Raw genomic sequence first — 252,600 nt, 5'->3', positions numbered from 1 at the left:
TTCTTATGAATCACACGACTATTTATAACCGAGCCCCCTCAGATCCTTTCTGGAACAAATCAAGGTGTAAAAAAATATTTAAAATATCAATAGAGGGAACACATTTAGTAGTGTGACTTCTGGATAGAACATAACATACAGCATTTTCTTTCTTTCTCTACAACCAAAACCATTTAAAAAAAATCGATATTTGCATCACTTGTTAATTTTCACTCATTTTATGTCATGATATCCTCTGTAATGAATTGAGATGACAGTGCCTTCTAAAGTTGGTAAATTTTCTTTTGTTTGAAAATTTCAGTAAATTAAATAAATAGCATTGTACCATGAAACAGAACAGGTGTAACTTGAACAATTATATGTTCCACTTTTTTAAAATTTGCTAGAATTTGTTAGAATTTTTGTTAGAATTTGTGAGGATGAACCATTTGTGGATTAAATGAGCTGATGGCTTATATGAAGTAAATTGTGTTCTTTTAAGTTTTCAAATATGGATGATTTTAACAAATATTCATGTCAAGATTTTTTTTTTTTAAAGAGAGAGAGTGAGCAGAGAAGGGGCAGTGAGAGAGGGAGAGAGAGGATCCCAAGCAGGCTGTCAGCACAGAGCCCAATGCGGGGCTCGAACTGATAAACCGTGAGATCATGACCTGAGCCAAACCCAGGAGTCAGACGCTTAACCGACTGAGCCACCCAGGTGCTCCGTGTCAAAAAAATTTTTTTTGGTTCATAAACATCATACATTTATTTTATTTTACTTTAATTGTGGCAAAAAAAAAAGATATAACAAAATTTACCATCTTAACCACTCTTAAATGTACAGTTCAGTAGTGTTAAGTATATTTGTGTTATTGTACAACCAATCTCTGGGACTTTTTCATCTTGCAAAATTAAAAATTGAAGCTCTATGCCTGTTAAACAACAACTCCCTATTTCTTCTCCCCCCACCAGCCCCTGGCAACTATCATTTATATTCTGTTCCTATGAATTTGGCCTATCTAGAGTAGTATCTACATGAGTAGTAGATTTATCTGAGGTTGTCTATTCATGTAAATGGAATCATACAATATTTGTCTTTTTTGTGTCTGGCTTATTTCACTTAGCATAATGTCCACAAAGTCTATTTGTGTTGTAGCAGGTGTCAGGATTTCTTTATTTTTAAGGCTGAATAGTATTCCATTATATTCCATTATATTTATATTTATAACTTATCTCACCCATTTTATATATATAAAATATATATATTAACTTGGCTTATTTTAACCATCAAGAACTCAGTGACTTGACATTCAACACCAGCCTCTTTGGCAATGTGTGTTCATGTGGCATCATGGGATTGTAAGCCTGAGGAGTGTAGCCTCCTTATGGCTGAGTGAGAGGTTGGAAGGACCTGGGTTCATACGTGGGCAGGTGTGTCTGCCACAAGCCCACATCCCTGCTGCCAGGGAAGCGGGAGCATTAACCATTCTCAGCTTCAGGTATGTAAGGTGAAAACCTCCCTGCACAGGGCGGTTGTCAGGGTGGGGCGTGTCTTTGCTATTCAGGGAGCCAGAAGGATGATAAATGCTTGTTAGACCAGCTTAGCGGCACCTAGAATTTTCACATCACATTAGGTCACAGCTTTCCTACTTGCCTAGAACGGCTTGGTGTGGCTTCGGAGATCACGCCATGAAAACCGGTCTGGGATAGGGAACCTTTAGTGTAGAACCACCAAATTCCTGGTGCTCGTGCCATCACTGGAAATCCTGGAAGGCTTCTGCACTTTCGTCCATGCTGGTTCCTCTCTGTGGATTGTCTTTTGTACCTCTGTCTGTGAGAACCAGGTCTTCCCTTTCTCTAGGGTTCCACTTGAGTCCACAACTCCTTGGGAGCCTGCCATTCTTACTCTCTTGTACTTGTTTCAGGGATGGACCTACGTTTCCTGGGGCCTGAAGCTTTTAGGGTGGAGAGAAGGAGCTTTTTCAGAAAAAAATCATTCAAAATTTGATGAACACATAGCTGGGACCCCTCCCAGGACCCATGCAGTTGAGGAGCCCTGAAGCTTTAACTTCACTAGCTTCACTGTAAATCTACTTCTGCTTGTATTCATTCTTTTCCTCACTCCCCCTCTCTTTTTTCCCCCCCATTTTAAAAATTAGAGGAGACATCTGGCCAGCTCAGCGGGTAGACCATGTGGCTCTTGATCTCAGGGTTGTGAGTTTGAGCCCCGCTTTGGGGTAGAGATTGCTTAAGTAAATAAACTTAAAAAAAAATTAAGGTATAATTTGCATACAGTGAAATTCACTATTTCTATTGTGTATTGCTACAAGCTTTGACAAATGCTTATAGTTGTGTAACCACTGTCAAAATATATAGAACAGTTCCATTACCTCCAAAATTTTCCTTTTTGGAAAAGGTTATCTTTTGTAGTCATCTTCTCCTCCCACCCCAGCCTCTGGCAACTCACCTGTTTTCTATCTTTATAGTTTTATTGTTTCCAGAGTGGCATAATTCGAGTCATGTAGCATATAGCCTTTTGAACCTGACTTCTTTCACTTAGGCTAGTGCATTTGAATTTCATCACCGTCATTGTATGCATTACTTACTCTATGCTCAGCCTTGGAGATGCTGAGATGGAGGAGGCCCAGTCCTTGCCCTCAGAGAGCTCACAGTCTAATGGAGGAGGCACTTGGCCCCATCATCCTAGAGTTTTCCTTTGATACTTAGTATGCAGCTTTGTCCTACTACCTATCTTGTTCTGATATACTGGCACCCCTGCCACTTTGTGATCACCCTGAGGATAAAATCTCTGACCTTCTTGAGGCATCATATTGGATGGGGAAGAGTAAAGGGTTTGAAACCAGACCCCATTCGGAGTCTTCCAAATCCACCTCACCCACTTAGTAGTTCCGTGACCTTGTGTTGGACTCAGAATTTGGCACAGAATGTATTGAGTAAATGTCTGTTGAATAAATGAATGAAGGAAGCCTCCTTAAGTCCCAGGTCCCTCCTGTGTAAAAAGGGAATAATAGTCGCAACTTCACCTGACTGCTGGGGGGATACAGTGCCTGGTGGGTATCAGTAAAGGTTTGTTACCCTCTCCTTCCCGAGAGCCCTGTGATATCCTCCCCCAGACAGGCACATTCACGCTGTGCAGACCTCCAAGTGGGCTAGGCAGGATGATACCAGCACTTGCTGTATGGGAGGCAGGAAGGGCATGAGCTGAGCAGACACGTCCCCAGGAAACCCCACAGGTACCAGCCCACAAGTACAGCTCAAAGAGCCCCTCCCACTAATTCTCAGACTCTGTCAGTCTGTTCCTCTCACGAAATACATTCCTTGTAGGGGGCTTCACGGGAAGTTCACTGGGAAGAGAAAACCATAACCCCTTTACCAGGGGACCCTCTGGCTGAGTGTCAGGTCTCAGGCTCTCAGACCCAGGGTGGGGGGAGGAGCATGAGCTGGGAGATGGTCATTGTAAAGAAATCTGTTCTTCCCTTCAAAACACACTCAGCAGGGTGCCTGAGTGGCTTAGCTGGTTAAGGAGTCCGACATTATTTGGGCTCCTGTCATTATCTTACAGTTTGTGAGTTCAAGCCCCGCATCAGGCTCTGTGATGATAGTGCAGAGCCTGCTTGAGATTCTCTCTCTCCTTCTCTCTCTGCCCTTCCCCCTGCTCACACGCACACACACTCTCTCTCAAAATAAACAAATAAACATTAAAAAAAATACTCAGCAACACTCAACACAGGATTGTTATTAATCAATTATTTGTATAATTACCTGTGTGCTGGCTGCCTTCCCTACCAGAGGACACAGGGCACATACTAAGTGCTCAACAGATATTTAATATTGAACGAAAAATATTTTGTGTTTAATAATTGGCATTTGAAGTTATTATTTCTACAGAAAGGAAGGGAATTAATATTTGTCATTCATCATTGGGGTTTCTGGTATGTTAAATCTTTACCTCCAGTCTCATTTCATCTGCACAGCAGCTGTTGAAAGTATTTTGGTTTGTACAATCAAGGACACTGGCTGAGAGTTGTTAAGAAATGTACCCACAGTCCCGTAGGTAGTCAGTGATGGAGCTGGATTCAGTCTCCGGTCTGATGCCAAAACTCAGCCTCTAGATTTCTTAAGAATAGAAATCTCTACAATTTAGGGGCACCTGGGTGGCTCAGTCGGTTGAGTGTCCGACTTCGGCTCAGGTCATGATCTCTCCGTTCGTGAGTTTGAGCTCTTGTGTCAGGCTCTGTGCTGACAGCTCGGAGCCTGGAGCCTGCTTCAGATTCTGTGTCTCCCTCTTTCTGCCCCTTCGCTGCTCATGCTGTGTCTCTCTCTGTCTCTCAAGAATGAATAAACGTTAAAAAAAAAAAATCTCTACAAGTTAGACTTAAAAAATATCCAGACTGATACTTGAGCAGGATTTGAGTGGGTTGGATTGCAGAGTTTCAAGCTTAACAGCATGAATTGAAAATTTGCAGAATGTTTGTTCCGTTTTGTGCTTTTCTAAATTGGGTTTGGGAGTATTTCTGTAATCCAATCTGAATCATGCTTTTTATCGCACCAATTACAGACAGCTCTAAGTAAGCAATAAAAACCCCCCTCTCTGTGCTAAGAGAGGCAGTGTGGGCTGGACAATGGTTGTGGACTTGGAGTCAGGAGGCCTGATTTTGCATCTGGTTGGATGGGGAGGGCCTTTGGCAGACCCCTGAACCACTCTAAGCCTCAGGTTTTCATTGTTCCGTGGTTTTCCTTCTTTGATTTTCATGCACACCGGGAAGGTAACCCCAGTGATCTCAGACACTTGTGGTGTGGATCAAATGAGCAAATAAGCAAATGAGATATTTGTGAGAGGCATAACCCCAGGAGGAGTTTTGTGTGTGTTAGTTCCAAATCTGGAGGGGGGGGGTGTGGAACACACTGGGAAAGAAAGACTGCAGAGAGAGGTCAGCAGAATCACATGCTGTGGTCCAAAAGATGTGGCTTGTTTGTGTTCTGATCTTGGCAGAGGTTGAGGGAGAGAACCTCGTTTGTGTGAAAAGTTTGTGCATTTGGAACCCTGTAAGTTATACTGTCACCTGTGTCAATAAATATATAATACAGTGCCAGGGTCGAATTGTCTTGGGCAAGAAATCAGGCAATATTCTCTCTCTCTTTCTCTCTCTCTGATCCTCATTCATTCATTCATTCATTCAGGGATCATGGCAGCCTCTGAGCCATGCATTGCAGTCAAGTTAATAAAGCAGCAAATCTTGGGCAGTGGAGTCAGATAGACCTGGGTTCGAGTCTGGCCTCCTCCCCTAACTAATGTTAAACTCAGTTACTTAATTTCCCTAAACCCCAGGTTCCCCATCTGCAATACAAGGACAATGATAATAGTTGTCTCGCAGGGTTATATAAAATTAAAGTAATAATGCTTATAATGAGGTTTGCACAGCTCTTGGCACATAATGGGCATTTAATAAATAAATAGTTGTTTATACATCTTAATCATATACCTGTCAAGGAGCCAAAATGCAAATGGGCCGGTTCTGCTGTTTTCATAGTTTCTCCTCTATCCTTTTAGAAGGTCACAGTGGGTAAGCAGAAGCAGAGGCCCAAGGGTTAGGACTCATGGCAACCATTTCCCAGGTGGTTCACTGTGCCGTTGGGAACCCAACGCACTGAGGGAACCCAGAGCTGTGTGCCCAGCCTGAGCAACTCTGCCCAGGTAAGCTTCTGGATTACTGCTGTGAGGATGTTCCCTGCAGCAGCATGGTAAAGATCAGGCTGGCTCAGCTGTATTTAGGACCCAGGTCCATGGCGCATCTTTCAGGACTAGAGTATTAACAGGCCCTGGAGGTGCATTATGGTTTTTGCGAGTCCTTGTTTCATTACATATGGACCCTCTGCTGTCAGGAAGTTGTCTCAGAGCTTGGAGGCATCAGTTGATTTTATCCATTTTTGGAGACACACACATACACTTACACTCACACTTAAGAGTGTGGATTCCTCCAAATGCTTGTTTTAAAGGTCGTGTTTATTGAGCTATAATTAGTAAAGGTCACTCTTTTTAGTGTGATTTTTCTTTCAATCTTGAGTTTGAATTCCAAGTTTAAATAAATGCAGTTTGTAACCACCACCACAATCAACATGCAGGGTGGTTCCATCATTTCCCCAAATTCCTTCACTCTCCTTTGTAGTCAGTCCCTCCCACCCTTAGCCCCAGCAACCACTGATCTATTTTTTTTTTTTGTCTCTATAAATTTCCCTTTTTCAGAATAGCATGTAAATGGAATCATACAGCATGTCGACTCTTTAGTCTGGCCTTTTCATATAATGTAATGCATTTGAGACTCCAAGTGCTTTTGGATTAGCAGAAGGATTAGCAGTTCTGAGATCAGTGTGGAAAATCAATAACATTCCTGTATGCCATTAGTAACCAAAAGAAAATCTAACTTAAAAATTCACAATACCACCTAAAATCCCTGAAGTGCTTAGCAGTAAATAAAACAAAACATGTCCAAGATATTTATGGAAAAATGTATAACATATCATGAAAAGACGTTGAAGAAAGCATGAGTAGATGGAAAGGATAATGTTCAAAAGGAGATACCCAGTTAACACAAAGATGGTGTTTCTTCCTGAGTAAACCTACAAGTTCAGTGCAATTCCAACCAAAATCCAAATTAAGTTTTTCATGGAACTTGACAAGCTGTCAGGAAATTCATATAGAAAAAAGCTGAGAATAGGCAAGACCATTTTAATAATATCAGAATTTATTATAAAGCTATGAGAATTAAGATACTGTGGTATAGGTGTATGCTTAGATGGCAGACCAGTAGAATGGAACAGAGAGCTGAAATAATACCTCTACACATTGGAAGACTTTATATGTGATGGATAGAACTCAAAACCAATGGGAAAGGATTTGGTAAATATTACTGGGACAATTGAAATCCATACAGAAAAGAATAAAATTGGATCCTGAACTTGCAGCATACATAAAGATAAATCCACATGAATTCAAACCTATAGTGAGGAAGCAAAAGTTGAACGTATTTTGGGAAAAAATATGTGACCAGGATTTCCTTAGCAAGATACAAAAACAAACTACAAAAGATTGATATATTTGTCCATGTAAAATGTACTTATTTTTTTAAAGAGACTTTTAAAAAAATGCTTATTTTTATAAATTTTTTTTTCAACGTTTATTTATTTTTGGGACAGAGAGAGACAGAGCATGAACGGGGGAGGGGCAGAGAGAGAGGGAGACACAGAATCAGAAACAGGCTCCAGGCTCTGAGCCATCAGCCCAGAGCCCGACGCGGGGCTCGAACTCACGGACCGCGAGATCGTGACCTGGCTGAAGTCGGACGCTTAACCGACTGCGCCACCCAGGCGCCCAAAAAAAAAATGCTTATTTTTGAGAGAGAGAGAGAGAGAGCAGGAGTGGGGGAGGAAAAGAGAGAAGTGGGGGAGAGAGAACCCCAAGCAGGCTCCACACTGAGCCTGCTCAATCCCATGACTGTGAGATCATGACCTAAGCTGATATCAAGAGTCTGATGCTTAACCGGCTGAGCCACGCAGGCATCCCTGTCCATGTAAAATTTAAAACTTCTACAACAGAAGGTACTACAAACAAAGTTAAAATAGTTTTTTATTGGAGAAAGGTGTTTGTAATGAACATGTTCAAGGAAAGATTTATACTCAGAATTCACAAAGAAGTCCTAAATATCAGTAAGAAAAACATAACCTAATGAGGGATGTAAATAGGCCAGTTAAGCAGGCCAAATGGCCAATAGGCATAAGAGGCTGCTCACCCTCACTTGTAATTGGGGAAATACAAATTAAAACAAGCATGAGATACCATTTCACATCTATCAGACTGGCAAACAATTTTTTTAAGTTTGTTTGTTTATTTTGAGAGAGAGAGCAGGTGCAGGGAAGGGGCCGAGAGAGAGGGAGAGAGAGGGAATCTCAAGCAGGCTCCACACTGTCAGTGCAGAGACCAACATGGGGCTCAAACCCACAAACCGCAAGATCATGACCTGAGCTGAAACCAAGAGTCAGACACTTAATCGACTGAGCCACCCAGGCACCCCCAGACTGGCAAAAAGTTTTAAATCTATATCAGTTTGGCAAGAATGGCTAGCATGGGAAGTCTTCTCCACCGCAGGGAGGAGTTGAAACTGGCAGAACCTGGGGCGCCTGGGTGGCGCAGTCGGTTAAGCGTCCGACTTCAGCCAGGTCACGATCTCGCGGTCCGTGGGTTCGAGCCCCGCGTCAGGCTCTGGGCTGATGGCTCAGAGCCTGGAGCCTGCTTCCGATTCTGTGTCTCCCTCTCTCTCTGCCCCTCCCCCGTTCATGCTCTGTCTCTCTCTGTCCCAAAAATAAATAAACGTTGAAAAAAAAAAAAAAAAAAAAAGAAACTGGCAGAACCTCTCTGGTGAGTGGATTTGCATTGTATGGTAGAAGGTGCTGTACGCCATGACTCACACTGCACAGGAGACGTGTATTAGAATGGTCATTACAGCCCTGTTTGAAATAGTAAAAAATTGGAAAGAACCTAAATATGCATAAATAAATGCATATTTATATATAGATAAACAAATTGTGATATATTCACATGGTGAAATACCATTTGGTGGTTTCAAATGGTCTAGAAAGACATGTATCAACATAGATCAAATTTCAAAAGCACAAAGTTGAATTTAAAAACTTATTTCACGGGCACCTGGGTGGCTCAGTAAGTTGAGCGTCTGACTCTTGATTTCTGCTCAGGTCATGATCCCAGAGTTGTGGGATTGAGCCCCTTGCTGAGCATGGACCATGCTTGAGATTCTCTCTCTGTCCTTCTGTCCCTATCCCCTGCTTGTGCTGTCTTTCTCTCTCTCTCAAAAATAAATAAATAACGTATTTCAGTGGGATGCATGGGGTGTAATTCCATATATATAATGTTTAAGCAGTTATAATTTTTTTTTTTGCATGCCTTATGTAGTTAATAAAAACATAGTGAGACCAAATTCAGGATAGTGGTTATTTTGGGGGGGGAGGGAATGGAATGCATCAGGAAAGAATATATAGGAAACTTCAAATATATGCCATGTCTTAAAGTTTTTTCGTATTAAGAATTATGGTATACTTACTCAAATGCCAGTAGGAACTCAAAAACCAAGGAGCATCCTTCTATTAGCATAGACAGCAAAGTGGTCTTGGGGATTAATTCTCATAGAGAGTAATAAAAATTGATTCATAAGCTTTTAGGAAAAAACCTTCTGAGTAAAACTATTAGAAATTATTTATTTTTTATTTTATTAAGAACAGAAAGCACAAAATGTAATCAATGTAAAATTTAATAGCAGGGTGCCTGGGTGGCTCAGTCGATTAAGCTGTGGACTTTGGCTCAGGTCATGATCACACAGTCAGTGAGTTTAAGCCCCGCATTGGGCTCTCTGCTGACAGCTCAGAGCCTGGAACCTGGTTCGGATTCTGTGTGTGTCTCTCTCTCTCAAAAGCTGAATAAACATTAAAAAGATTAAAAAAAAATTTAATAGCCTTTTGATGTCCAAAAGAAACAGTGTACCTTCATGATTTGGAAGACCTTTTGTGCAAATTCATTTTTTTGGATATGGGACACTGCTTTTAAAAATTATAAAATATCCACATATAAAAAGTGCATAGAATATATGTGTACATTTTCATATACATTTGTAATTACAAAGCAGAACTCTGCATAACTACTGGCAGGTCTAGAAATTCAGCATTCCAGAAGCCTGTGTGTGGTATACTATTCCTTAAATTCAATTTGTTTTATCATAATATGAACAACCATACACTAGGCCTGTTATGTTTCTTATATTGAGAAATTAATTTTAGAAGAAAATGTCCTTAACATTGATTTTTAAATTTTCAACATAATTTGGGATTGGGAAATGTCAGTCCAACACTAGGATGTCTGAGAAGACTGTAGAAAATACTGTTTCGTGGTTTGCAGAAGTCTTGGCCAAGGTTAGCAACCGCCTGTCCCATAGCTTGTACTTGAGCTCCAGGCCAGCAATTGCTCCCCTGCAGGCTCCCGGAATGGTAAGCACTCCTCCTTGGTAACTGTAACTGGCATCATAGTTACGGTTTATGCATGTGAGCAATACCTCTGTTCTCCTGGCCAGAGCTCCAGGAAGTTGATAAGTAGCTTCAGAGTTGTGTTTTCCCTGACACTGACCGATGGGATAGGTATGTGGTCTTTGCCATTTTGAGTAGCCCTTTCCTATCTGAGCATCTGCTGTCTTGCCTGGGATGCTGGGCTTCCCCCCTTACCCCCCAATCTTGGCACACACACACACACACACAAAAACAAACGACAAAACAAAAATCAAACTCGGGCAGATTGTCCTTGATGACTGAGTGAAGAATCCATGGCCAAGGACTGGGAAACAGCACACTAGACCAGGGTTTCTCCACTTTGGCACTTTGGGCTTTTTGAGCTGGATCATTATTTGTTGGGGGGAGGGGTGTCCTTTGCATTGGAAGATATTTCGCAGCATCCCTGGCCTCCACCTGCTAGATACCAGTAGCACTCTCTCAGTGTGACAACCAGAGGATTTCCAGACATTGTCCAGGTGTCTGAGGAAACTAAATCACCTCTGGTGGGGAACCACTGCCTTGGAAGATGAGACTCATGGTCCCTTCTAGATACTACAGCTGTGGAAGTGGTGGGAGAGGCAGCCCTTGGATGAAGGCCCTTAACTTGGAGCAAGAGAAAGAATGCAAGGCCAAGATAGGAGAAATGAGTCAAGCAGATAAATAAATAGAGCCATTAAGTTAGGGGTAGGGGCTTCAGGGTAGCAGTAAATGACAGCAGCGAGAAGAGAGGGTAGGTGCTGGGCTCTGAGGCTGTGGGGTGTGGCGTGAGGTTCTGTTCAGTAACAACAGGAACGAAGGTGTTAGCCAGACCTGGTCTCCTCTCCAGAGGGAGGCACTGAAGCCCCCCACCTTCCCTCTGCTGGGGCCAGCCTTGAGTACCTGGAGCACTTTAAATCCTCCTAAGTATTTTACTGCTTTCCTCCTGACCTTGTGGGGAGAGTAACATGAATCTATCAAGTGGGTTAAGCTCCTTGGAGCAAGATCGCAATTCTTTTGTCTTTATTCACTCAACAGACATTTATCAAGCACCCACTTGGGCAGGGACTGCGCCAGGCAATAGGAACCCAACTAATCAGACCAGACCTGCATATTCTGGTTGGGGAGACAACTCAGCCAGGACAGGCAACCCGGGGAGAAGAAATAAGGCGGGCCCCATAGTCAGGCTTCCCAGGTCCACATCCCACCTCTGCTCCTGGCTGTTCTGTCTCCTTAGGTCTCAGTGTCCTTGTCTGTAAAATGGAGTAGTGAGAATTCTTGACCCAAATGGGTGTTGAGAGGATGAAGTGAGAGAATGTGTACAGCCTGTAGAGCAGTGCCTGGCATTAGTGAGCACTCAGCAATATTAATATCATTATTAACATTGATTTACTATATTTATTATTATTTATTATATTGATTTGTTATTGTGATTATTATACTACAGCATAAAAGGCTGTAATAGAGTGCCAAGAACGTTCTGAGAGGCAAGTGACCAAAGGTACACAGAAGTGGCTTTTTTGAGATGGGTCTTAAAGGATTAGTCGGACTTTATCAGGAAAAAAGAAGTTGGGGAGTTGTGGAAAAGTCACGCACTGAGATGCGGGCAGGAAGTCACAGATTGGGAGCAAGTGAGCATGGCTTATAGGGTAGAGCTGCTGGCTGTGACATCCGGAGGCTGAGGCTGGGAAGGAAGGTGGGGGGCGGGGGGAGTGTTGCGCTGGAGAAGGGACTTGATCTGAATGGACATTAAGTGCCAAAACCCTTTGGCTTGGATCTGCTTCATTTGTTATTTCTTTTCTCCAGAACAGATTTGGTAGAAGTTGCCATTTTTTAAATAATTTTTTTAAATTTATTTATTTTGGGGTGGGGGACAAGTGGGGGGACAGGCAGAGAGAGAGGGAGAGAGAATCCCAAGCACTGTCAGCACGGAGCCCAACACAGGGCTCGAACTCACGAACCGTGAGATCATGACCTCAGCTACAATTCAGAGTTGGATGCTTAACTGACTGAGCCACCCAGGCACCCCAGAACTTGCCGTTTTAATCTCATTCTTCTGTCCTGAGCAGTGAAGAGCTAGGTGTTTCCCACTACCTGCTGGCCTAATTGAAGCTTTAGAGGCTGGAAAACAAATTTGTCTTGTGGTCCCTGTGCCGTCAAACATGGGGTGGGGTGGCACGCAGGGGAACACTGGCCACCGTGTCACAGCAGGGGTCCAGCAGACGGAGCACAGCCTCTCTTGTCTGGGTGCCCTTGAGGCTTTCCGGTTTTGTGACCACTCAGATGGTGTCAGTGTCTCCACTCTACTTGCTGGGGTTCACAGGGGAACAAATCAATAAGCTGGCCCTGGGTCATGATGTGTTTTCCACCTCTCTCATTTCTGAAGCTCACATGCTGCCTCAAGGCAGGGGCTGGAAGCCATCCTGGCAGACGTGGCTAATAACCAGGGCATCTGTGCCAAAGGAGCGGTGTGTTTATTTCTCCGGAACCTGTGGCACTGTGCCTGAGGCTTTGCTGAATCAGCCTGGTGCCGTCTGGCTTCCCCGCTGGATGCTGAGACCTCAGTCCCAAGGTCACAATTGTCCCCTGGACGGCTCTGGCTTTCACTTCCCCACTCTTGAAACTTCACACAGTGAATGGGTACTTACTGAGCACCTGCCAGGCCCCGGGTGGGGGGGGGGTTGCATTATGAGACAGATACCATCCTGGGCTTTGGAAAACATACAGTCTTTTAGGAGAGACAGACATCGAAGAAACCATTACGGGTGGTTTGGATAAGGGGAAAGGCCTCACAAGAAACTGAGACTCCCTGACATCTGAGGATGCTTGGGAGGAGTGGTTGGGGAGACCTCCCTCACCAAGCTGGCTCGTTATTCAGCCCAGTGGACTCCCACAAGAGATATCCCCCTTGGCCTGCCCAGTGCCTTCGAAACTGTTGCCTTCATTCTCTTTCTTGAAATTCCTTTCCTGCCTCCCCCAGTCCTTCATTCTCCCCTTCCTTTCAGACTATTCTGTTGTCCCCTTTGCTGGCTTCTCTTCCTCCCCACACATAATTCTGGCCTTCCCAAAGGATGGCCTGGCTGTCCAAAGCAGTAGGCAGTGGTGGTCAGAAGCCAGGCTTGGAGGAGGCCAACCTGGCTGGGTCCTAGCCCCTGATTTACTTCTTATGGTCCCACAACCTTAGAGAAGCAGGTGACTGCCTACTCCATGTGTTGGTATCCTGTCTGTAAAAGACGTTTTGTTTTTTGTTTTTTGTTTTTTAATCAAGGCAAGTCTGAGGCCTGAGGTAATGCGTATAAAGCACTTAATGCAAGGCCTGTATGAGTCAAGGTTACAAAGCCCTTTCTCTTGGGGCACCTGGGTGGCGCAGTCGGTTAAATCAGGTTAATTAAAAACAAATTCATCGTATTTAATTGAAATGCAGCTTAAAGGGGCGCCTGGGTGGCGCAGTCGGTTAAGCGTCCGACTTCAGCCAGGTCACGATCTCGCGGTCCGTGAGTTCGAGCCCCGCGTCGGGCTCTGGGCTGATGACTCGGAGCCTGGAGCCTGTTTCAGATTCTGTGTCTCCCTCTCTCTCTGCCCCTCCCCCGTTCATGCTCTGTCTCTCTCTGTCCCAAAAATTAAAAAAAAAAAAAAAAAAAAAAAGCCCTTTCTCTTTCAGCATCAGAAATGGACTCAGTTCCACTCACTTTCCGTTTTTCCCCCGGAAACCTGATGAATGTGAAATGTGAAGGTGTTACCTGGCCACAGAGCTTTTAGTAAAACTGACCCCTGCTTGGTACATTGAATCTGGACTGGAATTTCTCTGTATGGCCTCTGAATCCCTGACGAGGAAGCCATGGCTTTGGGCTTCCTGAGTGTGGTGTCTCCTTGTAGGGACCCTAGAGGCTCTCTATCTGTGGGGTTGTTAGAGGAGATGTTGGCTCATGTGGGGTCTGGGACCAGAGTGCCTCTGTTCCCAATCAGCTTACACCTGAATTGACACTTGGAGGTGTCTCAATATCCACTGAGAGCCATTGAGGTGCTGAGAACACATTGTGGAATAAAACAGATTCATTCTGTGGTCTGCAGGCACTTAGAGTTCGGGAGATGTTGTCCATCAAAGTGAGCATTTTGATGTTGTGTACCTCATGTAGTGGGAGATTTGACCTAGTCGGTAAAGTTGGGGATATCTTCCATGAGGAAGTCATGATAGAGCCAGGATCTGATAGATGAACAGGCATTAACAAGCAAAGAAGGGAAAGGGAAGATTCCAGAAAGCGAGAACAGCACAGGCAGAGGCTTTGAGAGGGGATGCTGCAAGGTGGTGGAGCTATGCCATGCAGGCCCTTAGGGGCAGGGGTGAGAGGGTGAGAGTCAAATTATTCAATGACCCCCTGCAGCCCTGGGCAGGGATCAGTGGGAGCTGATACCCAAGCGGTTGTGCTGGTCTCACTTTTCCTTCCTCTTATTAAGAGCAGTGAGAAGCAGGTTAATGCAGGGTGGGGGTGTGTGTATTGGGAAAGAGGGGTTGGCTTGATTGGATTTACGATTTGAAAAGCTGATTCTGGCTGCAGGATGTGGGAATCAAGCGTGAAGGGAGTGAAATTTGAAGGAACTTTAAGTGAAAAGTTTATTTTAGAGGAGGAAGCCCAAGGTATGGGTGGGCTTTATAGAGCAGCAGTGGGGATTAGCAGGAGAGGAGAGTTTGACCTTTAATTTCAGGGGTCGTGGCTGCTCAACTTGGCTTCCCACACCCACTCTCACCCCCGGTTTTGGCTTCCATGACCCTGGATCACTCTTTCATGTTGCCAAATCACAGACCGAAGGAAGGTGGATGTGCCACTGAAATAGAAGACAGAGGTTCCAAGCACATCCCAGCTAGGGGAGGAAACCTTTAGGGCATTCAAAAAACTAGATCAAGCCTCTCAGCAGCATTTTCTGGAGCATGGAAAAGTGTTTTTGGCATTGTAGACAGACCTTTTCCATCAAATAGGATGAATGAAAATGACATTTCTCCTTTCTCTCTCTCTCTCTCTCTCTCTCTCTCTCTCTGTCTTCCCTCCAGGCTTATATTTGGCACCCTTTACCCTGCGTATTATTCCTACAAGGCTGTGAAATCAAAGGACATTAAAGAATATGTAAGTAGCTCTTATTGGTGGGGGCCTGATGGTTGCGGGGAAGCTGGATGTGAAGTGTTGAGAGAAGCAGGATGCCCTATGCCCTCCTTGGTGCAGGCGCTGAGAAGGGAATCCAGAATACTTAGAGGTTGGAGGACCATATTATTGCTGGGTGGCACCATCACAGGTCTAGATGTGCGGGGTACCTCTAGGCAGGAGAATCATCAGACCGCCCCTGCTCGACAAAGACCTACATGGGGTGGGTGATGAGGAAAGGGTACCCCATCCTGTGGTAGCACAGAAACCCAGGTCAAAGTACAAAACATGTGGACTTGGGCATCAGGAGTCTGAAGTCAAGTTCTGGCTCTGTCATTTGATTGATGCAATGCTGGACAGGAAACCTAACTTCCAAGAGCCTTGGATCCTAATCTGAGGGGTGGATATCAACAATCCCGGCCCCTAGCGTTGCGAGGGACAAAGGGTCTTTGTTCTCCCTCTTTTATTCAGCTGTCATTTTGGAAGTTTGGCACAGGTAAAGAAATAAAGCATATTTGAAAGTCACTTTCTTTCTCAGATTTTCCAGGGTGCCTTTATGATGAAATCAGCCACCTCCAGATCAACTGCTACCAGAACTTCCCCCCCACCCCCGCCCCGTTCCCTCAGTTTCCCAGAACTGCTGGCCTGGGCTTGCATCTGCTATGAAGCAGGGGGTCTAGATAGGGGTGTGTTCTCTGGAGGCTGGGTCCCTGGTATATTCGAGGGAATCTCGGAGTGTGAACTATAAATAGGTGTCAGGTTGCAAGCACAGAACCTCATGATTCGAGATTGGCTTGGCACAGGGGTAAAACACAAGGCAGCCTTTCCAAGGTGTCTCTCTCTTCCTTTCAGCCTGGGGTGCGGGAAAGCTGAGCCCAGTAAGGAAGCGTAATCAGGGCCACCGTGGTGCGGGGTCTGATCCTCTACTTTGCAGGGGCAGAAACTCAATTCTGTCAACTCATCTGTGCAGGGGCAGAAACTCAATTCTGTCAACTCATCTGGGGGAAGCTCAGACGCCGGTAAATTGTTTTGCTCTGACCAAACTCACAGGAGCCTGGTTTATGACTAAAATGGCAATTCATTAGTTTGGAGTGAAAAATATCACTGACGAGCTGAGCAGCTGTTTGCGTTGGCTGGCGAGCACGAGCTTTTCCCAGGAGGGAAAACCTGAGAGTTAAGATTAGAAAGTTTCTTGGTAAAAATGGCATTGAGACAGAGGAGCCACGTGGTATTAGGAGAGACCCGTCTGCTTTCCCTGCACTCGTTCACACGCACTCACAATCTCACTCCCTCTCACTTGCTCTCACATGTGCTCTCACTCTCACACTCACACACACTTACATGCTCCCCAACATGTTCTCGCATTCTCATGTGCTCTCACATACACTCATGTGCTCTCACACATGTTCTCTCACTCTCACACACCCACACACACCCCACACTCTCACATGCACTCTCACACACATTCACACTCACCATTACACTCACCTCTTTTCCTCCTTTTGACCACTAAGCCCGTTTATCCAAGAAAGAAACCTGGAATTGCTTCCAACTTCCGCCTCCCCCTCACCACCCAGCCCTGTACACACACCTGGTTCGAGACGGCATCCCTCGTCCCTGCCCCCCCTAATGATCCTTCAACCAGGCCTCTCCTCCTGTGCTGCCACTCTCTTAAATGCACTTCTCTTCGTGTTTTCCCTGGCATGTTACAGTAGCCCACTGTATTAGTTTTTTATTGCCACTCTAACAAATTACCGGAATGCAGGGCCCTAGAACAACACAAAGATATTGTCTCCCAGTTCTAGAAGTCAGAAGTGTCATGGGTCTCACTGTGTTCAAATCAAGCAGGGCTACCTTCCTTCTGGAGACTTTGTTTTTTTTTAACGTTTTTATTTTTATTTTTGAGACAGGGAGAGACAGAGCATGAACAGGGGAGGGTCAGAGAGAGAGAGGGACACACAGAATCCGAAACAGGCTTCAGGCTCTGAGCTGTCAGCACAGAGCCCGACGCGGGGCTCGAACTCATGGACCGCAAGATCATGACCTGAGCCGAAGTCGGCCGCTTAACCGACTGAGCCATCCAGGCGCCGCAGGAGACTTTAGGGGAGAGTCCATTTCCTCGTCTGTCCCAGTTCCTAGAGGCCAGCCGTGTCCCTTGGCTCGTGCCCCTTCCTCCATCTTCAGAGCCAGCGAGTAGCATCTCTGACCATTCTTCCATAGTCACATCTCACTGAGATGACAGCCAAGCTCACGTCACAGGAAGGCTCTGGTGAGGAATCTGCTGCCAATGTCACCACCAGGGACACTGGCTGCCAGCTATCTGTGCCTTGGGAACATTCCCTGAAGATTCAAAAATCCTAAATGCAAGTGTTTGATTTTTTTTCCTAAGCCTATATAACAGGCCTTGCCTCCCACAAACATCCTCGTACTGGGAGACTTTCCCCAAATTAGAAGGCATTGGATGTTGGTAGAAAAAAACAAATATACATCTCCATGTCAGTTACCTCTTTGGCTGATCAACACCCACATTCACTCCTTTGCCCATATTTTGGCTTTAAAAAAAACTTTCCAACAAGAATGCTATATAATATATGTCCTTGGCAAATCCAGTTTTTTTTTTTTTTTTTTTTTTTACCTGAGTCCAGCACCAGATCCAGTATTTCTGGCAAAGCCTTCTCCTCAGACTCTGACCTTAATGTGCAGAACTCTAAAAATTAAATTAGCAAGTGACCCATCATTGACATACCCCATATACTATATGAGGGAGAGAAAGAGAATACATAAGAATAAAACTAGTTAAAATATTTAAGTCTATAGATAACACAGAAAGGAAGAAAATATGGATAGAAGCTATCGTCCTTAGTCATGCAAGTAGTCATGAGTTCATAGGTGATATTATGTATTCTGCTAAAAGATAATTTTTTAAAGGCAAACTCATGACTCTTGTACAAAAATAAAGTTGACACACGTTGAAAGTTTTACTTAACTTATTAATTAATAAGGGAACCAGTAAGGTGTTAAAAAAATAAAAACAATTCAAAGGAGATGCCAAAGAACAGATGTTATATAAGCAGGCAGGAATGATTAAATGAATTTGTTAATAGATATTCAGCTGACTTTGGGGGAGTGTGGGGAGATCAGTTGTACCTCTATGGACAAAATCATTTGCGTTGTAGTCAGTTTTCTATAACTTACAATATTTTAAATTAAAAAACAATTTTTATGTTTATTTATTTTTGAGAGAGAGACAGGGCGTGAGCGGGGGAGGGGCAGAGAGAGGGAGACACAGAATCTGAAGCAGGTTCCAGGCTCTGAGCTGTAAGCCCAGAGCCCGACACAGGGCTCAAACCCACAAACTGTGAGATCATGACCTGAGCTGAAGTCAGACACTTAACTGACTGAGGCACCCAGCCGCCCCTACAACATTTTAAAATAGCTCAAAGATACTGAAAAACAAGACATGTAGAATCAACATAATTCAGAAGGGGGCTCTGGACAGCATCTAGCATTCTACAGGGTACCCATTCCAAAATCTTTCACCATTTTCCTATTACTTCCTTTTTCTACCATTTAATCCATGTTCCCTTTGTCTTCAGTTAGAGCATTAGTGAGTGGGGTTCCTTATCCAGGGTGTGGCCTAAATCTTCATTCTTAGGGAATCTGAGGCCTTAGTAATCTTGCCTCTGTAAGGCCGTGGTAATGATCCACTGACTTTTACCTCTGAACAAGGCTGTACTCGCTTGTATGAATGATCACACTCAGATTCCCCCCCAAGGTTCCTTAACTTCCACGCACCCTCCTTCCTGCCATGTTGTTTAGCGGCAACTCTGGTTCCCCTTGATAATCAGGAACAGTCACCCATGAAAGCCCATGAGTCGCTTTACTATTTTCTAGGGACATCGCGGTCCTGAAATGGCCAGGTAACAGTATAGTTTCTGCTTTCACTTCATTGGAAGCATTTGGTATCCCCAATGAAAGCATTCATCCCTCAGGTACCGTTAAGTATTAAAAAGCAGAACTCAGGGGCGCCTGGGTGGCTCAGTCGGTTGAGCGTCCGACTTCAGCTCAGGTCATGATCTCGCAGTCCGTGAGTTCGAGCCCCGCATCGGGCTCTGTGCTGAGGCTCAGAGCCTGTGCTCAGAGCCTGGAGCCTGCTTCAGATTCTGTGTCTCCCTCTCTCTCTGCCCCTCCCCCGTTCATGCTCTATCTCTCTCTGTCTCAAAAATAAATAAACATTAAAATAAATTAAAAAAAAAAGCAGAACTCAGAGGTTTGAGGGCAAAAAGAAAAATGTTGTGAATCCGTTAGACCAGTGATTCTCAAACTTCAGTGTGCATATGGAACGAACAGAGGGTTTTACTAAAATGCAGACGTTGATCCATTAGGTCTGGGGTGTGTCCTGAGATTCTGCATCTCTAATAAGTTCCTAGGTGGTTCCAGTGGTCCTGGTCCATGAGCCACAAATTGAGTTGCAAGGAGCTGGCAAAAGGCCCAATCATAAGAAACACCACTCTCATTTCCTTGGTCCCTGAACTTTTAGATTCTGGCTCAGCTGGGGAAGCCTGTGTTGGTTACTGGTTCATGGAAGAAACTGCATCTTCCTGGGCAGTGCATCAACCACACAGAATGCTCACTGTTCCCACCTGGTTCTCTTCCTGAACTCTCCCAAAGCTGTTGCAACACAATTTAAGGCCAGCTGCCTCAGGGCAATGGAGGCGGGGGGGGGGGGGGGGGCATGGTAAGATCAGAGACTTCCAAAAGCATCACCCTATTAACAGTCTTGGATTTCTTTTGCTATAAAAGAAGGCTCTTGGTTAGAAAGAGTGTGGGGTGGCACGCATCAAAATGAAAAGGACACTGAGTCCACAGCTTACTCTGTGGCTGCCAGAAACATGGGGGGGGGGGAAGCAAGTCCACATGCAGAATAAATGAGTGTTCCAGAAAAGACTCTCCTACTTTTTCTGTGGGGGAAGATGTCTGGTATGATGCGCCTGCTCCCAGGAGTCTGGCTGAGGCCATGAGATAGGGTACCATCATAGAGGTTTTTGCTGCTGCTGGCAGCTTGGTCTCTGAGCAGTGGTTGTGGTCAGGTCGGCCTTGGTGAGAGGGATTCCACATCGCTAAGCCCATCTGCTACCTCTGTCACTTCCCCATGGCCACTGGTTTATGAGCACATTGAACATGACCTATCACCCTGAGGAAAGTGTCTTGCTGACATCCACAGGGCTTGTCATCTATCCTCTTGATTACCAAAAGCATCCTCTGCCATGGGGACCTTTTGGTGAGCATGAGCAAGAACCACAAATATCTAAATTCCGTGGGCCGATTCACATCATTCCTAAACCACTTCGACACCAGTCACTCAGTCTTGTTCCTTCCAGGTACCTTACTATTTAGTCGATCCTTATCTGGTGTTTTAAAATGTACCTGGGATTTGTTGGGGGCACCTGGATGGCTCAGTCGGATAAGCGTCCGACTTCGGCTCAGGTCATGATCTGGAGGTCTGTGAGTTCGAGCCCCATGTCAGGCTCTGCTAACAGCCTGCTAACAGCTAACAGCGAATTCTGTGACTCCTTCTCTCTCTGCCCCTCCCCTGCTCATGCTCTGTCTCTGTCTCAAAAATAAATAAGATTTTTTTAAAAATTAAAAAAATAATAAAAAGATAAAACGTACCTGGGATTTGTTTTCATCGGGTTAAGTAAGGCATGCAGACACAGAAATGACTGTCATGAAGGAAGAAGTTCTTACCATTTCCCAGAAGTAGGAGGCCCAGCGTGCCAGGGAGGGCCACATGGGGGAACACCAGGGTCTGTCAGGAGTCAGAGGGAGCCACACTCTTTATTGTGGTGTCTTTGGGAAAGCCAAGGCTAAGCAGTGTAAGCAGGTTTAGGATTGGCTAGTTTGAGTAATTTCAGTGGGTTCTGGAGTGATTAGGGCTGGGGAATATTGGCTCAATCTGTGAGAGCTCTGTGAAGGAGGGAGTTTGGAGTATGGGGTCTGGACTGGTCAGTTTGCATATGAAAGATGTGCTCCAGGGCAAGTCCTTTGCTATCTCTAAGTCTTGGCTAGTCCTGGGAGGGGCGGTCTTTCCCCAGCCAGTGAAACTTCAGATGCCAGAGGATCAGAAATACAGAAAATAAGAAAATACAGTTAATATACCTGGTGGCAGTGTAAAGGCATCACCTCAGGACATTTCTCCTTCCAGGCTAAGTGCACTGTTCAAAGTTCTGCCTGCAGGGGACTGTCACTTTTGCTACTCTCTCCAGGTCACCCCTGACTGTACAGCTGTCTGCTGTGAGCTCATGCTAACAGATGGTGCAGAGTGATCTGTAAACCAGGCTCATATTTTTTCTTTCTCAGTCACAGGCATAGGTAATTCTCTGTGGGGCTGAAGCAAGGCTCGGATATGAAAGAGCGTGTGAAAGGCTCAAGAAATATTAGTGTGGCTGGTGTAGGGGAAGGTCCAAAGATGAGGTGAGGCAAAAGTGGTGACTAAGCCTACTACCTCCCCAGCCCATGGGGGAGGCCTTTTGAAGGCTGCCAGGAGTCCCGGGAGGTAGGGTCCAATGAGCTGTGCGATCTCAGCCTGCCTTTGTGGTTCATGAAAAGTGTCTAGGCTCTGCTTCCTACCCTCTTGCTATGGTCTAGAGTCTCAGCTCCTCACCTATCTCCTCACTCCTGAATCCTGCCTCTGACCAGTTGAGAGGGACTTCCCAGTCATGCTGTCAACGATCTATTCCTGAGTTGCTCCTGGACATTCCTTCTCAAATCAGCCTAGCTTCCTCTCTCTGTTCTGGTGCTCTCTATTCTGGATGCTGGCCCACTCAGGCTTCCCCTCATCTTATAGTAAGTATTACATAGAATCCCTCAAACTTGGCAAGTTCTATTTCAAACCTTGGGGAAAAACAGCCATTACTTGGTTTCTCCGTGGCATGATGGGGAAAACCATTTCCTGGTAATTTATTTATGGTTTCCATCTCTGAGTCACATATTCCATTTACCCTGTTAGTCTCACTCAGCAAATCATTCTCAGACCCTTCTTTCTGCATGACAATATTTAAAGTGAAGGAGTCCATGATGGAAACTTCTTTAGGTTAACACTTCAAGCCTCCTCTTTGCCATGGCTCCCTCGTCTTTGTCCATAGTTTCAACCTCCCTTCTGAGATTTGGTCTTATCCTTTTATCAGGAGCCTGTTAGGCATTCTTCTTGAATGTCCTCTAAGACTCTCCTCAACATTATGCAGCTCAACTTCCTCCCTAAATTGCCTTTTTCTTTAGTTTCTTGCTGGTGTGAGTGGCTCCATATCACACTATGCCTTAGCTTCAGTAAGCCCCTTTCCCCCTATGTATACCCAGCCATCCATTCAACAGGCACTCATGGGGAACATCTATTGCCTTGCAAGCTGTCTAATTTTGTCTCTTCTCCTCAAAAAGCCACCTAAACCAGTATTTACCAAAGTATATTCTTTCTCAACATATAAAAACCATACTTTCTTGGGGCATCTGGGTGGCTTAGTCAGTTAAGCATCTGACTTTGGCTCACGTCATGATCTCACAGTTCTTGAGTTCGAGCCCCACATTGGGTGAGCTTGAGTCCTGCTTCCAGTGAGCACAAGCCCTGCTTCAGGTGAGCCCCACTTCTCTCTGTATCCCTCCTCTCTCTCTGCCCCTAATGGGATTCTCTCTCTCCCTCTACCTCTGCCCCTCAATCACTTGTACCCTCTCCCTCTCTCGAAACAAACAAACCAACAAAACCCATCGTTTCTTTCCCATTCACAAAGCCAACATTCTAATCGAGTCATTCAAAACATATCCCTGTAGTATCTACTATGTGCCAATAATGGTTTTAAGTACTAGAGATATACTGATGTACAAGAATAACTTGTCTCCACTCTTAGGGAGCTTACAACCTAGTAATAAAATCATAGAAATAAATAGGTTCTTTCAAAGCAGACTGGTAAGTGTATGACAGGGAGCATGTATGACAGCGTGGGAGGAAGAAAGGAGGGGTACTTACTCAAACTTTGGACACTTCCTTGAGAAAATGATATTTAGGCTGAGATCTGAGGGCTGAAATCTGTAGGCAAAAGAAGGTGCACTGTTCAGAGAACTGAAAGAGGTTCATTATAATTGGAGTGAAAATTTCAAGAAAGTATTGGGGTGGAAGGGAGCTTTTTATGGAAATAATGAGGGTTTCATTTATGCAAGGACTTGTAAACCAATTTAAGGAATTTGGGCTTTATCTTAACAACAGTATGGCACTGTTGAAGACTTTAAAGTAGGAAGGAGAATCTCAAATTTGGATTTAAGAAGATCATTCTCACTGGAATATGGAGGATAGATTAGTAGATTTGATTAAAGGTCAGATTAGGTCAGGGGTTTAGAGACCAAGAAAAAGGCTGTAGTTCTATTCTAGGTAGGAGATATTGGTGGTCTGAAATAAGCAAACGGCAAAGGGGATGGAGAGAATATAGATTCAACAGAAATAAGAGACAGGAAGTGACAGAACTTGATGATTGATTGGCTGTATTAGGTGAGGAATGGAGAGTTTTCCCAGGGAGATTGTCTTATTTAGAGTTAGAAGAGAATGTTTAGGACAAAGCCTTGTGGACGAACTGGTGAACCTGAGAAGTAGCCAGAAAGTCAAGAGGGAAACCAGGACAGTTGTGGTGTTGGGGGAGCTTTTCAGGAAATGATAGCTTTGTATCCATCTGAAAGTCAAGCAAATTTAGTAAACAAACTGAAAAAGGGTCAGCTATACTCCCTTGAAGTATGTTACAAAGTGGGAACCCCAGTGAGAGCAGTATTAATTTAATGAATGTAGTGCACTGAGTAAGTGGAGGATGAGGAAGTAGACACTGCGAGTATAGATGACTCACTAGAGAAGTTTGTAGCTAAGGGTTGTTTCAAGGAAAGGGATTTTTTATTGTTGTTATCATTGTCCTTTTTTTAAAGTTTATTTATTTTGAGAGAAAAAGAGAAAGTGGGGGCTGGGCAGAGAGAGATGGGAAGAGACAATCCCAAGCAGGCTCTGTGCTGCCAGGGCAGAGCCTGATCCAGGGCTTGAACTCACAAGGGGTGAGATCATGACTTGGGCTGAAATAAAGAGTTGGATGCTTAATCAACTGAGCCACCCAGGTGCCCCTCATTGACCTTTGTTTTTAATTGAAGATATTAGAGCATGGTTTGAGTGCTAAGAAGAAAAAGAAAATAGAGGGGGAAATCAGGCTCCTGGTTGTGTATCTGGATACCATTGTTGGGAATTCCTGGATCCTGGGCCCTAGCATGCCTTGAAATGTACAGTTGGAAAGACCTTCTTTGCCCCCTACTGACAGTCCTGTTCTGCTGCAGGTACTCTTGATAACATGTAGTCTCTGAGACAGTAGTTACTTTTGATGGATTAAACCAGGGTGGTTACCAAGGGACAGTCATTTTTCTGAATAAAGAAGACCTCTAAATAATCTCTTGAGCCACATGTTTCAGAATCACAATGACCATGTGCATTCACCAGAACTGCCTTTATTTTTGAAAGATATTTTTGCTGGGTATAGAATTCTAGGTTGATTTATTTTCTTTCAGCACTTTAAATATGTTATTTTATTTCTTCTGGTATTCATCATTTCCTATGAAAAGTCATCCATTGTTGTTCCCCTGTAGGTAGTATGTCTTTCCCCCCACCTCTTAAGATTTTCTTTCTTTTTCAGCAATTTTACTGTGATGTGCCTGGGTGTGGTTTTCTTTGTATTTATCTTGTTTGAGGTTTTCTGAGCTCCCTGGTTCTTTGGATTTGCTATTTTTGACTGATTCTGGAGAATTCAGTCATTATTTCTTAAAATAATTTTTATGTCCCATTCTCTTTTTCCTCTGAAAATTCCTATTCCATATATGTTAGTTCTTGATGCTGTTCCATAGGTATTGAGCCTCTCTGTTTTTTCCAATCTATATTTTTGTCTTATTGACTTATTGTCTTGTCCTCACGTTCACAGATCCTTTCTTTTGTTGCATCCAGTCTGCTCTTGATTCTGTTCAGTAATTTAAAAAATTTCAAATATTCTGTTTTTCAGTTTTAGGGTATCATTTGGTTCTTTTTAAAGAGTTTCCTTCTTTCTCTTGAAATTCCTCATCTCTTCACTCATTATATCTACTTTTTCCTATAGATTCTTTAACATATTTATATTTTTCAAGAAAAATAATATTGAATCCTACCTTGTCCTCCTAGGATAAGTGTCTTGTTAAGTGGTGACAGAAGAAAAATTTAGGTTTCATAAAAAAAGATTTGTTAATAAGTTGTTATGTATTTGTATATCTTTTTTGGTGAGGTGTTCAGATGTTTTGCTCAGTTTTTAATTGGGTTGTTTATTTTTTATGAGATTTTTATGAGTTTAAGAGTTCTTTGTATTTTTGGATATGGGTTCTTTATCAGATATATGTGTTGAAAATATTTTCTCCCATTTTGTGGCTTATCTTTTAATTATCTTAACAGTGTCTTGCAGAGCAGAAGTTTTTAATTTTAATGAAGTCCAAATTATGAATTTTTTTCTTCCATGGTTCATGCTATTGCTGTTGTATTTGAAACCTCATTGCCAAGCCCAAGGTCACCTAGGTTTTCTTCTGTGTTATCTTCTAGAAGTTTTATAGTTTTGCATCTTCCTTTAGGCCTATGATACATTTGGAGTTAATTTTTGTGAAAGTTGTAAGACCAGTGCCTAGATTCATTAATTTATTTATTCACTCATTTTCTTATTCACTTACTAATTTACTTATCTTTGTATTTCATGTGATGTCCAGTTGTTCTAGCACCATTTGGGGGAAAAAAAAACCTCTATTCTTTCTCCATTGAATTGCCTGTGCTGCTATGTCAAAGATCGATTAACTGTACTTATAGGGTCTATTTCTGGGCTCTCTATTATATTTCTCTATTCTAAAAATAGATCTATTTATCTATTCCTTTAGCAATAACACTGTCTTGATCATTGTAGCTTTATAGTAAGTCTTGACGTCAGATAGTGTCAGGCCTACAACTTTGTTCTTCTTCAGTATTATGTTGGCTATTCTTGGTCTTTCACCTTTCCAGATAAACTTTAGAATCAGTTTGTTCACATCCACAAAAGGATTTGCTGGCATTTTGATTTAGACTCATTGAATCTATAGATTAATTGGGGAGGAACTGACATTTTGACAATATTGAGTCTTCCTGTCCCTGAACATAGAATATGTCTCCATTTATTTAGCTCTTCTTTGATTTCTTTCTTCAGAGTTTGTAGTTTTCTTCATATAGATCTTTTATATATTTTGTTAGTTATATTCCTGAGAAATTCATTTTTTTTTGCTGCTAATGTAAATGATACTTTTTTTTTTAACTTTCAAGTTCCATTTGTCCAGATGTTTAGGAATGCAATTGACTTTTATATATTAACTTTATATCCTGTAATCTTGCTATAAGGTTATGTTACATTCTTGTAAAGAATGTTGAGTTTTGTTCTAGTAGGTAGTTAAACTCATCTTGATCTTATGGCAGCTAAATTTTACATTTTATTGGGGCAAGGGTATTTCAGTTTTGTCCGTAGTCTTAGAGCTGATCTCTTAGTCCTGGGATGTAATGTTTCTTCCTAAGGTATGCCTTTTAGATGTTTCAGTGGAGATTCTCGAATGTTTACCAAGTTCCTCTAACTTGGCAGGACTTGAACTCCAAACTCTGTTTCTACTACAGTGGGGTGAAATTAAATTTCTGCTCAACTTTTTCAGCTTTCCATCTTTGTTTTTTCTCAGAAACCTTGGAGTATTACCTGATTCTGTGCAATTCAGGGGCCAGGCAAATATTTAAAGGGAATTTATATGTGGATTTTGTGTCCTGCCCCCTTATAGCATCCCTGTCTGTGATTTTTTCCCTCTTAATTTCCAACATTTCTAGGGTCTCAAATTTCATTCTGCAGTTCCTCAGGCAAAAAGATAATGAGTTTCTTCCTGGGGCACCTGGATGACTCAGTCAGCTAAGCATCCACCTCTTTTTTTTTTTTTTAATTTTTTTTTCAACGTTTATTTATTTTCGGGACAGAGAGAGACAGAGCATGAACGGGGGAGGGGCAGAGAGAGAGGGAGACACAGAATCGGAAACAGGCTCCAGGCTCTGAGCCATCAGCCCAGAGCCCGATGCGGGGCTCGAACTCACGGACCGCGAGATCGTGACCCGGCTGAAGTCGGACGCTTAACCGACTGCGCCACCCAGGCGCCCCAGCATCCACCTCTTGATTTTGGCTCAGCTGATGATTTCATGGTCATGGGAACTAGCCCTGTGTTCAGCTCTGCACTGGGTATGGAGCCTACTTAAGATTCTCTCTCTTCTTCTCCTTTTGCCCCTCCCCTGTTCATGCACATATGCATGTCACTCTCTTTAAAAAAAAAAAAAAAGAAAAGAAAAGAAAAGGACTATGGGTTTCTTCTTGAGTTCTATCTGCTCCATGATTTGCCAGCTGGGGATTGTTCCCAGCCACATTAACATGGATCTATCCTGGTATGGTTTCCTTATTTTAAGATTTGAATCCCTTCCAGTTTCTGCCAGCTTTTGATAGTTTTCTAGTACCTTCAAACAGTTGTTTTTAAATATTTTGTTTAGGGGTGCCTGGGTGACTCATTCAGTTAAACACCCGACTTTGGTTCAGGTTATGATCTCACAGTTCGTGAGTTTGAGCCCCACATCGGGCTCACTGGTATCAGCGCAGAGCCTGCTTCAGATCCTCTGTTCCCTTCATTCTCTGCCCCTCCTACACTTGTGCTCTCTCTCTCTCTTTCAAAAATAAGCAAACATTAAAAAAATTAAATATTTTGTTTAGAGTTTGTTATCATTGTTGGCAGGAAAGCTAGTCAAATACCTCACTCCACCATGACCAGAAACTAGAAGGAGAAGACTAAGGAATTTGGACTTTATTCTGCAGTCTGGGAGATTTTAAGTTAGGGAGTAGTCTGATAAGTTTTTGGTTTTGGGAGATTAGTATAGAGGTTGTTTATAGGATGGGTTGGTGGGAGCGGGGGGAAGCCCTAAGACAAAGGAAGCAGTTAGAAGACTCTTGCAGTAGTTCAGGAGATAGGTGACGAAGACTCTACTGGGGGAGAGAGGCAGTTGAAATGGATAGAGATGTTCATGTGGGAGAGACTTTTTTAAAAAGATCCAGTTTCTGTGAGGAGTTGTGAGACTTTTCCACAGGAAAGCTTTCTTAAGTGACCACCATTACATTCCAGAAAGTCTCATCTGGTTAAAGTTCTTTCCAAAGTGTGTCTCTCCAGTGTAAACTCTGGAGAGTTTACTAACCTGGTGTTAGTCTTGGAAAAAATGGCCTAACTGAATCCTGAGTCACTCCTGGTCTGCAGGTCCCCCTAGCTTACCTGAGGGCTACTGAAGGTCACCCAGAGACTACTTGGACCTGGAGCCCGGATCACTTGTGGAAAAGTGTGTTTGCCTCCAGACCCAAGGCCTGGAGTGGAACTGGACACAGGCTATGGAAGAATAGGGAGAAGGGGTTACAAATGCTGGATACACTACCGGAACATACCTCATTGTCCACTTTTTCTTCTTCTTCTTGATGTTGGGCAGCTGGCCATTTAGCCCTGATGTTTTCTACTAGCTTTGTTGCTTTCTCTTTCAACAGGTCAAATGGATGATGTACTGGATTATATTTGCACTTTTCACCACAGCAGAGACATTTACCGACATCTTCCTCTGTTGGTAAGTTACTCCAGGAACTGGGACTTTTCAAGGGAAGATGTTGCCTTGTGTCAGTGGAGAGATGGGAAAGGTCTGAAAGCAGTCTCAAACCTTACTTCAGAACAGAAAAGCAAGTGCAGGATGTTAACTGGGATATTTTTAATAAATTAGTCTATAAAGTCTTCAAGTAAATATTTATTCAGTGACTTTATAAGAGCAGGTATTTTTCTTAAAATACAATGATATAATGATGGACAGAATAAGGAGTTCCTCAGTTAACGGAGTTAGTAAACAAGCATTCAAATGTCAAAAAAAAAGGCAAAAAAAGCAGTATACAAAAGTTTCTCCTTAACTAATAAAACTGGGTTTCTTTCAAACACCATTCACTCTCGCCATAACTACTATTTACAGCTGTATATACTTTTTAAATATTTATTTAAATATTTCTTTCTTTTTTAAACAATGATATTATAGTATATGTAACGGTTCTCACTTTGCTTATTAAATTTATTTTTTAAACACTTTCGTATAAGCATAAATAGATCTACATATTTTTTCCATGGCCACATGGAATTTCATGGTATAGACGGACCATAATTTATGTAATCAATCCCCTTTGGATGAAAAAAATTTTCCCTTTATAAACAATGCAGCTATTACAGCAATGGAGCAAGTAAAAATTGTAAGCTGGGTCTGTGTATTGATATACTGCATTTTCTTAGGTGAGAAAGACTATGAATAATATATAGTATCTTATTTACATTGAAAGGGCCTGGGTTTCTCTGTACATATGTGAATATATACTAAAGGTAGTTTGGAAATACCCATCAGTTAACCAGAAGTAGTTTTGCAACTTGGAATCATGGGGTTGGTTTTGTATTAGCTGTTTTGCATGAATGTTATACCATGATCAGTTATCGTCGGAGAAGATAGTAAAAATATTTCCATTTCGGAGAAAGTCCATACCCAAAAAGGAGCAGTATGAATTTATTCTCCAGGATGTCACAGGCCAAGGGCCAGACCTGAACACCGTTTCTGTGAATCCTATTTGGTTTTGTTTTTTTAAGTTTATTTATTTATTCTCCAGCACAAGCTGGAGAAGGGCAGAGAGAGAGAGAGAAAGAGAGAGAGAGAGAGAGAATTCACACAGCACAGAGCCTGATGCAGGGCTCAAACCTGAGAACCATGAGATCATGACCTGAGCCAAAACCAAGAGTCAGATGCTTAACCAACTAAGCCACCCAGGCGTCCCCTGTGAATCCTATTTTGAATCAGTGGTCTTAATGACCTTAGTATATAGTTTCTTCCCTGAGGGATCCCAGCTTTCACTTCCACTGGGAGAAATAGATGTCTTAACCATTGTGGCCTCAAGCTGTAGGGAAGAAATGTGGATTACTTAATTTAACAAGTTTGTGCCATCCTGCACTGCCCTGCACCCAGATAAATAACAGACTCAGGATGGGGCTGAGTCTCTGGGAGTGAAGAAAGAGCTCTGCTGAGCTGTTTTTCATCTTCCCCAGGTCCAGGGGCTGGCAGTACGAGTCAGACCCCATATTGTTCAGAGCTGCACTGGGGAGGCTCCTGTGTCCCATGGAGATGAGAGCAACAGGCTAGGCCCAGTGAAGGACTGTATAGTCATTTAAGCATCGTGGCTAGCACCTCATGGCTAAGTCTTCCCTGTTAACAATGTCCTGTGCCTGGTGCTGAGCGGCCTCCTGTCCTCCTATCCCTCCTCATGAACTTCAAGGGGGATAGTGTTAGTCTTACGAGCTCTTTCTCAGGGACATCGGCATTTCAGTCTCACTGCTTTTGACTAAGTGAAAATCCAGTCTAATGATGGATGTGCCCCTCCCTGGTAGCTGGACTATGTTTTTCCCATGGCCCCGGAACTTTAGAGTTTCATACCTAATAAATGCTTAGCAACTATTTCTGGAGTTGATTTGATTTTGATTTTGGGAAGTATATTAGCTTTCCATTGCTGCTGTAACAAACTGTCACAAATTTAGGAGCTTAAAGCAACAGAAATGTATCATTTTCAGTTTCTATGAGTCAGAAGTCCAGGTAGAATCAACTAAGTCCTCTGCTTAGGGACTCACAAGGCCAAAATCGGTGTGGGCCAGTCTGGGCTCTTATCTGGAGACTTGTGGGGAGAGTCTACTTCAGGCTCATTTTGATTGTTGGCAGAATTCAGTTCCTTGTGGCTGTAAGACTGAGGTCCCCATTTCCTTGGCGTGCCTCCTTTCGTCTTCAAGCCAACAATGGCGTGTCAATCCTTTTCATGCTTCAAATTTCTGCCTTCTGCTACCAGCCAGAGAAAGGTCTCTGCTTTTGCTTTTAAGGGATCATGTTATTAGATTAGGCCTACCTCAATAACCCAATATAATTTCCTATTTTAAAGTCAGCTGATTAATAATCTCAGTTACATCTTCAGAATCCCTTTTACCATGTTAAGGGAACAAAGTCTGGGAGTAACATCAGAATGAGAAAGTCATAGGACCAAAATTCTGCCTACCACAGGAGGGCCTCTGATACCTGGTGTATTGGGCATGTGTGCACAGGTATGGGTAGAATCCCTCTCTTCCTGATCCACGTGGAGGCCTCATCTGACCCATCTTAGTGGTAGCTGCCCAGGCGGCTTATGGGTGGGAAGTGAAGGTGTTGCCCATCTCCTGGCCCCCCTAGTGCTGCTTCTGCAGGGAAGAGGTTGGGAACCTTCCCTGCCGGCTTTACCCTACAGCCTGGTCATGCCCTCAGACTGCTTTCTCTTTTTCTGCCAACATCCAGCCATTATAGGTCATAGTTGTCTTCCGGCAGAATCTTCGTAATCCTTCCTCCTTCTTGCTCTGGGAATGGCGCAGAACAGGCTGATCACACAGACAGAGCCCTATGTCCCTTTCAGGGATATGGACACCAGCTCAGCAGCTCTGACCTCTCTTTATAATGAGAGAGAAAGAGAGAGATTGCTGTTTTTCCTGGAAGCACCTTCTGGCTTCCTGGGGAGCATCGTTAACTTTGGTTCACTTCCAGGACTGGAGATGGCCCCTCACTCCTCACTCATCCTCACTCCTCTCTCTCCGTCCCTCCCCTGGGGCAGTTTTCTCTTCATAGTTAAGACTTTCTATCTTGATGTAAACAGCAATTATATATGGTCACAGAACAGATAGATGGTGGCTTGCTTCATAATTTCTACAGGTGATTTAATTTAGTTTTTTTTTTTAACAATTATAAAATACTATATCACATGGCAAAATGAAATTGAAACAGTACACCAAAAAGTAAGTCCCTCCTCTCTCCAGGCCTTCAGTCTGTCTCCCCAGGGGCACCCCTGTTAAAAGTTACTTGTGTTCTCTTCCAGAAATTTTCTATACCCATTAATTGCATGTATTTTGACAATTCCATCACTTGTCCAACCCTCTTAGAAAATAGCTATGGGAATGCAAGCTGGTGCAGCCACTCTGGAAAACAGTATGGAGGTTCCTCAAAAAACTAAAAATGGAACTACCCTACAACCCAGCAATTGCACTATTAGGCATTTATCCATGGGATACAGATGTGCTGTTTCAAAGGGACACGTGCACCCCTATGTTTATAGCAGCACTATCAACAATAGCCAAAGTATGGAAAGAGCCCAAATGTCCATTGATGGATGAATGGATAAAGAAGATGTGGTATATATATACAATGGAGTATTACTTGGCAATCAAAAAGAATGAAATCTTGCCATTTGCAACTACGTGGATGGAACTGGAGGGTATTATGCTAAGTGAAATTAGTCAGAGAAAGACAAAAATCATGACTTCACTCATATGAGGACTTTAAGAAACAAAACAGATGAACATAAGGGAAGGAAAACAAAAATAATATAAAAACAGGGAGGGGGACAAAACAGAAGAGACTCATAGATATGGAGAACAAACTGAGGGTTACTGGAGGGGTTGTGGGAGGGGGGATGGGCTAAATGGGTAAGGGGCATTAAGGAATCTACTCCTGAAATCATTGTTTCACTATATGCTAACTAATTTGGATGTAAATTTTAAAAAATAAAAAATAAAATTAAAAAGCAAAGGGACAGAAATCTTTTGGAGGTGATGGACATATGTACTTCCTGTGGTGATGGTATCATGGGTATATGCCTATGTCCAAACTCATCAAAATGTATACATTAAATATGTGCAACTTTCTGTATATTAAGGATAAAAGGTTGGAAAAAATAACAGCGATAAAATAAAATAAAATTGAAAAAAAAATAGTTAGCCCTCAGGAGTGTGAAAGTGTAACATCAGAAGGGTGGAAGTCTGTACCTCCCACATACACCCAAGAGCTATGCACCTGCACCTAGGGGAGACAGTACATCCTAGAGTTCTGGACAGTTCAAGGGTTAATCATTAAGGAATGATCAGGGTCCTTCTCCACTTCTTGGTGAGGGCTGGGACTGTGGTAGATCAGTTGGAAAGTGACCTGGTTGGTGGTGATTGCATTGGTGAAACCAAGTGGGCCCAAGGTGTCTGCGAAACACAGGGTCTGAGTGGCTCAACTGGGAGCCCCTTATGATACCTGATGAGGGCCTGGTGCGATAATTCCAGAGGCAGTTTGAGATAATCCCCAAAGTATACTGTTAATTGCGTGTTGGGGTGGGGGGTGGGGGAGAAGGGGTTATAGAATGTTAATGTGTATATTTGGGGGGGTGATAAAGGAGCCATATATACCCACACAATTTTATATCTTAGGCATCTGAAGTTTACTACTGATAATGATTTTGCTTTTGGAAAAGGGACTAAGGGTCTGGGATGGGAAGGAGATTGTTGTATACTCCTCTGGATATTTGGATTTTTAAAACTATATATGCATGCATTACCTGTTTTGAAAAAAACACATCTTTTGCATAAACAACAAAAGCACTGCCGTGTGACAGATCCTTTGGGATTATGTGTGTATCTTGTGTTGATGCCTGAGCTTGCTAGATTCATTTGCTTTCCCCTTGGGGTTGGCAAATACTTGTTTCCAAGACAAAATTCCCTCCATTATTAATCACTAGAGTGTTCAGGTGTGGGAGAATCATGCCTCTGTTCCTTCAGCCTCTTGTCTGTGATGGCTGTGAAACATTCAACAATCTCGACATGACCGTGTTCTCGAGTTGCTGAGGGAATATCCAGGAAGAGCCTGCCAGAGGCAGAAGAAGACAGACCAGAGACCTGGATGAGGAAAGCAGAGTGGGTGGAGCTGCTGATTTGGGGGTCCTGTGTGAGACTTGAAGGCTCTGAACTGACTTGCCAGAAATTGCTCTTTATTTTCAGCTCCCTTGGTGGGGGAAGGGGGGCTGGGAAAGAAGGTACGTGGGAGGAACTTACTTTTCTGATTCTTCAGACTAGCACAGGTGTCCTTTTCCCTCAGAGTATCATGTTTTAAGGGCACCCAGGATTTGTTTTAATCAGGTATGGTAAAACGCATAGATGCAGAAATGACTGTCATGAAGGAAGAAGTTTGTTAAAATCACAGATCCCTAGAAACTGGAGGCACAGCACACCATGAGGTCAGTCAAGAGGCAGAAGTAGGAAGTGTGGGCAAGAACCTTTATTGTGGTTTCCATGGAAGGAGCACGCAAGGCAGAGTAAACATGTTTAGGATTAGCTGGACTGAATAATTTCAGTGGGCTCTGGGGTGAAGGGGCTGTCCTTTGGTGGCTGGGACCTGGCCCTGGGATGGTGAGGGCAGCTGGAGAGTGGCCCAGAGTGTGAGCTCACAAAAGAGGTGGTAGGGGTAAGGGCTCTGGATTGGTCAGTTTGCATATGAAAGGCTTGCTTGTGGGTGAGTTGTTTCCTATCTTTGGGAATTGGCTAATCCCAGGAGGGGCACCCTCTCCAGAGTCAGCAAGGACCCAAGATGTCAAAGCATCAGAATATAGAAAACAAAAAAGACATGGTATCAGTACACATCAGGACAGCCAAGTGTTGTTGCACAGGTTGTTCATAGAGCAAGATGCCTGGCCAATGTGGCAAGTGGGGCTAAAGTTCAAATGAAGGCTCATTCACTAGTTGTGTGCTCACAGGTCTGCATCCAGTTGAGGGGTGGCTTTTTCTTATATATACAAAGGCACCATGTGAGCTGGCAGAGACCCATTATAGCACTTGTCTCAGGTTGCTATTCTATATTATTTGTGATTATTTGATCAAACTGTTTTCCCGACTGGACTATCAGTTCCAAGGGTGCAAGAAAGTCTTGTCTGTTTCCCGCTAGACTAAAAGCTCCAAGAGAGCAGGGATCAGGTCTTCTTTATTCACCATTGTCTACACAGTGCTCAGCACAAGCTGACACTTGTTGGTGCTGGTCAGTGTTTCTGTGATGCATAAATGAATAGTGTGCAGGACTTCAGACTCTGGAGTTGTATGTTACCTGCACCCTGAACCCTTCTTTCTTTTCGCACCAAAAAGATCAAGCTCTTTTTGCCTGCCGTCGACTTACGCAGGGTGAGTAGCATCCTTTTTGCTGTCAAGAATTTGGCTCCTGTCCCAGCCAAGAAGGGGAGGCTTTTATTCTCAGTCTGAAGATTCTTTGTCAGCTCCTCCCTGTTATAAAGCCTTCAGGTGCTTGTGCTTCCTTGGCCACAAGTGAAGAGTGAGTGACTGGATGTAGGGCACAGAGGAACATGGCCTTCCGAACCTACAGGCTGTGGCTGGAGCCCCAGCTCCAACCTAAACAAGCAGAACCCTGCAAGAAACACGAGCAGTTGCCAGGGATAGCCCGCAGGGTGATGGCTGGAGACAACCTGGATCCCTGGCTGACTTTGACAAAAAATGAAAACAAGAACAGACTTTCCAAAGAAGCCTTGGGGGGCGCCTGGCTGCCTCAGTCAGTAGAACATGTGGCTCTTGATCTTGGGGTTGTGAGTTTGAGTCCCATGTTGGGTATAGAGAGTACTTAAAAAAATTAAATCTTTAGGGGCACCTGGGTGGCTCGGTCAGTTAAGTGTCCAGCTTCGGCTCAGGTCATGATCTCACGGTATGTGAGTTTGAGCCCTGTGTCGGGCTCTGTGCTGACAGCTCAGAGCCTGGAGCCTGCTTCAGATTCTGTGTCTCTCTCTCTCTCTGTCCCCTCCCCTGCTCACATTCTGTCTCTCTTTCTCCTTCAAAAATAAATAGACGTTAAAAAAAATTAAAAATAAATAAAAATAAAATCTTTAAAAAAAAATAAAGGCCTTTGGCTTTTGCTCTGTGTTTGCAAGTGTATGCGTATAGCTTCATGGGTGGAGAAAGGAGGAATCTGGGAGCCTTGCAGCCTTGGGCAGGCACGAGAGGTGCTGGGCTCGTCCTTCATAGGCCCAGGCAATGTTGCTGAAAACCTAACAGAACGTGTATTTTCTCATCTCTCTCCAGGTTTCCATTCTATTATGAACTAAAAATAGCATTTGTCGCCTGGCTGCTGTCTCCCTACACAAAAGGCTCCAGCCTCCTATACAGGAAGTTTGTACATCCCACGCTGTCTTCAAAAGAAAAGGTAATTTATGCTGCTAAGCCTTTGTCACTCCTTCCAGCGAGTAAAAAATTTAAAAGTGATAAGTAAAAAGGACAGAGTGTTTTATTGTAGGGGACCCTAGATTGTCCCGTATTTGCCCCCAACAATTTGTTCCTTCTAATCTTCTTTGTATTCTATTTTTTGACATGTTTAGAAATAGTGGTGAAATCCTCAAAAAGATGTTATTTATCATTACTTGCTAAAAAACATTTGCGTACCTTGCAACAAAAAACAACAAAAGATTTGCTCATAATTCAACTCCCTAAACTGAATTTCCTTCCTTTTATCATGCTCAGCTCCTGTCCTTCTATAGATCTGATTTTTACATAGACTATTAAAAATCACTTTTAAAACTTAACATAGAAAAGTGGAGGCATAAAGAGATTAAATGCCTTGAGCGTGTACCCAGGCAGCTACCAACAGAGACTGGAAGATAATAAATTTCTTGTGCAGGGTTGCTTTATTGTTCAGTGATACAATATGTGTTACCAGTGGAATCCCTGCTGTTTTTGTAATTATCGGTTGGTAAGTACTAATGAGAACAGTCATAATAATTTGTTCATGCTGTTTACCTTTTGTGTTTATTTTGCATCAAAGTACTTCACAAACATCTTGGCAATGAAAATATAGATTTGTCTAATGTCAGAGATGGGAAAAATAAGACAGGGGAAAATTGCAGGAAAGGGTCAGTAATAAGTAAGAATTCAAGTAAGAATTACAACTTGTATCTCTTGAAAAGAAATTTAATTCTAAGCTTCTTATAAGACAACGTCACTGTCTGTAAAATGATTTTTTTGTTTAACATCTCCGCTGAACTTAATTTGCTGGATTTGCTTTCAGTGACTTGCTCTATAGTTTTTTGGTTTTTTTTTTTAAGGTTTCATACAATAATGAATGCAAAGTCCATTATCCATTACCTCTGCCTCACTAATTTGTTTTGGTAACTTCTTTTTTATGGATAGCAGTCTATTAAACCTTTCTTTAAAATAAAATTTTAAGTGAACCAAAAAAAAAAAAAAAAGACCCAAATACCTAAAAACAACAAAAACACTTAATATACATATAATATTTGTGTCTGAGATCTTAAACATGTTTGCACATAAGCCGTTTGTACTTGATCTTGATTCATGATTCATGAACACCACAATACATAGAGATAGATTTCTTTTGACTTCTTGTCTTAGAATAAATTGCCAAGGGTGGGATTATTGAGCCCAATATTGTATCATTCATTAATTATATTACATGACCTTCTAAACTGATTGGGATATGATTCTTAACATAAATAGGAGCACTGTAGGTGGCTTTGTATATCAATTTCTGTTGTCTCTGAAAGTTGAGTACTTTGGACTTCTCAGGGGAAGCTTTGAGGGAACATGTTAATTGCATGAGCAGACTACAATAGACATTTCTGAGAACGCTTTTAGGAACTAGGATACAGCACTGCCTGTCTCAGAAGGGTGGGTTTTGAGGAATAGGATCTCCCTCTTCCCCTGGTTGTCAAATCCCTACTCTTTCTGTTTCCCTTTCCCCAGATGCTGGGCTCACCCTGAAGCCACCAATCTAATTTCCATTGAAGTGAAGGTGGCTGACTTAAGAGCTGCCAAGAATCCCTACCAGAGTCAGTCAGGGGTCACAATGAAAACTTAGTGTGGTGACTTCCTGGGGAAGCCTTAAATCAGGAATGCACAGGGGTTGACTCACCCACGATATGCCTCAAAGCAAAGGAAATGCACTAATGTGCTGAACTTCAAATGAGCCTGAGGCCAGGTGTCGTTGTGTTGCTGAACTCCAAAATGAGCTACTGTAAGTTACAAAACAGCTGTTCTCCTACAACAGTGATAACAACCCAAACGTAACAAACAGAAAGAAAAAGCCAGCGTTGAAGCAGATCTAAAGTAAACCATTATTTTTGCCCCTGAAGGAGAGAGATTTCAATCCTTTTTCCAACCTCCCTCTTACCCTGGGGATGATGCTGGATGACTTCTCATCTCTGCTTTTATTTCATTATCTGTAAAATGATCTCCCTTATCAACAAAAATAGCACTAGTATCTCTTTCTGTGTCCTAATATCTCCCCTCAATATCTTACATGGAGAGGTATTTGGATATAGTATTTAATAGTTACAGAATAGTAGAACTTTATTTTATTAAAGTTTATTTATTTTGAGAGAGAGAGAGAGAGAGAGAGAGAGAGAGAGAACACGTGCAGGGGAGGGGCAGAGAGAGAGAGGGAGAGAGAGAATCCCAAGCAGGTTCCATGCTGGCAGTGCAAAGCCCAATGCGGGGCTCGATCTCACAAACCATGAAATCATGACCTGAGCCGAAATCAGGAGTCAGACTGACTGAAGTACCCAGGCACTTCTTAAGAATTGTAGAATTTTAGAACTGCAAGGGCCTGATCCCCTTGAGATAGAAAGATGACAGTGGTTCTCACTCCATTGAAACCAGCCACTGTGTTAGATACTTTACTGGAATGATCTCATGTAATCCTCCCCGTGCTCCACCAATTAGGTACTATCACTGTCCTCATTTTTCAGAAGGCTAAATAAACACTTGCCAAAGCCTGACAACCAGTTAGTGGCAGGTCTCAGGTTAGAGGCTTCCTTCTTGGCATTCTCTCCACCCTCAGTTCCTTCAGTGTCAATAGGATGGCTGTGTGTGGAATGGCACGCCTGTCCACATCCAGGACCACTGGAGCCTCCCTGGGAGGTTAGAGGGCTTCAGGAACAATCGTAGGGTGTTGCTAGAAGGAAACCTTCCTGGGTCGGTAAATGGCTGTTTTTTCAAAATTCCTTTTTTACTTCCCTGTATCTTTTGTTTCCTTCCTTTCTCCCGTCTACCTTCCCCTCTCTGAACGCACACCCCAAAGTGCCAGTGACTTTTCAGTCCCAGTGAGAATCCGTGATTGGGCAAGCTGCCAAGCCCAGTGTTCAGGAGAAGGGGGAAAGAACAGAGATTTGTTTGAACCTTCCAACTCAGTGTGCCTCTGTTTTTCCTTCAACAGGAAATCGATGATTGCCTGGTCCAAGCAAAAGACCGAAGTTATGATGCCCTTGTGCACTTTGGGAAGCGGGGCTTGAATGTGGCGGCCACAGCAGCTGTGATGGCTGCTTCCAAGGTACTGTGTGGGGCCCTGAGCACTACAACCATGGGAGGATCTCGACCCTGTCAGCATGCCCTGCTTCACCCACACAAATGGGACAGGGCAGGCTCAGGACCAATCAGGGATTCCTCATCTTTTTGGGGGGTCCCTTTGAAAATCTGATGGAAAAAATAGTGAATCTCGCCCCCAGAAAATTATGTGTGCGTGCACACACACACACAAATGATGTATGCGATATTAAGAGTTTCCCAGAGCTCCTGAAACTCATTGTGGGTCCCAGATTAAGAACCTCTGACTTAGTTGGAGCTAAAGCCTGGGAGAAAGAGAAAATGAAAAGGGAGGGAGTGAGTTCTTCTCTACAATTTCCCAGGGTGCACTGGGAGAGTCACCTACACTCAAAATAGCCAGGTGGGGAGACTACCTGAGTGAGTGGGTGGGCTCCAAGCTCATGTGGCCCACCTGACCTGAGGGAAGGAACCCAGGGTCCCAGAGGAGGTGAGTGGTACGGACATGGAGGAGGAAGATGCCTGTAGCAGCCGCAATTAACACTGAAGGAGGTTCAAAGTAAACTCTGGTGTGTGATGTAAGCATCACTTCTCTTTTCCATCCAGCCCCATTCACGTCCTCTGTGTTCCTTCTAGCTTCTTCTCACGTCACGTTCTCCTTGTCATTATGTCCATTTCTCATTGTGTGCTCAGCCCTGAAAAATTCGATTGGTAGACATCTTCCCTCAGAGTAAATTCAGGAGATGGCCTTGTGTTTCCTGGTGACAGTCCCTTACCCCCAGTCCAAATGTGGAGTAGGGGTCTACAGTCGGCTGGGGATGGAGGAGAGGCAGTTATGCTAATGTTTGGGCAGACACACTGACTGGGAAGTGAGTTGTATGAGCAAAGGGAAGCTATATGTCCTAGGTGGTGGCGTGAGGGTTGTAGGCAAGGGGGCAGACTTGTGAAAGGCTTTGGAAGAGGTCAGTTGATACCGACCTTGGTGCTCCATGGGCTCTGAGTGGATGGTGGGATGGAGCATGTTGACAGCCAGGATCGGGGGCCCGAGCTGGGTTTTCTATGTCCTGACCCAAGAGAAGCACAGTAGGAAGAAAGACTTACCCACTGGGGCTGAGCATTTGTTTGAAAAGTACTGTCTACCTGAAGTCAAGGAGTTCTACAGACAAAGGCTGGGAGAAAGAGAAGGGACACCAAAACGGAATGATTCCTATTCAGAGAAGGACCAGCTCCTTCTATAACACAGAACTGTAGTGAGGTGTCCCTCTTAGTCCAATCGTTGCTGGCAAGGTGATGGATCCCAGTGAGTATCTTTGGAGGGGACATTCTGCTGTGGTATCCCAAGGAGATGTGTCAGGATTTACAAAGAGCAGCGAATGCCAAGATCCTTCTATTTGAGATGTAACCATTTTGTGCTTTCCTTTTTTAAGCTGAAAGATAAGAGAACTCTGACTTGCTAAATTCTTAAGTCATCAGGGCAACTTTGCAACACAAAGCTCCAGAAACCTTCTGTCAGTTCCTCTCTCCACCCCATCTCCTCTGCTTCTGAAGCCTGAAGAAAGATGGGTGCTGCTGTTTCCTCAGCTCAGTCATAGAGCATAAGTGCGGTATATTTATCAGGTTGGCTCAGTGTGGCTCAGTGTATGGCTCAGCCATACAACTGCGTGTGTGTAAATTTTATTCCGATGGTAATTCTGTAGGGCCATCCTTTTCCAGGTCTGCCTCAAGCTGGAGCCTCCAGAGTCTTGATACCATCTTGGCGAGCCGCCACCAGCCCCTCAGACCATGCGGGGAACCCCGTGAGCCCAAGCCTCCAGCCGGGCACCTTACAACAACTAAACGTGAAGGAAGCTCCAGACAATCTGAAACTTGCCTCAGGAAATAACCGCTCACTAGTTCTTTCTAGTTGTGCTCAAGTCGTGAGGATGCCCGCTTCCTGTTGAGTTTGTTTCAGATGAGAAAGTTTTCTGCCTTTTGGGGGCTTTGCTTTTCCTCTCTAAATATAAATATCTTAAGGGAGAAAACACATCTTGTCTTCTAAAAATAATGCCCTCTATTTTTGAAACAGATGTGGAATCCAGTCTGGCTGAGGAGTAAATCAGTGGTTTCCACAGCAACAATGGATCGCTCTAGGCAGGGGTCAAAGGATGATGACTCACCAGTGAGTCCAAATCTGGCTTTCATGTCCAAACCACCTGGGAAGCTTTGTTTTTATTTTTTTAATAGATTCTCAGATGTGCTGATTCAGAATCTCAGGCAGTAGGCTCAATCTGTATTTTTAACAAGTTGCCCGGATGATTGTTAAACAGCCAGTTCTGAACAGGTCACTGCCTGAGGCCCCATCCAGAACCAGAAATGCACAGGTGATTAGGGTTAAAACACTTAACTTCTTTAACATTCCTGGGATGCAGATTTGGCTTCTTAGAAGCATTAACCTTGAGAATGAGAAAGTAAGGCGCGTGTGTGTGTGTGTGTGTGTGTGTGTGTGTGTGTGAATGTTTCATTTCCTCAAGACTTCATGCCACTTGAGAAATATTATGGTGGGAATACAAATTCTTCTCCCTCTTTGTAATGCTACAAAGAGCCCAGCACAGTGCATTGCACCCAGCTGAGCCCTGAACCACCTTGGTGATAACGGGAATAGAGCAATTTTATGAAAAAAAGATACTTTGCCAAGTCACCCATGACTAGGGTGACCATAAATTTTAATGTCCAAACCAGTCCAGTACGCCTTTCTGGAATAATTACACCAGGAACCCATATACACGAACCCAATCCCAAGCAAACAGGGACCCATGGTCACCCTACTCATGGCTCCATTTTACGACTCCTGGGCCCTACCTTTCTCCTCCCAGAAAACACCCTCAACTCACAAATCAGTTCTCACTCTAAACATCTACTGCGTTTAGGCAGATGGACATGCAAGAGAGTGTGAGGTAATCGAAAGACTGTCTCTTACTTCAGAATAAAAGGAGGCTGGGATCAGGTGACTAGATGAAGGGTCATTTCTCCTCTGTCTTCTGCTTTTTTTTCCCCATCCTTTGAGGGCTCCCCAGGAGGAAAGTGTGGAGCTTAAAAGATCTTTTGGTTACTCTTTCTTTCTTTCTTTCTTTCTTTCTTTCTTTCTTTCTTTCTAATTAAAGTATAATTGACATGTAAGATTATATTAGCTTAAGGTGTACAACATGTGGCCACACTTTTAGTTAATACTTCTTGTAATTTTTCTTGTATTTGAGCCCTTTCCTTAAAAAAAAAAAAAAAAAAGAAACAGATGTTTACAGGGTTTTTGCATCATCAGGAGTGAAGAAACTTTGTAAACAGTATTGTACAAATATAAGTTGTTATTAACGTTGATATTTTATTTTAGAACTGGAAAAACGAAAACAACACAATTACACATGGGAAGTTTCTCCTCCAGGACTACTAATCCCCCTCCCACCCCCAGTTTTCCCCAGGGTTTCTGTCCCTGGGAAATGTCGATGCATCTTTTCTTTCTATGAAACTGCTCTGTCTCCTTCCTGAGGACACCCTTCTCTAGGACCATCGGTCTAAACGTCCCTGCTCTCTGAGTGGGCTCTGAGCCTCAAAGTTGGGTGTTTCCCAGCCAGTAATTTCACTCAGAGGGAAAATTGAGCCCCAGGTTTTTTAAAGACTAGAATTGGAAATCTTTCTCTCTTTTTAAAAATAATGCCCTAGAGGGGCGCCTGGGTGGCTCAGTCGGTTAAGCATCTGAGTTTTGTTTTTGGCTCCGGTCATGATCACAAGGTCCGTGGGTTTGAGCCCTGCGTGGGGCTCTGCGTTGACAGCATGAAGCCTGCTTGGGATTCTACTCTCCCTCTCTCTCACCCTCCCTTTCTCGTGCTCTCCCTCTCTGTCAAAATAAATAAACCTAAGAAAAATAAAAATAATTCTCTAAAATAAACAAAACACATTCTCACAAGAAAGAGAAACCATGAGGAGAAAAACCAATTGATAAAAAGTTTTGAAACTGTGAGGTGTCCAAGGCCACCTTATCGCTCTTGAACTAGGAAGCACGTATTAGGTCTCTTCCATCTGCCCCGTTCTTAGACCTAGTAAACAAACCTTGCTTTTTACTTGTCCCATAACTTGAAAAATAATGTTGTTTTACTCCCCCTGGAGATCCGATCCTTAGAACAGCTCCTCCAGTACCACTTCTGCTGTTAAAGTCACCCGTTAAGACACTGCTCCAAGTAGTGCAGTGGATTCTGGGTGCTGTGGATTCGGGGTTCTGCTTCCCCAGATTGTGTGTGGGTTTTTCTCCCTAGAATCTAATATTTCCTATTGTATTGTTAGCTTCTGGAGATGAGGGACTCTAGATTCTTTTCCTTTGTTTCTTGCCTAGAAAAAAACAAAATAAAGAACCAGTGCCTACTTGTTTAGCATTCTGCATTCATAGCTACTCATCAAACCTTGTTGATCTGAAGAATAAACGTTGTTGATTCTCTAGTCCCGCTCTGTCCAGTGCGGCTACTTACATTTGAATTAATTACAATTACGTAAATTTAAAATTCAGTTTCTCAGTAATATTAGTCCCATTTCCAATCCTCAGCAGCTGTGGTAGCAGGTGGCTGGCACAGATATAGACGGTTTCCAACATCACGGAAGGTTCTCTTGGGCAGCACTGCCCCAAGCCCTCTATGAAACGTCTTGGGTTCTCTTTGCCTTTATTTCCCCCCTTCACCTGCAGTGGCCTGGCTTTGACAGGACCCCTCTCTTACCCACTCAGTACTGTGGGGCCTCCTTAAATGAGGTTCACCAGCCAAATAGGGAGATGGAAACTCAACCTATAGCATCACCCATGGTGTTGCTTTTATTTCTTCTCCTTGGCCCAGTGCTGCTTTCACGCCATGACCTCCATTTCCCCAATCTGCCAGCCAAAACTCAGGCACTTTGCCTGCTGTTATGGTCAACAGCCGCCAAGGGATAGCCAAGCCCCGGTTACAGGATGGCACCTGAACATGGGTACTAGAGCCACAGAGAGACAACTTGTGGTGTTTCCCGCTCATTTTTAAAGTCCCACTCAATTTTGCCTTAAGAATAAAACAAACTCTACGAGATAGTTTTTGGCATAGTTAAACAAAAAAAGTCCCCTCCCTATTATCCATCACTGCCTTATCTAAACTTCTTGCTTGAAAAAAATACTGTTTTCAAACCACCATGAAACTTTATTTTTGGAACCAGAAGCTCATTCCCAGAGACTCATAAAACCAGTGATTTGGAGCTTCTGGCCAGACTGGAGTCGTTTTTTCCTTGCCTTTGTTTTTTGTTTTTTGTTTCTGGCTATCTGTTGAATACTAATTAGGTGCAAACCACCTGTTTACAATTAATCAGAGGGCAGGTATTGATTTTCCTTCTATAAAACTTCCCTGTGTCAGCTCATTCTCAGAAAGCATTTCCAAGGAAGAAGAAAAGACTGCCATCCCCTCCATGTCTCTGTGTCTCACCTCACTGTCACACCCTCGTGTCTGCTCCATCCAGTAGCTGAGGAACACTTTCAAGCCATTGTGTTGGGTTACATCAAGTTGGCCTTCTCTCTTCTGTTTTAGCTAAGGACAGTGTGACATAAAATTAATATTTACACTTCACCATGGCAACCAGTTTTAAACCCCAAGATTATCTAAACTGCTGAACAACCTGCTGAAAAAGTTGGGAAGTATTGCCTGCCGTCTAAGTCTCTCAAACAAATCAGCTTGCACCCGAGCTAAGCTCTCTGCAACCTGTTGAATCAGAACCAAGCAAGACCTCTTGCCAGTGTGGTTCTACCATGTTTGCCTTCATTATTCAACACCCCATCATCATCCTGGATCCCTCCTCTCCCGTGTTTCTGCTGGGACGACTGTGGCACCTCACTCCACCTGGTAGATGGCTAGAGAGAATAAAACAACAGAAGACACAGTGCCACCAGTCAGCTAAAGAGGAAGGGCCAGGAACTCACACGGATGTCTCCTGCCCCCTCTCTGTCCCAAGTTAACCTGTGGAGGTTGTGTATAGCTGGATGCATCAAGGGTCCAGGTGGGAAGAGAGAAGCCTGCCTGCTTACCTGGTCTTGGAGAGGAGCCTGGTTGAACCTACGAGGTCTGAGAAAGCGTTTTCAAGATCACTTGTGAGCAGGAAGAGCTTCTTCTTGGCTGTGGTGATGTGGCGCCTTCTTAGTCACCTCCTCCTTCCAGACTCTTGTCTCCTGCTAGCTCCCTTCCTCCTCCCCTCACTCAGCAGTGTTGGGTGGGATTTCTCCAGGGCCTCACTTCGCTCTCTTCTCCCTCCCAGGACCATCTCACCTTCAGCTGTCCCCTGATGCCTGGTTCCCAGATTAGCTTCTCTGCCTGGGACTCCAGTACTGCATTTCTGATTCTCTGCTGAACTTCTCCTCACCTTGTCTCCTTGGTATCTTTACTTAGTATTTTCCTAACTCTGAATCCACCCCTCCTCTTGTGTCCCATCTTTCTGATGACAATGAAATCACCACCCCCTCCAGACCTCCAGGCTCCAGATCTCAGTCATCTTTGATGCTCTTCCTTCTTCCTACTTACTCTTCAAGTCCTGCCCATTTTACATCTCTCCCCTTTCTCTAGGCCTTCTTCCCCACACCCTTCCTTTTGGCTTGGACTATTGCAGTAGCCACCCAGATAGTCACTGCTGCTCTCCTCCTTTGCCATTTGAGCTCTGATCCTAGCCTTTCTGTCTTGTCCCTCCTTACCTTTCTGGGTCCTCTTGTACTGCACTTACAGCACCACCTTCTGTGCTGTTCTAGAAATAGCACACAGAGTTGCTGTTTCTAGACTTTTCTCTTTCCTGCCTCTGCTCTTGTTGGTCCTTCATCTGCCCCTGTCACCCCCTATTTGAAATCCTTTCCACCCTTCAAGGTCAAATGCCACTGTCTCTCCATGGAAACCTCTTCTGATTCCAGGTGGAACTGTTCTCTTGCTTCTTGGTCCCCACATGGCACTCTGTTGTCATCATTAGAATTCATATCTTTTTTTTTTTATGTTTATTTATGAGAGAGAGAGAGAGACAGAGCATGAGCAAGGGAGGGGCAGAGAGAGAGGGAGACACAGAATCCAAAGCAGGCCACAGGCTCCGAGCTGTCAGCACAGAGCCTGATGCGGGGCTTGAACCCATGAACCATGATATCGTGACCTGAGCTGAAGTCGTACTGAGCCATTCAGGTGCCCCTAGAATTCATATCTTATCTGCATCCCTAGTAGGTGCTCAGTAAATGTTAAAGGAATGAAGGACTGTCGTACATATTTATAGCTGTCACAGCTTATAGAGCAGTACTCCGCAATACACATGGACTTTGGGGGTAAGCAGGGCCCGATTAAACACCCCAGCTCCCACATTACTGCTGCACCTCTCTGAGCCTCAGCCTCTTCACCTGAAAAATAGGCATGATGCCACAAAACACTCATGAGATGATGGAGATAAAGATTTCAAAGAATGCAGAGCTCATACTAAATGCTTAATAAAGGTTGCCTGTTACTCACTTCTGTATGCTGGTTTGATCTCTGAGGTTGATCATTATTCTGTTGAGCAGAATAAAAGGAACAAGTCAGATGCTGGTGTTGGGAAGCTCTTTACAGTTCAGACTCTTCTGGAGAGGAAACTGAATTTCCCTGTCCTGTGGATCTAGGCTCTCTTCCCGTCTTTTCTCTGTGGTGCGGTAGCGTGAGCACAGGATCTGGTGTTACTTGCACTCTTGTCCCTGGCCTGCCTTGCTGGTGCTGTGTCTCCCTGGGCAAGCCACCCTCCAGCCCTGGGCTTCAGGTCCCTCGTGGCTCTCCGCCCCATTTTCCATACAGTTGTTTCCTCCTCCTCTTCAGCCTCATGGTGAGTGGGTCCCTGGGGTCAGCTTACAACAGTCAGCATCTGCCCTCCCCCAAGAGAGAAGGAATGTCAAACCCATAGGTTGCTAGAGCAGGCAGGAGCCTTAGATGCCGTCTTTGTAACCCCACCACCACCACTTCTCAGGGGTGGACACTGAGACCCGGATGTTGAATGGCTCACTCAGGGTCATACAGCTATTAGTGGCCAAGCTGGGCTCAGAGTGAGACTTTCTAGTTCCCAGTCCTGTTTTCCCTGAATCTCTCCAAGCACCCCGGGGCCTCCTCCCAGCCCCACCCCCCCAACACATTGGGCTAACGTTTCCTGACCTTTATTTACTTGGGTTACATCACCAGCCCCTGAGAACACATGGCTGAGTACCTGAGAGATGACTGTCTTGCCACTGAGAATTTTAGAATTGGTCACAGCCCTGGAGATAGTCAAGGTTGTCTACCTCCTCTCGTGACCATTTTATATCAAACATCCCTGGGAATTAAGAAGGTGCATTAATATACAAGAGGCGGCCAGCAAATGCCACCAAAGCAGGCTCCCTCTTTGCCCTGAGGCAGGACTGGGGCAACACTCAAATGCAGGATATAGTACATTCTAGGTGAAGGAATTTGGGTTACAAATACATGTTACCGTAAGATAGAGTTTCTTTAGAGCTTCATCATTTTTATGATAATATGGGCACATGTGCAAATACAACCGTAGCTCCTCTTTTCACCAACAGCTGAACAAATTTGTCTTGTGGATGCGCCCCCCCCCGCCCCCGCTCCAGTCCTTTCTCCCCCTCATTGTCCTTTAGCAACATCTCTCCTGTCTTCCGCCTGCACCACCCCCCCTACCCTCGCCCAGGAAGTGGGATCGCTACCACATCAACCTCCCTTCAGGGCCTTTGCCTTTCCAAGGAGGAAGCTTGGACAAGGCAAAGCTTCCAGCTGAGGCTCTGTGGTGGATGTCTATGTGCGAGGACAGGGACATCAGCTGTGTGTGGAGAGTCCTTCCTGGTGACCCCGAAGCCCTATCACCAGAGTGCAGGCCTGGCTCAGATGACCAGGCTGCAGTATTGTTCCCCTTTCGTTCCGGTGCCGCAGCCCTGGCTCCACTCGAGTGTGAGCTCTCGTGTGAGACCTCCGCCGGTGTCACCCAGCTGCGCTGTCTCCCTCCCTGGAACTTCTGCCTCATGTTTTGTCATCTTTGTCATTTGCTGCCTTGTGTGCATTTGTGTCTTGATGCCCTAGCTAGACTGTGAGCTCCTTGGGAGTAGGGATCACATCATGTTTCATGTTCATCTTTGTTCCTCTGTGGGGCTTCACACAGAGCTTTGTGAACACTCCCTCTGCCTTCGCTCGAATGAGGGAAGGAGGAAGTGAGTGAGTGAGTGAGTGAGTGAGGTGGTGAAGACAGCATGGCTCTCTTCAATCCTGTTTTGTAGGCTTGGTGCCCATGGCTTTTTTTCTTTTCCCATTTGTCAGGTGGCTCGACTCTTTCATTTTGTCTCCTCTTTGGACCTCAGAGAAGGGCAGGTAACCCCGTTGAGAGGTGTGACTAACTCCAAACTGATCCAGTCGGGTAGAGAGGCCAGCAGCGACCTCTGCCCACCAACACATGGTCTGGATTGGAACCAGGTGTTTCTCCTACCGACACCTGCGTGTGTTTGTGTGTGTTAATCCAGAACCAGTCCCACTTCAGCATTCTTCCAGAGCCTCTTTTTTGTGTCAGTTTGGTAGCATCTAACCTGTGATTAACTTACTTGGATTTTTTTTTCTTTGCTTAATGCCTGGAGAACGAGTTGAATTTGATGACTGATGCTATTGGGGGAGAAATCCTCATTCTTTCTCCTTTGTTTGTTAATCTAATTTTATGTCACAATCAAGGCGGCCCATTTTCATCAGCATGTTGATAAGGAGTCTGCTTGGCATTGATGTAGAGCATGTGTAGCTATAGAGGTTAACTGTGAGCGAGGTGGGTACGGAGAAGGAAATACTAACTCTTTCTGAATTACCAGTGGGGAATGTGGTTATGCTGGTGGCTTTGTTATCCATTGCCTGACTCACTAAAACCTGTTGTCTTTATTCTTGTTGTCATTAGTTACAGGCATTCGATATCCATGAAGGCTCTGCTAGAGCCTTCCCCTGTGACTTGGTGTGTCCCCCGGGAAAAGAGGACCTCATCAGGGGCTTGCAGCCAAGCTTAGTTGCTGTGTTGCATCTGGGCTTTGTGGGCCCTCATGGCAGGCATCCTATTAGTGGTAAATTATTTTACTCGGAATACCAGATTAGTAAAGGTCTGGGTTTTCCCAGGAACACACCCGTTCCCCTTACTAAGAAAAACATCAAAATGGGCACTTGGCTGGCTCTGTTGGTAGAGCATGTAATTCTTGGTCTCAGAGTTATGAGTTTGAGCCCCACGTTGGGGGTAGAGTTTACTTAAAACACACACACACACACATACACTTCTTTTTTAAAAAAGAAGAAAAACATCAAAACATACAGAATTCGGCAGTGTGTTAGCTAAGTGGCTTCCTCATCTCTTACCAACTGGGGGAAAGATTAGAAATTAAAGATCTCAGAAAGTTCAGTGACACAGTTTACCTCTTGAAGTCTAATTTTCTAAGAGTTTTAGCCAGAAAAAAAAAAAAAAAAGATTGAACAATCAGGAATGGATTACCCTCCCTTGCCTCAAGGCACTTCTGTGGGATTTCTGGGGATTCTAGGAGCACCCTGAAAGAATCACCAGGCCCTGTGTTGACCTGCCCAGAAAGCAGCAAGGTGGGTCTGTTAAAACAACATGTAAATAAGCAACAATAACAAAACTGGGTAGACATGCTTATAATATCTAGGGAATGAAGAGGTCAAGAGTACAACAGATTATATGGTGGTAGGCTGAGAGGTGGGCTGGTAAGGACAGTGCTGACTTGTGACATGACAGCTCTAGGGACAGACTCAGATGTACTTGAAGTAGGCTGACCTTGGTTCATGAAAGGGCCCCCACATCCTTAGCTTTTCCTATGGCTCATATTCTAAACTGAGTGTTGGCTGGGGAGGAAATTGATACAGGACTTTCAAAACACGGACACATGGGGTGCCTAGGTGGCTCAGTCAGTTGAGCATCTGACTCTTGCTTTCGGTTCAGGTCAAGATCTCACAGTTTGTAAGTTCGAGCCCCACGTTGGGCTCTGTGCTGGCAGTGTGGAGCCTGCTTGGGATTCTCTCTCTCTACCACTGTCTCTCTGTGCCCCTCCTGCCCTCTCTCTCAATCTTTCAAAATAAATAAACATTAAAAAAAATTTTAAACACACACACATGTTAAACACACAGAGTTACTGTGGGAGACCCAACAATTATCCTAGAGATTTTCAACTAATTCTAAAAACCCTTATTTTGGAATTGCAATCAGAGCCAGATAATGAACCACCAAAGAGGGTCACAGATTCTTGAACTTAGAATTTTCCAGTTGGAAGGGAATCTTGTTCAGTGCTTTAATTTCCCAGTGAGGTTGCAAAGCTGACAAAGACCAAGGTGACTTGGTCAAGGCCCCTCATAACAGAGTTGAGACAAGGCTCTTGGGGCTAGACAGCTAATATATTGCAGTTTCTGGAGGCACCACTTCTTCCTTCTCTGTTCTAATCTTGTTTTTTGTTTTTTGGGTTTTTTTTTTTTTTTTAAGTAGTCTCATGTCATTCTGTTTTGGTCTAGATGGCACTTGTCAGCATCATGCAAGCCCTATATTTACAATATAGGATCTTCAAGGTGATCTTGGGAAAGTGCTATGAGTGTTTCTAAAAATGAAGTGGTAATGATTCTTAAAGGTAATATATGTTTATGGTATAAAATTCCAAAAGCACAAAAGAGGGCATGCAGTGAAGAGTATGTGTCACTCCTGCCCCCGTCCCCCACTGGTCCAGCTGTTTTAAAAGAAACCCTGTGACCTTTCAGCAGGCACTTTCACAAATGCATTCATTTGGCCATTAACACAGTATAACTGGACCCCCATCCCCTTAGCAGACAAAACTGCAAAGACCTCATCTGTCATTGAATGGGCAGCTCTGAGTGCTGGATGACCAAGAAATATACTTCTCTTTCCACCTGGTCCCCATCTTCACCTACCCAAGTCCTCTAAGGCCAGGTCAAACGTAGTCTCCTCTGGTATGTCTGGCTGCTGCAATGCACACTGTCTGTCCTTTGTACGCTCCAGCCCTCTGGCCTTTCTCATATACTCCTTGTGGACAGAGCACATGTCCCTATTCAACAGAATGCTCCTTGAGGTATGGGACCCTGGCCGATGCACTGGGGTAGGGGTGGGGATTTCCTGTTACTGCTCTTTACTGAGGAAATTCCTCAATACATGGCTGTATGTTCACTCATTCAACTCCTTGAGCCCTAATGTATGTCAGGTAACATGGCAGACACCGATAAATGAAACAATCTGGAGGGGAAGACAAACCAACAAACAATGCCAATAGTTAAATGTAATTGTGTGAGGTGCTACAAAGAAGTACAGACTTCACTGAAAGCATACGACAGGGAGCGGAGATGGTCAGACAAAACTTCTCTGAGAAGTGCAACCATATTGTATTGAATCTAAAATGCAGTGGTTTGGGGGCACCTGGGTGACTCAGTTGGTTAAGTGTCTGACTCTTGGTCTCAGCTCAGGTCTTGATATTGGGGTTGTCTGTTCAGGACCCACGTTAGACCCCATGTTGGGCTCTGCATTGGGCATGAAGCCTATTTAAAAAAAGAATGGGATAGTTTCTAAGACTATGTAAGATAACATTGTTATCTACCCCTAAAGGAGGAAAATATTGCCAATCAAATTAGGGCTTAATCCTTTTCCACTTAGAATTTTTACTTCTACTTATCAAAAGGACCCTTTTAGACTTGTTTAGACATAGATTTTTGTGTGTATCACTTTGCACATACATTAAAAGGAGCACATAAGCACAATAAATTGATTGAATTTCTTCCTAACCTCGATTTTTCAGTTTCTGAGTCTCACTCTTCTGAATCACTTTTCAACTGAGCTCGTCAGTGTCTGTTTATGACCATGCTGTATCACGCTCCACCTTCCAGAGCGTTGGTAATACACAGCTGGCTGCTGTCTCTGGGATTTTCATCCATGCCGCTGATAACCATTCTGCCAGTGTGGATGCTGCCACTTTCTTGATCTTACCAGAGGTGTCAATGGAGTGTGTTTTAGACAACCTGGACTCATATTTCTTCTGTGGGTGGTTCTGAATGGTTTCAATTCAGTTCAGTTGTCCATTCATGCCATGGGGATGACAACCAAATGCATTCATGTGTAGGCAATGACAATGATGTCAAGGCAACAACAATTTTAAGACCCACCTCAATTTCAGAGATGAAAAAATATATGTCTTGAAATAGATGAAGATCATTCACAAGAAGTCTAGGAGTAAGCGGGTACTGTCATTATTCCGGTGAGTCAGAGATGTCAGGGCTCTAAATGGATGTCTCTGTGAGTCACCTAGTCACAAGATGGCAGTTCCACCACAGTCAAAGGCAGGAGACAAGGAGCAGGTTCAGGCCTTTCTCCTGCATATTGGGAAAAGAAATGCCTTTCCCAGAAATCCCTTAGCAAATTTCCCTTACCTCCCATTGGCCAGAATTGAACCACATAGCCATCCATAGCTACAAGGGAGATTGGGAAATCTGTTTTTTTTTCTTTTTTTCATCGTGTCAAGAATGGGGTTGGGAGTGACTTTTGGATGGTCAACTAACAGTATATCCCAGTGTGGTCAAATTCGTTGGAGATACAGTGAGTTAACCTGAAACAGTATAGGACTCTTTAAAGGCTTTAATGTGGTGATGTGGCTCATTGAATTATGGAGAATGTGGTTTTAAGCTTTAACAAACTTAGGGGATCCATATTTGTATTCCCAAATAAGGAACCCAGTTTTGCAGAGTACCAGTGAACAATTCTTGATTGTTCCCAGAATAATAAAATGGACGTTCTCCAGAGCAGAGCCAAAGTGGCAGGGTGGATTGGGGTTTGTGGAAAATGAATGGAAATGAGGTTTTGAGAGGAGACGGAGACGGGCTGAGAGGTTTACAAATGAGAGAGCCATATGAATTCTAACCACCTCAGAATGTTTTGACAGATAAAGGCTAATTTGTTTTCAAGATCCTTGTGCCCATGCTGCTATGATTTCGTCTGAGTCAGGACTGTGTTGATACAGAGCTATTATTATCCCCTTTTCTTTGCTAACCTCTGCCACTTCCAGTCTTCATGATGTTAGTGATATTGGGGCTAGGCTGGCTTGGCTTCTGGGAGTGGACTCGAGTGCCTTACTGAAAAGGACATGTATGGTGCCTGTTGCTGCTTGCTCTCGGATACATTGCTGAACATTGGCAGGAGCTGGCAGGCACATTGATGGACTTAGTCCCTGACCATTTATTTGGGCTTGGGCTCGTGAAGCCCCTCCTTGTCCTTTTGGCCGGATGTGGTCTTTTTATTTTTTATTTCAACAGCAACTCGCGTGTCTCAGGCAGCATATCATCCTCATGCTCATCGTCAACCACCATCATCACCATCATCATAGTTGGCATCTTTTGAACGTTTACCATGCATTGGGCTTTATACTATCGTATGGACATAATCTCATGTAATCCTCACTATATCTTGCCATGTGGATGCTCCTTAGCAGAGGAGAATATTGAGGTGGAGAAAGGTTAAGGTCACCCAGCTCTTAGTGATAGGACTGTAATTTGACTCTAGGTCTGACTCCAGAACCATTGCTCTTAATTGTCACTTTGTGGAGCTTCAGGTGTGGCACAAGCTGTGTGGTTATTTGTACATTTGCCTTTTTACATTTTGTCAGAAATCGAACTCTATTTTTGGTATTTCCTAATAACACCTAGCATAGTGTCTTGCCCAGAGAACATCCTTGATAAATAATTGTTGAACAAAAGTGACTGAATGGGAGGACGACTGAAAGTGAACCACTGGGTAGCCTTTCTGAATGTGAACCTGACACTGAATTACTCCATTGTCATTGTTAATATTTCCTGCCTCTTTTCAGAACTCATTTTTGTTCCTTAGCCCTCTCATTTCTAAAAAAAATTTTTTAATGTTCATTAATTTTTAGATTGGGGGAAGGGGCAGACAGAGCAGGAGACACAGAATTTGAAGCAGGCTCCAGGCTCTGAGCTGTCAGCACAGAGCCCAACGTGGGGCTCGAACTCATGGATCACGAAATCACGACCTGAGCTGAAGTCAGACACTTTAACCATCTGAGCCACCCAGGCGCCCCTCTAAATTCTAGATGTCACCTTAAGTGCTTCTGAGTTAAATAATCATAGATCATTGGCTGATAGCTTTGGAGGGGATTATACTGGGCAGCTAGTCTCACCTCATTTTCATGGCACAGACCACCCAGCTGTTAATGTCTAGAAGGTGAGGCCTCAGACCCCTTGGCCATCATCAGACATCAGAGGGGTGTCTGAGGGTGATTTCCATCTCTTTTTTTTTTTTTAACATAAAACACTCCTTTGTCTGGATTTATAATTCTGATCGTATAGATCTGATCATTTAAATAGTTTTCTTTTTGCTCTTAGTTTCCTAGAGACGTTTTTAGATCTTTGGTATGTTGAGAACTTATCTTTTTCATATTTTAATGCATCTTTGTTTTATTCTGACATTTCTTCTAGACCTGTCTGCAAGCTCCTTTTGTTTTCCCCCTTCCCTCTAACTAACTCATTCTGCATTTGCATTTGCTCCTTTATCTAACTGGCCCTTTGACTAGTCACTTCTATGAACTGCGGTGCTTTGCTGGCCATTTTCATTGTTTTTTTTTTTTTTTTTTCCTTAAGTAAAATGAAAAAAGTCCTCCAACCCCTTTGCCATGTTGTGGCCCTTGTTTGTTTTATTAAACCCACCCCCAACCCAGAGCCCTCTTGTTGGCTGTTCCCACCTATTTTGTGCTGATTTGTTGGTTCTATTATATCTGTTGTGTCTTACTGTTCCCAAGTAGTCCAGCCCTCTAGGACCACTTTCCCTTCATTATCCTAATAAAATACCTCCTCCGCTGTCCTCTGCTGTCCCGTGTACCTGTGGGAAGTCTGCACGCCCTCCAGTATTTCTGAAGATGCCCAACTTCATTGATTTGCTTGGTGGTTACTTGCCTGTCACCTTTTGCTCAAATCCCAACCCAATTCTCAATTAACCCCAGTCTCCTACCAGCCCCCAGCCCCCTCTCAAGTTCCTTCTCCTCCAAACACAAGGTCCCTCTCCAGCCTCGAGGCACCCCTAAGGCGATGCCCCCTCCCTGAGCCTTCATTATGATCCTTTTCACTGTGACACAGATTCTCTCATCCAGACAGCAAGGACCTTCCCTTTCATAAAAGTATAATGGATTGATCTCCCGCTTTCCTAAACAAAAGAACAGTTTTCCCCTGAGATGAATTCTGTGACTCTCTCAGAATATGAAATGGTTACAGTCAGCAGGTTTTTTTTTTTTTTTTAATGTCATGTTTTTTCTTTCCTGATTCATTACCTTTTGGGTATTTTATGAAGCTCAAATGCAAGAGTGGGAACAAATGTCCCTCATAAACAGTAACATGAACAGATAAAAGAAGTTGCTGTTGTCATACATTTTTTAAAAATACCGGCTGATTTTTATTTCCTTTGAAAAGTCTAAGGACTGAGCACATTGATTATTAGGTTTTGATTTTTCTGACCAGATTCTTGTGTACTGGAAACTGAGCAAAAATGTGGCTATGTAGGGACTTTTATTTATGTGAAGCCAGAGAAGCAGCAGACAGCCCCTCAAGAGTAGGAACTGTAGGTCGCAGTCATTTCCTCCGCCCTGGGTCTGTTTGTGGCTCTAGCTCATCATGCGATGTGGGCATCTGAAGGAGAAGGAGGGGCGCCTGGGTGGCTCAGTCGGTTAAGCGTCTGACTTCGGCTCAGGCCATGATCCCGTGGTCCATGAGTTCAAGCCCCCCATCGAGCTCTGTGCTGACAGCTCAGAGCCTGGAGCCTGCATTGGCTTTTGTGTCTCCCTCTCTCTGCCCTTCTCCCCTCGCCCTCCCCCCCCAACCCCCCCGCCACGCTCTGTCTCTCTCTCCTTCAAAAATAAACATTAAAAAAAAAATTTTAAAATGAAGGAGAAGGAGCCGGGAGCCAGAGGCACGATGGCTGAGACCCACAGGAGGCCCTGGAATATTCCAGGCCTTGCTCCTCTCAGTGTTTCCAGCCAGTACACCAGGCACCTGCCCCTCTGCAGAGTCCTTCCAGGTCTTGAGTTTCACCTTGCCGACTGTCAGAACTTCCTCTTGGCCTTTGTTGTGTCTGCACTCCCCCCACCCCCACTACTGCCTATGGTCTGTGGGGCAGGCCTCTGACGTGTGCCCCCTTCCTGTGTTGTATCCAGGGACAGGGTGCCTTATCGGAGAGACTCCGGAGCTTCAGCATGCAGGACCTCACCACCATCCGGGGTGACGGTGCCCCTGCCCCCTCCAGCCCCCCCCCACAGGGGTCTGGGCGAGCCAGCGGCAAACATGGCCAGCCTAAGATGTCCAGGAGTGCTTCTGAGAGCGCCGGCAGCTCAGGTAGGTATCATTTCACTTTTCATCTTTTCCAGTTCACAGGCCTTGCTTTCACGGAGAGAGGCCCCATCCACCATGTGGCACGTAACCCGGAGTAGCCATCAACACAGATGTCCATCAGATCATGCCAGGACAGCCAAGAGGCAGAGCACCATTCTGGCCAGGATGCGAGGCTGGCCTGGGGACTCTGACAGGGGCCAGGGTTAGGCCTCCTGCATCAAAGGGTTCTGCCTCTTCTATCTGATTATTGAAGGGCTGGGGGTGGGTGGAGAATAGTGTGTGAACCAAGCCTGGAGGCAACGGGCACAGCTGGACGTGGGCCAAGACAGCTTTCTCTGTTCTCTTCCTCTCCGACCTTATACTCCTAGGAGGGCTTACCTGTCTTGACTACCTGAGTGTCTCCTCCTGCCCAACCAGGGCTTGTGGCTCCTGTGGTTCCTTTTCCCTGCATGAATGTTTCCTGTCACTCTACCATCTGCTCCCATCCCTGTGCCCCCATTCACCATGCACACCCTCAGTCCCTACATGCCAAAGACCACACTAGCTCTGAGATCTAACTCCTGCAGAGGCCACAGCTTTATGGAAACCATACCTCTGTCCCTGATGTCTACCTCTGGTTGTCAAGTGCCTGGCATCAGGTTCCCTGTATTAGGCTTGACCTGGGGACCTTGTTAGACATGCAGAGTCCTGGGCCCATCCCCAGAGGATTCAATAAATCTGGGATGAGACCCATATATGGTGGTGTTGAGGTGCAGCCCCCTTTGGGACCCACTGATGTCTGATCCATTAGTGGGTTTCAGGCTTATGGAGGGTAGGGGCATAGATTAGGGGCGAGGGAGCTGGGCCAGGATTCATATTTTCCCAGGCCATTCCTTGGAGAGATTCCAGGGACCTTGGCTCTCAGGAGCTGAGCACTGCTGCTGCCAGCAGAGGGTTAACAGTGAAAGGGGTATAGGGCACAGTTCTGGATCGCCACCTCTACTCCTCACCCTTGGCGGAACATTGAGCCTCGAGGATGGGAACTGGACCACCCTTTTGGAGTCTCTGGCTGTGACATGTACCTGGTGGCTGCCCTGCTCTTAAACACAGAAACAGGGACATGTGAGTCCCCTGGACCCTGATCCCGTGCTGTGAGGTGCACCCTGCAGGGGGCATCTTGACCCTGAGCCTCAAAGACCCCACCTGGCTTTTAGGGGTCTTGGACAGGGATGGGAAAGAAGGAGTCCTGTGGCCGCCCTGGGAATAATGGCTCATATTCCCTGCCAGGGAAGGGAGACCAGCAGGCCAGGTGTCCATCAGTTTCCTCCTGGGTGTTCCCGCTCATCAGAACACCCCACTTCACCCTGGCCCCAGGTTTGAACATTGTGGCTTCTCTCTGAGGGGAGATGTTTTAACTCTGGCAAGGTTGGAAAGGTAGACGCTTGGCTGTAAGGGTGAGGATCACCTCACGGAGGGGCTATCTCCTGAGTGAACTCTCCCTCAGGAGAATTTAGAATGCAATCCCAAAAGTCCAGGCAGGAAGAGACCTCAGGGATCATTCAGTCTAATCCTCAGATGTTACCAATAAAGAGACCAAGGCCCAGGGAAGGGAACTGTCACCAGGGTCACCCATGGACTGGCATTCTCCTGTGGCCTCCTTACTCCTGGGATGGTGCTCTCTGCACACCCCTTGACCATCTAGGTTTCCTTGAGCATCTACAACTTCTGATCTGTTGGGCACTGTTTCAGGAATAGAAACGTGAAATGGAATTAGGTATCACCTCCACCTTTGGTCAGCTCCTTGGCCACAGAGCCTCAAATGAAAACTGTTATTTGGAAGAAAAACAGGCCCCAATTCTGTGAGGCTTAAAGGGTAGAGCAAGAACCAATGAGATAAAATTGGGTAAAGTTCTAAGAGGGTAGCTGCTTACTAGCTGTGTGACCTGGGCATGCTCTTGCCCTCTCTGAACCTCAGATTCCTTATCTGTTCACAAGGAATGACAATACCTACTTGTAGGACTGTTGTGAGGATTTGAATAAAATAATCCACGTAAACGTGCTTAGGATCATGCCCGCAGTCTACGTAGTAGCTGGTACTGTTGTTCCTGTTGTTATCTAACTCACCTATGAAAGCACTTTCTCATATGAAAGTGTCCAAGAGAGAAGTAGGCTGCCTTGTGAGGTAGTAAGGTCCCTGACATTGGAAGGGCCCGAACCAAAGTTGAATGGTCACGCACCGCGGCTCTAGGGAGGTCTTCCTGCTTTGGCCAGCAAGTGGGGCCCAGGTGGCTCCACAGTCCCTTTCCCTCTGTGATTCTGTGTTGTCATTATAAAGTGAACCAAGTGGAAGAAGTAGGCTCAGAGAGGTCATGCACTGTGCCAAGGCCACACAGGACCAGAATCCAGGCCTCCTGCCCAGACCTCCTCCTGGTGGATTATTTAGGGCAGCCTCAGAACTGGGAACTGGTGAGGTCTGAAGGCGATGGGAAGTGTCTCCTGGGCTTTGAACATTTTCCCAGACCAGCACTGAGTAGAAACGGTTTGGGATGCTTTGTTTTGGCGCTGGCCCTGCAGCCTTCCATTGGCAGTGATGCCCTCTGCCAGTGGAGCAGCGAACCTGTGGGGTCACCCTGGATGCAGGTGAGCAGGTAGAGTTCGTGGAGAACCAGAGAACCTGCTGTGCTGCAACATGACCCTGCGCTGCCCCCTGCTCACCCTGGGCCACAGCTCCTGTGATTCCAGGGGGCAGAGAAGGGAGGTGCTGACCCAGCAGGGAGGGCGGGGACCATGTGGCGCTCACTCCAGCTGTTCTGGGACCTAAAATAAAAGTCCTCTCAGAACGAAAGACGGGTGAAAGATGACCCAGGACCTGGGCATGGGTGGGGCAAAAGCACCCAGATCAGAGGCTCTGGGGCAGTTGGGGGTCCATGTACCTGGCAGAAAGTCTGACAAAGGAGACCCAGCTGCAAGGGTTTGTATGCCCTCCCTACCCGCTATGTGGGCCTTGGACACTGGGCGCGGTGAGGTAGGGCCTGAGTCTGGGCTTCCATCCTGGCAGGGCGACAGCAGGCCTGTGCAGAGCAGTGCAGGTGAGGCACATGTTGCCAAGCAGCTACCACGTTTGTCCCCACTGAGCCTATGTTCGGCCTCCAAACCTTTCTCAGAATGACACCCCAGGTGGTCACTACCGGGGAATTTGACCTTGGCACGGAAGATGAGCCCTGTTCCCTTCAGCTTTCTCCTCTGGAAAACGGGTACCGTAGTCCCTACTCAGCCTGTGTCTTGGGCTTGTGAGGAGAGCAAACAAGAGAATTTGCAAACCCTGGACAGGTGGCAGTTGTTGAAGGCAGTCTGGAGGTGGACAGGTCAGAGGTGGTGGCTGGACCCCAGCAAGCTGTATGGCAGCAGTGGTTAAAATGTACATACAATGTACAATACGTTCTTGAAACCATGATGCTAGTGAAAAAATGTACAAAACAGTGAGATATAATGTAACAATATATGTAAAACAAAAATACATGCCCATGGTGTAAAATAACAATATGGAATTTGCAGAAACATATCGCCCTCCCTACAGAATCTTAGACACCATTTATTGGAAGTCTGGCATTGAACCCCAGGAAGAGTGGAGGTGGTGTTAAAAGAATGATCCATGCGTCCCATGAACTTGGAGACACTCAGTCAACTTGTATTTAGTAAGCACCTACTGTATACCAAGGCCCACATGTGCACCAAGACCAGTGGAGTGTACAAGGCAACAGTCACTTAGGCCTTTGACTGAATGACTGATACCAAGCAATCTGGGGAGTCAGAGGTCAGTCTGAGAAGGGTTTCTGGAAATCCTTCTGAACTGGAAGGCATAGAGTGGAGGGGTGTGTAAGCAGGTGCGGTTAGAATTATTTCTCAGAGGATATAAGGACTGACCTGTGTGGGCCAGGCAAGGGCATTTTCTAGCACCCGAGGGGAAGCTGAGTCTAGAATGATCTTCTCCCCCACCTTGGTGTCTCTACAGAGACCCGCATTCCCAGGGCCCTTATATTGAACATACTGGAATCCCCACACCTCACTGGGGCCTCCCTGTTTGCTGGGGCTGGTTCCCATTGAGTAAGGGGTGTCACTGATGATGTCCCCCATCCCCACAGTGTGTACCTGCTGCTCTACCTGCAGGACCCGGAAAGGTGAGTAAGCAGCCAGCCTCTGTGCAGCGTGCTGGACTCTCGCCTCAGGAGGAGGTTCTAACCATAAGCTGGCGCCTGACCTTGGGGCTCCCTTTCAGCTGCATAGTCTTGGGCGGCGGTGGGGGGGCGTGGCAGGAGTCAGGAGGTCAACCCCCTGAAATGACAAACCTGTGTTATCTTACAGTGTCTGCAGGCTAGGAATTCAGGAGCCTCTTAACCTGGTGGTTTGGCTCAGGGTCTGTGAACAGGCGTAGTCAAGATGTCGGCCGGAGCTGCAGTCACATAAAGGCTTGACTGAGCCTGGAGGATCCACTTCTGAGATAGCTCTTTTGTGGCTACTGGCTGCAGACTCAGGTCCTCTTACCACATGGGTCTCTCTGGGGCTGCTTGAGTGTCCTTACGACATGGCAGCTGGCTTCACCCAGAGTGAGTGATCCAACAGAGAGAGGGCATGCAGGAAGCCACGGTATCTTTTAGGACCTAGTTTTTGAAGTCACCTCTGCCTTCTTCTGTTTGTTGGAAGTGAGTCATTAGGTCCAGCCCATGCTCAAAGGGAGGGGAATTAATCTCCACCTCACGAAGGGAGGAGTATCAAAAAATGTGTGGAGATATTTTAAAACTGCCACAGAGTCATATTTCCTTGTGCTGTGGGTGATGAGGACACAGGAACTTACCCAGGTCCTCTGAAGCGATGAAGCCTTGTAGTTCCAGGGGTTTTGGTCCAGGTGCAGCCAAGGGAGCCCTGGTCCTGCTTTGCCACTTACTAGCTCTGTAACTGTGCGTGAACCACCTAACCAACCTGAGCCTCGGTTTCCACAACTTAAAGTAGAGATAAAGGTCCTGCTTCCCCACCTCACTGTGTGGTTGTGAAAATGTCTGTGAAAAGGCTTTTTATTATAGCTGGGAGCAGCCAGAAAGCCTCTGGGAGAGGGGATGAGCCTGGGGTCTCCCGGTGCGGCTGCCCTCCCTGTGAGCGAACTATGGCTTGGTGCAGCCATGGCCGGCCGCCTGCGGTTGGCCGTGTTCTCTCCTGCCCTGCTCCTGCTGCTTCCCTAACCTTGACTAGATACGTGAGGGACTGGGGATGGTGCTGGACAGACCCAGCTCCCCCTTCACCTGCCATGGAGGGCCCCTCCACGGAGAATCTGCCTTTGGCTCTGAAGGCAAAAGGCCACCCCATCTGCAGCTGCTGGCTGGCATGGGGGGGGGGGGGCGGTAGGGGGGAGGAGGCAGGCACGGCACCCACCACTGCCTGTGCAACTAGCACTGGGGCTGCAGAGGCATGGCCGTCCCTCCTGCAGTGGTGGGAGTAGAGGACATGAGCTGCATTTAAGAAGTGTCCTCTTTCCCCTTCATTTCTTCATTTGTAAGGCTTCTCGACACTAAGGCTTTTAAAAGTCTATATAAGACCTGGGGGTTTTGGAGACCATAAACCCAATGTGAACTGACTGTCAAAGGAGTTCTGAGCAGGGCGACAGTGGAGACCAGTGTGCTAACCTGGCTCTAACTCTGACCAGCTCTGTGTCCCTCAGGGGCCTCCTGGTCCACATCAGATACAGAGGGATGTATATGTATATGTATATGTATATGTATATGTATATGTATATGTATATGTATATGTATACGTATATGTGTATGTATATATACATATGTATATGGCTCAAATGATTATGTCGTACACCTAAACCTAACACGATGTCATGTTATATCTCAGTTTTCAAAAGGAAGAAACAGACGGAGGGGCTGCATTCCAGTGCTAGAGGCTAATGCTTGGACCTGGTGGACCTACTGGTTGTTGGGGAACAACCTCGAGCGGGGTCCCAGAGGCCTCAGGCGACTGTGGTTATTTCTAACTATTGACCAGTTTTGAGTTTGTAAATTCCTCGAGCCATTCTGAAAGCCTCTAGTTCTGGGATATTACCACCTGGAGGACCAGGGAGACTACAGCTGCCTTCCCCTCCACTCTTTCCTCATGGGACTGCTCTGCGCTGTTCCCTGGGAAGCCCTCACCTCTTGTGACCCATGACGGTTTCCAAATCAGAGGCTGTGTTTCCAGTGCATTTAAATAGAATTGCAGTTGACTGTAGGCATTTGAGTTTGCTCTCCCCAGGAGCTGTGAGGATGGGGGTGTTGGGGAGTGGGCAGCAGGTGGGGCTGGGTGGGGGCCTTGGGCTGGGGTGGCCCTGCTCAGAGCTGTGATCTGGGAGCCTTTGCTCCAGCCCTCCCTTTCTCAGGCCCTCTTAACACCCAGTGCCCTGGAGTTGTCCCCCACTTCCCAGTCTCCCTAAGGTCTGCTTGCAAGACCAGCTTCGTCCGTCTGTGAGAGTGGGAAAGTCCCTCAGCTCTTCAGGGCTCAGTCCCCTCCTCCATAAAGTGTGGCCATCTCTGCAAGTGATGGGTGCCCGGTGTGAGGTGTCAGCAAATGGTGTTGGGGGACTGGAGGCCAGCTCTCCGGCAATGATGCTGTGGGAGAGGGTTTCAGGGGGTCACAGACACTTTGGTCACAGAGCCCCTCCTGGTCCCTTGAGATGATTTTCATCTGTGCATCTCAGAGCCCACAAGAACATTCTCTCCCCACTTCAGCTCCATTTCTTCCCTTCTGTCAGCCATTTCCCTGTTGTTTCCTGCACGGGTCTCTTTCTATTAATCTCTCTCCTTCCCGCCCGACAGCTCTTTCCTGTCCCTTTTCTCCCTACCTGCCCTGATGTAATGTAGAACTGAAGTTTGTATTACTGCTTGGAGTTAGTCATAAAGATGGATTTTTTTCCCTTTAAAATAGAAAAATCAAGTGTGTGGGGCCTCATTTTAAAAAAGCAAAGTCATGCCTTGTATTCCTCCTACTGAAAGAGAGAGAGAATTGCATTTTCCCAGAGTGGCCCCAGGCAGTGCGTTTCCTCAGACAGCAGCAGTGGCTGTGTGAGGTTTAGAGTGTGGGAAACGAGTGAGTGTATGTCTGTGCGTGGATCTGTGCGTATGCACGCACGCTCGCACGTGTGTGTGAGTCTCCTCCCCAGAGACCCTTCCCTAACAGAATATTGTTTTCTTTCTCCTCGGTGGCTGTCGGGGATGCGGATGTAAGTGTTCCAGACGGGTGTGCCCTCCTTCAACACGTTTGCTGACTTCCATTAATGGCTCCCACTAACGTGTGCTGTGTGGGATGTGTTTGCTAACCTGGTGGTTAACAATCTGGGGGTGTTTTGGCACTATGGGGGTGGGGAAGCCTTGGGCTCCGTGCATACACATCTACTCAGGCCTCCAAGGGCTCTGAGACTCAGCCAGTTTCTTCCTCGCCCCCTGCCCCCGCCCCCCGCCCCCGGCAGAGAGCAGATGTGGAGCTGCGTGCCAGCCCGCTGTGGTCCTGCTGACACGTTCACTCTTATAGAACGTCAGGCAAGGCCGCGGAAAGCAGCAGGGACTCCTGTCCTTTCCTAGAGGCTGCCCAGCCTTGGGCACCAGGGTGGCAGCTTTGCAGGCTCAAGGTCTTGGCTGCCATCACCTGAGGTTTAGAGGTGGTTGCTGTGGCCATGAACTTCAGTGAGAGTCACTCCCCACACAGGTTGTCTCTGGGTCTTAAGGAGTGGATAGCAACAGCACAGGGAAAGCCCTGGACCAAAATTTGGAGGGAACCCCATGTGCAGAGGCACAGACTCCAACCAGTCCCCAGGCCCACACCCAGGATGCAGTTTCGTGTCGAGGCAGACCTGGCCAGGCTGCTTCTGCGGTTTCTGTCCTGGTCTGAGGCCTTTTGGCCCTGGGTGGGCCTGTTTCTTTTTCCTCCTGTCAGGCAAGAGGTACCTGTGTCCTGAAGGAATTTCTCTGTGGATGGGTGTCAAGGTCTGACTGGGGATGAGACCTAAGCTCTCAGATGATGCCTGTATTCCACCTGCTTTAGTGGATGGGCAGCCACTGGGTGCCCAGCCCTGCATCCGTGTTCAGAGGCACCGAGGATCAGCCACGGTCCCCAAAGCTCAAGATGCTTTCTGTCAGGCTGAGGCAGACAGAATGAGGCCGATACGAGAACCCGGGCACGCCACGCAAGTCACGTGGTACAGATGCCACGTGCAGTTGTGGTCGCAGGGTGAGGAGGCCAGGGAGGGCTCCCTGGAGTTGACAGCCTTCATGTTCAACAGAGTCCTGAGGGTGCAGCTGATTTGGGCAAGGGAAGAAGGGCCCAGAGGACAACCTGACCCCACCCCACCCCCCAGGCTGGGGGATGCACAGAGCAAAAGAATCAAAGGAAGGTTAACAAGCTCCATCTTGGCCCTTACCAAGGAGCTGTCAGAGCAGGGCATTCCCAGCCTACAGTTCTGCTTTGCAATTTGTGGTGAAGACAAACGAGCAACTGAGCTCTCATGCTGCCTCCTGCTGGCTGTTGGGAATACAGCAGCAGTACCTGGAAAAGCTGCCCGAGATTAAGGTCTGTTGTGAGTTTTGCTTCACCCACACCTGGTGCTCATATAGTCGAGTGACTTGTGTGTTGATGGAGAGAACACATTGATGGCTGTGCGTTCCAGGAGCAGGGTGTTCCCGAGCAGGGTGTTCCAGAAAGAGGTCCGTTTTTTTTTTTGTTTTTCTCCTGCAGGCCTTAGGGCTGTTGACCGGATGATCTGAGGGCCCCATACATCTGCAGTCTGTGATTCTAGGTAAAAACAATATATGAAACCTAGAAAGATATGTCTTTGAGTGTCAGATAAGCCAGGTATGGGCAGGAAATATTTTATATCTCGGCTTAAATAGGAGGACGTGGAATTTGCTTAAGGATTGAACATTTAAAAAAAACCTGTGCATTCCATGACATGAATTAATTCTGGAGTTTTTCCTGTGGATTTAGCCAAGGCAGATTAAAACAGGAATCTTGCTGTCATTCTGGAGGGAAGGGTATTCCTAGATTCTCTTTCCACTAGGCTTTTTTGTTTCTTTAGGACTTGGCCTTTGAAATGAACCATCTACATAACTTCACTTAAGGTTCTCTGTTAAGGCTTCCTGGCATTTGACATCCTGTCTTGAAGAACACGTGAACTGAGTATGCAGTTGTAATGCACTGTCAACATGGCTCGTCTGTGTAAGAGAGGGAGCTCTAGTCCCCTCTTCAGATCACCGCACTGATCCGTTCTAGAGGGGATTCTTCCCCTGAGCACTCTTTGGTGTGGCGTCACATGTCCAAGCTGCAGGGTTTGACACCTCTCAGTTAAGGTAGCATCTTCCTTGTCCCAGGGCAGCGGTGCCCCCACCTCCCTTGGCAGCTTATCGGTTCTGCTCACCAGCTTATCAGGTTCCGGAGCCTGTGCTTGTTCCTGTGCACAGTGCCTGCCAGTCTCCAGTTGGAACCTCACAGTCCTGGACCAGCCTGCAGGGAGGCCCGGGGGATACTGGCTGCTTCTTCAGACACGGGGACCTCGGCTGTCCTAACAGGCGTGGCTCGTCATGCTGTGTGCCTAACCTTGCCCTTGCCTGCCCTTCCTGGCTCCTTTCTCCGCTGATCCCTCCCTGCTGTACTTTGTCTCCTTTGTATAGATTGTAAATGGACATTAAGTGGTTGAGGGAGATGTGAATGAGGGTGGTGTGAAGGCCTGGGAGCCCCACGAGGTCCAAAACCCATTGGCATTTTCGGATGAGGAGGAGGAAGATCTGCTGGATTTCATGTACAAGTATAAGGCGCCTCGAAAGACGGAGTTCCCCCTGGAGGTACACGGTGTCTGGGGCTGTGTGGTGGAGCATGTGTTTGCACAAGGGCCTTGCCCTGGAGACCTGGGGGGCCCAGGAGTGGCATCCCTTGGGGCACCCAGCACCTCCCGAGCACCTGGGGTAGGAAGATCTCTCCCCATCAAACAAACAGGACAGACCACTAGGTAGCATCCAGAGACTGGCCGAGGGGTGAAAAAGACTCTGCTCATTTTATTTAGAAATAGGAGAGGTGATCTAGCATTTAGAATAAGATTTAAAAATTTACAACTACTGGGACTCCTGGGTGGCTCAGTCGGTTGGGCATCCCACTTCGGCTCAGGTCATGATCTCGCAGTTCGTGGGTTCGAGCCCCGTGTCGGGCTCCGTGCTGACAGCTCAGATCCTGGAACCTGCTTCAGATTCCCTCTCTCTCTCCCTGCCCGGCTCCTACTGTGTGTGTGTGTGTGTGTGTGTGTGTGTGTGTGTCTTGAAAATAAATAAACATTAAAAAACTTTTTAATAAAAATTTTAAGAAATCAAAAATTTACAACTACTAACATAAGATGATGTGGAAATGAAAAGCAACCCCAATGTGTGTTTTAGGGGAAGAAAATGTGTTATTTGACAAGTTTTTGTAAATAAAGCATGTTCGTCATCGTATCTTCAAGACACAGCAATAGTGCCTAGTATAAAGCCAATATCGATAAAATGTTACTGAAAGGGCACAGCCCTCTAAAGCGACCTAAATCAAATATACTTAATAGATGTACTATGGCCAGTTGTAGGTGTGGATGGAGTTTTGGCAGCAGGAGGGCTAAGCCTAGAGCCTTGGGGCCTTGCTTTGTGATGTGGGTAGGGAGTCACCAGTCTTAGACTCAGGTGTGGAGCTGGCAGAATTGGGGACCCCCTAGCCTTCCTCTCTGCCCCTCACATCTCCTCTCCCATGCCCCATCTGCTAAATACTGTGGCCTGAAAGTCCATCTGAGGCAAGTTGGGAGTCCCCCTGTCCTCAGCATAGGGACCCCATGAGACTTAGTTGAGGGGATGCATTGAAATGTTCTCCTACTCAAGCACCATGACCTATCGATCCCATTCAGACTAGGACCGTGGTTATTACCACTGAGTGTACACAGAGTTCATCAGATTCCTTTCCAAGGGTGGGGCACATACGGATCAATTTTGAAGTTAGAGGTTTTGGTAAAAGATGTTCTCGCTCCAACACAGCCTGAGCCAACCCATGATAGGGGGAGGGGCTCAGCTCTCACATGGAAGGTGCCCAAAACATCGTAGGGTCTAAGGGTTTTGCCATTTTGGTTTTGTTGTGTTAAAATGGCACAAGCTGCTTTACTGTTTACTTTAAACAGCCTAAGGCAGGTTTCTAAAGGTAGGTTTCCCTGATTCCTCTTTTACTCTGAGTCCAGAGGTGGCTGGTAAACATTTCCTAGTCAAAATGGTGATGTGAGGGACTGGGGATGTGGAAGACCAGACCTTCCTATTTCCTGTTTTGTTCTCTCCCTTTCTCCCTCCTTCCCTTCTGTGTGCCTTCCAGGCACTGAGCTACTTACTGGGAAATGGCGAATGTGGACCTGCCCTCCAGAAGTTCACAGTGTGGAGGGGGAGACAGGGACCAGAGCAAACACACTCTGCCAAGGATGCAAAGTCCCCTGATGTCCTCTTGTGTGCAAAACACTAGGAGAACAAAGGTGACCCTGGTTGTGTGTCACTGGGCTGTGAGGAGAGGGGCTCAGGAGTGACTTTTGAGCTGGGTGCTAGAGAGGACAATAAACAGCAAGACAGAGAAGGACGGGAAGGGCTTCAGGTCAGAAGGAACAGAGGTGTGGAAGGATGCCACAGCAAAAGTTAGTAGAGGGAAGTGGACAGAGACAAGGGTTGAGGGTAGCTTGGAGCCAGTTGTGTGACTGCACTCCCTCCTCCCTCCTCCTCCCCTCCCCACCCCCCCGCCCCCTCCGGCCTTGAGTGCTATGCCAGGAGAAAAATTTCTTTTTCTTTCATTGTAGAAGGAATTTCTGTGATCTGTGTGTCCCATGGTAGGAGGGCTCCCTTGATAGTCATTTGTAGGGGAGATGAGGTGGAAACCTTTATACTTAAGGACAGTGTTTCCTTTTGCTGTGTGGCTTGCTGTGCATTAAATATTTCACATCCAGAAAGAACACCGGAAACTTGGTGATGGAAATTTTTAGCACGTACCTAGAAATATGAGGCTGGTTCCCAAAGGAAATAACAAAGACAAGGGAAGAGTTAGGGAGGCATTTCTCTGTGCTGAGTCACTTGTTAGGGTCATTTTGCTCCCAAGACTCAGGGACTTAGGGAGCATGAAGAAGGAGGGAGGCGCTCAGCTTCAGGATGCTGGGGTGTGACCCTGATTCCTGCTTAGGAGTGAGCCCTCCACCCAGCCAACTGTGTCACACAAGTGTTCGTGTACCAAAGGAGTTGTGTGTCTCAACACAAAATGCACACAGGTGCTCGCCTCAAAAGGTTCCATGCAGGGGCACCTGGGTGGCTCAGTCGGTTAAGCGTCCGACTTTGGCTCAGGTCATGATCTCACGGCTTGTGAGTTTGAGCCCCGCGTCAGGCTCTGTGCTGACAGCTCAGAGCCTGGAGCCTGCTTCAGATTCTGTGTCTCCCTCTCTCTCTGCCCCTCATCCACTTGTGCTCTGTCTCCCAAAAATAAATGTTCAAAAAAAAATTTTTTTTTAAAGGTTCAATGCATACACCAAATTGAGGGATGCCTTTTTGTGTTTTCTCTGCCAGGCACCGCCTAGAGTCCTTCGATCCCGCTTTAGGAAGAAAAGTACCTCATCCTCAGCCACTGAAACCACGTGAGTGAGATGAGCCAACAGCACCGGACCCACAGAATGTTTCTTCTCTGCCTTAAAGAGCTAGTCACTAATAACATAGAAATCCGCAAGCTGGCGTGCTTTGAGTGTGCAGCCTCACAGACACAGCCTTTTCTCTCTCTCCTCTTACACTTTTAAGATTTTTATTTTCCTTTTCTTTATTTTGCTGGGGAGAGGCTAAAGGGAAAGGTAGCTTGTGTGTGTGGGGGGGGGGGTGTGACCTTTAAGTCTTGAGGTTAGTAATTTTCTGCAATTGGATTGTCAGCAGTGTGGTTTTAGAAATATAAGAGATCACCCTCACACTGCTGAGATGTACATTTGTAATTTATTTGTTGCATACTTCGTTTTTAGTCCTGTAAATGCAAACAAAGCAATTTTTTTAAACTTTTTTTGTTCTTGGTACTAATACTTTGGACTACGGTGTACATATTTATGGCTTTTGGCTTAATGTAATGGACTTGCAAGGGCTGCCAGAGGTTCTGATATGTAAGAAAACTATGAGATATGTAAAAAATTATTTTGATTCTAGAGAATGTCTCAGATGTGCTTATAAAGCTTCCAAATACAACTCCAGTAAAACAGCCCTTTTCCTGTAGGACGATGGTCCATATTCTTCAGATAGATGTTAAGTCAATAGACCAGAGACGTTTAGAATGAACAGACAATATTGTACTGACAGACACGAGTGTAATGAGGCCAGGGGAACAGCCCAGAATAAGAGAGGTCACAAGAAGCTTGTCTCCCCCTGGATTCTGGGTTAAGAGCTTCTGAATTTTGTCGAGGGATGTACCAATGGCTTAGGCAGGTGGCTCACCTTTGGTAAAACCTCCTGGGGATGTGAACTCACAGGGCTGTTGTGAGGAATCATTTTAAGTGTTCCATCAGTGCTTGACAAATGATTGTTTCTCCTTCATAGTAACCAGTTCTGTGACTTATTTCCCCAGGTAGAGGAGCCTATAATCTGAGCACTTGATCAAGAGAACAGTAAGCAAAAACCGACCAATCAACCCAAAACAAACCTAAAACTATGTTTCAGATATGCTGTCAAATACGTCTGAGACACCTGTCAAAATGCTGGGTTCTAGAAAGGTTTCAGAGGTTGAGATCTTTATGGACTGACTTGCTGCTCAGCTCCCTGGGCAGCTGTGGCTCACACCCTTCCCGGCTTGTGCAGAATGTGAACGAGAGAAGTCGCACTCATGGGCACTCCGCGTCTTACCAGACGTCTTATGCAAGCCGAGATCGCTTAGTATAATAGAGCACTAGCTAAGGGGACTCTCTACTTAGACTGAGAACTTTATCTGAAAAGAAGAATCTGGTTTACATAGCATTTCAGTCCGAGGTAGCTGCTCCCCACCCCCTTGGAGAGCTGAGCCTAAAATGTAGGACTTGTATATTTGTGCTTAGAGTTGGTGTTTTCTTTCAGTGTAATGCATGCAGTGGTCACAAACCAGTCACTTATAATACTTGGATTGTGTTTGTTCATAGATATGCCCTGATGACTAGAGAATTAGTGTTATGTACCACATAGAACTTGCTGTCAACCGGCTATAAACAGGCCCAGTTAAAGACCGTCTCATTACTGATCTACATACACCAACATATATCAGTAGTCTTTGCTGATGGCACACTGGCTGGACCTTAGCCACCCGAGAAAGGGTTTTACCTGAAGTTGATTGTTGCCAGATATGCACACTTAAATCCCTTCTTCCCACAATTCCTCTGAAGGTGAGTTTGTAATTTACAATGGGATTTAGGAAAACAAACCTAAAAGCAAATTTGTGGTTCAGAGAGCAAACATAGGCTCTTTATGATCTTTCCCCCACACCCACCAATCCCTAAACCCATTAGGGAAGACAGAAAATCTAATTTCTTAAAGCTCACTGAATAGTTTCAGAGGAAAAATATATGCTTTAAATGTATTTACCTGTTAGTTGGGAGTACCCAGAATTATCAGAAACAGCTTAAGCAGCTTTTTAGCAGTGTTTTTTTCTTTTCTTTGCCAAAATAATAAATGCCTTTAGCAGCAGAGATCCTTCGTGAACAAACTATATTTTCACCATTTTACAATGTAAAGTTTTAACAAGTACAAGCTATCAAGTTTGCACTCAACTATGCCAAAAACAAGTTTGAAGCACTCTACTCTCAGACATGCTGTATTACTGCTCATTCAAGATTTAAAAAATTTAAAGGTATCCAAACTGCTGTCTTAATGTAAATGTAACTATTTTTCCTTCAAGTGTTGATTAGGGAGTTGGTTTCTCTCTTAAAAACACTCACTGTACAAATGAGAGTAGCTGTCATATTTCTGGCAAAATGTGTTTACTTATCCAACAAGCTGTATATTTGTGTATGGACTGACATAAAATGTGAATGCCTCCAAGTGTACATGTAGTGCTGTGGTGTTCTGTCTAGAGGATATAACTGAACGTTTTTAATTTCCTGATTTACAGACATAGGCTGTTTACAAAATGCTAGCTTGAAAGTCTGTAATTTTCATGTAATAACTTTTAGTTATTTGCCGTTGAGCACCTGTTCTGTTTCTGAGGAGGTAAGATGGGGTGGTGTACTTATACACTAGGAAATGGAGTCATAATCCCTCCTGGCTTTGTGTGAATAGCTTGCTCACTTCACTGGCCTCTGAAATGTGTGTAAACTGTCCGTGTGTTTGTGATAACAGTGCTTGTCCACCATGACCACAGCTGAGTATCTTCCTAGTCCTCGCCTTGCACAGTATTGGAAACGGCAAAGGATGTACTTCATTCTCAAACGGCACACACTCAAAGAGCTGACGTTCTCGGTTGTGACTGTGCAGTTTCCCTAGTTTATTCCTGTAGTCCCTATAGAATGATCTGTGATAAAATAGTATACTGGACTGTGCATCAAAGGGATGTAAAATTACAGTATTCCAAAGGTTGAAGTTCTGCTGTTTTGTTACAATGCCTGATATATACCTTGAATAAAGTCTTAACGTTTTTCTTTTAAAAAACATCTTTGTAATGTCGAGCTTATGAGGAAAGAGAAAATACTTTAGAATGTTTATTTTTATTTTTATTTTTTTGAAAGAGAGAAAGCTTGAGTGGGGGGAGGGGCAGGGAGAGAGGGAGAGAGAGAATCTCAAGCAGTTTCCATGCTCAGCGCAGAGCCCAACATGGGGCTTGATCCCATCATCATGAGATCACGGCCTGAGCCAAAATCAAGAGTTGGGATGCTTAACCAACAGAGGCACCCAGGAGCTCCAGAAAGGGAGAATACTTTTTTAAAATGTGGAAAGTAGCAAGGATTTAGAAGCTGAGGGCTCAGTCATTAACTGGCCTGGTGCCTTGGCCCCGTGCCTACTGCATAGAATTGTTGTGGTGGAAAAAAATTAAAATGGGTGTTTTGAAAAACAGTTGATCATGTAAATATAAACCTGGTAGTATGTTTTACATTTTTAAAAGTCACTAGTGGAATCTGTGTGGCTATGAAAATAGAGCAGCTCATCTGGTAAGCAGTTTTAATTGTGCAAGCAGAAATTTGGTCTATCGTTTTCCTTCTTGGTACCTGTTCCCTCGCCTGCAAATGAGGGAGTACATGTGCAGGTCAGAAGAGGGTAGAATGTGCAGAGGAGCACTGAGTGACATGGGTGCTCTTAATACTGCTGCAGCCCTTGTCTTTAAAATATGAACAGGCTGGGGCACCTGGGGGGCTCAGTTGGTTAAGCATCCAACTCTTGATTTCAGCCCAGGTCATGATCTCACAGTTCACGAGTTTGAGCCCCACATTAGGCTCTCCACTGTCAGTGCAGAGCCCACTTTGGATCCTCTGTCTCCCTCTCTCTGCCCTTCCCCAACTTGTATTCTCCCTCTCTCAAAAACAAACAATTTTTAAAAAATCTTAAAAAAAAAAAAAAAAAAAAAAAGAACAGGCGGAGTACCTGGCTGGCTCAGTCGGTAGAACATAGGACTCTTGATCCTGGGGTCCTGAGTTTGGGCCCCATGCTGGGTGCAAAGTTTACTTAAAAATATGAACAGGGTGCCTGGATGGCTCAGTTGGTTAAGCGTTCAACTCTTGATTTCGGCTCAGATCATGATCTCACAGTTCGTGGGTTCGAGCCCCACGTCAGGCTCTGTGATGACAGCATAGAGCCTGCTTGGGATTCTCTCTCCCCGTCTCTCCCTCTCCCCCTCCCCTGCTCACATAGGCACGTGCACACGTTTTCTCTCTCTCAAAATAAACATTAAAAAAAAATATGAACAGGCACATATAAGCTTTACTGGGTGGTCACAAAGACTTGAACACAAAATTTGAAGCATCAAAATGCAACACTCATTTTCTTTGCCTTTATAGTCTTATATGCTGTATGGTTGGCATAAGGGCTATAAAAGAAAGCAGCAGCAGATAAAGGACCACATTCAGAAGGCTGAAAGGAAGACGAAGAGGTGGAAAGAAAGGCTAAAACTCCATTCATTTATTCATTTATTGAGCCAAGTCCAATGGCAACAGAACTGAGATTAACCAGGTGAAGAACTGACAAATAACAGAAAAGCAAAGGCTGACTTGGTACAGTGTCATGAATAAGTATTTAGTATTTATAGTGCTAGGTCATAGTCACTTGATTTAGATACGAATTTTCATGTTAAAAGACTCCAGGAAATGCATAGGATTCCAAGAAGTTAGACCTAGGTTCTGTGACTTATTAGCTGTATTTTGGGTAATTTATTTAACCTTCTATAAGCTGGAGTTTCCTCAAATCTAAACCAGGGATTAAAAAGTATCTCCCTTGGTCACCTGGCTGGCTCAGTTGGAAGAGTGTGAGACTCTTGATCTGATGGTCGTGGGTTCTAGTCCCACAACAGGTGCAGAGATTACTAAAAAAATAAATAAACTTAAAGAAAAAACCTCCCCTGCAAAGTTGAAATGAGGATTCAGTTTTGTATTTATATGCCCATCCCTATGCTGGAACGCAGTTGGTATTCAATAAATTATACCTTCACATAAAGTTTGGTGCCATTTCAGTAGGCTCTTTAATGAAAGATGTTTGGTTGTCAGAGTATAAAATCAGTGTCGATGATAAGCCCTGCTACCCATAAAACAAAAGTCATATACACGAAAATTCCCTTTCTCCGAAATCACAAGTGTGGCAGCCCTTACACCTCAGTCCGTGTCTGGATGCTGAGGTCTGGCTGCCGGTCCTGGTCTCTACCCCTCCTACCCTGGGTCTACGGGAAAAACCAAGGTGCTCTGAGGCCCCTATAACTGAGAGCTTTGTTGTCTGTATTTGCACTAGCGAAGTCACAGAGGCAGTGGGAAAGTGGCCTCCTCCTCAACTTCTTCAGGTACCAGTTCCATCCTGCTACCAGGGGTGAGTGGAGGCGGGAGCTGGGTGGGTGAGAGGTGATGTGGAAACCTTGTAAGTGCTTAGATTCTGCCATGTCAGAAGCTACAAGAAAATGAAAACCCATCAAAACAGAATGCCACTGCATGCTGCAGTCTTACCTCATCTCCAATCAAATGTCTGCTCTTTATTAATTGGTCACATAAACAGACATACAGGTGGCCTTCTAGTTTTGGAACACTCTATTGTCACCCCTTTTCCTTTTAAGGAACACGCACTGGTTTCAAGAAGTTCCTCTCATAATCCTAGCCTGACTTGCCACAGAATTTCAACTTGGTTATCTTTAACCTTATTTTATTAACAATAGAGAAACTTCATCTTATCATCAACTATTAAAGGATTTGAAGTAGTAATTGAGGCAGAATTCTAAATAGACACAGTCCGTGACTCACGATGGTCTTAGATTTTTCGACTTTATGATGGTGTGAAACAACACACATTCAGTAGAAACCGTACTTTTAAAAATTCTGATTTTGATCTTTTCCTGGCCTCGTGATATGTGGTAAGATATTCTCTCGTGATGCTGGGCAGTGGGAACGAGCCGAGGCTCCCAGTCAGCCACGTGATCAGAAGGGTAAACAACGGATAGACTTACAACCATCCTCACCCACAACCTTTCTGTTTTTCACTTTTGGTACAGTATTCAATAAACACAAGACAGTCAACACTTCAGTATAAAATAGGCTTTGTGTTAGATGATTTTGCTCAACTGTAAGCTAATGCAAGTATTCTGAGCACATGTAAGGTAGGTTAGGCCAAGCTACGACGTTTGGTAGCTTAGGTGTATTAAATGCATTTTTGACTTAACAATATTTCCAATTTACAATAGGTTTACTGGGGTGTAACCCCATTGTAAGTTGGTTAAGATCTACAGTGGTTTTTCAACCAGGCCAAGTGCTCTCTTGTTGGAAAATGCTTCCCAGATGACTCTGATGGGACAGCTCAGAACCACTGCCCTAGCTTTAACCACACGGTGAAGAGAATTTTCCTTAATGCCTCTTACCCAGCCCTCTTCAAATGAACAATGCTTAACTCTTGCTTAGTGTCTACAATGTGCCTTTGGAAAATGTTTATCCTCACAATTAAAAACATGAAATCTCTGGTAGATAAATCATCTTTTAGAAAATACAGTACCTTTCAACTCTTGAATAAGAAGTTTTTGTCCTCACGTGTAAAGCCTCTTCCGTTTCATGAATGGGCATACAGAAAGGCTGATTTACTCTTCTCCCTATAAAAATCCTGTTCCAAGAAACAGAACTATTATGAACCAATAAGCCTAGCATACTAGATGTGTGCTACAACCCCAAGCTCACCTCTAAGCGAAACTGCTCCATGTGAACCTGCTAACACAACCAACTGAGGCAGGGTGGGCTCCTGACACCGGTCAATGACCCCTGAGAAGACCTGGTGTAAAGAGATAAGCTGGCCCAGTTAGAGACTCTTGGCAACTGGAGCCTGGAGATGGGAGCTGAGGGTTAGGACGCAGAAAACAACCCGAAAGGTACGAGCTAGGATTATGATGGGGGCAGAAAATGAGTCACGTGCATGGCAGACCCCCCAACCCTAAAAATCTAGCATCTTTTGCTCCTGAGGCCCTTAGAGGTGCCTTGGATCTTGGAACACCCTACAATTTCTGTTCGTTCCTGAGACCTGGGGGTTATTTTTGGGAGGGGGATGGAGCTGGTGAGGTGGTTCCTGAGTTCCCAGGCACACATACTTCAAATAATGTCACACTGCTTGAGGTAACTTGTTGGCTTTCAGTCTTCTTATGCCTGCTCTAACTTCAAATTCCTTGCAACTAGATAAGCCTAAGTGGAAATAGTTAAGCCATTACCATTTGTTAAAAATAATCAACAATTTAAACTCTCATTTCCCTGGGGCGCCTGGGTGGCGCAGTCGGTTAAGCGTCCAACTTCAGCCAGGTCACGATCTCGTGGTCCGTGAGTTTGAGCCCTGCGTCAGGCTCTGGGCTGATGGCTCAGAGCCTGGAGCCTGTTTCCGATTCTGTGTCTCCCTCTCTCTCTGCCCCTCCCCCGTTCATGCTCTGTCTCTCTCTGTCCCAAAAATAAATAAACGTTGAAAAAAAAAAATTTAAACTCTCATTTCCCTGGACAAATTTTGAAATGTTTAATCCATTAAGTTTTAAAACTTTAATAAGTTTAATGTTGGAACTGTATGTTTCCATACCAATTGGCACAATTTACATCAAGTTTTACACTTATTTATTTTTGCAAAGACATCATATACACAAAGATACATATTCAGTAACTGGGAAGTCCTAAAACTTCTGATCTAGACTTTCAGATTTGTCCGATCATGATACTTCTGATAAGGATCGTCAGCATACCAGTTTCGCCTCTTCCAAAAAGACGTTGTCATTTTATCTAAGAGCTTACTCTGGGTTTTATTGCAGAACACGAATTCCCTCAAGCGCCTTTTTCTTGCAGTCGTCTTTTTCCATAATTTTTTCTTATAACCAGCCTGTGAGATAATATTATAAAGACATTTAAAACAAGACGTTATGTAGGAAACAACAGATATCTTCACTATTCATGGTTTATAGGCCCAATGAGAACAAGGATGAGACTTTCATTGGGGCTGGTAATGTTTTTCAGAAAGATGTGATTCTCAATGAGGGGGGGATACAGAAAAAATATATGCAGTTTGAAAAAGAAATATTAGTAATTTAATACTTTGATGAATCTTTGTGGTGGGGAAAGTACAGGGTAATGATGTATAATTATAATCGCTAACTTTATATGCATTACCTTATGATCTCTTCAACAATCTTCAACAACATACCATTATTCTCATTTTACAGATTCAAGAAAAACCACCACTGGTTATAGAAGTAAAGTAGCCAACTGAGGTCACGGAACTAGTAAGAGTTCTTAACCACTACTCTACTATTTTTCCCAGTGTAAGGCTGAGGAAGGACATCACTGGCTAGGCTGATAAGATTTATGTTCATTTAAGGGGACTAGGTATTACAAGGGCCGATGAGCACAGCGCCTAAATTTATAGCTTCATTTCCTCCTTTCACAGTAGGGACTGATTTCTGTAGTGTAAGTACTTTTCTAAGGAATACTGAATACAATAAAATTGCTATTGGGAGTGGTGTTAGCCTGTATGTTTAACTCAGAACTGCCAGGTACAGCATCCAAGCATTATTAATTTTGAAAGAAAATAATTAATTTTTGTAGAGAAATTAGATTCGATTGAATGTAAAAACTACGAGGATAGTCTGTTTAGACCAGAAGAGACTTTAGGTGCCACCCAGGTTAATACGTGGCTAAAACCACACAGAAAGTTAGTGGGGACGGGAGACTAGACCTCAAGCTTTTGCTAAGAGCCCTTGAGTGCTTTCAAGCCAAGGGCTCTTTACTCTTTAGGGCACTACAATAACTGAACAAAACCTTAGCCCTGGGCTGAGAAATCATCTTGGGTTTCTTACATGTCTTGATATCATCACTCTGACCAGCAACTTCTACAGTACAGTTAATACTCAGAAATAAGAAAACAGTATTTAAGAGTTCTCATTTTAAAATGCCAGAGATTAGATTTTTACTACTCAGTGCTTACAATTTATATGGAAAGATTCAAATCCAAATCCCCCTATTTGTGTAATAATTTTCTAGTTTGTAAGCCAAGCTGGGTCCCTGCGGATTTCTGACTTACAGACAGTTAATTTTTTGTCCTATTACCACGAGTATCTTTGATCATTATTCTATGGAATGCAACCACTGTGAAAGTGCTTGAAACTTTTCAGACAATGTCTAGGTTCAGAAATGAGAGGGAATAAAACTGTGCTGCAGAAAGTATTTTCAGTTTTTAAATATGAATATAAATTAACCCATCCAGCTTTTTTGTTTTCCCCTAAAAATTGCATTTTGGGGAAGCAGGCCATTCTGCATATAGAATAACTTTTGGGACCTTGAGTGGGGACTAGGCATTATGATTAGAGAATGTGATCAGGTCCTTTACAATAACATGATGGTTCAGAGCCCAATAAAAGGAGCATAGAAAGGAAGGCAAAGAAAACCACCCATCTTATTTTATCTAGGGCTAGATGAAGACCTGGTTATAATCAATATGACAACAAAGGGGAGGAAATTTTCCAATGGTCCAAAATTCACAAAATTCAGAACTATTAACTGAACTAAATTTATTTAGTTTGGCTACTTACAGATTACATGAGCTTCTAATTACAAGTGTAGCAAAGGAACTACCACAGTATTGTTCCAAAGGAGGAATGAGCGGAGAGTTCCAATCAACATATTTACCTATAAATTTAGGATTATTTATATAATAGGAGATAATCCTTTCAACCTTTCAACTAGTGAAAATCCCACCAATTAAGTATTTTATTTTTATGGAGAAACAAATTTCGATCTTTAAGAATTATTCATTAACTTCCAAGTAGTGAAAAGGAATTAGAATTTGAATAGTTATTAAAACTCAGAGGTAGTTTTACAAAGCTCTAGTCTTCAACTGCTTTCTAATCATCAGCTACTCTGTTTCCATGAATAAAGATGTGAACGAAAAAGCCCACATTCACGCTTATGACATGCTGTGAGAGAGGACAGAGCAGTAATAATTTGTCAGAATCCCCCCTCACAGGCTATGGTCCCAGGTCAGAGTAACTGTTAGGGTTCTGTCTGATATGGAGCCCAATCATACATACCAACAGACAGAAAAACATAAAGTTAAAAAAAGTTCACGTGGGGTCAATGTTCTGTCATAAAGACTAAGCCACAGAGAATCCAATCCAAAATTGGCTGAAAGCTCTTCAGTCCCCAATCTGAGCCATGAGACTAAGTCCTTGTTGAAGGCAACTCTGTTGCTCTAACACTCTAGGCTTAAACAGAGCTTCCCCACAGGTTATTACACATTGGGGGTTTCAAAGGGCTTCTGGTGATCATTAGATGCACAGACATATAAAAGACCTGAGATGGACCCATCCTACAGTGAAGCGTTAGCTATTGTGAAGAGTGTTTTGTTTTATGCATGCTTAAATGTGTTTTCTTCACATGAATTCATTTACATTAAGAGATGCCTGCCAAATTGGTACTTAAGCACAGCACTGTAAAAGCTGCTGGTAAATGAAAGGAAGGTACATCAGTGAATAGGCTCACTGAATTCTGCTTCTTTTTAATCTCCTCCCAATCCTTTTTCAATCTAATAGTGTGAAGACTCACCTTCCTCCTTAGCCACAGGCCAGAATGAAGTCGAAGAAACCTGTAGATGACAGCTTTCACAGTCTTTCTCTTCCCTTTCCGTGAACTGAAGTATGTTACGGTTCTGACTGGTAGCTTCAGGACATTGGGAAGCAAGGGGGCCGCTCTAAAATATATTTTTAAAAATATAACTCAGCAATAAGACTCATTAAAGGATAAAATCCATTTCTATACTTAGAAATGAGTGGGGGCGCTTGGGTGGCTCAGTCGGTTAAGCATCTGACTCTTGATTTCAGCTCAGGCCATGATCTCACAGTTCATGATTCAAGCCCCTCGTCAAGACTCTGCACTGACAGTGTGGAGCCTGCTTGGGACTCTCTCTCTCTTCCTTGCTCTCTCTCCCTCTCTCTATCCCAAAATAAATAAACTTAAAGGTGTGCCTGGGTGGCTCAGTCAGTTAAGCATCTGACTTCAGCTCAGGTCATGATCTTACAGTTCATGAGTTCAAGCCCCACGTCTGGCTCTGTGCTGACAGCTCAGAGCCTGCAGCCTGCTTCGGATCCTGTGTCTCCCTCTCTCTCTGTCCCTCCCCTGCTTGCTCTCTCTCTGTCAAAATAAACACTAAAAAAATTTTTTTTAGCTCAAAGTAAATAAACTTAAAAAAAAAAAATGAGTGGAGCAGCTCCACTGGAATACAGCTGACTTTAATATACATTGTTACTTCAAATGTTCCTGGACACTAAGTATAAATAAGAATAACAACCATCGCCAACATGCAAGCCTTCCATAATCTGCCCCCTCAATCCCCATGAGAGAATTTATCCTATTATATTTTAATCATCTGACTTCTTATCTATTCAGAGTTATCTCTAACTCCTTGAGGACTTCACTTTATCTTCGTATCCTTTCTGCCAAGTACTGGGTACCCAGGAGTCCTTAACTAAGTATTTGTTGACTAAACGGATAGCAGTCTTGCCCGCTGAGCATCTCGTTCACCCTCCGCTTTGGCTGACAGCTTCCATCCAGGAAACCATATCTAGAACATCAGAAGTGTGCTCTGTCGGGCAGGTAGGCACATGGCTATCAATCATATTCTCCCCTCCACCAGGCAAAGTCTATATAATAAGTCTGCTTCTAGATATTAGAAGTCTGCTTCTAAAACATCTTTGCAGGCATGAGTATTTCAGAATTTTTGTCTCAGCATCATGTTTACTGAAATATACTCTACCTATTGAGGATTGCTGCAGTATGTCCACACGTCAGGTTTCTGACAGACGTGGCAAGTCTGGGAGCAGAGGAAACAACTGGTGTCTGCAGAGAACTAAAATGCCGGATGGACAGTGCAGAACTAAGAAAGGCATTCTTGACACCGTTTTGACAGGCTGAAGACACCAAAATATTCAGGGGCCGTAAGACTCCTGTAAAGAGAGAGAAACATATTTAATATGATACGTCAAATTCTGCATCCAGATGTTCAAAATTAAGTAATGTATCAAAGCAAGGTGAGTATCAGACTCACCTGTGGAGCTTTTTACCAACTTTATTAAAAAAAAATTTTTTTTTTTTAATGTGTATTCATTTTGGAGAGACACAGTGCAAACAGGAGTGGGGCAGAGAGAGAGGGAGGCACAGAATCTAAAGCAGGCTTCAGGCTCTGAACTGTCAGCACAGAGCCCAACGTGGGGCTCGAACTCAGGAACTGTGAGATCATGACCTGAGCTGAAGTCAGACACTTAACTGACTGAGACACCCAGGTGCCCCTTCACCAACTTTATTGAGGTATAACATAAATACCACAAAACTACCCAACTGTGTGTGAATTCAATACTTTTTAAATAAACATAGAAAGCTGTACAACCATCACCACAATCCACTCTGATGTGTCCTAGTTCTGTGTTCAACAGTAGGGAACAAAACAGTTGTAACATTAAGTCCCACCCACCAGATCTTACAATCTGATGAAGTAGGGCTCCATAGCACATAGGGCAATGGCAGGGCAGGGATGCAAAAGCCTGGCCGTTCCCTGCAGATGCAACAGAGTAGCAAGAGAAGGTTTTGTAAAGAAGAAAAAAGGTACTTGAGCTCTCCTCTAGAAAATGAACAGGCCACAAGAGGAGGTAGAGAGTCCGGATAGGATAAACATACATGAAGGCAAGGGGGCCGAAGCAAACATATACCTGGATTGGGGACTGGACCTGCGCAAGGCTGAGCACTGCCTGCCTGAAGCTATGTGTGGAGATGCCTGGGGACAGATCAGAAGGTGCATCACAGAGTGGGGGTGGAGGGGCCCTTAGATGCATGCACTGAATGCATAATCTTCACATTATTGCCAAAGTAAGAGTCCAGGGCTGCAAAGCCAGTGGAGCACTGACTCCACTCAGGCTGTGGGTCTAGTGTGGGACTCAAGAATGTGCACACTGAAAAAGCTCCACAGGATGATGGAAATGCCTCCAAACTGGATTGTACTTATGGTTGCACAACCCATTAAATTTACTAAAAATCGTCAAATTGTACACATAAGACAGGAATTTTATGGTATGTAAATTACACCTCAATAGTTGGTTTAAAAAAAAAAAAAAAGCTCTGGGGCACCTGGGTGGCTCAGTCAGCCGAGCGTCTGACTCTTGATTTCGGCTCAGGTCATGATCTCAGTTTGTGAGTTCGAGCCCCCATGGGGCTCTGAGCTGGTAACACGGAACTGGCTTGGGATTCTCTCTCTCCCTCTCTCTGCCCCTCCCCTACACTCTCTTTCTCAAAATAAACTTAAAAAAAACAAAAAACACAACTCCACAGGGAGTCTGATGTTCAGGCAGGGCTTAGAACCACTGCCTTATTGGCCACTGCACTGACTTCACATAACAAATGAGAGGCAGTGTGGTGTAGAACTGAAGAACTGGTATTTGAGTCAGACTGTCTAGGTTCATAATCTAGCTCTACTACTCACTAGCTGTGTGACCATTGGCAAGTTACTTAACCCTTTTCTGCCCCAGTTTCCTCAAATTTAAATAAGGTTAATCATGAGGAGGTAACAAGAATTAAATGAGACAACATGAAAAGTGCTAGGAAGAAGGGTTGGCACAGGGAAAACATTTAATGAATGCTAATGGCAGATAATAAAGAGCAGAGAAATACTTAGTAAAAATGTTATAATGTTACCTGGGGGCAGGAGAAAGATTGAATACTTAAAACCCATATTTTTGCTTTTCTGTTCTCCATCTAAGATAACAATTTTCAAACTAAAAAGGGTAGCATAAACATTAATAAGTTAGCTGAAATCCATGATTCAGGAGACATTTGAAAGAGCCCTTTTGGGGGGGAACTTAGAAGTGAAATTCTCTACTCAGTACAAGGCATTCAAGTCTCCAGGTATAAATATATTTCAAAGAACTGAAAATATTTGCAGACATGATAAGCTAGGAAATAATTTTTGAAAGATTAAGTGAATTGAAGAGGAGGACTGTAGACAAGAAAATGTCCCAATTTTCACAAGGTCATCCAAACTTGGTGTTTTGGTTAAAACAAAACAAAAAAAAACCCTCAGAAATTCTTAGAAACCACTCCTGAAGGAAGTGAGCAGGTAAGGGTCTAGAATATATAAATATGTAAACTACAGGCTCATCTGTCAAAACAAAACAAAACAAAACAAAACAAAACAAAACAAAACAAAACAAAACAAAACGTTAGAAAGGATACAGAAAATTCACCACAGGAGAAAAATCTACATTGTCAATTGGGAGTGAATTGTTCCTTAAAAAGTACCTCATTTCATTTTTTATTGCAGTTCCTAGCCTGGGAAATCATGGAAATGTCTAGACACAGCATATCCTGATTTTAGAAAGGCATGTGAAAAGATTTCTTTATATTCTAAAGAGATAAATGTGGACAGGATAACAGTATAGTTAGGTAAATCCCAAGTGGACAGGATAACAGTATAGTTAGGTAAATCCCAAGTTGACTAGAAACTATCCCCAAATTAGCTGACTGCCATTCTCCTGATGAAAGTCTTTTCCTGGCTCCCTAATTGACTATTTTCCCCAATTTTTATGAAGGTCCTGAAGCTGCGTAAGGCATGTTTGTCACATCTGCATAAAAGCAAAGTCCAAAGACTATCTGCACTGAAAATGATCTTGGTAAAATGGATCAAAATTAATTAAGACAGAATTTGGGATAAATACATTAAATGAAGGATGAACCTTGCTTGAGAGCAGTTCCTGGGAAAATGACTTGGGGGCCCTTGTCCACCATACTCGCAGGTGGACCAACCAAGTGATTTACCTTGTAAAAACTGAACAGAGTCTAACTCAGAATGTGTTAACAAAAGGGTAACACACAAATCAAGGGCAGTAATTTAACTGCTCCTTTGGTCTTGTACCCTGTTTAGGCATTTCAATACATACTAGCTTTCTCTCAACACATTCTGGTATGGAGAACACGGACATCTTAACAAAGAAGGTGACACAGAACCAGAATTTTGAAGGAATGAGGAGGCAGAGAGAAAGGAGTACACAGGTGAAGCGGCAAAAATGGCATAGTATGTTTGGGGAATTACAAATAGTCCCATGTGGCAGGAATCGAAAGAATGGTAGGGAGTAGGAAGGGAAGGGAGTATGACTGTCTAAAGCAGTGCTCTTCAAGCTTCTTTGATCCCATACCCTCTAGAAGAATTCTGAAAAATTATTTACCCTTTCACAAAATTTTAAGTAACATCTAAATTTTTAAATAGTTTAACTTGTTAAAAAGGATATAATGTCCAGTATATTTAAAATACTGACATTTAAAAGTAAGCTGTCACATCACTCTTTCAAATGCTTACAATGAAATCTAACTATCATAGTGAGTTGATACCCACCTACATCATCTATTTAAAAAATGCAAGAACAACAGGGGCACCTGGGTGGCTCAGTCAGTTAAATGGCTGCCTACTGATTTCGGCTCAGGTCATGAGCTCACAAACTATGAGCCCTGCCTTGGGCTCCTAGCTTAGAGCATGGAGCTTGCTTGGGATTCTTTCTTTCTCTCTCTCTCTCCCTCTGCTCCTCCCTGAGCTCTCTCTCTCTCTCAAAATAAATTAAAAAAAAAAAAGCAAGGAAAATAAATTCAAGTCAATGAAAATAAGAACTTCTTTTCATCAAAAGATACTTTAAATAAACTAAAAGGGCTAGCCAGAATGGGAGAAGATCCTGGGAACACACTTATATGAGAAAGAATGCACATTCGTAATATATAAAGAACTACTATGAACCCATAAGACAACTCAATAGAAAAATGGGCACAATATTTAAGTAGATATTTCATCAAAAATTCAAGTCGCCAATATACATGTGTAAAGGTATTCAAACTCATTAGTAAGCAGGGGAATGATATTTAAACCACAATGAGACGCCACTAAATACCCATAAGACTCACAGAAATTTGCTGGTCTAACAATACCAACTGTTGGTGAGGATGTGGCACATACAGTGCTGGGGTGACTTTAAAGAAGCACACACACACACACACACACACACACACACACACACACACACACATCCTGATCCAGCAATTTCCACGGCCAGTTTTACAAGTATACACACATGCACATCTTAGAGAAACATGCACTCAGGTACCAGGACACAAGGTCAATCAGCTTTCGACCTAATTGCCCCAAACTGGAAACACTCAAATGCCCAGTATCCTAAAATGGAGAACTGTGGAGTGATCACATAAGAGACTATTATATAGCAGCAAGAAAGCACTACAGCCACACCCAAAATGAATGAATTTCACAAATTAAAAGACATAGGGTTACCTGTGTAATTCCATTCACGTAAAGTACAAAAACAGGCAAAACTAAACAGTATGTTATATTACTTAGAGATGCATATATAGATATTAAAACTAGTACAGAAATAAAGGCAAGGTAACAATAAAAATGAGGATAGTGTTTATATTTGGCAGAAAGAGGGAATTTTGACTGGGAGAAACACACAGAGAAGAGGCTCCTGGTAGTGTTCTAAGTCCTGCCTTGGGTGTTACATGGTGTTTGCTTTAGACTTGTTAAGCCATTCACGTGTTACATATTTTTCTATATGTTGTATTTTCACAATCAAAAATTACTCCACGTAAAAACGCTCTTCTGTAATAGTTGGAAAATTTACACTGTAGTTTTTTTTTAATTTCTATTGTTTCCACAGAGTTTTATCCTAATTTACTTTGTGCTTAACTAATTTACTCATAATTTTATCATTTAAATATTTTTGCAAAAGTCCTTCGAGTGAAGGCAGCTTAACTTAATTGCCTTCACTCCTGTCATCTCTCTCGGTCAAGAAATCCTTAGGACTGCCCCTGTGCCCGGGACTGAGTGTGCTAAAGAGTCAGATTCCCTGCACGTTGTGGGAATCTCATACATACAAGCTTACTGTGAGCCAGGCACTACGCAGGGCGCTTTACGTGCACGAGGTCATTCAGTCCTCAGATGGTGTCAATCCTCGTTTGAGAGCTGTAGAATCTGAGGTTCAGAGAAATTACTTTTTCAAGCCCAACGGTCACGAGTGGCGAATCCTAGCCTCTAAATCAGAAGGTTTGCGGGGACTTCGCCGCCTCCTCTGTCCCCCTTCCGTCCCGTCCTTTTAGTCTGTTTTCAAAGTAAGGCGGAACGACCAGGAGCCGGTAAGGAAGCAGAAACCGGGGACACCCAGGTCCGCGAGGATCCAAGAGTGTCGGGAATATCCAAATGCGAGGGGCCGAACACAGGCAGCCCCGGAGAAAATTTGGAACAATCCTCTGGCCTTTTTTTTCCTGTTCACTTCCATGCTAAATGCCTTCTCCATCCCTCGCCATTCCCGCTTTCTGTGAAGGGATAAATCGAGCGCGTCGGTTGCCACTGACCTGATGCAGCTCTGAAGGCACGAGCAAAGGCAGAGGCCGCCATCTTGCCATCCCGCCCTACGGCAGTCGCATTGGGTCTAAATGCTCCAGGTCAAAAGGGAATTTAAAGAAAAAACAAAACTTGGGTGGAGTCGAGGAAGGAGAAAAAAATGAATAAAGGAACGATCAAGGGAACATTCCCTGTATTGAATGTCTTCTATACGCCAGGCTGCTCTTCACCGCTGGAAAAGAAGTGCCTTTAAAGAGTGTCTGGCATATAGTAAGCTCTCAAATTTTTACGGAGCATTTGATTGACAGATCTATTTAAAGTACACAATTTGAAACACAATTTCTTTATGCTCAATTTTATTCAATTTCAGAAAAGAACCTATTTTCCATTCAAAGCTGGTGAATGTCAGGCTAAATGACTGGGAAATATCAATGTTATTAAAATTGTTTTTTTAATTAAATGCCAAACATAATTAAATGAATGCAAATATCCTAAGGATCTCTCTCTCTCTCTCTCTCTCTCTCACACACACACACACACACACACACACCACACTTTTCTAATCATTAGCACTGATTGTTATTTGGTAGAATAGCATCTCTACTCTTCCTACCTAAACAATTCTACATTCCTTACTTTATTCTTCATAATTAGTGATCATACACTTTTTCTAATGTCATTCAAACACAAAACAACAAATCTCTCTCCCATCCTTGTTGGCTAGGATATTCCATGCATATACAATCCATGACACCATATACTAGTTGAAATGGGTAAGGATCAAACACAGGTCTCAATGAGTTCACATTTAATAAGGAGACAAGCATAGGCCATCAATACAAGGCAAATGATAGAGGATGTGGTAGGTAGAATATAACATGAGTCTTAAAGAAAGGTGAAGATTTTAACAAGAGGAAGATCATTCGTGGCAATACAAACACAAAGAGGTAAGATGAGACAAGAGGGAGCCAGAGAGAAAGACACAGGATTTATTGACAGCAGTGGTTCTCAAACTTTTAGGTCTTAGAACTTCCTTACATGCTTAAAAGTTGAGGACCCCAGAGAGCTTTTAATTATATTTCCAATTGCTGCTGAAATGAATTACCTCAAACTTAGTGGCTTAACACAATACAAAGTATCTTGTAATTCTGTAGGTCGTAAGTCTAAATTTTTTTTTCACATTTATTTATTTTTGAGAGACACAGAGTGCAAGTGGGGGGGAGGCAGAGATAGAAGGAGATGCAGAATCCGAAGCAGGCTCCAGGCTCCGAGCTGTCAGCACAGAGTCCGATGTAGGGCTCAAACTCACGAACCGTGAGATCATGACCTGAGCCAAAGTTGGATGCTTAACCGACTGAGCCACCCAGGCACCCCTGTAGGTCATAAGTCTAAAATGGGTTTCACAAGGCTAATATCAAAACATCTAGGGCTATGTTCCTTCTGGAGGGTCTAGGGGAGAATATGTTTCCTTGCCTTTTCCAGCTTCTAGAAGCTGCCTGCCTTCCCCGCCTTGTGCCTCCTTCCATCTTCAAAGCCAGTAATCACATCTCTCTGACTTCTGCTTCCATTGTCACATCTCCTTTTCAGACTCTGGCCCTCCTCTCCTCTTCTGTTACTCATAAAGGCCCTTGTCATTACATTGGGCCTATGCAGATAATTCAGGATAGTCTCCCCATCTCAAGAGTTTTCATTTAATCACACCTGCAGATCTTTTTTGCCGTGTAAACGAACGTATTCATAGGTTCCAGGAATTAGGAAAATGTACATATATTTGGGAATAATTATCTTGCCTATCATACTGAGTAATTCATTTTAAAACAATTATTTTTATAACAAAATATACTCAGGAAAAATAACTATTCCAAGATAAAAAAAAATTAGTGAGAAGAGTGGCATTGTTTAACCTCTTTTGCAAATCTCTTTTAAGATCTGGTTTAATAGAAAGCTGGATTCTGAAATTTGCTTATGCATTCAATCTATTGTGATATCACTTGTCACCTAGCTTCTGGAAAAAATCTACTTTAAAATTATGAGATGAGTGAAAACAGCAAATATCTTAATGTTATGAAGGTAGTGTTGATTTTATGTGTCTTCTGAAAAGGTCTCAAACTCCCTAGTTCACACTTTGAGAACTACTGAGATGGTTATCCTTTAGTTCTTCTGGGTTTTAGAGTATGTAAATGGGTGATCAGCTTTGACCACTATCATTGCTATATTACTCTCCCACCTAAGATGGCCATGTTGAGCCTTAAAAACATTCCCCTATGCTGGAAAAGTACGGAGACATTTCATAAATGTTCTTTGAATTGGCGATGGGAGTTATTGCACATTTTTGAGCAGAGAAGTGACTTAAAAGTTGTGTATTTAGGGGAGTCTGTTTTAAAGCAAAAAAGTTTTCATAAATTGCATGTAGAGGTTATGAAGATTAAGGATTTGGTTAAATGAGACATCAGGAAACAAATTAATTTTGAAGCTTGAGATCCTGAAGCTGGAAAAGTTTGGTAGGGATGTTCAGGTCCAAGATGTAGCTGGGCCACAAATGGTTCGAACAGAAATTCCTGATTGGAATTGACAGGTTTATGGCCAAGGTGTTAGAAAAGTCATCACACTGGCATCACCCAGCATGACAGCAGTGGGCAGGGATAGGATGGGCAGATTGCAATTTAATTGCTAAAATTACTTTTAAAAAATGGGCGACTACCCTGTAGGCCGTTAGGTGATAGGTGATACAAAATAGTGTAATGTGATTACTAAAGTACTCTGAAAAGCATCGAACATACACAAACATGATTATTTTAGGTAATTTTCAAATTACTTCTCCATTTTACAAGTGGGGTCAGTACCATACTGTAATAAACCCTAACTCTAACAACACCATACTGTAATAAATTACCTAGTTAAGACCTGAAAGTACTTTGTAAATACAATATTTATGCAAGTTAGTTTCTTTGATACTGTGCTGATAAGATCATTATTAATGCTAATAGTATAAAATACTATGTTCAATATTTAACATGCCAAACTTTGGGTATAGACTTAGTGCAATACTTTGAACAGTTCTTCTGCACTGACCTCCTTAACTTCCAACCCATTCCACAGAAGCGGCCAAAATTATTTTTGTAAAATGAAAACGTGGTGGAAAAATCAGTGTGGTTTAATCTAGGAGAAGCGATGGAACCCGAAGAATCTGGGTTTCTATCTCTGCGCTACCACTTATTAGATACGTGAATAACAAACACACGCCGCACAAAGGTCTCTCCGCTGTTCCTTCAGTGTCCCGTAATCAGGATGACTTCCTCAAGAAAGGCTACCAAATGAAGCGAACACGCAAACCAAGACAACACCATTGTTTACGTTAACTTTCGCCAGATCGACTGCTTTCTACGAAGTATCCAGGTGAAAGAGGCGGCTGAGATATTTTCTGGCTTGAATTGTTCGAAGAATCACAGCTGTTTTCCGCACTGATGTTTCCGACTCTCTTTCACCCTCCTGATTCCCCAGCTAATTCCTTGCGGCTACAAAGAATTCCGAGAGAGACCCGGAAGGAGAAATCGCCTTTTCCGCCAGAGGAGGGCCCACCCTCTCCGAGCCGCCTAGGCGGGGTCGAGAGAGGGAGCTGCGCGTGCGCAGCGACGTTGGTTGCCCTTCCGGTACGCTCGCCCGGCGCGGAGAGGAGGCACGGACGCAGGCACGCACTCACGCACGCTCTCCCTTACTAGCGCCGCCGCGGTAGCTCCCGCGTACGCCAGCAGTGCGGTGCCCCGGCCGAGATGCTGCGGGTCTGTCAGTTATCGGGTGTGACTGCCGCCGCCCAGGTGAGCGCGGGGGCGTGAGGAGAGGGAGCGCGTGGTCAGGCTGACTTCATGCAACCAAAGGAAAATGGGGGAGGCTTTCTGTCTAGGCCCCAGGAGAGAGGCGTGTGTCAGGGTCGCCCTCATCTGCGAGAGTCGCGGGCGGACCCGTGAGGCAGTTAGTTGGGGATTTAGCCCAACAGGATGACTTGAGGGTTATTGCTGAAGCGGGATGGGGTGTAGAAAGGAGTCGGTGGCGGGTAGGCGGGCGCAGGAAGGTAGGCACGGCTTCGGGGACCTGTCATCCAATCAGCCCCACGCTGCCCCAGTCAGGGACCAATCGTGGCTGCCGGCGCTCGGGTCGCCGGTTGGGCTCGTGATAGGTTTCGCGCAGCCAGTGGTTGAAGGTCGAGGGGAGAACTACAGTTCCCAGCAGGAAATGCATAGCCTTGGCTTTTTGAATCTTTAATAAGATGTTTAGACTGTTAGAGTCCGCGCTTTAGGGGTCAAGGTTGTAATTATTAGGGAGGGACTTTCTTTTTTGTAGCTGAGAGCTCCTCTGAGCTATTCTTACTCTAAACAAAAATGAAAGGTTGTGGTTTATGGAGTAAAAACTCTTGGTACTAAGGAAGGACAGGAGCCATGACCTTGGCTCATTTCTGAGATTAGCCTAGGAATATATCTCTCCAGGTGCTGGCACAACTTTGGCAGACATCCAAGAAGCCTAGACACCCAGTGACTTTTATTCCTGCATGGTTATCAAAGTAATTTTCTAAAATTGGAAATAAAAAAGTAAACCTGTTAACATTGCTCACAATTTGCAGAACATTGATATTTTGTAAAAATGTATTGCAAAACAGGTACTGTTACTCAGGTAGTAATTGAACAAAATCCCTGGTCATAGTGAGTTAGAAATAGTAAAAGTCAGCTTTTTTTTTTTTTTTCTCCCTTTAAGTTTGCTTGTATCCCCACTTGTTGCCGGGATAGAAGCAGCCTCTTCTTTAGGAAAGTAGGGTCTGTATTAGTTCTTTATTGATGCATAACAAATACCACAAATTTGGCAGGTTAAAAACACCCATTTATTATTTTACAGTTTCCAGTCATGGATGGTCCGGGTTCTTTGTTCATTGCTACACAAGGTTGCAGTCAAGGTGTTGACGGTGCTGTGGTTCTCATCTGGAGTTCAGGGTCCTCTTCCAAGTTCATTTTATTGGCAGAATTCAGGCCCTTGCCGTTGAAGGACTGAAGTTCTTCTTTTCTTGCCTGCTCTCACCTAGCTCTCTTAGAGGCTGTTAGAAGTGTCTTGCCACAAGGTCCTCAGCGCCAATTTATAACATGGGTGTTTGCTTTCTTGCAGGCTACGAGGAGCTTGTCTCTTTGACTTCAAAAGTCTCCCTTAACTTTCCTGCTTCTTATCTCTAGACCAACGTGTAAAGGGCTTATATGATTAGGGTAGGCCCACCTGAAAAACCTCCCTTCTGATGAACTCAGTCAACTGATTAGTAACCTGAATTACACCTGCAAAATCCCTTTTGCCATACAACCCTAATCATGGCTTAACAGGGGGTGAGGATTTGGGGGACCATCTTAGTGTCTCTCCTAATACAGTACCCAAATGAGACTAGAAGAATGGAGGAAGTTGAGCTGCCTTTCAGGGCAGAACTGTTGGTTTGTCTTTGGAGCTCTCCTTTCCTGGCACAATCTTCTTATTCTGCCCTCAGGTTGTGTCATGGTTGTCATGAGCTCATGGCACAGCCTGAGACACTTAGAAAGCAATCATCTCATTGCCACAATGACAGTATAGGTAGATGTCACCATCAGCAAAAGCAGTGGAGATGGGAGCCAGGATGGAGGGGATTTAGAGATGATGGTGTGCAGACACACTCGAAAGAGAATGATAGCAACAGGATCATGAAGGAGGAGAAACACAAGTCCTGTTGCGGGGACAGTGACCAGATGAGCCTGGCCACAGTACACACTTCATGTCAAGGGCCCACAGATAATGAGAATGGGAAGCTACCTTGGCTCAAATTATGAAGGCCTTGAATGTGGATGCCAGTCAAGGACTTTGGGTTTCTTCTTAAGCTACAGGGAGTCAATGAAGGTTTTCAGAGGAAGGAAGTAACATAAAAATGTTTTAGGAAATTGATCCAAGCACAAAAGACAGATCTAAGAGACTAAGGAGGCAGGAGTATAGACTATTCTAGAACAGCCTATTCTGTATATGCATATATGGTCTATAGGCTAGTATACATTAGGCCCATTAGTTTCTTTTAAAACTTTTTTAAGTTTATTTATTTATTTTGAGAGGGAGTGTGAGTGGGGGAGGGGCAGAGAGAGAGGGGGGAGAGAGAATCCCAAGCAGTATCCGTGCTGTCAGTGCAGAGCCTGATGCGGGGCTTGAACCCACCAAACTGCAAGACCATGACCAGAGCTGAAACAGAGTCGGATGCTTAACCGACTGAGCCACCCAGGCGCCCCTATACTAATCTCTTTACATACTCCAGGCCTGAAGATGTAATTATGAGCTTATACAGGGAGGCTGTAGTAATGGGGGGAAAAATGCATGAAAATCACTGACATGTCTGTGTTCTGGGCATTCCCTTCAAACGACCAAGTTACACAGCTGATACCTGTCACCCAGGACCCTGGGAAGCTACCCAGCTCCCCTATCAGACCCTTGCTGAATTGCTGAATGACCATGCGACACTCCAGCCTGGGAAGGCACACACAGCTCTCCCCCAGATCTCATAGGCTCTGTCTCCTATTTCTGCATAAAGTCCAAAATTATTTTTTCTTCCTTGCCTTCATCAAAACATTTTTCACTTACTGGGCTCCCAATTAGGAAGTTAGAAGAAAGCAGACTAAAGCTTCATACTAAAATATGAACCCTTTTCTGGCTTGCATTCACATTTTCTTTTCTTTTTTTAAATGTTTATTTTTGAAGGAGAGATAGAGTGTGAGCAGGGGAGGGGCAGAAGAGAGGGAGACACAGAATCTGAAACAGACTCCAGGCTCTGAGCTGTCAGCACAGAGCCGCTACGTGGGGCTCGAACTCACAAGCTGTGAGATCATGACCTAAGCTGAAGTCAGACGCTTAACTGACTGAACCACCCAGGCGCCCCAACATTCACATTTTCTTGTGGTCTTAAAATTGGTATTTTGTAAAATTCATTGGTTTATTCTTTTTGTTTTGTTTTGTTTTTAAATTTATTTGTAGAGGGAGACAGAGCATGTTTGCGAACAGGAGTAGAGCAGGGGAGAGAGAGAATCCTAAGCAGGCTCCATACTATCAGTGTGGAGCCCCCTGCACAGCTCGATCTCCCCAACCGTGAGACCATGACCTGAACCAAAATCAAGAGTGGGAGGCTTAACCGACTGAGCCACCCAGGCACCTCCATTGGTTTATTCTTAACTATCTCCTCAATCGTTCTGTAGCATTTGATATTGTTGCTTTGTGAAACTTTTTTTTACTCTTTTGGCTTTTCTCATGTATCTTGGGGCTCATTTTACCCTTCATTTCTTTCCTTTTTCCTGTCGAATCTGTTTCTTCCTTGTACCTCTGAATATATCCCCAAGGCCCTCTTTTCCCATCTCTCTTCCTTTTTATTTTAATTAAGACTTAAAAAAAAAATGTGTTTTATTATTTATTTTTGAGAGAGAGACAGAGTGGGAATGAGGGAGGTGCAGAGACAGGGAGACACAGAATCCAAAGCAGGCTTCAGGCTCTGAGCTGTCAGCACAGAGCCTGACATGGGGATTGAACCCATGAACTGCGAGGTCATGACCTGAGCCGAAGTCAGATGCTTAACCAACTGAGCCACCCAGGTGCCCCAGTACTTAACTTTTTAAGAGCGGTTTTAGCTTTACACATGCATAGCTTCTTCCATTATCAGTATCCCCCATCAGAGTAGAACGTTTATTACAATCGATGAACTTAACATGGGCATATTATAATCACCCAAAGTGCATAGTTTACATTGGGTTTCACTTTTGGTGTTGTACATTGTCTGGGTTTGGGCAGATATATGATGACATATATCAGTCATTATGGTATTGTACAGAACATTTTCACTGTCTTAAAGATTTTCTATTTTCCACTTATCACTTTCTTTCCTCACCTCCTGGCAACCACTGATCTTTTTATTATCCATAGTTTTACCTTTCCAGAATGTCCTATAGATGGAATCATACACTATGTAGCCTTTTCACATTGGCTTCTTTCACTTAGTAATATGCATTTAACTTTCTTCCATGTCTTTTCAGGGCTTGATAGTTTTTTTTTAATTTTTTAAGCACTGAATAATAATGTACCACGGTTTATTTATCCATTCACCTGCTGAAGGATATCTTGGTTGCTTCCAAGTTTTAGCAATTACACATAAACCTGCTCTAAACATTCATGTGCAGGGTTTTGTGTGGACAGAAGTTTTCAGCTTTTTTTTGGTAAATACCAAGGTGTATGATTGCTTTATTATCTGTTTAGTTTTGTAAGAAACTGCCAAACTATCTTTCAAAGTGGCTGAACCGTTTTTGCATTCCCAGGAGTGTTGAATGGGAGTTTGTATTCCACGTCCTCATCAGCATTTGGTATTGTCAGTGTTAGGGACTTGGGCCATTCTAATACATGTGTAGTGAGATCTCATTGTTCCATCTCTCTATATACTCTTACTTGGGATTATATCAATTCTCAGAATTTTAATTCCGAAGCAGATGACTAGCTTCTTTTGAGCTTTGTACTCAGATTTTCTTTTCCTTGTTTGATGTGTCAACTTTATCCAGAATATTCTATTTGTCACAGTCCTTTCCACTCCATCAAACTTCATCTTCTTTAATGTTTTCCTGCTTTTACCATTGCCCTTCTAGAGTCAATTCTTTATGTAGTAGTTAATGAAGTCTTTTTTTAAAAGCATACGGATCATGGCATGCCCTTCATTCACATCCTATCACATTGAGAATAAAATATAAACTCTTTACCACACCCACCGGGCCCTTCATGATCTACTCTTTGCCTATTTCATTTTTCTACTCTGCCTTGTTCTGTCTTGATATCTCTAGCGCATACCTCATTACCTTTTGTTCCTATTTTATTTTAGTCTCATTGCCTTTTCATTTGCTGTTTCTTTTGCCCTGAAGTCTTCCCACACATTTTTGCTTAGCTTCTTTCATTTTGATATTTTCTCAAATATCACCTTCCCTTCAGAGAGGCCTCTCCTATCTAATATAGAACTTTGACCACTCTCTCCTTCCTTGCATGCCTCTGAACTTACCCCTACCCTACATTTACTTTATAGCTCTTACCAAAAGCTGACATAATGTATATTTATCATGTCTTTGCCACATTAAAATGTAAGCTCCACAACGGGATTGTGTCCTTTACTGCTCTATTTCTAGTACTGACCCTAGTCCTTGGCTCCTAATAGATGCTCAGTAAATATTTATGACATGTTTGAATTAAAAAATAAATTATTTTCTGTTAATTTTTCTTAATCTCCATGAGTACATGTGACCTCACTTAAAGCCCCATAGGTTTTAGAATCTCTGATCATGTGTTAGGGTTCTCCAGAGTAACAGAACCAATAGGATATGTATATAAATAAAAGGATTTATTGTGTGGAATTGGCTTACGCAGTTTTGGAAGCTGGCAAGTCCAACATCTGCAATGGAGCTAGCAGGCTTGATATGCAGAGACCCAGGCGAGCCTGTGGTGCAGTTTTAGTCTGAAGGCCAGTGACCTGGGGAGCTGATGTGCAGTTCCAGAATGAAAGCAGTCTGCTGGAGAATTCTCCCTCTTTTGGGGGAGGCTGGTCTTTTTGTTCTGGTTAGACCTTCAACTGATTGGATGAGGCCCACCTACATTGTTGAAGGCAATCTGCTTTATGGCACAATTCACTGATTTAAATGTTAGTCTCCAAAAACACCCTCTAAGTTGACATAAAATTAACCATCACATGGCATCTGTCTTATTCTTTGTGTCTGGACTTATAATCCCTAAACTCCTTATGTGTAGATATTCAATAGAAATGACTTATTCTGTTTTATGTCCTCTTTCTTTCCAGAAATGTGCTTCAGAGCTCTAATTTTTCCTCAGTTTATTTCTCAGACTTAACACCATTTGTCATCTTAATCCCAGTACTGACTGCATCACCAGGCCCAACCTTTGTTGAGTTGGGGGTGTTTGGAGGACCTGGGTTTTCAGCTTAGCCTAGCCCTCTCCCAAACTACCCATTTGGTAGTGGTCGTCTGCATATACAGAATCTTATCTGTGTATCACTTAAGAGAAAGAAACATTGTTCTTGAGGATTGACAAAGCCAGTTTGTTTATGACCAGTTTGATAGCAGGACTAGTTTCAGATTGAATTTGTGTGTGGACATTTTTAGCTGTCATCTTCTAGAATTCTTTTTTTTTTATTAGGACTGTGAAACAATATGTTAGTAGTAATGTCTGCCAAGCACACACAGTAGAAAGTAGTTTAATATATCATGAAGCTTGCTGTTTGCTTTTACCCATACTAGAGTCGTTTTTATTTTTCCTTATTTTCATTTCTTTAGGCCAGTGGCTTTCAAACCATTTTGGAATAAATTTTACACCGTAACTGAAGACATGCGAGTGAGAATATATGAATCATATACATACATATATGCAGGGAAAATTAAAGTGTTAAGTTATTTCTTTTGCCATATTGATTAATATCTGCCATTTCCTTGTTGTAACTGAAGGGTACTTAGATACAGAATGTGTCTATGCTGAGAGATAATGCTGCTTCAGTGCCAAACACTGCATTTTTTTGGTGTGATATATTTTTAACCTTAATTCATGATTCTTTAAGAAAAATTTTTTTTTGTAATGTTTGTTTATTTTTGAGAGACAGAGACAGAGCACTACTGGGGAAGGAGCAGAGGTGGGGGGGAGACACAGAATCTGAAGCAGGCTACAGGTTCTGAGATGTCAGCACAGAACCCGATGCGGGGCTCAAACTCACGAACTGGGAGATTATGACCTGAGCCGAAGTCGGGGCTTAACCGACACCCAGGCGCCCCTTCATGATTCTTATAAAATATTTTAAGTTAACTGTAGAAAAACTTAAGTTGTCAGATACTAATCTGCATTTCAAATGTAGAACTGGGCATTAACTTCTGGATGTCTTGTTTGTGTGGGAGGAATCCTTATGACAAAACCCACCAAAACATCATCAGTTATAGCAACCAGCAATATCTAGAGGGAAAACCTGGAACCTCCAGATAAGGTTCATGTGAGGGGATTATTTATTATAGTTACTTGTTTCCAGGTTGTGGTTTCTTTTTGTGTGTTCATGTTAGTTTGGAGCTAAGGAATAGAGGGTTTGTGCAAGAACATAATATGGGAGTTGTATGTTTTATCATATCAGTTTTTAAAAATCATGTTTCTATAGGTTAGAAATAGCAATGCTAACCTTATAATATTTATTACAAAGTTATGTGTCAAGGCAGATTGCTTTGAAACAGCATAGGTTTTTCTACATCATAAGTTTAGATGTTATTATTATCATCTAGTATTATTAGTAAAAGGAATTTCAGAACTCAGAAAGTGTGTTAAAGTAGGATATTTAGTTTATATAGAGAGATTAACTTGCTGCTTAAGAGAGAGAGCTCTAGAGGTCAAAGTGGATGTGGCAATGGTTTCTTAGATATGACTCCAAAAGATAAATTGGATTTCATCAGAATTAAAGATTTTTATTCATCAAAGGAGTGAAAAGAGTGGGAGAAAATATTTTCAAACCACGTATCTGATAAGGATCTAATATCCAGAATATGTAAAGAACTCCTACAGGTCAACAACTAAAAGACAACCCAAATAAAACATGGGGCAAGGGACTTGAATAGACATTAATCCAAACAAGATATATAAATAATTAAGAAGCACATGAGGGGCGCCTGGGTGGCTCAGTCGGTTAAGCGTTTGACCGCGGCTAAGGTCATATCTCACGGTTTGTGAGTTCAAGCGCCACATCAGGCTTGATACTGTCAGCACAGAGCCCACTTTGGATCCTCTGTCTCCCCCCCCCCCCCCGCCCCTCCCCTGTGTGAGTTCTCTCTCTCAAAAATAAACATTAAAAAAAGCACATGAAAAGATGTTAAAAATCTGTTGACGTTAGGGAAATGCAAATCAGGTCCACAATGAAATAGCCATTTCATGCTCTCTAGAATGCCTATAATAAAAACAGAAAATAACAGGTGTCAGGATGTAGAGAAATTGAACCCTCCTACATTGCTGGTGGAAATGTAAAACGATGCAGAGTTAGACATAGAATTACCATATGACCCTGCAATTCCACCTCAACAAAAAATTGAAAACAGGTGTTCAAACTAACTTTCAGAGGAATATAGCGGTATTTACATACAGCACGTGTTGCTGATTTCTTAATTTGTACTGGTTGGTAATGATCCTTCGTAGCCCTTGGTTCTACTCTGGGCTCTTGGTTTCATCCCTTGAATTATCCTTCCTTTTCCAGAAAATATTATTATCTTAACTTTGGGTTTCCTGTGGGTCTTTTTGGGGTTTTCTCCGTGAGACAAAAGCTACACCCACAAATATTAAGATTAAGCCCTTTGCCGTTTTGGACTCCCTGTGAGGCCGCTATGGAGTAAAACCCTTAAGATTCTCTGTAGCCCTGTTGTTTAACAAAAAGACTGTGGAAGTATCCCCTTAGGATTCCCAAGGGGCCTTTTCTGTGTGTGAAAAGATTCTGTGAAGAGCACCTCCTTAGAACTTTGAGGTCTTCAAGTATTTTTGCAGACTGGAAAGGCTGAGAACGAGAAACAGTTTTATTTTTGAACTTATCAAGTCCTAGCTCCTTAATATTTCCTTTAAATTGTACTTGAAAGCTAGACAGGTTTTGTGGCTTGTTTGAAGCTCATTTTTACCCTTATACTCTGCTAAAAGAAACTAGTTGGTACTCTTGAGCATTCTGCTTGAAACTCTCTAGCTAAATCTTATCAGTTCATTAGGTATAGCTCCTAATTTTCTGTTTGTCATGCCTTACCACAGGTGACAACTTTGACAAACTTCAGACACCACACACAGAGATCCTTTTTCCTCCAGGTTTCCAAAACATTTTTCTCACTTTTCTGAAGCCCTCACCAGTGGTTTCCATGAAGACCATTAGGCTTCTGCTAAGTCTCTTCAAGGTCCTTCCAACTCTCACCCTCCATGCACCCCACATGCTTGATGTTTTACTGCAGCAGCCCGTTGCTTCTAGGTACAAGTATCCATTTGGTTATGGTTATATAACAGATTACCCCAAACTTAGTGGTATTAAACAACATTTATTATCTTATAATAATAAATAATATGTATTATATAGGTAAAAATTATACAAATGAAAACATTGATTATATAAATAACATATTACATTTTAGTTCTGAAGATTTCTGGGCTGTGTTAGGAGATTTTTGAGGTCTCATGAAGTTGCAAGGTTCCGGGGAAAATGGCAAGGTTCTGGAAAACCAGGTCAGATGGGAAATGTAATAATTTTTGGAAAATACAATTTGTCACAATGAATAAATGAACAAAAACCCCTAAAACCCACAATTGGTGATTATCAGAGTATAAGTGGATAAGAATGGATAATAAATGGATAAAAAGATAAAAAGCATTTATCCTGCCTTATGAACTGTACTTTGGGTAACCAAACTGTAGGTGAGGAAAAATATCTCTTTGAAAAATATGTCAAATAATAAAGGAAAAATAGTAGAATTACCACTTTTTGCAACTTCCATTAAATTAATGGATCTAGACATTGTACATCAACACAGTTGATAACATCATAAAAAGAGAGATAACCAGCCTTTGAGTGCCTCCTGATGAGAGAACACGACACCACCTAAAGTTTTGCCAGAGAGAATAAACCCGAGTCTGAGCAGGTGTCTGGCTCTAACTCTGGTTTGCGGGAAATGCAGAAGACAGGATCATGTTAAATCGTATCTTAAGCAAAATCTAGTCTGTGGAAAATTCTACAGATCAAGTAACCCAGGTTCTTCAATAAATTAATTATTGGAGGGAAAACTCATAGATTAAAAGAGACTTAGAAGAGATTTTTTTTTTTAAATAAGGTAAAACTGCGTATGGTATATGGGCTCATACTCATACTTGGGTGGTAAAACCATAAATTTCTGACTTTTACAACTGCTTTAGGATATTACATGCTACATATTGTTGGCTAATGAGTAGGATACTTAAATTTTTTAAAATCAAGAGCCACTGGTTTAGGTAAACACCCTATAAATTTGAGTCATGATACAGTCATCATTTCTACTTTTTTCTCATACAGAAGTAGGAAACTTGATTGGTATCAATTTTTGGCCATAAAAGATAATTTTTTTTCACATTTAATACACTCTTAAGTCAGGGTTCATTTTATAATGGTATGTTTAATTGAAAGCACTTTGATAGCTCAGCTTTCAAAAACAAAAAAAGGAATATCCAGAAAAATTCTGAAAAATAATAGTACTTAAGAGAGGACAAGCCCTACCAGATTAAAAGCTAATTCTTTCTTTTAAATTTTTTTTTTTCAACGTTTATTTATTTTTGGGACAGAGAGAGACAGAGCATGAACGGGGGAGGGGCAGAGAGAGAGGGAGACACAGAATCGGAAACAGGCTCCAGGCTCTGAGCCATCAGCCCAGAGCCCGACGCGGGGCTCGAACTCACGGACCGCGAGATCGTGACCTGGCTGAAGTCGGACGCTTAACCGACTGCGCCACCCAAGCGCCCCTAATTCTTTCTTTAAAAAAAATTTTTTTTAATGTTTATTTATTTTTGAGAGAGAGCGAACAAGCCCGAGCGCGAACTGGGGAGGGGCAGAGAGAAAGGGAGACACAGAATCCGAAGCAGGCTGCAGGCTCTGAGCTGTCAGCACAGAGTCCGACGTGGGGTTCAAAGCCACGACTGAGAGATCATGACTTGAGCTGAAGTTGGATGCTCAACTGACTGAGCTCCCCAGGTGCCCCAAAAGCTAATTCTAAGATGCAGTAGTTAAAACATTGTAGAATTAGTGTAGATCAGTGGAACAAAATAAGAAATCTAAATGCAGCAAGGCATTTGGTGTGTTTTAAAGGTGGCATTTCAAATTATTGGAAAAAAACTGATTGTTCAGTCTATGATTTAGGGATGACTGAATAGACATTTGGAAAAAATAAACTTGAATCCATATTTTACACTAATTTCAAAGATTTATATATTTTAAAAAATGAAACTATGAGAGTAGAAGAAATATTGAAGAATTACTTTATAATCTGAGGGTGGCTTTCTAAGAATATGAGAAAACCTAGAAGCCATATAAGAAAAGATTGACAGTTTTGCCTACATTAAAGTAGTTTTTTGCATGGCATAAACTACCATGAACAAAGAAAAAATCAGATCACAAACTGGATAAAAACATTTGGAATTAGCAGACACATGGCTAATTTCTCTTTATATATAAAGAGAAAAGAATATGAAGAAGTTCAGTCTTATTTAAAAGTGGTCAAAACAGAGAAAGACAGATACCATGATTTCACTTGTGTGTGGAATCTAAACAAATGAGGGGTGCTTGGGTGGCTCAGTTGGTTGAGCGGCCGACTTCGGCTCAGGTCATGATCTCACTGTTCGGTTCATGGGTTTGAGCCCCATGTCGGGCTCTGTGCTGACAGCTCAGAGCCTGGAGCCTGCTTCAGATTCTGTGTCTCCCTCTCTCTCGGCCCTTCCCCTGCTCACGCTCTGTCTCTGTCTCTCAAAAATAAACATAAAAAAATTTTTTTTTAAAAAGGAATCTAAACAAATGAATAGATAGCAGAATCAGACCTATAAATACAGAGAATAACAGTTGCCAGAGGGGAGGGGATGTGCGATGGGGAAAGGACAAAATGGGTAAAGAGAACTGAGAGGCACAGAGTTCCAGTTATAGAATGAATAAGTCAAAGAAATAAAAGGTGTAGTATAGGGAATGTAGTCATTGATATTATAAAAGTGTTGTATGGTGACATGATAGCTACACTTGGGGTGAGCATAGCATAACAGAGTTGTTAAATCACTATGTTGTATACCTGAAACTAATGTAACATTGTGTGTCAGCTATACTTAAAAAAAAGAAAAAGTGAAATGGTATATGGAAATGTTCACTGAACACTTTTATTTTAGGGAAAAAGTCCATATAAACAGCAATAATAAAAAAATAATAAAAGTCAAAGGATACAATCTGATCATTCATAGAAAAGTAAATAAAAATATCATAAATACATGAAAAGATATACAGTCATAAAGGAAATGGTGATTAAAACTACACTGAAAGTGTGTTTGGAAGGCTGTGAGAAAACATACTCTCACTACTAGGGGACAGTTGGGCTACTCAGGCAATATTTATCAACATTGCAAATTTTACTTAAAGAATTGACCCAAAATGATGTAGATTTCCCAGGCAACATTATTTATTTTAACAAAAATTTAGAGTAACCTCACTGTCCATCAAAGGGGTTCTGGTTAAATACATTAAATAACATCCATACAATGGAATAATGAATTACACCCACTAGGAAGAGTTCATTTACTGATACGATCTCAAATACATATTGTTGAATGAACTTTAGTTCAGAACTAGGTATGTATTATGGTATCTTCTGTAAAGGGAGTGTTTCAGGAATTCTCTGTCACAGAATATCTCTGGATATACAAGAAGCTGATAGCATTTGTTGCTTACGGAGAGATCTGAGTGGCTGGGGGGGGGACAGAAGTTGTGAGAGAGACCACCTTATATGCAACTAAATCTTTGGAATTTTTATTTAAAAATTTACATATTAAGTTAATACTAGGAACTATAAACTTACAGTCACATCAGATAACATTCTATCAGTGGAGGGAAGAGGGTCAAAAGTAGAAGGTAGATGAAGAAACAGGTTAAAAAACAAATTGATGTGAAATAGGGTATTCTTGAGTTTTAGTGTTCATTTGGTTTTGTACTTGGATTCACTTTTCCACTATTATGTTTGCTGCTTGATGTTTCAGTTATCTAATTACTCACCGTTAACAGTGTCTTAACTTTTGGGGCGCCTGGGTGGCTCAGTTACTTAAGTGTCCAACCTCAGCTCAGGTCATGATCTTGTGGTTCGGGAGTTTGAGCCCAGTGTTGGGCTGTGCTGACAGCTCAGAGCCTGGAGCCTGCTTCAGATTCTGTCTCCCTCTTTCTGCTCCTTCCCCGCTTACGCGCTCTCTCTCTCAAAAAATTAAAAAAAAAAAGTGTCTTAACTTTTGAATACTTTTTTGTACCTCTGAAAGTAAAGAATAGAACCTTAAATAAATACAACTTCAGTGGTTTCCTAATATTTCTTTTCTAAGTCAACAAGATGGAGTTGTTGACCTATCAAAGTAGATGCAGTTCTGTTTAAACTTCCACATAACCCACTTTTTAAAAAAATTTTTTTAATGTTTATTTTTATTTTTGACAGAGAGAGAGAGAACGAGACAGAGACAGAGCATGAGCGGGGGAGGGGCGGAGAGAGAGGGAGACACAGAATCCGAAGCAGGCTCCAGGCTCTGAGTTGTCAGCACAGAGCCCGACGATGTGGGGCTTGAACTCACACTGCAAGATCATGACCTGAGCCATCCAGGCGCCCCTACATAACCCACTTTATAGAATAGTAGGAAAACATGCCTTTCTATTAAATGCAGTAGAAAGATGTTGAGAATTCTCGATGTTAGGTAGCAATTGAAATAACTTTTAAAATACCGACTATAACTGCTTTACATGTTGTAAAACATCTAGCTGCTTGTTTTGTTTTTTTTCCCTAAACGTGTTGTGACATTAATGTTTACCTTTAGGCTTTGGCAAATAGAGTGTAAATTGCAACTGTAATTCTAGAGTAATTTTATGTGTCCTTTGATCAATATTTCTAAAAGAAAGTTTGTGTTTTTCTGACATTCTTTGAATGCAATTTCATCAAGAAACCTAGAGAACACATTATTCCCCTTTGACTTGTTGCAGTTTGATTTTCTACTTGGTATAAAGAAAGATTTTGTTGATGCAATAAATTTGAAATTTCAGATTGATTGCTATGAATAGCTTTAAATTTATCAAAACCTTCCCCAATGGTATTTAGATACGTGTTCATTTGTTTTATTTGAGGGATCTGCATATTGTTAAGAAACATTTACATTTATGTGCTTTACTTTGATTAAAACAAATTTCAAAGTGTTGGTCTGATCATTTGCTTTCGGGTAAAAATAGATTAGTAGTTACATGGAGGTAATTACTGAGCATTTACAACATTGACATTTTTTTCTTAAAATTATTGGCTTTTAGTTTAATTATACACTATGCAAAAACCAAGATGTACTTTTAGATTTAAATGAGTGTTTGTAGGAATTGACTGGCTCCATAGTTATCGTATAGACGGGATAAGATAAATTTTTCTAGATAAATTAACCTAAGATTGGATCTCTCCCCTGAATGGATTTGTATACATCCTACAATGTGGTGTTTTGTATGGGTGATTTTTCAGATGTCTAAAGCTTACAAAGTAAAAATAGATATTCTATGCTATTGTTTTACTTTTTCTTGCCAACTAGAAAAGCATGTGGCAAATTCCAGTTGTATCCAAGAAATAATTAGCATACATAACACTTGAAAGTGCTAATTGATCATAATCTGATAATTTTTTTAATCTTAAAAATTATCTAACCTGAACCTTGGGGGTACTGGAAGCATCACTCTTGTTAAGGGTCTATAAGTTAATTTCTCAAAGTAAAATAATTTTTTGTTTAACAAAGACATTTGTAATAAAAATTCTTCATCTGAGTTACCACCCTAAAAGCATCCCAGATTCCTTGTGCATTGGTTGTGACGTTTTCTCTTTCCTCTCTAGAGCTGTCTCTGTGGGAAGTTTGTCCTACGTCCATTACGACCATGCCGTAGATATTCTACTTCAGGCAGTTCTAGGTATGTGGTCTCCCTGTCAACAGACTTTTAACTGTTGTTGAGGGATGTGTGTGCATATGTGTTTTCCATGAATATGGGAATAGCTGCTTAAAATTTTTTTGTTAAGGGGTGTAGACACTGGAGGTTTGCTCTAATATTTTTGGAGCATTATTTATTTGTAGGTGAAAATTTGTTATGATCCTCCTTTTAGTTCTTTTGTAGTTAGGTGACATCCAAGGTAGACAGCCTCCCTCCCTCATGTGCTGTCTTCCATTCTGTGGCAAATAGATGTCTATTTAGTACTTAGCACATTGTAACTTCCAAAGTGTTTGTTTTATTTGATATTTATATTGTCTTTCTTTTGTAAAGGGTTTATTTTACTGTATTTACAGAAATGTTATTAAGGAGAGAGGAGCTTTGAAAGTATTTCTTTTCTGGGTTCAGAGGAAATCTTGTGATTGTGGACATCTTGAAAATTTTTTAACGTCTTGAATTTTAAGGTTACTTAATTCTTCCTACTCTAGATATTACTGTACTTAAAAAAATGTAGTTATCCATAAATGTTATTTTCTATTGTAGATATGTTTTAAAGCAAATCAGTGAAAGATGATGTGCAGCTATAGAAATAAACTTGGCTGCTGAAATCTGAATCAGCAGTGGAGAGGTAGAGGTTAGGGGTCTTTAAGACCCTTACCATTGGTCTAAGGAAGTTGGTGTGGGAGAGCCAAGGAATATAAATGTGTTTCCTATTTCTCTCACTTAGGTTGTCTCCTGGCAAAATTGCGGGAGCTGGCCTTTTGTTTGTTGGTGGAGGTATTGGTGGCACTATCCTGTATGCAAAATGGGATTCCCATTTTCGGGAAAGTGTAGAGAAAACCATACCTTACTCAGACAAACTCTTTGAGATGGTTCTTGGTTCCCCACCTTATCCTGTTCCATTGCCAAAGAAGCCGGTAAGAGTCATAAAAATATTTCAGTTTATCCTACGGAATACTTGTAAAAGCATGTTGTTTTCATCTTGAAAATATATGTATAATTAAGTAGAATTTTCCAGATGTGTGTTTGTTAGTTTTCTTTAACATTAATCTGTAGAGTTGGATTTTTATCTCTTTGGAGTTAAGGGTTCTCATTAAGTACCCACCACATAGAAAATAATTGCATGGCACACGAGGGTAAATGGAAGAGGCCGATTGGGTAGAGGTAACTGTGTCTGCCCTGTGGACGGAGAGTGTTCTCTGACAGCCTTCACTGTTGCAGCTATCAAGCTGTGACTTAGAACACTAAAAACGTAAACATAGAATGGTCATGACACAGAACCCAAGTGGTTCTAGTTAGTACTGGCTCTTTTTAGACCACAAAACAAGAGTCACAGAATTTTGAGCTACTTACTGATTGGTTGATAGGAATACCTTCTGGTACTTCTGGGACTTGGTGCATATTCAGAGTATCACCTCCCCCCACCCGCCCCAAATCAGGCCTAAAATTTTTTTAAACTCTTAAATATTCTTCATTCAAACAACTGCTTTGAATAAAAATTTACAAAAGAGATTGTGGATTTTTGCTGATTTAGCCTTGGGTGTTTATGCTGTGAGGCTGGACATAGCTGACTCCTTCCTTAGAAATTGGGTGGATTTCTTTTCTCTAGGGTAGCCTACAGACCAGTCCTGTAACAAAGTTAATATTTGGAAAAGCAAATGTCCTCTCACACCCTCCCCCAGCCCTATCATGCTTTTTCAAAACAGTCTTCCACATCATTTATTCTTCCATATGAACTTTAAAACTGCTGTGTTTGCTGGCCAAGAGAGGCAGTTTTGCAGCTTTAGTAGTCAAGGAACAGAATTCTGTGGATTCATTCTAAAATGTTGGGTCTATTTGAACTTACATGACCCAGGAGAAATGGTTGGGCGTAATTCTAGGAGCATGGAGACAGGCTGAACAGTTCAGAGTAGTGTTCTTTTCTTGCTTGACATGACTTCAAGTGTCATTTTTTGTAGATGATTTGTCTGTCTCTCTCGTCATGGCCTCCCCTTATTCCACTCTAGCTATCTTGCTGAACATTTCTACTTGGATTACTTGGCAGGTCCATACTGTACTACCTCAAGAGTTACACTCTTCCTGATTTGCTTTTTTTGTGTTAAAGATAGTGCCATGCTGTCACATAGTTAGGATTCTTGGATTCATCTTCATAGTTGCCTATATTTTGTTAGCTATCCTATCTTGTTTAATCTCTGATATTAATTTTTTTCTTGCATTACTACTGTCCTTATCCCATTTCTGACCTTTATCATCTCCAAGCTAGACCTGTTTCTTTGTGCCCCAACCCTTTCTTTCCAGTCTCCACCCCTGAGATCTCTCCCCACCCCACATCATAGCCTAGGCCATCCTCTTGACCAGTATCAGAGAATCTTCTAAAATAAGTTCTATCACATTTTCATGATATTTTCATGATATCACTTAATCAGCAAGTTTTATACATTTCTTATCGTTTGAAAGACAGAGACTGTAGAATGTAGAGAGACTTTCGAGATTGTTTCATGTTCTAAGGAGAGTAGAACCAGGAATGGTTAAAAGTGAGCCTAGGAGCTGCCTATTTGTTCCTTTATTTTCTGTAGTTTATGGTTTTTGATGGTGTTCAGGTTGATATTTAACACACTTAGCAGTCTGGCTCTTACTTACCTTTCCAGCCTTGTCTCCAAATCGTCCTGCACATAAATCCTTGGCTTTGTGCCAGTTTACGTTGCAAATATGCCTTGTGCTTTCCATTCATTTATTCAGCAAATGTCCATCAAGTGATTATTATGTACCAGGCAGTGTTTCAAGGGCCTGTGTTAAAGCAGAGAACAAAGCTGCTTTCCATTTGCACAGTTTTTCCATTAGTGGTCTTGTACCCATAGTGACTTCCTTTCTTTTGCCTACTAATATTCTCTTTAAGACCTGCATCCTTCACTGCATACACCAAAGTGTATTTTCTCACCTCTGAAGTACAGTAGCAGGTAGTGTTTTTATTTTTTAATTTTTACTATTTATTCATTCTCTACTCACATATTATTACCAACTTGTTGCTTTTAGAAACTGCATTTTACATTTTATTTCACGATAATCCTTTTTGTGCCGAAGTGATTATTTATGCACAGATCATAAATATTGAGAGAAGATAAACTTAAAATCTTTTTGATGGACATGGAATAAGATCTGCCTAAATGGAGACAAATGTTACTTTCCTGGATGGGACTTAATACCATAAAAAATGTCATTTTTCTCTAATATATGCATTTCTCTCAAGTTTCCCTTAAATTTGATTAGAAATTTAAGAGAGAGAGAAATTTAATTTTGAGAGAAATGATGTTTGTATAGCTGTATATACATACCACATACACATACATCTAATAAGAATTCTAATGAATTTTTCTACATGTTGAAGAATCAGATAAGATGATTTTAACGTTCACATGAAAGGATTAAGTAATGTACAAAACTAGCTAAGAACATTTCAGAACAGTGTTGGGGTGGGGAGGGGTCAGAGGACACTTGCTTTTCCAGGTAATTGGACTTTGTTATAATCCTACTTTAATACAACAGTAAGGTTTTGACACAGGATTGGAAATAAGAGGAATGGAACGACTTAGTGTGGAAATAGATCTTATTTATACACAGATACACGTACATACACGTTTATTGTGAAAGTGTGAATTGCTAGATCCTTCTGTGAAAGTGATCTGTTAATATCTTCTAAAAATATACAACCTTTTTGACCCAGCACTTCCTCTTTTTTGGCAAACTGTCCCGCAGAGACCACACTATAGTACTCTTCAGTTACATGGACATGGATGTTTCACAACAACAACAACAACAAAAAAAAGCAGAAAACAACTTGAATGTTCCAAAATAGAATGGTTGACCAAATTGTGGGGTTTACAACTACATTAAGATATGCAATTAAATTAGAATATTATGCAACTAAAAATAATTTCTTGACCTGGAAGAGACTGTCCACGGTACATTATTAAATGAGAACAAAAACAAGAACTGAGTTACGTGGTAATTTGTATAATATAACCCTACTTTAGTTTGTTTAAAAAATGAAAAATTGTATATGTGTATACATACCTGAGCTTATGCTCAGGGGTGGAAAGATAGATTTCAGGCTATTGGCAATGGCTACCTGAGAGTGCTGGAAGGGAAGGGAGCAGTAAAGGCATGTCTCGGTATTAGTTTGCTTGTTATAGTGATCATGTATTTCATGATTTAAATGATAATTTAATAAAAGAAAATGCATATATTTCCAATTTCCGGTAGTGACAGAGATCAGAACTATTTCTATTATATTTGAGTAGTCCTGTTGGAGATATCTGAGTCCCCTTGTCAAGTTCTGGCAAAATATTTTGGTACTCAGTAACTTTTGCCAGTATATCATCTGTCAGTCTTGTTAATGAATAAGGCCTTAAATTTGAGGCAGATGGTAACTGAGAAAGAGAAAAGTGGATATTAAAATTGGGTTGTGTATTTTAGTGTGCAATTGCATGAATCTGGGAGATTAAAGAAACAAACTTTCAGTTTTACTCAGACCCTCTGAAAATTACTTATTTCTAACTGAATGTATACACAACGCAACAACATTTGATTTAGAAAGCAGATGGAAATGGTCTTCTCAGCGTTGTATGTGGAAAAGAAATGGTGTTTAAAGGGAAGGTTCTACATCATGTACTTTATTGGTTGCCCTAAGAAAAGCCTTTGTTACTACTAAAATGTGGGCCAGTCATTTGGAATGAAGTTTTGGGACTGCATTTTTCTAGGATGATGACTTCTCTTCCCTTACTGTGGTTAATAAAATACATTATATTGTAAAGTGTTAACTTTGTATGAAAAGCCTGAAAGACTTTTGTAATAATACAAGTTACGGTATGCTGCCTTAAAAAAAAATAATGTATCTGAAATGTTACCTGTGTTTTATTTCCAAGAGTGAGTCTGGTCCACTAAAAATCTCTAGTGTATCAGAGGTAATGAAAGAGTCTAAACAGCCTGCCTCTCAAGTACAAAAACAGAAGGGAGACATTCCAGCTTCAACAACAGGTACTTACATTTAGAATCCTTTTTTTTAAATTTAGGTAAATGAACTGTTTTAATGTATTTGTACTCAGAGTCAAGAGGGGGCCCCCACCCCACGTTCACTCTTCTGGTCCCTAGTTCTTACCCTGGGAAAGTTCTTACACCTGTCATTTTGGCACTCATTGTAGAGGAGTTGAATGGGATATGGAATTGGACTTCATTCTGAATAGCTACTGAGTGAGGATAACAGCAAGAATTGTCTTGCCTGCAACACTTTCTCTTTCTTTCTTCTTAATATTTATTTTGAGAGAGAGAGAGAAAGAGAGAATCCTATGCAGGTTCCATGTTCAGCATGGAGCCCGACGAAGGGCTCAATCTCACGACTGTGAGATCATGACTTGAGCCAAAATCAAGAGTCAGGTGCTTAACCAACTGCACCACCCAGGTGCCCCAACATTTTTCCTTTTATGTTTTTCCCCTCTGACTCCTAGTCTTTTCTCCTCTTTGAGTTTTAAGATTTATTCTCTTTTCTTACCTCTTTACCGTTTCTTTCTCCTCTCAGTGATGAAAGTGTCTTGGTCTAGCTGTGGTCTGGGGATTTTTTTTTCCTTCATGAGTTACCAATAATTTATGGCACTTACCTAACTAACCTGCTCAGTATACATTTGAACTTCTATGTTCCTCCTTAGTCACTTTTGTCCTTGATTAAACCTCTTTGTTTTATTCACATATTCACTAATTGTCTACTATATGCCAAATATGCTTTCAGGCACTGGGGCTATAGCAATGAACAAAACAATAAAAACAAACACAAACTCTGCAAATATTCCTTAGTGGGATGAGGAGAAGAAAATCATATAAATACATGTGAAGCGTATAGGATGTCAGAAGTGATGTGTTGGGGGCAATATTGCAATTTAAAATGGAGTGGGCAAAGACTAGAAAGAGATAAGGGAATAAGACATGTATAAAAGGCTGGTGGGAGAAAAGCATCCCACACAGAGGGATTAGCTAGCGCAAAGGCTTGGTATATTTACCTAGTAAGGAGCATATGAAGCTGGAGTGGAGAAGAGAACAGTAGCAAATGAGGTCGAGAGGAAGCAGAAAGCCTATTGTGGTACTCTTTGGAGGCCGTTACAAGAATTTTGCTTCATATTCTGAGTGTGATGGGAAGGTGTTAGGGGGGTTCTGAGCCAGGGTATTGATTGATACCTGACTTTTAATAAGATCAGTGGCTTTGGTGGAGAATAGATAAAGGGATCAAGAGCAGAGCAGAGAGACCAGTTAATAGGCTTTGTGATAATCCAGCTTTATCTCTTAAATGAGGCTTTCGGTTTAATTTTTTTTTCTCTCTATTCTGTTGCTCTTTTTCCCCCCGCCTTTCACCTCTAGAATTACTCATTTTCTCTTCCCACACTTGTTTATAAGCTCTTGAATTTCTTCAGCCTTCCTTTCTTCTTTTTGTGTTTAGAACTGTCATCCTGTTCTTGCTCACACCTCTTCTCTCTTCTCTATCACTCTTAGAAAATATTTTTTGGTTATCTGCTTTGTTACTACTTTTCCGTGTTATGTAAATCTTATGCGCGTGTCTTATATTTTAAGATTTAATGCCATTTAATACTGTTACTGGAAGCCTTGCCTGGTGCTAGTAGTAGTAGATTCCTATATGCTTCTTTGTTAACCCAGGAAACTATAAATACCATGAGTAACGTATATTTGTAGGACCTACAGCGGCAGCTCAAATTATTTCTGCAGCAGGTGATACACTGTCAGTCCCAGCCCCTGCAGTTCAACACGAGGAATCTGTAAAAACTGATCACCCTGGAATTGAAGGAAAATCCAAGCCTACAGCTTCAGGTAGTTTATTTATATTTGTGGTTTTATAACGATTTGCTCATCAGAACTATTTAATGCCTAGGCAACCTCTAGACAGTATGTATGTACCCATATATACTGGTTTTATTTACAGTCTTGCTTAGGGAATTTTTTAAATTTCGGAGTCTATGTAAATCTTTTAAAGCAATAGGTTTAGAGCTGACGCCCTGTTTCTTCATGTTGGAATCATTGATGATGTGGTTTTAGAATCCTGATGACAAAAATGCCCTCAGTTGATAGAGCTGGCAAGTACAGTGGTGTTTTTATGCCCCTGTGAGCTATTGAAATTCTGTGCTGAAATTTGATTTCCTCTTATTTACTTTTGCTGCAAGAGGAAGCATCCTCAACTTCTGTACGGGAGCGACCACCCGAAGAAGTTGCAGCTCGCCTTGCACAGCAGGAAAAGCAAGAACAAGTTAAGATTGAGTGTATGTAAACCAGATGGCTTCTTAAGTACTTTGGGTCATCTCCATCAGTTGCTGTCTTCTTCAGTCATTGGCACACATTTCCTCTGTCAGCTAGTTTGGGTTCTTCAGTGGCATTTCTCCGTGCACCACCTTTATTTCATCATTTGTATTCTTTCCATTTAAACTTCTTTACCCAGGTGGCAAAGGCATTCTTAGTGTACATCTGGAGAAAATTCCAAATAACAACTTTCTCCATTTGTGTTTATTAGGGTTAGTGCTAAAGAGTCTGTATTCTGGGGAACAGAAATTGTTTATGTTTTAGCAACTTGCTGAATCTTTCAATTGTTTAACTCCAGTATTTGTGCAGGTCAGAATGGCTCCTGCTCTGCTTTATTACCAATCTCTGGACTCTCTCTGTAGTAGCCCCCTTATCTGAAATTGGTGGAGGATGGAATATTGTATATATGGCTGGTTTCCAGCTAACTGAAGCATATTCCTTTTTAAGTTTCGACTTTATGGTAAACTTTTTGATGGTTCTAGAAAAAGATGTTAGATACCTAAAAACATATTTTCCTCTCTTAAAGAAGGCATAGGTAACAATTTATTGCACTGTGCTGCAATTTACTGCACTGTGCTGCACAGTGATCTCTGTAGGTAGGGGATATGTAGTTGTTGCCGGATTGAGAGAGGTTTGTTTTAAAGTCTTATGGCAGCTGTTTATAGTTTTTATTTGTCTCTCTCCATCACATATTTCTGCTTGTCTGTCCTGAGTGGTTCCTGTTTCCCTTCTAATGCATTGGTTCTGACCTATGCTGAGGAGGCAGGTTTATTAGAATTGTGTCAAGAGTGGAAGGGACAGAAGGAGCATAGGTGTAGGGCTTCATTTTGGCTGCTTGGATTTTGGTCGTGTTTTTGTGTTCTTCTGAGTTCTTGGCCATGGTTACAAATAATTGAGAATGTTGAATAAAGACTTGTAAATAAGTGAAATATTTCTGTACTCCCACTTCCTGGGAGAATTTTTCCTGAATTCAAGTCAAGATTATTTTTTTCTTTTATTCATATTTTTATACTTTTCACTTTTCCCCTTTTATTATATGGACACCTTGGAGTAAGTTGTAAATCCAAGATGGCGATGTCTGTTTCATTGTGCTCTTTGTTGTTCAGTTCTTATATTTCATTTTGGGCAAAGTGGAAATTTTAAGGATTTTGTCTATCACCTCTTAGTTTTCTCCCAAACTTTCCTTTAAGAATGTATGCGTTTGTAATTTTTGTCAAGAATCAAAGCACACAAAATCAAGTGGAACTACATCGAACTAAAAATAAAAAAGCTTTTGTATGGCAGAAGAAACAACTAACAAAATGAAAAGGCAACCTATGGAATAGGAGAAAAGTTGATACACAAAATATATATGGAACTCCTACAACTCAATAGCAAAAAAAAACCGCACAAAATAACAACAATAACAAGGAATCAAAGTACAGTGAATAGACTCTTAAAGAAGACTTCGAGCCTGTGGGCCGCTGTGAAGTAGTATACTGTTGTTTGTCACACCGCTTCGATGTGACCCCATTAATTCATGCATGTTCTCTCCCTGCCTCTTTGCCTCTTTATAACCCTCTCTTCATATCCCGTGTCTTCAGAACCTCAACTTCACATCCGTAGCTTTGTATTTTCTTGTCAGCACCTTGCTCCTTCTGTCTTTGTTGCAGAGGTACCACAAGTGGTTCCTAGGTTCCGCTTGTTCTAGTTTACGCTGCTTTTGCCTAGAATCACCTTCTGTTTTTGTCTCAACTGCCAAATATTTTTGCCTTTTTAAAAAATCATCTATTATCTGATATAAATTACTGTTCTCACTGGCTTTCTTCAAATTAATCATTTTGCCATTTTAGCATTATATCTAATACCCTTGCTTTATTTATTTTATTTTTTTAATTAGGTTTCTTTTTGATTCCTGAAGCAGCAAATAGAAATATGATCTTAATAGGTCGTAGCCTCTTGAACACCAGTGTCTGGCTGTTTCCTGAGTTCTTTTGTAGCAAAACACTTTCCATTCCCAAACCAACTTTTCTTTTTTATTTGCATGTTTTCTTGTCTTTTTCTTTTTCTTGTGTGTCTGTCATGTGTATGTGTGTACGTGTGTGTATATATACATAACTTGCTAGGGGTATCCTTTCCTCCTGAGTAGATGAAGTGGGTACCTCTTTTTCCTTGTGGTTCTATAAGATCATTATTTAAACTTAAAAATGCTGGTGGTTATGCTAAATTTATAGCCTCTGATAGCTAAAAGGGGCTATAGTGTCCTAAACTTTCCTCCTTTTTGAAGTATATGCTAGCTGCGTTTAAGCATTTTTTTTCTTAAAAAATCCCCAAACACTTTTTATTTTGAAAAAATTCAGTTCTACATAAAAGTAAAAATAGTATAATGAACCCCCATAGGTGTTTCCACCAGATTTGGTAATTACTAGTATTTTACCATACTTTCAAATGAAACTGATTGTCTCAGTCTGTATGTTTTTTTTGTTTTTTACATTTTTGGGGAAAGCAATGGAAGGCTCAGTAGGATAGGCAGGGAAGTTTAAAATAAAGTTATTTAGGAAGGAGGGATTTGTTTTCTAACGGTTTTTGTATTTCAGCGGTAGCTAAGAGCTTAGAAGATGCTCTGAGCCAAACTGCTCGCATCACTCAACAGGCCATCATAGCCCAGAATGCCGCGGTGCAGGCCGTCAGCGCACACGCCAGCATATTGAAGGCAGCCATGGACAATTCTGAGGTGAGCCAGAGAATGAGTAGACTTTTGTGGTATTTAAGACTGATTTTTCTACCATGGGCTTTCTCTCACTAAGTGAAGACTGTCTAGGGTAATTGTTATTTTTAAATAAACAAGGCAGGAAAAAACCTTTAAGTGTTGTTTTTAATGAATTTTATATAATGCTTTACATCACGACAGTGATATGGTACAAGAATTAGGTCAGATTTTTTGCTTTCATACATTAATAGTGCTTGAATTTGTTGTGTTTTTTTGCTTTAAAATTGCCAACCACTTTCTAAAATAAACTTTTTATTTTGAGATACTTTTAGATGGATGCATAGTTGTAAGAAATAGTACAGAGATCCCATGTACCCCAAGATACCAGCTATTTTATTTTTTTATTTATTTTTATTTTTTTTATTAAAAAAACTTTTTTTTTAAGTTTATTTATTTTGAGAGACAGAGCACAAGCAGGGGAGGGGCTGAGGGAGAGACAGAATCTCAAGCAGACTCCGCACCATCAGCGCAGAGCCCGATGCGGGGCCTGAACCCACGAACTGTGAGATCATTACCTGAGCCGAGATCAAGAGTCGGACATTTAACTGACTGCCACCGAGGCACCCCTATATCAGCTATTTTAAATGCTTATGCTGATTATTTAATTTACACTGAACACTTCAGAGAATAATTACATTAATTTAAAAATATAATACTGGGACTTAATAAATTTCTTTTATAATTATATTCAGTTATTCAGTATATAAAAAACATATCCTGACACCAGGTTATTTAAAGAGTAAAAATAAATATGTAAGCTGTGAATCTCAGGGATCAGGATCATGTATGATCAGTGAAATTTCTTTGCCACTAGAACTGTGTGCTTAAAAAATTTAAACAGACTTCGTGTTACTTTATTCCTATGTACATACATAACAAAAAGTTAAATTAGAGCTCTGATGTAAACAGCCAGAAATTACAACCTTTAAAACTTAAAACAAAATTCTGGTTTATTCAAAGTCCAAGAAAAAAATGTAAATTTCAGTCCGAATTCAATCAGGAAAGTGGAAACCACACAGAGAATGCCTAATATTTTGGTTATACAGGTGTGGGAAGGCTGGATGTTGTATGATAATCCGGAAGTTGGGTTTCATCCCAAGTGTACTGGTATCTTTCAGAAGGACACTTACTGGAAGTTTTAAATGCCCATGGTATTTACTTTGGTGGAAGGCTACATAAGAGAGTATTTCCTCCTCCCAGTGAACACATAATATATAGTGCATGTGAATTAGATAATATGAAATCTATTGAAATCAAGATTTTACAACTAAAGGACATTTTATATTAGTGGTTAACTAGATTAGGGAGTATTAGCTGGTGTTAACAAAATAATCAGAAACATGTATGAATGCAAGTTTTGAAATGTTAATAGATTCCAACTTCTGTTTCGTCCAATAAAAAACCTGCAAGTGCACAAGGACTCTTAGTGAATTGCTTTCTTAAAGCAGTGTTTGGAAACCGTTGGACTTGGCTTGATGGTAGGGGAGTCTGGTATCTATTCTATAGAGCAGCTTATGCTTGGACCTCTAGACGGGTTTTTAAGACTTTTGTGTGTGTGTGTATGTGTGTGTGTATATATACACTTATATATATATTTAATTTCATAAAATGTTAATAACATATACATACGTAATTACATTATGTACATAATTACATTATATATATGTAATTAATATTTTATGAAATTCAGCCTAAGGGGGAGTGGGTTTGACAATAATTTTCACTTTACAAATTACAGAGGGTATTTAGGATAATGTTTTAGAGGAATAAGGACTCCACAAGTGTGTAAACTTTCTACTTAAACTGTGATTTTGGTAGACCTGCAGTGAAGGAAATTTTAAGTATTGGTGCTTCGTTGCAGAATAATTTAATCAGCAAATAATTTATGAAGTTACTGTTCTTATTAACCTTTTCTGCTTCATTTCTCCTTTGGAGAATCTAATAAAAATATCATCTCTTCTTAGAAAATGTGTATATGCATGAGAACACAGTCTTTTACAGTTTTGGTGGTTGCTGTTGATAAGGGTCTTGGACTTCTTTGATCCTAACCATGAACTTTAGATTAAGAGATCCTGCTCTGATGAAATATTATATATAGGTTTTTACCATTGAATTTAATATCCTTGTTTTTAAATTTAGCCACATTGGCCTATCCTAGGTCAGTAAAAGCAGTTATTCACATTTTATACATTTTGTTTAGGTTGCAGGTGAGAAGAAGGCGGCTCAGTGGCGCACGGTGGAGGGTGCATTGAAAGAGCGCAGAAAGGCAGTCGACGAGGCTGCTGATGCCCTTCTCAAAGCCAAGTAATTACTCATGGACTTTAACAAGTAATTAGGGCCTCCTGGTGGCTTTCTTTGGGCTGGGTTTTCTTTGTACTGTCTGTATAGAAAGAGGAGGCAGAGAGACCCTTCCCTCCCTTCACCTGTCCTTGATCTGTATTGGTATCAGGAACACAGAGCCTGAAAAAGGAAAGAGGGAATAAAATATAATTAGGCCAAAGTAAATTTAGCCATGACCTATATAAAGGATCTTGTATAAAAAGTAGTTTTTCTTTAGATTATTGCTTGGGTGATGTAGCTCTACAGATTTCCTGAGAGTCTACCATAATTTCAAGATTTTTCAGGGGTGGTTTGGACGGTTTTATCAGAATCTTGACAGTATGTTACAATCTCTTTGCCTTATCTAAAGTAGGAAGCAGTAGGTCTATAATAGGTCTAGTTTTATGCCACCTTGGGCTTGATTCCTGGAAGTTGGCTAAAACTAGGTCAAGCATTCCAAGTATACGATCCACCTCTTATTATGGAAACTTACATTTGACAAAAAGTTCTTAACATTTTGGGATCGTGGTCATTCAAAATGATGCTGTCATTTTTAACAAAATATTATCGATGGAGAAAGAGAAGCCTAGTAAAGCCAGAATATCTTTTAGGAGACTTGAGACGTTATGCTCACATCACTCGACCATGAGTCGGGGCTCTTGAGTTCTGTGTTTTGTGGTGGGTAGGCCACAGTTCATCCAGTTTGTGGAACATTTTGAATCATGATAGCTCCCTGAGACCCAGCTTTTGCTCAGTGAGCTCTTTGGCCTCCTCCCTTGCTGTTGTCTTCCTTAAGCTCTCATTGTCAGGGGAATCAGCCTAATCCCTGAAAAAGCTGCTGTTTATTGAGTGCACTTGAAGTGGCAGGCACTGTGCCAGGTTCTTCTCATCAGTTAGTTTTAATTCCCTCAGAAAGGTGAGCAACAGAGGAGAGGCTGATCTGGAGTGGAATCCAGGTTTGTCTGGTTCTGAAGCCTGTGTGTGTTTCCCTCTATACCACGCTGCTTCTCTGGTTCACCTTAGTAAATCTGGCTTCTGACCAAGCTGTTTTCAGTTGTTTTGTAAGGAAAGCTTCTTTGCGTATATTTATTATGAAAACGCATTCAGTAATTTCTTTCAAATTTATTTTTTTCATAGACTTTTAACAGTTATGTGTTATATTGACATCACAGTCTTTGATAAAGTTGGTAAGAAATAATACTACATGTTTGTTATGCTTTATTGATTTCCAGAGAAGAGCTAGAGAAGATGAAAGGTGTAATTGAAAATGCAAAGAAAGAAGAGGTTGCTGGGGCCAAATCTCATATCACTGCTGCAGAGGGGAAACTTCACAACATGATAGTTGATCTGGATAATGTGGTCCAAAAGGTGGGTTTCTTCGGTCTTTCACAGCATTTCAGCATTTTTAAATATAATCCTTTAGTCAAAGGATTTGAAGAATTCAGGAAAATAATAAGATTCCTATCTCTCTCCCTTTTCCCCTGTGAAGAATATTGTTACTGGTTTTAAAAACTTACTTGGAATGTCCATTATAGTGATACTTTTTATAATAGGCAGCATTTTTGGTCATGGTTATTAAATGAAAATTTTCAGATCTTCTGCCTTCATTTATGTAGTCTATATGGGTAGTTTCCTGCGACCCAGAGAAGGAGGGACAGGGGGATAGTAAGTTGGAAAGGCGCCTGTCCATAGTATTTGAATAGAATTACAAGGCTTATGTTCCCTTGGGCTTCAGCATTCTCTCTGTTATTTATATATTCCCAGCCATTGTGTAAATAATGTAAATATACTTTGTCTTTCTTTGGATGCTTATGGTATTTTGTCTTCACTTTAACCACATACATCTTGTATTTATTTAGGTCCAAGCAGCTCAGTCTGAGGCTAAGGTTGTGTCTCAGTATCATGAGCTCGTGGTCCAAGCCCGGGATGACTTTAAACGAGAACTGGACAGTATTACTCCAGAAGTCTTGCCAGGGTGGAAAGGGCTGAGTAAGTACAACTGAACTGTTGTTGATACTTTTCTGTGTTTGTTTTATTTTTTTATAGTTTTTTTAAAAGTTTATTCATTTTGAGAGTGAGCAGGGGAGGGGTAGAGAGAGAGGGAATCTCAAGCAGGCCCCACACTGTTGCACGGAGCCCAATGCAGGGCTCAAACTCATAAACCGTGAGATCATGACTCGAGCCAAAACCAAGTGTTGGATGTTCAACCGACTGAGCCATTCATGTGCCTCACTGTTTTTGTTTTTTAATAGCTGTTTGACTAAACTTGCTTCAGCCCCATTCGTCTAATCCAAACCCCTGTGGTATGCATATCTCGTGCGGTGTACAGTATGGTGTTTGCCACATTTTATTTCATTCACAGCCATGCTAGGTGACACACTTGTGACAGTATTCCCATGGTTTTAGTCATGGTAGACACAAGTTCCAGCCAGCGTGTAATCCTGTAACCCATGATTCTGCTACTCAGGAAAAAGGAAAAAAAAGTTTAGGACCCAAGTAAGTGAGAGTGGCATTATAACCTTAAATCTGTTAAATATTATATATATGTAAAATTATTCAAAGCCTTTGGTACTTTACAAATATTAGTAATGAATAACTCATGGCACACCTTATGACTGCTTGTGTGACAACGTTATGGTTGAAAATTCACATGGTGAAAAGGAAATCATCTGTATGACTGTCCACTTACAAATAGACTGCAGGGAAGTGTGATGGGTAAGCAGTTATACAGTGTGACTGCAAAGAATAGTCAGGTGTCCCTGAAGTGCTCTAAGAGTACTAATCACAGAATTTAGCAGTCTCAACCAGATCAAAATACTCTTTAAATGCTAGCGTCTGTTAGAAGCTAAACATCCGGTAGGAACCGAACTGGTAGGTAGGCCTCTCGGGGCTGAAGGTGACCAGTTTGCGTCAGCTGGTCTGTGGAGCTAAGGTAATCAAGACCGTTGTGGGAGTTTCAGCTGCGTAACGCCCAGCCAGGGAGATGTAAGGGCAAGAAGCAGAGTCAAAGCTGTTAACAAATAACTCAGTTAAGTGTTTTGAATGCAGTTGACACATTTAAGAGGGAAATTCAGACTCCTGTCAAAGAAAATCAAAAAAGGGGCGCCTAGGGTGGCGCAGTCGGTTGAGCGTCCGACTTCAGCCAGGTCACGATCTCGCGGTCCGTGAGTTCGAGCCCCGCGTCGGGCTCTGGGCTGATGGCTCAGAGCCTGGAGCCTGTTTCCGGTTCTGTGTCTCCCTCTCTCTCTGCCCCTCCCCCATTCGTGCTCTGTCTCTCTCTGTCCCAAAAATAAATAAACGTTGAAAAAAAAAATTAAAAAAAAAAAAAAGAAAATCAAAAAAGATTTGTAAGAGGATGAAATGGAGAAACACAGTTCATTCTGGGGACAGTGAATCTTATTTGTACATGGTTGTTTAATCTGATTAGCAGCTGGCAAAATGGGCAGTGTGGGCAGTCTGTCCTTGAGCAGGCTTGGTTAAGCCACGTCTGCACCATTCCCTTCATCGGAATTTCCCAAGGGCTGTGCTTTATTGAGGTTACAGCTGAAATAGTTGTCACCACCCCAGAGACCTTTCCTGACCATCTTCCTCCAGAAGTCACCCTACCACATCACCTTATTTTATCTTTTTTTTAAGATTTTATTTTTAAGTACTCTCCATGCCCAACATGGGGTTCAGACTCACAGTTCGAAGATCAAGATGAAGAGTCACATATTCCATGGACTGAGCCAGCCAGACACCCCAATTATCCTTTTGAAATTCTTTTCATTGTTTTTGGTGTTTGTTGCATATCTCTGTCCATGAGGTGTGAGCTGCTTGGCAAAAAATGGGACATTGGTGGCTAGTTGGGTGGGCTGCAGATGAAATCAGGTTGGAAGGCGGGACAGGATCTGCCTGTGGAGAGTTACAGTAGTGAGTGCATTCTCTCATCTAAAGTACTTTTCTGTGCACTTCCCACTAGGTTAAAGGCTACTGATTTTTCCATGATAACCTCTAGAGTTGCTAACTATAAAAATTCTTTTGCTGATTTTGAAAATGCCCATTATAAAACATGAAAACAGTAAAGCAGTCGTTCTCAACCCGGGGCATTTTTGCCTGCCATAGGACATTTGGCAGTGTCTCAAGACATTTTTGTTTGTAATATTAGGGAGGTGCTACTGACATCCAGTAGGTAGAGGGCAGAGATGCTGCGGATCATCCTGCAATGCACAGAATAGCCCCTCGAAACAAACAGTCGTTTGGTCTGGAATGTTAGTAGTACCAAAGTTGAGAAACTTGGCATTAAAGAAAATGTATCCTATAAAAAGTGAAAGACCCCTGCAGTGCAGTTTCCGAACGGGTGTGTGTGCACATAATCTCAATCTCGTTCTCTTACTAATCTTAAAAATAGATTACACATTCACATGATACAAAATTTGAAAAGTACAAATGGCATCTGGTGACATTTCCCTTACCCCCCATTCCCATAGCCACAGTTTTCTTCCCAGTGTAACTGATTTCTTGTGTAGTCCTGGAGATAGTTTATTATTTCACAGTTATCCCAGCTATTAATAAATATCCTCACCTCTGAAATCTGAATTCATTTAAGGCTTATACACCAGGCTCCTTAGTAATGGTTTATATTGTCACTTATTTTGCTCTTAATTTGTGTTATTTCACTGTTATAAATGTCCTGTTGATACTCCTTTATTTATTTTTCTTCTCTGTAGCTGAGCACAGTGTTAAACATAAAATAACTAACATTATTGAGCATTATTTTATATATAGCACTGTGTTCTAAGTGCTTCACATGTATTTAAAATTCATAACAGCCCTGGGGTGCCTGGGTGGCTCAGTTGGTTAAGCATCCAGCTATTGATTTTGGCTCAGGTCAGGATCCCAGTGTTGTGGGATCAAGCCCCGTGTCTGGCTGAGCATGAAGCCTGCTTGAGATTCTCTCCTCCTCTGCCCCTCTCCTGTATCTTGTGTGCGCTCTCTCTAAAAATAAAAAGTAAAAAAAAGTAAAACTTATAACACCCCTATGAGGTAAAGTTGCGTTGCTATGCCATATTTATAGATGGGAAAGCCAAGACACAGGTTAAAGTAATTTGCCCAAGGTTGGGAATAGAGCCAAGATTTCACTCTTACCATTAGCCTCCCTGTTCTCTGCCTGACTGATTTGTACTGGTAGTATAGGACCCCCTTTTAGGCTTTTGAGAAGAGAAATGATCTGATTGTAATGAAGAAAATTAACTTGTATGAGATTGAGGTGTAGGAAGGGACGTCTAAGGGCAAGGAAACTAGTTAAAAACTGCTGGAGTTATCTTAAGGGCAGAGTGAGAGGGGTTGCCTGTTGTGTGTACCAGGGGCACTGAAGATGAAGAATAGGAAGAAACTTAGAAGTCACCATTTAGCATTTTATTTGTTGAACCATAATTTACAGTATCTAGTGAAATTCAGAATGTATATTCTCCCTGATCCAGCTAGTCAACTCCTAGGTATGTGCTCGGGAAGACACACGGGTGCATAAGGAGACTCATAAAAATTTTCATAGGAGCCCTGTTTGTAAGAGCAGAAAAATCAGAAACTGCTAAATGTGCCTTCCATGTGGCAGTATAAATGAATAAACCAAAACTCTCACACATAAACGTTAAGAAAACAAGTTGCAGAAGAATATGCAGAGTAGGACACCACTTACATGAAGCTTGAGAACATGCAAAACAACACTACGCATTGTTTTAGGATGCATACATCTGTGAAGTATGACAAAATGAACGATACCATATTCAGTTAGTGGATACCACGGTGCGGGGAGGGAGGAGGAGCCTTTAGGAGGAGGGTGGGTGGATGTTGTCAGGATGGGAAGATTGAGTGCAGGTTGTAGATTGTATCCCAGGGACATTTCCTTTATTGCTGTGGACTAGTATATATTGTCATACTCATGTGCCTTCTTGGGACTGACAGCTTTTTCCGTCCTTGCCAGTTTTTCCTCCTACAACATTGGGACAGATTGGTTTTGGTTTAATACCAGACTAAGTAGTTGCCTTTTAGAACCATTTTGGATGAAAAAATACCTGTTTTTGAACTTTTTGAATCCAGGGGTCATACCCATGATGTTAAGAAGCTCATGCTGAGAAGCAGGAGACTGGCTGCAGCTCCCCTTTCCTGTCACGTGTCCTCCAGGTGGGGCCTGTGATCCTGGTGGGGAGCATCATCCAAATTATTTAGAATGTTATCTTTTTCTTCCTTACCATCAAATCAGTCAGTCATAGTTCTTAGCTTAATTTGCACAGGCTAAATGCATATTTAATGTGAATTCACTGTTTTTAAGCTTCCAAAGAAGAAACAGTAGCTTCGTAAGTATTTGAAATGTTAGGGGAGGCCTGGTATTGAGAACAGAGTCTGGCCTGGGACATAGTGAAATACTCTATGAACTAGTGTAAATGAGGAGAATAAATAAGAATTGTAGTCTCTGTGTAAAAACTAAGTTTTAGATTGCTCTAGCAAAACTAGAGATGACCCTGAAAACCAAAGCTACTTTTAATATGAATGACTCCTATTTTATAAAATGTTAGAATTTACCTTGATTTATATTGTTCTGTATCCTTTTAGGTTTTAGGAAATAAACTCTATTGTTTTGCTTTCTGATATTAAAATACGCTTTTTTTGGGACGCCTGGGTGGCTCAGTCGGTTAAGCATCTGTTGATTTAGCTCAGGTCATGATCTCATGGTTCGTGAGTTTGAGCCCTGTCTTGGGCTCCGCACTGTGAGTGTGGAGCCTGCTTGGGGTTCTCTCTCTCTCCTTCTCTCTCTGCCCTTCCCCCACTCATGCCCTCTTTCTCTCTCAAAATAAGTAAATAAATAAAAAGATGCCTATCCCTACACTTTAATGTTGCATGGTAGGTTTGATGGGAATCTTTCTTAGACTAGAATAGAATAAAAATAAAATAGACTTTTTGTACTACTAGTTCCTGGTTCCTTGTTTCTTTTTTGCAGCTTCCTACTTAATAACTGAAACATGTACATTCTTTTTTCAAACTGTTATTCTTTTCCTTTGTAGGTATTTCTGACCTAGGTGAGTAATTATGCGTGTTTTATGTTTAAAGTCTTTTGACTCTTAAAATACTGAAGTTTTTTTTGTTTGCTTATGATTCTTTATACTAAAGCATCTAAATTTATAATGTAGAATTACGTTGCAAGTGATAAATCTGATTTGGATATATTTTTGGCATCCGTGTGCTCTCAGGAACAAAAATGTTTCACCAAGTAATTGGAAACCTGTTGTATGTATGTGTGTGCATATATATGTGTGTGTATTTTTTTTTAAGTTTTCATTTTGTAAAATTTCAAACATTAAAAAGTAGGAAGAAAGCTATAATAAACTCCCAGTAGATCCACCTTCAGTAATTATCAGCACTTGGCTAGTTTTTGTCATTTATTTCCCCAACTTATGTTGAAGCAGATCCCAAATATATCCTTTTCAGTTGTAAATACTTTCTGTATGTTTTAAAAAAAACAATCACTGTACCATTATCACACCTAAAACAATAATTCCTTAACATCATCAAATATTTAGTGTTCAAATATCCCCATTTTGTAGAATGAATTTTTGTAGCTGTTTTATTTGAATCCGTACCCAAAGGAGCTATACATGTTGAATTTAGTCAATAAATCTCTGAACCCTCACTTTGTTTTTTGCCTCTCTGTCGCTCTTATTGTGGAGTCATTTATTATGTAGTATTTCCCTCATTCTGTATTTTGCTGTTAAAGTTGTAACTCTAAACTCATAGTAACATATCAGAATACTTGTGGAAGGTGAGATTTGAAAACAAAACAAAACACATGCTTAAGCCTAAATGAGGATCTCCGGGTGTGTACTTTTGAGAAAGCTCTACAAGGGATTCTAGTGGACAGTCTGGCTGCTGATCACTGTCCTAGGTAATACCTCTGTTTAGGAAGAGGCACAAAAACTCTTACTAGGGAAGAGTCAGAATTCAAATCTGAATTTTAGCAGAAAAAATATTAGGATGCCTGTTATGACTGATCATAGTTATGCATGAATGAAAGTATAGAACTGATTGTATATGTAAACTGTCTTTAGAGGCAAAATTATAATGAATTGTAGAGCCTATTTATAATTAGTTCAATTAATTTGGGTTCCTGGAAAAGGTTATATACATGAAGGCTCAACTAAATTACTTTGCTCGGGATTGAAGATGCCTTAGTTGGACACAAGCTATGAATTTTTGATGGCAGTGGAGAATCTAAATCTGTCTTCAAATGTTAGCTACCCTTTGGTTTCTTTACAGCTGTTAAATTGTTATCAGTTGAAGCAAGTTACCTTGTAGATGTGTAATTTTGGTGAAATCATTAACATTTTAATGTCGTTTTCTGTTTAGCCGACAAGCTGTCTACCGATGATCTGAACTCCCTGATTGCTCATGCACATCGCCGCATTGACCAACTAAACAGAGAGCTAGCAGAACAGAAGGCCACAGAGAAGCAGCACATTGCATTAGCCCTGGAAAAACAAAAGCTGGAAGAAAAGCGGGCATTTGACTCTGCGGTGGCAAAAGCGTTAGAACATCACAGAAGTGAGATACAGGCTGAACAGGACAGAAAGGTAGAGGAAATGAGAAATTTAAAGTGAATCTACTTGATTATCTGCTTGTAGAGATAATACCAACAGTCCCGACTTTAAAATATTAGATGTAAGTCATGCCAGCCGCCTCTTGAATGGAGCTTTGGCCCTTGTTCTAGCCTGAACTTCTAGGGAAGGATTGTTGGAGCAGCGTTCCTTTATGTTGAGCAGATGCAGAAGTGTAAGAAAGTAACAAGCCCTTGGTATCCAGGATTATCTACTTTATCTTTCCCCCTGTGGAGCCTGTCCCCTAAAGCACCATGGAAAGACTCTTTGTTGGGTTCTGAAGGTATTTTTTTCCCCGCCAGTGTTTTGGTTAAGAATGGATGCAACAGCTCCTCTAGTTTTCTGTCTGGGTACATCATGTGTTAGATAAGTGTCTGCGGGTTGATTCGGGAACCTAGGTACCCATCCTCCCTTCCTGTCCTCTCAGCTGCACAGTTGAGCACTGCTTCCTCTGTGAAGTGCTTTCTTCCCTAGTCTGTTAGGATACCACAAGCTCCTGGCCTTTCTCCCACCTTGTTGGCCATTGCTTGGACCCCTTCTTTGCTCAGCTTCCCCAGTATTGGCATGTGCTGGCCTTGGTTCTGAAACCTTTTATCCATCTAAACTATCTCCAAGTGCTCTTATCTAGTCCTGTGACTTGGAAGTTTAAATCCTGTCACTTAGTTCTAAGCTTGGATGTCACGCTGTCAGCAAGGCTTCTCCTATTTCTTCAATGTAGAGTCTCTGTATTACTTTTTCTCATACTGCCTTATTTTTAAAAAAGAAGTATCACAGTCTGAGATGTCCATTTTGTTTACTTATTACTGTCTGATTGCTTCACTGAAATGTACATTGTAGGAGAACAAAAAGTTTCTGTGTCTTGAGCACCATCGTATCCAAGGATATAGTAGGCACTGCCTGGCACAGGGTTGGCACTTTATAAATATCTATGCACTGATTGGATTTACTTAATGTTGTGTCTAGGAAAAAGTAAGTTATGAATTTCAGGTAATCAGTACTAAATAATTTGTAATATGGCCAATTGTTAGGCAAGACATGATAGGCTTTTCATATTTTTGTTTTGATCTGGGCTCTCTTGTGAATCTAAATTCATAGTAAAGTAAGCAGTTTCAGAGCAGTGTTCTTTGCTTAGGAGAAATTGTAGAGTAAGTACCAGATATTAATCAATTTATTAATTTTCTTAATACTTCACTCTATCTAGGCATTATTCCTAGATGAAAAAATGGACACTTGAGAAGATGAATTCCCCAATTATTGTGATGAAGCTGTGTTTGATCCCAAGTCTTTGTAGTTATTTTTTTCAAAAAAACTTTGAGGATTTGTTAATCCTTAAAGGAGTGTGTGATTCAGGAAATGACAGTGTTTACCTTGCATAAGACGCAGCTTGATCAGTTGGGAGAAACAGATTTTGGGGCAGAAAGACACCTGTTTGGAATCTGATTTTTGCCATAGCTGAGTGAGTCCCCTTCCAGCATTCAGCTCTGATCGATGTCAGAGAAGTCAGGGACGTTAACCGCATGCTTGGTACATTGTAGAGGTTCAGGGCATGGAAGCTGCCATCATCATTGCTACTAGTCTTTTTTTCTAAGAGCAAATGTGGAGAAATGAGAAGTAATCATTCTTGTGGTTTCACAGGTAGAGGAAGTCAGAGATGCCATGGAGAATGAAATGAGAACCCAGCTTCGCCGACAGGCTGCTGCCCACACTGATCACTTACGCGATGTCCTTAGGGTACAAGAACAGGAACTCAAGTATGAATATGAACAGGTGGGGACCTGTTACAGCGCATCAGCTCCCTTCAGCCTCCTCTCCTCTTCATGTCTTCTGTGTGTCCTTCCCTCTGAGGATATGGAAGAATGGGGAAAGAATGCGAATGGTACCCAGCCTTGGTGCAGTGGGGCTTTTGTATTTTGCAACACTGCTCCTTTTTACATAAAGATGTACCTGTGTGTAATTGAGCAGATGTGTTTTGTATCTATGTCCTAGTCATTTGGAGCCTTCAAGTTTTAGGGAGGGTTGGTACAGTGAGTTTCAAAAATGCAGATAATACTTGACACACAGATCTCCTGCTTTATTTCCACAATCTCCTGTGGGTTATGTAGCAGCACTCAGATGTTTATTTCTGAGGAAACTTCCCAGAGAGGTTAAGTTTGGAAATCACAGCAAATCTATTACATTGGGGGGCAGTGCGGTTACTTTACTTTCTAAAGTTAGTATTTTCTCAGTTTTTAATTACTTTCTTCTCCTGGTCTACTTCCTCTGATACAAAGTTCTGTCAGTAAATTTGTAGGGAATTACATACATCAACTGAGTTTTGGAAATTTTTGAAATCTTACACATAATATAGGAGTTTCATGAGAAATGTTTTGAGATTTTTAAAGGCCCTCTTTGCTTTTGGAGGTAGCATTTGGTGGTAGACTTTAGGGTCCCAGTGACTGACATGCATTGAAGTAGCATCACTTTCTTCTGTACACTGTTTATGTTTTATTTCAGGACCTGTCTGAGAAACTCGCTGAACAGGAATTACAGTTTCGTCGCCTCAGTCAAGAGCAAATTGACAACTTTACTCTGGATATAAACACTGCCTATGCTAGACTAAGAGGAATCGAACAGGCTGTTCAGAGTGAGCACACGGGCCTCTTACATTTTATTCAGTCCAACTTCTTCATTAGGATAATGGGTTACATGCGTCAGCATTAGGACATAAAGATGCTGTGAAGTCATTCTATTAAATTTTATTCATTTCTGAGAAAATTAGCCCAGATTTGGTAAGTTTGGAACATAGGGTGTTTATGAGAGGAAATTAAAAAGAATCTAAAAATTAAATCTAAATACTTGAAGATTTACTGTGTGTGTGTCAGACTGGAGATCGCCGTTTACGAGGCAGGTTACCCAGCACACTTTGGTTATGTCTTATGTGCCCTGAGTGGAGCAAAAGGTCAGCGTATCCCCACGCTTGCTGTCCAGCCCTGTCTGGAAGTGGTTATTTGCTGATTCCACCCACCAAACGGACAGTAGTTATTCTGAGGCTTCAGCGTGGCACACTGAAAGAGAAATGTTCTGACAGAATGTTGATAAAATGGGTTTTTTTGGGGGGTGTTATAGAGCCATTTTTGTCAGATAAGTATAAAAATACCTAGGAAGTTGCAAGATTCAAGATCACGTAGTCCATTAGGTTTACTCGAAGTCTTCCATTCTTTGCAGGAAGTTTCTGATGGCCTTAGCATAAGTCTTAGCCTAATTTAAATGTTTTTTTCCCTCATTCTAAAATAATTATCCTTGAATTAGATACTGTGTGTTTTTCTGGATGTCACAGTAAGAGGGGAAAGAGACTCTCTTGTGCTTGTGCACATACATCCTTCCAGTTTTCTCCATGGCTTGACTAAAAAGTTAGGTTTACCGTGTTGCCTCATGAAGAGGCCGACTTCCTCGGAAAGAACATGCCAGAAATAAGTGTCAGGTGGGGCTGGAAAAGGCTCTCTCTGGCCCTATCATTTACCGTGTGGATTTAGCCTGTTGAGGGTGCAGGTACATCTACATCAGTTCTCTGCAGGTATGGGAAGGACATTTAGTCAGATGGAGAGAAAAATGTGTTTCTTTGCCTGTTTTTTCTTTGTAGGTCATGCAGTTGCTGAGGAGGAGGCCAGAAAAGCCCACCAACTGTGGCTCTCGGTGGAGGCATTAAAGTACAGCATGAAGACTGCGTCTGCAGACCTGCCCACTGTTCCACTGGGTAGTGCAGTTGAGGCCATCAGAGTCAACTGTTCTGATAGTGAATTTGCCCAAGCTTTAACTGCAGCTATCCCTCCAGAGTCCCTGACCCGTGGGGTGTACAGCGAAGAGACCCTTAGAGTCCGTTTCTATGCTGTTCAAAAACTGGCCCGAAGGGTAGCAATGATTGATGAAACCAGAAATAGCTTATACCAGTACTTCCTCTCCTACTTGCAGTCCTTGCTCTTATTCCCACCTCAGCAACTGAAGCCACCAGCGGAGCTCTGCCCTGAGGACATAAACACATTTAAATTACTGTCCTATGCCTCCTATTGCATTGAGCATGGTGATCTGGAGCTGGCAGCAAAGTTTGTCAACCAGCTGAAAGGGGAGTCCCGACGAGTGGCCCAGGACTGGCTGAAGGAGGCCCGAATGACCCTAGAAACCAAACAGATAGTGGAAATCCTGACAGCATACGCCAGCGCCGTAGGAATAGGAACCACTCAAGTGCAGCAAGAGTAAGGTCTAGGAAGAGTTTTGTAAAGTCTTATTTTACGTGAATGGGAATCAGCGATATATGAAGGGTTTGCAACAGGGTCCCAGAATTGTCTAGAAAGGAGCAAGTTATAAGTACTGTTCTAAATGTTAACACCTGTTGCATTTATATTATTTCCACTTGCTATCATGTCAGTGAACTCCAGGAGTAATTTCTTTGCAACTTGTGTAACATTTTCCGTTTTTCAGGTTTTACTGATCAGGCCCGTGAGCCATTCAAAAATAATGTTTGTGATCCCTATTACTATTGATTTTGCCCTTGGAGCAAACTGAATAAAACAAAAAGATGAAAACTGAGCAGCTTATCCCTTTTCAAGAAGTGCCATTTCTTGTTTGTTGTATGTGTAGAAAACTTTTTTGAGAAGCGGCAACAGCAGAAGTAGGAAGTCCTGGGCACTCAGTTTCCAGGCCGTGAATTGGGTTCCAAAAGTGCAAGGTCTGTTTTTGGCTTTGAAGGTTCTGGTGAACTGAGTCCTACTCAAACTCAAGTTTGGTCAAACTCAAGACTGACGTACAAGCCAAAATGCCAATATATTTACAATGGGAGACATGGCATTCTGGTGATTACAAGGCACCAGAAATAGTATGTACCTGAAACTTTTAAGTTGCTACAAGAAAAAGTTCTTGGGACCCAATATATACACACCCGTGTGTGTACATGAAACACTTTTCTTTTTTTTTTTTTTTTTTTTTTTTTTTAATTTTTTTTTTTTTTCACCGTTTATTTATTTTTGGGACAGAGAGAGACAGAGCATGAACGGGGGAGGGGCAGAGAGAGAGGGAGACACAGAATCGGAAACAGGCTCCAGGCTCCGAGCCATCAGCCCAGAGCCTGACGCGGGGCTCGAACTCACGGACCGTGAGATCGTGACCTGGCTGAAGTCGGACGCTTAACCGACTGCGCCACCCAGGCGCCCCATGAAACACTTTTCAAACCACTGCTTATTAGCCCCTTTCTACAGGTGATGCACTATTTTCTGGTCTGTTTCCTATTAATAAGTCAGTTTCTTTTCTACTCACAAATTAATTTCAGCAGTCCTCAAAACAGGTCACAGCTCTCAGTTCTGAAACACTGGTAATTGACCTTGTTCCTTTCTGGTACTTGGACTGAATATGTCTTCTTTGAAGTGGGGGTGGTAAGTCTGGAATCTTAAAAAGGATTGAATAATTTTGTGGTATATTTAAAATGGATTGCCATAAAACCCAGAGAACTTTTAGTTCACATCTCTGAAGCTTAAAACGACTGCCATACTGGGTAAACATTAACAAACCCCTACCTTTTGATTTTTTATTCCCTGACAACACTGTCGTCAAAAATTTTTTCGTAATTATTTTTTGTTGGGGTTTATGTGTTCACAGACTGAGTAGGCACTTTTATCTGAGCAAAGTATCTGCAAATCATAGAGGAGGAAGGAGAGATGAATTTTTGTATTTCTGCGGGTGAATGCCAGACCCTGAATTTGGACTGTTACATTAAGTTTGCATGGCACTTGCCCTTTGGTTTGCGGATATTTTGGTCCCATTTTGGCCTTGGTTGATAATGCTATTCATTATGTTCCTCCTAAGCAGATTCTTAATTTCTGCAGTTACAGTGAGCTGATTTTTACCAGAGGATAATGAGGCTGTTCTCAAATTCAGCCTTCCTTCCCCTTTGGAATGGCATGAAATTGCAAAATACATTAACTTGTAAAGCTGACTTACCTGTTTGTCATAGTAAAGGTGTTTGTAATTTATACAGTAGGTAAAATACTACCAATTACAAGGAAATCTAAATTTCTCTAGGAGCCCAGAAATAACTCTCATCAGATGGGATTATCTGAACTCCTAGGAATACTGATTGGTTTATTTTAGGTCTGCAAATCAAAATAAGACCCCTGGCTTTCAAATTTTAGTAGTTCCATTAGCAAACCTCCTTACCTCCACTGCATATTGGAAAACAGTATGTTGAAAGGGGACTCTTGGCCTGGCCTGGATTTTCTTCTTGTGCCTAGTAAAACTCGGCAATGCTTCAAGTGAAAAGGGCCTTTACTTGGGTTCTCAGTTCTTCAAGGAGGTAGAATCCAAAGGAACAAGATTGGGAGAAGGTGGATATAGCCCTGGGCAGAGGGCAGGGCCACTCACTTTAGCATGTTTCATTTAAACTCTAAATCTCTGCCACTTTGGACTTGATCATGTGAAGCAAATCATTATTGTCTTCCATTATCAATTTTTAGCCTTATATTGGGTTACCTTATTGCCTCCCTCTTGAGTGTGATAGGATAGCATCCCTCAGCATTTTAAACTCCTTTCTCCAGGTACATTAAAACTCTGGTCTTTGCTTTAAAATTGTTTTTTAGTTTCAAAATAATGTAACAAATTAAAATGCAGTTTTAGACCATCTTTTTAAGGCACATGGTCTGTTCCTTAGCATTAATATAAATCCTCTGCTCTCTTAACAGGTTCTGGAAAAAAGCAGCCTCCAAGTCCCAAATGAGTTGTCCCATCAGTTTTAAAGTAACTTGCTTGAACTCAGTGCAGAAGAACAGATAATTTGAGTTATACATAAATGGGAAATAAAAAGGATTATCAGGCAAATCATTCTTCATCAGGTCCAGTGGTCACCATTTCCCCGAACCAAAGCTCAGCTTCCCTGCTTTGGCCCCCCTGATGCATTTAGGGGTCCTGAGGTCAGCAGGAGAACCTAAGAATGGATGGGGGATGGAGAGAAAGAGGTTTACTTGGCCACTCTACCATTGCGTATGAGTAGGTGATGTGGTTTCACTGCCTTCTAAGTTCAAGCTAGCTGTATGGACACTGCCCCAGATCTTTAGGAAGAGGAAGGAGTTCTGGAGGGGTTATGAGGCAAGAGCCAGCGGAGAAGTGCCATTGTTGTAAGAACAAATCCCACGGTCACTGGTGGCAAAGTTTAGGTTTCCCTGGGAATAAATTCTATCAAGACCTTGATTCCTCTTGGAATTCCTCTTGGACATTCTTGGTTTAAGAGGTTGAAATCCTGCTGAACTCTGTAAATTCTTGGGCTTGATCTGTAGTAGTCCCAAATTGTGTAAGTCCATAGCTGTGCGGATCAGATGGACAGTGTTTTTACAGTTAGGCTGCTTCCTGGGCCTGGCTGGACATTCCTTCACTACCCAGACCCTGTGCACCTCATATTTTGGCCATTCTATTAACACATTGCCTCTCATCAACCAAATCAAAAACTTTCCTTTGGTAAATTGCCACTCTGCCTCTAAAGACCTGATCTAAAGGAGTCTATAAACTTGCCCTGAACTTCCTTGCTCCTACTGATGGCTATCTCAGAAGTATCCTATTTCAAGGTTTTTAAACTTTATTACCAGCAGGAAAGTAATTTACATCATGACCAGATAGACTTCTACATGTGTATCTACACGTCTACTGCACTGTAAAATTTATCACAAAACAACTCTACTGCAGTGGTGTACTGTGATTTTCTAATCCATTTCAGCATTCTAATCACCCACAAAATCAAACCCTGTAGTTTTAAAACCAACATAAGAGTACATCTTATCGCTAGTCTTCAGATGTTTTGAACCCCTAATCTGCATTTCTAGTCTGCATACATTGGTGATACGAGGCAAAGTGGACAAGTTTATTCAGAGGTAACAGGACTCCTCCTTTGACCCTTGCCATTCCATGGGCCTTGATCCTAGTTTGTTCTTCTGATGTTTTGGTTTCTCCTATTTTTTTTTTTGTTAGGTTACTGAAAAATAGTTAAACTGTCCTCAGTTCCCAATTTCCAAAAGGCTGTTTTCTGACCAACTTGGTTGCTTTATATGCCGCTAATGCTCCAGCGCTTTTTAAAACTTGGTTCTGGTCTTCACTGGATTGATTTATAACCCAAATCTTCCATCTCATACCATTTTGTTTAAAATGTTGAACTGAATTTTAGGTTATTTTTCCTATATAAAATGTCAACATCAGGGAAATGTTAAGACCTAGAAGAGTGTCTTAAAAATGAGTTGTAGCATGTGACCAAGACACTACTCATTTTACTCCATGCCTTTTAGGAATGCAGTACTTGAGTTGTATTACAAGTTTAGAGACAATCATAAGGAAGAACAGACTGCAAGTTGAAATGGAGAGCCAGGACCAAAAGCAAAAATTGCTAGGTTATTTACTTCAGCATGGGGAAACATCTTTTACTATTAGAGGCTAATATTTCACTAGTGTGTAAATAAACATCTAAAAATGAGAGAATGGAGGGGCACCTGAGTGGCTCAGTTGGATAAGCGTCTGACTGGCTCAGGGCATAATCTCATAGCTCATGAGTTTGAGTCCCACACTGGGCTCTGTGCTGACAGCTCAGAGCCTGGAGCCTACTTCAAATTCGGTGTCTCCGTCTTTCTCTACCCCTTCTCTGCTCATGCTCTCTTTCAAAAATAAACATTAAAAAAAAAAATTAAAAAAAAAATGGATACCAATCCTATAGGCCTAATTTTCTGAAAGTTTGAAGCAATTAAAACCACTGAAGTACACTGAAATCCATTACAAATTCAGATGACATCAGTCCAGATGGGACTCTGTCCCACCAACTCTAGCTGCCAAGCACTATGCTGAGGATTCAGCTGGGGCCTGGCAAGGGGAGAAGTACCACATTTATAAGGATTGTGATGAGTGAGCATTTGGCCATGCAGAGAGCGAGGCATTTGTAGGTGAGATGGGAAGGAGTTAACAGAAGCTCCCAGGAAGCCAGGTCTCCCTTGAAGTCGTAAACCAAGATCAAAGGCTAACCTGCTTTAATTGTCCTTTTGTTCATTTGCCTTGGTTTATCAAGAGTCTAATGGGACAATGCACATGAATGCTTAAGTAGCTAATCTGTGTCATTCCCCTGCCTTCGTTTTCCCTCGATTAGATGTCTTAAACTGAACATTCTAGGAGAACACATGAAACCATGCTTAGGTTTCTGAGAATGCAGGAGTAGGTCCAGGCTAGAGAGGATGCAGAATGGAGCTGGGAACAGACCTATATACACACAATATTGTAGCCCATCAGTGCCAACTCTGGCAGGGTAAGGATGAGGCTGTTCATCAGTGGGGAACTCATGGGGTCCCTCAGTAAATCTGGGACCAGGTATGAGCAAAGCAGCCTGTGGAAGCAGCCCTGGTGAAGATAAGGATGCTCTTGCAAACCAGGGTCCTGGCTGCTTCTGATACTGTTTCAAAGTCCCAGTGGTGAGACAAATGCTAAAAGTAGAGGTTTTTGACCAGCAATAATCACCAGCAATACAATCACATCAAGAAAACCTTCATTTCAGTCCTTTTTCATCACAAGTCCTCACTTGCGATGACTTTGAGTAGAGCGCAACTAAAGGTGCCAGCACACAGGGAAGAAAGGGAGATGAAGCACTCTTGTGCAAGTCCTATGGCTGGGGGAAAACAAAAGCCATGTAAGAGTAATGGAAATACATGCAAACACGTTACTGGAGGAGTTTATTTACAGCCTTCATCTCCCCATTTGTGCAGCCCTTTGCCATTGTTTAATCGTTTCGAAGATGCACAATTTTGCATCTCTTTGTATCCCTGATATTGGGATACTGACCCAGTATCAATGGTAATACGTACGCAAACCACCTTCAGACACGTCCTCTAAGACTGAGGAAGCACCAACGTCACAGCATCAGCCAACGGAGGCCAAGTCCACACCTGGGGAGGGCGAACCACACTGGAGAACAGTGTCAAGTTGGCTGACAAACACTGCAGGGACACAGAGCTTGCGCTGAAACCAGGAACTGTGTCCTCACAATGTGTCCGAAGAAACGAAAATGGTAGTGATGCTTTCGTTTAAGTGGTAGTAAACCTTGAATGGGTGGTATAGTAAGTATCAAATTAGGAATTTAAATCAGGCCATCCATGTTGTATTGATTGTTATTCAAAGTTCACCATCCGTACTCTCTTTACAATATGGTCAGTTCAGCTATGCTAGGTCACAGCTGCGGATTTGCCCACTTTCATTTGCCTTCACCGATGTCACTGTCGCTGTCACTGTCACTGGTCAGTGAAGTTAGGTCTCCCAGGGCTTCTCTGTGAGGAAAATAAACTGGAAGGTTACAACTGCAATTCAGTCTTGGGGGAGAGGGACTCTGCAGCTGCATTCAACTATAAGGACAAGGGAAAAAGGTTCCAAGAGCCACATCTATAGGCCTCTGACTCCTATGACAAAATAGCAGCTAAATTTAACACACACTGACTTTGCAAAGAAGAAAATTCAGGAGGCAGAAAGCTATAAGCAGTGAACGGGTAGATGGACAGTCTGGTCTGTATCACTTTCCTTTATGGTATTGGTGCAGGACTTACTTTTGTTCCTGGCTGATTGCAAAGTCAGCCATCACTCTCTGGGCAAGGCCTTCACAGACAGGCAAGCTGAAGGCACTGGCCAGCTTCACTATCTCAATGGCCTGGGCAGGGTTGTTGGATGCTTTTGCACTGTCCATAAACTCATCCAGCAACTCATTTCTGTAAAAGAAAGGCAAAATGTCAACACTCCCCAACGAAACCCCTCAAAGATTTATGTGCAAAATCTACCATTTTATAAAGTTGAGTCATGAAATCCTCAACAGTAGTTCTGGAGGTAAAGTTACATGAAGTCTAACTTTAAAGAGCCAAAGAGATCATGAACATTGGTCCAGTATGCCATCATTGAGGATCTATTTGGTGTCTTGCCAGTGTGTTACAATCACTGAGCACAGACTAAAAACAGTGCTTGTTTCAGGATGCCCTAGGTGGTGGGAGCAATTGTGCATTTTCTTGTCTATCAGAATGCTGAGGCAGGTGAAAAAATTCCAATTACCCCATGGTAAGAGTTAAGACCCTGCAGTTAATTCTAGGATGTACCCAGGCAGGCCTGTTAACTTCAACTTACCCAGGGATCTTATTATGCTTCCTGAAAAGCCCCAACATTTTCCTATTCAAGAGGAGACAGGAGCAAGATTATAAATGCAAGTAGAACACATGGCGATCAGATGACCATAGCTCTCCTCCTCCCAGTGCTAGCCCCTGAAGACATATGTCTGTGAGTTCTGCTCGCTCCCAGCCCTGTCTTCACATCAAAATCACCTTGGGTGCTTCAACTCCCTCCTCCAAACTTCACATATATACATGTCAAGTTTCCCAGGCAAATGTGATCTGCCAGTGTTCAGAATTGCTAGGGTCTATCCTCTTCTAGAGGATCACTCCAGTCTACCCAGGGAAGGAATACATCCCGTGGGCAGTTGGAAGAGAGGGATGCAAGAGAGAATGATCTCTTTCCTCTCTTAAAATCCAGAATGAGATCAGTGTCCTAGAATTATGTTGTGAACAGCAGGCTCAGATTGAGGCATCAGTCTCCTGTAAGTGCTCACCAGCATCCTGCCACATGCAGGACAAAGGAGAAACACATACATTCAGCTCCCATGACTCAGCTGAGGTCCGTACCCCTGCGCCAATCATCATAGCCTGATTCGTAACGAGTGTCAACCTGAGTTAACAAACTTGAGCACCAAATGTTTCGGTCACTAGCAGTGTAGTAGGCCGCGTGTGTGATTCACACTCCCAAGACCAGTGTAGGCAGTAAAGCCTTCCTTCACCAGCTTTTCCTGAACATAGTGAACGGCCACATTTTGGGCTGGCAATCCTATGTTCAAATTAAGTTACTCTCCCGTGTTGAAAAAGCCATACACATGTACTCCACTTACTTTTAGAATACACATTTCTCTCCAGAACAAAATGTAGCAACACCACCTAACTATGACCACTCCTACAAAGTATTCTTTTGTTGACTTCTCTGCTTTTGGAAAAAGGAACGCATGTAAAGTTTCCATCCACAAATACTAAAAATGAGTATGTGAATGAAGTGCTGATGAACACACAGAACTGACACAGACCAAAGATGGTTCTTGTTAAGGCCATGTTTATAAATGCCAGTTTCCTGAAGTCCAAATGCACAACCTGCATTTTAAGCAGGGAGGTAGGACCACTACACCCAAGTGAAACACTTGGATAAACCAAATGCCTAAAACGTTTTCAAAAATATTCTTTGATCACTCTATTTAACTGAACAGACAAGTGACTTACTTGCCCGTGAATACAGAAAACAGGTCAGAAAGAGAAAATTAGCCCATTAAACCATGTCCTTTCTTAAGTACACTGTATACACTTATACTGGTCTTCTTCCTAAAGTTCCCTTTTCAGTTTGTATTTGCAGTTCCCAGAGAAAACACAGTATGTAGAAAACTCATTTGTCTTCTGATTACACATCATACAGATGAGAAAAACTCTAGTGACCAGGGCAAATGTTCTCTGAGATCCAAGTACAAATGGCTTCTTATGCTTTTGGTATTGTACTCACCAGGCTTCCTGGGTCCTCCCTCCCCTTAAAAAGAGGACAGCTATATAGTTCAGAGGGTTGGCTGGCCAATCAGGAGCAGTCTGTCTGGCATCTTGGCTCTCATAAGTAGATCTGATATCGGCAGCACAGTCAGCAAACGCCACCTGAAGCTGAGAGGCTCTAAGAATCAGCAGAATTGCCTAACTGGTTTTATGAGAATCTAAGTTCAGGAGACTCCACTGAAGTGTTAACATTTTTGAGCAATCCATTTTACCACTGGACCACATCACATGTATGGTACACAAGTAACAAAGTGAAGAAAAAAGAACGCACCCTGCCCTGCTCTGGGGTAAATAATTTGCAAATTGGCCACATCTTTCAAAAAGAACATGTGTTTTCTTTTCAGAGAGAAACTTAAAAAAAAAAAAAAAAAAAAAAAAGCTATTGTCAGGGCAGAAAGAAACTATTTTCATGTTGTTTACTCTGGACCAGAGAAATGAGATGACTTTAGAAGAGATTCTGCTAATGGTTGGGTATGTTTAGATGTAGACTTTAAATCTGGGTTTAGGTGGCAGAACTCTCCAGGTTTCCCTAGATGAGACCAAGGAAATTACCTTTACAGGGTCCTCTGAGAATATACGGGTCAGTACACATCTGATTACTGTAAACTAACTTGAATTTGGACATACCCTACCTCTGGTGGGTGCCGATCCCTTGCCATGAGCATCAGAATCTCTTCTTTCAGGGCATTGCGAAAACTGTGACCATATTCTTTACTGTCTGGAAACAGAAAGGAACATAATGAGAAGTGATTACTGTCATATAATGCCAAAACTCTTTGGCAGACCTTTGTCCACCGTTGTAGTTTTTGGTGGGTAAAAAAAAGTTGCTGACACTCTCTAGCTCCAGGACACCACTAGGATAATTCATGGTAAGAACAGAAGGAGCAGTGGAAGCCAGTAACCTGCTCCCAAGTCAAGTGTGAACCACAGCATATGCACTACTCTTGAGCAGCTACCAACTCCGTGTGATATAAGACACTTTTTTTTACAGCACTTGGTGATCAGTGATATTTTATAACAGGTAACAACCACTTAAGCAATCCTGTGAAGTAGGGCAGGGCTCTAGTTTCAGTGTTCGGACATGGAAACTTGAAGCTGACAGGAACTCATGCTGCAATCACAGTCCCCTAACAGAGGACACCCAGCATCTTCTGCAGCCAATTTATACACAGAAACCCACAACCATGCCTACTTCTTAGAAATTCAAGTGGCTTCTTAACAACTGAGTCACAACGATGCAGCATGATACAGGGGAGTAACACAGAACCTAGGCTTTGTGGATTACGTTTGTGGACCTGAATTTAAATCTAGGGCATGCCATGTAATCAGCGATGATCTTCCGTCATGTCACACAACAAATGCACAGTTCTACCATTCCTGTCACGAAGGAATGGATTTAAGTCACTTTCAGTACATTTTTACTCGTGCAGTGCAACATGAGCCAGTGGACCATGAAGCAGACTTCAACTTACATATATATTCAATTTAGTGACAAATGGAAGTTTCCGTCCCTAACAATATTAACACGTTTGTTAATCAAAATGTAGGACGATGAAATGAGATGGGCCTGGACATACAAGCTGAAACCAACCTTTCCAAATCTGAGGAATCACTTCTAGCCGATTGGCCACATCCAGTGCTTGGAGAAGATCTATCAACGTTTGGGAACGGGGAAAGAATACCTGATTAAGAGAAATACAAATGTATTTTTAAAGTATTAACCAGCAAAGATACCCACAAGCACATCCACAGTGATAAGTAATGAATCATCTTACTGAAGGTATCAGGTCCTTATACCACTTCAAAGTGACATCAATTTGTTCCATTAGACAAAGCAAACTGAAGAACTTGGAACTGTAATGGTGAGAAAAGGTGTGTTTTAGTCTCAGAGCGTTAACAGCAGAAGATTAAATTACAACATTGTTACGTGATGACATCTTACACAGAATTTAAAATCAACTTGTAAGTAACAATTTCAAGTTACATGGGACGATACTTGAGCCAGGGGGTGCTAACTATGCTTTCTGGACTTCCTGATCAACACCTTCTTCTGCACAACTAGCCATTCATGACTGCCTCCTCAGCGTGCTCAGCTCCCAGGGAGTGGTCTGCCACGTTCACTTTCAAAGCATGCAGTGTGAAGCAAGGAGATGGACACACAGAAGACAATCACCACACAACTATTAACAGGCTGCCTCCTTCAGTTCTTGTTTCTATCTACCTGAAGTCAAACTCCTTTAAGGAGTCTCTTTGGGCTTCATCTCTGTATCTTCGTCTTTAAACAAGAGGCTGCGCTGAAATGTTTAGGGACCTACCCTGCCAGATATTCAAAAACATAAAACAGGCCATGGAGGAAAAAGACACGTGGGTTTGAAGCGTTACAAAGAAAAATATCCTAAAAGATCCACACCAGACATCTCAGTCTGGCAAATCAGTTTACCACTGCTTCAATTTCCAAGTGCTCAATTAACATGTACCATTAAGTTAGGGGCATGCTGCCTGCAGACATGACATAGGAGGGCTACCAAGAGTCTCCTACTTGCAGAAATGACTGATGGTTGCTTTTTAAAGAGGCTCCAATAATGCAAAGGGATACACTTCTAACACACTTACTAATAGAAATTACGCCGGTGATCTGGTCCAATGAATTTCCAGTTGTCTCCGGTGTTTAAAAGGCCATGTACTTGGTAAGCAAGTTCTAGATCTCTGAGAACTGAGCACTGAAAATTTGCAAGCAGTAAGCATCACTCTGAGATTTATCAACCAAATAGTGGCTCTTTACATTAAAAAGTGTAGTTACTTATGGAAACATTTATGCTGATTCAATTTATTACTGGTTGACAGCAAATGAGTTTTAAGACTGAAGGGAAAAAATGAAAGCAAACTCCCCAATTCCATAAAAGTTAAAAATTTTTTTAATGTTCGTATATATTATATAGCATATACACATATACATACAATATTATTATGCAAAAAGGGAAGAGGCAGAGAGAGGGAGAATAAGAATCCCAAGCAGGCTCTGAGCTATCAGTGCAGAGCCCAACACGGGGCTCATTCTCACAAACTGTGAGATCATGACCTAAGTCAAAACCAGGAGTCAGATGCTTAACTGAAGGAGCTACCCAGGCGCCTCACAAAATGATTTTGTCTAGTGATTACACCTTTAGAAATCAATCCTCCGAAAACACTTGATCATGTGCATAAAAACGGAGTGCTCACTCCAGCATCACTGTATTTGCAAAAAACCCATGAAGTAACTCCAAAACCCACTCATAGGAGAAGAGTTAAGTAAACTATAGTCCCTCCCGCCTAGAAATACTATGTTGGTATCAGCAAACAAAATACCACGGAAATGTATCTGGCTGTGGATGTCTGAACACCTAACGAAAAAACCTGCAAGGATACACACTAAACTTTTAGAAAGCATTATCCTTAGGGAAGGGGATGTGCTAATCCACGTCCGCTGATTAGCATAAAATGAAAAACCAGAATTCAAAACAACTGTCATCAATTTAAAAGGCCATCAATAGGAAAATATGAAATACCCTGAAACCTTATCTGAACAGAGGTGTGAAAAAAAAAAACAATGTATACAACAAAGGGTAGAGGTGCTATGTGAGTTAGTATAGAATTTAAAAAGAAAAAAAATCAGAATCTAAGACATAAACAGAAAACTCAGGAAGTGAAAATAATCAGGGAAAAGCCCCTCCCCCTCACCTTCCAACCCCAGTTACAGATGAATTTAAGAAGTGGATAAAGGAAAGCAAAAAATAAGAAGCGGTACTTACAACTCTCATGGCTGACTGAAAAAACATATCTGAAAATCAAAGTTCACAAAGTCTTGGTTACAATGGATAAAATATATTTTTAACTGAGCAGCATTAATAAAAACCCTAGTGACCCAACTGTCAATGTGTAAGTTAAACCTGAAGGAATAAAAACCATAGGGGGAAGTATACAGCAACGTGCCACATGTTTTGGCTTCCTCAGAATAACCACCCGTAAGGTAACTAAGCTAAGTTAAACCTGTCCTCTGGGACGCATGGGGGGCTCAGATGGTTAAGTGTCAGACTGGCTCAGTCATGATGCTGAGTCTGAGCCCAGCACTGGGCTCCTCACTGACAGTGTGAAGCCTACTTGGGAGTCTCTCTTTCTCTCTTTCTCTCTCTCTCTCTCTGCCTCCCCCCCCCCCAAAATAAATAAACACACTTTAAATTAAACCCTGTCCTCATCACAAGGCCTCTAAATCACTGACAAGAAAATAGGCTGTCTCACACAAGCGATTCTGTGCATACCGTCATCTGGGTCCTTCGGGGAAAATTTCTTTCCTTTTAATTCATTCATAATATCGTAGATTATGAGGGATGATCCTTTTGAAGGGTTTTCTGCAGAATACAAAAGCACACAGGTCTTATTAGGAGGACTCTCCTTCTGTACCACTAGCAACCACACAGCACCTGGCACAAAGGGCCACACTTGCTCCTCTGCCCCAGCACATGGCACGGTGTACAGCTGGCAGGGGCACGTGCTTGCTAAAGGAGAGGTTCACAGTACAGAGTGCAACTCTCCGATCTGGGACAGTCACAGGTCTTTGTCTATGTGCTCCCAGCGGAGACTTTCCCTTCCTCCTCAGTCTTGTCTCAAACTTGACTTTCACTGAAACGGGAAACACACAACCTCACCAAGACTGCCTACTTAGAAAAACAAACACGTTTTTTTTTGCCAGTAATCATTTGTGCTTTTAAGTATAATCAAGATGAAAAAGCCAAGAAAAAACAGTAGAAATAACGGACATAGGCAATCCTTTTACAATCACATGAACTGAGTGGTACTAATAGGTCAGAAAACGCATCTACACAATTCCCAAACATATCCCACTATTCATCCAAATCTGTTCCCTACCTTATCCACACACAAGTGAATATGTAGTTTTAATGGTGGTACAGGTGCATTTCTACAATTTCCTCGAGCATGTTTCCATTTGCTAGCATTCCTAATCATTTTATTGGTTACATAATAATTTTATATGTATCCTTTAATTTTTTAGGCTTTCTCCTTTGAACAAACATTGAAAAATTATTCCTGCAAGTAGCCAGTTTACATACGTGTAAGACAAGCTGGCCCCCTTCCCCTGTGTCTGCCCCTCTGTTCCCAGGTGTTCCACCACAGACTCTGGTTAGCAACTGAACCCCAAGTGATGTGTGATGGTACAGACAAATCCGACAGGGCCTGGGGTCAGAAATACTAGTTTCACTACAGTGTCGCCAAGGTTGAGTAAAATTTTAGAAGATACGATTATTGTGGAAACTACCGATTTCCAAGATAAAGTTAATTACTCTTCCTCTCACCCTAAAAGATAAAAATCTTCCCCACAGGTGGTATGGATCTTGTAAAATTAGCCCACCAAAACACAATCAAGTTTTCCTCTGTTGTTTTATAAAGTCCATCTCAGGAGAGAAAGACTGGAATGGTCATTTCTGAACCCAGGGGTTCTTTCTCAAGTTGGGGCGGGGCAAACGAGAGCCCACAGCCTGTGATGGCCTACTATGTGCCTTCCAGTACAAGACCCTGTGCACAGTTTACTTAATCATCACAGCCTGACAGCATTTATCAGGATAGGTATCCAGGCCCTTCTGGCATAGCTGGGAGACGACAGGTAAAATTTCAACTCAGGTATGGAACAGCAATGGCCAACAACTCCCCATAAAAATGGACATGTTCTCTTGCTGCATCATTGAATACAGGAGCCAGCAGTCACATGGGGCTACCTAGTACTAATGCAAGAAAGGAATCTTAATTTTAATGAAATAAACAAGTGTGGCTACTGGCTATTTTACTGGAAAGCACAGCTCTACAGAGGCAAAAAAACTCCAGACTAACACACCTTCTGACCATTTTTAATTGCACATCAACACTGTTAGTACATTTCCCCTCCAGCTCAAGTTTTATGTAACAAACAAGGTTACTTCCTTCAAGAATAACTTTTTGCTAAGGCTATAGGATACTGTAATTTGTGAGTTCTCTATTCTTAAATCATATGCAGTGAAGGTAGCCCACAACAATTAATCACATAAACATAAAGGAGCTGGGTCAACTTTCTACAAAAGTTAATATAATACATACCATGTATAACGTCATACATACCATGTTGATAAAACAGCTGAATAATATAGTGGTATGTTGCAAGTGAGGGTTCTCAAATTACCAGGTGGATAGAAAAAAGTAAGAAATAAGTCAAACACAAATATCCAAAATACAGCTTCTTGAGGCACAGTTAACTAAAAACACACTGATTTTGGTATTTAAATAAAAGGTGATGCATTTCAAACAAACAAAAAGATGCATTTCTATTCCTCTGAAGATATTTCCTAGCTCATTTGATTAACGTTAGCGTTTGATTAGCGTCATTTGATTAAAGTGAGAAACACTTTTAGAAAGTCTTGACACGTATTAACTAAAATGTTATAGCTAATGTATTTTGTACCAGGATTCTTTATTCAAGAGCACTAAAGCATACTAAAGTGAACAGGTCCCGAGCAACCTTTCATAATTACTGAAAACTAGGGTTGCCTAGGTGGCTTAGTCAGTTAAGAGTCTTGACTCTTGATTCCAGCTCAGGTCATGATGTCAAGGTTGTGAGATCAAAACCTGCATTGGGCTCCAAGATGACAGCATGGAGCATGCAAGCATGGAGGCTGCTTGGGATTCTCTCTGCTCTCCCATTCTCAAAATAAATAAATTAATTTAAAAAAATTTTATTGAAAACTACATAATACAATAGCACATTTGGGTTCAAAGACCTAATTATGCTAGCAAGTGTCATGGGATTTAAAACTAGTTAACTCAAGCGAACAATTCTCCCCAGAGTAAAGAAATCCACAGAAAACTACCTAAAGTACTAAAAGAATACTGTAGTTTGCTATAAAGAACATGAAGATAACGGAGCTCTCGCCGTTAATAAATACATGTAATTAAATGTACCAAATGGGGGAACGGAAATTCTCAACATATTACGCACACAGCAAAAAGAGTTTAGTGTCTATTTTTGCTTGTTTGGATCTAAGATCTCTGGTCAGCATCATCCCAGTCTCCAGAGGAGGACATGAGGGCACATACTCACCTATTCCGATGGCTTTCATTTCACGAAAGGTCTGTAAGGCCGGCAATCTTCCAAATGAATAAAATCTTCGGAGGCATTTCAGAATGGTATTAAATGTCTGTAGATTTGGTTTCACCTTCTGGGCAGCCATTTCTTTCAGCAGCTCCTAGATAAATCCAAGTGTTAAGTCTTGTTTATGCCTGGGTAGGTAATTTGTCCAATAAACCAATATTACACACTAAAAAATAATTTGATTCTCTGGCTAGATCTAAAGTAATTTAATAAATATATTCCTAATTTAAGAATTATCTATTAGTTAGCAGGGCCAGTGACTTTGCCTTTTAGAGAACTCACTCTATTCAGTCACCGCACCTCGCTTGATCAAGGTGTCCAACTGTCTTCGCCCCCTGCCTCATAAAGCAAAAGCGTAGACTAGAATGAACCGGGCTGTTTTCCTTTTTCAAATGAACAGTATGGTATAAAAACAAAAACATTTTTACCCCTAATACAACCCAAGTAAGTTTTTTCAAACTTACCAGATACAAATGTTTCAGGAAATATGCATTATGTTTGTAATAAAAAAAACTACATACTATGAGAAATAAAGCAACAGAGGTGTTTGTGAATTCTAGCCATCGACTCTGCGTCTAATATCTTTTTCTTCTCACATATAAGACACAGTTATTTAAACTACAGGGTTGCTAGGAGGACGTAAACAAGTAACCGCTGAGTACCCAGCAGAGCAGTATCTGCCATGAAAATGCTCAATCTCTACCCCCTGTATTTCTAGGAAAGGATACTTTAGGCATATTAGGAGACAAAATGATGGTTTCCCCTTACCAGTATCTTATTCCATTTGTCCTCCAATTTCTCATTCATGCTCAATGCTGTTGCCTCAATCAATGCATTGAAGGTGTACACATCAGCTGTAAAACAGGAAAACCACCTTAACAAAATTTGGGTTCAAGACTTATCCCTAAATAGCTTAGTTTAAGGCAAAGCAGTAATGCACATATGGCTCCTGGCTCGTTACCATGTGCTCACAAAACGAGACACTCTCTCCCTTCTCTGGAACTCTCCTCCTGCTTTTACCATCAATACCACAAGGTTAAAAGTGAGCCCATGATTGAGGCAAGATGCAAAAATTTCATGGATTCAAAGATCTACAGACTCCTAAGGGAAGAAAAGGAAGGAGGGAGGGAAATTCTCCGAACACACTTACCATGGAGTCTGTTGTTTAGTAATTCAGTGTACAAGTTTAATGCCTGCACAAGAGCTCGGTGCTGGAAGACAGTAAGGATAAAACTTAAATATCATCCAACTTGTTTACTTAAGAAACAGTTGCAATGTCTACTGTTTTAGGGCTTGGGATACAGTAATAAACAAAACAAACAAAGTCTCAGTTCTCATGAAGTTCATACTCTACTGCCTGGCAATTTTGCTTCCCAGGTGACATTTGGTAATTCTTGGAGATACTTCTAGTTATCATAACTGGGGGCTGGGGAGGATGCAGTACTGACATGCACTGGGTAGAGAACAGGGAAGTATTAAACATTCTACAATGCACAGGAGAGCCCCCAAGACAACAAATTTTCTGGCCCAGTGAACAATAGTTCTGAGAGTAAAAATTCCTGACTTAGTGGAAATTAAAGACAATAGTACAGAAATAAATACATGTTACCTTCACCATTCCTCGGATCATTGTGCAGTAGGAATGTGAGTTTTTCTCTGGCATTAGAGCAAAGATTCTCTCAGCATTGTTTTTTGCCCTAGACACAGGAAGAATTGTCAACCAGGGAAACTGGAAAAACCAACAGCTACCACAATTTACTGAGTTTACAATGTTCCAAGCACTGTGCCAAGCACTTTATACACATAAAATTCTTACCACCACGTGCATGAAAGACATGGTTATCATTCTGAAAAATGGGAAAAACTGAGGCTCCAAAACCTCAAGTTGTCCACAGCTTGGCAGGTTAAGTGACAGAACCAGAACTTTTACAAAAAAGTAATATATACTCACAACACTAAACAAAAAAGCCAACTGTGCAAAGAGTACACAGTGAAGTTTCCCTACACTCCTTCAACCATATACAATTCCCCAGAGGCAACCACAGGCAAGTAGTTTCTCCAGAATCTACTGTATTCTAGCATGTGTACATGTCACACTCTGGCGTATCTACTCTCCTTCTTCCTTTAAATTTTTTTTTTTTTTTTTTTCAACGTTTATTTATTTTTGGGACAGAGAGAGACAGAGCATGAACGGGGGAGGGGCAGAGAGAGAGGGAGACACAGCATCGGAAACAGGCTCCAGGCTCTGAGCCATCAGCCCAGAGCCCGACGCGGGGCTCGAACTCACAGACCGTGAGATCGTGACCTGGCTGAAGTCGGACGCTTAACCGACTGCGCCACCCAGGCGCCCCACTCCTTCTTCCTTTAAAAAAACAAATAGGGGCGCCTGAGTGGCTCAGTCGGTTAAGCGTCCGACTTCGGCTCAGGTCATGATCTCGCAGTCCGTGGGTTCGAGCCCTGCGTCAGGCTCTGTGCTGACGGCTCAGAGCCTGGAGCCTGTTTCAGATTCTGTGTCTCCCTCTCTCTCTGACCCTCCCCCGTTCATGCTGTCTCAAAAATAAATAAACGTTAAAAAAAAATTTTTTTTTAAAAACAAATAAATGAATAAAGATAATCCATGTTATACAGACTATGCTGTACCTTGATTCTGTCTCTTACAAATAGGCCCTGGGAATCAGAACCAGGATTTGGGCCAGGATGATATACCAAGGTCCATGCTCTTAACTACTATGGAAAATTATTAAAATACCGGATTCTATTTAACACTTCCAAAAAGACTTTTGATATTAATAGTAACTTTCCTCCTCCAGATGTCCCTGTGAAATACTTTTCTTTTACTCAAACATTCCTACTCACTTAAATTTCTCAAATGTTAAATGTTACTCACCTTTTGTTTGGAAATGTTGAGTATTTCTGCTTGCTGACCAGCAATCTTCATTTAGAACTACACTGTTGTGTTATGTGTATTCTTACGTAAACAAATTATCCAATCTTTCAGAGTGACAGGTAGATATTGCACAGAAGGACACTGATGAAACTACACAAGGAACCAATACCATGTAAAGGGGACATGAAGTTAAATGGGTGGGGTGGAGAATGAAGTGTCAACCTCATACTGCTGGTTAGAAGTAAAGATCTTATGAAATGAGGTCTAAACACATAGGAGTACCAATTGTGATATTTATATCGTATGCTAAAAACAAATATCTTAGAAAACCATAGGAGCGTATCTTGAGGGGATGACAGGGAACATTCCATGCACAAATGGAAACCCCACTACAAGGTTTAACGATGGGTAACATACCTCCACGTAACTCCAAATTGATGGCCAGCCTTCTTAGATTTGTCATTATTTTCCTCTATGGCCTCTTCCTGAAATGAACCATCATCAACAGAATTAAACAAAATATGACAGCAGAATGCATTCTCCCTGCCTAGAATACTTAAAAACAGAAAGGCGAAGGAAACTTTAGAAAAATAAAAGAAATACAGATCCAACAGAAGGTGAAGGAAAACTCCAGTAAATGTTCATTTAAAAAACTGGTAATTCCTAAAGCGTAAATCAGTTCACTTAGAGATGCAAAGTAAAGCTGGCCCTTAAAGCAAGAAATAACAGCCTGGAGAAGAGATAAAAGTCATTACCCTGTACAGCCTAGCCCAGAGAGAGAATCTGGAAAGCCAAACAACAGAGCCTGGCTTGATCTGGCTGTATCTGGCTTGGCCCACATAGAAATATTGTTCATTAGGTAAAAGCAAGACAGGACATGTCCGGGTATGGGATCTAATGTCTAACACTAATTCAACGCAAGCTAAGATTCTTTTTAAAGACTAGTAACGTCATGTCCTTGATTTATAAACCCCATTCTTGGTGACGCTGCTGTATTGTGAGGCAGGCTGGGCTGGCCCTGCGCAGGTCCACACCACCTCTACAGCTGGGGCAAGGCGGGCAGAGGGCCAGCCAGGCCAGGCAGCCTAGGAGAAGAGACTCTAGAAGTCAGTGTCTGACAGCAACCCTCTGCCTACATGTTTTAAAAGACTTTTTTTTTTTATGTAAATAATGCACATCTGGTGGAGGAAAACTAGACATTTATGGAAAGAAAAGCACTTTTCATTTTCCCCTCATGCATATGGAAATACTTTTATAAAAATGGAATGTTGTCTAGCCTATTTTCTCACTTATTAATGTAAGATCCATCTTTCCACAGCCAAACAGACCTAGTCTTCTCCAACACCACACAATACCACAGTTCAGTCACATGCTATTGGACATCCAGCCTGTGTTCCACATTTTTGCAATTTTAAGTATGAATACATAATAAAAATGAGGTATATAATCTCTGTGCACAGGACCCAGGGGTGCCCTTGGGATCTTTTTCCAGAAGTAAAACTCTTGGGTTGAGAAGTCAGATAGGACTATCAACAGGCCAGCCCTTGGCACAATCCTGTTCTATATACCCCCAGCACATACGCTCACTATATGCCCACATATGTTTGCATTTTTGAGGGGACTGGGATCAGGGGGTCTTTCCCTGTTCCTTACACATCATGTGGTCACTGTACGTAACAGTAAAAGAGGGGCTTCCTAAACATTTCTGGTCAAAGCTTTAGCTGCATGCGGAAGGCAAGGTCAAAATATTTTTAAGGGAACCGAAATTAAAATAATTGTTTAAATACTTCTTCCTCCATACCACTTTTTATCAAAGCTAGTATACCACATCACATCTCAGAACAAATCTCTACTATCCGAACACATAAGGCATAAGAACTTGCCTCACTTTGACATGAAATTACTACCAAAAGAAATTTTAAGAATCACTGCCAAAAGCCATTACCAATTCTTCTGACTTTTCACTTTGCTGAAAATGATTATCAGCTGAAGGCTCTTGGTCACCATAATAACACAACAAATCCAAGAGACTATTACTTGTTTCCAGAGATACAGTAGTTCCTGTGGGTAGAAGAAAAAGAGGGAAAAAAACTTTAAAACATCAAAGAACTAAAGCTCACTAGATTAAAATTCTTCACTTTCTATAACCTGTGACTTTCTTGCCTACGTATATAGTGGCAACCACCATCCTAAGAATGCATGAGTATGCACTCCACATCAACTCAAACACCTGGAGTGATGCAGACAGGGACACCATCCCTACTGTGTGATCTGACATGAGAGACTAAAACACAAGACAAAGCCTGACCTTTGTGTGTGCTCACTTATTTTACATACTCGTCTCTCCAGAGAAACTAGCTCATGGTTTTAACTACGGTCTCCAAACTGAACACTCTGCAAATTACTGCCACTTAGTTCCCCTGGTTCAGTTCCATTTTTACAAATGCAAGCAAAACTATTCCGCTTGGATCCAGGCCCTCACTGGAATACCTGCCTAGAAATACTAGCCTAAATGTCCAATAATAGCTTTTAAAAAAACTGTTACTCAAAAACATGCTTTCATCTTGACACTAAGAAAAAAAGGGAAAAAGTATGAAATAGAGTATTTTAAAAGTACCCTCATTTTCCTAAAGAAAATATACTGATATAAAAATGCCCATTAGGAATTTAAAAGTGTAGAAAATAGCAGAGTGGAGAGAACTGAGGCTATGAAGGGTAAATGGATTGGATTTTACGATCTCAGAACTGTATATCCCTGAAAAATTACCTAATAATGTTTCCTTTATAGTATTATTATAAAACACAGAAACTCCTAAGATGTTATAGAATTAAATTAAGCATGTGAAATGCCCAGCAAAGTGTTTGGTACTTATTAGGGGCTTGATAGTAAAACTTCATCTAATCCATCCCATGGCATATTGGCTTGTTCTGTTACTCTGAGCTGTGGGTCTGACACACTGTCTTTACTGAATGTCTGCATGTGCCCATTCCACAGTGTATAAAACTAGAGGAAAACAGGCCTGGGCACTAAGAACTTCACTTGCCAGACATTTATCATATTCAACAAGCAGAGGGAAAAGGCTCCCTAAATTATAACGTGCATCAGCAATTCATCTGTACATCCAATGCCACAGCAGGCTACACACCAGAACTCTCAAACACAGCTTTCTGCAAATGTTTCTTCTTGTGTTCAAGAATGTACTGAGCAATTCAACTCAGTTTCGATCTCTTCTATGTCTGGTTGGTTTTTATCCTCAATCACTGAACAACATCCTGAAGCCCATAAACTTACAATGCTGCTGCCTTTGATGTTATTATAGGTACATTCTCCTGGTAGTTTACAAGTCATGCATTCTGGATCTATACCACCAGAGGTTCATCCAGATCAAATTCAGAGAGCCAAAATTTTAGAGACAGAAGTTCTGAGGAACTAAATGACTTTTCCAAAGCCACAGGGCTAATTAGTGTCAGAGCTAGAATCAATATCCCAATTTAGTGCTTCCTTTTTAAATATTCTTTGTCTGTTTTATGCCTCCATACATACTTAAAGAGTACAAGAAACCTGAATATAATATGTACATGCCAGAAGTTAAAAACAGAAGCCAAGGAAGAATGGCTATACAATTTCCCTACTTGCCAACACAATATAGCCGAAGAGCACAATAAACTAAGTTACCGCTCCATCTCACTTATAATTCAAAAAATAAAGCTAAAGCAGGACTGGAAATATCATTAAACTCTTAAAAACATAAACATCATCAGAGATACTTGTAACTTGTACTCAAAACCAGCACGATCACATAAACCACAGCCCACTTTCAAGCCCATGTTCCTAGAGGTGTTTTAAATGAACTGAGTCACCTGCTTGCAATAGCTGATCGAACATGTCCACCGAAGCTCTGACTTTTTTGAGCTTGATTCTTTCCTTTAAGGCAGCTTCACTTATACCTTCAATCTGAGGTTCAAAGTACTCAGGCATTAAACACTAGGAAAAGAAGATGGCTAATGTTACCACAAACAGCTAAAGGGGAAAGAACTTAGCAGGACTGAACTTTTATCACCAAAACACCAAAATAAAACTTCACCATCCCAATTCATGTTTCATAGACCAGGTACACGTGTACACCTCGTAGGGAATATAACTGAATATATATAGGGAATATAGGGAATTATATAACTGGGAATATAACTGAAAAAAAGTATCAAAGCCCTCCAATACTATAAAACAAGATCATTTAGCTATCTCCCAGCTCAGGGAGAATTTTTAAAAGCACCCCAAAATAAATATTTAATCCTTATCTGAAGAATCCTGTTTCCAACTTCCCCAACTTCAAGTTGAACCTTTGTCCTCTACTAAAATCACCCTTTCTTCTTTCTTCCCGACCTTGTTTAGAAGTGTCAGAGTACTGAGGTGCCTGGGTCGCTCAGTCAGTTGAGTGCCCAACTCTGATTTTGGTTCAGGTCATGATCTCAGGGTCATGGGATCGAGCCCCGTGTTGGACTCCATGCTGAGCAACAGGTCTGCTTAAGATTCTCTTTCCCCCTCTCCCCCACTCGCGGTCTCTCTCTAAAAAAGTAAGTGTCACAGTACACCTGGTTTGCAGAGGCAGAAATCTTTCATCCCTGATGCTTCTTCTACTCTATAAACATTCACTATCACCAAAGTATGTTGGTTGTACCTCACTCACTAGTTTATTTTAATACTTCTTGAATGCTGACGACTTCATGCCAGGCATGAAGCTAGGCATTGGAGACAGAGATGAAAGTAATTCTCTGCCTTTAAGGTTCTCCCAATCTAATGAAGAAAAATAATTACAGTGCAATGTGATGGTAAATGATGGGAGATCTCAGAGGTATGAGAGTGCTTCCTGCCAGGGAGGCAGGGACCCATGGAAGGCTTCAAGTCAAAGTGAGCTAATAAGCACAGAAACGTTAACTGCTAGTTAAACACACAGGGGAAAGGTTGGCCAGGATTTCAGCATTTTTACCTATACAATTGCAATGACCTCTTAATTTGTCACTAGGAGTTGCTGCTGGAGAAGCAGGAGGGTTGTGTGTGGGTGCATGTGTTTAGGGAAGAAAGCTGTTTGGGACAGGAGTCTGAGGTTACTATTTCCACTAATAAACCCAGGAGGGCAGAGGCACATCTGCTCCCCTCACCACTGTGACAACAGCACACAACACACCCTCCACAATGCTCACTCTTTAGGACTACAGAACAAAGAGGTAGTTGGAAATACAATTCGGAGTTCAAAGAAAAAGGCAGAAGGTTTACTCTGAAGAGGAACCAGGACACTACAGTATCAAAGTGGAGGGATCTGGGCCAGATATACAAGAATGGGATGTAAGGGCCACTGAAGCAGGAAGACTGCAGACAGGAATAAGAAAATGGCTGAGCATGGAAACCGAAGACGACGTCGGCGCTTAAGGCGGGGGGGGGGGGGGGGGGGGCGCGGGGGCATAGCAAAGCTACTGAAGGAAACTGAAAAGGAACAGTCACAGAGATAAAGATCTAAGATTCTGGTGTCACAGTAGCCAAACAGGGAAAACAGGATGGGGAACAAACACATACAGGAGCTTAAAAAAAAAAAAAAAGATTATTGTGAGCAAAGATAACTGTACTCATCAAAAGATTTCACCCAGGGGCACCTGGGTGTCTCAGTCTGTTGAGAGTCCAACTCTTGGTTTCGGCTCAGGTCACAACCTCACCGTTTGTGAGTTCAAACTCCCTGTCGGGCTCTGCACTAACAATGTCGAGCCTGCTTAGGATTCTTTACTTCTCTCTCTGCCTCTCCCCTGCCTCTCTCTCTTTCAAAATACATAAAAACATAATTAACTAAATACTTCACCTGAATACTGAGGACATTCAAATGGCTACTCAAAAGCAGCTATGAAAACTTGGTTTAACTTATATCTACATAGTATTAACTGAAAAATCACAATTACCTCTCCTTACCGGTATATGAGGTTCAGCTGTGTCCTTCTGAAAATATTTGGGATATGAATTAATAATAAACTTTGCTGCATTCTCTCCAGATTTCTTTGCCAATAAAAATGAACGCTATAAAAAAAAAAAAAAGAATCAGATAGAAATTGGCATTTACATGTAACTTAGACTCAAGGTCAAAATTACACCCTCAGGAAGAATTATCTACCCCCTCAAAAAAGAATGCAACAATACAAAGAAACCCAAATACAAGTTAAATCACGTACTATTTCTCTGCTACTGAGTGTGACATTTTAGGTCACATCTTATATACAGCTCGCGGAACATAAAACCAGTGCACTGAAACCAAGTGGACTGTTCCAATGCAAAAGAGCCCTGATTATTAAAACCCAAAACCTTTCCACAGCCCATTTCTAAAACTTTTTAAAAAAGTAGTAAGGGATTCAGAAAGTCTACTGAATTACCTATCAGCATCTGTTAACTTTTCAAAAATTTTTACAAGTAAGGTAAATTACATATGTGTGCTTCAACCCAAACAAGCAAGATAAAACATAATGCTAGAAAAGCTACATGGAATTACTCACAGATTCCACGGAGGACGTTGGTATGAGATAAGGATCATCCTGAAATGCATAAGGGGCAGCTGTGGAATCCTGTGAAGACACAGAAGTCTCTTTAGCTAGATTTTCATAAAGATCTAGAGGTTTGATGACCACAAACTCTGTAAAAAACAAGTTTTAATTATATATATAACACATGCAGAAGTTTACCTGTGTGTATACAGTGAGAGAAACACTAACACCTATACTGCACTCTCAGCTCTCTAAGACTCGGTTATAATTACATACAACTTGAAGCAAACAATGGCTCAGCCCCCCAGCCCCCCATGACCCCTTAAGATCTGAGGGTGGTCCCAGGAACTACTGCTATTGTAAACTACAGGTCCTCTGAATTAACTAGCCTGGGCACCAGAGTCAGGCACCAGTTTCCTTCCAAGCACGGCCACTGCCCATCAGAGTCTGCCCTCCACACAGAAGACGCCTCCACGCCCTCTTGGAAGGTGCAGCTTCTGTGCGCTGCTGTCCAAGCTCTGTACGCTTCTTTAAACTGCTCTAGGTAGAACCTGGAGCAAAATAATCTCTTCAGTACCACTCACTGAAAACTGCCCCCAAAGTACTTTCTCTATTCTCTCTTCTCCCCTGCAGTCTCCTTTCCTGGGCCTTCTGGGACCTCTGTTCCACAGGAAAACCCTATATCCAGAATCTCTCCTCACGGTGCCCTTGAGGTACTGTCTTACTGACTTGGCCTCTCCAAGGGTGACCCTCCCTGCAGCTCTCAGGGCAAGGCTGCTCACAGCTAGGGCACGGAGGCTATATCTTTTTGGCGTCTCAGCTTCCCGCTGCCCCTTTCAAAACCCATATCGCTTCATACTCATTAGAGGCTCATTTCATCTGGTTACACCACTCTACTAACATGAGGCAGTCACGTGAGGGTAAACCAGCAGTAGCAGTTCCAGGTTAGCTGCCCTGGACTATGTACGTACTCCCTGATTATACTCAAACTGGTGCCTAGCTCTGGTTCTGATCCTCCACACCACCCTTCTTAGATTCCTATTTAGGGCCTCTAGTTGTGGTGACACGCTCTAGTTGTTCTAACTTTTACTAGACTTATCCTTCCTATTTACTTCCCAATTTTCCTCCCTCAACAATTTCCAAGTCCTTCACAATCCGTGAAAAACAACTCCACTCTGGCCTTGTAGTTCAGATGACTGGAACCAAATTTAACCCCACACTGCACTTGCCCGAAGCTACACCCTCCTGTCACCTCTATCTCAGTGAACAGTACTGATCATGTTGCAGTTCAACCTGTAGATCCTGTCCCATTACTTCCATTCAACTAACCTATCATCTGACCCAACCAACGCTAGTTCTTTAACATCCCCTTACCTGTCCCTTTATCAACATCCCTTATCATCCCCTTTAACTGTCCCTTATCCCAACTGTCATGGCCACAGTTCAGTGCTCTCACTCTCTCCCTGTCTAGGAGCTGTGCGAGGAAAGGGTCTCTATTCTTCACCCGGCACAGCACCTGGTCAGCATCACAAGGGTAGAACAGGTGGTTACTGAATGAATACCCTGGACTTCAAGGGCCCAAATGCAGACAAATCAGAAAGCTGCACACATAATTCTACAACTTCTTTGACTTGAAGGCCATTTTCATTAAAAAACTGAGAACAGTTGGGAATGCAAGCTGGTGCAGCCACTCTGGAGAACAGTATGGAGGTTCCTCAAAAAATTAAAACTAGAACTACCCTACAACCCAGCAATTGCACTGCTAGGTATTTACCCAAAGGATACAGGTGTGCTGTTTTGAAGGGGCACATGCACCCCAATGTTTATAGCAGCGCTATTGACAATAACCAAAGTATGGAAAGAGCCCAAATGTCCACCGAGGGATGAATCAATAAAGAAGATGTGGTACATATATACAATGGAGTATTACTCGGCAATCAAAAAGAATGAAATCTTGCCATTTGCAACTACGTGGATAGAACGGGAGGATATTATGCTAAGTGAAATTAGTCAGAGAAAGACAAAAATCATGACTTCACTCATATGAGGACTTTAAGAGACAAAACAGATGAACATAAGGGAAGGGAAACAAAAGTAATATAAAAACAGGGAAGGGGACAAAACAGAAGAGACTCATAGATATGGAGAACAAACTGAGGGTTGCTGGAGGGGTTGTGGGAAGGGGGATGGGCTAAATGGGTAAGGGGCACTAAGGAATCTATTCCTGAAATCATTGTTCCACTATATGCTAACTAGTTTGGATGTAAATTTAAAAAATTAAAAAATTTAAAAAAAAGAAAAAAAATACACATAATTACAAAAAAAAAAAACAAAATTGAGAACAGTCTCAAAGGACCATTTCTCTAGTTCACATTTCAAGTGCCTACTTAGGGATAAATGATGCTAGTATGGAGCTACAGTAGTATTTTAAAAATTTTTTAATGTTTATTTTTGAGAGAGAGACACAGAGCACAAGCGAGGGAAAGGAAGAGAGAGAGAGAGGTAGACACAGAATCTGAAACAGGCTCCAGGCTCTGAGCTATCAGCACACAGCCCAATGGGAGCTTAAACTCATGAACTGTGAGATCATGACCTGAGCTGAAGTTGGATGCTTAACCAACTGAGCCACTCAGACACCCCTGGAGATGCAGTATTTTAAGAATCCCTTCTGAGAAACTGCTAGGATATATTAGTGTATATTTAGCCCAATACTCCTTAAGTTTAACATCTACAATGGAAAACAATCCCGGAAGTCTGTGATAACGGCCTTAAAGAGGATCAGTATCCTCACAGGTATCGTGGTAGCTAATTATTTCAGACATTGTCCCCATAGTTGAAATTAAAAGTATAGCTTCCTGCTAATGAAAAATACAATCAGAAAGTTTCTCAGGGTTGGCAATTTGAGTCCCAAGTTGGGTACACAGATTATGTTCTGAGGCATTTACCAAGGTTTCAGTTTATCTATCAGACTACAAACTCTATTCTTGAATTGTCAAGAGAAACTTATTGAAAAATATTTCACTAATAACAACTAGCATTTACTGAGTACTCCTTTGTGCTAGGCACTGTCCTAAATCCTGTCACATGTACTAGCTTATTTCTCACTAAAACCTTGAGGTTTGATGCTATCATTAATCCCCATTTTATAGATATGCATGTGGAAACATCAAGAGATAAAGTAACTTTTTAGTGCAGATCACAAAGCTAACTGCTCAGCTCTGAAACTCCAGGACGCACACGGTCAATCCCTGCATTATTTCTAGCATAGTAGATACACTACTGCTCAAAGCTGGTCGCCAGACCACTTGCGTTACAGTATCCCACCCAAACCATCCCCCAGGAACATGCATTATAGCAAACTCTTCAGGGGATTCAGTTTAAACATTATTGGTCTAAGATAAAAACACGGAATTTGGAGATAAAAGACATGAAACTAGGTCAAGTACTTAACTTCCTAACCAATGTGTAGCCAGTCCCTTTAAGACCTTTAGTTTTGGGGTGACTAGGTGGCTCAGTCAGTTAAGTGTCCAATTCTTTAATCTCAGCTCAGGTCATATCTCATGGTTCACGGGATTTAGCCCCTCATCAGGCTCTACACTGACAGCATGGAGTCTGCTTGGGATTCCCTCTCCTTCTTTCTCTGCCTCTCCCACACACGTGCTCTTTCTCTCTAAATAAACTTAAAAACACAAAAAAAAACCAAAAACAAAACCATCCCAAACCTTTAGTTTCCACACCTATCACATGAAGGGAGTGGATTAGATTATTTCCAATAAACTTTCAAGATTCACAACAGTTTAATCATGAATAATGAAGAGGTATGAATACTAAATGTATAATTAACTGGGTTGGGTACAAAAACCTAAAACTCCTACTTACCCTATTCACTGTGGATGCAAGTGCTTGAAGAACAGCCACTTTATCCCTAAGAACAAGAATCACAAGTTAACCCATGTCAGGATTTTGACACCTACAAAGTGAACAAGTGATTCAATTCTCAGAATGGATTGGCCAGTAAAAAAAGTTCAGGTCTCAACTAAAGCCAGTTCTTATTTCTTAAGATCACTAGAATAACAAGTTAGAAAATGAGAAAACTGGAGCGCCTGGGTGGCTCAGTCGGTTAAGTGTCAGACTTCGGCTCAGGTCATGATCTCATGGTTCATGAGTTCGAGCCCCAGGTAGGGCTGCGTGCTGACAGCTCAGAGCCTGGAGCCTGCTTCACATTCTGTGTCTCCCTCTCTCTCAAAATAAATAAACATTAAAAAAAAAAAAAAGAAAACTGCCTAGTTCTTTTGTCTAAAGGTGATTAGTACATGTTCCTACTGTACTTTGCCTACCCTCTCTGGCATGGTCCCCCCTACCATCACCAAGGGCTAGCAATTTCCACCCTCATCTCAAAAAATTCTCTATATCTATCGTGAACCTTGCCTCCTATCCATTTTCTTTCTTTTTTTTTTTTTGGATTTTATTTTTAAGTTATCTCTACACCCAATGTGTGGCTCAAAATTATATCTATCCTGAACCGTGCCTCCTGCTATCCGTTCTCCTATGTATGTGTGTGTCTGTGTGTGTTTTTAAAGATTTTAAAGTAATCTCTACACCCAATGTGGGGCTCAAACTCACAATCCCAAGATAGGGTCAAATGCTCTACTGAGTGAGTGAGCCAGGAGCCCCATTTTCCTATGCATTCTTATTGCAGTTTTCTGGGCTACTCTTGCCTCTTTTATCTCAATTGGTGGCTCTTAACTCAAGTATATATGAGAATAAATCACAAACGATACTCTGGACTTCCTAAACCAAATTCTCCAAGTTCCATGGAGAACTGTCACATACAGTCTTGCTGAATTCCCAGATGTTTCTGATGTACTCTTCTGATTTAGAAACTCTCAACTATACAGCCTTTATAAAAATTTCAGGCTAGCTGTCTGCTGTTTTATGGGTAGAGACCCTAACTACTGGAAGAGATTTCAGTGGAATAGACAAACCTAGATAATTTAATTTCAAATTTATTTTTACTCCTGTTACATTTTATATGTTTTATTTCCAAAAAGGAAGAGTAAATTTAGTAAACCAAAAGTTACCTTTCAAAACAAAGTTTAACCTAACATTCATTACAAGTTAGCTATAAAACAACATACAGGAAATTTTATATTACATCAAGACTGAATAATTCCTTGACATATACGATATCACTGGGGTTCTATCCATTTTTTAACATCACATTTACGTAATCTCATGGAGACAAAGACATTCTCTCATGTCTTAGAATTCTCTAACTAAAGCTTTCATTAGACTATATGGCTTACCAAGTGAATACATCGTCATAGCATACTGAACAACAGTAAAAAAAAAAAACAAAAAACAAAAAACAAAAAAAAAAATGACATTCAGATTACTCATTAGTTCTCTTTTCAAAAAAGGGTTATTTAAAAAAGCAACCTTAATGAATACATTATCCCTAAAAAATAAATTAAAACATTACAGATTATGATATCAACTTGTGACTCCCTTTTACTCCACTGTGAGTCTGGTATTTGTTTTTGTTTTTTTATAAGATTTTATTTTTAAGAAATCTCTACACCCAATGTGGAGTTCGAACTTACAAGCCTGAGATCAAGGATCTTTCTAGTGAGGTAAAAAAAAAAAAAAAAAAAGCTAAATTCTGCAGTCCACACTATTTTATTTTCCTTCCTTAAAGACCGCAAGAGTAATACTTCTGTCCAGTCTCCCAAACATGTAAAACTTTCGTAAAAGAGAAAGAAAAAAAAAGGAAAGAAATTATTCTAATAACGATGCTCATAATTAACCATTATGTAACTATTAACCCAACTTAGTTCAGGTCTTTTAACCCTATTTAAATTTCACGCCCCATTCATTCACTACCCTCCACCTTCCTCTTTAAGTTCTTTCCAACTCCCAAGTTTTCCTCCCATCAGCTGTTCTGTCCCCCAAAATGCTCTCTCTACTCTCTGTCATTGGCTCCTTACCTTCAAATGTTTTGCATTCAACTCCTTGCTGAATGAACACTGACTGAATACTCACCAAGTTTTCTTTTTTGGAATGACCACTTCTTCGATCCCTTAATTTGAAAAATAAAACAAAGTAAATCAATTTCCCAATACTACTACTACTACTACAAATTAGTGCAATAATTTAACATAGAAATGAAATTATTTCAATACATTTTTGTATACCTGTTACATTAGCTCCTTCAATCTTTGGGAGGGTTGCACTTCCAGAATAAAATCTGCAAAAAATAAAAGCCCTGTAACTGGTACTCATTAATGAAGTTCCCACCTCCTTCCACCAATGTGCATTTTGAACCCAAATTTTCCAATTGTCATGGGTCCAAATGACTGCATAATTCATGGCAATGCACACTGAGAAGATAGGCCTGAAGAACATGTTCAAAACCATTACAAAATAGACATATGGACGCAATAATGGTCAACATTTTTAAATCAGGCAATCTTATTAAATAGAATCAGGAAAAAAAAAATCTCAATAACACCTGAACTGAAGCAGCAAATGTGAAATATAAGGGACTTTTTAAAAAAACATTTATTTTATTTTGAGAGAAAGAGCGAGTGAGAGCACATGCTCAAGCTGGGGAGAGGCAGAGAGAGAATCCCAAGGAGTCTCTGTGCTAATAGCACAGAGTCTGATGTGGGGCTGGATGCCACAAACTGTGAGATCATGACCTGAGCCAAACTCAAGGGTTGAACGCTTAACCAACTTAGCCACCCAGGCGCCCCTGAAATATAAGGGACTTTCAACTTTGGGAATCTGAAACACTGAGGTTAAGAGGAACAATTTAACGAGTCCCTGATTTTATACGAATAACACCCTAATAAGACTATCCCACTTGAAGCAATTATGATAAATTATTAAACTAAGATCACCATGGCCTTTCATCCTACTTCATCTAACAATCAAGAATTTGCCAAATATGTATGTCCTAAATTAAACTTGAAACTGCTATTATTTTTTACACAAAATTTAGAATTACTGACCCATGAGTTTTAAAATGTTCTGATCACACTAAGAAATAGTCAAATATCACACAGTAATGGGCACTATTATTGTGTATTCCCTTCCTACATGGGATTGGTACCATTCACAAAATTGCCAAAATGTGATTAAACACAAAGCTACTTCCTCTACTGGAATCTGATCTCGGGTATCATTCGAAAACAATACTTCTCTGCTGGGGATCAACTTCAGAGGGATAAACTCTCAGAGAGAGTTGGCTATTGCTTTTTCATGAAATTAGGATCTAAGACCACTGTTGTCTTGTGGGTGAATACAGAGGGAGAGATGCTGCTGTCAAGCAAAGGAAATGAGTAGAAAAATGTCAACAGTGGCACTATGAAGAAAAGGACTGCGACTGAGTATGAAGGCTTCCACAGTATCAGGTGGGGTGTTTTCTCTTTTTTGAGCAGAGTGAAGGTATCGCATATAAAACGTACACCATAAATTACACATCTCACTTATCTCTCACCGTTTTTCAGTTATTACGAGGTCCACTCTACAAAAAACTTGTCTATTATCCCACTCAAGAAATGGCAAACACTGAATCCAAAATTGGGCTTTTCCCAACTTTCCATTACAAGTTACTCTATTTCCACTACACCACTACTTGTATTTAGTGAAAAGTATTAAATACGTATTCCAAGGTGTAACAATCACAGCAACCCAAAGGCTGTGCTCAAATCTTTTAGATTTCCCTGCGTTTTTGAAGACCTGGATAATTTCTTAGGCCAATCATCCCCACAACATCCAGCACACAGTGGCCCTCATAAACCGCTTTAATTTGGGAAAAATCTTCAGAGTTCCCCTATTTGGTGAAAATAAAGAAGGACGCATAATTTCCTATTTTTAAAACTTGGGAGGGGTTGCTATAGCACATTCAAACGTAAGCTCCACAACAGGGTAAGCCAACCAACCAAGAAGTAACATCGTACCAAAGTAGTCTGGGGCCCTTTTCCAGGACTCCAGCTACGCGCACCTGGTTAAGCACATGGCCGCGAAACCGCGCATGCGCAACCCACTCCATCGTACCTAGCTCCACAGCTCTTAGGGAAAAGCTGATACACAGGACGAGGTTGGCCGGGGCGAGGGGGGGGGGGCGGTCTTTCTCTTGGGTTTCCCAAGCGTCTCTTACCTGCTGGGGGCCTTTCCACACAGACCCGTCCACTGGCCCGTCAGCATCAGGCAAAGCCTGCAGCGGACACCGACACAGCGACCCGACGCTACCGCCGCCATCTTTAGTTTTTTTCGCGTAGCATTCTGGGAAAGCGTGACCTTCAGGATCACCCCATGGCGGGGGCGGGGAATAGCTCGGCTATTGGCTGAGACGGAACAAGACAAAATCAATCAAGAAATAGGTTAAAAGCTCGTTGTTTGAAAGACTTTGTTACGGAAGTCAAAAGATCAAAATGCCTCGCTTTCCTCGGAGAAACTTTCCAAAACGATTATTTTAGTGACCTATTTCTTCGCTATTTTCAAAATAAGAGGGTGAGTAAATGAGCGAAAGTCGTCAAATTACTTCCCCCCCTACCGTGAAAGTGGTCTCGTCCACGTAAATCTCATTCCAGCGAGCTTTTCTCGCGCTTAAGCGGAATGTAAATCACATGGTGGCTGCGGGCTTTAGGCTGAGTTAAGTTGCCCGTGGTCATTGGAATCTCTCTCTGGGTGTCAGAACTCGCAGCTTACGTGAAGGATGTTGGGCTCGAAGACCATGCCCTGGCGGAGGCTGCAGGGCATTTCCTTCGGGATGTATTCGGCAGACGAGCTCAAGTAAGGAGATGGTGGGGAGGAAGCATGCAGAGCCTGCTTGTTGAGGTTGGCGCCATGAACTACTGTTCCCAAAAGGTCTTGCGCCCAGTTTATCCTCCGAGTCAGTGGTTGTGTGGCGCTTGGCCTTTTGGGACCCGTAGTTCCGGGAACGTCGTGGATTGGCGTGGACTGCCTAGAACCCGGTGGGGCTAGATTAGAGTTTGCGCTGGGGGGGATGAAGGTTCCCACATTGCAATGTTCCCATCCATCAGTTTCCTTGGTTATTAGCGTTTGCAGAGTTGCTGTAATGTCCCTGACGTGGTTAAGAACGCAATTTGTCAAAATGATTATCCTTCAAGACTCAGTTTAAGTGACATATTCTCTTTGCTAGGACCCCCTATATTGTCTGCCCAGTTGCTAAATCAAGGGACTCTCTTAAGTCCTCATTTTGATCACCGTAGCATTTGTTGGCCACACCCTCGAAACTTTATTTGCAGGACCTTATTGTTTTTAGGTTCTTTTATTTCTGTGACAAGGAGAATGACTTCTAATGGATACAGGGTTTGTTTTACTACGGATGAAAATGTTCTAAATAGACTAATGGTGATGATTGTACAACTCTGTAGATAAGCTAAAAAACACTGAGCGTACGGTTTAAGAGTTGTGTAGTATGTGAGCTATATCTCAAGGAAACTGTTAAAGAATTTTTAAAACTTTAATGTGAGGAGCGCCAGGGTGGTTCAATTGGTTGAGCCTCCAATTTTGGCTTGGGTCATGATCTCTCAGTTCTTGAGTTCGGCCCACTGTTGGGCTCTGCTGACAGCTGGGAGCCTGGAGTCTTCTTTGAATTCTGTGTGTCCCTCTCTCTCTCTGACCGTCCCCTGCTCACGCTGTGTCTCTCTCTCTCTTTCAAAAAAAAATTTTTTTTTACTTTTAAAAAAAGCTTTAATGTGAAAAATGACAAAAGGCAAATTATAAACTGAGAAAAATATTTGCCACCATTATAGTAAAAGATTAAGGTCCTCGTGTAAGGAGCTCGTGACAATAATGAAACCATTAAGATTTTAATTAAAAGTAAAGGACTAAAGCAGTTTAAAAGAAATATTGTAATAAAAAATTAAAATGGAACACCTGGGTGGTTCGGCTGGTTAAGCATCTGACTCTTGGTTTCTGCTCAGGTCCTGATCTCATGGTTCATGGGTTTAAGCCCTGAGTTGGGCTCCACAGTGTGGATCCTGTTTGGGATTCTCTCTCCCTCTATGCCCCTCCCCTGCTCGTGCTCTCTCTGTCTCAAAATAAATATATAAGCTTTAATGTATGGTGGAGTAGCATTTTTTCACCTGAAATTTGGAAAGATTTTTTTTTTTTTTTAAGTAGATTCCACGCCCAATGTGGGCCTCGAATTCAGGACCCTGCGATCAGGAGTTCATGCTCTACTGACTGAGCCAGCCAGGTGCCCCTGGAAAGATTAAGTGCTAAGATTCAGTGCTAGTTAAGACTGGCAATCTACGATTAACCTATCTTTTCTAGAATGCAAGGTAGCAGAATATATCAGTAGTTTCAAACATTTTGTACCCTTTGATTCAGGGATTCCAGTTCACTGAGGTAATAATTATATTCCTAGGACATGATTAGAAGTTTGAAGTATCCTGTGTAAATCTTTATGCAGATAGGTTTTGTAAGCCTACTTACGATAGAGCTTGGTTAAATGAATTATTAATTGCTACATAATGAAAGATTTTATAGCCCTTAAGAATTATGTTTCCAAAGAATTTTATTGATCTAAAAATACTCATTTAATGCTAAATAATAACAGTGTTTTTTGTTTTTTGTTTTTTTTTTTAGGTTGTGAGATTTGGATAACTGTCTTTATTTCCAAAGTCAAAAAAAATTTATAAAGCAAACTTGGCATGAATGTACTTTGGTAAAGGTAGTTAGGAGTTCTGTGGGAGCCCCCTTTAAACCAAACACAAAATACTGTGATGAAACTTTTAGTGAACTTAGTATAACTTTTAGGCTGACTTAAGTGAACTTTTAGTATAACTTAGGTTATACTTCTCAAGGGTCTGCATATTTGTGTTTAATTTCAATTTACTACTTCTGCATATGGGAATTATCGGGTTATCTTCTCTTTACTGAACTATGTGGGCTTTGGAGTTAGTTGTGGTCGATATCCTGCCTCTTTCCACCGTGGCCCCCCCCCCCCATCCTGGCTGTGTCACCTGGATTAAATCACCTAACTGTTCTGAACTGCAGTTTCCTCCTCTGAAAAATGCATATAGTGATGCTCATCTCACAGGGGTGAAGTCAGACTAAATGCTGCTTGTAAAGCATTTAGCATGTGGTAGGCACTTAACTACTTTCTGTAAATACTCCCCATTGTACTCCGCAAGATTTGCACTAAATCTGTTTTTTACATATTTTACCACTCTTACCTATTCAGCACGTAGTTATTGAGCACATGCAGCGTGCAGGCTCTGTGCTAAGTGCTGAGCTACAGTGGTGAGCAAGGCATACACAGATTCTGCCCTCTGAAGCTGTCAGCATGTCTGAGGAAATAAATGTGGAATCATCATTTAGCTATGAAGTGCCAAAAAACAAAAACAAAAAACATTTGAGAAGTTGGGTAACCTTCATTTTCCCTTGGTCTTTTTTATTTCCTTAGGAAATTAAGCGTTAAGTCCATTACGAACCCTCGTTACCTGGACAGCCTGGGAAACCCATCAGTGAACGGCCTGTACGATTTAGCTTTGGGCCCTGCGGATTCCAAAGAGGTGTGCTCCACCTGTGTGCAGGACTTCAACAGCTGCCCTGGCCACCTGGGCCACATTGAGCTTCCGCTTACAGTGTATAACCCTCTCCTCTTTGATGTACGTTCTGCCCTGGGCTGCCCTGTATACGTGGGTCTCAGAGCTGCTGGTGGGATTTGTGAGGGGCACTCCTGGCCTCACAAGAGGTGCCTAAAGAGGTTAGCTCCAGACACAGAGTTAAAGTGCTTTTTACCATGAGATTTAAAACCTTAAGGTGCCAAATCCAGTAAATTCAACTTGGCTTGTAGCCCTAACTAAATGAATTTCAGTTTGATTCCAGTTGAAAAGAGCCATAGCCTGTCTCTGTTCACGTAGGAGGAAAAAGCATTTGAATTCATCCCCTACACTTTGTTTCAGGGGCTTCATGCCCTTCAGAAATCCAGGCAGAATCTCCCTGGCAGTAGGAAAACTTTGGAGTTCTCCAGGCCTCCCTGAGCTCTTCTGATAGATTTGTAAGCTCTTGCTTGGTTGCAAGGTGAGCAAAGCCCAGAAGACCAGACAGTGAGTTAAGAATGAAGCTCTGGGGCGCCTGGGTGGCGCAGTCGGTTAAGCGTCCGACTTCAGCCAGGTCACGATCTCGCGGTCCGTGAGTTCGAGCCCCGCGTCGGGCTCTGGGCTGATGGCTCGGAGCCTGGAGCCTGTTTCCGATTCTGTGTCTCCCCCTCTCTCTGCCCCTCCCCCGTTCATGCTCTGTCTCTCTCTGTCCCAAAAATAAATAAACGTTGAAAAAAAAAAAAATTTAAAAAAAAAAAAGAATGAAGCTCTTGTCTGGAGTCCTATTTGTGTATTTTCAGCTTTTTTATGTCAGTTAGCCTCCAGGATTTGTTTCAAACTCTACAGATGACAGTATACGTGTTGTTTTTTTGGTCTGTTAGTTGTATTGAGGAAAGAGAATCATCTTAGTTAAATGCCAAATATTTAACTAAACTTCTATTAACTAAACTATTAAATATTTTATTTATTTTTTTAAATATTTTATTTTTAAGTAATCTCTACACCCAACATGGGGTTTGAACTTGCATCCCCAAGATTAAGAGTCGCACGCTCCACATACTGAGCCAGCCACGCATCCTGCAAATATTAAATATTTTAAGTTAAATATTTAAATACTGAAATTAGAATTTGGTACTTAGTTAAATAATATGAAGGTAGCTCTCTAACTCAGACCCAAACTAAATTTCAACTTTTAAGGAATTAAAATGAAACCATGAAACAAGAAATAGAGGGGAATATTTATCTAGTTCATAGGGCCACAGAGGCCTTTCCAGGTACATTAGGTGAAGTGGAATTCTCAAAGGAGTAAACTGGCTGCCTAACAAAAACTTTAAGTACGTTGAATATTACCTTGTCGAACTATGTCTCTAATTATCCTGCTTCTTCTTATTCCCTCTCTTCAGAAACTCTACCTGCTGCTCCGGGGCTCCTGTTTAAACTGTCACATGCTGACCTGCCCCCGGGCTGTGATTCACCTCTTAGTCTGCCAGCTGCGAGTTCTGGAAGTCGGGGCCCTACAAGCAGTCTACGAGCTTGAGAGAATTCTGAACAGGGTAGGTGGGGGGGTGGCTGTCGTGGCAGTCAGGCAAGCCGAAGCAGTTCAGAGCATAGCTGTTTGTGTGTTGTCCCTGAGATTCGTCATCATAAGTCACCAGAACGTTTGATCTTTACGTCTTCTCACTAGATACCAACAGCTCAGCATGAAAACGTGAAGCCGTGAGAGAAACTGACGAAATGTTCATGAAAACAACATCTTAATACCACTTTAGCCATCAGTGAATTTCATTTCTGGACCTTGGAGCCAGTGGAGGCTTATGCATTGCTTTGGATTATTATGTTTCTTTGGTCTGTTTTAATGTAGGATGTTTTAATGTGGAAAATTGTTTTTCATGGTATTGACTTTTTTTGAAGACTTCAGACCCATTGTCTTGTAGGATTTCTTACTCTCTGGATTTGTCTGACTTTTTCCTTACTAGATTCACATTTTGGTGAGAATACAACCTACACCATATGGGGATGCTTTGTGTCATTTCAGGAGGCACATACTGTCAGGTTGTTTTATTATTGGTAATGCTGAGTTTGATTACTTGGATAACAGGGGGACCACCAAATCTATCACAGAGACATTTTTCTCTTCATTAGAAAAAAATCCTTCAGATTTTCTGGTGCTATTATAAGTATCTGATGTAAAATTCATTTTCTGTCTCTAGATCAAAAATACTAGATTTTTTTTTTTTTTTTTATGAAACCACCTGGCAGAAGTGTATCATTCATTCTAAATGATTTACCTATAAATTCTTGTTGGTTTTCAACATAATCCTATCATATGGGAATCTTGGCAGTTTTGTTTCTTTCTAGTCCTTACATGTTCTATTTCTTTTTCTTTATTTTGGTGGCTAGGAGCCACACTGCTGTGTTGAAGGGATAGCAGCCATCCTTGTCTTGTTTCTTGTCACAAGGGAAACCTTTTACCTTTCCTTTCGACTTCCCTTTCCCGAATAATTCAGTCTTAAAGATGTTAGGTGGGCAGAGCTTCTACACAGACCTGTGGCCTTATGTCAGAGCCCAAGCTTGATGAGACAGGCATTCAAGGGGAGAATATACCTGCATGTGTGGGCAGCCCGACATGGAATATCAGAGGTCACATAGGGTGAGGAAGATGTTCATTTAAGGATAAAAGCTCAGCATAGTATGCAAGTGTGCAAGTCAAGTCAGAAGGTACCCATCCTGGATGGCCCAGTGAGGGATGTGAGCACCTACATAGGATGAGGAGGGTTCCACAAGGAGGGGGGCTTAGAGTGGGGTGCTCTCGAGTGAGAGCCATACATGGGAGGGGTGGCAGCCTTGTTGGGAGAGGGTTTACATACAGGGAGATTGATCCAGTAAGTACATATTTTAAGGATAAGGTAGGCCAGACTTCATACTATTAGAGAAGGGAGTTACGGATACATGAAAGAGAAAAGGCCCAGAATTAATCCTGTGGTATTGGACTGGAATTGGAAGTTTGATTTGATTCAGTACATAACGCATACATGTGCACACGTAAGCACACAGGACTTCCAGGGAACAAAGCCAAAAAAGTTAATCCAAAGTCACATATGTCCTAGAGAGAGAAGGATTTTCTTAAAACTTTACTCAGGGTGAGTTCTATTTTTTCTAGATATTTGTCCATTTCATCGAAAATTTCCGATCTGTTGGCATAAAATTATTCATGATGATTACTATCTTAAAAAGTTTTCTTTAGTAAACTATACACACAGAAATGCATTAATCACACAGTCTAACAAATAGTTACAAAGTACCATCACCCATATAGTCCCCTTCATTGTCAAGTTACTGTCCAAGTCCCCACCTCATCTCTTTCCTCTGTCCTTGTGTGCTTGTTTTTGAAAGGTTTTTCTTTTTCTTCATCTTTTTTCTTTTTTTTTTTTAATAATTAGAAAATTATTGGTGGGAATAATTTGAAGCCTAGGATAGGACTGCCTTTCTCCAGAGAGGATGCCTGTTGCTTCTGCCATGTGCACGGTGGCCTGGGACCATCGTAGGCCTCAAAGCTGAAGGCTCCCTAGGCTGCCCAGACATTTGGAATCCAGGCTGCAGTACTGTATCAGGCCCAGTCTGGTTCCTAAGTGTGTAACCCTTTGGGTTCCCAGCTTCCTGTGTTTGTGTGGTGGAATTCTGTCCTTGAACTAACTCCAGGCTTTGATTTCTGTCCTCTTCATCCTTTGAGGCCTTCAGAATAAGAAGTTCAAAATGAGTGAGTTGGAAAATGCTCCCAAGGTTAGGACTGCCGTGTTGTACAGCTCCAGGGAGCATCGCAGAAGTGTGTCATTGCCTTCCACAGGGGTCACAACTGCACTGAGGGCCACCCTGGAGCTGGGCAGTGCCGCAGCCCTGCACCAGAGCAAACATGGCCCTGTGCTGTGCGACCTCTTAGATTCCTGGCTTTGCTTCAGTCTGGCAGTTTCCTCACTGTCCTCTCAGCTTTTCAGAGCTTTAAATTTTTTTGGAGTATCGTGTCCTATCTTGGTTCTTTTCAGTTTTCGGTTTGTCTCAATAACCTAGCCTACATTCTCAGAGCCGGATATTCTTTGATTTTTTTTATTATTTACTTATTTTAACAGCAGTGTTGCCTTACTGTTTTGTAAATACAACACGGTGTGAAATTTCCTTCCCTTCTCTTCAACTAAATTCTCCCACCCTAGGAGAGGCTGGCGCCATGATGCTGCAATCAGACGCTTGCTTATTTCAATAGTATGGTTTTCCGCTTTGTTTTTTAGTTTCTAGAAGAAAACGCTGATCCTACTGCCTTCGAAATTCAGGAAGAGTTAGAACGATATACAACCCATATTGTACAGAACAATCTGTTGGGATCCCATGGTGCACATGTGAGTTACCTCTCTCTTTTCCTATAACACTTGGTCTTTGATATAATTATCATAGTTCTCTCTGCACTGTAATTTGTATATACTTTTTGCTTCTCAGAGCAGACCTGGATTTGAATCCCAGCTCTGCCTCTTAGAGGCCTGTGACATTGTAAGTTACATTGCTGTCCCTGAGCCTCTGTGTACTCTTGTTTAATGCCTGCCTGCAGGAGTAATGAGAGGATTAGATGAAATTAGGTGGTTTAGGTACAATGTCCAGCAAGTTTGTGAAATACTGTCTCATTTTGAGAGTGGTGTCTGTGTTCTTTTCTTCTTTCTCTCCTCAAACACTAAACTGTTGCTACCTCCTCACCCACCCCCTGCCCCTACAGCACCTGGGTAAGTATTAATTTGTTCAACAGTTGAACGAATGGCATAGGTAATCAACCTGTACTAATCTTTGAAGTACTAATCTTAGAATCTAGCTCACCTTATGCCCAAATTTCACACCCGAGATTCTGAATAATTGGTCTGGGGTAGAATCCTAGCAAAGTTACAGAAGCTCCCAGGAAAAAGTTTCATTTGCAGCCAGGCTCAGTCCCCTTTATGTAGCTTAACTGTGGATGTGCCTTTCTTAGGACCCTGATGTCCATCTGAGGGAGGCAGCAGGGGTGACTAGCTGCATGCAGAGAGGTTTGTTTTAAATTAACTGGCATTTATTGAGGACTTACTGTATTCCACGGCTCATCCCCCCCCCCCCCCCCCCCGCCATGATCTCTTAGTAACAGCTTGGTGAGGTAGTCAGTCTTAATCCCACATATGGATGAGGAAATTTAAGCCTTAAAGAAGTCACTCAGTAATTGGTAGAGTTTGGCTATATTAGGGTTCTGTGGAAAATGTTTAAGAGGGTAGCTTACTCCTTTTTTAAAAAAAGGTAAGAATCATAAAATGAATATGTGGTGTAGTGAAATGAAATAGTAAAATGAATCTAGTGAATGAATGAATGAATGTAGTAAAATGAAATAGTACTGCAACGTTTTTTTGCCCTTTCTCAACAGGTGAAAAATGTTTGTGAGAGCAGGAGCAAACTCATTGCTTCCTTCTGGAAGGCACACATGAGTGCTAAGCGATGTCCCCACTGCAAGTGAGTACTGGGCTCTTGTCTCTCCCTTTCCCCAGAAGCCTCTGGCCCGTCACTCACAGCTGTTACTCAGTGTCTTGTTGAGGTTTTTCTCTCCTCAATCACAACCATTCTCATACATAGGACTGGACGGTCAGTTGTCCGAAAGGAGCACAACAGCAAACTGACCATCACATATCCAGCCATGGTGCACAGGAAAGCTGACCAGAAGGACACAGAACCCCTGGGTAAGCAGGCTGGGCCCTGGGAGGTCCTTGGACACGTTTCACATGTGGCCATCAGGTGTGTCTCAAACTTTGGGAATACCTGCTCATTACCACGTGTTTCTCACCTGCGTGTTTGTGGCGGGCCAGCAGAGGTGCTGTCCAGGCCTCTTAATGGTTGGAGGGGACCCTGGTTAGTGCTCATCCCTCGCCTCTCATGCAGAACTGACAGGCTGACCTACATTTTGAGGCAGCGCCCCATGGGCTGAATGAGGTTGTCTTGCCTCAGGCGGTCATTTTTCTGGAAGATTTTTGAGGAAGAAGGAATCCACTCGGCAGATATTTAGAATCATTTTATTGTCAACGAAGTGTGGATTTATTTTGAAGTAAAGTGTAAAAAATGTAGGTGAGTTTTACAGGAAAACTGAGCATTCACAGAACATTAATGCTTCCTACAGGCTGCTTCTGGCTGTGTACTCAGATTCTTGGAGTAGAGTGTCTCCTACTCAGCTCTGATCTGCCATTAGGGTACTTAGGAAAACATTTGAGAGACTAGTACTTCTACTGTTAATGTTGTTTGTTTATGTAGAAAAATTTTACTTGAGCATAGTTGACACAATGTTGCATTACTTTCAAGTGTTAACTAGTGCTTTGATAAATTTATACATTATGCCATGTTCATGGCAAGTATAGCTACCATCTGTCCCTATACAACGCTGTTACAGTATCATTGGCTGTATGCCCTATGTATGCTGTCCCTTTTATTACTGTGACTAAACTCATTCCATAATTGGAAACCTGTATCCTCTTCACCTATTTTGCTCAACCCGCCCCTCCCTTTTGGCAACCATCAGTTCTCCATATTTATAGTTCTGGTACTTCTTGTTTATTCATTTTTGTCTAGATGCCACCTATAAGTAGAAACATATGGTATTTACCTTCCTCAATCTGACTTATTTCACTTAGCCTAATACCCTCTCGGTCTGTTCGTGTTGTTGCAAATGGTTCGATCTCATCCTTTTTATGGCTTCATGATATTCCATTGTATATGTCTTCATCCCATCTTCCTTATCCATTCATCTATAGATGGATACTTCGGTTACTATTGTATCTTGGCTATTGTAAATGATGTAATAAACATGGGGGTGAGTATATCTTTTCAAATTTTCTTTTCTTTTTTTTTTTGTTAAATACCTGATAGTGGAATTACTGAGTCATATGGTATTTTTGTTTTTATTTTTTATTTTTTAAGAGAGGGAGAGAGTGCACACAAGTCTGCCTGCTTGCAAGCAGGGGAGGGACAGAGGAAGAGGGAGGGAGAGAGTCTTAAGCAAGCTCCACGCTCAGCACAGAGCCTGACACGGGGCTCAGTCTCACAACCGTGCGATCGTGACCTGAGCCGAAATCAGAAGTCAACCAACTGAACCACCGAAACGCCTGATATTTTTATTTTTAATTTTTAAAGGAACCTCCGTGCTCTTTAGCACAGTGATTATAACAATTTACATTTCCACCACCAGTGTACAAGGGTTCTTTTTTCTCCACATCCTTGCCAATACTTGTTATTTCTTGTCTTTGTTTTAGCCATTCTGACAGGTGTGAGGTGATAGCTCATTTGTGCTTTCAATTTGCATTTCCCTGATGAGTGATGTTAAGCATCTTTTATGTATCTGTGGTATCTGTATGTCTTCTGGGTTTTTTTGTAGCCACAGGATTGTTTAAACGTGTTTTTTGTTTTTTCTTTTGAGGTGGTGAAGATTAGATAAGATCTTCCATTTTAAGAACCAAGACCAGTCCTTGCCCCCTGTAGTCGTATAGTTTGTGCTTTATAGATGTTAACTGCTCATTTTTGTGATGCCTGGATGGAAAAAGCCTAACCTGTGACTGATACTCTGCTATTTATGCTGAGTGGCTTAGAGAAGGTCACTTCCTGGAGCTTTGTTTTCAACTCTATACGTGGCAATAACAAAACTTCTTGCCCACAGTTGAGATTTCATAAGTGAAAGTCCATAGCATATTGTTACTAAACCTTATGCCAGAGCTCAAGAATACGGAATAGGCAGGGAAATAAGTTCTGTTCTTAGAGATGCATAATCTTTTACATTGAGGACTCCCTGGCAAGGTTGGAGTAAATAACTATCTTGTCCATTTGGCTGCCATAACAAAAATATCATAGACTGGGTGGCGTATAAACAATAAATGTTTATTTTTCATGGGTTTCGAGGCTAGGAAATCCAAGATTTTGGTGCTGGCAAATTTGGTGACTGGTGAGGGCCTGTTTCCTCATTGACAGCTGCCTTTTCTCTGTAGCCTCACATGGCAGACAGGGCCAAGGGAGCTTTCTGGGGTCTTTTAATAAGGTCACCAATCCCAGGCGCCTGGGTGGCTGTCGTTAAGCATCTGACTTCAACTCAGGTCATGAGTTCAAGTCCCACATGGGGTGAGCTCAGGCCCTGCTTTGGGTGAAGACAAGCCTCTGGTGAGCCCCACTTTCTCTCTCTCTCTCCCCCCCCCCCTTGTGGGATTCTCGCTCTCTCTCTGCCCTCACTTACGCCCTCTCTCTCTCTAAAAAAAAAAAAAAAAACAAAATGGCACCAATCCCAATCATGAGAATTCTGCTTTCATGACCTAATCACCTCCCAAAAGCTCCATCTCCAATACCATCATATGGGAGCAATTAGGATTTTAACACATGAGACTTGAGAGGACACAGATTTTTATCTGTGTCCTTTTATTTTAGGCTAATTTTAGGCTTAAGGAAGAGTCGCAAAGATAGTATAGAGAGTTCCTGTGTACTCTTTTAAAAAAAAAAAATTTTTTTTAATGTTTATTTATTTTTGAGAGAGAGAGTGTGAGCGGGAGAGGGGCAGAGAGACGGAAACACAGAATCTGAAGCAGGATCCAGGCTCTGACCTATCAGCACAGAGCCCAATGTAGGGCTCGAACTCACGAGCTGTGAGATCATGACCTGAGCCGAAGTCGTCTGCCCAACCGACTGAGCCACCTAGGTGCCCCTCCTGTGTACTTTTTATTCAGTGTGCCCTAATGTAACATCTCAGATCACCAGGGTATACTTGTCCAAACCAAGAAGTTAACATTGGTACACTACTATTAACTGAACTACAGACAATTTGCATTTCTCCATTTTTTCCAGTAACGTCCTTTTTATGTTCCAGGATCCAATCCAAGGTACCACACTGCATTTAAAAGCCTGTTTAATTTTGTTTAATGGTTAACAGTTAACTACAAAGGTGGATTTTCCTATCTTTTCTATAAACAGCCCTTGAAACCATTTTTAAGGTTGGGAATTGCTGTTCTAGCCCTTAGGACGCGTTAGAAAATGTTCATAGATTAAAAATGAAAATAGTTGGCATTCCAGAAGATAACTGTTTCTTGGGAGCAAATGTCTAGCAGTTAAGGAGCCTTCCGCTGCCGTTACCAAATGCATTCTTCTGAAGTAATCTTTCACTGCAGCCATGAGAATATGGTGGTGCCTCCTAAAATTCTATGCATTAGAAGCAAGTTGACTGTAGTTTTCAGTGGTTCCAGGATTGGGATTTCAGTACTTAGCAAACATTTACTTGTTGGGCTCACAGCCTCATGCCAAAGACCATGCCTGTGGCTGAGCATAGTGCCAAGGTGGAGACCACGTGCCCTCTGCTCTCAGAGAAGGCTGCAGGTGACACAGGTCAGTAACTTCCAGGGAGCAGGTGATACGGAGGCAGGTGAGCATTCCGAACAAGGGTTCCTGGCCAAAGGGAACCATCCTGTGAGACCTGTGCCTCTATGGTTGCTATGTAGTAGTGATCCCATGAGGAGCACCATAAGCTTGTAAAATTCTGCTTATGCTCGTGAATGCTCCTCAAGCCCCATCATGCACATGAGCATTTTATTTTTTTTAAAATTTTTTTTTTTTTCTTTTTTTTTTCAACGTTTTTATTTATTTTTGGGACAGAGAGAGACAGAGCATGAACGGGGGAGGGGCAGAGAGAGAGGGAGACACAGAATCGGAAACAGGCTCCAGGCTCCGAGCCATCCGCCCAGAGCCTGACGCGGGGCTCGAACTCACGGACCACGAGATCGTGACCTGGCTGAAGTCGGACGCTTAACCGACTGCGCCACCCAGGCGCCCCAAACATGAGCATTTTAAAATGAGAATCCTTACAGCCAAGACACTCCACCATGATCCAGTCTTCCCCGAGTTACTTGACCTTCCAACCCCTTTGTCACATAGCAGCCCTTACAGCTGAAGGAAACCCATGGTAGGGATGTTCTGAAACCCCATCCAGGCAGAAATCATTTTGTACAAGTGTCATGTTAGGGTGGTTCAGCCCATGTGAGGAGATAAGATCCCACAGATTTCTTCTGACTCTAAGATCCTCTGAACGAGCAACCCTAGTTCTAGTCAGCCTTCTCAGCAATGAAACTGCAGTGGAGTGTGTCATGTACTGGTAGCTACTGGGACAGGAGCTGGGGAGTACTGCCAAGTTCAACTGATCTTCCTCAGCCCTTCAAACCTGTTTAGTAGGAGAGGAAGTTCAGATAGTCATTTTCAGAAATGCCCACAAATTGTTTAGCTTAATGGAATCTGTGTTTTCCCACTGAATATACATAGCTTTCTAATGCTGTGGTTACCCCTGAAGGTCAAAAGCTCTCTTCATTGCACACCCACACTTCCCTTCAGTTGCATTAATTGATTGAAATGTTTTGCTGTTATAGGAATCAAAATTTTAAATGTGTGGACTCCTCGACCTAGCAGTTCCACTTTCACAACTTTCTTTTAAGAATTAGACATACCCATGGTATTAAATAGTTTAAAATAGGAAATGGCTTAAATGCCTATTAAGAGAGACTAGTTAAATTATGCTGCATCTACTAATTGTTATCCAAGTTTCATATTGCTCTAAAAACTTGGGATGACATATCCCCTGCAGATCATAAACTTAATTGGGGAATTGGAGGTGGAATGAAGCTGGATGTTAAAAGTGTAGAAAAGCCAAAAGAGTGGGGTTTATAAGTATAGATTATTGTAGGATGTTTCGAATATGTATATTTGAGCCAGTGACTATTTAGTATCTGCTGTATGCTAGATAATTGTGTCAGATGCTAGGAACACAGACAAGACACAGTGTCTGTGCTGATAAGTACATAAAGAGGGAAAATTGAATAATGCCTAATTTCGGTCATTGTATCCCAGAAGAGGTTGATAGTTTTGAAAATAAAGGGTCACGTTGCTTTTCTCTGTTAACTGTCTAAGTGCCTAGAGCCCTAGTTCCTGAATGGCAGCCTCAAGTTTGATTTTCTGACTTACTCTGAGTATAGCTGATAGACAGTATCCCAGGCTACTCTTGTGTAATCTGAGAAACCCAAATCAATCTACTCCATGTACCTACATATTTGTAGGAAGGAATTGAATATACTTTTACCCATAAAAATGATGATACTAACTTATCTCTAATTTTACTTCTGTGAATCTTTCTGGTAAAGCCATGTGCATAAAGTTCTTTAGCATAGTATAACTTACAATAGTACAAAACTGGGATCAACTCAGATGTCTAACTGTAAGAGTATGGTTGGGTCATTCGGAAGCATCCTCTCAGTGGAATATCATGCAGTCATTAAAAACAATATGTGACAACATGCAGAAATGCTCACAAGATGGTAGTAACTGAGCAAAGCAGGGTACAGAGTAAGTTCACACTTAAGATTATAGTTACCTTAGACACTATGTAAACCAAAGGACTGGAAAAAATATATAGTAGTGATAATGTGATGGAGTGGTATGTGGTTTATTTTTCTTTTCCTTTATTGTTTTTATGCAATAGTTATATTGTTTCTATTACTTTAGAAATTAGGTTAAGGGGGAAAATATCCAGAGCTGAGAGTAAGCTCAGCTTGATTGATTTCTGTGGTCAAATTGCAGGCTTGGCAGGGTGGGGAAAAAGCATTGATAAATCCCATTATAGAAGGAGTGCCTGTTATTGATTTATTGTGCTTTGATTTCCCCTCCTGGCTCCAGGAATTGAGGATGCTCAGATGGGAAAACGAGGGTACCTGACACCGACCAGTGCCCGAGAACATCTTATTGCCCTTTGGAAGAATGAAGGTGCTGTACCAACCTAAAGAAATAGAAATAAGTCTTTGGGCTCATTTATCCAGCCTTATTATTTTTATTTTTTCCATGTTGTGGTCACTGTAATCTCTCCTGAAGTCATAGGTCTGGAGCTGGCTTCAGGGTACATTGTCATTGATGCATTAGAGACTAAGCAAGAATCATGAACTTGACAATTACCATACCTGAACCTGGGCATTAAATAACAGCTGTGGGTAGGCCTTGCTTAATACAGTTTGACAGATTTCTGGGAGGTACAACATAATTCACTTTATTTTAAAAGCCTGTAAATAACTTTTCAAAAAAAGAATTCTGAGGGAATTCGTCCTGTGATTCAAAAAGTGAATCCTAACATGTCTTTTCTTAGGATTTTTCAACATTTTAATTTCCTACAAAAAGGAAAGTCTTCCCTTCCTTTTGTGTGTACAACAAAAGCTAGGCAGTATATTCAAGCCCTTGTGTCACCACCCTCTGAGAGTGCTCTTGTTTTGGAACACTGAATGCAAACTGCTGTGTAATGGTAAACACTTAAAAACGAAAATGTTGCTGAAAGGATAAGTGATGTCAGGGAAAAAAGAGCACTCCTTTAGTTACTATGATCATTTCTGAGGTAGGCCCCAATACTTTTATTCACTCTGGATTTTGCTTTTTTTTTTTTTAATCTTTTTTTAATATTTATTTTTGAGGGAGAGAGAGACAGAGCATGAGCAGGGAAGGGGCAGAGAGAGAGGGAGACAGAATCCAAAGCAGGTTCTAGGCTCTGAGCTGTCAGCACAGAGCCCGATGTGGGGCTTGAACCCACGAACCGTGAGATCACGACCTGAGCCAAAGTCAGATGCTCCAACAACTGAGCCACGCAGGTGCCCCACAGTTTTTTTTTGTTTGTTTGTTTTTTTTTAAAGTAAGCTTCATGCCTAGCATGGACCCCAACACAAGGTTTGAGATCAAGGTCTGAGCCAAAGTCACTTAACCAACAGGGCCACCCAGGCACTCTGATGTAGCTTTTTTTTTTTTTTTAAGTTTTTTTTTAAGTTTACTGGAAACTTAAAATATAGCTTTGATCCACAAAAATGATCCCCTCTTGGTAGCATACGAATGGTGTTTTATTTTGTTTTGTTTTGTTCTGTTTTTTGAGAAGGCTAACTTTTTTAAATTTGATTCCCCCCGTTTTTTAGATATAGTTTTTATAAAAGCCAAAGCCGTGTGTGTGTGTGTGTGTGTGTGTGTGTGTTGTTAAGTCTGATAGTCCAGGAAGGTAGTGAGAAACAAGGTAAAGATATTTACCATCCTTGTCCGTCTCAGTCCCCGGGCTGAGCACTGGGGTCCCCGCAGTGCCCGTCCTCAAGCTACCATCTCACCTGCGTGCACGTTCTCAACATGCAGACACTATTTTTTGCTTGTTTTTAGAAAGAAAAATGTGATTTAACTCCACATGTTGTCTCATATTCTGGGTTTTTTTTCACCCAGTAGAATTTTGTGGTCATCCATCCCTGCCCTTACACATAGATTTAAATGATCATTTTGGTTTATTTCAAATACAGGATTCTTTCTGAATTACCTTTTTTTGGGACTGGAAGATGTTGGCATGGAGTCCAGATTCAATCCCAGTATGTTCTTTTTGGATTTCTTGGTGGTGCCCCCCTCAAGGTAATGCCCTTTAATTGACTTTATTTCACCTGGAAAAGGTTTCTTGAGCGATTCATTGAATAATGACCTCTGGGAGAGGCTTGAAGGGCCAGGGCACTGAGAAGTAAATCAGCAGTTCCACACCCAAGTTGCGGGTAGTTGGGAGTATTGTCTTGAATGTAATAGAAATGTTGGTTGGTTTCTGAGTGTGGTGGGTTGTGAGTTGCTCATAGCAGGGACAGGCAAGAGTCTGAAGAACGTGACCCTTCCCTCATACTAAACAGTTCCATGTGTCCCCCTACAGGTATCGCCCTGTCAATCGGCTAGGGGACCAGATGTTTACTAATGGCCAGACGGTGAACTTGCAGGCTGTCATGAAGGACATGGTCCTGATCCGAAAACTTCTGGCGTTGATGGCCCAAGAACAGGAGCTGCCATGTGAGGTGGCAGCACCTGCCAAGGATGAGGTCAGGGCTGCTTTGGAGCTGACGTCATAAGCATATATGTTTAGTTCTAATGCCCACAGTGCAGATGCAGAACGCTGGGGGTGCGGGGAGATGCTGGTTGGGAATTCTGTACAGCTGTGTGTGAGCTCTCATTTGGGGTACCTAGGTAATGTCAGGGGGAAAGCATGATATGAGCATGGAAAGATCTAGGTTCTGCCCCAATAACCTTTGTTGAGTTGCTTTAATTTCCTGGGCCCATTTCCACTATAAAATGTGTATGGTTTGTGGTAAGAGTTTATATGGAGGCTGTTCTGGGCCACCTAGCCTCACTAGCAGTGATTGGCAGCTCCAGAAAGAAGAGTCTGTCAGCTCTAAGAATGTTTCTTTTGGGTTATGGTGCCAGAGCCTGAGTCATCCAGCTCTGTTTTTGGCTCATTAAGACCTCTAGCATTGGGTTCAGGAGGGCAGTGTTGTTGATTCTAGGAATTTCCCAGAATAGGACTGTCAGGTTTGAGGCTTCAGCTTCGTTCTCCGTAAACAGTAGAGCTGGATTCAGTTTTCCCATTTCAGCCGACTTTCTGAGCCTACTTCAGTATGCCAGGTCTTCCATGGGTATAAAGATGAATCAGGCACTCAGAAAGCTTGCTGAGATCATGGAGATCCTTCCCCGTTCCGAGATGCCGTCTGGATGGAAGCAGGAAGGCTGTCTCAGCCTTGAGTGGACAGGGCTCTCAGGCTGCTTCCAGCTGCCAGCAACAGTTCGCTGTGAGCCAGTCCCATCACCAGGTGGCGCCACTGTCTGCCTGGACACTTGTGCTGTGGGTTATCCATACTCTCCTCTGGACTGTCTTTGGTTTTAAGTTTTCTGACCCGTCAGCATAGGTGTGCTTTCAAAAACCTTCAGTCTAAGAGGAACATGCCATCTGCAGGCCCTAGTCCAGTTTAGGGGGAAGGCCGTTAGGATAGCCAAGACCAGGGCTAAGAACTTTTACTTCAGTGTCCCTTGGAATTAGAGCAGCGCTTTGTCAAAAAAAAGAAAATAGGAACAAAAAGGCCGAGTGTCTGCAGAAATAAACAACATCCTTTCTGATTCTTAAGGTCCTTGCTACCTGAAGTCGCAGTGCCTCCTTTCTGTGTGATTAACAGGACATGTTCTTATTTCTTTCCCTATTTGCTCCCTGCATTCCTTTTCTGTGGCAGCCCTCTCCTGAATTATGAATGCCTGATGGGGGCCAGGGGCTACACTAGGCACTGAGTATATGCTAGTGAGACAGGGTCTCCTTGCATGAGTCATCACATAGCCCTGAATCAGGTAATATCATAAGCAGTAAGTTAGGCTGACATCGCCCCTGTCATCATACAGGTGACCATCTCTCCCTGTGAGGCTTCCTCAGGGCAGAAAATACATCTGTCCTCCCTGTATCTAAAGAAGATGCCTTTATTTCTCAGGGTGGAGGACAAACCCACTTCAGTAATGGTTTTCTTGGCAGTCTTATTTACTAGAACTTCGCCCCTCCCCTCATACCTCTCCCAACACACTAACAGATTTCTTCTCACCATCTCACTCACACTGGGGGACATCGGTCTCCAGTGTCATACCCAGCCAGTTGGGGCTAGTAGGTGGCCAGACAGTGTCAGTAGGTGGTGCTGTCAGGCAGCTTAAGGGCCTGTCTCCTGGGCAGGTAGGGAGAGAAGAGAAGGAGGCAGAGCCAGGGACAGAAATATTAAAAAGGATTGGTTCAGATAGTCCAGTGAGGCTTGGAGATCAGCCAGTCACTTGACGTATCTCAGTTGGGGACCCACATTTTAATTGATAAAATAGAAAATAACATAGCAAACATTTTTACTTTTAAGAAATTCTTCCACTTATATTTTCGTAAGTGCTTCAAATCAAGATTTTCCAGAACCATAAACAAAGGTGAAATTCCATATGAGAATCAGTTATCTGGCAGGATAACAGAGTTTCATGAAGAGTATTGAAAGGGCAAGAATTTATACGGTGGTCTGAAGAATTAGGTAGTAAGGGACTACAACAGCTGCTGGTAGCAGCTCCATTACTTTCTTGGGTTTCACAGTTCAGTGAAACAACCTATTGTGTTGGAGAAGCCTACAAGGCACATAATTGTAAGTGGCCTCTGGCCAATAGCCAACTAGGAACTGAGGCCCCCAGTCCAGCCACTCTCTGGGAATTGCATCCTGCCAACAGCCGTGTCAGCTTAGAGATGGATTCTTCCCCAGTTGAACCTTCAGATGAGACCATGGCTCTGACTGACTCCTTTATTGCAGCCTAGGGGAGGCTCTGAAGCAGAGAACCTAGTTGGGCTGTGCCCAGATTCCTGACTTACAGAAACTGTGAGATAATAAATACATGTTAGTTTAAAAAAAAAGAGAGAGAGAAAGCTCACATGTAAACTTGAGTTCATTTTACTATCAGAAAAACACAGACTGGTAAATGTATATGATGGGGCTGATGTTATGTTGATACAAACTGACAAGATAGATTTATCAGGACTTTGTCACTGATCCATCAGTGGCAAAAAAGACATAGGCATAAGACAAAAGACATAAAGGCAAACTCCAGAGCTCATCATTTGTCAGAGCTAGAGGAAGAAAGAAAAACAAAACAAAGCCTGGCCTTTGTGAGGTTTTTCCATCATGCCTCTTTTCTTGATTGTGTCTTGCCAGGAAAAAGACTCTTCGATTACCCTGGACCGATCCTTTTTGAGTACGCTTCCTGGCCAGTCCCTCACAGACAAACTTTACAACATTTGGATTCGTCTTCAGAGCCACGTCAATATCGTGTTTGATAGTGAAATGGATAAATTAATGATGGAAAAGTATCCTGGCATTAGACAGGTGAGCGGGAAGTTGGATCCCCATTGCTAACCGAAGGGGTTAAATAATAACTGTATTTGTTTTGAAACAAGAAAATAATAAGTATACTTTTTTTTTTCTTTAAACATGTTTTCTGTGGACTTTTTTCCTGCATAAAGATCCTGGAGAAGAAGGATGGCTTATTCCGAAAGCACATGATGGGAAAGCGAGTGGACTATGCGGCCCGCTCTGTCATCTGCCCAGACATGTACATTAACACCAACGAAATTGGAATTCCTATGGTGTGTGTGGTGGGGCCTCTCTGGCTACTGTTGGGTGTGGTACATGGGAGTGCTGAGGGCTGGGGGGAGAAGGTGTGCAGCACACTGGTTGTGGCTTGGGTGGGGACAGCTTTTGCTTCTTCCTGAACAAGCCATTTGGCAGGAACGTGAGGCTGTGTGATGGTATTGCTTTCACTCTTTATCGGGTCTCCAAACACCTTGTACCTACAAGGAAGACCCTTCCTGGGCAAGCAGGGAGCCAACTGCCACATCCCTGCCTGCGTATCTTCCTCCTGCCTCTCAAAGCCTAGTCTCTAAACCTTCCTAGTCAGATTGAATGCAGGACAGAGATGAGGAAGAGGGAAAGGGGGGGTTTCCGTCCCATGCACTTGCCAGGCATTAGGAGACAGGAATGTGTAGACTTAGTTGCCAGACTCAGGAAGGGAGAAAACCTCCAGAGAGGGCTCTGTGTGTGTGTCATCCATCCTCCCAGCTCCTTGGGGGTGAGCAGTGTGCCCCATCCACCCATTAGTGTTTCCTCAGGGAGCCAGCCTCCTTTTCTCACTTCCCCACCCATTCGGGCTGTGATGCGCATTAGCAGTAGCGCTTTAATTGGCTTCCTCCTTAATGGACCTTGAGGTCAGTAATATGAAGGTGGTTTATTTCCCTTTGTGGAGAGTCTCATTTCCTCACACACTGCCCCCTCTGCTGCTCTCTGGGGAGCGCTGGTAATGAGCAGAGCTCAAGTGTTCTGATGGTCCCCTGTATGCCCGCTGCCTCGTCTCTCTTGGGTACACTCGGCTTCCTGGGCAAAGGCACACATATGAGAGGCCAGGAGTCAGAGAAAGCTTAGTCCTGGGCCCACTGCCTCCTAGAGCCATAGATCTTTATGTCTGGAAGCTGGGTCAGGTGGCAGAGAAAGGTATTGTGAAGCCCAGTTGTGACCTTCCTGAGTCTGAGGCCCATTTCGTTGCTATTTGTTGCTTTCTTTGGACAGAAGGCATGGACTACCCCCATAGCCTTTGGCCTCACAATGCATAGAGCATCCCAGCTTTAGGAGAGACCTGTAGTGCTGCCTCTTGTTTCCACCTTCAGAGGTGCCGAGCCTCCCTTTCTCGGATGTGGGTTCATTTCATAATGACTTGTCCTAAGGAGGGACTCCCCCTCTGCCTACCTCCAGCCTGTTCAGGTCTCAGGGCCATGGTAGCCTGGGGGTGTTACTCACAGGATGGCTGTGAGGAGCTGACTGTGCGAGATTGCCTCTTGGTCCCTTGTGGCACACCCTTCCCGTAAAGCACCGTGGAGAGGTGTCATGGGAGCAGAGGAACTGAAATAAATTTGGGGAATGAGCTAGAGATGAGCAGGGAACCAAACCGACTAGAGTGTCCCCTGAGAGGCTTACATTCCAGTAGTGGAGACAAATAAAGGAATATATAGGAGCATAAACACTGTCAGGTGGTGGTCAGTGCATTGGAAAAAACAGAATAGGCCGTGGGGAAAGGGAGCGCTGGCTGGGGTGGCAGGTAAGGCTTTTCGCAAAGTGTTGTTTAAGCAGAGACCTGGACAGAGTTCAACCAGGTTCTTTATGAAGGACTCTGCATAGTCTCGGATATGTTGTGTGCATGTAGGAGCATCAGAGTGTTTATAACATTCAGCCACTTAGAAGCTTACTTAACCACATAACTCCTCTTGGAGTATATTGCAGGTTAAGCGTTAAGTGGTAACGCTGCACTTTCTCATATATCAGGAGACTGAATTGGTTTCATCTCAAGTGCCACCTTGATTGCAGTGGCAGCCAAAACTGCTGGGTAGAGGCTCCAACGCCATGTCTGGGTTAGTGATGTCTACTGGAGTGGAGGGGGCTGTGGTGGTACTTGAGGGTGGGTATTTGCCGCCTCTCTCAAGTTAGTGTCCCATTCTGTGTTGCCTTTGGGGACTGTGAATTGATTGGTGGGTGAGGAAATGATGAAGTTTTAGAATGGGTGAAAAAAATTTTAATGTGTAAACTGCAACACTCAAATTTTTCTCTCCAGACAGACTGCTAGGAAAGGAGGCCTGATCTCTATTCCCTTGGGGCCTCAAGTCTAGATAAATGGCTTTGTGGAGAAGACAGACAGGATGTTGCATACTCCCTGAAGGACCTTTGTGGCTAAGATAGCACCTCCACGTCATGGGGAAGAAGTCTCACAGCCTGTTGAGTCAGATTTTGAATCTCTATACAATCTTTTCTGCCTACCCCGAATTTTCATATCCACTCCCTGTTTCCAGGTGTTTGCCACAAAACTGACCTACCCTCAGCCAGTCACCCCCTGGAATGTTCAGGAACTGAGGCAAGCAGTCATCAATGGCCCCAGTGTGCACCCGGGAGCCTCCATGGTCATCAACGAGGATGGCAGTCGTACGGCCCTGAGTGCTGTGGACCTGACACAGCGGGAAGCCGTGGCCAAACAGCTCCTGACACCAGCCACGGGGGCACCTAAGCCCCAGGGGACAAAAATTGTGAGTAGTGGACAGATTTGCTCAGGGGCTCGGCCAGCTCCTGTCTGGCTCCCCTGTGACTGCCAGCCATGAGTGCTGACACAGGAATCCATGAGCTGTTCTGCCTTCACAAGATGAAGCTTCCCCTGCATGTGGGTGTTCCTTAAGGGTTTCATGGGGCTTACTTTATCTTCCCAGCTCGAGCTGGCATTCCTAGGATCTTGACACCATGATTCAAGCTTCATTTGGCTGTCCCATGACATGCAGCACGGTGCTGGGCACACATCAAAGACTCGAGAAGTACTCTCTAATGATGACTCAGTTGTGATCCTGGAGCAGGAGAGTTTGCTGTCCTTAAGCAGGGCTCCTCAAAGGGTGGTTCTGAGGTTAGCAGCAGCAGCGTCCCTAGGGCTTGTGAGAAATGCACATTCACCCTCTTCTCCCCAACCCCCCGCAAAATGAATTAGAATCTCTGGGAATGGGGCCCAGGAATCTGTGTTTTAGCAAGTGCTCTGGAGGGTTCCTCTGCCTGCTAATGTTTGAGAACTGACCTAAAGGAAGGAAATGTGCTGTGTCCGTGATAACTGGTAACCCACAGGTTTCATCTGATGCCTCATTTCCTGGCAGTTGCTGATGGCTGCTTGTAGTTCTGTGTTAAGGGATCCCAAAGCTTACCTCGGCTCCACTGGAAAGAGTACGTAATTGATTAGCTGGGGGTATGAAATTGGTGAGTGACATTTGTGTCCTGCTAAATAGTAGCCATTTATGCTGGGGGGAGCATAACAGATGACCCCTAGCCAGGCAGTAGTGGCAGAAGTTATTGAGGTGAAATGGATCTTTATTTGGGTTTAACTTAGGGGACTGATAGAGTGAGTGTTCGTCTGCGTGGTTCTCTGACATGTACAGACCTAGTGGCTGACCCAGGTCTTTAGTAATGAGGTGGAGCTCTACAAAGTTTCCATCGGCCTTGAGGGAACTTTGGAGGAGGAACAAAAAGGATTAGGGAAGCCCTGTGGCCTTGTTGTGGTGACTGTTGGTTCTTCACCACAGCCTCTCCTCTCACTTCCTGTCTCACTGCTTTGCCAAGGTACAGCAGTAGAATGCTACCCATTTTCTGCTTTGGCCGTAGGGGACACAGGCAGACACAGATCAGGTCACCTGTTTTGTTCTTTTCTAGTGCATGAAGTAAGGTTTATGTTGAGGCTCATGGGATTATTCTGCCTTTCTGAAGCGCCTGGTGTTTTGGTAGGAGCTGTGTAAGGGATGCAGGAGATCTCGAGATGTACTTCACGTAACTTGTGGGTGAAGCAAGACAAACATGAGGTAGTCTTCCAGTTAACTCAAGCCAAACACGTGAAAGAGTCTCATGGTTGGAAAATTGGGGAGAAAAATGGAGAGTGGAGTGGGGGTCGGCGGTACAGAGGACCCACTGCTCTCTGTGCCGCGCTTTGCCAGTCACTGTAGACAAGGCCGTGCTACTCTGGAGTTTACAGCGTGGTGGGGGCATCACCAGGGAATGTGTGGCATCACTGCTCGGTGGTGTGGCAGACACAACAGGGACTAGCAACAGAGACTTCTGGCTTTAGTGCTTGATGCTCAGCAAGAAAGGCACATGGAAGTCAAAGAACTTTAAAGATAAAAAAGAAATTATGTGTGTTTGATCAAAAAAGTTATAGTTGGTTTTCAGGTGTGTAGATTAAGATGCCCAGTAAGGATGGAAACATACTCTTGGTTTTGGCTTGAATATGCATGATGCACTTACATGCTTTATCGGTATTTATCTTTGTATCTCGATGGTGACTGAGATGCAGTTCTTATTAGAAATAATGTGATGCAAACTCAACAACAACAACAACAAAAGGGCTCCTGAGGGTGGGAGGGCACGGAGGATTCAGTCATCAGGAGGCAGGTGAGGGCCAGCCTGAAGGCTGCAGGAAAGTGAAGGTTATGGCAGGGATGTTTGGGGGGAGGGGGTGACTTGGATAGCGTGGGGGTCAAGGCTGTGGAAGAGACAGGAGGTGAGAACCAAGTTGTGGTTCCCAGCACAGGAGAGTGGCAGTGCCCTGACAGGAGGTACATCGGGCCCCTGTAAAGTGAGGTGATGGTGGGGAATCTAAAGGCCCATCTCCTGTGAGAGGTGGATGTGTGGGACTTAAATTAAGGGCCATAAGAGTTAATTTTCAGAGTGTGAACTCTGAGCACAAAGTACAATGGAGAGAGAAAATGGGGGACTCACGGGCTGAAATGTGGAAGCCGGAGGAAGGCAGGGAGGACCGGGGAAGCTGAGGGAGAGTGGTTGGGGGGTGGGGGAGCTGGGCCTCCTCATTTGGCATCTGCATCTGTTTCCCACATGTGGTTGTGGGAAAGAGCAGCCCTGGGTATCTTCATATCTCCCAGGGATACCTGTTAGATGCTCATGAAGTTCCATGTGAAGTCTGAGTAGAGTGCAGAAACAGAGAGGGTGCATCCGGTTTGTCCAAATGAAGGTCACTTGTGACGCAGGAGAGCAGTTCGAAGAGTGGGAGCAGTCAGGTTTCAGAGCTCTCATGAGGCAGCGGGGCCAGTAGCTAAGGGCATCTGAAAGACCAGCAGAAGGGTACAGGGTTTCTGACGTGATTGGGATGCAAGGATGAGGCAGTTGCACAGAGAACTTGACACGGCCTTGGTTACGTCTGTGGGGTCGGAGGTGAGCGGTATCCAGAGCTTCAGAGAGGGAAGGCTGGCCTGCTGCCACAGGCTGGTCAGTTCCTGGGAAGTGACTGAAGTGCGTTCCGAGTAGTGGCGAGGTTGAATGGGGCGGGCCCGTTCGCTGGTCTTCTGACTTCAGTTCCAGTCCTGGGCACACTGTCCCTGTTTTCCCCTCCAGCCTCACCTCTCAGCTTGCCTCCATGTTCCAGCTAGCCCCCATCATTGCAGAGTCCCTTCCCTTCAGGCCTTGCCCTCGTGTATTTGTGTCCCCGCCTGGATCACTGCCCTCCCCCACGCTCCCGGGCCAATTCCTGCTAGTCCTTCGGGTCTCAGCAAAGCCCTCATCCTCTGGGGCAGGGGTCTGCAAACTTTTCCAGCCAAGGGCCCGATTGTAAATATATTAGGCTCTGGGGACCACATGGTCTCTGGTGCAGCTAATCAACCCTGCCTTGGGAGTGTCAGAGCCAGCGCAGGCAGCACATAAATGAATGGGCCTGGCCACGTGCCCGGAAGACTCTGTTTACAAAAGCAGGTGTCCTGCTTGTGTTCTGTAGTTTGACACTCTCAAAACTGTGGGAGGTGCGCCCCATGGTGTTCCCACCACACACTCATCACCCCCACCCCACCCCTTGTTCTCATTGTGTGGTGTTGTCACCATGCGTGCACCCATTCACATTCATCCTCCCTCCAATGCCTAAATTCCGTGAGGACATGGGCAGGGTGTTCTCAGCACCCAGCATGCAAGAGGTGCTCAGGAAACTCCTGCGGAGTAGACGGACCCAGGCTGAGATGAGGGAGGCACTGAGGTGGCAGGGCCACGTTGGACCTGTAACCAGGGCGAAGACAGGAAGGGACTTTATGAGGGAAAAGTGGCTCTTAACATCAGGACGTGGGGATGAAGGATGATTATTTTTATTTTCCAAAATCTCTCTTTTTTTAGATCTTTATTTATTTTTGAGAGATAGCAACAGCAGCAGGGGAAGGGCAGAGAGAGAGGGAGACACAGAATCGTAAGCAGACTCCAGGCACTGAGCTGTCAGCACAGAGCCCAATACGGGGCTCAAACCCACGAACCATGAGATCACGACCCGAGCCGAAGTCAGACACTCAACCACTTAGCCACCCAGGCACCCCTGTTTTCCAAAATCTCAATAACATTATAAACGATGCTAACTTGTATAATTACGTACGTGTGTACTTATAACATATTTGTAACCTTTTGCAGATTTTGGTTAACGCGTTACACGTAGATCAGGACTAGACTAAAGAGCTGGGGTCATGACTGGGAAGCAGGGAGCCTTGTCCGGGGAAGGACGGACCGCAGGTTAGGTGAGAAGGAAAAGGGTGACTGACAGGACCCATTTCCCTTGGGAGGTGTGAAATCTCTGTCCCTTCCTCTGGGCCTTGTAAGTTGGGAGGAGGTGGCCAGGACGGCTGAGGCTCATTTCCCAGCCCAGCAGCCTGCCAGAAGCCGCTCTTTGGCTCTGGGTCGGCTTCTGAAAACTCTGACCCGGGCACTGGGGCATGCTAATTTTCACTGCAGTATTTATTTAGATACAAGAGAAAGGAAGGGCCTCAGGTTTGGGTTGGCGAGGGGAGCTCCCTTTGCTCCAGGGCTTCTGTTTGGATTGGCTGGTGCCTGCCAGACTGGCCTGCTTGCCTTCCCAGCTGTGGGGTTTGCTTATGCTAGAGGATGTCTCAAATTTACGAGACTCAAATCTGAGCCCATCCTGGGGTTTTGCCCACAGGTCTGGGCAGTTTCTCCCTGGAGAAGCTAAAGAAATAAGACCTTGAAAGTCAGCTCAGTCTCTATGACGTGCCCTGGACAGACCCTCATGAGAATTCTCAGAGTTCAGGTCTCCTTGGAAACATGGATGTGGGGGCAGAGAGGGGAATTTTCGAACTCCTTGGAGCGCGGAAAGACTGCCTCCTTGCTAAGTGCTTTTAGGACTGACATTTAGAATTTCAGGGTTTTGCTCCTTGCTTCCCTGACCTGGAGGAAACTTTCAGCTCAGCTGAAAATTTGGGGTGAGGTGGGGTGGATGGGGACAGGATCTTTTGTCTACTTCTAGACTCTCTGGAGCCACCTTTCTGGTTCAGCTTCATAAATGTGGGCAACATAAAGAGACTAGACTTGGAGGAATTTGTTACCCCCAACCTGTTACCTGCTATAATTGAGGGAAACTTGGGTAGGAGGGGTCTGACCAAGTCCATTTGGGACCAAGTCCATTTGGGTGGGAAGGGTCTGACCAAGACTGATTTGAGCTGCTCAGGGGGCCTGCAGAATGGCTGGGGCAGCTGCCTTCATACATTTCTCTTTTAAAATAGCTTTTGGGGGGGGCGCCTGGGTGGCGCAGTCGGTTAAGCGTCCGACTTCAGCCAGGTCACGATCTCGCGGTCCGGGAGTTCGAGCCCCGCGTCAGGCTCTGGGCTGATGGCTCGGAGCCTGGAGCCTGTTTCCGATTCTGTGTCTCCCTCTCTCTCTGCTCCTCCCCCGTTCATGCTCTGTCTCTCTCTGTCCCAAAAATAAATAAACGTTGAAAAAAAAAAATTTAAAAAAAAAAAAAAAAAAAAAAAAAATAGCTTTTGGGTTCATCATTTAGGAAGCCCAGTAGTTAACATAAGGTAAGATAAAGGGCAGTATAAAGCTCAGTGAGCCCTCCACTAGAGTCAGCTTTGTGGGAACTGGTGTTCTGTCAGGAGGACATGACCAGTGGCGTATTGGTAAGGGGGAAAAAAGTGTGAATGGTGGCTATCTTTTAAGGAGTAAGATTACTTGTGGTCTTTATTCTGTTCTCTGAGTTTTCTGCCCCACAATGAGCATATCACTTGGGCAGTACTTGTTGCTTTTCTTAAAAATAGTTGGAGATCTTTAAAAAAAAAAAAATGAATAGGAGTAATACACACGCATTGTTGCAGGAACAGGACTAAGATGTGTAGAGGTAAAGATGTACTCTGTGCCTTACTTTTCCCATGTGCGCTTGTACCTGCGGAGTCCATAGGGACAGCTGGGTAGGGAGCCAAGAAACCTTTCCCTTGTATGTATAAATACATAAAGAATTGTCTTGGGTTTTAAGTCGCCTCATCCTGTCACCTTATATGGCACCTGGATTTTCTTTTTCTTTTCCTTTTTTTTTTTTTTTTACTTGAATATATCATCGCCATCACGGAAGGATGAGTATTTAACTCCGTTTTTTTCATCACTGCATAGTATTCCATAGTGTATATCATGGTTTACCTACCCATGCCGCTTCTGTGGAGCAGCCCAAGTTATTTCATGTTTGTCCTCTGTGAGCACTGCTGCTTAAACATATGTGTTTATGTAACCTGACATTGGCACTTTTTTCCTTCTGAAATGCCAAAAGGAAAGGAGTTTTAAACGTTCTTAAATCTGTTGTCAGATTGTTTTCCCAAAAGACTATGGCAATTTAAATTTCTTTTTAATGTTTTAAGTGCAACAGAATGTTTTCAGAAGGCATTGAACTGGGACTCAAAACTCTGTGTTCCAGAGATTGGGTGAGATAGTTCTAAAACCTAGGATTCATGTTTAAAACAACCTATTCTCATGTGCCTGGGGCAGGGGGCAGTGCGGGGAATCCCAGAGGTCTGCTAGGTCCTTTCAAGCCAGGGGTTTCACAGCTCCATGCAGACATGCTGTCGTCAGATGTGTTCATTTCTTTCCCTAGACCATTTTTCAGAGGAATCCAAGACTCTGGAAAGGCCATACCTCTCTGAAGAAGACAAAGGTTACTGAACAGGGGCCTGGGGCCTCATCTGTCACTTGCATCTCTGAGCCCAGAGCCGGGATCAGGGCTACACTGGGCTAGTAGCTATTTCTCAAAGATTTCTAGGGTTTCAGGGGTGCCTGGGTGGCTCAGTCGGTTGAGCGTCCGACTTCGGCTCAGGTCATGATCTCGTGGTTCGTGAGTTCGAGCCCTGTGTCGGGCTCTGTGCTGACAGCATAGAGCCTGGAGTCTGCTTTGAGTTCTGTGTCTCCCTCTCTCTGCTCCTCCCCGCTCATGCTCTGTCTCCCTCTCTCCTTCAAGAATAAATAAACATTAAAAAATTTTTTTTGAAAAGTTTTTTCCTTAAAAAAAGGGACCAATTCCCCTTTCGTTTGGTTGAATAAAACAGGAGATGGACGGAAGCCATATGCAGACCAGGCTGAGGAGAGCCCTGGGAACAATAGTGATGATGCTGAAGTTGTCACCGACCTCCCCCCTTTGCTCTTCTCTGCCCCCAGGTGTGCCGGCATGTGAAGAATGGGGACATCCTCCTGCTGAACCGACAGCCCACCCTGCACAGACCCTCCATCCAGGCACACCACGCCCGCATCCTGCCCGAAGAGAAAGTCCTGCGGCTCCATTATGCCAACTGCAAGGCGTATAATGCCGACTTTGATGGAGACGAGATGAATGCCCACTTCCCCCAGAGTGAACTGGGCCGGGCTGAGGCCTACGTCCTGGCCTGTACAGATCAGCAGTACCTTGTTCCCAAGGTAGGTCTGACCTTGAGGCAGTTCCATGGTCTTTGCTGACACAACTTGGCATTCCAGGTCTGGGCTCTTTGTCTTCTGGTGTCAGTGGGTAGCTCTAGGGCAGAGGCCTATGGAATAGAGGGTCCTGGCTTCTTCCAGGTGGGGTTTTCAGCCCTGTAGTTGCTTAGAGGGTATTAACTATTAGCTCTGTAAGAGGTCTTTTCTTCCAGACTTATGTTTGCATTGTACAAGTTATTAGCCTTCAGCAAGCATTAGCATCCTAACTATGATGGTCCTTATGATCCCCAGATGACTTTGATCCTTTGAGTTCTGACAAGCATGAGTTTTTAGAGACAGCTTAACCCAAGGGCCCAGATGAGATCCCTCTAGCCCATGAAGGTGTCTCCCCTTTGAATCCCTGACTTCTGTCACTGAGGTTGGTCCTTAAAAGCAGAGCCACGTAGGGGCACCTGGGTGGCTCAGTCAGTTGAGCGTCCAACTCTTGATTTCGGCTCATGTCATGATCTCACAGTCGTGGGATCGAGCCCCGCATTGGGCTCCACGCTGAGCATGGAGCCTGCTTGCGATTCTCTCTCCCTCTTTCTCGGCCCCTCTCCCCGACTAGTACTCTCTCTCAAAATAAATAGACAAACATTTAAAAACATTTTTAAAGCAGCGCCATGTGGTCATGGCTGTCCAGTGGGGTACAAGAGAAGGATTCAGTTTCCTTCCCCCTTGCCCGGCCAGCTGACCCATTCCATTAAGTGGCAGGGGCCTGAGTCAGTGAGTGTTCATGAGAGCAAGAGGGTGGGGAAAGAGCCAGGCTGAAGGAAAGAGAGCAGAGTATGTTCCAGACTCCATTTACCCCTCACCACCCATCCTGGGGCCTGACGCCTTTTAAATTATCAGCGGTTTGTGTCACAGTGATTCACAATTCTACGTCGTTCAGTTGGATTGTGGTGGAGTATGAAAGAATCAGTAGTAATAGTAACATGGAATTATGGCTACCATTTGCCAAGCCCTTTTTCAATGGTAGACACTGTGCAAAGCACTTCAGAGGCTTCCCCTTTCACCCTTGGCAGAGCCCTTAGAATAGGTGCTGTTAGTGTCCACGTTTACATGAAGTGCTTGGACCAGCACACTGCTGAGAAGGCGGAGGAAGTTACAGGGAGCTCCCGGGTCCTCGGGGCTTTACTTCTTTCCCCCTCTGGGCGTCTTGCCAACCTTCTGCAAGAGAAAACGTCTGCAGCCAGGGGAGCACGGGAGGCTGCTCGGAGACATCCAGCATTGGTCAGTGCTTTCTCCACCTGGTAACTTCTCTTCTCAGCAGTCATCTGCCACCCAGAGAATCTGTCAGTGGCCAGGGGCCCAGCATCCCAGCCTCCTGGCCATCAGACACGCTGGGATGGCTCCGTGCTGGACCCAGCTATTTGAGTTTCACTCTCTTTCCCTTCTCTGCCTGCTGCAGCCAGCTGCTGATTAGTAAAGAGGCTAAAAGTGGGAAAGAGGAGTTAAAGGCCCACTGGGGTCCCTCAGAAGTTAGAATAATAAGTTGACTAACTTGAAATTTGGCTTTTTGTCTTTTCACATAAATAACAGTTGTGACTGTCATTGTGTGACAACAAAAGCCACCACCTATTGAGCACTCTCCGTGCCTCAGGCACTGCTCTGAGTGACCTGCAAACATTTTCTTGTTTAGTCCTCAAAACAAGCTTAAGAAGTAGTGATTTTCAGATGAGGAAACACAAGTGAGCAGCTCGCCAGCCAGTGACGATGCCAAGACTCGAACCCAGCACCGTTGACTCCCAAGCTCAGGTGCTCGGCACCAGGTGTTATTAGCCTCCCTTTACAGGCAAGGCTGGGGATGGAAGAGGTACTATGGCAGTAAGCGGATCCCAGGACTAAAGTGGTTCTCTGACTCTGGAGGCAGGGTCACATTTTACCACAGGGGACACTACTGGGGAGCAGCCAGATGGTTCTCTGTACATGTCCAGTGACCTCTGGACATTAGAGGAGTTGGAATGGGGGGTGCTTTGAAGTTCTCAGGCCAACGAACTTGAATGGTCTATACTTCGTTTTGATTGAGTAAGGTTATACAGAAGCTTCATGCTTACACTGCGTCCTTCAAAGGACTGACCTGTTTAAATCCAGATGTGCCTCATCACGTGCTCGCATGCCCACGAGTTGCAGGTCAGGAGACAGGCAGAACAGAGTACAGAGGTTGTGATTCTTGATAAATTTCAGTTAGTCTATAGTGTAAATGCCAAGAAATGGAATCCTTATTTTGCTAACGGTTACAAAAATGTAGCATGTCTTGAACTACTTTGGGGGCAGAGTCCTAGGAGAGCAGGAGCTAGTTTTGTTAAACCAGAAAAGGCCTTTTTGGGGGAAGGAGGGGCAGTGAGAGGGCTAATTTTTCTTGGTGTGTCTTTATTTCCCTTGCTTCCATTTCCCTTTGTTCATTATTCCACGTCTTTGTTTCAGGTTCTCTTCCTTGATTAATCATAGGACCTGATTAAAGTACATTTCATTGTTGCTTGAATGTATTTAATGGAGTTGTGTTTCTTACTTAAAATAGGAGGTGAATGGAACTTCAGCTGTTTCTCTCCTAAGAAAACAGCTGAACTTTTCATTGATGTGTTTCTTTGTGGAGTTTTGTTTTTCTTCTCTTTGTTGTATTTTTTGAGGGCCAGTGCCTTGTGGAAAGTTTTTTTAACAAGGATTGAGCGTTTCCCTGACTCTGTCAACTTAGCCAGAAAATTTAGGTCACAGAATACCCTAATTCTCCAAGCATCCTGACCAAAGGCACTAATTGTAATGTCATTTTGCTGTGATATTAGATGGAATAGGATAGCTGACAATTATCTGGGTTTCTGATTTAGAGATGGTCTTTCTGATCCTAAGCAGGATTTGGGAAATCTAGGATTATAAGTAGGCCCTCAGTAAGTTGCTTTAATCAGCATTTCTCCCTACAATTCATGATTATTGCATTGAAAGCAATTTAGCCATTAAGGCAATTTTCTAGTCATGGAAAAATCTGGATGGAGAGAGGAGAAGGCACTGAATAGATCACATAACTTGTAATTATGTTCTTTAAAGGAAGAAAACAAAAGGAAAACTCTATATCTGCCCCCAAAGACTTGCGGGATGAGGCAAATTGCGTAATACTGGTTTGGGTTTTTCCCCCAAGCAAAATAAGATCTTGTCTTTGGAACAAGATGCAGAGTATAAGTTTTTATTCATGTTCTTAACCCAGAGCCTTCGTAAGAAGGGCCGTGTGCACCATCTGACCTTGCCTTCTATCTACAGCAGCTATTCAGCCCATCTATAATAATTGTCTTTGAGTTTATGTAGAGCCCATTGCCACAGTATTTAGGCTATTTGACAAGCATCTGTTTTATCCTTTGAATTAGTACATGTGGTTAAATTCCAGGCCCTTCTCCATGGCTGCATTCGTGAGTTCCTTTGGCCTTAGTTATGAAACCTTGCCATAATATTGGATAGTGTTTAACAAGCAATCAAATGATAGCAATCTTTAGATCCAAGGCACAGATTTTTCTCAAGTTCCCATAAACATTAAAAAGTTTGCAAAAATCACCTCTTAAAAAATGTCAGTGGGCACAGCTATTTTTACTTTAGTGTGTCTTATGTTGCCATGAACACAGACCTACAGATAAGTTGCAGGAGACTAGGGATCAGAAAGTCTGAAAGATTTCAAATGAGATGAATGTACTGGGGCTTACATAATAGCCCTTGTTTGGGCATCTGGTAGACAACAGCCTTTATTAAAGGCCCACCATGAACATGTGCTACATTGTGAAGAGACAGTTGTAAACGTACATTCTTTTCTTTTACAGTCATGCACATCAGGCCCTCTCAAATCTCTTGAACCCCTACCCCTTAGAGAGAGCTGACTCTTAAGTCAGTAATGCTCAGGGCTCTGTAATAGTGCCCCTGAGAGATCGTTTCTGACCATCCCCCTACTTCTAATCTAAATGATGACCCATCTGTTATTTTTCTCCATGTTATTTAAAACCCTTTGTGGTAACGTATTTATCCAATCATTCGTTTACTATGTAGCTCTTCCTCACCATAAAGGATCATGTCTGTTTGGCCCACTAGAGTAGATTGGAGGGCTAACCCACTGCCTGGGCATATAGTAGGCTCTCAATAAATATTTGTTGAATGGATCGCTGATTTAGAGGAGAGCCAGGCCAGAAATGTGTGAAAAAATACTAAAGCATAAAACCAAAGTATAAAAGCAACAACACAGCAAAGTGCAAGCTAGACCAAATTTATGCAGAGATGCCAAAACTTTTGCCTGAGTAACTAGAACCAGACGGGATTATGGACAGAAGGCGTGGGGAGCTGGACGAGTTTGGAGCTGTTTTGCTCTAGAACAGTCGGCAAATGGTCACAGTGGAAGCCGGTCGGGAATGCCTGGTCATGTGCTTTGGGAGGCAGTTTGCTCTCCAGATGGGAGGCCCAAGCATCAGCCTAGGAAGGCTGTGGGGCAGGACAGTACAGGGGTGTAAGGGAGGGCTGTTGCTAGTACATGGCTTCCAAGCAGATGATTAGGAATTAGAATGTGACTTCCTATTTGTCTTCTTACTGTTTTGGTTTGTAGGATGGCCAGCCCTTGGCGGGGTTGATTCAAGATCACATGGTTTCAGGTGCAAACATGACCACTCGAGGTTGCTTTTTCACTCGGGAGCAATATATGGAGCTGCTGTACCGAGGACTCACAGACAAAGTGGGGCGTGTGAAGCTCTTTCCTCCTGCCATCCTGAAGCCCTTTCCACTGTGGACGGGAAAGCAGGTAATTGGGAGAAAATCAAAAAAAGGAAACAGGCCACTCAAATAAAAGATTTCATTCTCGGTAGAGCCCAGGCCAGAAGTAGAGAAATGACAAATCAAATGGTATGGGACTTGAGGCATCTGGGCGTCTCAGTTGGTTAAGCGCCTGACTTCAGCTCGGGTCATGATCTCGCGGTTTGTGAGTTCGAGCCCCACCTTGGGCTCTGTGCTGACAGTGTGGAGCCTGGAGCCTGCTCCGCGTTCTGTGTCTCCCTTTCTGCCCCTCTCCCGCTCATGCGCGCACTCTCTCTCTCTCTTTCTCAAAAATAAATGAACATTAAAAAAAAATCGGTCTGGGACTGAACATGCAGTATCTTCAAGGTATGCCTGTATGATCTGTATGATTTTCTCTTTGGTGGGGTTCCTGGGTCTGAGTGTTTTCAAGGGAGTGTCAGTACTACAGGTGGACTGCACAGTGTCTGTCCTTGATGTCCTCATAATGCAAATGTGGTGGTAATAGGCAATGGTATTGGTGGTGGTGGTAATAGTAATATTTTTGTTGGAAGGGGCCAAGTGCTTTACTGAGTGCTTTAGGTACGTTTTTTTAATCCTTACAACCAACCTGTGATACAGAGACTGTTATTATCACCGTTTATCAGATGAGGATACTGAGGCTTAGAGAACTTCAATTACATGCCCAGGTCTATAGGAGACAGAGTTGGAATTCAAACCCAGCACTTACTAACCCCGAAGACATCACACCATGCTTACTGTCAAAGTAATAAAATAATGGTATATGTGCTAATCAAATAATGAAGTACAGCCAAGTTTGTGTTTCTACTATGTGCTGGGTCCCTAGGTTCAACCTTGAGGCCTGACTCCTAATCAGCTGTGTGATCTTGGCTTTGTGGGCCTCCTTTCTTCATCTATAATACAAAGGGTTCAGGTTGGTGATCTCTAAGGTCTCTTCTAGCTCAGCAATTCTTTTAAGTCTGTGGACCTGCGACCCGACTGGTTTTTGGTTGTTAAACCAACCTTGCATTCAGGGGTAACCCTTGTTTATCATGAGGTATTCCCCTGTCTGTATATATTTTTAATTAAGTTTGCTAAAATTTTGTTTAGCAGTTTTTTACATTTGTGTTTGTGAGGGATACAGACATACCTTATTTTATTGCGTGTTGTTTCATTATACTTGGCAGATACTGTGTTTTTTACTATTTGGAGGTTTGTGGCAATGCTATATTCAAGCAATTTTGTATGCTATTTTCCACTTCATTTATTGGTGTCATTTTTCCAACAGCATTTGCTTATTACTTCATGTCTCTGTCACATTTTGGTAATTCTCACAATATTTCAAACTGGTCCATTATTTATATTTGTTATGGTGATCAGTGATTAGTGATTATAACTTAAAGCTCAGGTGATGGTCAGCATTTTAAGCAATAAAGTACTTTTTAATTAAGGTATATGAATTGGCTTTTTAGACATGATGCTATTGCACACTTAATAAACTACGAGATAGTGTAAATGTAACTTCTGTATGCACTGGGAAACCAGAAACTCATTTGACTCACTTTATTGTTATATTTGCTTCATTGTGGTGGTCTGTAATTCAACCCACAATCTCAAAGATGTGTCTGTATTGATGTGTAGGGTTCTTGTAATATCTTTCCCTGTTTTTGGTGTCAGGGTAATGCAGTCTTCATAGAATGAGTTCAGAAATATTTTCTCTTCTTCAGTTTTCTCTAAGTTTGTGTAGTACTCGTATTATTTTTTCTTAAATGTTTGGCAGAATTAACAATGACTCCATCTTGAACTGATTCTTTGTAGGAAGGTTTTTTAACTAAAATTTCTATTACATGTAGGGCTCTTCAAGTTATCTGTTCTTGAATGAGCTTCAGTACTGTGTTTATTTAAAGAATTTGTCATAAGTTACTGAATTTACAAGCATAAAGCAATTCATAATATTTGTTTACTATTCTGTTTATAGAATCAGTAGGTGGGTCACTTCACTCATTTCTGATACTGGTGATTTGTATCTTTTTTTTTTTTTTTTTAATAAACTCTACCCCCAGTGTGGGACTCAAACTCACTCAACTTGATCCTGAGATCAAGAGTTATATTTAAAAATAAGAACCCCAGGGGCGCCTGGGTGGCTCAGTCAGTTAAGCATCTGACTTTGTTTGGTCAGGTCGTTATCTCACAGTTCATGAGTTCAAGCCCCCCGTCAGCCTCTATGCTGACAGCTCAGTGCCTGGAGACTGCTTTGGATTCTGTATCTCCCTCTCTCTCTGCCCCTTCCCCCACTCATGCTCTGTCTCTCTCTCAAAAATAAGTAAAAACATTAAAAAAAAAAGTTTCATGCTCTACAAACTGAACCAGCCAGGCGCCCTAATTTGTGTCATCTTTCTTTTTTCCTGATCAGTTTGCTTAGAGGTTTATTCGTTTTGCTGTCCAAGAACCAGTTTTCATTGACTTTCTGTATTTTTGTTTGCTATTTCATTGATTTCACTTTGATCTATATTATTTCCTTTCTTCTGTTTACTTTGGGTTTGATTTGCTCTTTTCTCATCATTTGAGGTTAAAGGTGAAATCATTTGATGGGGGCCTTTTTTCCTTTTTTTGTGCGTGTAGGCATTTTAGATATAAATTTTCCCCTTAAATTCTGCTTAGGTAGCATCATGTAAGTTATTATGTTGTATTTTCTTTCATTTCAAAATAGTTTCTAATTTTCCTTTTGGCTTCTTTTTGACTCATGAGTTAATTAGAAGTCCATTATTTAGTGTCCACATATTTAGAGATTTTCCAGATAATCTTATGGATTTCCAATCTAATTCCACTGTGGCAAGAGAACATCCATTGGGTGACTGGAATCCTTTTAAATTTCTTGACAGTTGTGTATGAGATTATGTTTACTATGGTGTATCTTGGTAAATATTCTGTGTACCCTTAAAAACAATATATAATCTGGGACACCTGGGTAGCTAGTTGGTTAAGCGTCCAACTCTTGGTTTCACCCAGGTCATGATCTCATGGTTTGTGGGTTCAGACCCTGTATCAGGCTCTATGCTGACAGCATGGAGCCTGTTTTGGATTCTCTCTCTCACCTCTCTCTGCTCCTTCTCTGCTCTCTCTCAAAATAAATAAATAAACATTAAAAAAACCAATAATCTATGATCTGCTCTTGAATGGTGTGCTCCAAAAATGTCAGTTAGGTTCAGTTAGTACATAGTTCGCGTCTGCTGTATCTTTCCTGATCACTGTCCTTCATTGCCTGGTGTCCATTGTCTTGAAAACCACTGTTTCATATTCATGTCTGCTTTTATTGTTGTTTTTAGTGGAAGAGTCCTCAGGTCACTGTTGCCCTATCCTGGCCAGAAATGGAAGTCGGTTTAACAGAATGGATGGGGAATTTTGCAATTTAAGATTAAAATCCATAAGTATGGATAGTGTAGTTCAAGGAGTGGTATGCTTTTTCTATGAAAGCCAGATAGTGAATATTTTAGGCTTTGCAGGTCATACAGTCTCTGTTGCAAGTAGGGCAACAACTCAGCTCTGCCATGGTAACTTGAAAGCAGCCATACACAACACGTAAATGAATGAGCATGGCTGTGATCGGATTAACTTTATTTACAAAAACAGGTAGTAGACCAGATTAGGCCTATAGGCTATAGTTTGCTGACCCTTGGTATAGTTTGCTATATGTATTTGTCTACTTTATTATTTACATTGATATTATTTTTATTATTTCTCTTTATATGTCTTTCTTTTGTAAGCCATCTCAAGTTACCTTGGAAGTGAGGGATTATATTTTAAGTCATGAAGTGTCCAGAATTCATTAGAATTTTGTGTAAACGTAAGCAGTTTCAAAATAGAACTAAATAGTACACAAAGAATATATATCTAGAGCCATAAATACGTTGATTGCCTTCAATCTGGGAAGCCAGCCAAAGGAAATAATCTGAAATGTAGAAAAAGCTGCTTGAAAAAAATAGTCCATTATACACCATGGTGTGCCATGGTGGAAAATTAGAAAAACCTGGATACTTAACATTGGCACTCGGTAAATTGTGGAACATCCATTTGTTAAGATATTATGTAGTTGTTTAAAAGAGTGGTTTTAAAAGACCGTGTAGCAGGCTGGGTAGTTTTCTGACACGATGTTGGGAGAAGTAGACTACAGGATTCTGTGCAGTCACATTTGCAACTGTATTAAGCATGTGTATGAGAAAACGTGTTGCATAAAAAGATCAAAATGATAGAATAATTTGGTTCATGTTAGGAATAATTTCTTTTTCATTTTATAATGTTTATGGGCTAAGATTATTACCTTTTAACTAAAGAAAACTAGAAAGTAGGCCCCGGTTTTATTTGTGTCGCAGTTGAGATTTTTCAGTGTTTCTTGTGAGGTTCCAATGGGCTTTTATTTCTTTGCAAATAGGTGTAAAAGAGGAGAGTGACTACCCTGCACCAGAATTTGTTAGTGGCTCCGTCTGATTCTGCAGAGAAAAGTCATGTTCAGAATCAGGAGATAAGTAGCTTAGCTTAGGCAGTTTATTTGTACTGCCTCAGAAAATGAAGTCTTAGGCTCTTTCTCCAGGGCATTTCATGCAGCCTCTTAAGTGCTTCTCTTTCGGTTTAAGAATCTGAGGTCTCTCAACATTTGTTGAAAGGACATATGAAGAAAAAGGATTTGACTGTCATTGTAGATCTCAAGTGTATATAGCTCAGTGCGTGTTTGCAAAGTGAATATAACTTTGTAAAGTGTCACCCAGATCAGAAAGTAGACTCTCAGCCAGCACTCCTTTCCAGACCCCTGTCAGTTTTTACCCCTTCCCAAAGATAGCCACTGACCTACTTCTAACACTAAAGGTAAGTTTTGTCTTTTCTTGAACTTTATATAAGTAGCATCCTTTGGTAGATCATATCTCTGTGTAAGTCACTCATGGTATCACATATAGCAATAGTTAGTTCATTTTCAGTGTTGTATGGTATTCCATTATGTGATTACACCATCATATGTTTATCCATTTTACTGTTGATGGACATGTGGCTTGTCTTCATTTGGCTATTATAAAAAGGGCTACTATAACATTCTTGTATATATTTTTTGTTGAACACACACACACACATATATATGTATATATATATACATATATATACATATATATGTATATGTGTGTGTGTGTGTGTGTGTGTGTGTATTTTGGTGACTAAATACCAAGGAATCAAACTGCTGAGTCATAAGATCTATGTTCAGCATTAATAGATTTATTAATAAACAGCAACCTGGAAGAACAGCACAGGGCATGAGAATTCTGGTTGCTCCTTAGCCTCAGCAAAACTTGGTATTATTGTCCCATTTTGTCTATTTCTATTTAATTTTAGCCATTCAGATGGGTTTGTAGTGGCACCTTATTGTGGTTTTAATTTACATTTTCTTAATGACAAGTGAGCTTGAGCACCTCTTCATATACTTATTGGCTATTAGGGTATCATCTTTTGTGAAGTGCCTGTTCAAGTCTTTTGCTTGTTTTATATTCTATGCCATTTTCTTATTAGTAGGTAAAAGTTTTTTGTATATATTCTTGTGTTAGTCCGTTGCCAAATCTTTATCTTTTAACCTGATGCTGTTTTCTAATGATCGGAGCTCTTTCATTAATATAACTCACCAGCATTTGCCTTTTATGGCTAGTCCTGTATAAGTATGCTTGCCCTGAAGGTACAATGGTATTCTCCTGTGTTATTGTCTAGTGTTTATTGTTTTACCTTCACACTAGGTCTTAGGTTTAATTGTCTGCATGAAGTTGATATTTATGGGTGTGTGTGATATAAGGTAGGGGATTCCTTTTTTCCCCATATGGCTGTCCAGTTGATACAACATCATTTGTTGTAAAGACCAACATTTTCCCACTGCTCTTTAGTATCTCCTGTCATAAATCAACTAGTCATATACATGTGGGTCTGTTCCTGGACTCTGTTCAGTTCCATTAATTTGTTTGAGTCCATTGTACCAGTACCACACTATCTTAGTTATTGTAGCTTTATCATACTGACTTCTGATAGTAAAAGTCTTCAGCTTTGTTCTTCTTCAAGACTGTCTTGAATATACTTGGCCCTGTGTATTTCCATATAAATTTTAAAGTCAGCTTATAAATTTCTACAAAAAAACATACCTGCTAGGATTTTTAGTGGGTTTACATTGTGCCTCTGGATCACTTAAGGGGGAATCAACATATTTACAGTATTGAATTTTTCAAGTTATGAACCTGGTATGTTCTTCAATTAATGTAAGTCTTATATATCTATCATTAGACCCATTTCCTGGAATTGCTATTATAGATGCTATTGTTTATTAAATTTAATTGTTTATGATTGCAATGTAGAAATAATTTATGTATATTATCCCTGTATTCAGCAACCTTGCTGAGTTCAGTTATTAGATCTCTGTCCTTCAAATTCTTTTTAACTATAGAAGTAACTGAAGTTTGTTGTTAAACAAAAATCAGTAATGTGAAAGGAGAAAGGAAAAATTCCCTCCCTCCCCAACCCCATTCTCTATGTCCACACATACCCTCATAGAAAATAATTAAGAATGAGATATTATACTTGCTCAGAGGAACCATGAATCATGATTAAATCTGGCATTCAGTTTTGAGCTTATATTTTAAATTTCTTTATCCATGACATCCTGGTCCTGAGGTATGAGTTTTCCTGACCACCAGGCACCTGGAACTTTTTTGACTGATTTGTAAGCTGGCTTACTTTGAATGAGCCGCCAGGGCTTCCAGAGGGAATTCCATTATTTCAAGCAGTCTGTATTTTTAAAATTTTTTTTTTTTTTACGTTTATTTATTTTTGAGACAGAGAGAGACAGAGCATGAGCGGGGGAGGGGCAGAGAGAGAGGGAGACACAGAATCGGAAGCAGGCTCCAGGCTCTGAGCCATCGGCCCAGAGCCTGACGCGGGGCTCGAACTCACAGACCGCGAGATCGTGACCTGGCTGAAGTCGGACGCTTAACCGACTGCGCCACCCAGGCGCCCCAAGCAGTCTGTATTTTTAATTTGGACCACCCTAACAAACTCTGAATGTGGCAAGAAATTCATTTCACTGTTTTCATGTGCTAGGGGTTAACAGAACCTTTCTTGTGATTGCTTTGGGATATATTTAGTTCACTTAATGATATATTGTAGGTCTCATTCTGTGTTCGTACATGTAGATCTATCTCATTCCTTTTAACCCATTCTGTGTTGTATCCAACCATACAGATACCATAGTTGATTTAACTGGCTCTGTTGGCAGACATTTAGATTGTTATCTGGTTTTTTACGATTTTATCTAGTGCTATGGTGAGCACCACTTCTGTTTATACTAGTGGACTTGCATTGGTATGTATTTTATTTTATTTATTTTTTTAATGTTTAGTTTTGAGAGACTGGGGGGGGGGGGGTGGGGAGGGGTAGAGCGAGAGAGAGAGGCAGACACAGAATCCAAAGCAGGCTCCAAGCTCTGAGCTGTCAGCACAGCGCCCGACGCGGGGCTTGAACTCACAAGCCGTGAGATCATGACCTGAGCCAAGGTCGGATGCTTAACCGACTGAGCCACCCAGGGGCCCCCGTTGGTATGTATTTTAGATGAGTTCCCAGCGATGTGATTGCTGAGTCAAAGGGTGTCAAATGTAAATACACATTACAAACTTCTTTTTTAAAGAAATCTTTTTAACTTTTAAAACACGTCTTAAAGTTTAATAACAGTCTTAGTCTAAAAAAATGTCATTATTATTCTCATAGATACTGCTACCTCTCACAGTTTAAAAGAATGTTGCAGATAGTCTTTTCTCCTTAGCATCATAGTTTATGACCAGAAAGTAAATGAAACACTGCTGGGATGTTATTACAGAAGGAAGCTTAAAATCATCTTGTCTGACTCCCTTGTTTTTCTTATTGAGATATAATTCATATTTAACACAAAATTTACCATTGTTAAAAACAGTCTAATTCAATGACTTTTAGTTTGTCTGCTGTGTTGTACAGCAATTACCACTAGCTAATTCCAGAACATTTTCATCATCACCAAAAGAAACCCTGTACCTATTATCATCATTGGCAATTCCTCCTTCATTCCCAGCCATCACTTCTGTCTCTATGGATTTGCCTATGTCGGACATTTCATGTAAAAGGTGTTACATAACGTGGGGCCTTTTGTGACTTGCTTCTTTTACTTCATATAATATTTTCAAGATTCATTCACATTGTAGCATAAACAGTACTCTGTTCTTTTTTATGACTGGATGATATTCCATTGTATGGATATACCTCATTTTGTTTATCTGTCAGTTGACAAATGGATATTTTGGCTCATTCACCTCTGTGACTGTTATAAATAGAGCCACAGGGTGTATTCATGTGCCAGTTTTTGTGTGAATATGTATTTTTAGTTCTCTTGGCTATATAGCTAAGAGTGGAATTGCTGGATCATATGGTAATGCTATTTTTAACTTTTTTCAGAAACTACCAAACTGTTCTCCAAAACACCTGTACCATTTTACGTTTCTGTCAGCAATGCATGAGCATTCTCATTGCTCCACATTCATACCAACACTTACTTCCTCTTTCTTTGTTTCATCTTAGTGGGTATGAAGTGGTATCTCGCTGTGGTTTTGATTTGTATTTACCTAATGACTAATGATACTAAACATCTTTTCATGTGCTTACTGGCCATTTGTAGTATCTTTGGAGAAGTGTTTATTCAAGCCCTTTGCCCATTTGGTGATTGACCTGTTTGTCTTTTTATCGTTGAATTCTAAGAGTTCTTTATATATCCTAGCTGTTAGATCTATATTAGATATATATGTTGCAAATATTTTTTTTCATTCTGTGGGTTGTCTTTTCACTTTCTTAATGAGTCCTTTGACATACAAAGATTTTAATTTTGAGAAATATATCTACTTTTTCTTCTGTTGCTTGTGCTTTTGGTGTCACATCTAAGAAACTGTTGCCCAATCTCAGGTCACACAGATTTACAGCTATTTTTCCATCTAAGAATTTCAGGGCTTTAACCCTTATGTTTAGGTCTTAGATTCACTTTGAATTTTTGTATCTGGTGTGACGTAAGAGTTCAGCTTCATTTTTTTTACATGTGGATATGCAGTTGTCTTGACACCATTTGTTGAGCATTCTTAGCACCCTTGTCAAAAATTAATTAACTGTAGATGTATAGGTTTATTTATGGGCTCTTCCATTGATCCACATATCTATCTTTATGCCACTATTATGTCCTAATAGTTGTAGTTTTGTTGTATTAAAATCTGGAAGTGTGAGTCTTTTAGCTTTGTTTTTTTTCAAGATTGTTTTGACTATTCAGGGTCTGTTGCATTTCCTTGTGAATTTTAGGATTAACTTGTTCATTTATGCAAAACTGGCACTTGGAATTTCAGTAAGGATTGCCTTAAACCTGTAGATCAATTTGGGGACTCTTGCCATGTTAACAGTCTTCTGATCCATGATGTCTTTCCATTTATTTAGATTTCCTTTAATTTCTTTCAACATTGTGTTAATAGTTTTCAGCATATGACTTTTATTACACTTCTTTGGTTAAATTTATTCCTGAGTATTTTATTTTTTGGTGCCTTTATAAATAGAATTGCTTTATTAAATTCATTTTCAAATTGTTATTGTTAGGTGTTACTGTGTTACTGTGTTATTGTTATTGTTACTGTCAGCAGTTGTCAGTTTTTCTGTGTTGGTCTTGTGTCCTTCAGCTTTGTTTGAAGTCATTTACTAGCTCTGATAATTTTTTTGTGGATTTAGCGTTTTCCATATATATCACATCATGTGCAAACAGAGGTGGTTTGGCTTCTTCCTCTCCAATCTGGATGCCTTTTATTTCTTTTCTTGCCCAGTTGCCCTGGCCAGTACCAGACAGGTCCAATGCTCTAGTACATTGTTGAATAGAAGTGGTGAGAGCCGGCATCTTTTCTTATTCTCGATCTTAAGCAGGAAGTGTCTAGTCTTGGGTTATTGAGTATATTAGCTGTGGGTTTTTCATAATGCCTCCCCTTTTACTATTTTTTTAAGTCTATTTATTTTGAGAGAGAACACAAGCAGAGGGGAGGAACAGAGAGAGAGAGGGGGAGAGAGAGAGTCCCAAACAGGACCTGCACTGTGAGCTCAGAGTCCAGTGCGGGCCTCAAACTCACAAATCGTGAGATCATGACGTGAGCCGAAGTCAAGAGTCAGATGCTTAACTGACAGCCACCCAGGTGCTCCAAATGCCTCCCCTTTGTTAGGTCAGTGCCATTCCCTTCTGTTCCTATTCTGTTAAGTGTTTTTATCATGAAAGGGTGTTGGAGTTTGTCAAATGCTTTGCTTGTTCTGCCCTCTTGACTTTATAGATGAGATGGTAGGTCCTGTTTCCCTGTCCTCAGTTGGTTGGATGTGTGTGCTTCTATTACCTTGCGCAGAGACTTGCTTTCCTGACTGTGCCCAGCCTGGCAGTCCCTGCTCTACATACGGTGATTTGATTGAAGTGCAGCTAGTGCAGCTAGTGGTTGGCATGACAAGGAAGCCTCACGCTCCTGCCTTAACTTCCTCACCCTCTCCTGGCAGTGCCAGCCTTGTGGAGAGTGTGTCATGACCCTGCTGGTCGTCTTCTGCTGAGATCACGTGTTGTCTGCTTCTTTAAAGACACACTTGCCAGTTGTCCTCCCACTTCTGATGCACATGCATTAAAAGGCAACCACTGTGGCCCCATTATACACATATAAAGACACTACTTTGTGGGGCCTGGTACAGGCGTAGAGGGAGCTGTTGATGCCAGCTGGTGGCTTCCAGCCCCTCCTTAGCCGTCATGCCTGTTGCACTGGCCTGTTTGCTCCTGGCCTGCTGCATCTTTGGGAATGCGTGCTTTTGGCCCCTCTGGAGTCATGGTTATCCCCCAGGTACTGCTGCCCTCCCTTGGGTTCTCAGTAGAGCAGCTGCTTGAGAAATTGCCTCTCCTAGCCTGCAGTTAGCAGCCACTTGTTGAGCGGATGGCCACTGTGATGCACCCAACCTGGGGCAAAGGAAGGGTGCCCTAGCCTCTCAGTAGCCGTAATTAATTCCAGGCAAATGAATTTATTTCTGGTGTTAGCCAGTAAAAGCTTATTGGGCGGGAGCCATCAGGTTGCTAGTCACATAACCAGTGGGTCTGGTGATGTGCCTCACTCAACTTTAATGACCGCTTCTAAAGTACTCGTCCTTCTTGTCAGCACCACTTACGGGGCTTATTCTCTAAGGCATTTATGTAGCCTCAGTTGTCTAGACCAGGAATGTATTTGGAATGAGTGAGCCTGTTAAAAGTAAAATCAGAGCATGTCACTCCTGTGGTCAAAACCTCCCAAGTAGGTTTCCTTCACACACTAAAAGCCTTCTGCCTGAAATGCATGGTCTGATGTCTGCATGGCTCCTTTCCTCACTACCTTGTAAGTGAGGCCTTCCCTTCCCGTCTTATTTAAAATCCTAAATATTCCCTCCCTCCTCCCACCACTCTACCCGGGGTCCTTCCCTGTTTTATTTTCCTCCAGGGATAATCCCCTTTGGGAATGAAGGTTCCACCAAAGACAGATTTATACATGACTTTTCCCAGCACCTGGCCCATTGTAAGCACTCAATATATAATTGCTGTGTGAATGGGTGGATTTTATCCATTCTGCAAATGACCAGTGCTCAACCTAAGAGCATAGTCATTTTGCCCCACAGTACATGACCAGTCAATGGTGGACCAGACACTGGAGCACTCATCCCTGAAGCTTCTCAGTCAGATGCCTCAGCCTCTCGTGTGAGTCTCTTCAGAAGGAGAGCTCTCCATTCTTTCTCTGTATCCTTTCCTTCCTTGGCACCCGCCGGAAAGTCAAAGCTGTTCTGTGGGAGGATGTTATTGACTATATGTAATGACTGCACGTAATAATCGTCTATTTTGATGTGGCCTGAAGATGAGAGAAGGATGCCTTTGAAGAGCGTTCTTTGACCTTTGCCTCAGTCCTGGGCCTGTCCTCTGGGAGACGGCAGCTGCACCTCCACTGCTGTTGTTGTGTTTATTTTTTTTACCTTTTTTTTTTTTTAAACCATATACTCAAATCTTTCTCTGCTATGACCCCACAGAAATTTGTTTCTTCTCCTTGCTTTGGTCTATTCAGGGACTTAATCCTCAGGTCTAGAAGATTGTTCACTTAAAGAATCATTTTAGGAAATAATCCCATTGACGTTCTTAATGGTGTATGTTTGTTCTTGTTCCTAAGCCCCCTCCTAAGCCATGTGAGTGAAAAAGAACTAAGATCAATTTGTCCTACAGAAGTGGAAGTGTCTGTTTTTCTTGCTCCGCCTACAGATCATCAGAATGGAGTTGTCTGGCTTTTCAAGGTGCATAGGGACAGGAGGTCCTAAAAGGGAGCTCCTCACCTTTTCTCCCCACAATCAGCATTATCTTCTTTTTCTCTCCAGGTTGTGTCAACGCTGCTCATAAACATAATCCCAGAGGACCACATCCCACTGAGCTTATCGGGAAAGGCGAAGATCAGCGGCAAAGCCTGGGTGCAGGAGTCTCCTCAACCTGTTCCCGGCTTTAACCCTGACTCAATGTGCGAGTCCCAGGTCTGGCTGCCTAGCTGTGTGGGTTAGAGACATCTAGTCCCAGTTTTAGGCAAATTGACTTAAAATGGAGACAGAGAAAGGGAGACACGCCCATAGAAGTGGGCGTCATGGTTCATAAGAGAGGGCCTTGTGTCCGAGTCGGTGTCAGTTTTTAGTTTTAGAAAGAAAGGGTCAGAGTTCATCACTAGCATTTGACCCTCAATATAAACCTCACAACTCACTTGAGCAGAAGGCCTCCAGACTCAACTCTGCAAAACTTGGAATTGCAGAGCCTGAGCTTTCCCTTGAGGCTCCTGAGTGGCTCGACATCACAGACCGACCGGCTGTGAGGTTGCACACTTGCCAGTTCTGTGGCTCGGGAGCCAGGCCTTGGGGAGGAGGCCCAGGGCAGTGGAACCTGGGCACAGTGCTCCTGCAACAAGCAATAGTGGCCCCACACTAAAGAGTTCCAAGCCTTAAGTCCCCGGCTCACAAGTGCTTTGTCACAGGGTCTAGCAGACATTCCATTTCAAAGTGAAGCTGCCACTTTGCTTTCCTTTTATAGATCGTATGCTTAATGCATACTCCATTATGTACCTAGCAGTCCTTCCTTTAATTAGCTTCTAATGCTTTATCCCAACTTTATAGAAGTGCAGAAGTCTTAAAAGATGTTAGAAAGGTTATGTTGTTCTTACTTCTAGGGTCCAAGGGAGGGAGTACCTAGGCCAAGGTCATGGTTATGAAGTTTACGCTCTGGATGCTCTCATTTGTAGTCACAAGGGTACTTGACCTCAAGTCAGTATGGGCAGGGTTGTGGTGTAAGAGGACATGTAAACACTGAAATGTCTGCACATGCGTGTGTGTATATAGTATAGTCTCTGGAAAAAAGTAATTTAAAAGTATTGGTCTATATATCCTCATCTCCTTTATTTGGAAAAAATACATTAGGGACACCTGGGTGGCTCAGTCAGTTAAACATCTGACTTTGGCTCAGGTCATGATCTCACAGTTTGTGGGTTCGAGCCCCACATCAGGCTATGTGCTGACAGCTCAGAGCCTGGAGCCTGCTTCAGATTCTGTGTCTCCCCTCTCTCTCTGCCTCCTCCCCACTCACAGTCGGTCTCTCTCTCTCTCTCTCTCTCTCTCTCAAAAGTAAAAACTAAATTAAAAGAAAAAATATATTAGTTCCGTTTGTACCCTACATCTTTCCATCAAGGACTTGAGGCAGGTTACAGTGGAGGTACATACACAATAAGGTTAATAAAACACAGAGAAGGGAGGGGGTGGCTTACACAGGAGGTGTCACCTCCACTCCAGCGTTGGTGTTGTCCCCTGCACAGGTGATCATCAGAGAAGGGGAGCTGCTCTGTGGGGTGCTGGACAAGGCACACTATGGGAGCTCCGCCTATGGCCTGGTCCACTGCTGCTACGAGATCTATGGTGGGGAGACCAGCGGCAAGGTTCTCACCTGCCTGGCCCGCCTCTTCACCGCCTACCTGCAGCTCTACAGAGGTTTCACCTTGGGTGAGTGCTGGGCGTTTGGCCCCGTGGCTCCCTCTCCTAACCAGCACGCCCATCGGGATGTCTCCCTGACTCTATTAGCAGCCTCCAAGGGAATGGCCAGTCTCCTTCTACAACTATGTCTTCACTTGACTGCCAGCAGCATGACACAGACATGCTCCTTCTTGGTGCTTTCTACCACTCCCTGATGGCCAGCATTTCTTCACCCTCCTTGGTCCTTATTTCCATTCTGTCCTTTTCTCCACCCAGCCTTCATGGTTGTCTATCCCTGACACTGATTTTTCACACTCGAACCCACCTCCATTCTTTCCTGTAAGCGTCCTTCCAGAATTCCTTGGGCACTCCACGTTCCAGAGACCACCTTCTTCCCTACTGTCAGAACTGCCCACACTTCCCAACACAGCTGAGGCATCGGTGCTGTTGGAAACACCATGTTGGGGCAGACCTGCTGGGGTGATCCTAAGATAGGAAGAAGAACTCCCTTGTCTCCTCCCTGGAAATGAGCACACACCGTTTGAGGAAGTTGGCTCTGATAAAGACAGCAAGCGTGCTATTACTGTCTATGCCTTGGGCTTACTCAGGGTGGTGCGTCTCCCAAGGACACAGAGTGGAGTCTGAGCCCTTCTGCTTTGTTCCTGTGAGGAACACGTGACATGCTGTGTGTTGAGCCTGAGCCACAGTGAGTGTTCGCATTGTCTAGTTGGTGATTAAAGTAAGACTCTGTGCTTTGCACACTTGCTTGTGTGCAGACATGGTGGGAATCCCATTGTGGGGCCCATGGGCCACCTCAGCTGGAGCCTGTTCACTTGCCTGCAGTGGGGCTCGCGTGGTTATATGATACATGTTCATTGTGGCAGAGTAGAAATAAATACAGACATGATAATGACCGAAAGTCACCCAGCATTCAAGCCATAAGCGATAACCACACATTTTATGTGTGTCTTTCTAGGCTTTCCAATATAAACACATTCAGAGAAAAATGGGATCCTACACTACACAGTTTTTGTAACCTTTTACTCCCCATTTTGGAATGTATTTATATACATTCTTTTGGACAGGTCCTACATCCTCAGGTCTGTGGCTACAGATTATTCTAGTTTTATAGATGTACCATAGTTTATTTAACCAGTCCTGTAATTAGACATTTAGGCCCTTTTCCTGGTTTTCACTTTATTGCTGGGAATCCCGTCTTTAAAAATGAAAAGTAGCGGAAGATGCCACACCCAGCTCACGATGAGGACCACACCTAACAAGCCGTGCCCGCAGCACTGTGTAGCACATGGCACAAAGAGAATTCAGCCCCCAGATACAAAAGCCTCCCAGAGACCACGAGACAGAAAGGGAACAGGGCCAAGCTGGGCCCAGCTCTGAGGGAAGGGCGAGCTAGAGACATTGCCTTCCGCTCCCGCCTTCGTAGCCAGAGGTCAGTGAAGGGACAGCAAAGTGGCCCGGAGCTGACCCCATGAAAGACCCGCTTTTGTGGTTACGGCTTCCTCACAGAGGGACTTTCTTTCCTCCGTTACTTGTTCTTCTGAGCCCCTCAAGCTTCCAGAATGTTGCATTGGAAATTCCAGCTGTTTTAGCTCAGCTTCTGAACAGTGTAGCCATTGTTTGTCTTCCCATTCAGACCTTGGCTGAGGGACTTTTGAGCCCAGTAGCGCTCGACAGATAACAGGCAGCAAGTGGTTAAAAGATGAAGTAGGGGGAGGTCCCGCCCAAGGTGAGGAATTCTTCAGCCCTTTAGGGCCAGAATGACAGGTTTACTGAAGCGACCCAGGCTCTCGTCCCCGGGAGCAGCCTGCAGTGATGGGCCCTGTCACCCGGGCACAGGTGTGTGCCTGCACACACATGCAACCATGCAGGATGGGCCCTGTGATGTGTGCCTGCTGGGAATCAAAACCAGGATGTTCTTTCCCTTCCTGTCTTCTTCCTCACTTTTCATCCAAAACCTCATCTTCACCCCAGCCCATCCATTCATTCAACATGTATGTATTGAGTGGAGTGCAGTCTAGCTGGTGGCTAAGAGCACAGGTTTGTGACTTGGCCCTGGGTTTACTTTTCTGCCTATGGAACACTGGGCAGGTAGCTCAGGTTTGAGCCTTAGTTTGACTATTTGTAAAATGGGGCTTCGAATGCTTAGCCTCTGGGAGGCACTTAGGAGATGGTGGCAATCTCTTCTTAATAACAATGTCAATATCGTCATCGTTATTCTGGTGCTTCCTGTGTTTGTGGAACCGTGTGCCGTGCCCTGACCTCCCCAAGCTTACAGCCTGGTGAGAAGTTAGGCCCGGTCCCCCGAGAGTTTGTCTGTCTCACTTCACAGGCGTGGAAGACATTCTGGTTAAGCCGAAGGCGGATGTTAAGAGACACAGAGTCATTGAAGAGTCCACCCACTGCGGGCCACGGGTGAGGAGGACCTGGGAGGCTACAGCCTACTGCAGAGGGTCGGGTCTCCCATGGAACAAAAGCCACACCTTCCTCCCTTGGCTGCTGCCTGTGACGTGTTCCTTTTCTCATCCTAGGCTGTCAGGGCTGCATTAAACCTGCCAGAAGCTGCGTCATGTGACGAGGTCCGAGGGAAATGGCAGGATGCCCATCTGGGCAAAGACCAGAGGGATTTTAACATGATTGATCTGAAGTTCAAGGAGGAAGTGAACCATTACAACAATGAGATTAACAAGGTTAGTCCAGCAGTGTGTGCACTTATCACCACCATTTTGAATGCTGGTTTTTAAAAAAATTACATTTTGCTTCTCACGTAGGGCCCTGTGGAGCACTTTGGCTCTTTAACAGCTGACTGGGTGAGATGTGAGGTGGGATGTATAGAATTCATCATTTTGAAGAGCCAAGGGCTTTGTGCTCTTACTCGGTTAATGCTGAGAGGGCATGCTTTGCACTTCTTTTTCGTTTTAAATGTTTGTGTTTTGGGGTGACTGCATCCATGGGGACTGAAGAATTCCTCTGGGGCCTCTGTGGTGGAGGAGCAGAATGAAGGACCAAAAATACTATTGCCACTTAACATGGCGGCTGGGGGTGAAAGCCTGGGTTCAAACCCTGTCTGCCATGTACTTGGTGTGTGACTTAAAGGCAAGTGATGTAAGCAATCTGTATCTTGGTTTACTAGCCTGGAAGGAGGGATATGAGGAACACTTACCTCACAGCGTTGCTGAGAGGATTAAGGAGCTAATCTAGACTATGCTCTTGACACGGTGGGAGCACTCTGGAAATTCTCCAGAGCCCCTGTCTGCTTTTCCACCAAGCCAGTTCTTCTACATCGGAGAAAGGAGAGGGAAGTCCCTGCACAGGCCAAGACCACAGCCGGGGCTCTCCACCATCTTGCCTCAGAGCTGGGGCTTCCAGTCCTGCAGCTTGAAGGAGCCAGCCTGGCCCTCACCCTGCCTTCTGGACCACAAGGCCCAGCCTGAGGGGGAGAGGGAGAAGCAAGGCCATTGCTCAACAACAGTCGGTGTTTGCCTGGTGCCCTCTGAACTGGCTTCCAGGATCCCTTAGCCTGCCAGGAGTGCAGACCTCTCGGTACAAGTGCTGTCCCTGAGAAGTTTTCTTCGGAGGAGCCTTCCCAGCACCGCTCCGAGAATCTGGAGGCCCAGCTTCCAGGCTTGACTAAGAATGCTGGGGTGTGGTCTCAGAAGCACCTCAGAATCGCTTCTTGTCCCACCAGCAACTCTCTTCCCACTGCACACCCCCCACTTCCCCCGCCCCATCTCTCCTACGTGGGTCTGGGTCTCTGCAATCCTAGTAGAAGCTTAAATAGACTCTGAGCCCCTCCCAGCACCTCTTCAGGCTCCACCTAGAGGGTTTTGCTCATGTCTGCTGGCCCTGGAGCCAAGGCCAGACTCCCACGTGGTACTAGGGCAGCATGTTGGTAAATGTGAGTGTGTCACGGGCATTGGTCCTCACTGCCAAGTGTGCAGGAACTGAGGCTGTGCTCTGCTGGGCAGATCCACAAGGGTATCACCTCAAATTTTCTTCTTAGCCAGCTCCTTTTTACACTCACCAACTGGATATGCTGGCCCCTCTAGTTCTCCCTTTTTATTCCCATTTGCCAGTGGCAAGAGCCTTGAGCTTCTTGGCAGAGGGTGTCAGGAGGGTGCAGCACGTGGGGGCCCTCATCATTAGACTTGTATCTAGGAGTTCTAGCAAAAAGGATGGTTGCCAAATGAGACTTCTTACCTTGAGTGGGATTTGGCCCTTATCTCTAGATAAATAGTCTGAATTTATTGCTTCTGCATCCCAGGTTTACCTTGTGATTTGGGATTTCAGATGGGAGTGAAGTCACTGACTTGATGTCTTTATTTAATCTGCAGGCATGCATGCCATTTGGCCTGCACAGACAGTTCCCAGAGAACAACTTGCAGATGATGGTGCAATCTGGAGCCAAAGGTTCAACTGTAAACACCATGCAGGTGTGAGCAAAGACGGACTGGCTGGTTTGCCAGAGGGATGGGGTGATTGCAGGAGGCAATTTTCAGATTTCTTTCTGATTTTAAAAGGGTCCATGTGCCATATAAAACGTGGCAAGTACTAAAAAATATAAAAGCATATAGAAATTAGTACCGTTAGCACATCAATGTTAGAAACAAACACAGATATAAATGTGTGCGTGTGTGTAATCAGTCTTGTCTGAGGTCCTGTCATGGTCTGCTTTCTTCATTTTTTAGTATATTGTAAGCACTGTCCTAGAGGTTTCTTTACCCTTAATTTGAGGCCCGTTACCTCCTCGGGGTCCTGCAGTACTTTTGTAGCATGTTTGCAAATGTTAACATTTCTTTTCAAAGTCTTGATGATGGTGTAGAGCAGTGTAGGAATGGGTTTAAAAGGCTGAAGGCCTCACTTTGACTAGAGTGAAATCCAGACACATTGCCCTCCTCCCCACCCCCCACCAAGAATATTAATAGGTGGTTTTATTTTCTTTTGTCCTTAGAGTCTAAGGATTACAATAAGTTACTTTTTCTCGTGGGCCTCAGTTTCTCCATTAAGGCCCTTAGGTCCCTTCTGGGTATAACACCAAATGGTTCTGAGACATGTCTTCTTTTGCAAACACTGCCCATTTACAACTGACCCCAAATACTAAAATCTTGATCAGTCAGCAATAGGAATGCGCAGTTCTCTTCTTGAAACATGAGCGCCTTTGGTTAGTTGGAAAATCTAGTTTGGCCTTCAAAATCCAGTTTTCACGCAGCTTTTTTCCGAGAGCAAGCCCTCCCTCCCTCTGCTAGGAAGCAGCATTAACACATGTGTGGATCTCTCCTTTGGGTTTCCTTTCCTCCAGATCTCATGCCTGCTGGGCCAGATTGAATTGGAAGGTCGGAGACCCCCCCTGATGGCGTCTGGCAAGTCACTGCCCTGCTTTGAGCCTTATGAATTCACCCCCAGGGCTGGCGGCTTCGTCACTGGCAGATTCCTAACTGGTATCAAGCCTCCTGTATGTATTTTGGTTTTTCCTCTTGCCTCTTCTCATTGCTAGGCTCAGTGGTAGGAGGCTTGTGACCTCTACCAACAACTTGGAGCAAGGACAATCGAGTAATAAATGCCAAGCCATTTGTTGCTTTCTCACTAGACCCTGTGGCCCACAGGGACAGTAAGGATGCCACCCTGTCATGTTCAGCATTATAACACCAGAGCTTTCACAGCACCTGGAACATCATGAGTGCTAAGTGTTTGCTGAAAAATGAAAAGATGGGTAAGACCGATCCTAGGTCCGCCTTTTCCTGCCATATGCCCTCTCTATGCTGTCTTCCCTACTTTGAAGGCAGCTAGAGAGGGGATGCCCCTCACCAGGGTGCCCTCTGTTGCCAAAAGGAACATCACAGAGATTTATTTCACACTCCACCCCCATCAAGAGTACCTCCCATGGCTCCTCCTTCACGGTGGGAAAATTGACTAGCTGTGGCAAATGTCTAGTTCTTGGTCAGCAACAGACTTCTCCCCTAAGAAAAATGTTTTCTCCTCATTTTGTCAGAAATGGCTTTTTGAATGTTAGTACCTTTTGTTCCTTGGTTAGTGCATCTCTGCAAGATCAGACAATTAAATCCAGGTCGTGAAGAGGACCGGCCTTTCGTTTCAAGGCCACCAACTGCTCCAAGGGCTCATCAGTCCCACATGGGTTCTCCAGTGACCACCCATGGCCTCTGACAAAGGATGGAGGAGAGATGATACGGACCAGAACTTTTTAAACTCTGGTTGTGACCCCTTAGTGAATCATGAAATCACCGTAATAGATAGTGACTGTCATTTCTTTATAATAAAACAGAACAGGGTAGTGAAGAAAACATCCAAGTAAGGGATAGGACAGTTTCCTAAAGTTTTCCTTTGAGTTTTCTATCTGTATGTCCATGTTTGCTGATTACTATCATAAGTGTATTTCTTCTGGTGAGTTAGTTAAAACGTTTGGAAAAGACTGTGTACCTCTGATAATACTGTTGGAAGCAGAATTCAGGGATGTGGACTGAATGGAAGAGTGATAAAGCCCAAGTGCCATTTCCATTTGGAAAGTGGGGTGTGCGGTGTGGGATAAAATACCGAGGGTGGAATGCATGGGTGCAGGTGGAGCTCCTGGCAAGGTAGCGCAAAAGGTAAGCCACAGGGGAGGGCAGAAGCCACTGGGGCCATCAGACCTGTCCGGGCCGAGAGCCACAGGAGATCTGACTAGGCTGCCGGTGGTGTTGTTGGCCTGCACCACCCTTCAGGAAGCATCCTTCCTCACGGCCACCTCTGGGGCCCGGCCCCGCATCTCCCACAGGAGTTCTTCTTTCACTGCATGGCAGGGCGAGAGGGTCTGGTGGACACCGCCGTGAAAACCAGCCGCTCCGGCTATCTCCAAAGGTAAAAAGCACCTGCTCTGCCCCTATCAGACGGGGTCTGTGTCCCAGGACTAGTCACCTCCACGTTGTCATCTTTCACATTGTCGGTGATGGTTCACTTATAGTCCCTTTGGGTGAAAAAACTTTTTAAAAATGGCCATGGGTGGCCTGGGACAGAAAATGCAGATGAGCTTCCCCTTCTAAAAGACTGGTAGAGAGTGAGCTCAGAGGTTTATACGGAGGGCCCCTGTGTTCTGCAGACGCACACTATTCCCCCCCCCACCCCCTCAGGCCTGGCTCTAAGTCCTGTTCTCTGGGAACTCGGGTGACTACCCCACAGGGAGGCAGAACTCCTTTTATCCTGCCCTCAGAGGTTTTCCTGTCTCTGCTCCAGCCTTGTCCTCTCTCCTGCTGCTATGTTCCAGATTCCCCAAAGCTGCAGTCCTTACTATGGTCCCCTCCCCCTTGACTACCAAGGCTGCAGCCATGGGGTTGGGCCAGGAAAGGGAAGGGTGGGTTTGGGGTGGACAACCCTGGGTGGTGGGGCAGCAAGGAAGCCATATGCCGAGCTGGCGGCACCATGTGGAGAGCCGGCATTCAGCACCGCTGGGCGAGTTCCCCTCTCGGGCATGGATCACACGGCCGTTTCCTTCCGTGAGCAGGGGTTACGCCCCACTTCCCATTTCTTAAATCGTTCAACAATACGTGTATAACATAGAAAAAGCTAGAAAACAAATGATCAAATAAGTCTGGGGTGAGGGGATCCTTGTGTGGGGTGGGAGTCCCTGAGGCCAATTAGATAACTCTGGGGGGAAGATGTGGAGGGTCTTTGTTGGAACAGAGGAGCAGCCATCATCGGAGTAAAGTACATAAGCCTCCGCGAGCTCCATCTGCCAGTGGAGGGTTGTGGTGGGGAGGTCCCGTGCAGGGCTTCAGACAGGATGGATCGGAGGAGGCCAGCCCGGCTATGGTGGAGTTCTAGCCGGACGTCGGAAGGCTGCGCCCCAAGAGTGGCCATGGAAAGGAAGAAGCCGTTGTGGAGACGTAGAGCAGCTGGCTGAAACGCAGGAGGAAGAAGCAGAGAGGCAGCAGATAAACCTAGTTGAGTTTTCAGGCCTGAGTGGCAGCTCAGAGACACAGTTGACAGAGAAGAGAAAGAAAGTATGTGTGGCGTGAGGAGTCAGCAGGAGGTTATTCAAGCAGCCATGTCGCGTGGACCTTTAAAGACAAGGCCTGATGGTCAGAAGAGGCCTGGACGCACAGCCTTGTGGGGCTGTTGCTGGTGCTGAGAGCAGGGCCCTGTGGGCAAGGAGAGCAGAGCAGAGGGCTCCAGGCAGCACCTGCAGCATTTGCAGCAGAGGGGAAGTGGTGCTCAGCACCAACCTCACCAGGCCCTGGGCTGGATGCCAAGAAGACAGTGGTGACTGACACTGAATTCTGTCCTTGGAGCTTAAGGGAACAGTGGCTCCTAGAAAACCTCCTGTTAAGGTGGCAGGAAGAGACAGGGGCAGAGTGGCCAGAGGTAAGCTAAGGAGCCAGTACCAGGTGGTAGGAAGAGAGGTTGAGGGAGACAGCTGACTACTGGGAGCACTGAGGAAAAAGGGCACCAGGTTAGGGTTAGCACATCAGCATTTAGTTCCTAATGTGTCCTTAGTTTCCCTGGAAAATATCTGGACTAACCACACTGGAGAGGCATTGGGTGGGTAGCAAGCCCTCCTGCCTTACCTGCCTTTTGGACCTACTGATGCTGGTCCTTGGGGAGCTCTTCAGTGCAGGGGAGTGAAAGGCAGGCAGCAGTCCCGGCTACTGGGGCCGGATATGGGAGCCAGGGCCAAGCAATGGCAGCTAGCCTCTCGCGCATGCTGCTGCAACTTCCTTCTCCCAGAAAACTATCAGGAAGCTCCCTGGTCAGGAGCTGCTGTAGCACAGAGCCTGGGGCATCGGAGCCTTGCCCAGCTGCCCTTTCCACCGTCCGCTGCCCTGGTCTCCTTGCAGGTGCATCATCAAGCACTTGGAGGGGCTGGTCGTCCAGTATGATCTGACAGTCCGCGACAGCGACGGCAGCGTGGTCCAGTTCCTGTATGGGGAGGACGGCCTGGACATCCCCAAGACACAGTTCCTGCAGCCCAAGCAGTTCCCCTTCCTCGCCAGCAACTATGAGGTAGTTGGCCTGACCAGACCTGGTGCCTGGAGGTGGTGGGGCCCGGAGCTGCATGGTGGGCCTTGCACCCTGAGCTTTGCCATGCAGTGAGGTGGCTGTTGAAAAGCAGAGTGGGAAAAGGTTTACAAAGCACCGGTCGATGCCTTAAAACATTTGACATTTTCATAGCCCCTCAGGGGACTTTCATCACATGAGATAGCAGAAAGACACGTGTACCTCTGGAACAACAGCTACCATCTGGGGGCATTTGCCACGTGCTGGGCCCTAAGCTAAAGTGCACTGTGGGCAGCGTGTGCTTTTATCCTCACCACAACCTGGGGAAGTAGGTCTTCTTGTCCATTTTACAGCCGAGACCAGGCGTATCGGAGTTGAAGTGACTAGCTGCTGTGTGGCAGGGCCAGTGTCTGGACCCAGGCGTGTCTGACACGCAGGCTGGTGATCTTCATACCATGCCTTGCCACTCCAAGAATGACCATCACCATTAACTGAGTAGTCACCTATTTTGCAGTCCGATACTGAAACCACTGGGACCTGCCCGTGGTCATGCAGCAGATGGCAGTGTTGAAGGTTGCACTCCGGTGCCAGCTCCTTTCTCTCCTGGTGCCTGTCCCACAGTTTTGGCTATCACTTGCTCTCCTCCTTTCTCCCTAGAAACTCCCCTGGGTTCTGCAGGGGCTCTGAACATGCTGGGATGTCCCCTGTTATCCCTGTAGCTCCTGAACCACCAGCTCCCAAGTCCAGGATACACAGTGAGGGCCCTGTTTAGCAGCAGGTGCTCAGCACCTATGAGAGGCGTTGTGAAGCCTCCACACGTCTTGGGCCTATGAAGTTGTATGACCTGGCCCTGTGTCATGCCCTTATCTCTTTGGTCTTATGTCTGTGGTTTGTTTGTTTGTCTGTTTGTTTAGGTGATAATGAAATCGAAGCATCTCCATGAAGTTTTATCCAGAGCAGATCCCCAAAAAGCTCTCCGCCACTTCAGAGCCATCAAAAAATGGCAAAGCAGGCATCCCAACACCATGCTGAGAAATGGTGCCTTCTTGAATTATTCACAGAAGATTCAGGCAGCCGTGAAAGCCTTGAACCTTGAGGGTGGGAACCAGAATGGCCGCAGCCCTGGGACTCACCAGGTGACTTGGGGGGGTGACTGTGTCCCTGGTGCCTGGAGCATATAGGCCTCAGGGATTGAAGAAATGGGTTGTTTTCCTAATAGAAGGTATAATCGTGTAATATGGCTTTCTTCACTGTTAGGAAACAAATGGCCCTCAAATAGGAACTGAAGGAGGGTACTGTTCACAAGGGTGTGGGCCGGGTTTGGGGAAACCGATTGGGGCTGGTAACTTGGGTGCTCACCACCCCAGGTGGGCAGGAACAGGGAGAGTAGCCACCAGGAGTGGAGAGGGTAGCTGGGGGCAGTAGGAAGGCATGGCCTACTCAGAGGCCCCTTAGAGAGGGTGGGGGATAAATGCCCAGCATTGCTCTACTCCCACATTCCCTTCTGCTGCTGGAGCCTCCCATTAGGCAAACACAGCTGGGAGCCAGGAGGCAGGGGAACACTTTGAAGCAGTTGCTGTGGGGTAGCTTTGGGGCATCAAGTGTGTGAAAGCCTGAAAGAGGGACAGCCGTGTCCTGGTTTGCCCTAGGATGGTCCTGGCTTTGCCTTTCAACCTAACATTATTAATGATAGTTCCCCATTCTACTCTAAAAAAATTCCGGTTTGGACAGTAACTTTCCTGGTCACCCTGCCTGTGTTCCAGTGGGCTGGGATGAAAACCTCGGAGAGTCATGGTCGGGCTCGTGCATGCCAGGATGGATTCTGTTTTATCCCTGTCCTAAATGTTGGGGTGGATTTCTCATTGTCATCTGGTTCTGTCTCCTTCCCCTACTCTCTTTTGGAGCCAGTGCCTTTGATCCTCCTTATCCCACTGGATGTCCCAGGAAAGATAGGCCCATTCCTGGTTTCCCCCCACGTGGCTGAGGCCTTTTCTTCCTTTCAGATATTGAGAATGTGGGGTGAGTTAGATGAGCAGAGTCGAAGGAAATACCAGAAGAAGGCAGCTCCTTGTCCAGACCCCAGTCTGTCCGTCTGGCGCCCAGACATCTACTTTGCATCAGTGTCGGAAACATTTGAAAAAAAGGTGGATGACTATAGTCTCGAGTGGGCATCTCAAGCAGAGAAGAGTTATGAGAAATCAGAGCTTTCTCTTGACAGGTAATGGCATTGATTTGTCACAGGGCACGTGCAGAGGGAAAGTCTATGTCTCGGGCTCCTTCCTTACCTACTCTGGAAGGGAGGGCAGCCTCCTGAGTTCGAGCCTCCAGGAGGAGGGAGGGAAGTAAAATAGAAAGGACAGCTTGCAGGCCCAGAGGGCTCCAAGACAGGCAAGGGCAAATAGGCAGGAATGGACACCGCTGCCTGGCCCAGGACAGAGAAAAATGCTCTCCTGGGTGGAAGCTTGCAGAAATGACTCTCTCTTGAGTTTGGTGTGGTGGCCATGGCTAATTGAGAGTCAGGGAATCTGCTCACCATTCAGCAGCTTCTAACTCTGACCCAAGGCAAATCATTCTCTGCCCTGTGACCCTATGGCTCAGCCTTTCATGAGGGGTTGGATCTGATATACTCTAATACTCCTTTGAGCCTTGGATTCTGAAGTCTTAAGAAAGAAGGAGCATGTGCAGTCCTCAGCTTAGACTCGTTCACCAATAAATAAATAAATAGACAAACCAACCAACCCTGTGGTCTAGGCAGGTGGGAAGCTAGGCAGGTACCAGCACCGAGCCACATCAGGTTACAACATCAGAAGCACCCCCAGGGAGGCCTGCTGCAAGGTTGGTATTGGAGCGGTTGTCAGGGGATCCTTTGCACTCAGCTTGCCGAGCCTGGCCGGCAAAGCTGGAAGACCTCCAAGGTGTAGGCCCTGGCCTGGCTGCTTGGGGAGACTAGCCGAGTCCAGGAGTGGGCCTGCAGGCGGAAGTTGGGAATGGGTAAAGGCAAATGAGCAAAGGCAAGTGCATGAGTGGAGGAACCAGAGGGGAGGAGCAGGGCTCTCTCTCTGCCTTTAATGTGACTTATCTAGTCAGGCCTCAGAGAGGCCCGGTCAGAGTTAGAATTATGCTGGGTTATCACAGCTGCCGGCAGGGCTTTCCCTGAAAGAGTGAGACCCTGATGCCCTGTCCCCTTCACCCTTCTCCCTGCAGCTCAGGACACTGGCTGTGTACCTTCAGAAGAACGGGCAGTGCCGTATTGGGAGTGGGGAGAGATGAACCCTGGAGCAGGGGGGCATCATTTGGGTTTGCAGGACCAAGATGGGGAGGTGATTCCGCCTCAGTGGCATTCACAGGGGACCTGTTAGCAGGCAGCAAGCTCTGGGTGAATCTCTAAAGTTCTGGAGGTATTTGAAGGTTCTTTTCTGTCAGGAAGACTGATAGGTACTCAGACCTCACTGGTTTGAAGTAACTGGGAGAGACGACATGGCGGGTTAGAGGAAGTCTCACTTTTAAAAGGAACTTGCTTGGAAATGTAGCGTTACTACTTTTTCTGCGTTCACATGTACGTCCAGTTAGTCTTCCTGTGTCAAGCCCTTCCTGGTTCCATGTGCTGGGGAAATACAATGTTCCTGTGACTGTTCTAAAAGGAAGAATGGTTAATACATCACAAAACTGTATAGCGTGCGCACTTCCCATGTGGCCTGGAGTCATTTGCACCGAATAAGATAGCAATCCCCCCCTTCTTCCCCCACCCCATACACCCATAAGGGTTCAGTGGACACCTTCCTAGTTCATACAGGGGGAGAAAAGAATCGAAGGAAAACGTGAAGAGCGAGCTCAGAAATACTCACTGCTTTGGGGACTCACGGTAACTGGTGCAGAGTGGGAACTTGGTGTTCTCGGAGCAAACACGAACAGTCCGAGCATGGATGTCTAGCACTTCAGCCACCCAGCTGAGATCTGTACTGCATAATTTAGGACATCCCAGGGTCACTAGCAGGATTTGAAGGATTAGGAGGATCATTTGCCTAGGGAAAACAAGCCCAGAAAGAGGGAGAGCTAATACTCCATGCACCCTGGCTTTGGGTGGTGTTGACAGCTCCTAACAGACAGACAGGTGGTGTCTGTGTTCCTAGCCGTGCCCCCCTCTCTACCCCATTCCAGGCTGAGGACCCTGCTGCAGCTCAAGTGGCAGCGCTCGCTATGTGATCCGGGTGAGGCCGTGGGCCTACTGGCTGCCCAGAGCATTGGGGAGCCCTCCACACAGATGACCCTGAACACTTTCCACTTTGCTGGCAGAGGCGAGATGAATGTCACTCTGGGCATTCCGAGGTACAGGGCTACATGGGTGCATAGCGTGGGATCTTTCCTAAGCCCACTCCCGGGGAGGAAGTCATTCAGTGGGGGGCGGGGCGGGGGGCGTCTTATCCAAAATGGCGATTAGAGTTGGACTTCCTGGAGCCCAACTGGTTTCTATGGTTGGATCAGTGCCCAAGCCTCTTGGAATCTCTCTTTATCCCTCTGCCAACTCCTGTATCCGTGACCTGGGACACTTGTGAAGCTACACTTCTGGGGTCGGGACTCAGGAGCAGAGGTTGTTAACAAGCCACATGCACTTGGCTGCCTAACTCTGGGGGCAGCAATCACCTAGAATGTAACCCACAGTGGCCCTTCCGGTACATGTACACATCTGTAGGGTAATGGCCACTGGACAAGAGGAAAGAGTGGGAGACTCACTTGCATTGAATGCCTGACCTTGCCACTTTTTAGCAGAGAGACTGGGGTTCCTCAACTTCCCTAACCTCAGGATCCTTGACCTGTGGAAGGGCGGAGGCCAGGGCCCACCCTGCAGTTGGACCATGTGGGCTGACAACTCAGGGGCAAGGCCAGGAGCATCATGGTGCCTGCATCCAGTAGGAGCACTATAGGTGATAACTTTATCATCCTTGCATCTCTCATTTGTTCCATAAGCTCTTAGTAAGCACCCACTGTATGTAAGGCACAGGTGATAGGAAACAAGAATAATACTAGCCTGTCCTTGAGGAGCCCGTGCTCCTATGGAGAAAATTGATAGGAGGGTCACTTGCTGTCACTCACTGGGCCAGAGCTGGGACTTTCTGATCCAGCGTACTTCCTTGCAATATCCCAAGGCTTCTCAGATCCCAGAAGAGCTGTAATATCTTGATAAGAAAGGCCTCGCAAAAATAGGGAATCTGGGTACCTCTTACGATTAGATGTGCCCATGTTCTGTGACAGGTTGAGGGAGATTCTCATGGTGGCCAGTGCCAACATCAAGACGCCCATGATGAGCGTGCCCGTGTTCAACACCAAGAAAGCACTGAAGAGAGTAAAAAGCCTGAAGAAGCAGCTCACCAGAGTGTGCTTAGGGGAGGTAATGGTCTCTTGGACCTGGCTAAGTGGGTGGAGGCATTTTCCTGCATCTTCCATCTCTGAAGAACAGATTTGCTGACCATTGAGACCCTGGGTTCAGACTCACATGAATGAGGGAGAAGCTTTCTCTGCCAGGTGCTGAGCAGGGAGGGATGAACCAGTAAGCTTTAGAAGTAATCCCATCAGTTTATAGCTTTTTCGCATGCCTTAAAAATAAAAATGCTTTCTGCGATAACTTACTAGCCCCGCTGGAGTCCGCTCCCTGCAGCCTTGGGCCATCCTCTGGAGCTGACCCACCAGCCATGGGCACCTGTCCCCCGAGGATTCACACTGGCAGAACTCAGTGGGGTTCCTTTGGGGTTTGGGCCTGTGGTCCCTCCCCCTCTCCCCCTAAACCCTTGGATTTCCCAAAACCATGACTGTCATGCACAGTCCCCTGGGACTCAGGCAAGTTAGGCTCTCTCTGTCCCTCTGGTTCAAGGTGTTGGAGAAAATTGATGTCCAGGAATCCTTCTGTATCGGAGAAAAACGGGACAAGTTTCAGGTGTATCAGTTGCGGTTTCAGTTCCTGCCACGTGCACATTACCAGCAGGAGAAGTGCCTGAGACCTGAGGACATCCTGCACTTCATGGAAACGAGGTTAGCACTCAGGCCGCATTTGTTGTTTGACTTTGTCATTGCCCTTGAGTGCTCCAGGCTGTAGGACTCCTGGAGATTGGCTGCATTTCTCTAAATGGATCCTTCAAGCGCAGTGTTTGGGAAAACAGCAGGCCCTGTAGCCTAATTTGGAAACCTCACTGCTAATCTGGCCTGTGGGTGTGATTGCATTAACCACGCACCACTCCGTGAAAACTTGCCTTCTCTCTGGTTGATGAGTCTTGACGTCTTGGGTTTGGAGGCTTTAAGACATGGAAGTATAGGTACCGGAAGGAGGAGGGAGTCCCATCACAGGGTACCACTGTAAGGTCAGACTAGCACATGGTGTTGGTTTTTGACATGATGTTCCAGGCAGCATAATGTTGTTCCCAATACATTTCTAGTCTGTGTAATAATGAGCAGTATACTGATAGCATGCTGCTTTTAAACCCCAATTCTAAGCTGGGGTTACCTGCAACTTCTTATAGAGAAATTCTGGTTCCCTTCTGGTAGGGAGAATGAACATTCTTTTTTTCTCAAGTGCAAGTTAGTGCTGGACACTTGAAAAGCACAGGCTACCACACTGAGTACCCAGGAGTAGGATGGTCGACACATTGGGGATGGGGTAGGCCAGGAAGAGCCAGCGAAGCACTTTTGACTCACCAGCGGACCCTAGATCATGCTGTGCAAACTCAAATGGTTGCAGGGCCCAGCAGGAAACAGGCCAGTGAAGAAGGCCGGGAGGTCTCTGGCAGGCTGGAGAGTACAGAACCTGCCTCAGGACAGGCATGTGGGCCACAGTGGCCCGATCTCCTAATTAAAAAAAACAAAAAGCCTCTTTCCCTGTTTTTTTTCTGTCTTTGGCTGTTTAGTTGCTTGTTGATGCTTTTATAAATAAGCCTCTTAGTTTTTAAATATCAGCAACTAATTCATACATTTTCAAAAGCTTGGTGACGCCCAAATAGATCCCATCTCAGCAGGATTTGGTCACAGACCACCAACCACTGCCTCTAATCTAGACCAGTTCTCAGATCTTCCTGGAGTCTCCCCAAAATGGAGAATCAATGGGGCAGAGTGGAAGCAGAGTTCACTGCTTTCAGTCATCCCACCAACCTTTACTGAGCAACGCCCACACTGGGTGTAGTGTGGCCAGGAGAGAGCGGCTGTTCTGCCACTGGCCCTCTTCTCTCTGACCTGAAGATGTGAGCTGGCCTCAGGCCAGCCCTCTAAACATGTGGTGTTCAGGACAGTGGGTATCGTGATAGATGGGCTTGGATGTGAAGTCATCCCCTTGGAAAGGGGCCACCACTGGGCAAATCCTGCCCCAATTTACATGAGCCCGGATGAAATTGTTGCAATTTACATGAGCCCAGGTGAAGTTGTCACAATTTACATGAGCCCAAGTGAAGTTGTCGCTGTCTGGGCCTTGGGGAATACGTGCATCACCATCCACATGGGTGAAGAAGGTTCCTTTTACCAGGCAGACCCAGTGCTCTCAAGACGCTGGGCCATGTCACAAGAGACGTGTCTCCAGCCTGCCGGCTCATTAATTAACAGGGAGGAACAGAACTCCCAAGTGCGCCGCATGTTTGTGCTGGCCAGGCAGCCCTTTTCTGAGAAATGGGAATTAGGATCACATGGCCTCTTGAGACTTGTCAAGAGCAGGCGAAGCTGGATAGTGTGCCCTGTTTCTATTCACCTAGGGCTTTGCCTGCTGAGCAGGTAGGTCAGCATGAGGCATGTACCAGGCTGTGCTTAGAGTTCTTTCTACTTCTGTTATCTTGGAGAATTGAAAAATTCATCGCCTTTAAACAATTTTTTTCTTGATGAGGGCCAGCCCTGGCTTCTTACCAGCAGCCAAGTACTTTTTCAGCTCCTAGTTTGTATTTTGCTTGTGCACTTGAAAAGCTGTGATAAACAAAGCCATGTGCAGTAGCTCTTGGTGGAGCTACTCTGACTCGAGCACATCGGGCCAAAAATAAGAGAAGGAGCAATGTGTGAACTGGGGTGTGCTTTGGACAGTGCTTGACAGGCTTGGGCAGCGTAGCAAGCACAATGAGACCTCTTACGGACCACGAGGCAACGTGAGTGTGTGCTCTCAAAGAGTGACACCCCCCCGCCCCTGCAGGAAACCTTTCTCCTTCCTTTCTCCCTTCCCTCCCCCACCTCCTCCACCTCTGTTTCTCTCTCTTCTCCCCTACCCTCCCTCCCATCCCATCTCTTCTCCCAACTATTAGCTCATGAGACTATTTGATAATAGATTGGAGAAGAGAAAGAGACACAGAGGCATTTGTCTAGATGGCAGTGTGTATGCATTGAAGGTTCTGTAAATATTTTTACTGACACCTGTCACTTTGGATGTTTGTATAAGCTATCTGGGCAGTCGGCCGGGGGCGGTGAAGTCACAAGAGCACCAAGCCTGGAGTCGGGTGGAAGTTCTGGCCTCCTGTCCCCAGCCATGAAACGACCAAGCTAGAGTGTGCAATTACAGCTTCTGGGAGTCAGACTTTGCAATCAGCAGGTGGCGGAGCAGTTGCCAGGCACTCCTGGAAACAGCCAAGGGTCATATTCTCTGTTTGCAATTATTTATGTGGGATGGGCGGTGTCTCTGCAGCCTACCCATCCTGTTCCCTTTTGGTTGCCACATTCTGACAAATAGCAAAACCTTCACAGGACAGTCATTGTGCGCCTTCAGTTCCCTAGCTCGTGGCAAAATCACAGAGGGGCAAACTTGTTTGCACCCACAGGAGAACTCTGGCGTACTGGTAACATGTCTACCACTTGTCAGGGTGCATTCAGCTTTCTCAATTTCTCACCTGTTCTCCCGCAGTCTTGTTCACTGGAAGAGGCAGTTTAGGCAGAAAGGATGCCCAGCAAGGGGGGATTAAGGAAGGTCTCCGTGGGGACTTTCATCTGCACTTAGACCCAGCCTTGAGGGGTGGATGCAACTCCGGCAGGTAGCAAAGGGGTTGGAGAAATTGCTGGCAAAGCGAGCCCAGAGGATGAACCGGGGGTGGGGGGGGGGGGGCGGGGAGCAGATGGGTAGTTGGGGTTGGGGCCAATTATGGAGGACTGGAGGGAGGAGCCTCGGAGGGGCGACATGGCTGCAAAGCCACTGGTCTAGAGAGTCTGAGGAGTCAGAGCAGCAGCCCCGAAGCAGCGGGAGGCGACGAGCAGTGGTCATAGCGCTTTCCACACCCCCATCCCATCTCGTTTCCTCTCCTCTCTGCAGTGGGCTCAGGTCGCAGTGGACATGTCCCACCATGCAGACGAGATTAAGGCCTTCCTCCTGGGTCTCTGGCTGGATCCAGATTTGAACCAGAGCCTGGCATTCCAGAAACTTCTCTTTTGCCCCCTCTTCTCAGTTAGATTGTATCTTCTCAAGTCAAGCCTGGCCTTCCCTCATCAGTCCCTGCTGGTCCCCATCCCCAGCACCTGGCAACCAGGTTCTTCCCTGGATTGGTGGGTGAGGAGCCTTTTTTCTGCCAAGGGCAGAAACCTCAGCAAAACCATAAACTTTAAAAAGTTAAAAAAAAAAAAAAATGAGGAGGGAGAACAATAGTCTTTTGCTCTTAATAAGAAAAATAGTAAAGGGGCACCTGGGTGACTCAGTCGGTTAAGCGTCCAACTTCAGCTCAGGTCATGATCTCACGGTTTGTGAGTTCGAGCCCCACATCAGGCTGTGTGCTGACAGCTCGGAACCTGGAGCCTGCTTCGGGTTGTGTCTCCCTCTCTATGTTCCTCCCCTGCTCGCTCTCTCTCTCTCTCTCTCTCTCTCTCTCAAAAATAAAGATTAAAAAAAAAAGTTAAAAAAAAAAAGAAGAATAGTAAATATTTGCCTGCTTCTTAAGACCCCACTCCTGTATTTTCACCCTTGCTTTGCTCCCAGGGCACATGATACGCACATTATAGGTGCTGAGACAGTACAGGATGGTGGCTGGCTGGCTGGGGGACCTGATCCTTAATATAATTAAAAGCAGTCCATTTTAGCATGCTGTTCTGGCCTGAAGAGGAAGAAAGGCAAGAAGGAGATAATGTGAAAAATAAGAGCAGGGTTGGGGGAGGGAGGGGTGCAGGGAGGCAGGGCAAGGCCTTAAGGGAGCTTAAAAATAGAAAACTCAGGAGGAAGAGGCAAAGGGCCAAGAAAGGCCCCAGGCTCTGCTTCAAGTTGGTTCTTTTAAATTGGTCTGGTTCCAACTTGTCGACATGATTTATTGCCACAAAGTAAGTTATCAGTGCCTTTAAAACTCTGATGAACTCTTGCACATCTTAGCTCTTCCATCAAATTGTTGGGGCTCATACCCCAAGGAGACAGGAGCTGTCAGGCCTGTGCTGCACCACTTTCTGGAGATGCTGCAGGGGCAGGCAGGGGATGGTCCTAGTCCTGGCTGGACTCCCCTCCTGCCGGAGAGTCTGCTGTCCTTTTCAGACTCTGGCCACAGCAGCGCTAGCAACTTTGACTTACGGAACACCCACTCTGCCAGGCCTCGTGACAGTTATTGGACAGGGGGTTGTTTCTAATCCTTAAAACAAGACTGCACGATGCATATTCATACCCACATTTTACAGATAAGGGAGTTAAGGCTCCAGAGACTGTCATGCTTAAAGTCACGCACCTGAGGAGTGGCAGGACATGTGTGCAGACCAGGCCTGGTGGGCTGTGGAGCAGTGCTCTGTCTGTGCCCTTTAGAAACCGCAAGAGGGGGATAGGAGACGCTGTATCTCTGTCTCATGTGTAAATCCCCGATGCCCCCTTAGATGGCTGTGAGATCCTTGGGCAGAACATCCTACACCCGCAAGGAGGGGAGAGTAGAGATGCTCATATTGAATGGGGCTGTGTGGCTTTCTTCTCATTTTAGATTCTTTAAAATTCTGATGGAATCCATCAGAAAGAAGAACAATAAAGCCTCAGCTTTCAGAAGCGTAAACACTCGGAGAGCTACCCAGCGGGATCTAGACAACACTGGGGACTCAGAGAGGAACCGGGTGAGTGAGTCCCCCAGGGGCCCCTCTAGGACCAGCACAGGGAGGGTCCCAGGCTGAGAAGCCCATAGGGTGGCTGTTGGCTTAGTCTTCTCCCCTGAAAAAGCTCTGGGGTTGTTTTCAGCACTCCTGAAGCCCCTTCCTGGATTTGGCCCATATCTCCCTGTACCTCTCCATTTACCTGCTGTGCCAATAGGGTCACGGGGGTGCTGCCAGACAGCAGGTCTGGCTGGCACTGGGTGAAGGCACATGGTCGTCTATCTGTCTCCTCTCAAGGACCACTCTGTGAGTGATTTTTATCCTGAGGACAGGCTGAAAGTATTGGTACCTGCTGGGCTTTGGAATTCTTTTTCTGGTTTCATGTTGCTCTGCCTTTGACTTCCCTGGGCCAGATGAACCGAGGCCCACAGAGCACTGGCAGGAATTAGAAGAGGCGTTTTGAAGCAGGAAAGTTGGGCTGCTGTAATAAAAAAAAGGAAGGAGTCAGGGAAAAGCTACTAGGGGCAAAATAGTCCAGGAATGGTGACAACCTCATCTGCAAGGAGACCCAGGGGTAGTGTGGGGACAGGTCCCCTACTGTCATCTGAGCCAACAGCAGCTTGTAGGGCTATATAGCAATAGCTGTGCCAATGCGGCCAACCTGTGGGGGCACTGGCGGCAGAGGGTCGCAGTGAAGACTTAGTAGGGCCTTAAGGTAGACCAGCGAGAATGCTAGATCTCTGGCCTGGGAAGTCTACCAGTTGGCTAACTCAAGCACAGATGGGTATAGGTGGTCTTTGAAAGGTTACTCCGTTTATCCTTAAGTCACCCAGAAGAAGACTATAAGAAACTAGGAGCCAAGGTCAGTAGAGAAAGGTATAAATGTTTGGTTTTTAAAATGCTTAATAGCCCACCAAGATAATCCTTTCTCTTCATCTCCATCTAGAACAAAAATATTTGGAACAAAATTTTATACCATTTTCTTTTAATGACTTGGAAAGCCTGGTCCCTTTTCTGAAATTTTTTTTCTTACTTTTTTTTTTTTTTAATTTTTTTTTTAATGTTTTTTTTAATTTTTGAGAGAGAGAGAGAGAGAGCATACAGGGAAAGGGCAGAGAAGGAGACACAGAATCTGAAGCAGGCTCCAAGCTCTGAGCTGTCAGCACAGAGCCCGACGTGGGGCCTGAACTCACAAACCGTGAGATCATGACCTGAGCTGAAGTCGGGAGCTCAACTGACTGAGCCACCAGGCGCCCCCCTTTTCTGAAAATTTTTTAAATGCAAGGTTTTACAGGTGGTACATGTGACAATGAAGCTTGAAGAGAAGGAGACAGGGAGTGCAGGGCTGTCCCAGAGCAGGGACTGGATGGACAGGGTGGCCAGGTGGAAGGGTAGGTAGGTAGATGGGTGGTTGGGAGGGTGCCAGGTGGAGGTATAATGAATGGATGCATAGATAGGCAGGTGGGTGGCTGGGTGGGTGAGTGAGCTGAAAAGGAGGATGGGTGGGTAGATAGATGGATTCACCAAGCACTCGGTTTTGGAGCCAGTCTTTTTTCTTCCTTGTCCCCAAACCACAGGGAGAGCAGGAGGGTGATGAGGAAGAGGAGGGGCACATTGTGGATGCTGAAGCCGAGGAGGGAGACGCTGACGCCTCTGATACCAAGCGCAAGAAGAAACAAGAGGAGGAGGTGAGGGGACTGGCCAAGGTGAAGGGGCTATGGTCATATCCATCCTGTGTCACACCTGCAGGATTATTGCTCACCACATATGGCCACACCTTTGCTATCCTGCTGGAACCCATTAGGAACCCTGGGACAAGTCTGGCCTGCCCAGCACACTTGTCGATGAAGAAGATGAAGTTCACAGGGCAGGATTGGGCAGGGGCCATCCCAGGACTGTCCTTCGGCTCTGGATGGAATCAGATTCAGGGACCCAGAGGCTTTTGCAAGGAGCTGAAGTCAGGCTGCCTCTTGTTTTTTACAGTGAAAATATACCAAAACCAGTCTTGCCATGACTGCTGCTGGGACAAAGGGCAGATTAGAGGGGCTAAGGAAATTGACAGGCAAGAGAGAGCCCAAGGAGGGTGGAAGAGTGTTAGGAGTTGGGACTGAGAGGCCACCATTCCCAGGGGAAGGGCCAACGGGAGAGAGGAGGAAGCAGCCCAGGGCAGGCCTGGTAGGCCTCTACAGGGGTGCTTGTTCTGCAGGCACAGTCCAGACAGATGGGAGGGAGGGGCCAGGTGACACAGACTGCACTCTATCCCCTGCCAGGTCGATTATGAGAGCGAAGAGGACGAGGTTGGGGAGGAGAACGACAACGAGGATATGCAGGAGGAAGGGCATGGCCCCGGGGAAGGTGCCGAGAAGGCCCAGGAGCAGGATGAAGAGGTGGGCTCAGGCCCCGAGGAGGACTCGGCCCCTGCCGCCCCCCTCACACAGCCCCGGAAATCCACCCGCGTCAGGGAGCCCCAGGGAGCCGAGGCCGTGGAGCGCCGTGCGCAGGCCGTGCGCGAGTCCCACCCGTTCATAGAGGACTACCAGTACGACACCGAGGAGAGCTTGTGGTGCCAGGTCAGTGCCCACTGCCCAGCTCCTCCCCACGCGGGCCGGGTGGCGTGCGGGGCCTGTGGCAGTCGGTTGCAATCTCCTTATGATCTCAGATCCCTTAAAGAATCTGGTGACCACCGTGGCCCCACTGCCTCAAATCACTGCCCCACACATTTGACTCAAACCCCTAGCGAGCCAGTACTTTCGGACTCGTCAAGAACAGTGTGTGTCTGCGGGTCTGATGGGCCAGGCCCTGGAGTGGAGGCACTTCTAAGCATCCCCCCATTCCGTCTTCAGTCCTACCGAGTGGACGGATGTCAGAGTTGCAGAGGCAAGCAGGAGCGCGCCGCTTCCCCACCCCCGTGGCCTGTGGTCTGCAACGGCAGGGTGCACCGTTCCCTCCAAGGCTGGGTGGTCAGGATGCCTTCGCTCCTACACATGGGCTGATGTTTTTGACCTTCACTTTGACCCAGTCCAGTGGCTCCCAAACGGCAATGTAGATAAGAGTCATTGAGCAGGTTACACACAAAACGATGAGTGTGACACTTTGTGGTGATCGAAAGTCTATCAAGGGCACTGTTGAGCAGACACAATTTTTACCAGCATCTGTGAAGGTGTCGCTCTACTGCTGTCATCTTCGCCTGGGTGACTGGAGATGGCTGCTCTGTGTGGTTGGTTAAGGCACCCAGTGTTCGCCTGTGCAGACCCAGCCAATCTGCCCCAGCAGAACCGCCTGTCCCCAGCCAAGGTGTTTACTACACAGGCTTTGAAGGCCTCACCCAGGGAGCCAGTTGGGGGCCCTCTGCCTCCTTCTCAGGGCCAGGGGCAGCCCCTTCCCTGATGCAACCCTCCTTCCTCTTGCAGGTGACAGTGAAGCTCCCTCTGATGAAGATCAACTTTGACATGAGCTCCCTGGTAGTGTCCTTGGCCCAGGGCACCGTCGTCTACGCGACAAAGGGCATCACGAGGTGCCTCCTAAATGAAACCACCAATAAGAAGAACGAGAAGGAGCTTGTCTTAAACACAGAAGGAATCAACTTGCCAGAGCTGTTCAAGTATGCCGAGGTGTGCGCCCTCTCCAGGTTGTCTGCTGGCCGGGACGAGGTCCTCACACTGACTCAGGGGCTGGCCACGGGGAGGCGAGGCTCCAACCATGTTACCCGGGGCCTCTTCTTGGGATGCACTGTGCATGTTAGCCTACTTAAGACTTCCGGTAACTTTATCTCACCCACACTTTCTTGGAGTAGTTTGGCTAGAATTTTTTTCTCCTTGAAATTAATATGTCTCCAAAGTAGATTTGTAAGATGTAGTTTGTGGAGTCGCTGGCCTGAGAGCTGCTCATTTTATCTGGGGAAGGTGGCCCTGGGAGCAGAGGTGGCTCAGACCAGCCTGCCGGTGCCTGGTGCTGGCAAACGCCTGTGTGCTGTGCCCCACCTGCTCCACCAGCACGTCTGTCATCCTTCTGGGCTGTTTCTTCATTCTTCTGCTTCATTGTGTCTCCGAGAACCTTCTGAGGTGCTCTCAGCCCCTGGGCACAAGTGTTTCCCCAAAGAATACTGAGGTGTCGGGACCCCTGTAGCCCACCACCCTCCCCAGTGTGCACCCAGCTCACAAATCTCTCCCTACCTGGAACACTTCTCCCACAGCAGCTGCCTTGCAGAGGCCCGCCTCCAGGCCCGCCTGGAGCCTTTCACTGGGTGCCTCCCAAGGACAGGGCAGGGTGGGCTCGTACCTCCTGAGAGCCAGCCACCAACAAGGCAGACTCTGTCATGCCTGGGAGGGTTGTTTAAACAAGGCCAAAGTCTCCACCATCTCCTGTGGGGACAAGCTGCCATAGTGCAGAGCCGCCTTGGGCCCCTGATGAGCTGGGCCCCCGTGGAGCTGCCCTGTCACTGCCCCATGTGCCCTGGAGACAAGTTTAAGTGTCATTGCTGGAGAACGTCCCTCACCTACCAAGGGAAGCCTCCATCCTAGGAGACAAGTCTATCTGTTAAATAAATAAGAAAATAGCTTCTTCTGGCCAACCTGCACCTCTGCTTACACTCTGTCCTTTTGCTACTCCTGGGCCACCTTTCAGTCACTTCGTTGTCGGCTCTGCTTGACTGCCAGACAAGGAGCGAGCTCGGCCAGTGTGGGTCTTGCCTGAAGAAGGGAGCAGAAAGCCAGGCCCCCGCACTCAGTCTCTACCCCCTTTCTAGGTTCTGGACTTAAGCCGCCTCTATTCCAACGACATCCACGCCATGGCCAACACGTATGGCATCGAGGCCGCGCTGCGGGTGATTGAGAAGGAAATCAAGGACGTGTTTGCTGTGTATGGTAAGAGGAGCCACAGACAACACTCAGAAGATCCCAGCATGTTGGGCCTGCTCTGTAGGAGACCAACACATGGGTGCAGTGAGCATGTGGCCTGTGGGAGACCCCGAGAGTGACCAGGGAGGACAGGTTTCAGTACTGTCATTGGGGCCTCTCTACCTGTTTCTCCTCTGGCCTCTGAGGAAACTCCTGTCTGATGAATGGACCCCAGCCTGCCTGCCTTCAGGGTTTTAGGTCCCAAGTGAAATAGTGCTGTGAGGTTCTCATGTCCTGCAAGTCTGGAGTCTGTTTCCTGGGCTACTGGACAGACGTGGAGAGTGGGCTGGACTGATTGTGGTCTGGGATGGGGAGGGGGCTGAGTGAGTAGATGACCGAGCTTGAAATGGAGCCCTGGGGTCTACATCTGAGCCTATGTGCTGGCTCGTGTCAGGTGATGCTGCTGCAACTGTCCTCTTGTCATTGTGTAATCTTTCCTGATGTTACTGCCAATGTGACAGGCATTGAGGTTGATCCCCGCCATCTCTCCCTGGTTGCCGACTATATGTGCTTCGAGGGCGTGTACAAGCCATTGAATCGCTTTGGGATCCGGTCAAACTCCTCCCCTCTGCAGCAAATGACATTTGAAACCAGCTTCCAGTTTCTGAAGCAGGCCACCATGATGGGTCAGTGCATGGGCAGGTGCCCTTGGTCTTCCCTCTCCTAAATCTGCTCTGGGCAAATAGGCTTGCTCCCCGGGCACCTTTCCACATGCCTCCCACACAAGTGAGATGTTGGAATCTCACTGAGGAAGCAACTGGGGAGGGTGGGCAGCAGATGGGGATGCTGCCTCTGCCTTTTGAAGGAAAGGGAGAAGGCTCTGCCTCTCTTTCTGTAAGCAGTGCTCCCTCACATAACCTCATCAGAACTCAGCTTCCTGCTGGCCTCTGAGGTGGCTCATCTGCCCAGCCTCCATGTTGATCGCCCGCCACCCCCAGACCCCTTACATCACCCCCAGCTTCCCTCTCAACCACCTAACAAGATCTCTTGTGTCTCCCAGGATCGCATGATGAGCTGAGGTCCCCTTCAGCCTGCATCGTGGTTGGGAAAGTTGTCAGAGGCGGGACAGGCCTATTCGAGCTCAAGCAGCCCCTGAGATAGTAGCCACCGCAGCACCATCTGCCCAGCCTACAGGATGGCCAGGAGGACCCAGGTGAGGGCCTGGCCTGCCCTTCACTTGAGAGGCCTGGGAGAACAGAGTCCAGGGTGGTTCAAAGTGACCATGTAGGGCACAGCAGAGATGTAGGGGGTGCAAAAAGCAGCTGGCCTCCACTCGACCAGCTTCACCTGGAAAGTGGGAGCCTTCCTTGTCCTTGCCCTTCCCCATCTCACACCATGAATAAGGTTCACTGAGTCCCCTCAATCCTTCCGAGGTGGCCAGGCCTTCCCCTGCGTGGCACCTCCAGAGCAGGGAGGTGAAGTCCTGTTGCTGGGAGCTCACCTAACTGCAGGCAGGACTTCTGAGGGCTCTGGAGGACCAGGAACTGGGAGCCTGCCACCCTATGGCCTGCCCCTCCCAGCTGCACCGGTTCCTAGGGGCACGGTTCCCGTAGAGTGTCCACCCAAGACCTTTTGCCTGGGCCAAGCCCACACCTCTGCCCACCCAACTTCTGTACCCGGGGCTGGGCCCCAACAGCTCAGCCCCACACGTAGAACCCCAAGTCGCCAGCCAAGCTGTTTGGACAAGTTGCCTGGCTTATCTTTCCTGGCTCTGCTCTCGGCCCATCGTTAAGGCCTGCATCCCTCTCTGCGGGCTCTGCTTCATCTGGGCCGTCCAGCCTCCCCTGACCTCTGGCACCACAGCAAGGGGCCCTGGCATGAACAGAAAAGTCAGAGGACTTGTACAAAGGCTTTGTAAATCCAGAGGCTATTTCTATTTTTGTCTAATGTTATTCCAACTCAGGCTGAGTAATAAACATCACTGGAACTAGCTGTTGGGAGGGGAAAAAATTAAAAAGACTTGTTTTTTTTTTTGTTTTTTCCCTTGGTTTGTGGTTTCTACATTTGTGATTTGAGAGCCCAGGACTGGGATTTCTCAGCACAGTCACATCTTGGTCCCTTCTGTTCTTGTTAGAGGATGTGGGGGAGAGCTCAGCCCCTGCAGCCTCCCACTCTGACCCCAGCCAGCCCCTGCTCTGTCCCCCTTTCCAGAGCCAGCTTCTGGCCCTGCAATCAGAAGAGTGGAAGCCAGTGAGAAGGACCTTTGTGTGGCAGGTGGGAAAGGATGCCTTGCTCGGGGAGCATGACCATGCCGCTCCACCAGACACACCCACCCTTTGCCTCCTGCGCCCACACTAGGGAAAGTGGCAGAAGCAGTTTACTAGGGCTTGGGTACAGAGGAATAAGCACAGCTTGTGAGGGACACAGGAAAAACGGCCACAGTGGAATCCTGTGCCACAGGTTACGGCATGTGTTCTTGGCGTTGTGGGTCAATTCACTACTTGGTGATTTCCACTCGTACTAGAATTGTGGGAGAGGGTCCTCAGGGCTCAAGATAACCCGTTGGACAAATGAGCACATGTTGTGTGGCCCCACGGCTCAGCTTAAGCCGGTAGGTTCCGTGGCTCAGCCCCACCCAGGCGCTGAAGATACAAAAGTGAAGGAGCAAGCCCAGAATATAGACAGGGCATAGACCATGCACACTGAAGTTAGACTCTTGGCTTGTGTTGGGAGGTGAGGTGATGGCCCCCTGCCCTTCCTGCCCCATCCATCCATACAATTCCTGGACACCTGTGTTTTCCATGTGTTTCTTTTCCAGGATACACCTGCTTTGTAAGCAGACATTCCAGAGTTTGCACATCATGGTGGGCCAGGAATCCTCTGGCTCCCCTTATGGCATCACACACTCACTGATTCTGTCAGAAGCCTCCTCGAGGGGGGCTCCTTTGCTGTTTAAGATGGCATATTCTTTTGGGCTGGAGGAGAGAGGGCGCAAATGAGCAAGGGGCAGAGAGAGAGAGAATTATGTGTCTGAGTCAGGAAGAAAACGTGTGGGTGAAGCACCTAATCCCATTCCCAGCCTGGATCTTAACTGTCCTTTCTCTCCATGGTCCTCGTCCCAAAATATATGTACAAAACATAGGTAGGCTTCTTCCAGGCCTCACTGGTCCCTGTCAGGGCTCTTCCAGCCCATAACTCTGGTAAACCACTCCGAGAAAGGTTGTCTCCTTCATGTGTGCCCCTCCCAGACAAGGCTCTGGGTTGTTTTGTTTTAATCTGGGAAAAATAACATAAAATTCACCCTCTTAACCATTTTTAAGCATGTAATTCAATGGCATTAAGGAGTTAACATTGTTAACAGGACCATCCTCCATCCACACAGGGCTTCACTCTTGCAAAACTGAAACTCTGTCACCATTAAACATGAACTCCCTATTCCTTTGGTGACCACTTGCCCCTCACGGCCACCATTCTGTTTGCTGTCGTGTTTGACTACTACCTCATATAAGTGCATGATACAGTATTTGCCCTTTTATGGTTGGCTTATTTGACTTACTGTAATGTCATCAGTGTTGTAGCACGTGTCAGAATTTCCTTCCTTTTCAAGGCTGAATGACAATACTCCACTGTATGTATATTTTGTTTATCCGTTCATCCGTCAGCAGACACTTAGATTGCTTCTACCTTTTGGCTCTTGTAAATAATGCTGCTATGAACATAGATGTACATGTCTCGTAGAGTTCCTGCTTCTAGTTTGAGGGTTTAGACCCAGAAGTGGAATTGTTGGATCAGATGGCAGTTCTGTTTTTAAGGTTTTAAGAAGCTGCCGTCCTATTTTCCACAGCATCTCTACCATTCTACATTCCCACCAACAGCTCACAAGGGTTCAGACTTCTCCACAGCCCTGTTGATGTTTGTTCTTTCCTCTTTTGTTATATATGGTAGTTGTTGTGAACTGATTTAATCAGATGTTGCAGGACGCCTGGGTGGCTCAGTATGTTAGGTGTCCAACTCTTGATTTTGGCTCAGGTCATGATCTCACAGTCATGGCATCCAGCCCTGCATAGGGCTCTGCACTCAGCATGCAGCATGCTTGGGATTCTCTCTCTCCCTCTTCCTCTGCCCCTCCCCTGCCTGTGCATGTGTATGTGTGCGCGCACTCTCTAAATCAATGGATCTGATGTTGGGGCCCTTAGGTGGTCTGCATCTACACAGACTTAGGTTAACACTTAAGTGTTTCTCCATTGCTTGCCAGTCTTAAAATTTTAGTTTACGATTAAATGGGGGCTGTACGAGTCTAGAAAATACTCCTGAAATAGAAAAGACTGGTCCTTCGGCCCAGGTAGGTAACAAGTTGTCCTCCAGACTTCTGAGTGGGACAGGATGGGTAAGGCAGTCACCGCTTGTGCTTGAGGTCACACAGTTCAGGTGATGGAATTGATGGGCCTTCCACAAGGTCTCCCAGCCCTGGGGCAGTTTTCTCTCCCCTGCTCTGTTTACACAGGGTTCTTCAATCACAACCACCAGAATAGCTATAGTCAAAAATTTTAAATTTCTACACCATCAAGTACACCTTTTTGCCAGGGTCCATTTAGAGCAGAGGTTCTCAATTCTGCACATTCAGACCATGTGGGAAGCTTTTTTCTTCTTCTTCTTCTTCCAATATTTTACTTAAATTCAAGTTAGCCAACAGATAGTGTAGTATCAGGAGTAGAACACCTGGGAAGCTTTGTAAAAACTGATTCCAGGGCACCCTGCAAGAGATTCTGGTTTAATGAGTCCCAGAGGGTGGTCTGCACATTGAAAGATCTCCAGGAGAGTCCTCTGTGCAGCAGGTTGAGAACAACTGACTTAGAATAAGCCCTATATTGTGCAAGTCACAGTCATTCACTTTCTGTGTCATGACTTCTCAAGGAGTGAATCACTGATACCAGGTTTCACTACTTAGATCTTAAGATCTGATCCCTGCCCTCAAAAAGTAGGAGTGTGTGTGTGTGTGTGTGTGTGTGTGTGTGTGTGTGTGTGTGTGAGAGAGAGAGAGAGAGAGAGAGAGAGAGAGAGAGAGAATGGAGGCCAAAGGTGCCTCACTCTGCTCTACCTGTGGTTCAGCACAGAAAAGGCATGATGTTTCTAGGCAGAAAGCAAGAGGCCCACAGCTCCCTCCCAGCCCAGCATATTAGGGAGGCTGCTTATTCAACTTAGAAGTTCCTGCCCGCAGCGCACCTACAGGGGCAGGAGGAGGGGACACTTGCCCAGCAAGTATTTCCTAGAAGAAACTCTGTGAGAAGTTGCCACATAGAAGTCAAGGCCTTCAGTGAAGACTGTACCCCAAGCTCTAAGCAGCACACCCTCCTCACTCCATGATGGTAATCAGGGAGCTCCATTCAGTTCAGGACGCCATACAGCTCTGGTTTGTTCCCAGGCCTGGTGAAAGGCCAGAACCCTATGACGGAACAGGGCTGAGCTCCTCAGCTCACGCTGGCTGCTCAGGTGACTCCACTTGAGCAAGTCTATGCATGAAGGCCTGGAAGACATGTGCCAACATAAATATCCTGACCATGCCCTTCCTTTTCCTCCCCAAGCCTAGATACAGATAGTCTTGTCATCTGCATTAAATACTTTCTCCCCAAAATGAAATCAACAGGATATTGTAGGCCCAGAGTTTAGTGCAGAACCCACACTGTGGTTAAGCAGGTTGGCTACAGGCCACACTGGGCCATGCTCACCCCTAGATTTTAGTTCGGGCAGCTGGGGCATCTTCTGAGGTACATAGATTGAAAGGGGGACTAACAAGAAGACTTACACCCATGACTGTGTCTCCACGGTACTGAAGGGACAGCAGTAACAAAGTTACCAGAAGTCGGGAGCAGCGCACAGAGAGCCCTGGGCTTCTGCACAGCATCTCCAGCCCTGTTACAGGTGTGGACATCTCCCTCACCTTCAAGAACTAAGAACCCCAATCTATGGCCTAAATAAAAGTAGAAGTAAATTTTGAAGAGTTTGAGAAAACATTGTGAGGGCCCGACCTAGTATGCATTACCAGAAGGACTCTCGGAACCTCGCCGGCACCAGTTACAAAGGACTTCTGTGATGTTATCTCCTCTAATTTCCTGCGGTGGGTGTCCCCTTGGCCCCATTTCATGGTTGAAGAAGTAGACCTAGAGAACGTGAAAGCGATGCCCCAGAGCCAGATCCAGTCCTGATGAAGCTCCCGGGACTGATGTCCTTCTTGGAGCTGTGCCTTTGCACAGTGCACCTCCTGGCATTTTCATCAGGTTCTGATGGCACGGGGTGGCAAGTCTTAGATTCCATTGATCAGGTAGGTTAGTGACCTCCCTGAAAATAGAAATGGGGCGCCTGAGAAATGAGACCCAGGTTAGGGAGGGGAGGGAAAGTCTGCACAAGTCTGGTGGATGAGCCCATGGGAAGGTGGACTGCAGGGTTCACCAGGGATCACGGGTGGGACACATGGACTTTGGAGCATTCAAAGGGGCAAATTTAACGGCTTGGCCATCTAAGGGCTGAGGGCTGGCTGCTCCCAATGCCCACAGGACTTCTGCCCCTACTCACTGGGCTTCCCAGCCTGCTTTCCAGTCCTGCCTCTGAAGGCCTAGCCTGGGTAAGCACTTTGGGGTCGGGCTCGTGGGCCTGGCACAGCACTATAGCAGCTGCCTGTCCCAGTGTCCTGCTGCCTGGGGACCACCCGACCCCAGGGGAAGGCTGTCTGGGCTTTGCACAATGCCCTGAGCTCTTACAGAGCCTGGAAGGTCGCCCTGGCCCCTCGCCTGGAACACGGTATTTTCCCTCTGCTGGCGATCTGACTCACTCTGACTCCTCCACATCCGGTCACACCACAGCCTGGGGCCCTCAGCAGCCAACAGCCATCTGGTCAGCCCAGCCCAGACTCTGCACTCTAATATTAAATGTTGGACCAGGAAGGAAGGAAACGAGAAAGGGAGGGAAGAGGCTGGGAAGGGTGGAGGGACTTATGTGTCCATGGTCCTCCAAATGAGCAGCTTTTTCTCTTCCATTTTCTAGAGCAGTCCCAGACCAACAGTATCAGCATCCCCGAGAACTTGTAGAGATGCAGATTCTTGGACCCCACCCTAGACTTCCTGAATCAGAATCTTGGGGGTGCCACCCCACCGTGTGTTAATGAGCCCTCTGGGGCTTCTCCGACCTGCCCCAGTTTGAGAACCACTGCCCTGGAACTGTCGCCAGGGAGCGTATTTCCTCTGCTGTCCTCTTTTTAGCTGTCTCAGCCGTAGGGCTCTCCTGACCTTATTGAAACGGCCCCAGAGGCCCCTCTGCCTTCCCAGACACCACTCCTGCAGCGCCCCTGTTTGACCCAGCACTAGTGGAGCCTGGAGGGCAGCCCGGGCAGGTGTGGTGGGTCTAGAGCAGGCTGTGGCCCCTCCCTGTCTCTCACGTTCTTGTGTTCGTTGGAACCTCCCGACAATCTGCAAGGTAGGCAAGAGAATACCACTGCCTTGGTTTGATAGATGAGGGAAAGGGAGTCTCAGGGGTTAGTGGCTGTTCTCCCTCCAGAGCATCCTGACTCCCAATGTGGGGGCAAGATCACTTCTATGCCTGCAAGACAGTTAAATAACAAGGCAGCCTTCCTGTGCCTGGGTGGTGTGGCAGTAGGGGGCTCTCCCACCCGTGGGGGTGCAGTGAGTGGGCTGAGGTTGCCTGGTGAGGCTTGGCATCCTCTACGGTGCTGGTGTGTTGCATCTTCTCTGGACCCCAACAAAGCCTGCCAGCACCTCTGACCCATATAGAGTCCTTTATGTTAAAAATTCCTCTGGATCCAACTGCCCCACTTCTGGGTACATACACAAAAGAATTCAAAAGCAGGGACTCAGAGATAGTTGCACACCCATATGTATAGCAGCATTTGTCACGATACCCCAAAAAAAGGTGGAAACAACCCAAACATCCATCAGTAGGTGAACGGATAAAAATGGGGTACCTACATAAAATGGAATATTATTCAGCCATATAAAGGAATAAGGTTTCAATAGTACTGTCACAAGGTGAACAGTGTAGCACTATGCTAAGTGAGATAAGCTGTACACACAAGAACAAGTTCTTAGAGTCCTCAAATTCATAGAGACAGAGTAGAATGGTGGTTGGTTGCCAGGGTCTAGGATGGACGTTAGTGCTCAACGGGCACAATTTCAACTTTGCAAGATTAAAAAGTTCTGCAGATGGACAGTGGCGGTCATTGCACGACAATGGGAATGTACTTAATGCCACTGAACTGTAGACTTACAAATGGTTAACATGGTAAGTTTTATGTATATTTTACCATAATAAAAATTACAATCTGTGATCCCTCCTCCTCGAAAAACAAAGACAAAATCCTTGGGGTGCCTGGGTGGTTCAGCTGGTTGAGTGTCTGACACTTGATTTCAGCTCAGGTTCATGATACCAGGGTCGTGGGATCAAGCCCCACATCGAGCTCTACGCTGGGTATGGAGCCTGCTTGGGATTCTCTCTCTCACTTCACACCCCCTCCCCCGGCTTCTCTCTCTCTCTCTCTCTCTCTAAAATAAAAGAAAAAGTTTTTTAAAAATCCTCTAGGGGTGCCTGGGTGGTTCAGTTGGTTAAACGTCCGACTTCAGCTCAGGTCATGGTCTTGGAGGTTTGTGAGTTCAAGCCCTGCAGTGAACTTTGTGCTGACAGCTCAGAGCCTGGAGCCTGCTTTGGGTTGTTTGTCCCCCTCTTTCTCTGCCCCTCCCCTGCTCACACTCTGTCTCTCTTTCTCTCAAAAATAAACATTAAAAAAATTATTTAATTAAAAATGAAAACATCCTCTAGATGCTGGGACCATTTCCAGGGAAACAGCAGCATACAGACCATTCTGCAAACACCCTACGCAGCCACATGCCTCCACTTGTCCACTGTGGCACGGGAGGGAAAGTCCCAGACATTGGGTTTGATTTCCTGGACTCCTGTTTTCTTGCCCTGTGACCGTCAGCAAGCAACTTAGCTGTTGTCGGACCCTCAGTCTCCTCTTTTATAAAAATGACTAAAAATATCTCAGGTTCTTGTGAGGGCCAATTAGGAAACAATCTGAAAGCTGGCACATAACAGGTGTTCAGTCAATGGTAGTTATTTATGGTGTTCCCTCAGTCTGGAATGTTCTCCCCACCTGCTCTATAGGATAAGCCCTTGTTCATCCCTCAAAGCCCCATCAGGTCAAATCCCACTGCTTTGGTGAAGGCTGTGGTAATCTTCAGTATTATTCTCCCAGTACAGCTTCTCCCCGCCTGATGTTGGTCATGGCCATTCAACTGGAATGCCTATAAGAGCCAGGTGGTGCTTTGCCACTTCTTTCCCTCCAAACCGGTCACCAGCGCAGCAAAGCCCCAGAAACACAGTGAACATGCGGCATGAGTACGGAACAAGCCTTTGCCATTTAACCCTCTGAGATTTGGGGGTTGCTTGTTTCCTCGGTGTACCTCGGTTCTGGGCTGCTCAAACTGTGGTTTTCCTTCCGCAGTCTCAGCATCCCCAGAACACTTGTTAGAGATGCACGTTCAGGCCTTGCCCCTGACCTACAAAACCAGATTCTCCATTTTCTTCTGAGGTAACATGTCAAAGGTGCTGAGTGTGGTTTCTCTGCCATAAAGGGGCTCAGCAGCCATTATTTCCTCCCTACCCCTCCAAGGCTTCTACAGAACATTCTGCCTGTTACCGCTCTCAAGTGCCATTCTCCCCTTCTTCCTTATCAGGTTTTGTAGGAGATTGCAATGTGCTCGTTAAAATATTCAGGTTCCCAGAATTCCTTGAAGCTAAGGGGAGTCACATGACCCAGTTCTATCTCTGGCTCAGAGAAACTCCCCGGGCTGCAGAGAAACTCATCAGAGGTGAAAGGCTCAAGTGACAAGTGCATCTATCTGGCTTTGGGCCTTGCTCTTCCCCTTGCTTCTTGCCTGTTACTTGCATGACAAAGTGGTCCCAGTGACTCATGCTTCCCTATATTCATGTAGTCCCCAGCCACATGGAATCTGGGCTGGCTGGTGCCTCACTCTGACCAATAGAATGGGCCTGACTTGAGCTTCAGGACTTCTCCCGGGCTTGGAACCTAACGTCTGTACAGGCTGAGAAATTGCTCTCCCTACAGGAGATCACGTTCCTGTCAAAGCGAGGACCATCCATCCCACTGTCCAGGCTAGAAATCAGGAAATCACCTCACCTTTTCCTCTTATCTGCAGCCAGGCCATTCCCCTCACAGGGTGCACATCCACCCCAGGATTGATGTATGGAGAAGACACCCACTGATCTCCTACCTCGCCACCGTGCCTGCCCCACACAAGCCTGACTGTAGCTGTCAGATCGATCTTTCTAAACACAGATCTGAAGGGCATTCCCCAGTGCTGTTAGACTAACTCACAAGGCCCTGACATGGCCTACACATCCATACATGATCCAGTGTCTGCCTTACTCTCTAATCCCATCTCTGTCCACTCCCCTCTCTAAATACCAGGGCCCTGGACATATCATGCTGCTCCCAGTTTCTGATGCAAGCTATGCCTGTTAACATCTCCATGCCTTTGCCCCAGGGCTGACAAACTTCATCCTTCATGTTAATTCAAAGTCTTAGTCTGCTTCGGTTACTCTAACAGAATCCCACAGACCGGATGGTTTAAATACCAATTTATTTCTCACAGTCTGAAGGCCAGAAGTCCAAGATCAAGGTGCTGGCAAGGGAGGTTTCATTCTGAGACTTCTTATCTTGGCTTGTAGGTGGCTGCCACCTTGCCATGTGCTTACATGATGTGTGTGCCTGAGGAATGAGAGGGCCAGCTCTCTGAGGTCCATACTTGGAAGGACCTAATCCCATTTGATCAGGGTTCCCCCAGTTCCTTTGTTAGAGGCCCATCTTCAAATACAACCACATTTGGAGGTTAGGGCTTTAATATATGAATTTTGTGGGTAGGGGGGGAACACAAACATTTGGTCCATAGGATCCAACTAGGAGTGGCTGCCTGGAGAAAGGTGTTGATAAGAAGTCTGAGGTCCTTCCTGGACTCCATGATAAAAAAAAAAAAAACACTATGCTTGATTCATGATGTCTGCCTTGGACTTGGCAGGAGATATTGGGGTGGCTTACATACTATATGTTTTCTTCCCTTGTTTTATGTGCTCATCTTTGCTAGCCTCTCTCTTGGCCCCAGCACAATCTCTGACACATACCAGGCCCCTGACACATTTTCAATGAATGAATCAACAAGTGAGTAATGGTCTCAAAGCACATTGCAAATGGACGGTTTCACTGAAGCTTCACAGAGGCTGTGAGGTAAAGCCAAACGGACAGGTGGTTGGAAATCTTTAAGGTGTTCGCCCTTCTCTCCCCTCACCCTGGGCTGGAGATGCTGCAATTGTCTTAGCGACTGCACGGATGCCTCGACAGATGTCTGTCAGGATCACAGGTGACTTTTGCTGACACTGTCTCCCAGAGCCACTGAGACCTTTGCCCTTCTCACTTCCTTCTGCCCCTGCACCCCCATTCACCCCAGTGCTGCACCCCCACCCTCTGGCCGCTGTCACTTTGAGAAGCAAATTGATTCTGTGGTCACTCAGCCTGGTAGCAAGGGAGGGCCTCGCCTGCCTTCCTATGGGACACATGTTAACTGGTGCTGTGATGCAGGAGTCACAAGCAGGCGCGGGCGTGTGTGATGGGGAGAGAGGTGTCGTGATTAAAGGGGAAATGTACTCATGTCTCAAGTGCTCCTGTTGGAATGCAGCTCATGAAGATGAGTGTGTGTCTAAATGTATATACCTGGGCCCGCTTCTTCCCCTGCTCTCGCGCTCAGCCACACTGCCTCGACCAGCCATTGGGTCTGTCTCTGCCAACCCAGCCATGTGCCCTGTGGCCGAACCTCTTGTAGGGCACTGTAGATGGACATCCTGCCCCGGCCCCCCTCCTGCTCTGGGCCTGCTGTAGCCTCCCCCACCGGGCACTCATTCTCAGCCAGTGCAGTGCCTACCTGTGTAAGATGTGATCCTGCTTTAAGGAGTTCGTGGCCCATATCAGTGGCAGGACGCTTGGGACCAGCTGTGTGTTGGGAGGAGCGGAGGCCGTGTCCAGTCTGCTGGACAGGGAGGGCAGGTGAGCAGGCCTAGGGCCGTGTGGCTGGGTATCCCCCTGTTCGCCTGCAGTGGAGGGAGGGAGCAGGGGGCAGAGGGAAGGAGACCAGCCTGGGAGGGGTTGTTTGGGTTACACAGGACAGCAGAGATGGCACCAAGAGTCTGCTCTCTGGGGCTTGCAACCTGGAGAACAGAGCAAGGACTTCCTGCCGCTGGTTCACTTGGGGTTCTGTCTCCTCAGCTGTGGACACTGTCTCACATAGTAACTGCTGAGAGAAAAAGGACCCAAGGGGCCCAGGGCTCAGCACTCAACCTGGCCTCGCCTCCACAGAGTTTCCCAAGGTTGGATAATGCCTGTGATCATTTCCCAGGACTCTCGCAAGCCTTCCCAGGAGAACCATCTGAAGGGCACTGGCCTTTCCACTTCCTCTCTGTCTTCCTGGAGGCCCCACTAGTCCAGCCAAAAAGGCCATTGAGCCCCGGGAGTGGAGTCACAGAGAGGTGAGGGTGTCCATGGCTCTGCCTATGCTCTGAGCCCAGTGCTCTCTGAAGTACCCTGGGAAGTAGCCAGTCTCTACTCCTACCCTTTGGCCAGCCCTAGTTCCATGAGAAGAATCCTAGGTGGTTCACTCTCTACGAGGCTCCTTCCTCCCCAGCAAAGTTGTTGAATATTTATTGCACGGTAAATTGAGTCTTTGTATCTCCACTGCTGCCCATTATGTGCAGTCCACAGTGGGCTCTCTGCACGATCTGACCTCTACGTCTCTCCCACTCTGACCTGATTCATATCATAGTCCTCACCGTGCCCTCCTTTGGCCATACTAACTTCATTGTGCCTGTAGTTCCAACCTCTTTCTTACCTCTAGGCTTGGCCAGTGTAATTTCCTTTTCCCCAGCTCTTCACATGAGTGATTTCTGCTCATTTCTCAGGTCTTTGCATAAAATACTCTCTTTCAGGGAAAGCTTCCCGGAAATTTGATAGTGAGCTGCAGAACAGACTAGGCTAGAGAGACCAGAGACTGGGAAGTCTGTCCTAGGCTAAGACCTCATGGTCAAAGCCCAAAGTGGGATGTGCATAAGCCAAACTGGAAAAGGAAAGGAAAAGACAGATTCTCGTGACCAATCCAACAAATTTGGGAGTGAAAAATACAGAGAAGTTGACAATATAAAAATATGCTGTGTCCACAACCTGTGTGAAGCTTACTTTTAGGCGTTTGTGTCCTAGGAAAGAGAGAGGCCCTAGCTGATTTGGCAGCAAATTTCTAACTAACACTTTTGTGTGGGTCCCATCCTCCCAGGAAAATGGAGAGTCTCTTGCAAGAGAAGTATCTCTTCTCATTGCACATGCATTCCTTTTTACTTCTAGCAGAATTCTGGCTGTCTTCTCAGTTCTGGGCCTCAAATTTATAATGCTTATCTCAAAGAGCTTCTAGTTCTTCAACCGTTTTCTGCAGGAGCCAGAGTCGGGGGTGGGGACAAGGAGACAAAGCCGTCTTTTCCCCCTTGATCTTACTGTATCATGAGTCCCAGCAGGAGAGAGATGGCATTTCAGTGTTACCTTACTGCTCTGTTACTGGAGAGAATATAATGAATGGACTGTTTATAAAGATGTGGGCAGGATGGAAGGCATCAGGCAAGGGAATGGTGCAGCACCTCCAGGACCTAACTGTGCAGTGCCATCAGCTCAGGAAGCTTGAAAACACAAGAGAGGAAGTGATTATAAGAACCCAACGAGGGCTGTAGATGAAGGAGGGGGTTGCTGTGGCCTTCCTGCAGGAAACAACCAGCCACACCACGGCCCACCCATCCCCCACGGGCAAGGAACTAGAATAATAAACACCCTGCCGCTCTTTCCTCCTGCCCTCCTGTTTCCTGCTGGCGTCCACTGTGGCCTCAGGTCGACCAGAACTGAGAAGGCGAGGAAGCTCCATTGGCACAGTTTATACAGCTTGGCCCCAGGGACAGGGCATGGTGGAGGAGAAAGAGGAGCAGAACTGGAGAGACCAACAGAACATCCAGCACTCAAGTATTTCATACACAGGATAAAGCCACACACTAGAAAATGGCGCCAACTGTGGACCTAGCATGAGGAAATGATGTCAAGCTAAGGCAGGGCTTTGAGTAAACGGGAAAGAGAAAGCTGGTCCACAGGGACAGGAGGCTGGCCTCCAGGTCCGGAAAGAAGCAGGAAACCCAGGGCCAGTGGAGACAGAGCAGGAGAGAAACTGCAAATGCCCCTTCAGGTTCCTGGTTCCAGTTCTCTGGAAAGGCCTGGTGACCTGTTTTTGTCAAAGTCCCTTGATTCCACACAAAACATCACCCTTTTACGTAAGACAGCATGAGGAAATTTTCAGTTTGACAACCAAAGAACTTTGGGTATACTTCATTTGAAACAAAAGAACCTTGAGCACACCGAATTTCATTTAATCTCCATAACAACCCTGAAAGGTGGGCACCTTCACCCCCATTTTAAAGATGAGGATATTGAAGGTCCCGGTAAGATTAGATA

At 43.9% G+C, this 252,600-nt stretch overlaps 5 protein-coding genes and 1 non-coding gene across 15 annotated transcripts; 3 read left to right on the top strand and 3 right to left on the bottom strand.

Annotated features, from left to right (window-relative positions):
• The first annotated feature begins 9,918 nt into the window (after positions 1 to 9,918).
• On the top strand, positions 9,919 to 72,615 carry REEP1 (receptor accessory protein 1). The gene is made up of 11 exons (XM_047069200.1): positions 9,919 to 10,050; positions 10,134 to 10,197; positions 12,470 to 12,539; positions 15,131 to 15,203; positions 28,862 to 28,938; positions 36,288 to 36,408; positions 39,433 to 39,546; positions 56,773 to 56,950; positions 61,069 to 61,104; positions 66,638 to 66,789; positions 69,541 to 72,615. The coding sequence occupies exons 1-11, from the start codon at positions 9,919 to 9,921 to the stop codon at positions 69,610 to 69,612; spliced, it is 1,089 nt and encodes a 362-aa protein (XP_046925156.1). The 3' UTR covers positions 69,613 to 72,615.
• Positions 72,616 to 77,138: 4,523 nt separating this feature from the next.
• On the bottom strand, positions 77,139 to 87,539 carry MRPL35 (mitochondrial ribosomal protein L35). Its single transcript, XM_047069552.1, has 4 exons — positions 87,048 to 87,539; positions 81,409 to 81,598; positions 80,202 to 80,346; positions 77,139 to 77,484 (listed from the first exon to the last, which is right to left on the bottom strand). The coding sequence occupies exons 1-4, from the start codon at positions 87,088 to 87,090 to the stop codon at positions 77,296 to 77,298; spliced, it is 567 nt and encodes a 188-aa protein (XP_046925508.1). The 5' UTR covers positions 87,091 to 87,539; the 3' UTR covers positions 77,139 to 77,295.
• A 3,157-nt stretch (positions 87,540 to 90,696) lies between these two features.
• On the top strand, positions 90,697 to 131,406 carry IMMT (inner membrane mitochondrial protein). Of its 9 annotated transcripts, none has more exons than XM_047068319.1 (15): positions 90,704 to 90,851; positions 105,702 to 105,775; positions 106,518 to 106,707; positions 110,713 to 110,824; positions 112,559 to 112,657; positions 113,008 to 113,103; positions 115,717 to 115,853; positions 118,090 to 118,193; positions 119,441 to 119,576; positions 120,068 to 120,197; positions 125,249 to 125,263; positions 126,588 to 126,811; positions 128,471 to 128,602; positions 129,329 to 129,458; positions 130,455 to 131,406. In XM_047068319.1, the coding sequence occupies exons 1-15, from the start codon at positions 90,807 to 90,809 to the stop codon at positions 131,066 to 131,068; spliced, it is 2,238 nt and encodes a 745-aa protein (XP_046924275.1). In that variant the 5' UTR covers positions 90,704 to 90,806; the 3' UTR covers positions 131,069 to 131,406. The 9 variants fall into 9 exon arrangements, with proteins under 9 accessions (XP_046924281.1, XP_046924280.1, XP_046924275.1 ...); XM_047068317.1 differs by having other exon boundaries at positions 112,556 to 112,657; XM_047068316.1 differs by having other exon boundaries at positions 112,523 to 112,657.
• A 5,115-nt stretch (positions 131,407 to 136,521) lies between these two features.
• PTCD3 (pentatricopeptide repeat domain 3) lies at positions 136,522 to 164,324 on the bottom strand. 2 transcript variants are annotated; one of them, XM_047068673.1, is made up of 24 exons: positions 164,224 to 164,324; positions 162,254 to 162,306; positions 162,102 to 162,138; positions 159,939 to 159,984; positions 156,072 to 156,140; positions 155,497 to 155,601; positions 153,402 to 153,525; positions 151,486 to 151,601; positions 149,958 to 150,025; positions 148,263 to 148,350; positions 147,804 to 147,864; positions 147,422 to 147,507; positions 146,603 to 146,747; positions 145,627 to 145,677; positions 143,778 to 143,867; positions 143,271 to 143,299; positions 142,096 to 142,202; positions 141,258 to 141,336; positions 141,074 to 141,164; positions 140,115 to 140,200; positions 139,442 to 139,590; positions 137,978 to 138,019; positions 137,413 to 137,571; positions 136,522 to 137,139 (listed from the first exon to the last, which is right to left on the bottom strand). In XM_047068673.1, exons 1-24 carry the CDS (start codon positions 164,322 to 164,324, stop codon positions 137,067 to 137,069), a joined length of 2,055 nt encoding a protein of 684 aa, XP_046924629.1. In that variant the 3' UTR covers positions 136,522 to 137,066. The 2 variants fall into 2 exon arrangements, with proteins under 2 accessions (XP_046924629.1, XP_046924630.1); XM_047068674.1 differs by lacking the exons at positions 136,522 to 137,139; positions 137,978 to 138,019 and having other exon boundaries at positions 137,484 to 137,571.
• LOC124504496 (small nucleolar RNA SNORD94) lies at positions 138,416 to 138,552 on the bottom strand. Its single transcript, XR_006960469.1, has one exon. It is a non-coding gene; the product is annotated as a small nucleolar RNA SNORD94 (small nucleolar RNA).
• Positions 164,325 to 164,695: 371 nt separating the features above from the next.
• Positions 164,696 to 240,035, top strand: POLR1A (RNA polymerase I subunit A). The gene is made up of 34 exons (XM_047068918.1): positions 164,696 to 164,858; positions 167,503 to 167,707; positions 169,045 to 169,194; positions 171,922 to 172,029; positions 173,064 to 173,149; positions 173,270 to 173,373; positions 179,369 to 179,455; positions 181,003 to 181,108; positions 181,392 to 181,554; positions 184,219 to 184,389; positions 184,527 to 184,649; positions 186,897 to 187,127; positions 194,038 to 194,292; positions 198,899 to 199,090; positions 211,549 to 211,698; positions 213,018 to 213,201; positions 215,522 to 215,604; positions 215,721 to 215,879; positions 217,524 to 217,622; positions 218,489 to 218,641; positions 219,959 to 220,041; positions 222,015 to 222,180; positions 223,089 to 223,310; positions 224,178 to 224,392; positions 226,333 to 226,500; positions 227,425 to 227,560; positions 228,041 to 228,198; positions 233,055 to 233,181; positions 234,735 to 234,845; positions 235,428 to 235,727; positions 236,568 to 236,768; positions 237,902 to 238,019; positions 238,514 to 238,678; positions 239,053 to 240,035. Exons 1-34 carry the CDS (start codon positions 164,782 to 164,784, stop codon positions 239,151 to 239,153), a joined length of 5,157 nt encoding a protein of 1,718 aa, XP_046924874.1. The 5' UTR covers positions 164,696 to 164,781; the 3' UTR covers positions 239,154 to 240,035.
• Positions 240,036 to 252,600: the final 12,565 nt, after the last annotated feature.

This window comes from Lynx rufus, unplaced genomic scaffold (assembly GCF_022079265.1).
Source record: "Lynx rufus isolate CCGP_SWC_20201006 ecotype Redwood Valley unplaced genomic scaffold, mLynRuf1.p SCAF_8, whole genome shotgun sequence".
Taxonomy (NCBI): Eukaryota; Metazoa; Chordata; class Mammalia; order Carnivora; family Felidae; genus Lynx; species Lynx rufus.
This window is presented reverse-complemented; position numbering and strand designations above follow the sequence as displayed.

Bases quoted from the DNA above. Each gene is read 5' to 3' on its own strand.
- IMMT (XM_047068316.1), top strand. From the start codon at position 90,807: ATGCTGCGGGTCTGTCAGTTATCGGGTGTGACTGCCGCCGCCCAG. The intron at 115,854-118,089 runs GTGAGCCAGAGA...CATTTTGTTTAG, and splicing joins CAGCCATGGACAATTCTGAG to GTTGCAGGTGAGAAGAAGGC. The intron at 128,603-129,328 runs GTGGGGACCTGT...GTTTTATTTCAG, and splicing joins TCAAGTATGAATATGAACAG to GACCTGTCTGAGAAACTCGC.
- POLR1A (XM_047068918.1), top strand. From the start codon at position 164,782: ATGTTGGGCTCGAAGACCATGCCCTGGCGGAGGCTGCAGGGCATTTCC. The intron at 181,109-181,391 runs GTAATGCCCTTT...GTCCCCCTACAG, and splicing joins TTGGTGGTGCCCCCCTCAAG to GTATCGCCCTGTCAATCGGC. The intron at 226,501-227,424 runs GTACAGGGCTAC...GTTCTGTGACAG, and splicing joins GTCACTCTGGGCATTCCGAG to GTTGAGGGAGATTCTCATGG.
- MRPL35 (XM_047069552.1), bottom strand. From the start codon at position 87,090: ATGGCGGCCTCTGCCTTTGCTCGTGCCTTCAGAGCTGCATCAG. The intron at 81,599-87,047 runs GTCAGTGGCAAC...CTCTCTTTACAG, and splicing joins TGCCTTCAGAGCTGCATCAG to GAGTCTTACGGCCCCTGAAT. The intron at 80,347-81,408 runs GTAGAGTATATT...AATATATTTTAG, and splicing joins ACTGCAGCAATCCTCAATAG to AGCGGCCCCCTTGCTTCCCA.
- REEP1 (XM_047069200.1), top strand. From the start codon at position 9,919: ATGTCTGAGAAGACTGTAGAAAATACTGTTTCGTGGTTTGCAGAAGTC. The intron at 12,540-15,130 runs GCCAAAGGAGCG...TCTTCCCTCCAG, and splicing joins CTAATAACCAGGGCATCTGT to GCTTATATTTGGCACCCTTT. The intron at 15,204-28,861 runs GTAAGTAGCTCT...CTCTTTCAACAG, and splicing joins CAAAGGACATTAAAGAATAT to GTCAAATGGATGATGTACTG.
- PTCD3 (XM_047068673.1), bottom strand. From the start codon at position 164,324: ATGGCGGCGGTAGCGTCGGGTCGCTGTGTCGGTGTCCGCTGCAGGCTT. The intron at 159,985-162,101 runs GTGAGTATTCAG...TCTTGTTCTTAG, and splicing joins ATTCCAAAAAAGAAAACTTG to GGATAAAGTGGCTGTTCTTC. The intron at 156,141-159,938 runs GTAAGTAGGAGT...GTGTCTTCACAG, and splicing joins TTGCATCCACAGTGAATAGG to GATTCCACAGCTGCCCCTTA.